The sequence below is a fragment of the Phyllopteryx taeniolatus genome, chromosome 17, assembly GCF_024500385.1.
Source record: "Phyllopteryx taeniolatus isolate TA_2022b chromosome 17, UOR_Ptae_1.2, whole genome shotgun sequence".
Lineage (NCBI taxonomy): Eukaryota > Metazoa > Chordata > Actinopteri > Syngnathiformes > Syngnathidae > Phyllopteryx > Phyllopteryx taeniolatus.
Window position 1 is genome coordinate 14,007,616 of NC_084518.1, and position 258,148 is coordinate 14,265,763.

The 258,148-nt window shown below is 41.1% G+C and overlaps 5 protein-coding genes, 2 long non-coding RNA genes and 1 other non-coding gene across 13 annotated transcripts in view; 2 read left to right on the top strand and 6 right to left on the bottom strand.

Moving 5' to 3' along the window:
- Positions 1-5,051, bottom strand: part of spry4 (sprouty homolog 4 (Drosophila)) — a 6,074-nt gene extending 1,023 nt beyond the window's left edge. The window contains exons 1-2 of one of the 2 annotated variants that reach the window (XM_061752090.1): positions 4,766-5,051; positions 1-2,786 (exon numbers count right to left, since the gene is read on the bottom strand). The exon at positions 1-2,786 is cut by the window's left edge and continues 1,023 nt beyond it. In XM_061752090.1, coding sequence (XP_061608074.1) covers positions 1,623-2,735 — 1,113 coding nt within the window. In that variant the 5' untranslated portion in view covers positions 2,736-2,786; positions 4,766-5,051 and the 3' untranslated portion in view covers positions 1-1,622. Of the gene's footprint in view, positions 2,787-4,025; positions 4,149-4,765 lie in introns of those variants that run through there. The other variant, XM_061752091.1, reaches the window with a different exon arrangement.
- Positions 5,052-16,600: 11,549 nt separating this feature from the next.
- Positions 16,601-39,387, top strand: LOC133467272 (uncharacterized). Its single transcript, XR_009785177.1, has 6 exons — positions 16,601-16,765; positions 19,246-19,305; positions 20,607-20,749; positions 27,992-28,091; positions 37,194-37,618; positions 37,837-39,387. It is a non-coding gene; the product is annotated as an uncharacterized LOC133467272 (long non-coding RNA).
- Positions 39,388-56,847: 17,460 nt separating this feature from the next.
- On the bottom strand, positions 56,848-60,836 carry LOC133467603 (putative fibroblast growth factor 1). Its single transcript, XM_061752645.1, has 3 exons — positions 60,483-60,836; positions 59,786-59,889; positions 56,848-58,296 (listed from the first exon to the last, which is right to left on the bottom strand). The coding sequence occupies exons 1-3, from the start codon at positions 60,700-60,702 to the stop codon at positions 58,054-58,056; spliced, it is 567 nt and encodes a 188-aa protein (XP_061608629.1). The 5' UTR covers positions 60,703-60,836; the 3' UTR covers positions 56,848-58,053.
- A 5,448-nt stretch (positions 60,837-66,284) lies between these two features.
- Positions 66,285-138,740, top strand: LOC133467152 (rho GTPase-activating protein 26-like). Its single transcript, XM_061751672.1, has 25 exons — positions 66,285-66,588; positions 66,674-66,944; positions 100,055-100,150; positions 102,353-102,414; positions 102,563-102,634; positions 107,295-107,396; positions 107,485-107,595; positions 107,702-107,806; positions 108,922-109,051; positions 110,272-110,372; positions 111,463-111,557; positions 111,792-111,870; positions 113,902-113,938; positions 114,342-114,407; positions 114,974-115,048; positions 115,404-115,488; positions 116,555-116,613; positions 123,722-123,827; positions 127,050-127,209; positions 128,989-129,133; positions 130,327-130,513; positions 136,341-136,376; positions 137,124-137,234; positions 138,001-138,092; positions 138,336-138,740. The coding sequence occupies exons 2-25, from the start codon at positions 66,791-66,793 to the stop codon at positions 138,422-138,424; spliced, it is 2,355 nt and encodes a 784-aa protein (XP_061607656.1). The 5' UTR covers positions 66,285-66,588; positions 66,674-66,790; the 3' UTR covers positions 138,425-138,740.
- trnag-ccc (transfer RNA glycine (anticodon CCC)) lies at positions 71,702-71,772 on the bottom strand. Its single transcript has one exon. It is a non-coding gene; the product is annotated as a tRNA-Gly (tRNA).
- Positions 115,500-120,090, bottom strand: LOC133467153 (uncharacterized). Its single transcript, XR_009785153.1, has 3 exons — positions 120,017-120,090; positions 116,648-116,724; positions 115,500-116,100 (listed from the first exon to the last, which is right to left on the bottom strand). It is a non-coding gene; the product is annotated as an uncharacterized LOC133467153 (long non-coding RNA).
- Positions 138,741-141,214: 2,474 nt separating the features above from the next.
- On the bottom strand, positions 141,215-215,356 carry LOC133467151 (glucocorticoid receptor-like). Of its 3 annotated transcripts, XM_061751668.1 has the most exons (10): positions 214,860-215,351; positions 205,423-206,623; positions 166,221-166,393; positions 163,788-163,814; positions 158,765-158,881; positions 156,657-156,929; positions 152,889-153,033; positions 152,058-152,188; positions 148,944-149,101; positions 141,215-148,628 (listed from the first exon to the last, which is right to left on the bottom strand). In XM_061751668.1, exons 2-10 carry the CDS (start codon positions 206,613-206,615, stop codon positions 148,476-148,478), a joined length of 2,370 nt encoding a protein of 789 aa, XP_061607652.1. In that variant the 5' UTR covers positions 206,616-206,623; positions 214,860-215,351; the 3' UTR covers positions 141,215-148,475. The 3 variants fall into 3 exon arrangements, with proteins under 3 accessions (XP_061607652.1, XP_061607653.1, XP_061607654.1); XM_061751669.1 differs by lacking the exon at positions 163,788-163,814; XM_061751670.1 differs by lacking the exons at positions 141,215-148,628; positions 148,944-149,101 and having other exon boundaries at positions 152,122-152,231; positions 214,860-215,356.
- Positions 215,357-227,697: 12,341 nt separating this feature from the next.
- On the bottom strand, positions 227,698-240,082 carry yipf5 (Yip1 domain family, member 5). Of its 3 annotated transcripts, none has more exons than XM_061752617.1 (7): positions 239,954-240,082; positions 238,724-238,836; positions 238,422-238,594; positions 238,199-238,344; positions 237,529-237,710; positions 237,268-237,448; positions 227,698-228,004 (listed from the first exon to the last, which is right to left on the bottom strand). In XM_061752617.1, the coding sequence occupies exons 2-6, from the start codon at positions 238,828-238,830 to the stop codon at positions 237,286-237,288; spliced, it is 771 nt and encodes a 256-aa protein (XP_061608601.1). In that variant the 5' UTR covers positions 238,831-238,836; positions 239,954-240,082; the 3' UTR covers positions 227,698-228,004; positions 237,268-237,285. The 3 variants fall into 3 exon arrangements, with proteins under 3 accessions (XP_061608601.1, XP_061608600.1, XP_061608602.1); XM_061752616.1 differs by lacking the exon at positions 227,698-228,004 and adding an exon at positions 236,516-237,132; XM_061752618.1 differs by lacking the exon at positions 227,698-228,004 and adding an exon at positions 236,516-237,132 and having other exon boundaries at positions 239,919-240,003.
- Positions 240,083-258,148: the final 18,066 nt, after the last annotated feature.

The following is a 258,148-nucleotide window of genomic DNA, read 5'->3' on the forward strand; positions in this document are numbered from 1 at the left end:
ATATTGCCACATACATTCGATGGACAGTGTGTAATCAGCTTTGTGCAACAAGACAATTGTGAGTTTAGCGGTCTACCGTGAAAGTAAAGGTACAAAGACCAAGAATCCCTTTCTGCTAAAAAACACAAAATGTCTTCAGTCGTATAGGGCAGCATGCTCCCCCCCCCCCCCCCCAAACACATTTTTTTGGGGGGAAACGGGTGTCATCATCCTCCCATCCCAGTTGGTGCATAACCACTGCAGTGATCACCTCGGACAGCGATGACATGCTACCGTATGTCCGCTTCCTTTGGCAAAAAGAAAAAAAAAATCCTCATGCAAGCCACAAAAATAGACTTTAAAAGAGAATGCTATGCAGTACTAACGACAATGAAGATGCTTGGGCCGCGCTAAAAGTAGCGCACATACCTCGGAACAGCTGAGGTGGTTCATAGTGTGCTTTAGTGTGTTCTTTAAGGGGTTAGCTTTGACCTAAAAAAAAAAAAAAAGGTTGTGCAAGTGGCAGGTTTGATTTTGACCAATCACTATGCCTTCAACCCCACCCCCTTCCCATGGAAAACACATTTCTGGATATTGTTTTTCTTAGCTTCACGATTATTAGCTATCGCCTTTTTGCCCTCTAATTCTTTCTTTTGCACCTTTTTTTGTGCGAACAGGAAGTAGATCTTAGTTTAGGAACCCATACGCTCCATTTGAAAAAACTGTGAAGTGGGAGATTTCGGACCCACGACTTGTAAAAGTGCATCAGAACGCCTCTAAAAGTCAAGGGTTCCAACCTTGAAATCAACTTCACAGATACTGTGTGTAACAATTTGGTATCAAACAATCTGTCATAACTTGTTCTGCGCTTAATTCGGTTGGTACTACTTTATCGTAGTTTTTTTTTTGTTCTTTTCTTGAAGCGTTTTGAGGTCTACGCTCCTAATAGCATATTTCCAATTTACCAGGAAGTCTCGAATGCAGCACATGTTATGGATCTTTTGAGGACAGTCCCTGAGAAGGTTTGGGTCTACGACATATTGCCGGGTAACCATTGGCCACCTCTAAACTGATTCAGGATCAGCCATCAGGCTCAAGTTAGATGGTCTCAGCCTCACTTTCTGAAAAATTTTGACTATCTTGCTTGTTGAGACATTAAGGGGAATTTTTCAATGAAAATATGTGATGATAAATGAAATACTAGCATTACCAAGCTAGCATATTTCAACTGTAGGTGTTCAAAGCTGGACACTGGGCTGTGCTTTTGAGGGCAGGGGTATATACTGTAGATATTTATCTCCATAGTCTAACTTCTATATATATTATCGCACGGTCAGCTTATGGTTAGTTTAAAAAAATTAGCTGAGGGTACAATGTGCCTCCGATCATCCTCGCAAACCAACCCAAACTGCGGTCCTAGGGTGGTGGCGTCTCACCCAAGAGCTTCCTACCAGCCAACACTTTGATTTTCCAGCCTTTCAAAACACAGGTCAAGCAGCTATTTAAGTACCTTTTGTTTTACACAAGTCATCTTCCAGCAGATTAATGGGATTGGTTAAGGGGTCCCTACAGATTGAACAAGTACTGTGCTGCTGTCCAGTTTGTTTTTAAGCAAGGCCAATGCTAGACAGACTGTCCCGGTATCATGACCCCTGCTGCTGCTTCTCAAGTGTTCCCGCTTTCGCTTCCACAGCTCCATTTTTACATGCTGGGACACCGCCCTGCAAGTTCTTGCAGCGGCAGCCGGGCCTGCTGACATTGTCGTAGCACTTCTGTCCCAGTTTGGCCAGGCCTGTGGCCGGCAAGTAACACACCAGACAAGGCAGAAGGATGGAGAGGGCGGCCATGAAGGACCAGCGCGCGCAGCAGTTGGCCTGCGAGCATGAGCACGGCTTGTCGGCGCAGGAGCCCTCGTCGTCCTCATCCTCGGTGCAGTGGTAGAAGATCCCCTTGACCAGGCACATGCAGGTGGCCGCGTCCACCAGGCTCTGAGCGGAGCACAGGCATTCCTGGTTGCAGACCCAGCAGGCGGGCAGGGTCCGGGGAAGGGTGCACTCGGTGCATCGGCACTTGCCACAGTGTTCGCAGAGGAGGAGGTGCTTCTTCTCGGCCACGGAGGACAGGATCGGTGCCAACCGCTGTTGGCCCCCCGTGGGCAGTTTCCCAGCCTTGAAGTCCAGCGATTTAGAGGAGGAGTTGCAGGAGGAAGCGGAAGAAGAGGCGGTGAGGACTTTGGGTTCCGAGGAAACCAAGCAGCCCGGAGTTCGGGTGGTGATTGTGTTGACGAGACCCTGGTGGGGGTGCAGGTTAGGGTGGTGGTCCACGGTGGGGGTAGGCGCAGCGTGATCCAGCAGCCTCTGGTCCGACGACGTGCTGCTACTGCTGCTTATTGAGCTAGGCCTCCCGCTGAAGGAGATCCACGGGTGTGTGGTGGTGTCATGGTGAGGCTCGCACCGGCTCTGGTGATGGTGTTGGTGATTGTGATGGTTGTTGTGGTTGGCCCCCACGAAACCGTCTTGGTTGGGACCCGCCCAGTTGAGCCGCCTGCTCGCTGCCTTCTGGCTCGGCGGCTGCTGGGAGACTACGGCGGGGCTGTCGATGTAGTCGTTCTCCACGTGCGAGGACTTGATTTGATCGATGGGGTATATGGTGGGGGGGTGCTGCAGGTGGCCGTAGGGCACTCTGCTGTCCAGCAAAGGCTGGGCTATGATGGAGGAGGACACTCCGGGGATGTGGTGAGGAACCCTGGACTCCATGTGTAGGCTGGTGCCTGGCACGTCGTCACTCTAAAGCAGCATTTAGCACAACTGCAAAGAAAGCAAAGACAGTTAAGACCTAGTCTATGAGGTTTGTTCTTGTCATTCATGGATTATTATACGCTGAGGACTGGGTGTACAGTTACATGATGATGAAGGAATAAATCAGTATGATATCAAACCAGGTTAGCTCCACAATTAAACCCTCTCCACTGACGTTTCTTTCACTGTAAATGTAACTTCACTATTGAGTGCAGCGCATTCAGACTGAAATTCAGGTTACTTCGGTGGCGCGGAAAACAGAACTCGGCCGTAAACTGAGGAGGACCCCCTTGCACTTCAGTTTTGCATTTAAGCATCCACATCAATGCTGTTGTAAAAATATTTCTGTTATCATCATTACACATTTGCAGTGTTGTACTCCAGCCCCCCAAAACCAATTTGGACTAATTTTGGATGAATGAGATCTTACTTTAGACATTTTCCTGAGAGAATTAGAATTAGAAGACTATTTTAGCAATGACTAAGCGTCAAATCTGATTGTTCTGATGTCATCCCTACACCACTTGTAGTCACTAGGGGGCATATTTGCATGTATATGGGGATTCCTACATATGCGGTTATGTATTAAATAGCATTTTGACCCTAGATTTATTTCTTGGGGTCTCTCAGCATTTACACAGAATTTGCTTTCCATATCGGTTTACGTTGACATGTCCCATTATATTAATGTATCACCTTCTTAACAACGAAAAACGGACCCCACAACGATGGTGGGGCACAAACCTCCCTTTGGCTGTTTCTAACGCCTGACATTAAGACAATGTAAATTGGCTCTCCCTTTTCGCCTGGCTTCCAAGGAGCGGGACTTGCATGCAAAAAGACTGGAAGAAGATGTGAAAATAAATCAGAAACATCATCATTTTGTATCTTTTAATGACTGTCCGTTCTTTTCAACGGTCATTATTTGTGGAAAAACGTCAAAAATTGGGAGTGTTTCTCCCTATTGGTGGGCTGCAGCTTCATTTTTGTGAATGAACGCCGCTTGGCTGCACGAGCTGTTGCAAGCATGACTCAAAGCGCTGCAGTCATGATGATCTTTCTGTCCCTTTCTTTAATGCAACCATGCACCCAACGTGACGTGTTCGCTCTCTAACAACCGAATCTTCATTTTTCTCGGTACGTTCTGCGCTATTTCTAGTCAAGACATAGAATAAAAACGTGCGCATGTGCACGTCCCCCCCCCCCCAATCAATTGTAAAAAAATGTGCAAAATCCTGTTTGACAAACCTGTTGTTGCACCCCTGGCACCTACACACGCTTGTGATCAAATCGGGATCATTATAAGCCGGAACTGTGCGTGCGTGAGCTTTATGTGCTTGCGTGTGAGTACGTGCGTGCACCCCCCCCCCCAACCCTTCCCTCCCTTTGATATGAGAATGGACTGAGTCATAAAAACCGGAGGCGGACGCTCTGTCTCTATATACTCAAATAGCGTGTTTATATGGGCTTTGTAACACGTGATGTATGCAAATGTCCACGGATTAACCTTGATGGGAGGAAATGGCGCACGGCTGCGTTTGAATGTTGCCAGGTCGGGTTCCAGATTCGACGTCGGGAATGTGTTTATTTTGTGTGTGTTTTATTTTCATTTCCCCCCCCCCAATGCTTATTATCATACAATTAGTGATAAATGGTGGTTAAATATGAAAAGCGGGTGGGGGAAGCGGGGGGGGAACACCTGTCATATTTGGGTTAAAATGAGAATTTAGTCTCATTACTAGCAGAAAAGTCGCGCAAAAATACTGCATATGTTGTCCGCACCACACACACGCATTTAAAGGCTTTAAACGTCACACAAGTTCGCCTTGCTGTGTGCCCTTAACTTTGCTTGGCGCTGGTTAAATATTGACTCCAAGTGCAAACACCACTAGAGCTTGTTGCAAAATAGTTGCGATTATCCTTGAGTGCAAGCTGCAATGGTTATTCTGTTTGATTTCCAACATCCACGTTAAACCATGCGTACTCACGGTGCTCTCAGGGTAAAAATGTCATCTCGTCGTTGCGCAACACGTCTATTATTCCCAAACGCTTGCGTGTGGCGAATATAGCTCCAATAGCAGTGTTAAGTAGTCCAAATAGGTGAAAAAGGACAAGCAAGGACTTTAAAAAAAAAAAAAAAAAAAAATGTAGGGGGCAAGAGCGGACGCGTTCTCTCGTTCTCTCCTCCGAGCCTGCTGGTGCGTAAAAAGGCGACTGCGGTTGTGGACGCGCAGCTTTTGGATGTGATGTTGCAACCTCCTCGCGAGGAGGAAAAAAAAGGAAGAAGAAGGGGAGGAGGAGATGAGGGTGGGCTGAGATTTTATGAATGGGAGGGTTAGGGAGGATGAGGAGGGGGGGGGGGGGTGCTGCGCAGATGCCTCGGTCCTTTTTTTTGTGAATGGGAGGGACTGAGACTCAGGAGGTTACATTTTTTATGAATGGGAGGATTCCGAGTGGCGCTGCGCATGCGCCGCGTCGAGGTTTTTTTTTGTGAATGGGGAGGAATACTGAATGAGAGAGGAAAGTTTTTTTTTTTAAATTGCTCACAAGGGCAATGTTAGCTCTGATTTGCATAAACGCCTTTATCCCTTTAATTCAATAATCTATGCATACAGCAGCAGGGTTTGCGTTCTCCCTTACATCTGCAGTAGTTACCTCCGTAGCACCGATAAAAGATCATTTTGAAGGGCTCTATCTTCATTAGGGTCATCCAAAAACTAAGGCCCTGGGCCCAGAATGGCTACTTTATTCTCTTCTGGTTAGTCAAGCAAACAAGCCGGGAAGTAAGTTACTGTGATACAAGTTGTACAGTGACTTATTGGCAACACTTGCTAATACATTTACGGTACCATAACTGCAATTACATTTACAGTAACACACTAGCAACAGAGTTGCCAGTAAAATACGGTAATTCAAATAATTGGTTTAATCCGCCATATGCGGACCGTCATGTCTTCCTGTGTATGCTGCACTAACGAGCATGACTACGGATTGATTATGCTTTGAACACGAACTTGGCCCCCCCCGCCCCCCCAAAAAATCTTTTCTAGTGTCTTCGGACAAAAGTTAAAGACGTATCTCATTTATTTATACAAATATATGATAGATGTAAACATAAACGAAGCCTAAACATCGGCTGTCGCCGTCTTTGGTGGTTCTGTGGTGACATCTTATGTTAAGAAAAAGACATTGTTGACGTTTAAAGTTTCTATGGGTACAAAATATAAAATAGTATATTTAAACATTCTAAAGGCATATGAATTAAAACGCGCACTCACTAATGTACAGAATCCATTTCACAGAACACAAATTTCAAATGTCAGAACAAAGTCTAGGTGGTAGTTGGTGAGAGAGATAATAGCTATTTGTTAGACTGATGGTTGCATAGATGTATGGTTAGATACAATTTTAAGTAGATGGTTGGAGTGATGTTAAGTGGTTAGACAGATAGATGTTTGATAGATACATGGGTCAACCGGTGATAGATACTGTAGGTAGATGGTCTTACCGAATGGCTTCTTTTGTATTAAGTTGTATGCACAGTGTATCTTAATGTTATGTCAATACATGAAGTCTTTTAGTAAATTTGGGGAACAACATTATAAAGATGTGTTTTTCCTTCCTGTGCAACAACATGAGAGGTGTATGACCGGGGTTTACTGTGAATAAACACACACACAAAGAGGGGGAGGAGGAGATGCCTGCTAGTCTTATTAGAGAGAGTGTGTGTGTGTGTGTGTGTGTGTGTTTGGTGGGGGGTGGGGGGGGGGGGGGTTGTGGTGGTGTTGGTGGGGAGGGAAAACCAGCATGAGGGCAGGCAGGATTCACAAAAGGACAGGATGTTGTTGATTTGTACCGAAACCACACGCAGGAAATGAGTGTGAATTTCCTTTCTCTTTGACATCCTAGAGTGTGCGTGTGTGTGTCTGTGTGTGTGTGTGTTTGCTGAAACACCCCTCCATTGGTGCCCTCCCTTCCCTACTACCTCCTTCAGATAGGGGCTTTTAACCAGCCAAAGGTTGCCCCTATTAAGGGTTTTCATACATCACCATGGCAACGACAACACCTCCAAATTGGGATTATTGCCTTTTGGGCTGAGACCCTTCGAAAGAGGAAGTGCATTATTTGTATATGGATCAATGTAGGGCTTGCATGGCAGTTTATAGACAAAAGTAATCAAACACTCATGGGAAACTGAAGTCCTGTTGATTAGTTTGTATGTAAAGAATGTGATTTGATACATAAATGGTTATTGAGATGGGTGGATGGGAGATGGTTTGATAGATTGGATGCTAAAATAAATGTATTAATCAGGCATTAAAAGTTGTAATCCCATTTGTAGTAGTCTCGTCACTGCACTATTTGCATATCTGTTGTTGATCAATACTGGCCACTCATTCTTGAGAAGTATCTGCACTATTTGCACAATTGACACTGTTCCAAATTATCGCTCTATTAGACTTCTCAAACGGCTCTCAATTGCTAGAGGACTCTGCATCATTCAATAGATTTTTTAATTTTATTTTTTAAATTGCTTCAAGGGGCAAAGTAAAATTAAACAACTGAAATAATGTGTTTGCGCAAATGTGCACACCCTCTTTTCACTGGTATGTGGCTGTGTTCTGAATGAACTATTCACATTTAAATTCATAAGTCAAATGTGAGTCAGAACACATGTGACACCATTTGCCTCTGATTATACCCAAATAAATTTCAATGTTCTAGTAGGCCTTTCAATGACATTTCTATTTACTTTCTACCAGAAACCTAAAGGTTTTGGGTTTGTTCTAACACTGACAGCTGCTTCGAAGTGATCATAATTCCTTCCACCTTGATTGAGGCCTCAGTTTCAGCTGAAGAAAAAAAGCCCCAACGCATGATGGTATCACCATCATGCATCAACGCAGGTATAGTGCTCATTTGGTGACGAGCAGTGATGAGTTTATGCCAAACATACGTTTTGGAACTATGACCAAAAGGTTTAACCTTGATTTAAATGGCCCGTAACAAAATCTCCCGAACAAAATGAAGGTTTCTATATTGAGTATGAGGTGCTTTCATATGTGCTATAGTTGGATATATAAAGAAATCCACTTTATACGCTGTACTTGCAGATGCAGTGCGTACACCGTAAACGTGACATCATTCAAAGAGTGCAGCTGCATGTCTGACATGACTCGACATGGAGCACTTGTGTCAGTGTTGATGTCTTCTTGGCGTGATCATCCAGGCGCATTGTTCATAAATGGGGGAAAGGCCTGCGTGTCTCTCCAGGGTCGACCCCCCCCCCCCCCCCCAATTCAATCCCTTCCCATCCCATCCCAAGATACCCCCGCCCCCACTCCGCACCCCACCACTTCCAGCCTTCCTTCCGGCCACATCTGCTCACCAATGCTGAGAGTCTTGGGACCATAACGGACAGCTCCATCTGCTCTGGGAACATATTTTGTATGACATGGATTTCTGTTTTTGGTCTCCAATCCAACTGAGGAAACTAGATAACAACACCCCCCCCATCCCCCCCCCCACCCATTTTGTGGATTAAAAGTGAAAAGTTTCATGTATCTGCAAACATGAAAATTCTGCTCAAGTACAGTAACGAAGTATTTGTAATTCAGAATCAGCTTTATCGGCCAAGTATGTTACGAGACACACAAGGAGACTAATACACACATAAAAGATCAATCCAATTAAATCACTTTTGTCTCTCACTTGTTTCACTAATCTGTAGGTGTTTGTCAGTCTCTAAAAACAATAAGTAGGTAATTTCCCCTCTGTGTGTGAGCGTGTGTTTGTGAGCACACATTTGGTGACAGTGCTTTTCATTCAAATGAGCGCAATCGCCGCTCCCAGTTTACATCAAAAGCTTCCTGTGGCAGGTTAAGTCATCAGCGTTCTCCCCTTTGGCGCTTTCTGCAATACGCATCTCTCGACCATGAAAGCTTTTTAAAGTGCATTTTACGCCACATTGCAGTTTGTCTATGACTATGAAGCACCTAATGGGCCAAAATAGGCGATTTAGCGCAAGGGACTGCAATTTTTTGGGTCCAGATAATTTTTTCCAAGGACTCCCTTATAATCCTAACACCAAGTAAACATAAATACAATGTGCATCCCTAAATGCCATAGGATTTTTTTTGTTCCCCCCCCCCCCCCCCAATATTCCAATTGAATTAAATTCAGTATTGAACCATCGTCGCTTGCTGACTGCATGGCTGTGAAAAGAGAGTAGCTTCTTTACAAAAGCACAAATGTAATCTCCTTAAATGTAGATATGCACTTTTTCAAAAGTGATATGACATAATTTATTGCAAGTCATATTGCACACCCTCAAGTAACGGTTCGCAGACCCCCTGGGGGTCGCCGGACCCCAGTTTGAGAACCAGAGAGCTACCATGCCGATTAGTGCTATCAAAATTGCTAGTTTCTCGGAATCTCGTTTTCGCTGGGTTCCTGCCGAGCCGTCATTCCTCTTTCAAATAAATCCCGCGAACCGTGCTCCGAAAAACAGTCATTTGAAATGTCATTCTGAGTTTAAAGCACACCATGTTCCACACAAAAGTAGCAATTAAAAAACACAGGCCTGTTTCGAAGAAATAAAAAAAAAAAAAAACACTTGCCGATGCCACATGTACACACACAAAAAGATCACTTTATTTACTGACTATGAGTTTGCAAGTTGGCTAAGCTTGCTTTCTGTAAATATTTGTATTGTAAAGGAACATTTAGCGATCGTTTTCTACTGCCTCTTAGTAGTCTTATCTCCATGAGCCCTCGTCCAGGTCTACCCAAAACAGATCCTGGGTCAATTTCACTGATTGTAGGAAGCTTTTTTATTGATCATAATGGTGATATTATGACAATCGTTATTTTGTAAATCGGGGTCCTGGTGGGGCCAATATGATGCCACTTTAACAGTTTTCAATTAAAAACTGCATGCAGGGGGTCCTCTGTTTACGACTAAATTTAGGAGTAAATCCATCTTTCCATTCATTTTCAATAAAGTTTGCCCTCTTTCGGGTCATGGGTGAGCTGGAGCCTATCCCGGCTGACTAGCAAGTGTTGGGATAATCCCTGGACTGGCCGCCAATCAATCACAGGGCACGTAAAAACAAACAACCATTCAAACTCACCTTCGCACCGATGGTGGGTCATTTAATCATGAATTAAACTAAGAAGCATGTTTTGGGAACCCTCTGGGACTATTCAGTAGCTCAGTATTGCATTGCTTAACATTCCTACATTATTCACTGAACATGTTTGTCTCATGTTTATTGTTTGTGACAGGTTGTAACCGACATGAGCACACAGTGGTATTAAGCTAAAAGCAGCACTGTAGTCAAGTCTTTAGTTTGCCCACAGTAAAAGAGGTGTATTTTGAGGCTAGGTAGCTTTAACTCCTCAAATATTGACTTCCTTCCTTTGCGGCCCGCCTGCTCGGGAGGTGTGTTTGTGTGCTCTGGAGTTAGTCAAGGTGTGTAACGGAGGTCTGAGTGTCCACATCCATCAAAATAAAAGAACCGGATGGCTTTTGGCCGACCCTGCACTGTACAGTGCTCTCAAAGTCGATATCTTCTACTGGTTGAATGTTTTTCCTATCGGAATTATTTATTTATTTATTTATTTTTGGGAAATTCCAATTGAAGCACTTTTGGGGCAACCAAGACTCCATTGGTCTGCGTTGGTCATAGCTAAGCAAACGTTTTCCCGATGGTGATCTATTGCCTCCTTATTGGGAAAACATTTAAAGACACACAGGTTGACATTTTTGTGCGAGTTAAAAGTGGGTGCGGTTTAAGTTTAGAATTATATAAATCAGCCATCTCTTCACTTCATTGCTACTGTTTCTCAGGGCACCGGAGGGATCTTAGCCTGGAAAGCCATGACCGCCGAGGTCAGGCGTACTATAAGTTCCAGCCATGACCTCAATGTTGACAAGCTTGCGGCCGCCCAAAATGCTCTCGCTCCAAAAACGGCATGTCGCCCTCAGCTGCAGGTGTGCTGCTCTGCCCCGACCCCTGAACTGCCTGTTTTGGTGCATGCGCAATGAAATAATTTGTCAGTTTAAGTTTCATGATAAAACATCGCAATGCACTTTAGCAAGGTTCTCATGCGTTCTCAAGCTACGCAGCTTGTTTCTTTATTATGATTCTCCGCTAATGAAAATAGGAAAAAATGGCCGATTGGTGTCACAAATGAGTCCTTAAAAGCGTTCTGACCTTTTGGGCTAGGAATATGGTCCATGTTGCTAAAACCTAAATATGACTGTCATAACCTTTGGTTTTCTTGTCAGTTGTTTCTTAATCCTCAGTCATTGAGAGATATTCTTATGATGTTTTGTACAGTAATCATTTGCATTAAAGCAGGATTACTGCCACAGCAGCTTGCTCATATACTAATAGTGTTTTGCTAAAACCTGGCCCAATTATGAGCAGCATAAATAGCAGAAGCATTGTATTTGATGACTACACGCACGCACACGCTCGAACATGCATGTGTAACTTGGCGATGCATCCATGTTTTCCACTGTCCAGCGTCTGGGTGATATTATGTCTAATTCAAGGCATGTAATTAGTGTGTAGCCAGGTCTGCTTCTGTCTGGGTCACTACTATTAAATTGCGTGTGTGTGAGTGTGTGTGTGTGTGTTCGTCTGTGTTTGATGTTAGACAGCAGCACCGGACGGGCTGCGGCCTGCGCTACTCGGGGCTTGAACCACACAAACACACACACACATGCACGCATACACACACATGAAGGGACAATGAAAACACATTAGTGTTGGTTTGTGGCTTGTCATGCATACAAATGCATAAATAGCAAAGTACAACCAACAGGCCACAAAACACACATTAAATCTCATCAATGTGCCAAACGAAGCAGTTTAGAGCAAAAAATGGCTTTATTGTGTGTTTAGGATTGATGATATTTGGCTGTGTGTGTGTGCTCCAAACTTGGAATGCTCAGAATGCGAGTGTCGCCGAGAGCCCGTGAGGCAACGGCCCCCGTGGCACGTCACGCTTCAGCGATTGGTTGCCCTCCAAAGGTCGGAGTGCAGTCGGGGTCCTGTCACTCCTCTGAAGAAAAGTTCAAGGGTCAACTTTCCTCCCCTTTGCCCCGGCTGGGGGGGCTACTTCCCGCTTAGACGGTGAAGTGGGGGGAAAAAAAATTGCCTTTGAACGGAACATTTTCAGATGAAAAGCGCAGAAAGGAATTTAGTTGCGTAAAATGCAACCGTTGGAGGCAACATAAGGTCATGTGACCGTTAGCCTTCAAAGCTAGCTTTCCATGATGATATTTAAGAGACTTATTATGCCCCCCCCACAAACAAAACAAAAAAAGGTCCCTGGTGACTGTGTCATTTTTACATCATGACACAAAATACCTCAAGCATCAAGAATCACGATGCTCTTAACACATCCTATTTTTGTCCCACTGAAATAAACCCGTTTTCAGGGCAGACCCTCTGTCGTGCGAATGAGCAATTTTATACCCTGTACATTTCCCGTTAGGCCAATAGCGAGTCTGGATTTCATTACCATGATTGTCTTTTCCCCTAAAAGCATAGCCAAGACGATAAAAGTATTTTTACGTTTGGAGGCAGCGCTTCGTGCAATATACTGTGTGTATGTGGTGCATGGACACCAAACACAAGTACCACCCAACACTAAATGTTGCACTTCAAACACTTCAAGGAAAAATCAAGTAAGTTCTGCTCATCAAAAGCGAATCCGAATCTGCACATCCAATAAAACTCAATGCAACTCTGCTTACCTTTTGACTTTGACATGATAGCAGGACTGCTTGTGTGGGTGTTTTGGGATGATAGTGTTTCAGACAGTGTTGTCCAGTGACTGGGCTCCGGCCATTGCTCGTAACTCAAAGCACTTGTATCGCAAATCATTTTTTCCCATTGAAATGAATGGAAATACCAGTAATCCATTCCAGCCTTGCCCCCCAAAACAACAAAACTTATTGTAATGTGTATTTTAAAATACAATATAATAGCACACCAGAATATGTACTTAATATGAACACACACAGTAATGATATGAATAGAATTAAAAACAATTACACAGTTTTTGTCACACTGTATTAATTGGAAGGCCATTGTGCTGCTCTTTCTGGTGTGCCCGTCTTGGCTACCTCGGGGTTGAGACATCTCAACTTCTTCAGATCATCAGTGCGGCACAAATATTAGTTGCTCTTCTCAGAGGACAAATAATACATACTGTTACGTTGTCTGTCATGTTTTGCTGCGCTGTTTGTGTTCAATCCATTGCATAAATGGTTATACCACAGCAACATAGTTGCTATTTAGCGTTAAGCTAGTAGACTGCAATGCTAAGCTATGTGGTTGTTTTGAAACCAATCCATCTATCCATTTTCTGAGCCACTTCTCCTCACTAGGGTTGCGGGCGTGCTGGAGCCTATCCCAGCTATCATCGGGCAGGAGGCGGGGTACACCCTGAACTGGTTGCCAGCCAATCGCAGGGCACATAAAAAACTAACAACCATTCGCACTCACATTCACACCTCCGGGCAATTTAGAGTTGTCAATTAACCTACCATGCATGTTTTTGGGATGTGGGAGGAAACCGGAGTGCCCGGAGAAAACCCACGCAGGCACGGGGAGAACATGCAAACTCCTTTTGAAAACTAATACTAGTAATTTTCTTTGTTTTATGTTTAAAAGCGTAAACCTCAACTTGGAGTGGCATTAAATGGCTTTAAGCTTCCTTTTTTTTTTTTTGTGAAAAATTGTTCACTATTTGCCATAGTGTTGCTATTGCAACATGATTTGAGTCCACTGCCACCATACGGCGCTTGTACCTCTGTGCTTGCAAGTCAAAGCAAAAAAAGTCGAGTCACTTGTATCTCAAGGCACCACTGTACAGGTACTGTGCACAAACTCAAATGAGAGGAGGAAGCAGAAAGGCGTAAAGAGAGTGGGGTTGAATTGAAGAGGGATGAGGCCTGCTGAGATGAGGACTGCTAGTTTGCACCACGAACCTAAGTAGGATTTGACTGCACGTGCGTTCAGTCATTTTGCTGTGACGCTTATCACAATAGGACAGCGTGACTTATGAGGATGTGGCTCAAACGTGAGACTCGTGACTCAGCGCCTCTTTTGTTGTGACCGATGATGAGGTGGCCAATTTCCATACGAAACCCCCCCCCCCCAAAAAAGCCAAGTGCCGGCCGCTACAGGATATGAATCAGGATCTGATTCAGTACGCAAAGAGGAGACAATAAATTACTTGTGGCTATTTTTACATGACAACGCTCATCGAGGATGATTCATTTCAGCTCTTGGAGTTCAGTTAGCAATTATTACTGTATTACTGTGTATTCGGGTGACGTTTACATTTGTCTTCCACTCCATTCCTGAAAAGCATCTGTCACATTTATTTCTAATTATATGCATGTTACTATGATGGACACAAAGACATTTTATTGGGTTCACCTGCTTTATCTCATGTCATTCAAAACGGGAGCTGTGTAAAAAATTTGGCAGTTACAAAAATAACAATGCTCACTTTTCATTGGCTCTGTTACTGGTGATTTAACAACATGAAGGGCAAATATATACATATTCTCAAAAGTAAAAAAAAAAAAAAGAGAGATTGTGGTGTACCTAATGATTTGGCGCACATGGGAGAATCGTCTTGTATCAATGTCTTGCAGTGATCCTCACGTAATTGAATTATTAAATGTATTTTGCCCCCAGAGATCTACTTATCTATTCAATAATGGATATGATTACTTGGTTTTAATCATTGTTGTTTTTTTCAAGATGTATTGAAAACGCTTTGGTTTTCATGAATAGTTAATAACTTATTGTATTTTCTTCTATTAGTCAATTTAAAAAAAAATATTTGCTTTGTAAAATGTTATGTATGTATTTGACTATTTTAATTTTTTGATTGCATATTTTAAACTGGTTTTAAGTTTTAATTCGTTTTGTTTATAATTCACAGAATGTTTGTCAATGTATTCTCTTCAACTTTTATTTTACAATATGTATTTGTTACATTTATTTTAAGATTCCTTATTTTTTTATTTGACTATTTTGTCCATTATTATGTGCATATATTTAGATTTAATATAATTGTTTGGATGTATTGTTTATATTACAATTGTATTCGTTATATTCATTTTAAGATTACAAATTTTTATTGAACTATTTTATTGTTCAGTTTATTTTTAAAGAACGTAAGGACCTTTAAAATGTATTTTTCTATTTAATTTATTTAACAGTTACAGGATATAGTTACAGTTATGGATAAAGTACTCAGTTTATTTTGTCAGTTAATTGTTTTGCTGTAAATATAATACAAAATAGTCATTCTTTATTTTTTTATATTAAAAAATGTTTTTTTGTAGTAGTCTAGTCTAGTGTATTTATTCAGAAGTAATTCTTGAAATTTTCTCAATTTCAAAAATATATTTAGTTAGAAAGTGTTTAAATTCCTTTTTTTCCCCTCCTGACCTGAAAGTGTGACATGACACGTGTTGACTCCTCTACCTTTTTCCAGCCCACTATTCATCACAGCCTCACCTTCATTTCCTATAATTGAGGCTCCCTCATTTGGCCGATCAGGCAGATTAGCCTCGGCTTTTCCAGGTGAACATTTCAGCGTGTGTGTGTGTGTGTGTGTGTGTGTGTGTTTTACAGCAGAGAGGGGAAGTTAGCTCTTTGATCAGGCTAATGAGCTGCCACCTCTTCCTCCAGGGCCTGCAAGTTTGACTGGGGGTGTACGGACACCTGAAAAAACACTCACCAGGACCATGCATTGCCTCCGGTAGCACACACACACAATGCGGCACACCCGTATCCTGCCGCCATTCTTCCCCGGCCACCCCCTGCCAATTGTCTCTCTCCAAGTGTCAGTCACACCCTCACTTCGCCTCCAGTGTCCCCACTGCTAGCTAACAGGAGCCTAACCCCTCACAATGCCCGAGCCACCCACCTGCTGCCGTTCCCCCCTACCCTATATCCCCCTTCTCTCACGCCTGCCCCTAACTCGTCAAACCTTCGTCTCCGTGTAATGTAGTCAAACAAATGCAGGGTGGGAGATGACGACCGTGAATCCCGCTGGACATTTTTCAGTTGTACAGTATATGATACTTTGTGTCCCCGGAAAAGTCATTGAGCAGGTTTGAATAATACACCCATCAATTTAACTTCGAATCATGACACAGTATTGAGATTTCACCGCAGGAAGTGTTGCCTTCTGTGGAAGTGATGTATAAATGAGCAGTGATTGGATGAAAACAAAGATGGTGACTAAAAGCAAACAAACAAACAAAAAAAGATAGCACAAAGTAATCAGAAACAGTAGATAAGATAAAGTGGTTGGTTCCTGTTTTCTTTGGACTTATCCCTATCTATTTGTCAGTACATTTATAATATGGTATGTTTACTCCAATGTATTTGTTAAATTTGTTTTCATTTTGTTTGCTTATTTTTCATTTATTTAACAATAAAAGTTACATTTGACTGTCATCAATTATTTGCTTACCAATTTATTTAGTTCTGGTTTTATAACTACTGGTAGTTTCTTACTACACATATAATTTGTATTTTATATTTCATTTGATAATTTTAGGTTTTTAGTTACCAGTAGTTCCTATAGTAGAAATAAAAAAAACGCTCTGCAAAAGCCACTTTTATTGTTGCTATTTGTATTATTTTTTTAAAATTTTTTTTACAATTGTTTTTATTGCAAATGTATGATCCTATTTACATTTTTGAGTGATTTTTCATAGTTTTAGCTTAGTCAGTTGTAGTTGAATAGTTCCTTGCTATAATACTCAGCAAGGTTGCGATATTGCCTTTTATTGTTGCTCTCCGCGCAGGTTTGCAGCTCTCCCACACGCCTCCCACTTCATCGGCCCATCCCTCGCATCGCCCTCCTCCACCGCCACGCCACGCTGATGTGTGTCACTCAAGGTGGCGACAGGCTGAGATGGCGCTGCCGACGAGGTCGGTCAAGCGATAAGCATGTCTTTCTTTTTTTTTTTTTTTTTTTACACTGCTGCTTTTTCCTCTTTTTTCCTCACTCCCTCTACCATCCTGCGTGGCCTTTTGCAACCTGTTGCTATGTGACCCACTGACCCGTGTCTTGACTCTGCTTTGACAGCAGCCATCAAAGGACTTGACTATTGCAGGACACTTGTGACAGCCTCAAACTGGCTTTAAACAAGAGAGATGTTTTATATTAGATAAAGCAATCTTTTCTAGCTGTTATGCTTTATAACTGAACTTAATTAAATTATTTCATGGTGCCTAATGTACTAGCAGCAGGAGGGCTAATTGGGAACACATTCACAATGTACTGATCAAACAAAAGTATTTCAGAAAAAAAAATCAGCAAAACTAATAATTTAACAATATGTTCATTGTCTGTAGTTTCCAATGGTGTAGTCCTACAGTTGCAAGAAAAAAGTATGACCGGGATTTCGACATAAACTGGTGATGAAATGTGATGTGCTCTTCATCTTCATCAGTCACAACAATAGACAGTCTGCTTTAACAAGTATGTTTTGAAATTTTACTGGTCACCATTGACAGTGCAGGGTAGGAAAAGTATGTGAACCCTTAGAATAATGGCTTCTTCAAGAGTGAATCCGAGTCAGGAATGAGCCAACCCAGAGTCCAATCAATTTGATGACATTGGAGGTGTTGGTATAGAAGCATTGCCTGATGTGAACAATGCCTGGCACAAAAGTGCTCTCAGAATACCCAAAAATTAATAATTTTGAACTTGGCCAGAGCTGGTATCTAATAACTTCAATCAACAGTCAGAATGATTGCCTATAAATGAAGAAAATCCACCACTGTTACTACTCTCCCTCAGAGTGCCCTTCCCGCCAAGATGACTGCAATAGCACAGCGCAAAATGCTTAAGGAGGTTAAAGAAAATCCTAGTGTCTGCTAAAGACACTACTAATTGTCACACGCTAACATCGAGAACAAGTGAAACGTTACCCAAGAATTGATACTGCTACTGCTGTCCCAAAAGATATTGCTACAGGTTTGAAGTTTACAAAAGAGCGCTTGGATATTCATTATTGTCCTCACGGATGAAATCAAAGTTGAGTTGTTTGGAAGGAACATATATTGCTGTGTGGGGAAAAAAAACAATAAGTCCCCGCACACTACAATCAAACCCTCATCCCAACTGTGAAGTATAATAGAGGGAGCATCATGGTTTGGGAATGCTCTGCAACCTCAGGGCCTGGTCATGCAGGTAATCCCAAAAGGGCCACATATATATTTCTTGCAAATTTATGATGCATCACCATCATGAGGGATGGCTCACTTGCATGAGACAGAAAACGGCAAGAAATAGGTTGTAAAGTGTTCTACAAGGTGATTGAAAAGTAACTCCCTATTTTAAAATACTTCTAATTTATTCATGTTGTAATATTTTTCTCAATTTTTTTTGTGTATGTTCCATGATTAAGGGAGCAAGTCTATTCTACCAAACCAACGACTTTGGAAGAACTTGAAGGGAGAATACGAGAAGTATTCCATCCCACAAGAGTTCCTTGTGAAATCATTTAATGCGGTTCCCAGGCAGCTTGAGAAACTGGCCCATGCTGGCGCCCATATCGAATTTTAAATAAAACTCCATGCATTACACTTTCTTCTCATGTTCATTTCTTGTAAGAATTATAGTTCCGAAATAAATTACAAGTACTTAAAAATAGGGAGTTACTTTTCAATCACCCGATATAAGTCTTGATCCATGAAATATTTTGACAATAGCATGTCACAGACATTTTAGTAAGACACCTTGGGACTGTTTTAAATGGTGAAAAATGCATGATATGTCTCCTTTAAAGCTTAAAAACAATGCCTTGTGTATTCACCGTGAACAGATGGCACGGGTGTGGTGACGAATGTGTCGAAGGAGGCCTATTGCTTCTGCTGGAGGCGAGTCACTTCACACCAAGACTGCTATCATTATGTCGCATTACTTCCATTGCAATTTACATTTAACCTTTTTGCCATCACTGGTATCCCTCGGTGCTGGTATCACCAAAACAAAGAAAAATCTGAACACACTTTAACACTTTAAGCAAGCTAATAAAGGGAGGCTTATTGCTTCTCCTGAAGGTGAGTGAGTTCACATAAGAACTATGCTATGCTGCCACTATGCTGCAATTGCTTCCTTTCGTATTCTGGTTCTATCACATTTTTCCTTTTTGCCATGACTGGTATTAGTGGTGTCACACCCACAAAAACCTCTCCCAAAACAGCCAAAGAAAAAGCTTTATTTACTCCTTTAGATGTTCGCTGAGCTGAAGTACTGGACATCCTGTCTGGAAACCATCACCCCCCCCCCCCCCCGATCAATGACAAGCTCTCCAATATGCAGCTTGCATGCAACTCTGCAAAACGCTCATCTGCATGATTTCAATAGCATGTTATCACAGATGTCTCTGTGTTATTTATAGCTGTCGAGTGGAACAACAGTTTCACAGGCCTGCTGCTGACATGGGATGTAAACGAGTGAGGTAAGTATAGTTGAATAGATATCCGTTTAAAATTCGAACGCTTCAAAAAGGGTACAATTTAGAGTTCCTTCATTGTTTTATGGAAAAATATGCCTCAAAAGTCAAACAAAACTAAAACAGTGATGGCAAAGAACAAAAGAATGATGATAATAGAACAAGAAATGCAGCTATACTGTACTGTTCTGTACTGGACTGACATATAGGAAAGAGTCTGGCTGCTCAATACAATATGAGCAATCCAATTAAATATAAATGTATATACACAAATTAATTTAACCCAGCAATTCATAAGGTAGCTTGGAAATGACCTTTATGTATCTGCTTGGTGTCTTCAAAATTGAGTCCATTTAATCTATTTTTGTTTTATTGTACATTGATTACCTTCTCTTTATACATGTATGACAGCTAAAAATGTTAAAATGCTTCCTAAGGGAAAAATAGTTGTTGAATTAGAACAAGTTGTAAATCAACCATCAACGGATTGTGTTCTTTTTTTTTTAGAGGTTCTACTGTATTGTGTTGTTATGTTCCCCTTCACTCATCTAGCGCAATGCATATCATAGTTCTAGTGCGTGCGTGTATGTGTGTGTGTGTGTGTGTGTGTGTGTTGGGGAATGAGGTTGTCACAGCATGCACATGGGATGTTTTCACAGTGATCACTTTGGACAGGGTGATTTACTTCTTCTGAGACCATGTTGAGAAGACGCACGCACACACAAGCTCGCGCACACACGCACATGTCTAGATGAGTTCCTACCATCACATCCCTTCAGAGCACATTACATTGACTTTCATTCATTTCCTGAAGCCTTAACGCTAATCCTCACCTTAACCCAATTTATATTCTAACTAACATCGGGGCCTTGTTCGCTCATACATGTTCACGCACACACCCGAGTACTGCACACTCGAACTTCAAAGTCCAAAAAGCAGAAGTGGTGCAGGGAATTTATCCATCCATTTTCTATAGCGCTTCTATTGCGTGGGTGAGCTACAATCCATCCCAGCTGACTTTGGGAGAGAGGTGGGGTACATCCTGGATCTGGTCGCAAGGCAAATCCAAAGATAACATTTTATTGTTCCCCAATTTAACACTCCCATAAAAGTCACTGGAAGGCCGAAGTCCAGCTCACCCACGACCCTAATGTGGACAAACGAAATTGGATGGATAAAATGTTATCTATGAGCAGAAGAGCATCTTACAACCATTTATTCAGTCTTCTGTAAATGACTACAGTGACGTTTAGGCTATCGGATCCCCTGGATCACCTGCTCTTTCTCCGTTTTTCCCCCCGGTGCAGGTGAAAAGGATCCTGGGAACACTCGGGTTCTGCTTTTCCATGAGACTCTCATTGCTCATGGTTCAAAACGGAACAAAGATCTTCTCTGTGTTGGAACGCTTGGGAGAAATCCAAGCCACACTGTAATAGCCCCAGTGTAACAAGTGAGTAAACCGGATATGGATCTACTGTATACGTACAGTACACAGGAGATGAAACTCTTATTGTTCGGACCTGAAAAAATTGGAACCAAACCGGGACTTTATGCAATTCTGTGGGTCCTGTTGGGGACCGGGACTTTATGAAATTCTGTGGGTCCTGTTGGGGCCCTGATATGTTGCAGTAAAAAAATATGAACTGCATTTTTCTGTCTGTCTGATCAAGGCCCCTGGTGTGGGAATGTCCTGTTCCTGACAATCAGGAAACCCGCTTCTGAGTTTGGCCAGGGCCCTGGTGTGTGATTGGAAGGTTCAAAACCCTGTTTTTGGCTGAAAAACAGACATCCCGGTAAAAGTGAGACCTATGCTATGCCGTTTTTTGTTTTGACTGGGGGGGGGTCCTTGGTATGGGTTCGCCAGTTGTTCTGTTTGAAAAGGAGCCTTTGCATCTTGAAATTGTATTTTGTGACAGCCACAAAATAGATAAATGTTTGAAAATGGAAAACATTGGATGATATACCATTTTCCAGCCCGACCAGGGCCCCTGGTGTGGGAATGTCATGGACCTGAAAATTGGGAAAGCCACTTTTGAGTCTGGCCAGAGCCTTGGTGTGTGTTTGGAAAGTTTGGAACCCCTATTTTGCGACAACCAAGGACTGAAAATGACTGCAAAAATTACATCAGGTAAAAGTGAGGTTTTTTTTGTTTCAATGTGGGGGTTGTCCGGTTTTCCTGGATGGGAAAGGGGCCTTAGGAGTTCAAACCTTTGGTTTTGTGACAGCCCAAAAATCGCCGCCAGGTAAAAGTGTCATTGTATTATTTTTTTCTGTCTGGTCAGTGACTACTGAGTGAAAAAGGGACCATGGAATTGCAGGCTTAAAATCCATTTTCTGGACCTGACAAAATGGCAGAAAAAAGGTCAAGATTCCTACTATCCAAGATACAGTTATTAATGGTGGAGAAACTGCATTTATTGGTTACACCGCGGACCTCCGCATATTTGTGGTTTGGCATTCATTGGCAGATATACAGTGGGTACGGAAAGTATTCAGACCCCCTTAAATTCTTCACTCTTTGTTATATTGCAGCCATTTGCCAAAGGGTCTGAATACTTATGGCTGTGTGATATTTCAGTTTTTCTTTTTTAATAAATCAGCAAAAATTTCAACAATTTTGTTTGTTTTCTGTCAATATGGGGTGCTGTGTGTACATTAATGAGGAAAAAAATTAACTTAAATGATTTTAACAAATGGCTGCAATATAACAAAGAGTGAAAAATATAAGGGTTCTGAAAACTTTCCGTACCCACTGTATATATATATTTTTAAACATATCCTTCGTTGTCTTTGGAAAAACTATTTCTGGTTTTCTGTAACATAGCAAAATGTCTGAAAATTATTCATGTTATTATTTGTGGCAAATATTGTCTACAGTATGTATGCTATGTATTGTATTATAGTGTCTCTTTGAGACAATGAGCAGTAACTGTTAGCCAAAATGTGTTGGTGCCAAAAAAAACAAAAACAAACAAAAAACAAAATAGTTGCCATGGCAGAAGGTAGAAGGTGGAAGTCCGCAGGCTAGCACAGATAAGATGTTAATTCCTATGTTTGCTGTGGCTGCTTTCACCAAACTAGGACTTAACACAGCATCAAAACCAGTGGAATCCGTAACAGCAGCTCAGCGGAGCATCGCTAAACCTATCTACGACTGCCAGTTGATGTTGGCACTGCGTCGATCCAGTGGTTTCGGGTCAGTAAACACCGAAGCACTATTCTTCGAAACCTCGGCCTGTGTAGCATCGGCGTTATCCTCCAGCGCAGACTGACCCAGAGCCTCGGCACTAACAATGCAACTCCTCTGCTTTGCTGTGCAATCAAATATTCATTGTTTTGCACTAGACTGCACCATTTCAGTAATTCTTCCTCTTCATCACAATTGTTGACTTGTCTGTGTGTTTAGCTGTAAGCTGTTTACTGTACTGTAATTGTAAGGTTACAACAGATGGGTCTACACTGAGGAAGAATGGTGAGAAAGTGATTAGCGCAACTACCTCAAAATTCAGAGTTTCTGGGTTTGAATTTTTCCTTTGGTCTTCCTGTGTAGAGTTTGTTCTCTCTCTGGGCAAGGAACCTGGTTTAGTTTTTTTGCCCCTACTGACTGAAGAAAGGACTGTAGAAGTAATGGCTGGAAACTCAGTTTTGTGGACAGACAAGTGTATCTGGGGGCCATACAGTAGTGTCTGTTTGGAAGCTTTCCTGGTCCTCCTGGCTGAAAAAGCAGCAATGGCAACACTGTCTGGAATCGCTATTTTGCAACAGCGATGGACCTGACAAAATAGCAGTCAATGGACTACCAGAAAAGTCATGATTTTATGCCAGAAGTGTACTTAGCAGGAAAACGCTAAGACCATATGCCTGCAAGATAGGATGCCATTCATCAAATGTTAACAAACTAGACTCGAATGTGGTAGAGAACGAAGGTTGGGAATACTTCCTTCAAGAGAGGTTTTCTCATCACCTTGGAGTTTGGCAGGAGAGGGAGAAGTCAAAAGCCAGTCTGACTCTCAGCCAATGTGTCAAAGCTTTGTATTCTTTCGTTATGAACCCTCGCATCCCAGATCAAGTGTGTTGAAAGAAAGCAGATGTTTGGAGCAATCCAGATTCATGGGTTCAACAGGTGGCCAGAGACATGCATGTGGACTATTCACAGGTTGTGACACCACAACAGACAGACCAATAGAAACGTGTGGTGCTTTCCCGAAACAGGCTCTCTTGCTTTTAAGGACTGAAGCAAACTTGTCCAGTATCTCTTAACTTTCAGAACATCCCATCATTAGCAGCTAGTCTTGCTACTGAAAGAACATTGCATGCTTTATCTACTCAAAAGACGCCAAATGGCTGAGAGGCAGCTCAGAACATTAGCCAACCTGGCTCTGGCGACAGCGGAGAGGATGTTTGAAGCTCTTCTGCTGAAGTCATTAGAAGGCTTCTTGCTGCAAACGCTCCAGCTGGATCCTACGACCAGCACAGTTCTGTCTTGTCGATGCTCTGAGGGCTGCAAACTGGGCAAAAACCTTGAATTTCAGACTTGGACACAATTTACATTTCTTGATCTTGTTACTGGTGGTACCCTCAAAAGTCACATTTGCACCAAGCAATACATCACGATATGTCCGATCTGGCTTTGTTTGTAATTAGCATGACAGCATACCCACACTAGGAAATATTCCATTTGTCACTTTCGACATCAGATCTGAAAGATGCGGTAGAGCATCAACATAAAGTGGCTTTGGATGAGTGCAATACGTTAGCCTTTGTTTTGTTTCTAGTAGGAGTAGCAGTCTTAAAATTTCAGACTTACCAGTTTTCTTGAATGCACCATCAGATTGTATTGCCTTGCCAGTGCAGTGGTATTATATACATTCAAGAAAAGCGAGGTTGGAAATTTCAGAAATGTGCTATGGAAAGCCAAAGTCAAAATTCCAGCTATCAAAGATGCAGTAGTAATAGTAGTGACACTGCATTTATTGATACTAGATACTGTGTCTCGATTTAACCTTGACTGTTTTACGTGGAGGCACCGTAATGAGATACTGGTCAACACGTGTGTCTCATAGTGCTGAAGTTCTGCGTATGCCTTCCACTGTGGCGTTTCCATGTTCTCTCATATTTGAATACAGTGGTACCTTGACATAGGAGTTTAATTGATTCAGTGACTATGCTCGAAACTCAAGTCACTCGTACTGTATATCAAATATATATTTTTTTCATTGAAATGAATTGAAATGCCATTAATCCGTTCTAGCAAAAACAAGAATATTTTGTTACGTTTTTAAGAAAGAAAAGTAGCACTTTAATGAAAAATATAAACATAAAAACATGATAAAACAATAAAACAGTATGTAAAGAAATAAACTGGTTTTATAATTAAGCTGAAAGTCACACACAGACACTGTAGTACATTTGTGTGTTGTGTGCCTTTAAGGGGTGTGGCGTAGTGAGTGACATCTGGAGCTCTAGCCACTTGACGACTCAAAGTTTTCTTTGATTAATGAGGAATATTTTTTCAGAACATTTTGATTGAAGTCCAAATTGTACTTCCACAATAATGAGACAGAATTCACACAATGATCTTATCTTTGGACGTGTGAAGTCTGGCCACATGCCAAATGTGCACTCTCTTAACAATTTCACAGTTCACTGACCAAGAGAGGCGATTAACAATTCTCCCAAGAAAATGTCACAACTGGACACAAACTCATAGTTAATACATAAATTATGGAAGGTGCACTTCCTTCCACAAACATCTACTTGAGTGCTGGCTAAAGCCACAAACCGTTTTCCATAAAAGATTTACCTAAGGGAGGAAAAAGCCAACATTCCTGCACAGCGGCCAGACCGAGTCCACAGTTACTAGTCTGCCTGTCTTATTGGGTTTAATGGCAACCTTGATAGGAAACATATCAGACAATCAAGTATTTAAAATAAATTGTGTCTGACCTACCAATAATAACAACCTATCTGTCCTTCCAGACAAAATGATCTGACTTGGATGCTGCATTCACGATAGTAAGCATCCTGTGGTATTTCATCACAAGTTACACTGCCAATTACTGGCCTGGCATGCATATACTACATTAACCATCAGCTTTGCAGGTTCACAGCAACACAAAGTTGCACGGAAAACAAACTTCGATCTTTGAACTTTATCCATTTACATTGTCTTTAACCGATCGCTCCACAATGTTGAGTGCGTTTATGTTCACGTTTTTTAGGTCTCTCTCACTGCTTTCCATTTGCCTGCATTTCACCATAATTTTCATTCTAAACTCCAGTTTCACTTGACATAAAATGAAATACTGTGATACGCTTTTTGTTAGCAGCTGATCAGCTATTAACTTCCACTGCTGCCAATAGATGGTGGCCGACTTGTTAGAGCGTCTGCCTCACAGTTCTGAGGACTGGGGTTCAATCCCCGGCCCCGCCTGTGTGGAGTTTGCATGTTCTCCCCGTGCCTGCGTGGATTTTCTCTAGGCACTCCGGTTTCCTCCCACATCCCAAAAACATGCATTAATTGACAACTCTAAATTGCCCGTAGGTGTGAATGTGAGTGCAAATGGTTGTTTGTTTATATGTGCCCTGAGATTGGCTGGCAACCAGTTTCCAGGTGTACCCCGCCTCCTGCCCGATGATAGCTGGGATAGGCTCCAGCACGCCCGCAACCCTAGTGCGGAGAAGCGGTTTAGAAAATGGATGGATGGATGGATGCTGCCAATAGCTATGCGGACCTTTCTCTGCATCATCGTGAGAGGTTTACCACCTGACTCCCTCTAGTGCTACATAAAACAATCACTAAATTCAATTTTCAAACTTTGCATATATAATTAACCAGTACACTACATTTGTTGGCAAGAGTTCAGTTGTATTTAACTTTTAGGTACAATATATTTGCATTTTATCATTAAGAGCTGTAAGCATAGTGCTAATGTTAAAACTAGGCATAACGTTACCGAGGCTTAAAATAATATTAAATACACTTTTAGGACTAATAACACTTACTACTATGTTACTGTATTTTAATGCTGATCATTATGGTGGTACTTGCCAGCTAAGGACATTTTGAGAACCACTGACCTAATAGATGCCAACCCCATCTTTAGTTGAGTAAATAAACTCCCTTAGAAATTATGAAATTAAACTGAAAAAATCATGGGTATCTAAGAATTTTTTGGTTTCATTGCCTGGGACACTGTTTCAAAAAATGATCTGAACAGTTTGGGTGCAAGTAAAAATCCCTGAGGATGGGCATCCATTTGCAAAAGCTGACTGAGAGGCCTGAGAGCTGCCTTATAGCGTATTAAGGTTGCATGTCAGGAGGAAGGAAGGAGGTGGGACGGAAGCTACTTGAGCAAAAGGGAAAATAGCAGCAGAGTAGATGAGTGGAAAGCAAAGCGGAGAGGCGACTCAAGCAGTCGTCCGGTGATCATTTTACAGGCTGAGGGGAAGTGTTCCTGCAGAGGGAAAGGAGCCAGACAAATGAGTTGAATGAGGGCTAAGTGGGTGGTAGCGCTGGCCCATTACACCACTACACAAGCCTTGGACATAGTCGCAGGTAGATAGATGCAAGCGCAGACAAACTGACCTACGCGTCTGCCTACGAGAGCGTTAGCCAAGATGTCCTTTGAGCCACTTTAATGGGTAATCTTAAGAAATGTAACCTCCCAACTTGAACACTAGTTCAATAACTGTATTTACCTTAGTTCATGATTTAACTGTTGAGCCACTTTGAACTCTGTTGCTAACCAAATCAACAGCACCTCCGGAAGCTAAATGATTTGCAATATGATGTGGCATCATTTAAAGGAGCCATATTGCATCTTAATGTACTAAATGCCACTTTATCCAAAATACCCCAAGGATAAAAAACAATATAGGAGACTTTTTGAGTGGGCTTTCCTGTGTCATGCAAAATGAGCCCCGCCCTCTACTATTTGAGCGCCAACGTGTGAGTACAGCTTTGCGTTGCAATGACGACCAGTCTACAATTTATTAAAAAAAATAAAAAGAGCCCTCATGGACAGTGAAATCATTGATTGAATCTTCACTCATGGAGGCAGCACTTTATCACCTAGTTGCCGAATTACACTAAGGGCTCTATTTTCATAGCGCAGTGTGCAAATGCTGGCATATCCTGATTTTTCTGCAAGTGCAAGGTTCACTGGCGGATGGGAAATTAGTCAACCTTTGAGATTGTCACTGACAAGCAATTGTGTACAAGATATTAAAAATGCAATCTTCCATGATATGTGTCCTTTAAATAACCAGAAAAGATGCAATAAGAATAATGAATGTCTCAAGTACACGTCATTATGGAGCAAAAGATGTTATTTTTCGATTTCAACAAAGAAAATGAAACATTGGCATGAACCCCTGAGTAAATATTACATTTTCCATACTTGCTTAACACACATCTGGACGAGTTTCCGGATGCTCCTACTTGTTTTTGCCATTGTCGTGTCATCTGATGACATGACAGTTATGGTCAATAAAATCCACATTGTTTAGGCTGTTAATTCATCCGAAGTGTGTCCGGATGGTTTTCTTTGGGAGTCTGTATCGGAACATTGTGCAGTCACTTGGTTTGTTCTTGAAAAATGCTACGGATTCCCTTCATCAGTCCGTGTAATAACAAGCAGGACACTGATTGCATATTATTAGAGAAAATAATATTTCCATGTGTTCGCAGGAGCGCAATGGAAGTGTGACAGTTCGTTGGAGAATTCTAAGCTTGTGGAAGGTGACGTGTGAGCGAGCAAGAGCGCAAAGGCAGATGTTGCGGCCCGGAGGTGACTTGACACATGCAAGGAAGAAGAATATGACCCAGATGCTCATTTGTTGACTAATCTCTCACCCGCCACCTTTTTGCACATGCACACCTGGGACACATGCATCCATACCCCCACTCACTTTCACTTGCTGCATGTTTTTTTTTCTTCCCCCCCACTTGTCAGCATTGACATCTTTTCATATTTCTTCACTTATTCAGAACTCTCAGCAGTGTTTTGGAACGTTGAGGTCCAATCCAGCTCCAATGCATAGTTGAACATCAGAGGAAAGTCAATGAGGTGTGCTGGAGATGACAAAGAAACTAAATTCTCAAAATGTTCTCTCGCTTAGCTGTGAAGCAGGTTCAGTACAGTATGGCTGAGTACCCAAGTGTTCAAAGGTGCACTTTGGTTCCGCCCGTGGTTGCCGTTACGTTCCCTTGTGGCCCGTCACATTCTGAACGGGCCCCTCGCGTTTCCCACAAAGTCGAATGAAGCTCCTCTGCCGGGCCGGGCTCCAGAGTTGGCATCGGCGCAGGTGGGCACATACTGGCACTCAACATGCGTTTGGTAATATTAGTTTTCTGTCAGCAGCTAATTCACTAAGCCAGCTCTTGTACCAAAACATACATTAGCTTCTTTTTCACATACACATTGCACAGCACACATGCTCTGTCTTTCACACTCTCTTACACACACATACACACAGACATTCAAAATTATGCGTTATAGACAGATATGCCATTGCATTGTAGGCAACTTAAAACCCATGGCTTAGCTTCAGAAGAGTTGTAGTCAGCATTTACGGACTGCCTCCAGGTTGATACCCCTTGATTATGTACCGTCAGGTTTAGTTCTGTTCACCCCCTTTTATTACATCCTTGAGATGGTGTTTCCTCACCTGAATGCTCCGTGCCCAGCCTCAGGTTTCTTAGGTCATTTCAGTATTGTGTTTTTTACTTGTGCGAGCGTGTATGTCTGAGGTCATTACTAGTTATTTTTTACCTCTTTTTATGTGTGTGTGTGTGTGTCTGTGTCCTTGTTGGATAAGTGGTGGGTGGGTTGATTTTAATTCATGTAAAGCACGTTGGGTTGTATTGTATGTATGAAAAGCGCTATATACATTTTGTTTGATTATTACAGCCGCCGAGGTTTCTCATCTGCACCGTGACTGCAATGTTTTTTTCACTTTTGAAAATCTCGGTGGCAATCACAGCCTGTCACGTTTGCCCATCCCTTCCCCCTGTGTGTGAAGGGGCCTAAAGGGGCCTTGTGTGAAAGCAATTTAACAATTTAAATATGAAAAAATTACCTGTTCAGGGTGTAACCCGTCTCTCGCCCGAAGACAGCTGGGATAGGCTCCAGCAAGCCCGCGACCCTAGTGAGGAAAAGCGGTACAGAAAATGAATGGATATATACTGTAATACTTGGGATGGGAGACGCTTTCTCTGACTGTTCTGTACTCCTAATTCAGTGCCATAGTCAGATTTAGTAGCGTGCGATATGGTCTGTGCGGATGTAGCTCAACTTTCCGTGGCTGACCGGACACAGCCATTTGGCGGCAAACTAGTTGAGATTGAATCAACAGCGTAGTGCACTCCGTTTTAAAACCAATTCCACCAAATTCTTAACCGTCAATGAATGTATTATGGGTCCTACGCGGATTGTCACTTGACCAAACCGGAAAGCAGGTTGGCAAACCTCTTGTGTGTGCATGATAACTACGGGCTGACGACATGATGGTTTGAACCCGAACTTGCTTGAATATTGTTTTCTTTAAAGTTGGCGTCTTTGGACAAAAGTTAAATCCATGGATATCATTTATTTAGGGCTGGGTTTATGATATGTGTTAACAAGAATGAAACCTAAACATTGGATTTTGTCATCTTTGGTGGCTCTTGAAGCCAAAAAGCAAAACAATAGACATTGTAGATGTCATATTTCCACAGGTGCTTTGTCCCGGTGTCCTGCCGTAGGGCTCCACCAGTCACATGAACGAAATGATTCGTCCTGTTTGGTCAAAAGCGGAAGTTGGTGGTGCATAACCCCTTCTAGGCTCATCCCGGTAGAAACATAGCCTTCAGGTTTTCCTGATCCTGAGAAAAAAGCCGTGTTGCTCAAGAGCCGTGATAAGTGAGCACACACTCCCACCATGACTGGTTGTCACTCATCGTCGTCGCTATGGTGACAGTCCAGCTACATAACCTTCCCACACTAGTCATTTTCAACAGTATAACGGAAGAGTTTGTGAAATGTTTTGCCTAATAATATTGTTGGCAGCACAGTGCTATAGTGTTTATCACTTCTGCGTCCCAGTTGAGAGGTCCCAGGTTCGAATCTCAGCTTTTACGTGTTCTCCCCTTGCTTGTGTGGGTTTCCTCCGGGTACTTCCACTGAAATTCCAAGAACAAACATGTAGGGTTGATTGAAGACTCGAAATTGTCCATACATGTGAATGTTTGGGTTGTTTGTCTCACCCTAAGTCAGCTGAATCAGGTACTCACCGGTAGTCACCGAATGAGGTACTCCAGAACTATAAAAAAATGGATGGATGGATATCATTGTTAGATGCGACTCTTAATACTAACTTTTTACCATATGTGACTTGACATCGTTTATGACTTTTTGGGCCCGTTGACCAAAGCACTTCAGGTCTCCTTATTGGCGCACAGTAGGGCCGTGAAACTCCCTAAAGTAAAAGGAAAAAAGTTCCAAATTGCATTTACAAGCTGCGCAAAGTGTATCTGAATCCATTTGTATCACTGCCTGTCAGCGCTCTGATGACTGTGTGCGTGTGTGTGTGTTTGTGTGTGTATGTTTTGTGGGGTCCTGCTAGCAAGGCCCCTGGTATCCAGAGGAGGAATGCAGCAGTCTCTTGAAAAGTAGTTATCAGCTAATGAGAATTCCACTCGGAGCAGGAAGGAAGGGCTTAGAATGCATGTCCCTCAGCGAATTGGGGCGAATGTTAATCACGATGCTTGCGTGCGCGCACACACATACAAATGTGCTCGCACACAGGAACATGCAGAGATGTGCAGAGGTTGACACATGAATGGATGGACGAGGGGGGGAAAATGCAGGGATGTTTTTAAAAATCTGTGTTGTTGGGAACTAATTGGTTTCAGATGAAAATCAGCGCACACAAACTTGAGAAGACACTTCATGTGTTTCTTTTTTTCTTTCTTTCTGCCTTGCACTCGTCCCTCTCTGCCATTTCTCTCCAGGCTCTTCCTGCCTTCCTGGTCGGTCCATTCATTAAAGAACGCAACATGGACATCAATACCCGGGAAACTAAAAAGTGATGGAAGGACTGACTTCTACTGGGACTATCTTGCAATGAAAAGCATGTATCTCCAAATGTTCTGACTTAAAGATGTAAAATTCATAACTTTTGGAGATACAGTGGAAGATCTCATGTCAGATGTTTTTTTTTTTCACAAAAGGACTTGCGCCTTAGTTGAATTAAATTGATCTAATGCTATGAAGAAAAGAAAATAGTGGTAAACGTTTGTTAGACCGTCCAGCTTCATGAAGTGCTTTAATGCAGACACTTTCAATTTCAGTGAATGCTCAAAATTTGACCGTTTCGAAAAGCAATGAGGATTTTCAAACTGAATTAATCTTTTTCCACACAAATTTGGGCCGGCTTCTCTTAGTAGTTATAACATTCCAAAACGAAAACTTCTGAATACAAGTAAATAACAATAATTTGATATTTTAATAACGTATTTGCTTCTTTTCTCATACTGTATTTAAATACAGGGGTACCTTCCACGTTAATTTGTTCAGTGACCAAACTAGTGACTGACTTTACTGGGACTGTATATCAAATCAATGTTCCCTATTGAAAGGAGTAGAAATGAACTGAAATGTCCGTTCCAGTCTCCCAACAGCCGCATTATTTTTTACTTGTTTTTAATTAATAGAAATTGCACAGCATTGTTTCAAACAGTAAAAGAGAATACAAAGGATCAATGGAATTTCAAATTATTTCAATAGGATTATTGTTTAATGAAATTGCAAGCGCATGCACAGATAGACCACTAGTGGTGCTTGAGAAAAGTTCCCCTTTGCCTGAAGCCCATTTTTTCTTTATTCCTCTCTCTCTCTCTCTCTCTGTTGACTTTTTATATCCACTGTAGCTTTCGTTCACATCCTTTGTAAATAGTTTTACTGACTGTGTTGACTGTGTTAACAGAAATTAATACCTAACTTAAAATACATCTACAGCTTGTGAATAATTTTGGCGATGGGTGCCCTTATTTTTTGGCTTCAGCACCTGCCTCATAAATGTCTGTGCACGTGCCTGTTAAATTTTGATAAGAGTTTGGTCATGGAACAAATTAAATTAGTAAGTCAAGGTAGCCCTGTACTTCACATCAGATGTTGGTGCTTCAATATCCCACCTTCTCCAGGTCCTGTGTGAAAGGCAAAGCAGATAAATGCTGCAATTTTGTCGGATTCCTGCTACCATTTGCCTTTTTTTTCTCTCCCTGCACCATCTTACTTTGTGTCCAGTGAAGGACACAAGTCCTCTGGAGAACTCCTGTCCCTCATGAAGAGCCGCACCCCCCAACCTGTCCCTCAACCTACTCCTTGTGCTTTTTCATAAGCTATTATTTATGTCTGACAGACCTCCTCCAGACAAATGGCTGCCATATGGAGAAAAAGACAGAGAGGTAAATGGGGACGGAGGAAGGAAGGGACGAAAACTCTCCCTGTGTCGTAGCCGTCATCTTGCGAATACCTCCGCGATGCTTTCAGGCATCATGCGAGCTGTGTCAGAATGACCTACTGGTGTGCGTCGATGGAGATATCATTATTGTCTTCTTGGAAAGAGCTACGGCTCCTGTGGGCTGTCAGCCGCCACTTAAACGCATCCCTGCAGCCCACAGGAAGACATGAACCTGCTTATACGTGTCATATACAGTATATGGTGTACAAGTCCATATTGAATCCACATGCACTTCATCTTCCTGAAAGGGGTTCCTAAAAATTTGACCCTCATATTGTTGAATAGGCGAGGGAATTGTTTTTTTTTTTTTTTGTCGGGGGGTATTATTCTATATGTTGGGTATAATGCTTGAAGCAACTGATATTTTAACACATTGCTGCAACATCACATGTAGACAGACTATGTAACACTACTCACAGGCTTTTATGTTTTATCCGCTGCAAAAATAAATAATACTATTATTACTGCAGTTTACTAAAGCCTGTTGCCCATCGAGTGACACGGCATCTACCTTTCATAAGCGGTCGACGGTCGGCCACTGGTGTCGTTGCAATTCAAAATTTTAATTGCTGATGCACGGCATCGCAACGTCACAGATGTAACAGCTAATCAAAAATGCACGAGCTTTCACATGCAAAAATTACATTTATTGGTTTTAAGCTTAAGCAAGTCCCAGTCGGCCGCCACCGCACTGCCAAGGCTTACAAATACCGTATATATGGTACACATATAGTGTTTTACAACAATACTTTATTTACTGTAGAGACTTGTGGTTGAGATAATGCAGCGTATAGTTTCCGCCAACAAAACAATCAGTGAATGGGGCAAGGCAGCCTCTCAAAATATCCACACTCTCTTTTAGTCTTTATTCTCATCCCCTCCCTGTTTTGTGGCAACCCACTTCTTCCTTGACAATTGACATACAGTACAATCTACTTTATGTGGAGGCTCAAAACCCGATACAGGGTCGCATTTTTCCATTGTAGCGCGTCGGTAGATGTGCAGGGCTCAATCCTTCAATGTGTGGGTGTGAGGCTCCGACTGTCATTTTTCGGCGATGGTCCATTTCAGTCGGGTTCGGTTGCATCGCACGGTGTATTAGTCACTTAGTTGTGAAACTCTTCTTCTATTGTGTCTGTTTGGCTGTATTATATTGCCACCCCACTCCACAGTATATTGGTCATTCTATTCATTCCAACCACTAAAGCAAACAAACAAAAATTTAACAAAATTCTGTAGTCTGTAAATTACCTTTTTTCCAGGGTCAATCAAACACCTAAAGATTTACAAAAGGTTTGATCAGCTCCTGTATTATTATTATTGTCATATGTCCTCAAATACGCCTGTTACTATCTGTAGATGAATAAATTCAATGACGTACTATTTGCGTAAATCGTAAATTAATTCTCTGTAGCAGTATCAATCATAACTGAGCATTAATGCCTTTGTAAAGGCAGATTTGGTTTTCGTATTGGATTTTATTAAAATATGTGTCTAACATTTTGAGCAGTGAATGCATGTTTTTGTACTGTACTCTGCTCCCAAAAGTAAGATATTTGGCATGTGGGATGATGTATGAAAGATGGGTGTAAACTGATATTTTAGTAACTTTCTCTGCTCGTGAAGAATGCGAAGAAAGGAACGCATCTAGGGAGTCTTCAGCATCTGGAGTGTCCCCTGAAGTCCAGATGTTCTGTCCGGCCTCACCATCTTTTCAAAACAATGACAAAATACATGTGGAAATATCGTACTGACTGATACATCATCTCTAATCGTAGTTAAAGACGCATAGCGTAAGATCATCTTTAATGCCGCGTCTGGACCTTGTCTTGCAACATGCGGTAAGTCACTAGACGAGTTCATCTGAGAGACTCTTTATATGCTTCGGTGGGTACTGCCGTTTTGGTTAGCCACAGAGTTCAAACAGGGGATCCATGGTTAACAATTTAGTGCAGGGCTAATTCTGGTGTATGTGTCTTGGGCATCTGGGGGCAGTATGAGACAGCCATCCGAAAACATGCATACATGGAGCCAGAGGAGATTTCACAACTCCTCAGCAGTAATAAAGTATTAGTCGATCTTCGGAGAGGATAAAGAAAATGTGACTGTGAGTACTGTTATATTGTCTGTCAACATGAGTGTGTACCATTTGTGTTCAAATACCAGTTGCTTAAAGGGTTATTACACTGACATATAGTAGATGCTAATCGTTGCCCATGATGTTTCCCATTGTGTTAGCATTAAGCTAGCGGAGTAAATGCTAAGCTAAGTGGTCGTTTTAAATAAACAAAGTGTAATTGTCTTTGTTTTATATTTAGTTTGACAATAAACTTCAGCTGGGCGTGGCAATAAACAGTGCAACTCTCTTTTTTTGAACGACGACACTCATCTCGCAACCTGCTTTAGTGTATAAAAAACAGCGCCTATGAACCGAAGTAATTACACTTTTCCCGATGGAAAAAAGAAGCGTGCATTTGAGGGCGGTGTTTACTTTTTTTGGGATACTATAGATTCCCCCTGAATGTTATTCTTTTAAAATCCAGCCTCTTGTTCTTCCCAGACTCTCGAGAGTCAAGTCTTCCTGTCAGAATAAAAGTGTCTCTTATGTTTAGTCCCTGAGGGAGCAGCTGTCCGGCCAGCTAATCCCCCACTGGGCCTTCTCCTCCTCCTCCTTCCTCAATCTCCCTTCCTCCCTTCCTGCCTTCCTTCCTCTCCCCGTGTCTTGTGTAATAGCTCCCTTGTTCCCGCTGGACAAAACAGCACCTTTGTGGCCTCTTTTGCTTCTTTCTCCGCAACTCTCTAACCCCCTTCACACACATTCGCACACCAGCCCGGATATCTCCCTCTCGTCAGAACCATGAAATACTTTAAAAAAGCAGGAGTAGGGACGTTGTAAACAGCAGGTTTTTGAGTCGGGCCGGGCTCAGTGTCCAGCAGAGCAGAGAGGCAGGGCTTTGTTATGAGGGGGATTAGTTAGTGAGGTGTGGGGAAGGTTGCCACCTCCAACACCACACACCTACACCACCCACACAACTGCCACCTCCTCTAATTAACACCATACTCACTTGACGCACTCATAAAAATGAAACAAATGCTCACAGCTTGCTCATATGTGCAGTTTAAGGCTACAGCTTCTAAAATGGAAATATGAGGAAGGTAATATACAGTCATGTATGTATGATGTTAAAAATGAAAGGATTTTAGCCCATACAGAAACTTTACAAACACTTTTTCTATTCTTTAAAAATGCCTTTCTGAAAGTTGATGCTCATTTTTGAACAACTCTAGTTAAGTGATATTAGTTTTACTATATAATTGTGTAATAATTAGAATGTTAAATCTTGAGAATTAAAAAAATCATTCTAATTGATTTTAAACAATTTAAAAAGTGAAACAAAAACATAAAATACAGATTTTTACCTTTCAATATTTCTGTCTCTGTCAAAAAAAAAATACTGTTTTCATTTCAATATGTCAATAAGTCAGAAAGGTGGTGGGACGGTGGTTAGCACATCTGCCTCACAGTTCTGAGGACCTGAGTTCAAATCCCGGCCCCGCCTCTGTGGAGTTTGCATGTTCTCCCCGGGCCTGCGTAGGTTTTCCCCAGGTACTCCGGTTTCCTCCCACATCCCCAAAACATGCGTGGTAGGTTGATCGAAGACTTGCCCTTATTTGTGAATGTGAGTGCGAATGGTTGTTTGTTTGTGTGTGCCCTGCGACTGGCTGGCGACCAGTTCAGGGTGTACCCCGCCTCTTGTCCGAAGATAGCTGGGCTATGCTCCAGCATGCACAAGACCCTAGTGAGGAGAAGCGGTACAGAAAAGGAATGGATTGAAGTCAGAAAGGTGCAATAAGTCAATTTGCTTCAATTTTTATGACTGTAATATTTTGATGTGCTGTGATTTATTTAGTCTTGGAAATCTTTGTGTATAATTTACAAAGTATTTACAGTTTGTGTAATACTGTATTTGCATTTGCTTTTTTAGGGGGGGGGGGGGGGGGGGGGGGGGCTAAAACGATGCTGTAACATGCATATTGTCCCTCACAGTTTTACATGATTAGTGTTAGTATTGCAGATGTTAGAGGAATATTGAGAGATGTTCTACACTGATGATCGTTATTTGGGGAAAGTGACCATCTGTGTGTAATTCTATAAGGAAAGAAGCGCTGTCCTCACCCCCAGCACCCTTCTCCATAATGATTAATTAATAAGCCATTACCTGCCATAATAAACTGCACACTTGAATTCAGCTGAGAGACTGTATATGTGGTTCGGTAGGTGCTGCTATTTTGATTAGCAACAGAGTTCAAATGGCCTTAACAGTTAACTATTTATTGTAGCGTCTATGCACAGAGTTAAGTACAGTTTGTGCCTACTTTTTTTTCAGAATCAACTGCATGTGTCTGGATGGAAGGTGTATGCTATAAAGACACACATGGGAAGTGTTGGGATCAATCAATCCAACACCTGAAGGGAGTCACTGCGAGAATAACAACACGATGCAGGTTAGGCTTAAACTCTTTGATGGGAAATATCAGATGCCTTTTGGAGGTCTTTTCTCTCAGGCGTCATCTCTGGCTGTCTTTACGCTGAACTTGCCATTCGCAGGCAGCCTCTCTCTGTCTCCTGTGGTGTGTTTGTATGCTTTGAACACATCAAACTGTTCTTTTGAAGGTCGCAGTCATAAAAACGTCCTTTGATGGTCTTGTCACTTTGTACAGTAATGCTCTTGCTCGCTGCTATCCAAAACTCCAGACGGACATGACCACACCTCTTCAAGATGTAAACAGTGACCAGCGGTAACAGATGGAGGTGCTGTGCTTTGGTACCTTAAGCGGCCTCTTACACGACACGTTTTCATCTGAAAGGAAAAAAACAAAAGACTTTTGTGTTGCAATACTGTCTGTGGCATAAAGCTTGCATTTGGTGCTGGTCTTATAGATCTGTTAAGCATTGTATGCACGGTAAAACGTTTTTGGAGTCTATTCCAGTAAGTCCCCCTTTATTCTTTTTTTTTTTTGCATGATCAGACTGCCCACCATCCGCAGCCCCTCTTCCTTCTTCCACCAAGGTCTTCTGCTGCTCCCTCCACAGTGCTGCGTTGTGTATGTCTCCCCCATACACTGAGATACCCCCCTGACCGGAGGCTCGTCGCGAGACATGTGGATGCGGCACAAAAGCCATCGCGAATTGTTCCACCTGGCTGATCGCTCAATTTCGTCCGCTCAAAGGATCTCAAATGACGCCTTCATGCATGTTGGCCATGAGAGGCCAAGAACAGAAATAGGATGCTATGTAATATTTATTCGCTAACACTATTGGTATGATCCTCAAGTGTTACCAGGGAAACAAGGCGATATTTAGTAATACACTGACACTTTCTCTCACATGCACGCACGCACACACACTCATAAATGCATGCCTGTGTGCTTCCTCACTTCCTATTGAATATGATATTCCATTCACTGATATTAAGTCAGGATTGAACCCTTGTGGGGATGTATTGCTGTATGATGCAGTGTATGACGCAAGCACTTTTGAGGGTAACCCATATCAGGAAGCATGCGAAGGCCACAAAGAGAGTGAGAGAGAGAAGGTCGGAACCTTCTCGGTGTCGAGTGACGGTGCCTTCCGCCCACCATCACATCCAGTGATGCTATAAATAGAGCGGCGAATCCATTTATAGCTCAATGCCACATTCTGATGCCGAACGGATGACACGTCTCAGTCATAGCGCCGCCGGAAAATAAGATTATGTCTCCATCGGCAAGGGTTCGAATGTGTTGCTGGTTCACCTTCGATGTTAACATAACCTTGTTAGACGTTTTTTTTAGATTGCAGTCAAATTATGAATGTTGGGAATTTTAGACTGTATTCTTTTGTCCAATTGTAATTAACATTTCGCTAAGCCATACACTGGAAACACTGGGCAATCACAATGTAATACAAATCGGAGGGCAACAGTTTTCTGGCAAATGTTTTTGAAAAAAAAAAAAAGTTTCCAAAATTGTTAAAACTAACCCAGATTAAAGCAGGCTAAAGCTGTGTTGTTGAATCCCTTTAAATATCAGCCTAAATTAAAGACCCTCAAAAGTGAATTCAGATATTTGATTCTGAGTGCCTCATACATTTGAAGATAATTGCTGAAAACGTGCAAAGACTGAGAACAGTGGAAAACTGAATTGTGGAGCTATAGCATTAAAGTTTTTTTTTCTCCCCATTTCAGTTTGTGGCTAAAATGGCGACTGAGGACGCACTTTGGCATCCGGCATGAGTCGCCATTCTCCCACTGTATTAGAACTGAGCGCCTTTTGTTCGCATCAGTGGCTATCCGACGCAGTTGCGAGTTGCTGAGTTATAATTACATGGCCCTTTTTTTTACCACTAGAACGTGCGGTTAGCTATCGAGCTATTGTATGCTTCCCTGAATGCCACGGAGTGATTTTAATTCCCAAGTGTCATTTATTTGGTGTTATTGAGACTATCGTAATATGTTGGAATGTATAGCATCGTGGTTACATGACTGGCTGGAAGCATATGCCCCCAAATGTATATCATGTAGTGTGAGCCACAGGCTGTATGATGTGTGCTGCCGTGTTTAATAAACGGTTAACTTTCCCTGAAATGTCTCTGTTATGTGGACCTACACACTGACACAACCCCAAACCAGGACGTGACGCAGCAGACGAGCCAGCCGCCCGTCCGCACCATCCGGAAGCCCGTTAGCAAACTGATGGCTAGCGCCTCTCATCGGGATGTGGAAAGCCCTGCGACGACTTTTTGGGATATACTCGAGCAACCGGAGGTTTTAAGGAGTTATATTTTTTGCAGCTCAAACATGTCGGGATATGTAGGCATAAGTAATATGCTAGATGTGGTTTCGTACCACTTCCTGGGGAGACATTTAGGCTACCTGGTACCGTGTGTGTTTGTGTGTTTATGTGTGTATAATATGTGTGAGTGGGTGCGTGTGAGATATTGTGTCCCTTTTAATTCACCTGATCACTGCAGCACAGAATAATACAACCCCAATTCCAATGAAGTTGGGACGTTGTGTTAAACATAAATAAAAACAGAATACAATGAGTTGCAAATCATGTTGAACCTATATTTAATTGAATACACTACAAAGACAAGATATTTAATGCTCAAATTGATAAACTTGATTGTTTTTAGCAAATAGTAATTAACTTAGAATTTTATGGCTGCAACACTTTCCAAAAAAAGCTGGGATAGGTGGCAAAAAAGACTGAGAAAGTTGAGGAATGCTCATCAAAACACCTGTTCGGAACATCCCACAGGTGAACAGGCAAATTGGGAACAGGTGGGTGCCATAATTGGGTATAAAAGACGCTTCCCTGAATTGCTCAGTCATTCACAAGCAAAGATGGTGCGAGGTTCACCTCTTTGTGAACAAGTGCGTGAGAAAATAGTTGAACAGTTTAAGGACAATGTTCCTCAACGTACAATTGCAAAGAATTTAGGGATTTCAACATCTACAGTCCATATCATCATCAAAAGGTTCAGAGAATCTGGAGAAATCACTGGATGTAAGCGGCAAGGCCGAAAACCAACATTGAATGCCCGTGACCTTCGATCCCTCAGGCGGCACTGCATCAAAAACCGACATCTATGTGTAAAGGATATCACCACATGGTCTCAAGAACACTTCAGAAAACCAATGTCAGTAAATACAGTTCGGCGCTACATCCGTAAGTGCAACTTGAAACGCTGCTATGCAAAGCAAAAGCCATTTATCAACAACACCCAGAAACGCTGCCAGCTTCTCTGTGCCCGAGCTCATCTAAAATGGACTGATGCAAAGTGGAAAAGTGTTCTGTCCGACGAGTCCAGATTTCAAATTGTTTTTGGAAATTGTGGATGTCGTGTCCTCCGGGCCAAAGAGGTAAAGAACCATCCGGACTGTTATGGATACAAAGTTCAAAAGCCAGCATCTGTTATGGTATGGGGCTGTGTTAGTGCCAATGGCATGGGTAACTTAAACATCTGTGAAGGCACCATTAATGCTTAAAGGTACATACAGGTTTTGGAGAAATATATGCTGCCATCCAAACAACGTCTTTTTCATGGACGCCCCTGCTTATTTTAGCAAGACAATGCCAAACCACATTCTGCACGTGTTACAACAGCGTGGCTTCGTGGTAAAAGAGTGCGGGTACGAGACTGGCCTGCCTGCAGTCCAGACCTGTCTCCCGTTGAAAATGTGTGGCGCATTATGAAGCTTAAAATATGACAACGGAGACCCCGGACTGTTGAACAGCTCAAGCTGTACATCAAGCAAGAATAGGAAAGAATTCCACCTTCAAAGCTTCAACAATTAGTGTCCTTAGTTCCCAAACAGTGGTAAGATCCATTGATGGAGACATCTATCCCTATTTCCATAGCGCTTGTCCTCATTAGGGTGGTGGGTTCTACACTATGGCCAATTTTAAATCTTTAGTGAACCTAACGTATGTTTTTTGGATGTGGTATGAAGTCGGAGTACTCTGAGAAAACCCACGACAGCAGGCAGAACATGCAAATTCCACACTGGAAGGCTGGAGCTGAGACTCAAACTTAGAACTATGAAGCAGACCTTCTAACCACTTGTTCACGTGCTGCCTAATGGAAAAATTATGCCATATTTTCCACAATTTAAAACAGTTCCAAGTTGTCTTAATTGCCTTGTGGAAATTTGTTGTCTCATGCAGATGAGCCACTGCTCACCCCGCCTCCCTCTTCTGCCGAGCATGGCCATCGTTACCATTGTGACTAGGGCGTTGCACCGAGTCAAGTGGGTACTAGTGTGGTAGTCGAGAATGTGAAGAAAAGTGAGCTGAGACAATAAAAGCTGGATTGTATTTTCACGCCTGGAAGCAGCACTTCATCTTCAAGTGGCCGAGTTACACTTGCCCATCACAGCAGATACGTTGGCAAACATGAATCTGGACACAAACACTTTGCCAAACATTCAATTATGTGCCGGAATCGACAAATTTTGCAGAGCATGCTACACTCACAGAATTCAAACGGCTGACAATTTTTTAATTTTCACTGCGATGAACATGTCAAGCCCTAAACTGGTGGTTTATTGGCCCTTACAATAATTACGCAAAAGAGAAAATCAGAAATGTATAGCCATAGATAAGCATCTGCCAATATTTTGATACCGTGTATGTAGTACAGTTAAGTTTTGACTAACAACAAGTGACCCAACATGAGTTTTGAGATAACAGCCGCTGCTAAGAATTTTCTATCTTTTTTAAATTAAGTTCCAATTGCTATATGGTATCAGCGAATTGCACAACATGCTGTAGATAGTGAACAATTAATAAAAAAAGAAGGCCAAGTGCCACAAAGTTGAAGTTTACCACAAAACTAAACGTAAAACAAAGAGAATTCCACATGTATTTAACCAAATCACATATCTTTGACTTACATTAGGCAAAGCTAGCTTAATGGTAACACACAATGCGAAACATCGTTGTGCTAATAAAACTTAACATCAATGTTGTGATAATTAGCAACGAATATTTAAAGACAAACTGTGCAAAAACACGTACAAAGACAATATAACAATATTAAAAGGCATATATTCTGTATTCTCGCAAAAAACGAATAATACTGAGATGTCTTTGTGTATTTATGTAAGTATTATACTGCCCCCTAGTGGCCAATACAAGCACACCAGCAGGAGCAGCACAATATCAATGGATGTTGAAACATGAAATGATGATGCACAAAGTGTTTAATTTTTTAAAATTTTATTTATGTATTTATTATTATTTTTTATAAAGAACAATACTGTGGAGCGCTATCTTTGTTGGGTTTTTTTAACGGTATGGAACGGATTATTGGCATTGATTCATTCATTTCAATAGGGAACTATGATTTTAGAGTGTTTTGAGGTATGAGCGCGGTCATACAACAAATTGGACACCTAAGTCAAGTCACCACTTTAGGTTGTAGTAATGAGGTCAACCTGAGAAAACTGTTTAGTGTCTGTTGTACGGCTACTATAGAAATTGGTTGTATTATTGAGACATATCTGAATTTTAACATTGATGACTAGCTCATCATTTTAGAGCATTCATGCAATCATGTCATGTTTTTTTTTTACTATATTACGATGGACTCACATTCACCTTGTCGAACCCATGTGTATTACAGTCTTTCCTTCCCAGCCAGTCTGATAAGAGTGTGACTGACTCAACCCTCAATCATGCATTATTTCCTCCCATTGTTTCTCCTACAAGCAGTAATCGTACACAATTCATTCTGGGTGATGAATATTCCTGTGCACTCGTATTTCTGTTTCAATTTCCACCCATCAGTGACGTTAATCCTGGTTATTTTTGGTATTTGTATTGTTGACTCAGGGTTAAGTATAGCTTTTTGTTACGCGATAGTAGCCTGTTTAGAAATGTAGTGTTTTTTTTCTTTTTTTTCATGTATTCCACAGCATTATGAATATGACAACTATGTTTAACTGAACTTCATTTGAGGTCAGGCCAAAAATGTACAATCAATAAACAAATTTGCCAAAACAGACCGCTACATGTGATCACATATTACTTTTGCCTTTAGACGTGGTGAAGCAGCATGTGGCTTATTGTCTAAAGTTATCTACTAGATAAGCATTTAGTATATGTCGGACAGGAGCCAGAGAAGTTTGGATACTTTATATATACAGTATAAAGCATCAAAAACGATTGGAGGATGCTCGGTGGCATACGAACATACTTTTCTATCTTAACAATGTTTATCATTAAACACATTGTTAAAGGAATACCTCTGCGACAGCGTGATTATCTTCATTAGGGCTGCATTTTGGTTACATGAGTTCGTAAAGATGTGAGTGGACTGTCAGTCCTGATAATAAGTGCGTGTCAGTCATGTGTGAGTAATAAAAGCCAGCACAGCGTTTATTTCCTCAACCTGACCTCCTTTCGGAGAGCAGACCTAACTGGATTAAAACGCCCACCGCGGCGAAGGTCTGTTTTTAACGCACGCCATATTAAGTGTGTGCGTGTGTGTGTGTTGTTATGTGACTGACAACCACAGCTTGACGATGTGTGTGTGCGTGCATGCATGTGTGTGTTGTCCCAGGAAGTCTACATGCTCTATGATGTCATCTTTTCCTTGCTGCCCTTTTTTTGGCGTCCTATCTTTTTCTTGGCTTTATCTTTTTTCTTCTTCCGCTCTCTCCAGTCTGTCAACCTTTCCTCAACCCCCCCACCTGCTCTCTCACCACCACCCTCCTCACAGACCTCCACCCCCACCCTCCGGGCCCACAGGAGATGATAAGGTGATGTCATACCTCCGTTTCCTGGGGATGTGAGTAACTGTACACTGTGGGCCTCAGCCATCTTGTGTGTGTGCGTGTGTGCATGCGTGTGTTGTGTGTTGCATGTGTTTATGTGGGTGTTGCAAGTGTTTATGTGCTTGTGTGAGACCGAAAAAGGTGAATGTGTTGTTAAAACATTTTTTATTTGTTTTTTTATGTCCAATTTATTAATGAATTTATTATATCTAGAAAAATATAGATTTTTAAATTGCCTGAATACGTCTTAGGTTTGTCACAAAAGTTAGTTTGATGTTTAACTCAAATTTAATTAATTAATGAATGGGAAAGTCAAATTTGAAAATTAAGCCCAAGGAGATTATTCAAATAAATAAATTCAGACAAATTTTTATCTAATTAATTTTATTTCATTTTAGCTTTATTACTTGATTCTTATTTTTTTATATTTATAGTATGATATTTATATTTATGATAGTGATGATGATGATGATTTTTTTGTAATAAATTTGTTTACATCCATTATATATACTGTATAAATAAATTTTATTTATATGTGCAGTTATTATTTATGGTTTATTAAAACTTCTTATAATTATTCTTTAATAATAATATAGATACACAATACTGCTATTCTTATCTATGCTATGTTTTTATTGTACAATATTAAAAATTATTTCATTAATTTTTTTATTTTGTTATTACTATATTTACTAATTTTTGGAATTCAATAACAAAAATATGTGAAACCGATTGACATAACATACATATGTTTTAAAGTCACTGTGCCCAGTGATTCGGAACCAGGAAAAGTAGTAAAAAAAAAAAAAAAAAAAAGAATCAGAATCAAAATCAGTATCATTTTTATTTGCCAAGTATGTCCAAAAAACACACAAGGAATTTGTCTCCAGTAGTTGGAGCTGCTCTAGTACGACAACAGGCAATTGACAGAGAACACTTTTGAGACATAAAGACATTGACAAAAACAGTCACTGAGCAATAAAGGGTTACTAGTTATCTGGTAATGCCGGTACAAATTATTTTTTTTTTTTTGACAATTGTGCGAAAAGATGTAGAGTCCTCCAACAGATGGATGAAAATGCATACAAACTCATAAAATAAGAAAAAGCAATGACCACAAATCACAACTGGACAATTTGACACTTGCCTATTAGAGATGTGCAAAATGCATGAGTAACTATAAAAAGATAGGCAATGAGAACTGTAGAAGCAGATGCTCCAAACACACAAACCTCTGCCATTCGTCCACTTGCATCTTGCGTCTTCCCAGAAGTGAGTAGCACGCACTTATTTGTAATGTGGGCTCCCCACCACCATGTGCAACCACACTGCCAGTCTTTTCTTAGGCCTTGGCAGGCAAATCTGTCACGCTCCAAAATTAAGCAAACACATTTTGTGACTGGACCACGAGGCTTGTTTAAAAAAAAAATTAAAAATAAAAATAAAAAGTTTATATTTTAAACCCCGTGTTTCCTTTAAAAGGTGGACTGCTGCTTCAATGATAACAAACACAATTTACAAGCCAACCACGTAGTCTAAAAACCAAATTTCTTATCTATGTGTTTAGGGAGCCTGTTCTACATGTCATAAATAAAATCTTGAATTTATTATTTTCTTGTCAACAGGTTCCATGTGCGTGAACGATGTACGTTTTGCGTCGGTTACACTGAAGTGAATGGGAATGCGGGACCAACCTCTCAAAATATCATCCTCGCTTTTATTTTCACTCACGTCGCCTCCTCTGTGCGGTTGCGAGTCGCCAACTGTCATTTCAGCTCTGGTTCCCTATTAGTGGGCGAAAAATCCAACGCTTGGTGAATTTTGCTTCAGAATGATAGTCAAAGCCAGTCAAAGCGAAGCTTATTTACATGTCAAATATTCACGAGAACTCCCATACGCACGGAAGTGGACCGAAGAGGTAGGAGCATATCAAGGTGGTGCAAATGAAACTAAGGTGTATGAATCATTTCCATGATCAAAAGTTCGCTTTGCGTCCGGTGAGAATGTAGCATGAAGACTTTCACATTTCATCCAAGCAGGCTTCATCAGTTCATGCAACAAGTTAGGACAGAACTAGCCTTGTAATATTAAAAATTGTGTTTTGAGGATCAGAATCAGAATCATCTTTATTTGCAGACTTTGTCAAACACACACAAGGATTTGTCTTCATACTTTGATAAGAAATTACTTCATATTTTAACTTTATTCTCTTATTTTGGGAAAAAAAAGTCTTATAAAAGTAAAATACAATTGTCATAAACTTGATTGCTGTAAAAATGTTTTATTTTAAATTGATTCATTTAGAAAATCAATTTTGTTTTGTAAAATTACAAACTAATCCTTGTAAAATTACTGTCCAGCTTTTTCTCGAAAAAATTACTTTTTGTTCTTGTGCTGTTACAAATGTATTCTGGTAATATCAAGCCTTTTACTATTGAATATTTTAACTTTATCCTCATATTTTTTAGCAATTCTTTGGCATTATTCCATATTATTACTGACAAAATTTGGTCTTTAGTCTCATAATTTTTTTTCTTTGTTTTATTTCAGGTGGAAGGGTGGACGACTGGTTAGACCGTCTGCCTCACAGTTCTGAGGACCGGGATTCAATCCCCGCCCCACCTTTGTGGAGTTTGCATGTTCTCCCCGTGCCTGCGTGGGTTTTCTCCGGGCACTCCGGTTTCCTCCCACATCCCAAAAACATGCATGGTAGGTTAATTGAAAACTCTAAATTGCCCGTAGGTGTGAATGTGAGTGCGAATGGTTGTTTGTTTGTGTGTGCCCTGCGATTGGCTGGCGACCAGTTCAGGGTGTACCGCGCCTCCTGACCGATGATAGCTGGGATAGGCTCCAGCACGCCCGCGACCCTAGTGAGGAGAAGCGGCTCAGAAAATGGATGGATGGATGTTTTATTTCAATTTGATATCCATCCATTCATTTTTTTTTTGTAGGGTTGGTTGGAGCTGAGCTGGAGCCAATCCCGGTTGACTTTGGTCACCAGCCAATCACAGGGCACATATAGACAAACGACCATTTACACTCAGTTTCACACCTGGACAACTTAGTCTTCAATGACACTAAAATGCCTGTTTTAGGAATGTAGGAGGAAGCCAGAAGTACCCAGAGAAAACTAACACAACATGTGGAAAACTTGCAAACGCGGGAGCCGAGATTCGAACCTGGAACCACAGAACTGTGAGCCAGACATGCTAACCACTCGTTCTCAACGCTGTGCCCACATTTTTTTTTTTTTAACAATTTAGCGAGCCTCCCACTGCCATGTAACATTACGGACGCGCTATTTTATTTGAGTGGGCAGTTTGCGGCATTCATTTTTAGTCAAATTACACACACTGAATTTATGGGAGGGGAGAATGTGCTGGAGTCTGAAAATAACTAAAAAAACCAAAAACAAAAAAAAGGAGGGAGGGCAGATTTCCTGGTCCTGTTGACCATGTAAGACCCCGCCTGTGCCCCTAGTCCCCCAAGGGCAGCACCAAGCCGTAAAATAACATTTCGAGTGTGCCCCCAGCGCTTCTCTTCTAAATGAAACAGAAAAGCATGCTGGTGCTGCAGCAGCACTTTGAAGCGCCATCGTCATGTGGAGCTGTCCCCGTCCGACAAGAATAGAGTGGCGTTCAGCATGGATGCGCCACTTGAAAGGACCGACGTGCAGTTGTTTTAACCTCGTCTACTCGGCTTGGCCCAGGCCGGCCCACTTGATCCGTGGAAGTTCAAAACAACCAGACGGATGATATAACGCACTGTTTATACATCTTACGGTGCATTTAAAAACATTTTTTTTTAACATTTATAAAAAAAAATAGGTCAGCTTTGGTTCTTAGTTTGGATGTTGCAGATAATACAGTGGAACCTCTAAAGTTGAACACAATCCATTCAGTGATGCTGGCTGACTTCCAAGTTGTCCTAATTTCAAAACAATTTTGATGAAAGATGAATTCTTGTTTCATGCTCATAAAACCTTTATTAATTGTGCCAAGAATGCTGTGACCTTTTAACATCCATAATTTTTAGGGATACGCCGATACTACTTTTTTTCAGACCAAGTGCAAGTACTTCCATTTGAGTCCTCGCCAATGCCAAGTACCGATACTTGATAATGCCATGTTCAATTTTGTTGAGAAACATAAAACACAAATTTTCTTTAACATGGCATAAGTTTCACTCAAATATAACAGTTTTTAGGGTAACAACTTTTCATTACTGAAATTTTGACATCTAACTACTTTTTTTTTTTTTAGCTGCCTTGCTACACATTTCACTTAAATGTAGCCTGTAACACAACGCATTTGAAGTTATGTGCTCTCTCAGTCTGAACATTAGAGGCACTATGTAAAAAGAATACATAGATAAAAACAAAGAAAAAATGACAGATGAAAAAGAATCTGGAGTCTGATGGAAGGTATTTCATAATTGTATCGGCGGTGTAGTATCAGAACATTTTTCGAGTAAGTGTGCAGACGTACAGCATCGGCGCATCCCTAAAAATTGTTAAACAAGTAAAAAAGAGACGTTAATCACTTCATAATCAAATATAGAACGCATAGAATAAAGCCAATTAATTATTACATCACTTTTAATACTACACAGGGAACTTGTATACAGCATGTAGTTCCTCTTCACACTCATCTGAGTTCACATGCTACTGTAGGTCCTGATGTTTTTGTTAGCAACAAGGTTCAAATGCTAATTACCTCATAGCATACGATTACTTTTAATACTATGCAGGGAGTATTGCTTACAGGTTAGGGTATGTCTCCTCATTTAAGCTGTGAAACCTTTTACATGCCTCTGTAGGTGCTGCTGTTTTTCTTATCAACATAGTTGAAACTGGCTCAGTTGTTAACACATTTTTGTCTGAGTGTGAACAATAACGTTGATAACTGCGATAATTCTTTTATTTTCGAACTGGAAAATTTTGGGGGGGGGGATTTTGGGAAAGGCGTTTACAGTATTTGTTAACATGTCTCGCGAGGTGTTGCTGTTTTGCGAGCAACATAGTTCAAATGTCAATTATTGCAAAGCGTAAGATCACTTCTAATAACATGCAGGAAATTAATTTAAGACCCAAAGTACGTCTCCAACTTCAAAATTCACATGAGAGACTGCTAATTTGCTTCAGTAGGTGCTGCTGTTTTTGTTAACAACACAGTTCAAATGCAAATTCCGCAAAGCGTAACACCTTTCTTAACACTGCACAGGGATCTCATTCACAACCTCTTGTCCCCACACTCGACTTCATCTGACAGACCGTTTATGTGCCTTTGTAGGTGCTGCTGTTTTTCTTAACAACAGAGTTCAAACCAGAATTATAATTGCTATGTGGTGTGAAATCACTCAGGCAACTCATTTACAATGTGGTACGTCTCCAATCTGGGAGGCTGCTTACATGCCTCGGTAGGTGCTGCTGTTTTTCTTAGCAACAGAGTTTAAACTCAGTTGTTTACTGTTTATTGTCTGTGTGTGAACCATAGCATTCATCATTTGAGAAAAAAGGGAGTTGTCCAATTGGAGGAGATACGTTTATTAGCGTTGGGGCCACTATTTGAGGAAATGTACTGTAAATGTTGCCTGTATCATTTCCTTGTGTTTCCAGACAATGGAGCACTTCAAGAGGTTTGCATTAGACATTCCTCTTGACAATTATAGCAGCTTCTTTAGTCAACACACACACACACACACACACACGAGGATGTGGCCTAAAAAGAGCCAGGAAGTGAACCAGGGACAGACTATAAAAAAAGAATGGGAGCAGTGACATGGTCAGGGCCACAGTCAAACAGTTGCGGCCTATCTGGGACGTGTGGAATGAGAGCTATTTGCCTTAAATAGCCCTGTTTAGTGATCTATGTTTCCTTTTGCTTTTCATGTTGTCAATGACAGGAAAGGGGAAAAGGAAGAGGAAGAGATAAGCAGTTCAACTCGGACGTCTCTTTCCCAGAAAGGTGATGCGGGGAGGTCGGGGGAGGGAAGGGGGCGTCGCGGCTTTGCTTACGCACTAACGGGCCAAAACGGAACTTGTTCCACGGAAAGAGAAAACTGCCTTTTTGCATCATATCCTCTCAAAACATTGGCTCGTCACAGGCTGGATTGTGTTTTACAGGATAACTGCTCTGTCTTTTTGTACGTGACGTTAATTACACAATCATGCAACACCCAAACGACTATACATACCTTAACCTATATATTATATACTGTACCCTCGAGTGGCTAACTGAAGTAACTGTTCAAACTAGACCTTACACTTTCTGTGTGATTTCACCCTTCTACTTACTGAAGACAAATAAAGGTGATTAGGAAGTTACGTAACGCAAAATTAAACATTTGCATTTTAAAACAAGGTAAATATATTTAATATGAGTAAATATAATTGATGTTAAATTGATAAATAAAAACATCATCATCATCATCATAAAGGTAATAATTCTCTTAATTATACTTTTTCTATATGAAGTTAATATAAAATATATATTGTATAAAATCATGTTTTATATAAAAGTAAACAAAAAACAATGTTTATATATAAATAAATAACAAAACATTGACAACAAAAATATAATCATTTAATATTACTACTAATGATAATTCCCTTAAGAATAATGTTAATCAATACAGCAGCAGCAGCAGCAATAATAGTACTACTAATATTAATACTAATAATTCCCTTAATAATACTGTTTATCAGTACTGCTGCGACAATTACTAGTAGTAGTAGTAATAATAATAATAATGATAATGAGGTTAATCAAAGTGTAATAAGTTCCATCTATGGTATAAAATACTGTATATATGGTGTGTAAAACAATGTTTATATAAATAAATAAAATAATGACAACAACAATAATCTATTGTTACTACTATGAAAACCAATAATAATTCTATTACGAATGTTATTATCAATATTAGTATTTCTCCAGCAACAACAACTACTACTACTATTATCAATAATAACGCTACTGATAATATATTCATAAACATTTATTCATATAAAGTACTGTATAAAACATGGTGAATAAATTATCATTAAATATTTATAATATAAAACAAAATATTTATCTTGTTAAAAAAATATGTAAATATTTGTAGGATATAAATAATGATAAAATACCTATATATCCGCTTTGATTTGATTTAATATTACTACATTTCTTCCTAAACTTTTGGCCTGATTGACTGAAAACATGGTTAATCATGAGATTAACTAACATTAACTTTTGACTTTATCGTCATGCGTATTTTTACAAAAATAAAATTCCATCAAATTAAAGTAGGCTTGATGGCTCACATTTATTCTGTACTTGCTGTATGTTTACAAATAATATCACAAGGCACGCGTACATTCAATGTGACCCATCCAACTCAATCATTTTCAGGATGTGAACGGACCAAAAAGAGGAATTTTGGAGCTATTTCTGACATTTTCCACAATGTGTAACTAAAATTATAGTCCACAGTTTTCCCAGAAGAAGTGCGTCTAATTTCGTATCAACAAGTGTTCCCACGAATGAACAGACATTTTTGTTTGCCATTCTAATAAATCTGCAGCTACTGTATGTACTGTATTTTTGGTTTCACCAAGCTTGTTTACAAGCTCATTGTTCCTACAAAGTTGGAAGCATCACAATTTTTTATGTCTTGGTACACTGAAACATTCATATTTGGTATAAACTAACATTATCGGTTAGGTAATTGATTTAGAGGTTTGACCAAATCACGTTCCTATTTTCAGCAGTACCGAAGGGCTCACAAAGCAGCTTTTGATCATTAAATGGAAACACAAAGGAGGCTCAAGTCTGCTTTCCGCTGTTCTTGGCCACTTTTGCTTTGTTTTGCTTGGTGGAGCCAAACCTCAGCTCTGATGCTTCACACGCCCATTTTATGCCACTGCGGAATGACAGCGGCGGCCTGAACGAGTGCAGGAAAATCGACTCGGGTCAAGCCTATAGGTCTCAATAAGTTTTCTATAAACTCCCACGATGCATTGTTCGCAAGGCCTCAGACTTTCATTATTCTGCTACATTTTCATAATAGCGATGACTCTAATGAGGATGCCAAGGGCACTTTAAATGTGGTTTGCTCCAACTAGGAGGCAACATTTTTGTTGATTGTGTTACTATTCTCCTCTAAAATCAATAACCCTATTAATTTGGAATCATAGCTGGCACTACTTTTTTTTTCTTCTTCTCTGCTGCCCTCACGTCTCAGCAATCAGGATTTCTGAGTTAGCATTTTTTTGGTCGAGGATCAGCTGGCGGATCAGCACCCCGTTTCCGCTTGTCTGTGCGCATGCGTGTGTGTGTTTGTGTGCGTCTCTGTGTGTGTGTGTGCGCGTCTGTGTGTGTGCGCGCGCACATGCGCACTTGCAGAGAACAGACTGACCTTTTTAATCCCCATCACAAACAGGTCATTATCCGTCTACAATGTGATTCAGTGGCAAATTGTTCGATTTACCTGAACACAATATTGCTTTGTGTAACATTTGGCATTAATAATGGGCTTTAATGGGCCTTAGTTACTTCTGCCAAGGAAGTTTATAATTACATTTTGAATATCCATCCATCCATTCCCAATAGCGCTATTACGGTCATGGGTGAGCTAGAATCTGTCCCAGATGATTTTAGGGAGAGGCGTGTTACACCTTGGACTGCTCAATACCCAATCACAAGGCACATATAGATAATATAATGTGCATAAATTCATAGTTTGTTAGTTAGCAGGGTTACTAATACTAATCTACTTTGGCATTGTAGTTGTCGCTTCAATTTTTACAACCATATTTTAGGTGACTATCACACTATATTATCATATCATGTGTTTATAAGACAATGTAATTATTATCTGGTAATTTAAACAAACAAGCAGCAGGCCTCACGAGAAGATAAATGTGTGATGTGGTTACTCTCAGCCAATCAGTAAAGTCGGGTAATGAAAGGTCATGAAATGTGTTATTCTGGTAGTATTTTATAACCATGAAAATACTAGTAGTGATTGAAAAAAAATTACAAAAAAATGACTAACAATTTATTTATTTTTTTATTATTTTTTTATCAAGTAGTATAATTTCTGTGGTTGAAAATGTGGAATTTTCAACATTTATTTTAAAGAAACTTTCTGGGGGTTGAAAATGTTTGTTCAAAACTGAAAATTGTCTGAGTACATTCTAAAAAAAATTTGAAATATTGCACTTTTTTTAAAAATTATGCTGGTAGTGATTTAAAAAAAACAAAAACAAAAACAGAAAATTGTTATAGTACAGTACATGGTTAAAATTTGTTTCAGATGTTGGTAATTTTGTTTTCATTTTTTTATGTTTACACTAGAAGTGATTTAAAAAACTGAATGCAGAATTTGTTTGCAGTATCTTGTAAATTTTTTTAAAATGTTAAATGTTTTAAATTTTATAATTTTTCATAACTAAAGGATAGTAGAGATTTGAAAATGAAAAAAAACCCACTGTAAAATGTTATCATAATGTTGGTCATATTTTTCAATGTTCTTAATAAAACTCCTAGTGATTAAAAGTGGCCTGATTAAAATTACCCCGCCTCCTGCCCGATGACAGCTGGGATAGGCTCCAGCACGCCCGCGACCCTAGTGAGGAGAAGTGGCTCAGAAAATGGATGGATGGATGTTATTTTCCTCCCTCTTTTTTAAATATTCTTACTGGTATTGATTAAAACATCCATCCATCCATCCATTTTCTGAGCCGCTTCTCCTCACTAGGGTCGCGGGCGTGCTGGAGCCTATCCCAGCTATCATCGGGCAGGAGGCGGGGTACACCCTGAACTGGTTGCTAGCCAATCGCAGGGCACATACAAACTAACAACCATTCGCACGCACAGTCACACCTACGAGCAATTTAGAGTCTTCAATTAATGCATGTTTTTGGGATGTGGGAGGAAACCGGAGTGCCCGGAGAAAATCCACGCAGGCACGGGGAGAACATGCAAACTCCACACAGGCGGGGCCTGAGATTGAACCCGGGTCCTCAGAACTGTGAGGCTGACGCTCTAACCAGTCGGCCACCGTGCCGCCTTGATTAAAACAATGAAAAAAAATACATTGTAAAAAAAAAAATATTAAATGGTATTTTTTCCCCCATTTGTTTATAATTATGCCGGTAGTGATAACAAAAAAAACAATGTAAACAAATTTTATAATTATTTGATTTAAATGATGAATTCAGAGGAGGTGGTTATCTGTGTCATTTCATGCTCAAGTTTTCAACTAAAGTGAGGATGTTGTGTCAATTGGTAAAGGGAGATACAGACACTTAAAGGTGCACAGAAAATCTAAACAGTGTCCGCCTCTATTTTACAAAAGACAAAGGAAGGGGAAACAAGGCAGACGAAATGCAAAAGGGAAGAGCAACAAAGAAAAAAGACAGAGACGGACATTAGACGAGGCCGAGATGCAGTCAGGAAGGGCAAATAAAGAAAGATGGAAATGAGGAAAGAGAGAGGAGTAACAGATGAGAGAATGTGTGTGTGTGTGTGTGCACGCGCGTGTGCATGTGTGTGCGCGTGAGGATCTTGGCTGCTGTCAGGCTACGGGACTCCCAGAGGAAGCTGGCCCTTGTTCAGTTTACAGTGTATGATTCTCTTCCTGTGTGTGTGTGTGTGTGTATGTGTTCATGCATGTGTGAGAGAGAGCCTGTGTGTATGCAATCTTGTCTTCCTATGTTTATGTGGCAAAACCCTTGACATCAACCCTTTTTTCCCTCTTTGTGAAATGAGCGAGAGAGAGAGAGAGAGAGAGAGGTCACAGGTTTAGTTTGACATCAGAACTTTTGACAGGACATTTCTATTTGACATTTAACATGCTCCTCATTTATTTGTCATGGAAATAAACTTGATGGCCAATAAATAACTACTAATATGCTTAGAATATCGAACTGCTGTTGGTGGTATAAAAGAATGACGGTAGCAGTGGCGGTTGGTCAATAGAGGGCACTGGGGTGCGGCCCCACAACGCAGGGTCCTCGCCACATGCCTTATTATAAAAAATAATCCATCCATCCATCCATTTTCTGAGCCGCTTCTCCTCACTAGGGTCACGGGCACGCTGGAGCCTATCCCAGCTATCATCGGGCAGAAGGCGGGGTACACCCTGAACTGGTTGCCAGCCAATCGCAGGGCACATACAAACAAACAACCATTCGCACTCACATTCACACCTATGGGCAATTTAGAGTTGTCAATTAACCTACCATGCATGTTTTTGGGATGTGGGAGGAAACCGGAAGTGAATTGAAGTGAATTTATTTTTACTTTTGTTGCACAGTGTTTAACTTTTCTTGTATGGCAGTTAAGCATGTTGAACTATTACTTTAAATTATGAGGGCCCGTCAAGGACCAAATTCATGATTATGTCTCACACACTACGGGAAACACTCTCATACACAAATTTTTACCCCCCACCCACATACACAAATGAAACGCTTTTACATATAATAGTGTACCGCTCTCAAACAAACTACTAAAATGGTTTGTTCCAAGCACTGCGACATCTGCGACAACGTTTTAGCGTGCTCGCTCTCTGATGTTATAGATTAAGTGCACACTTTGTGAAAAAATGACAAATACTTCTCCGTCGGGGGTGAACCGAGGTCATTGTCTTTGTCTGAGCTGTTGTCATCTGCACTGACTTGACATTTGCCTTCATTTCATCATCAGAACCAGACTTCCTGCAAGGAAGTAATTTTCCTGTAGCTGCATTAAACCCACACAAAAATGCACCCCCTCCACCCCTAGAAATTCAAATTGTCTTGATAGCATCCATATATTGTTATAATACATGAATTGGGATTAGTTTACCACAACTAACCACTGGTTTTAAACCCAGAAATTCTAGTCAAGTGCTGTTTAGTCAAACCGGTTTAAGGCGTTAATCATAGTTGAATTTAGACCAATGCTTCCCTCTTTTGGCCAGATGAAAATTGCTATGAAAAGAAACGTGGCCCAACATGTAGAGAGACTTTTCAAGGGACACCACTTTAATACACACTTCTGAAAAAACTAATTATCCAAGTGTCAACTTCCATAATTCATGCTAAAATGTTTAACAAAATTTAAAATTGTCATATGTAACAAATAATAAAGTTGTGAAAACCCTTTCTACCGTAATATATGTCATAGTAATATATATATATCCATCCATCCATTTTCTTCCACGTATCATATATATATATATATATATATATAATGTGATGAGACAATTAAACATTTATATGTAACCGTAACTACAACGTGGTCCGCGACAAAAAATTGTTTAACACTGCTGATCTGTCAGCAATTTCTCATAATAATGATTTTAAAAAGTTAGACTCCACTTGTTAGAATTGAGTTATAAAGTCAGGTGAAACAGTATGAGGAGAAAAAAAGGTGTGAAAAAATAAAAATGAAACACAGCAGAAGAGTGGGATTTTTGCCTCAATAAAATGTAGTCTTGATAACCTAAATGTTTGTAAAAAGGTGTCCTTGGTTTATGATGGCGTTCCATTCTTATGGTGGCAGTTACCTGAATTTCTACATCCAGAAACGTGCCAGTTTACCACTAACCTACGCCAACGCACTTACCTTATTTGCCGCAAATAGCGAAAATCCGCGAGTAATCGACATCCCAAATGTACCTTTTTATGTTACAGTAGACAAATTTTCAGCCTTTTTGGGCCTATTGGATGCAATTAAAAAAATAATAGCTTAACTATTTGTTTTAATTATTTTGCACAGATCCATCTCAGCCTTGCCATCACCCAAAACCAAATAAAAACCACATTTGAGTTTCAGTACAGTTACAGTAAAGTTACAGTTGACATGAAATAAAATAGAGAACAAAGGTACAGGATACACTAGACTATAGACAAGGCTCTATTATATTGTCAACTGTCAAATAAAAAGTATATTCCTCCACATTTTGCATTTTTTTTGTCACAAATATTTTGTTTCAGTTAAAACGAACAAAAAAACTAAATTTGAAGATAGTGTACATACTTTTCATTGGACACTGACAATATAATACATGCAAGTGTAATGCATTTATTTAAACACACAACTGTACAGTATCTTACTTTACAAAAAGGTGATCACATTGTGTTAGTATAAATCATTTTCAGGAGCAATGTTCAGTGACAATACAACTATTAAAATGAACAATGTGTCACAAATAATATATCAATAATGACTACGAAAATGTAGCTTTTTTTAGTGGCAGTAAATGTCACATTTGTAAGGGGCTATTGGGCTCTATCTTTAAATTTCGTGATTTATTTATATTTGCATGGAACCATCTCAGACTTCCCAAAATAAAATAATTAATTCACATTTAGATTCTCCATAGTAACTCTCTCTTGTGCTGAAATTCATAAAAATAGAAAAAAAATACTGTAGTAAACAATGTCAAAAGTGCAATAGTATTATCATTTAAAAGTAATGGTATCATATGATTAAAATGTAAAATCAATGGAAAAAGTGTCAAAACTGTCAAGGGATAGCCATATTATCAATATTTAATGCTTGTGTATCAATCGATACTGTATTGTAAAAGAGTGCAATACGATACCACTGCAATATTTTTTCCTTCCCTTCGTGGACAATTTTGACAGTGAGAAAGTTACATTACAAATAGCATAATGTTAATAGAATTCCAATGGCATTGTGAATAAAGGGTTATTCTAAAGCGGAGTAAACACAGACCCATACCCCCCCCCCCTTTCCTATCAAAGTCAACACAGATTATTAGATGTCTCCAAGGATTATACTGAGCGGTGTGTGAAAAATGATCTTTCCATTATCGGTGGAGATATTGTTTTTTTCCACCTGATGTGTGGAGATGTTAAAAATCGGTTTGTGTTTACCCGCTTCAGTAGCTAGCTGATAGATGATGCTGGGAACAGTTAGTGTTCTTAACAGTAAACACAAACACAATCTGGTTGATCCTGACGTTCGGTTTCACTGGCGCCAATGCGCGTGTCCACCGACCTCGGCAGGAAGAAGACGGCCTTCTCCCACGCCTGCGCCTTGGGACCCAGTTTGGGTTTTCCGTTCTTCTTGAGCGCCACGTACCACTCGTACTTCTGCGACTGATACGTGTTGTAGTGGTTCTCCTCGTTTTTCTCCAGGAAGCAACACTCATCGTTGAACGTCAGCTGCATCACATGGGGAGGTTACCGCTTACCCATTGTGACACTTACTTAAATGTAATTTCTCGCATACTTCCTTATTTCCTGTGACTAGTGTTTCATGAATTACTTCTAATAATGAATTTCATATAATAGCTTCATATTGGGCAATTACAGTAACCTGATAATTGTGGTGTGTCCCCCCCCCCCATATATTATATTACATAGTGGAACCTCCAAAATGGAACACAGCCCGTTCTGTTCCTTTCAATTTGTTCTAATTGGAAAAAAAATATAAATAAATAAATGTGAATTTATTTGTTCTAGGGTTGTAAAACATTTAATAACTGTAAAGGTGATACTTTAAGCAATGTTTAAAGAGTGTCTTCAAAGTTCCTTTTTTTGGGTTCTTTTACAAACCATCCTTCTTTGTCACTCAAGCTGTCTTTACCGTTAATGCCATTGGAGAGAGCCATTTTGTATTCACACAATAGCAGACAGCAAAATAAATGGTGTTTTTCTGAGATATCAATAAATGAAAGTGTCAGAACTATTGCATGTCTTTACCATTACTATGATTATATAAAGACAAGAATGTAAATGCATAGTTAGGATCATTAATGCACTTATTGCCACAGAGTTTGAAAGGCAACACGTAAATTGTGCAACTCACACAATTTTTATGAAAGTATTTTTACCGTTATGCGCCTTTGTCTTTACTGTTATTCAAGAAGTGCATTTCAGTGGGCCACCACCATTTGCTCTATCTGTAAGGATTGCATTTACGATGAATGCTTAAAAGTTTAAATCATCAATAATTTTTTGAAACTGGGACTTTAACCGTGGCTGTTTCAGCATGGCAGACATTTACCCATATAGAACCAAGGCGACATAAAAAAATCGCTAATTAAGATTATTATTTTTTTTTTTAACAAGTGTCATTACCATTATTTATCAAATTATATGAAAATGGGCCAGGTCACTCATAGATGAGGTAAAACACACACACACACACACAAACATTCATCCATCCATCCATCCATCCATCCATTTTCTGAGCCGCTTCTCCTCACTAGGGTCGCGGGCGTGCTGGAGCCTATCCCAGCTGTCATCGGGCAGGAGGCGGGTACACCCTGAACTGGTTGCCAGTCAATCGCAGGGCACATACAAACAGACAATCATGCGCACTCACAGTCACACCTACAGGCAATTTAGAGTCTCCAATTAATGCATGTTTTTGGGATGTGGGAGGAAACCGGAGTGCCCGGAGAAAACCCACGCAGGCACGGGGAGAACATGCAAACTCCACACAGGCAGGAACGGGGATTGAACCCGGGTCCTCAGAACTGTGAGGCTGACGCTCAAACCAGTCGGCCATCGTGCCGCCCACACACAAACAGTCCGTTAAAATAGTTGAACTGTTCATGTGAGATATGTAAAAGTTCAATAATTTAATAGTTAAGTAGCAATTCATTCTCATTTTTAATTGTAGTCTTTATAATTAGTTTAAACTTACTGATCCATAGAGGCGTCCTTTGTTGTTCATGGCCAGGTATCTTCCCGTGTGCTCACCCGTCACCACGACCACGCCCACGTTTGTAGTCTGCAACCTCAGGATGTCTGTGGCATGTATGACATATCGCACATTGTCATATGTGGTACACATTTTGTCAAGTAGATGTTAATGTAACCTGTATACTTTTCACGCAATGCAATCACCCACTGCATGCACACCAGCTAACACAGCAATTGCATACTTATAATCGAAAAAATACAGCATACACCATAGATACTTCAGTATATATTTAACCTTAATGGTAATACTGGGAGTGTTTTTAGTAAATAGGAATTTGTAATCTGTAAGAAATTAACATAAATACACGTGATACACAGTGGTGCCTTGACTGACTAGTTTAGGGTCGGGGTTAAACTTTGAAGTTTGCTGCCACCATCTAGCGCTCGTAACACAAATTTTTGCGTGCAACTCAGGACAAAATAAATAAATAAAAAAATCAACCAAGCGTCAGCTTGTATCTCATAAAACGCCTCAGTCCACAACAGTCTGTCTCAAACTTGTAGCCCTCGAATGAATTGGTATCCAATAAGTAGCTCTCAGTTTCCAAAAGGGTGGTGACCCCTGATCAAAACAATAATAATAATAATAATTTTAAAAAAGCATATTGTAGTTAAATATTGAATAAAGAGTTGCTTACCATAGGGGTCATTGTCCACCATGCCACCGTTGACAATCCCATCAGGCAGAATCCTCAGCTGGTAACCTCCATTGAGGCAGTGAAGCCGAGTGAGAGTGCGACGCTCATGTGTGGACAAGTCCAGTGAGGCGCTGGGCAGCGTTATCACGTTTCCTTCAGACATCCTCCCGAGGCTTTGAGGCTTGTGATGTGAAGCGGACACGCTGCCTTCTCCGCTCATGTCACCTGGCGAGTGTTTTAGAGAGAGAGAGAGACAGAGAGAGAGAGAGTGAGAGAGAGAGAGAGAGAGAGAGAGTTAGGGAGCTGGGTCCAAACAACCTCTTATGAGATATGAAAGCTGGAAATGTTTCACTCAGACTATGCATGATCCAACTTGTTTTCAAAATTACCAGAGTAAATAAATAGAAATGGTTCCAGATGGGTGTGATGTAACTTTTGGGTGAAATCGGTAAAAGGGCCGGACAACATGAGAAATTGTTGTAACTGTGTGCAATATCTCTTTTTAACTAACAATTGGGAGATGAAAGGAAATTATGTTACACTCCATTCATGCTTTTCTGACAAGTGTTACAATGTGAAACCTGAAATAGTTATGTTTAGATATATTCATGTAGAATACTCATAAAAGCCTTAAAAGGTAAAACTTCTTTTAAACAAATTCACGTAAAAGTTTAAGTCTGGATCTGTGTATTTAATTTATTGTAGATACATAGGAGACACAAATAGCTAACCATGAAAATGAACTTGATAAAGAAAATGTATGAGCTAAGTAGCTAACTTAAATGGATAAATGAATGGGTGAACAACAACAAGCTAGACAAATAAAAAATCCAAGCTAATTAGCGAGCATAGACAGATAGATAGATAGACAGACAGTAGATAGATAGATAGATAGATAGATAGATAGATAGATAGATAGATAGATAGATAGATAGATAGATAGATAGATAGATAGATAGATAGATAGATAGATAGATAGATGGACGGACGGACGGACGGACGGATGGACAGAGACAGACAGACAGACAGAGATAGATAGATAGATAGATAGATAGATAGATAGATAGATAGATAGATAGATAGATAGATAGATAGATAGATAGATAGATAGATAGATAGATTGATCATCGTTAAATATACGTATATAAGCTAAACAGCTAGCTAAGATAGATGGATACCTTGTTGCTGTCTGTCTACAGTTTAGTCATCACACCGGATGTTAGCAATGATGTCTTGACGCATCTAATAATTTGATTGCAGAATACTGAATCGTCTACTGTAGCGTTGATGCAACAATTTTGCGGGATAGTTTGAAGCAGCTACGACTCAGAAGCAGCAGTGCTTGACGTAAGAAGTTTGGTATTTACTCAATAAAATGCTCAGAAGAAGGCTACTTGGGAATAATGAAAACATGTGAAGAGTTCACATGTGGCTGTGTGGGAGGAGTGATTATAAAGGTACCTAAAAAAAAAACAAGACTTTCTTCTTCAGCCTGTTCTTTGCCCAGGCAAGACCCCAGCTGGTTTTGAATTCTTACCAAACACACAATATCTGACGTAGCTGAGATTAGACAAGATTTCCTTGCCAATATTCTACTGGGTAGTATTTTTAGCCAGCTTTCCCCAAAGACATATTCAGAGAAAGTATTCTATTGGTTTTGAATAATGTCTGAACCTGTCGGGGTAAACTGGGATTAATGATCAGATTTAGATTTACATGTTCATTCTTAATGTTCTACTGGGCAAAATTATTCATGAAAAATATTTTAAATATCCTACCGACGATTGGAAGAGGAAACTGAAGTAAAATTCCTGGTTACATATTCCTTGCCAGTGTTCTACTGGATGCAATTTCCAGTCAGCGTTCTTTAAAATTTCCACGAGCTGTGTCAGAGCAAGACCCTTATTGATTTTGAATGATATTCTACTTCACTCTTTTACTGAGGTCGCGGAATTTAATAGTAGGATCAGGATTTACATGCTCCTCGTCAACCTTCTGCCGCGTGCAATTTTCTGTCAACCTTTATGCCTTTATGAGTTATGCCAGAGCAAGAATCCTGTTGTTTTTTTGTTTTTTTTTAAATGGATGGATATTCTATCAAGGGTGACAAGATAGTTCACCCTAAAAATCTGATCAGTACTTACATGCTCCTTGTCAATATTCTGTCTGGCCACATTTTCAGATGAACTAATGTGGAATTTGGTGGTATGACTCAGCAAGAACTCTATTAATTTTGAATGAATGATATCCTACCTGAGATGGCAGAGATAACAGAGGTTAAAAAATTTTAACAAACCACCCTGCCAGAGGAAGAACAACCTAACCGAGCCAAAAACATGGCCCATGAGGTGTCAATTATTTGCCATGCAGTCGCCTGTACACTCTGCAGCCTCGCGCTGACCTGTTTGCTTGGGCTTCGGGAGCTTTGATGAAACTACGCACTTCCATAATTGCTACCATTATGAATGGGCGTGTTTGAGACTACTGCTCATGCAGTCAGTGTGGTCTGTGAGGGGCGTGGCTTTAGTCAAACTCAACGGGGAGGGGGGATTAGGTGAATTGAGGCTACATTCAAATCTAAAAACTGCTAATTCCCCTTTTTATTGTCAGATCAGGATTTACATTTTCCTTGCTAATGTTCTGTTTGGTGAAATTTTCAACCAACGTCCCGAAACATGTTCACGAGATACAGCATGTAGGCGCAAGAAACCTATTGATTTTGAATATGATCCAAGATGACTGAAGTAGCTATGGTTAAATAAAGCAACTTACCTGATCCTTGACAATGTTCCACTGGGTGCAGATTTCAGCCTACCTAACTTAAAAATGTCAGAGCAAGAACCCTATTGATTTTTAATGATACCTATCACAATTGCAATTTTCAGTCGATCTTTGTTACCATGAATGAGAACCTTATTAATGTTTATACTAAAAATTATATTTCACTAGGAGGACTGAAGAAGGCCTTCCCAGTGTTCCAGGTGCAATTTTCAAGAAGTAATCCTAAAGAAATTCCAGAGTCAAATAAAGAATCCTATTGATTTTTTAATTATATCCAGTGCAGTGGGGCCTATCGCTTTAAATCAACCTTTTTATGTAAACTAAATGTTTTTTTTAAAAAAGTGATTTGAGTTCCATGTGAGAGGTTGCTTAGCAGTGAGCAAGTGATGTGATGGTGCTGCATAACAATCCTGCCTTTTAAAAAGTTTGCATTCCTTTCCTACGCAGGGACTTGAGCAGTCTCCACCCCATCTTACCCTGCAGGGCTCATTTTAACAGGCCCGCGCTAAGACTAAAATTATCACGGCGAAAAAGGGGAGAGCGGCACCCTCAAATGGTGTGACTCAAGTGTCCTGTCTGACCGGCCGTTGCCACATTCTTCGGGCCGCCGGTAAGCAATAAAAGAGAGATGTTTGTCAAACAGGAGGTTGACTATATTTCCCAGAATTCCTACTACTTACGTTACTCATATGCCTTTATCACTGTAGTTTTGGGATCAGAAAACCAAAATCCGAATAACAACCGGCGTGATCATGTGAGGTATCCGTGTAGGAGGATGTCTTTCACATCTCCAAATGTGTTGTCATATTTGTGGTTCATGTGTAATACAACACATGACTCCCAACTAAGATGATGGAAATTCGTTAAAGAAAAAGGTGACTAATTCAAATTATGAAGAATTGTACACTCACTAGTCATTTTTGGCTGGGAAAGCAATGCTTTACAAAAAGTAATATTTTTATATTCTAAAATCCCATACTTGGTGGGGCGGTGGTGAAGGTTTGACCTTTTGAGCTACTTGTCTCTCTCTCTCTCTCTCTCTCTCTCTCTCTCTCTCTCTCTCTCTCTCTCTCTATATATATATATATATATATATATAAATATATATACATACATATACAGTGGGTACGGAAAGTTTAAAATTAAAATTAAATTAAATAATTTTAGCAAATGGCTGCAATATAAAAAAGAGTGAAAAATTTAAGGATGTCTGAATACTTTCCGTACCCACTGTACACACACACACACACACGCACGCACGCACACACACACACACGCACACACACACACACACACACACACACACACACCGCTGTAATGTATATATATATATATATATATATATATATATATATATATATATATATATATATATATATATGTCATCAAACAGTTCTATGCCGTAGTCATGCTCGTTAGTGCTCACCTGTTTTCTGGGTTTGGTCATGTGACGTTCCGCATATAGTGGATTGTACCATGCTTTGGGTGGGCCACTGTAATTAAAAAAAACAACAATAACATATACATAATAAATGTTTTTATTATAAATGTCTTATTATTATTATTATTTATATGTTTCTAATTACAATTAATTACATCAGTATTATTATTACTACTATTACTATTAGATTAATTATATTACTATTTTTATTATTATTATTATATTAATGGAATTAATAATACATTATTATTATCATCATCATCATTATTATTATTATTAAGAATAATATATATTCTCGCAATTACGGAAGCGTATTGCTGCCACACCAAAAAAAAAAAAAAAAAAGGTTCACTGTCACGTTATCACGTGATACGTTTCACGTTATAACGTGTAATGTATTACATTATAATGTGAAACATATCACGTTATAACATGAAACGTAACATGTTATAAAGTGATAGTGAACCCGTTTTTTCTGGTGTGGCAGCAATACGCTTCCGTACGCAATAAATAGAATAAACAACTAATTAAAAAAAGAGCACTCACGGTTGCGCCGTTAAATTTGACAGATTACAATTTACCTCAATGCCGCGAGAGGCCGTGACAGCCTGCAAACCGCTTTTTTTTTTTTTTAAATTTATTTCGAGCCATGAAATATTCTGTCCATTTCATGAATTACTGGCAGCATCCCGTGTCATAATGACCCTTCCGGTCACTTATATATATATATAGTGTTCATATATTGTTTGAGTCATGTTGTTTTTTTCACTCTAATGTTTACACTTCCGGTTTTGTGACAGTCGCACGATAAAAACGTCAACAATGCTACTGTTTCTTTATTTATTTATTATCTAAATACCGCCGATTATGAATAACTACCACTTGAACGTCAAAAAAGGATTGCGTGTTTCGCCTCAAAGGAGAGTACGTTTTGCTTTAAATGGTTGTCTTGTTTTCTAGCGTTTCATTTCATATCTACAAGAGGACTTTTAGCTAGTTGGTTGCTTTTATATCTACTCAATTAATATTTGTCTGAACGTAAGGCTTTGTTCAATGCAGGCACTCAAAGGTAAAGGAAAAAACTAAATCAAATCAAATGGACGTAGTGGCACATTGATGTCAACAGATGACGCCAAAGTGCTACTGATGCGTTCAACTGAGTCTTGGTGACGTTCTGTCAGCGCTGTGTGTCATGACATCACCTCCCTTCAAAACAAGTGAATCCCCCTACTGTGGGCGTAGTTTCTTTCGACATACGATGGTGTTGTAAACAATTACGTAAACAGTATGTGACAACAGTAATAGCGCCACAAACGCCGGTTTCAGTTTATAGTTTTTCTTTTTTTTTAAATACGAGATTAAATTCAATATGGCTAAAAAAAAACTTATACTCTGTCATATACTCTTAACCCTGTAGCTGTCAGACTACCGTAATGTGGTTCTGATAGTAAACCAACATTTTGGGGCGGGAGAAAAAAATGCCAGAGTGAGCATCTTCACATGTATTTTTTTGCAGGAGGAGCAACGTCCGCCCCTTGGCCCCTTAAATGCATTCGATTGGGCAAGAGAGACGTCAGTCAAAGGATTAGGCGCGTGGCGGTAGGTTGACCGCGAGCTGTCGAAGCCGAAGCGTTTACGCGAGTCGTCCACATTTTCACGGTTCTCAGTCGCGTATTGCACTGGCAGCCTCCTCATCACCCCCGTCGGACTGACTGGAATGCAGCACCGGTTTACATGAGCATCTGGAGGCTATATTGCCTTATTGGATTTATTCTGGCAACTTTCCTTATTTACTCCCATTGGATGTTGCAGTGGTGCGGTTCTTGAGTAAGCGCTTGAATCTAAATAGGGTTTTGCAGGAGATAATAAGGCAAGATTATGCAGGTAAGGTCCCCTCCTCCTCCTTTTGGATAACATTTCACACGTTGTTTACATGTCGTAAACGGATTTTTTCATCTCCCCGCAATAGCCGCTATAGCAGCCCACATCAGGGATCGCCCCTCTGTCCTCCTTGGAGCTTTTTTTTTTTTTTTTTTTGTAGCCGGCTCTCGTCCCAGCAGCTTGTGTGTGCAGGCAGGGGGCGAAGATGGGACTTCCCGCCTTGGAGTTCAGTGACTGCTACCTGGATAGTCCGCAATTCAGGGAGAGACTCAAGTCCCACGAGCTGGAGCTGGACAAGACCAGCAAGTTCATCAAGGAGCTCATCAAGGATGGCAAGGCGCTCATCCAGGCGCTCAAAAGTAAGTTTGATGAGATGACTGCACAATCATGTCCATGATGACGAATACACAATATTAGGTACACATCCATCATACAATTATTATATAAAGAAACATCTAACAAAACGAGGAAGATGTATTCATTCAACAATTTATTCACGATTGTGGTCGTTAGGAATGAAGAAATGTGCTCATGCAATTATTGTGAAATGAATCAACGATTAATTTCTATTCCCTGCTGTTAAATCGGTGTTAACGTGTTGCCTAATATTTTCATAATTAAAGACAAAGACCAGCAAAATGGGGGGAAGGGGGGCGTTATGCCAGCAGCAGAACCTGAGGCTCAGAGCGAAACGTCTTGCTGATACTGTAATAAAACAAACAACCTATTGACAGTCAGTCCAACAACTGAACAACTTAGCTTCTAGCACGGAAGCCTGTGGCTCCCAGATAAACTCTTTCAAATTAAGAGACACTACAACTACAGCAAAACCTGAGGCTTAGCTCTAAACTTCCAATAATAGTGTATTAAAACAAAGAAATAGAATATATCCCAATGGAAAAGCTGCTTATTGACAGTCATTCCATCAGGTGAAAACAAGTGCATTGTGTAAGTATTTTCATGCTAACTTTTGCAGCTGGGAGACTCTCACTCCATTAACTTTCTACCAGCCTATGTTGTAGGTGTGTATAGTATTGCAATATTTTGACATGGGATTTTATGATGGATTCTCAAATTACAGAATGATAGATAACAGTTATTGTTTTGGAACTGGTCAAGACTGAGGCTCCGAAATAAACTTCTTTACATTCAAAGGCACAACACAACTTCACAGTCTCATAACTCAAACTTCCTGGTTCTAGTTGAGGAAAATGAATGTGTCCACAGAAGTTTTTAACAGTCAGTCCAACAGTAGAAAAGAAATTGACACTGATATGATACTTTTCCAGCCGTGGCAACTTCACTCAATTGACTTTTCACCAGTCTAGATCATCGCTGTTTCCAGTAACGTCATATTTACCAACAAGCTTAAAAATGGCCTTGCACCCCTTAACGTTTCCTTTTAATTTCTACTGTTGCACATTAAGGCAGCAAACAACTTGACTTTAGTTCAGCCCTAACTTTGCCAGTCAGGGGAACCTCACTCCATTCCCTTTGCATCAGTCTGTGTTTTAGGTGTGTATTGTTGTGGTCGTTAACAACAACCTTACGTTCAAAATGGCCCTTTTGGTTAGCACACTCATAAATTTGGACCTCTGCTGGTTGCTGTGTCAATGTCGCTGCACTATTTTTGATACAGCTCTTTTATTGGATCTCATTAAGATTGTGCAGGCGTACCGGATGTTGTGCCATGCAAGTATATTTTACAAGAAACAAATGGGGGACGTCACAGTGTCCTAATGTGAGCGTGGGAGTAGCACGTCACCCCTCTTGTTCAAGTGCTCTTGTTATGTTCAAGGCGTAAGATTGCAAGCTTCTATCCCCAAGCTGTCAGCGCCTCTATTCTCATTAGCTTTTACTTGGAAGACACTGGGAGTGCTGTGCTCTGTGTATCAGACACTCGTGAGTGCTGGTATGTGCGGGAGGGTGTGTAAAAAGGCTTCCATGCTGTCTGGATGTCGATAACAAATTGAGCTGCAATGGAGTTCATCTTGTAAATGAGCTGCTAATGGCTCATGGAAGTGGATTTCATGTCTGCTTGTCAGTTGATAAAGGGAGTCAAAGCATTGAATGTCTATGTACAGTCTCTTTTACACCAAACTAACATCAATACTGACACGCTAACTTTGCAAGCCAGGGGAGCATCACTCCATTCAAAAATACAAACTTGAACTTTCCACTATGTGTCAGCAGCAGTGTTCTTTTTTAAAACTGTGTCATCTCTTTCAGCTGATGTGTATCCTTCTATTTTTGTTCATTGGTGAGATCTGGAAAATCCAAATGAATGACCATTGTGGCTTTTCTCTGCTGTTCTAACAGGGTGCTGCTGCTCATCAGCAGACATTTCATGTACCATTTCCCTCCATTGAATTACGTAGTAGCCTTAGCTATTGCTGATGTTATTTTCTCAAGATGATTGTTTCCAAGTGCAAAAAGCAAAAGAGGCAAATTTCACAACAGTTGTTTTGAGGAGAATCTTAACATCAAAATGTTCCTTTCTCTTTAAAATTCGTTTTTGGAAAGTCTGAGAGAATAGAGTCTAGGTCATTGCTGGTTTGTCTTCTGTTTGGAATGCATGTGTGTTTGTAATTCTGCGCACATTCATGCACACATGTTGTAAATATGGATATAGTGCATTCCTTATGAGCATGAGAGCTGTGTGTGCGTGCACACTGTGGGAGCGATGAGGTGATGGGACAACGCCTTAAGATGGATTGAAGTCATTAGGATGTGAAAATGCATTATGTACTGCTTTTATTGCATATGTTAACTCCCCCCAAAATTATGCACCACCAAGGAATCTTGCATGATACCACTACACCAGCGGCAGCTATAGCAAAAAAGTCTCAGGATTTTGCTCGCATGTACAATTTCAGAGGCAAATTTTTCCAAAATTGCTGGTCTCGGCAGTGCTTAGGAAAGAAGCTGGCATCCCTCCAAGCAACCAGTCCCTATTTCCATGCAGTGGTCCACAACAGGCCTGAACCACCACCACACTGAAGACAAATCAGTATACCGCTTACTGCACCGTCCGAGAATCAAATCTTGTACTCCATTGGGGCACAAGCACCGCTGCTGTAGTGGTATCATACAAGATTCCCATTCTTGTGATGGGTTTGATTCCCGGGTGGTGTATGCTCTCTTAATGAGGGTAGTGTAGTGGTCAACACCTTGTGAGATTGCATTTTGTACTGTTTTTCCCCCACATCAACTCCAAATTTTAAATAAAGTTACTGTAATTTCTTATGTATAATGCGCATCCCCCCCCCCCCCCCCCCAAAAAAAAAATAATTGTCAAAAGTAAGTAGTGCGTATTATACATAGGTATAGGGGAAAATGAAAGTCGGGTGGCCGACTGGTTAGTGCGTCTGCCTCACAGTTCTGAGGACCGTGATTCAATCCCCGGCCCCGCCTGTGTGGAGTTTGCATGTTCTCCCCGTGCCTGCGTGGTTTTTCTCCGGGCACTCCGGTTTCCTCCCACATCCCAAAAACATGCATGCTAGGTTAATTGATGACTCTAAATTGCACGTAGGTGTGAATGTGAGTGTGAATGGTTATTTGTTTGTATGTGCCCTGCGGTTGGCTGGCAACCAGTTCAGGGTGTACCCTGCCTCCTGCCCGATGTTAGCTGGGATAGGCTCCAGCCCTTGTGACCCTTGTGAGGAGAAACGGCTCAGAAAATGGATGGATGGATGGACTTTCATTCCAATGTCACCGCCACCTAGAGGTTATGAGAACGGTGTACACTTTCATTCTAATATGCCGCCACCTACAGGTTATGAAAAAGGTGTAGCCTACACTTTTACTCCAATATAAAAGGGTACGTATGACTGCATATATGTACAGTTATGCTCATAAGTTTACAAACCCTGGCAGAATTTGTGAAATATTTATTTATTATTTTTAAATACAACTGATGACTGAACAACAATCATCATTAATTTCTTTATGGTTATGTTTTGTTTAATGATAATGCTTTTCTGAAATTATTGACATTTTAATTTGAATCCCATTATAATAAAATGAAATGTGTTTTGCCTAGCCCTTCATGTTTTCTTTAAAGAATTGTACCCATCTTACAAATTCTGCATGGGTAATCAAACAGGAGGACAACTGTGTGTTTTCTCATTTACAAAATAAAAAGTAGGGCTGTGAATTTAAAAATAAGAGCAAGTAAATAAAAAAAGTATTACGTGTTCAAATAAAGTGTTTAACTTCAGAATAATTATTTGAAAAAAACTAACAAAATACAGATAATACTTCATGTTTTCATCATATGGGTAGAAGCAAAATCATGGATTGTAAAAATGGATTATACATAGGTAGAAGGGTTTTCCAGAATTTTGAGATCAACTTTGGGGATGCATATTATACATGGGTGTGCATTATACACAAGAAATTAATGTATGCCCTGCTCAGAAATTTAACCCAGGACACAAGAATGGGAATCTTGCATGATACCACTACACCGGCGCCCCTATTGTGCAATGCAACACTTTCACACTTTATCACTCTTCTGTGTCTAGTGTGCATCCAGAGGCACACCAGTTAAATTAAAATAGAGATCAAGATTTTCCACAGAATGCTCAGAACTAGCTTTATGTCATCCACATTGTATACAGATTTCCTCCCCGTAAATTCTAGCTTTGGCTGTGCTCAGGGGAGGAAGTTGACTTCGCTCCAAGGAACCTTTCCAATTTTCATATAGTGGTCGACACCTGGTGCGTAGAACCAGTCAAATCACCATTGCCTACTGCTACCTCCTCAAAACATTGTGTGAACCGCCTAGGAATTGAACACAGGTCACAAGATTGGGAGTTTTGCATGATACCACTACACCAACAGTGTTAGGTGGCACTTTCGGGATCTGGATTATGCTATAAAATTCAGTTTAAATTTTAAATTGTGTTTAATGTTTCATGTAAGATTCCAATTCTCGTGACCTGAGCTTGATTCCTGGACTGTGTATATGCACGTTTGAGGGGGTGGCAGCAGCGTAGGCTTGACATTTGGTAGTTTTCAGATCTAGCACATATTTGAATCAAAATCTGAAGTTGGACATTCTGTGAAGATTGTCTGGTAACCAGCTACTGGAATAACCTCTCCAAATATTTTATGCACCACCTGGGAATTGAACCCAGGTCACAAGAATGGGAATCTTGTATGATACCATTACACCAACGGTGCTGGCTGAAAGATGCAGGACTTTAGTCATCGATCATGGATCGATCATGGAATCTACAGTTACTCATCATGTCTCCTGAGCGAGTCATGGTGGACGACTTGTTAGCACAACTGCCTCACAGCTCAGAGGTTGTGGGTTCATGTCAGGGCTTTAGCCTTCCTGAGTCGAGTTTGCATATTCCGCCCGTACCTGTGTGGGTTTTATTCAGGTACTCCGGTTTCCTCCTACATTCTAAAAACATGCCTCGTAGGTAAGTTGGAGACTAAAAATGTTCTGTAGGTGGGAGTGTGAATAGTTGTTTTGTCCATATGATTGGCGGGCGACCAGTTCAGGGTGTACCCCGACTCTCGCCCAGTCAGCTGGGAGCTCCAGCACACCTGCGACCCCAGTGACGATAAGCGGTACAGAGAATGGATGAATGGATATCTCGTTTGAGTCATCCATGACCACAATTTGAACTCCAGTTTTGTGCAATGTTCAAGGCAAATATGGACAATCTGAAGATTTTTTGAGAGGGATACCTGATTAATCCATGATTAAAAAAATATCCTGTACTGTACCGATGGCACCGGATTCCCATTCTTGCAACTTGAGTTCAAATCCTGGGTGATGCGTATTTGTTAGGCGTTCTGGGCAAGCCTGCAGTGACTTTGTTCGAGTGTTTGAAAATGTGTCTCAAATAGGACAATGGATTGACATCAAGCGAGAACATTTTAATGGGAAAAATTGCCTTGGTTCATGAACATTTTGGTTCCTTAACAGAGTGGTGAAAAGAATTAAGTTTGTAAAATTTAATGATCATCATGATTCCCATTTTTATGACATAGGTTTTATTCCCAGGCAGTACTTGCATCTTTTTGGGCCATAGTGACTTGGCTTGAGAGTGGTAGGTACAGTATAAGACATGTTCGGTCAGCTAACATGCTTCGTGAACTTTAGCATCTGGTAGGTCACACGTCATGGCTAAAATATTAAGTTTTATAATATAGCAGGACCACATTAACGTCGGTTTGAAATTGATGAAATAATGAACGTTTATCTTCCCTAGAATCAGAGTAACAGTGTTTTGAAATGACAAAAGGTGAAATTTGCCGTATACACCAGGGCCTGTAATGACTACACTCGTTCTTCACAGCCTCAATTACAGTATGCAGTGTGTCTACACACACACATTTTTGCGGCACGTGGATGAAGCCTGCGGTCGCTTAAAAAGCCCTGCATCCGACCATTAGTCCTGTGTTGACAATGGCCTTGCCTTTTTGCTCTTTACTCTGACTTAAAATTGAGCCTTTAACATGAGAGCTTGTGTGTAAATGAAAATAATTTTATTTCTAGTTATAAGGAAGCTAATAACAGCATTTGCGTAGTGCGGCTGTCAACTACTGATAGATGAGGGCCTTGGACACACGCATGTACACCGCACCATAACTAATTGTCATTTATGGCAAACGGAGGGAGTCAGACGTTCTTTTCAAAGGTCCTCCTGAGGAGTATGTGCCAAGGGGCAAATGGAAAAAGAGAAAAAAGGATAGCATGGCCTTATTATTTTTGTTTTTTTTCCTTTTGAGTATGGAATCTAGGTTGTGGAGGAGAGAATGGGGGCTGCGTGTCAGTGTGTATGCAGCGAGACTTGAAATATGAATATTCCGCATTTGAAGCAAGATCTTAAAATATTTTGCCTCCCATGGGATCTGAATCTATTATAATAGGTATGTGTGTATTCTGTGTACTGTGTCATTTCAGTGGCGCACAGTGGGGGTTGGGGGGGATCTTCCTCAAGCTGTGATGTACTCTTCAGGAGAAGGAAAATAGGGCATGTCAGCTCTGCCCTGGTGCTATTGTTGCTTTGCATTTACACACACACGCGCGCACACACAATACACAAACACAATACAAGAACGCTCAGAATGGCGAATTCCTAGCATGGATGCGTGTGGCATCTCTGATTTGAAGAGCTTTGAAAAGTAATTGTTTTATTTGTAAAATAAACCAATAAAGTAGTCTCCAAGATAATCATCTTAAATTGCATGTGATTGGAAACTGGGCTTACACACTGTACACATGACCGATTCACCCAAACTTGTTTGCCAGCATGATCATGTGGTGCAGTCTTGCCTTCCACCAATAGTGCCACTGGTGTATTGGTATCATGCAAGATTTCCGTTTTTGTAACCTGGTTTTGATACCCAGGCGGCGCATGATTTTATAACAGGCCGGTTGCAGCTAATGTCAGATAACTTGGTCTAAGTGTGGCAAACTTGAGAGCCACTCAGATTTTACATCTATCTAACATGCTAATTGAAGTTCCCTTTGTTCATGTTCATGTTCTGGTAAAACCAAAAGCACCAATCAAAAAAATGTTTTGTATTGTAGCTCATTTTATTGTATTATAATTTCAACATATTTTAAATAAATTCCCATTTAAAGATAATTAGCACTTTGAAATATTCTGTATCTACTGCACTTAGAGTGGACTTGAAGCTCAACATTGTGCTTGTAGCACGCTGTCATGTCAATAGTTGACTGTTCAATATTTCATAATGTGGACTCGAGTTACACTTCCGGGCTACGACAGTGACTCAGCCTCTCGATGCATCGTGGTATTACTTGCATGTGTTTACGTTTCAGGGCACATAGCTACTCACGCCGACCTCATTACCACAGCAACCGCTGAGAAATGACTCGGTAATGTCTGGGCACACCAGCAACATCTAATTGGGTGAAGAAATGTTTCCAGAGATGTGAAATAAAGTGTAGTTGTGTCACTTAAGTAGAAGAACAGTGCTGATTGCCACTCAATTCATTCAGTTTCAGCACTGCCTTGCTTTGCGTGTGTTTGCTGGTGTTTGGTCATGAAAGTATGCAGCTGCAATTTCACTTCTTGTTTCGAAAAAAACTGTTACGGCAGGTGGTTGTTGAGCCTTATTATTAAATTGACACTTGGCAAATTACTGTTGCCCAATGGTGAGTTCACATTTTCAGCTGTTTCAACATGAACGTTTATCACAAGTGAGACAAAAGAGGAGGTCTGGTTAACCTGGTAAAAAGATGATATGTACACATCTCTCCCTATGCTCCCTCTTTATTCTATTTATGTTTTCAATTTGCGTGAGGTTTTTACAATAGGAAGGTTAAGTTCAACCCCAGAAAGAAAAAAGGTTCAGCTTGTAATTGACCCTCAATTTTCATCACAAATTGTAAACTGACCAAAGTTTTCAGGAGAAATATCTTTCAGAAGTCAACACATTTCACAAAACTTCAACTCAGTGTGTTTAGTTTTTCTTTATTTTCTTTCTTTCTTTCTTTCTTTCTTTCTTTCTTTCTTTCTTTCTTTCTTTCTTTCTTTCTTTCTTTCTTTCTTTCTTTCTTTCAAGACAATAATTTACACACAAGCAGAAAACCCGCAAAGCAAAGCATCACATAGTCCGCTTGGTTGCTTGTGCAAGTACAGGAGACTTCTCTGTTCAAGATGCTCAGTATAATATCAAGTCAAAAAGAAGTCAAAATAAAAAGTGAGTAACAATGACCTTAGAACTGGACGTGTAATTTCGTTCGACGCACCAGTGGAGCTGCGACAAATGTGGTACTGTCTTGCCGGCTCAGTAAAATATGTCAACAATAAGTGGACAATATACAGTAATGTCTGCCAATGCATGGTTGTAGTGTATGTTACACACATCTGTCCAGGTTGCTCAGTCAGAAGCACAGAATGCAGAGTGCAATAACTTGAAACCAACATAATGTCTGTGCGTTATTCGCTTAATCAAAACACAAACAACCTCCACAAACATGGCGCTACGAAAAGTAAAGGAATCTTGCAAAGGTAACCCATCAGCCTCTGACCTTTATCCAGAGCTTCCCAGGCCCATGTACCACATTTTCCATCTTCAACTAATTATAGTGCATTACTTTTCTTGTAAAATCCTCCTAAATTGTCCCAAGAACTGTCTCCCAAGCTGTACCAACGTGATAGCGCGCCAGCCATCTGGAAAAAACAAAAACAAAAAAAATCATAGCAGAGGAAGCCAGGAGGTGATTTATTTTGTCCTCTGAACCTCTTAAAAGGAAATCTGCGGCTTGAGGTCTCCATTTGCCTCTCAGCCTAACTGGCGCAGACTCAAGACGAGTGTGTGATAATGAAGTTGAAGCGCTCACCCTCCAATGGGGACAAGGTGTGGCTCTCATTTGCAAGCGTCAGGCTTGTTGAGAAACGTCTGCCCAGACCTGCAAGAGTCCAAATATTCCCCATTGGAATATTCCCATGTGTACAAGGCGCTCCACAGGTGGGGCTTAAACGGAAAAGAAATACAACAATTGCATGCATATTCCCAGACGCGCATGCAGATGCATGTCGACCTTAAAACAATCATTGTCCTCCCACATCAAAGCTTTGAAAATGAACAGAGAAAAGCCGGTTTCACGAGCTTGAGGCTGTCGTGGGCCTTTAGTGTCTCACATCCGTGTGGGAATCTGTGAGTCTTCACACATAGAAACAAGTGGTAACAGTGAGGGTGCCAGAGATATACCGTAATTTCTTGTGTATAATGCGCATTTCCCCCCCCCCCCCAAAAAATTGTCAAAAGTCAATAGTGCGCATTATACATAGGTATAGGGGCAAATGGAAAAAACTTTCACATTTTAAAAATGTATGGTCTAGTGGTTATGAAAAGCTGTACACTTTCATTCCAAAATGCCACCGCCACCTTGTGGTTATAAAAAATGTGTAACCTACATTTTTACTCCAATATGACAGGGGTACGTATGACTGCATATATGTACAGTTGTGCTCATAAGTTTACATACCCTGGCAGAATTAGTGAAATATTGTTTTTTTTCCCTTCAAATATGACTGATGACTGAACAACAACCATCATTTCTTTATGGTTATGTTTTGTTTAACGATAATGCTTTTCTAAAATGCTTGCCCGCTTAATTTGAATATTAAAATAAAATTAAATGTGTTTCGCCTGGTCCTTCATGTTTTCTTTAAAGAATTGTACCGATTTTACAAATTCTGCCTGTGTAATCAAATATATGAGCACAACTGTGTGTTTTGTAATTTACTAAATAAAAGTAGGGCTGTGAATTTCAAAATAAGAGCAAGTAAATTAAAAAAAAGGATTAAGTGTTCAAACCAAGTGCTTAACATCTGAATAATTATTTGAAAAAACCTAACAAAATACAGATAATACTTCATGTTTTGATCATATGGATAGAAGCAAAATCATGCATTTAAAAATGCATTATACATAGAAGGTTTTCCAGAATTTTGAGATCAACTTTGGGGGTGTGTATTATACATAGGTGCACATTATACACCAGAAATTATGGTAATACTTTTAATCTTGGTAGTTGGAGTGTGTGTGGATAGGCACTCAATGGCCACAACATGCAAATTCAAAGAAAATTAGTTATAACAAAAAAATTGGCCTTTACAAGGATAATGATGCTCTGTTTTGATTGAAACTGTCTGGCGGATATTAATTTAACAATACATTTGAGTCAATAAAACTAAGTTGCCTTTGAGACGTCCCAATTTGACACCCCAAAATTGCGATGGAGCAGACGAAGGCGTCTATTTGAGGGTGGCGTTTATTTGTCTTTAAGTGGGTGACACACTTCACAACTAATTGGGGCACGCCGTCTACTAGAATCACAGCAACCATTTAAGGATATATGGAATAACTCCCCTTGAAGACTTAAATGTTCAACAATTACTACAATTTACCCAAATGTTTTTACTACTGATTGCTGTCATTTCAGTATATCCAAAGGTTGTTTAGTGGGCAGCCTGGTTGGAAAAAAATAATACAAATCTTTAACCATTACTCGCGTGAAAATGTCAACATCCCTCTGAGCTCTCCATCAAGGCTCCGTCTGCTAGGATACTTAAAACATGTCAAGAAAGAATGCTGACTAAGCTTTTTTTTTTTTTTTTTTTTTTTTGCATTCTCTTAGTGGCCTTGAAGAGACTCAACCCCAACCAGCACTCACTCCCCCTTTTCAGTCTCTTTCCTTTTAGCTGTGGCGGTGCTTAAAATCACTGTTAATCCAGTCCACTTTAATGGAAACATACAGTATTTATTTGAGAAGATACACCATATTTTTGGATTGTCTTGAATCTGGGTGACCCTGGGACTTAAAATTCTTGAAAATCCCTGATGTATTGAGATGAAATATAATGTTGTGTTGTCACAGTTTCAATATATTGGCTTATTATTGCCTTTTTCACTGTGACGTACAATAATCATTTTGAGCATGTTAACCATGTGTGTCCACTTTTTCCATTTTCCTTCATGCACCCAAAGCACTGCATACATAAAACGAAAGATAACACTGTTTTATTACTTCATGTTTTTTACATGCATCTCCATTGGCTGCCGAATTGTCTTATTTTGTTGAGTTGTGGAGAACACAGTAAAGACAAGAGCAACAACAAAAAAAAAGAATACATCAGATGACCAAATTAGCCATTAGGTTATGAATTGCTACATTGATTTTATTGTGGAATATCAATGCTTTGATAAGGATTTCGTAAACAAGTTTTACATTTCTAGCTATATTATTAAAAGCAGAGGAACATTAAAGGTCCTTTATTTTGGCTATTTAGACCTCTATAGAGTGACTCTCTAATAAGGACTTAGTATAAAAGTGTACATTTCATTTATAAAAACACCTTGGTTTTATCATACGAGTGTCCAGAAAAGGCCCCTCTGACAGCTACTTCTGGTTGACCGCATAGAAGACCCACTTGAGAGAGCACACGTGTTTGTTATGTTGACAGCGCTGGCTTGGGAGCGGACAGGTAGACGGAAAGCTTCACTGGTGACATAGATAAACTCGAGATATTTGAATGACCTGATTTCAGGCCTCTCGGCAGAAAAACGTCTGGAACTCAGGAATGCGTGGGTGGTTTTAAATTCACATTTACTGAGGCACCATATAGACAATATTACATCCCAAATACTAGAAAGACGGCACGGTGGGTGACTGGTTAGAGCGTCAGCCTCACACTTCTGAGGACTGGGGTTCAATCCCCGGCCCCGCCTGTGTGGAGTTTGCATGTTTTCCCCGTGCCTGCGTGGGTTTTCTCCGGGCACTCCGGTTTCCTCCCACATCCCAAAAATATGCATTAATTGGAGACTCTAAATTGCCTGTAGGTGTGACTGTGAGTGTGAATGGTTGTTTGTTTGTATGTGCCCTGCGATTGGCTGGCAACCAGTTCAGCGTGTACCCCCCCTCCTACCCGATGATAGCTGAGATAGGCTCCAGCACGCCCGCGAGCCTAGTGAGGAGAAGCGGTTCAGAAATGGATGGATGGATACTAGAAAGACTTTTTTTAATGCTCCTGAAAATAAATGTGTCAATACACAGTACATGTTTTTTATTGATCAGTGACAATACACCATATGTAAGTAATTTAAAGTTGTAAAAAAAGTAAAAAAAGTTGTAAGTAATTGTAAAGTTGATGTTGAAAGTGCCTGTATTGATCTCTGGTTCATGCCAATTTCTTTTATGACTTAAGCATTTCCATTCCCAACCTTTTAAATATGATTGTTCATGCCATAAAATAGACAGTGCTGCATCTTTTCACCTCAGGAGGGTTTGTGTTGATAGCAAGGCCGAGAACATGCAGTTGAGTGTGACTAAAAGAGACAGAACACGTGGTGGGCTAGAAGGGAAGACGCGACTCCACTGCTGCCAGAGGCCAACCCAAACAGACCATACCCCATTGGCATGAAGACCCACATTGTGTGTGTAATTGTGTGTGCGTGTGTGTGTGTTGGTGTGTGTGTGTGCATGTGTGTGTGTGCGCACGCACAGCTCCCATCCGTTTTGTCCCGCCTGCTCTTAAAATAACGCCCGTCTAAAGAATACTTAATCCCCGTTTTACCACACTGTCCCGCTCTGCCTTATCGCACCCCCGCACATTTGGGTGGGGATCCGGTGGACACACATGCAGTAGGGGTTAATATCAAGGGGGTAGCCCTCTGGTTGCAAAGCCCGCCAGAGCTCAGTTTTAATGGGGTAATCTGGTAGGAGTGTGGGTGTTTAATTTGTGTGTGGTGATATTGTTGGGGGTGCAAACCTGCATTACTTTGTTGGGCTGGTGTCTGGCTCACGAATGAGCAGGGCGTTGGGGTGTTCATTATTTATTCATATCGATTGCAGTTATGTAAAATCTACATAATCCTGACGCTGATTAATAATGTGTACTGCCATTTATAAAACTGGATTGTAGTTATTTAGATTGCAATGTTTTTCACCTAGATGTTTCAGACCTGTTTCATACCGATGAAACAATTTGATCACATTCCTATTTTCAAGTGACAGACTATATAATGCTCTTCACCGACCCCCAAGCTACAGTCACCTTCAAAACAGAAAACGCCTAATATTTTTAAATTATCAGGTTGTTGTTGTTTTTTTGTTTTGTTTTTTTGCATTCACATACTTGTACTTTCGGCTTACATAACTTCAGTGCTTATAACAGTGGTGTAAACAAACCAGAACATTTAAAATAAAAGATCAAGAGACACTTGTGCAAATTCGGTCATGACCAAAAAGCTGCAGAGAGTGATTCTCTGAAAGGGTGATGAAAACACAGCAGTGATGTAAGATTCGTTTGTCTGACTGTGCAGGTGCCGTGGCTCAACAGACCATCAAATGTTGGTCTCTTTTGCGTAATTTCTGCATGATTGTGATTATTTTAAGTAATTCTTCCTTGGACCATTTTGTTTTTTTATTTATTTTTTTATTTTTTTAACCCAACCACGTACAATATAAAATGGCAATTCTGCGAACCACGTGTCTTTTGGCGGATTTGGCATCTTTTTTTGTCACCAAGCAGAATAGTTTGGTAAACTTCGTTATTGTCATCAACGGAACAAAGGACAGGACCCAAAATCCACGGCTCCAATTCAAATGGACAGTTTCAAAAAGAGAGGTTTAATAAATAGGCAGAGGTTGGGACACAGGCAGGCAGTCCGAAAAGGCAACAGTATCCAAAAAACGTGAGGCAAAAAGGCAAGGTCAATTATCAGAACAGGGTCTAGGCTTACTATGAGTCGGTGACGTGGAAACGAGGAATGCTGGAACGTGACAGCAAGGTACAACGAACTGGCGACCAGAAAGAATGAGACACGAGGTTAAATGCATTGGGTAATTAGGGTAAACGAGGCACAGGTGGGGAAGATGCTCTCAGGAGCAGGTGTGTACAAGATAGGGGGAAGACAACAACCAGAACACACATTCATGACAGTTATAGGACAAGTTTTTGCGGTTTTTGTTTTCGGTAATGAAAATGGATGGATTGATGTCAAGTTCAATTCAATATAGCACATCGTTTTTGTCCTTTCAATCGTAAAGAGTCCAGAAATGATATATAAAACTAGATTGGATGAGAAATAACCAAAATAAGAATGTTTTTACTCTTGCTTTATTAAACTAATTACTGGGTTGCACTGTATAGCACTGCTACATGTAAAAGTCGACATATATAGTAAATGCCGGGTACTCTGTTATGGCTCTGTTGCTGCAGTTTTGCGGAATCTGTTCAAAGGAGGCTTTAGAGGAGGCTTGCCAATAGAAAGCTGTATTTTCTCTCAGAAATTTATTTGACAGCTAATTAGAAGTAGCTTTTATTGCCTTTTACTACCAGAGGTGCGGTTTCATCCATCCAACGTTCCATTTTCAATACCACCTGTTCTCATTACATTAGGGTCTGGGGTGAGCTGGGGCCTATCCTAGCTTGGGGTACTCCCTGGACTGGTTGCTACAAACAAACATTCACATTCACGCCTATGGGCTATTTACAATCTTCAATGAACCCGCACTTCAGTACTACAATGGCTATAAAGTGAAATTAAACACCATTGAATTTTTCATTTACTGTTTTATGCTTTAGTTAACTATCCCTCCCAACATTTGAGTATCCATCCATTCATCTATCTATTCTCTATTGCATTTGTTCTCAATTGGGGTCACGAAATAACTAACTGCAGCCCATCTCATCTGACTTCAGCTGGGAGGCCTGGATGGGTCACCAGTCAATAACAGGGCACATTTACACAAACAGCCATTCATATTCTCATTCACACCTGACCTTTGAGTCATTCATCACTGAATCATCATAATCACCTTAAAATTACATTCATTCTGTCAGCCTCTTGTTGACCGTTTTGCCTTGACTCTCTTGGCTCCAAGTGGCAGCAGGTGTCAGAGACAGCTTGCTCTCATGCTTGGGTGTTCACACTAGCGTGAACACTCGCGTGCTGCGCACATACACCCGTATAGCTGTGTAGGCTCCAGCGTTTGTTGTCGCTTAAGTGCCGATGCAAGATAGCACGCAAGGGAACGATTGCTCGAGGTGTCAAATATACATACTTTAATGTTCTGAACTGTTGACGGAATAGGTCACCACAACCACTGCACTGGTAATACGATACTAGGCCTTTTAGGTGAGGTTCCTTCAAAAACACACAGTGTGACTGAGACATATTTATGCATTCTTAGAATTGGAGACAGGAGAGCAGTCAAAGTGCAATCCGTTCTTTCCCATATTGCATTTGAAGCTGGGTTTCTGGCAATACTGCAGACACCTCTGGCAAATCATCTGCACTGCACATAATACGCTCAACACCTGCACAATATAAAGGCATCAAATACCTCTACAGTCCAAATATTAGAAACAGCTTTCAGTATTATAGAGTGTACCATATAGACAAACAACCACTCACACTTACGTTCACACCAATGGACAATTTAGAGTTTTTAGAATGTCGGCAGAAGCCAGAGTACCTGGAGAAAACCCATTGGAAAAACATGCAAACTTCACGCAGGAAGAGTTGAACCCAGAACCACAATAACAACAACAACATAACATTGTTTAATTAAGTAACATCTCCGACTGTCAACTGAGCATTTTTATCTTTGTTACAACTTTTGGTTTTCTTGTGTTGGATCCAATTGGATTGGGCAGGTGTACCTAATGAAATGTCTGGTGGTTGTACAGTGAGAAGGGTGTGCTGTCTTAATGGCAGACTGGTGAGTGTCAGATGGCTTTATAAAGACAATCAGATGACTTCCCAGTGTGAATCATGTAACTAAATTTGTGACAGTGGCACCTTGACTTCCAAGTGCATAAACCTCGCTTGGTCAATATTTTGTTTAGTGCTGTAAGCCAAAATTTAAGTGTGCTTTGGATATGACGCAACTGAAGTGAAGTGGGAAAAAAAAAAGAGGGAGGGCAACAGTTGCCAATGTACAACCCCAATTCCAATGAAGTTGGGACGTTGTGTTAAACATAAATAAAAACAGAATACAATGATTTGCAAATCATGTTCGACCTTTATTTGAATACACTACAAGGACAAGATATTTAATGTTCAAACTGATAAACGTTATTGTTTGTAGCAAATAATCATTAACTTAGAATTTTATGGCAGCAACACGTTCCAAAAAAAGCTGGGACCAGGTCATGTTTACCACTGTGTTACATCCCCTTTTCTTTTAACAACATTCAATGAACGTTTGGGAACTGAGGACACTAATTGTTGACGCTTCGTAGGTGGAATTCTTTCCCATTCTTGCTTGATGTACAGCTTCAGCTGTTCAACAGTCCGGGGTCTCCGTTGTCGTATTTTACGCTTCACAATGCGCCACACATTTTCAATGGGAGACATGTCTGGACGGCAGGCAGGCCAGTTTAGTACCCGCACTCTTTTCCTACGATGTCACGCTGTTGTAACATGTGCAGAATGTGGTTTGGCATTGTCTTGCTGAAATAAGCAGGGGCGTCCATGTAAAAGACGTTGCTTGGATGGCAGCATATGTTTCTCTAAAACCTGTATGTACCTTTCAGCATTAATGGTGCCTTCACAGATGTGTAAGTTACCCATGACTTTGCGTCCATAACAGTCCGTATGGTTCTTTTCCTCTTTGGCCCGGAGGACACGACGTCCACAATTTCCAAAAACAATTTTAAATGTGGCCTCGTCGTACCACAGAACACCTTTCTACTTTGCATCAGTCCATCTTAGATGAGCTCGGGCTCAGAGAAGCCAGCGGTGTTTCTGGGTGTTGTTGATAAATTGCTTATGCTTTGCATAGTAGAGTTCATGTTGCACTTACAGCTGTAGCGCCAAACTGTATTTCTGAAGTGTTCCTGAGCCCATGTGGTGATCTCCTTTACACATTGATGTCGGTTTTTGATGCAGTGCCGCCTGAGGGATCGAAGGTCACGGGCATTCAATGTTGGTTTTCGGCCTTGCCGCTTACATGCAGTGATTTCTCCAGATTCTCTGAACCTTTGGATGATGTTATGGACCGTAGATGATGAAATCCCTAAATTCCTTGCTATTGTACGTTGAGGAACATTGTCCTTAAACTGTTCGTCTATTTTCTCACGCACTTGTTCACAAAGAGGTGAACCTCGCCTCCATCTTTGCTTGTGAATGACTGAGCAATTCAGGGAAGCTCCTTCTATACCCAATCATGGCACCCACCTGTTCCCAATTAGCCTGTTCACCTGTGGGATGTTCGAAATAGGTGTCTGATGAGCATTCCTCAACTTTCTCAGTCTTTTTTGCCACCTGTCCCAGCTTTTTTGGAACGTGTTGCAGCCATAAAATTCTAAGTTAATGATTATTTGCTAAAAACAAAAAAGTTTATCAGTTTGAACATTAAATATCTTGTCTTTGTAGTGTATTCAATTAAATATAGGTTGAACATGATTCACAAATAATTGTATTCTGTTTTTATTTATGTTTAACACAACATCCCAACTTCAATGGAATTGGGGTTGTGCTTTCAGCCTTTTATGCCAGTCAAACACAAATGAAAACAATTGCAAGGAGCATGGAGGAGATGCAGACACTCCAGCCCGACTGACTCCAGGCTCCTGATGTTTCGCACTAGGCTAGGCCATATTAAAGGCACACAAACACAAGACAGTGTGTGTTTGTGACTTTCACACATTTAAAACAAGTTTGTTTCTTCACCTTCTTTTATTAGTTTTTGTATATATTTTACAATACAGTACTGCATCGGAATAGATTAATGGCCTTTCAATACATTTCAATGGGGAAAACTGATCTGAAATTGAACTCAACTGAGTTACAAACTTAGTCGAGGAATGAATTAAACTCACAAATCAAGGTACCTCTGAATTTGAAAATCTAATCGATTTTCAAATTAATCGATAACTGTTTTGATAATCGAATAATCGTTTAGAGACCTTGTTTAACTTAAAATTTCAGCCTCTCAGCAGTAAATATTCTCCGAGTTCTTAATTCTCCATGAAGGCATCATGTTTTATCATAAAAAGACATTTACAAATTTTCTGACGTGTAACGGACCAAACCAATAACTGAATCATCGTAAATTAATGTTTGTGCATTTTCTGCGATGTCAATTTGAAATAATGTCCAGTTTTTTTATAAAGGGATGCAAATTTGAGATTTTTGAAATCCGATTAATCGAAAAACTAATTGACAGATTAATCGAATTAAAATAATGGTTAGTTGCAGCCTTTATGGATAGTTCAATACAGTACACAGAAGTCCTAATGTTAAGTAATTAATTGTCTACAGGCCTTCAGCTGTTTATTTCCATTGCATTGTTTCAACTGTGTTCCAATTCTGTCTGGATGTCTGGATGTGGGATTTATTTCCTCATCCTGTTCTAGTTTTAGGACTTCCCGTTTCATACTTCCCAAGGCCAAAGAAAGTGAGCAGAGAGGGAAAAAACGGCACCAGCTGCAACTCATACTGTATGCATGTTCTGTACATACAGTACACGTATGTGGAGTTTTGCCAGCTGTCATGGAAACGTCACGGCTGTCATCACTGTCCAAAGGGATGATAATTTAAAACAAGCACCACTAACTAAGGCCAAGAAAAGCTCTTTACATTAAGTTACTTTGGGTTTTTTATTTCAACGACAGTGTTCATCACTTTACGTGTCGTTATATTATACTATTTAAAGACAAACGAGAACAGGATGTCACATTCCTTTCTACCGCAGTGGTTAGGTCGACCAAGCTGCAAAATTGTCTCGTTTCGTCTTCCTTCATGTCTACAGGAGTCAAAGAGGGAGGGATAACCAACAAAATAAGGTCAGGAAGGACACAGGACAAGACTGTTGGAGGCTGCTGTTGAATCGGTCACCGTCTTCAACTTCAGTCAGCACTGGTACTTGGGCCGCCCGCCCGCCTGCTGGCAGGCGGTTCAGAAGGATTTCATCCAAGTTTGGCGAGAGGAATTGTTGTCACGCTGTAGACACTTGGCATCTCAGGCATAATCCATCAAACAAGTTTAAACCCGGCACATCACATCCACACAAAAAGCACTTTAAAAGTACTTTTAGACAACATTTGCCAGGTGCGCGCCTGAACAGCTTTCTTGAGAAATGTGCAACACAGACATAACGGCAGATGTTACCAATTTTTTTGTTGGATTTTATTCCGGAGCAGGAGGATCACAAATCCATAAAAACAAACAAACATGCAGACTGTGGTTTTGTTCGCTGAATGCACAGAAGATTTACAAAATCGGAAAAAAGCAGCACACTCTTTTGATTGTCATCAAGCCCTCATACTCCAATCTGACCAATTATGTGTGTACAGTGGAACCTCGACAGTTGAACAAATCTGTGGTTCTAATTTCAATGCATTTTTTTTTCCTGCGGAAATAATGTAAAGTGAAATAGTTTGCTCCAGCCAGGCAGATTATTATTGTTATTGCTTCTTCAGTGAATCAAACATTCCCAAACTACATTCAGCTCAAAGGCTACCAAACATGAGTTTGTGAACGACTTGCTGCCAAACACATCGCTGGCGTTTAATCTAGTAAGCAGCACTGTGTACTTTGCCGGGATGCAGTGTTGCCACCAGTCATTTGAGGCGTTTTGCTGTATTTTTTGTGCGTGCTGTCTGGAACAGAGTTCAGGCTTACGTCGGGCGATGGGGAGGAAGTGGACGGAGGCTATTTTGGAGGCTGGCTCTAATCTGGTTATTGTGGTTTCCATCCTCTCACTCATTTCTCTCGCTGTCACTACTCCGCTCAAGATAGTCTGATTTGTATATAACGTAACGTTGCCTTACGTCCGCGAGCTAAATCATAACATAAAATACAAAATGCCATAAATTGAGGTTGCAGTGTTATAACCATTTCAGCAACGCATCTTTGAACACAAATGGTGCATCAACACATGTAGACAGGCTATTTAACAATACTCACAAATCATTTAGGGAACATCTAGCATTCAACACTGGCAAGTTAAACACTGGTCTTATTATTCCTTAATAATTGCCTTAATTAGCATAATTCATTTACAGATTTTATCTGACTTCTCACCCCTTGTGGAATAAGTTTTGCATAATTCTGTTGACTAACAAACAATGATGAAAACATAACTTCTTCGGAAGGGATAATTACATGCAATGGTCTTATTATAGCTTATTTGAGCTGACGATGTCCCCAACATGACCTGAGTCGAAGCGTGAAATCTATCTTCTCTAACAAAAATCCGGATGAAATCTCAGTGATTTCCTCTAAAATTAAAAGGTTGTCCGCTTGTAGGCCGAGTGAGCTCATCCGGCATTCCTGCTGTGGATTTTTCCAGAAGCGGCCAGCAGTCCACGGGGTGATTTCACCCCACTGGCGCTCTTTTCTAAAAGAGATTAAGAAAAAAAAGAAAACCGTCCCTTGTTTTCTGTGTTGGCTGTGTCAGCAGCAGGCGTGGCAGAAAATTCCAAAATGAGGGCGGGAGATGAGGTCAAAGGGGGCTGCAGGGCATAAATGGGGGGGGGATGGACTGATTAGTGTGGAATTAAAAGAGATGCAAACTGATAGACCCCAATGAGAAATATCATCAGTAAAGAGGGAAATTGACATAAAAGACTAAAAAAAAAAAAAAAGGAATATATATGAGGTACTGCAAGAAAAGAAATGAGGCAGAGAAACGGAACTTCCTTCTTGTGATGTCATGGCGTCTTTGTGCCCGTTGCCAGGATACCAAAGTTATTTGGCTTGGGACAAGAGGAGGGAGAATATAAAAGCCTAAATGATGTACAGTGTTTTTCTTCTTTTACTTCCAGTGTAGCTTATCTCCATCTTTAAAACTCAATTAAATAGTTAATTGCTTTGTCTGAAATTTGGTAAATAAAAAGAACATCTACCATTCAGGACATGTGGCAAATTCAGCCATATCTGTAAAATTTCCAAATTATGCTATATTACACTACGTTACACCTATTTTTGCACCTGTACAACCGTTAAAAATGTTACTTTAAACATGCGTGTACAGATAATGGTTTTCGGTGACGACGGTTTATTCCATTTCCATTACTTCCTGTGGGAAAATTGACTCTTGGAACAGAGTTGGTTCAACCTTAAAGTTTCACTGTAATTCCCAGACACATCCAGTGGCGCTTTAACTTCAACATGGCCAACCTTTTTTTTACATTGGCAAAACCGTAAAACCTTCACAGGAGCAAGACACATAAATCCACACGTGACATTTGTGGTGCCTCTCAGGGTTGTTTCTCTGCTCAGCTCCTTGCATCCCTCAATGGCGTGACTCCCTTTCTCTTGTTTCTGCCTGTTTTTCTAACAATTGCTGCCCCCTATTCATCATCACATCCACAGTTCATTCTGTCGGGGGACTTTATGGCTGACTATTGTTCTCCCGGCTTTTTATGTTCATTGTTCAGTCAGTTTGTGTTGGGCCCTGACCGCCATTCATTCAGTTTAGGGCGAGCAAAGAAGTGCGGTGGGTGAAGAAAAACACCATAAACTGAACTGAATTTCCTTGGATGAGATTCTTCTCTGGAGTGTATGTGTGTGTGTGTGTGTCCGTACACAGGAAAACTGTCGGCATGTGTGTGTCTGTGTGTGTTTGCGTGTTCTTTCTAAATGGCTGAAGTGGGACATAATAACACCAATTTGTGATCTATCAGACACATCTGATTATCGGGATTTTGCTGACTTTGATCAGAAGAGAAGAAAAATCCTCACATTCAGCCCGATTATCAGTCAAGGAAGGTCCCACGGTGAGGTGAAACTGTTGTGTAACATGGGTTTGTAGCAAATACATATCTATCAATGAACAGCAACTTGTCCCCTCCGTTACCACACTGAGCCGACAAGATGTGATGAAAGCCATCTGCCGAGACAGACAAAGGGATTGTTCCCAGTGTGTGCGCGCAAGATTTGCTTTGTCAACGGGCGTGCTGTGTCATGTGTTGGCCTCTGTTTGCATTATACAGTAAGTGAATCCAAATGCGGGCTATTTTTGTACTCCTGTTCCTGGTCCTTTTCTCTCTTTCTGTGTGTGTGTGTGTGTATGTGTGCGTGTGTGTGTCCACTGTCAACACTCCCCCATACAAGTATGGCTTTCCAGACCCACCACGAGCAAACACGTTTCCACATTGTTCTAGTGAATATTTAAAAAGACAAAATATTTTCTCGTCATGGAGTTCATATTTCCCTTGACAGTTAAAATACTTCTTCATTCTTTTAACTTAAGTTCTCGTAGTCATGACTGATGATGGTGGGTGTCACAAGGATCAAAACTCCATGACATCATTTTTGTTCAATAATTAATAACCGTAAGCTAAATGGCATCACCGAGTTGTAAATGCGCGTTCAGATGTCTTCAACGGTCGTATGAGGTCAAAAGCGTCACAGCAAATCAGTCCGTTGTCTTTTGTCATCTGTACAATGTAAACATGATTTGAGAGTGGGGAAGTAGTGGAAAAAGCTCAACTTCGTGCACTATACCCATAGAAATTAACGGAAAGATTAATAACTGCTCATAACCCCATCTAAAACTGTTTGCACTCGCTTATTATAAAGTTCAATCTGATGACGTATAACCGTGATCATTTTAGTCATCATCGTCTAAAAATGCGGTTCTGATACAAGCCAACGTTCCAGATGTGGCAATAAACATTATTAGAGTGGCTGTTGACGGCTCTGTTGACGAATTGCGCGAAAAAGGCTATTTTTCTTGCCTTGCTTCTTTCGCTTTCTGAACTTCTAAAGTGACTTTATGGATGCTCGAGCGTACGAGGTGTTGATAGGCGCTTGGATAAGGTTGCTCTCAAGCCACAGCAATTCATTTAAGTGGACTGTCTCGTTTGGGTGCATTCTTACAGTACTTAAAGTTGACCACATGTGTAGCACCTGCCTCTGTGTCATACATCACGGACTGAAAAGACGTAGCAGTGCACCTTAAACCTTTAAACATTCACCCACTGGACACTGTGATGATATTTTAAAGAGAATAAAGTAAATATTTCCGAGTAATTCTGCTGTTCTCCAGCTGTGTTTCCGGATCACATGGCTACCAGATGACGCTCCCAGAATATTTTTCTGTAACGGGATCTGCATTTGACGTGACAGAACTGACCCTTTAGCGAGCAGCATGCTGAGCGATGCGGCTGAACTAAACCGAAACTGAAATTTGTGCGCGAGCTGAGGTAATTTTTCTTCAAAACTTTTGTTCATTAACCTGTCAGCAGGGTCGATCGCATACCAAGTTTCCACTGTACTTGCTTTACACAAATTAGCACTACTTTCCTATTAGCCAGAGCTTTGTTTGCCTCTTGCGGCATTTTAACAGAAAGAAGTAACAGAAAGAGCACAAAAAATGCAAATACCGTGAGTATGTTTTTCAGCAAATTAGTTTTTCCAGTCATATATAGTATTTCTATGACTTGGTGGCGGCAGCCGCGATCTCGCTTGGTACCAGCAAACTTACATTTTGGTGTGGAAGATCATGTGATATACTACAACTTGCCGTTTTGATTGGCACTTATCGTTTCCTGTTGCGACACCATTTAGTTACGATTCAACATTTGAAATTGTAGCCAAACTAGTTGCAGATGGTCAGCAACTCTTATTAGTTGCAGAACCAAGCACGACCCAATTATCCAGTGGCGTTCGGTCGCATTGCTGGCTGTAGTCTCCACAGTGTGGGTGCAAGAATGATGGGAGTGTTGCTTGTTGTTTGGCTTTCCATGAAGCTGACTGGGCAGAATAGACTGACCAAGGGTGACCTTTTGTGCCCCCCTGACAACTTGCTTTCACCGCAGCAACAAAAAGCACTTCCTTGACATTTTCTCTTTTTATTCTGCTCTTTTCCTGCTAATTTGTGTCTTTTGCTTTGATGAACAGGAAAGTGTGTCACATCTGGGAATATTCAGAACAAATCAAATTTTTTTCTTTTTTAATGTATTTTAAATTTTTCTTTTGTATTGTTCGGCTGTTAGGTCAAGCAGAAAGGAAGCTCTGTATCCCTTTTATGCCAGAACAGTTTTACTGTGTCACAGTGGACTTTTTAAGCTGCCACTGTGGTTTCTTTGTATTCTGATGGATATTTATTGAGAACTGCAGTCATTCAGTCAAAAATAACACTTTTAAAGGGGAGTGACACAAAAAACAAAAAGAAGAGATACTGAAAATGTAACTAAATATAGGAAAAGAAGACAACAAAAGACAAAGCACTAGCTGTAAACAAAATGAGGAAACTTTTTATAACTTGTCCAATGACACATTGGATTCGAGTGTTGTATGGGTCAGTTGTGCTACACTCTGTGAGGGAAGGATTGGACAATATAGGACAGGACTGGACAGGAGGGGAAGCATGCAGGACGGGGGTCGTGAACCCGGTTGGACAACTGAACTGTGGTGGGAGTGGCTATGTAAATTCTAAACATCTATAGGACCAGAGTGTAAGTGAGGGGATAACCAAGACATTTGCATAGTTATAAGTTATTTGTCGCAATGAGTGAGTGGCCCCACACCTAGCAAATAAGTCCAAGGGGTGTGTGTCTGCGGACACATGGAAGTGAATTGACACCGTTTCGCATGCACAATAACCGTCAGATGTGTCCTGTAATTGCTGTGCATGCACCGCGGGGGCTGAGGACCCCGCCCCACCCAATCGAGAGGCGGGGTTGGGCAGAGGAGTCCACCTGAGAGCGGCCCGGTGGACAGGAGGATCCAGAGCGGTCCACCGACCCTACCGAGGTGCCTCGAAAACTGGCCACACGGAGCAGGCCGCAGGGACCCAACGTCCCACCCCCAGCCAACCCACCCAGCCTCACGCGCCCCGCCACCACCAAGCATGCACAATCTTAGGGAAAGTGGAATCCTGCAGTTCAAAATGTACGAGTTTCTGCGTAACCTAAGTATCATACAGTATCTATATCCAGTAATTGCAGTCAGCAAACATCATAGAAAGATCTTCTTCCCATTTAGTGATTGGTAAGTGCATTTATTTAGTGCAAGAGATTAATTTATAAACTGTTTTTTTTTCCTTTGTGGGAGAAGCTTCAGTATTTGCTTAACAAACTCCAGTGGATCAAGGGTGCCCTGAAGTGTTGGTATTCTTTCAGAAAAAGAAAAACACTTGTTTTTTTTTTAAATTAGATTTTCCTTTTCATTAAAGTGACAGTAAGGAATAATCATTTTTTTTTTTGTTGGTGCTTTTGTGTTTTGATCCTTGTATAATTAAATATTTGTTTATTGTCAATCCATCCCTGAGTAAAATGTGGTACTCTGGGTCCTATAAAAGTAAAAACAATAAAACAATAGCAATAACATAATGCAACATGCCAGCACATGACCCAGAGTACTGGGAACTTGAAAGCAAAGCCTTTTCTTTCTTTATCGTTATCTTAGCATCAAAGGTGTCCTGGGTGCTCCGCCAATACTATAAATTGGTGATGCATGGTCACCATTGTATCAGCAGACTCTAACCTCCTTGCTCCAAGCAAATGTAACACCCAAATGAGGAACGGAACTACATTGTAAACAGAGGACCCCCTGTATCGTTATGTTATTTAACAACAAGGTGGACGACTGGTTAGATCGTCTGCCTCACAGTTCTGTTGACCGGGGTTCAATCCCCGTCCCGCCTGTGTGGAGATTACATGTTCTCCCCGTGCCTGCGTGGGTTTTCTCCGGGTACTCCGGTTTCCTCCCACATCCCAAAAACATGCATGGTAGGTTAATTGAAGACTCTAAATTGCCCGTAGGTGTGAATGTGAGTGCGAATGGTTGTTTGTTTGTATGTGCCCTGCGATTGGCTGGCAACCAGTTCAGCGTGTACCACGCCTCCTGCCCGATGATAGCTGGGATAGGCTCCAGCACTCCTGCGACCCTGGTGAGGATAAGCGGCTCAGAAAATGGATGGATATTTAACAACACAATAATGTATTAGATTTTTTTTCTTAAATGTGTAATATGATCCAGAGTACTCAATTTCAAAGCCAAGCCTATGAAACTTTGCACCAAATGCTATTTTAGCATATTATCTTTAAGTAAATCTTCAATAAATATCTTGAGCCTAGATCAGACTACAGGATTTTAGCCCCGATATTGGCCCGATTAGCTATTGCTGTCATGAACGGAACAGAGGATAGGACCCAAAAATGCACGACTCCAAAACAAATGGACAGTTTCCAAAAAGAGAGGTTTAATATATGGGCATAGGTCGGTACACAGGCAGGCAATCCAAGAAAGGCAACAGTATCCAAAAACATGAGGCAAAGAGGCGAGGTCGATAATCGGAACTTACTGTGAGTCTGTGACGTGGAAACAAGGAATGCTGCAATGCGACGACAAGGTACAACGAACTGGCAACGAGAGGGAATGAGACACGAGGTTAAATACAAGGGGTAATTAGGGTGAACGAGGCACAGATGGTGAAGATGCTCACAGGAGCAGGTGTGTGTGAAACAGGGGGAAGACAAAAACCGGAACACACACCCATGACAATTGCGGGCGATTTCCCAGATCAGGCCCGACATATTTTGTCCAAAACCTCTTGGAGTGTGACATAATCAAGGACCAACGATTTGGCCCCACGGTAGCCCTATGATGCCAAAATGAAACGCTAGCATGTTTGATTATTTGGTTATCTTCCGTGTCGTGTCACATATTGATAACAGCGCACCTTGACATCGACCAATAAGATTGTGTATTGTGACCGGCGCATCGCCTTCCGTGCTTGCTGTTGTCAACATACTTGGTCGTCGTTGTCAACATTTATTCACGTGCACAAATCAGTGTTTACCAAAGCTTTAGAGCACATGTGTCAAACTGGTGGCCCGGGGGCCAGATCCGGCCTGCCACGTCATTTTATGTGGCCCGCAAGATTGTGCATCGACTTTGTGTTTCTTGCTAAAATACCAAAACCGCAAATCGGCTTCACTTTTAAAAATGTTGCGATATTGCAAGCATTTTTTTGTTACCAACCCCCCTTTTAAAATAAAATTGATTCATACTGTAGTCGAACAAACAGTTTTTACTGGCTTCTGATTTCAAACATAATTATCCATTAATTTGTGTATATGTAATAATACGAGGCAATCATATGGGTTCGCAGCCAGAACGGCCCTCCGGGTGGAACCATAACTGCGATGTGGTCTGTGACAAAAATGAGTTTGACACCGGCGCTTTAGAGCATGATTTGACAGAACATCGGCATGTTTATGTAGAACCATGAGTGCTAGCACAAGCTTGCTAGGCTCCGTAAAATTTTGTTGACTCCCTGCAAGCCGTCTCATATTAAAAGTATGTGAACATACCTCAAGCGATCCTTGAACGAACGCCCTCTCCCGAGCACCGGTGACGATCACCACACGTTTCTCCTCATTTTGTTCTTTTTTCCCCCCCACACGATGCATTGGCGCGATCCATTGTTGTCGTCGTTGCCATGATAACGGGTGTATTCGGTCGTGTTGAACAGTGATACGGTTTCTGGTTCTGCCTCTCCGACAGTGTTTGATTTGACAAGATAAAGTCCAGTGATCGTAAAAGACGGGATTCGGTGGTATCGGAACACATGTCGTGTTGCCACTGTCTGACCGAGATAAGGCAAGATTTTATGGCCGTAGTCTGATATAGTCCAATCGTGACAGACCAAATTTGTCTTGTAGTCTATTCCAGGCATTACTGTGTGCCATAATGCAACACAGAAGATATCCTCATTGGTCCACCAATATTAAAGACCTCTAAAACTGCTGCTCTGCAACATAACACAAGTATTTTTCTTGAATGAAAAAACAACTATAGGCTATTCTGCTAGTGTTTGGTTTTGTTAAATGGTAGGCTTAGCATCCTTTCTGTAGTTAAGTAAATACAGTGGTGCCTTGAGATACAAGTCTAATTAGGTCCGTGACCAGACCACACGCTTATCTAAAAAAAACACCTGTATCTCAAACCATCTTTGCATTGAAATGAATGGAAATGTAACCATAATCCTTTCCAGCCGCCCTAAAAGTAATGTTTGCACTCAACAGTATTGTTCCGTATAAAAAACATGAAGTGCTGACATTTGCTCGCCATATGCAAAAACAGAAAATGCAAGCACAAAACATGACTCTACCTAATGTTTTGTCCTTTCTTAGTCTTCTTCTGTGGGGTTGATTGGTGGTGGGCAGACCATCCTATTGGTGCATTAGCGCCACCAACTGATATTATACTTCCACTGCAAGGAAACCAATGTCGTGCTGATGCTAGCGCTAACGCAGCATAGGCGGTATTCTAGCTGGTCCACCAATAGTATAAATTGGAAATTTGTGGTCACCCTGTCAACAATAGTTGCTAATCTTCATATCACAAGCCGGTGTACCACCCAAAGGAGTTTGAACCTGTTATTCAAAGGTCACATGAACACATATTGTCACTTGTAACCTCAAAACCATCACGTCATCTGAGGATGCTTCCCATCAGTTGTTTTCTGTTTGCGAGCAGATTGTCATGAATATTGTTGAAAGGTTGGAGGAAGAAGCCATTAAATTATGGACGCAATGGGCATTTTCACTACTTTCACAGGAAATATACAAGGGTCCATGACGTACATCCGAATCCAAGTCAAATAAGGGTCCGGTCACACACACACACCGAGCCTTGAAATTTAATTTCACATGGGTGTCAGGCAAGTCGTTCTAAAGTATAATTTAGCAAGGGTGGGAAACCTCACTGTATGATTCACTTCTTATGTTCTTCTTAGCTGTTGGTTCATTCAATTGAAATCTGCCATTCGCCTGCAAGCACTGTATACATGTGTATGTGTGTGGGGGTCTGTGCCACTCAATATAAAAAAGGAGAGCTATTCATTCATATGCTTGTGAGACAAAGATGCTGCATAGTTCCAGCCACTGCTCGGCATCCTGTTGATATCACACAAGCCCATTCTTTTGACTTTTGTATGTGTGTTAACATTGTACAGTTTTTCTACACAGTTGTAATTACACTGTTCCTTTTGTGTAACTTATACTAGAGCTCTGTGTGTGTGTGTGTGTGTGTGTGTGTGTGTGGGCTCTAGCCACTCAAATGTCCTTCACATCTTTGTTGATAAATGGGCTGCCGTGCTCAGGGTTGTGATTTTCTATACTGTACTACATATGGCATGAAAAATCTTCAATTGGAACATCAATTCTATGTACTGGTGTGTGGCTGAGTAGGTAAAGTGGTGCATGTCAAGGCTCTGGAAGTTGGTGGGTGTATGATCGAGTATGAAGATGGACACTATGAAAGTACTCTTTACTCATGAGTCAGAATGTCAACTCATTGACTGCTGGTGTAATCTTCATTGCATGGATTCTGCACTGTTATACTCCACATACGCATATTGACTGGGCCTAAAAATCTTATCACAGAATGCATTGAGTCCCTTCACAGTAATGGTAAAACACAAGTTTAACAATTAAAATGCAAGTATTTCTGAATGGGTTATATAATACCACGGGTAGTACGTGGGCTCCCTTTAGTGGTATGCGAAAGAATCACTGAATTAAATGTTAAAATTGCATGTTAGAGTGACTCCAACAGTCTTTTTTTTCACCCTCTGTCTCCTCTAGTATGACATTTGCTATTTTCCTCAATACCCCGAATGTTAGCTTACCCTGTTGCTGTGCATTTTTTCTGGACACGGCAGTACCATAGTCCACAGTCTCTACTTGGCTGCGCCGTCAGCGTTTCTCGTTACTCTTAGTCTTCTTTAGGATAAAAATAGTCTCCGTTTTTTTCTTTGCTAATCCTCGCCTAACGTGCTGCAGTGCCTTAGCTCTGTGTGCCGCAATATTATACTCCACAGTGTCTTGGTGGCTACACCGGACCCTTTTCTTGTCGCCATCAGCCTCCCCTCATATAACTTATTATTATATTATATAAGAAATGAAACCTAGACACCCTGGTTATTCTCTATTGTTGTTGTTTTCTTAGTATGTTTTGTACTTATTAATTCAATGTCAGATAGACATCAGAGCTGCATTGGACAAGACATCAGAGCAGTTTTGGTGACTGTGCACCAAGAAAAGAAAAATCTCTAGTTTTTCAGTATTAATCATTGCTCTTTTATTTATTCATTTTCCAAACTGTCTAACAGAATCACAGCCAACATTGTGGTTTTCAATTTGGAATGGGATGAGAGTGAGTGCTGTGTTAGCCTTTACATAGCATGGCTGAATATCATAAGTAATAAAACAAACAAGGTTTATTTGCATGTCTATGGAACAGTAATTGGTTTAGTACCTCATAATACGGCGTGTCAACCGTCATCAGCCAAAACAACAAGTGCACACTGTTTTTTCATCGGCGGTGAGTGATGCAATTAGACCGCAGAGCACAACAAAGTCATAATTCACAGCTGAGCCTTGAGTGGTAACAAATGGAGATGAACTTGCTGATGTTCTGGAATATCATACAACAACATTGTGATTATACAGTACACCAATCCAATGAGATCCAAAACAGGAGCTGAGTCCAAAAACCTGCCTTTGCAAAGAAAATAATGCTCAGTTTTTATTGGGACTGTCAGATAGGTATTTATTCAACAATATCTTGAGGATTGTGGTGTTGTATATGCATTCCTAATATTTTGGTGACCTTATTTAGCTTCACGAACTGCTCCTGTAGTGTTATCTGAGAATGTTTTTTAATGGCTACTGTTCTTTTTGAGCACGAGGACGTGGAGCGCGGCCGCAGAAGAAAAGGCACACTCTGCTCTCATGGAGCTGAGAGGAGCTGTCACTGACAGGAAGCAGAAGATGAAGCAGTTTGAGATACCGGCCAAAAATAAGAAAGCCAGCAGTCAGCTGGGGGAGTGGAGAAAGAAGATGTATTGTGTATTTATAAGTGCATTAAATCAGTAGAGCCAGAACAGATCCCTGCATGAGGCCACCGAAAATGTTTTCACCTAAAATATGGTGTACAGTTGGATTACAGAATAAACTATACTCCACAGTCTCCATTTGGCTGCCCCAGTCTTTTCTTGCTGCCCTTAGTCTCTTCTAGGATAAATTTTTCGGAGAGTATTGAGGCAAGGCTTCTATTCAGGTGATAGCCACAATTTTAAGAAATTGAGTGTACATGTATTTGTAAAGGCAGATTTTTTTTTTGTAATACCAACCTTTTTTTCTGGATTTCATTAGATTGTACTGGTGTATTTAACATTATGGACATATAAAGTGGCGGCACGGTGGCCGACTGGTTAGAGCGTCAGCCTCACAGTTCTGAGGTGCGGGGTTCAATCCCCGTCCCCGCCTGTGTGGAGTTTGCATGTTCTCCCCGTGCCTGCGTGGGTTTTCTCCGGGCACTCCGGTTTCCTCCCACATCCCAAAAACATGCATTAATTGGAGACTCTAAATTGCCCGTAGGCATGACTGTGAGTGCGAATGGTTGTTAGTTTCTATGTGCCCTGCGATTGGCTGGCAACCAGTTCAGGGTGTACCCCGCCTCCTGCCCGATGACAGCTGGGATAGGCTCCAGCACGCCCGCGACCCTAGTGAGGAGAAGCGGCTCAGAAAATGGATGGATGGATGGATGGACATATAAAGTGTATATTGTGAAATATAAGAGGCAGCTGTTTGGCATGGTAGCTGTTAACCCGCTGGGGGGGAAAAAGATTTTTGATGATAACAGCAGCTGGTGATAAATTTAGCTTTCCTGAAAGCGAACAGTCATTTTTCATGAATTATTAACAAGTGAGATTTTTGCTGTCGTTTGGTAATCCAACACCGGGATTGTCAGCTGTGCATCCACCGGGTTGATGAATCAAACATCGTTACTTATTAGTAACACATGAATGACTTGCACACATTTGGTTCCAAGCAGGCTGCGTTATAGTCTTTCAATAAGGTGTAAAAAACGAGAAATTTAATTTTGTAGTTATTTCTTTATTTTCATTTCTGGGATCACGTGTCATTGTGACACCAAGAAGCATCCTGGCTTGCAGGCATTTTATAATTTGTTTCCTGTCATGCAGGAAGGTGACCTCGTTCTGGTTTTCATGGAGGGGAAGCTAAATTCAAAATATGTCCTTCTGTTGCCTAAAACCACTTGAATGGAATTTGTGCTCTCAACAAAGTGAAGTTTTAGGAGCTGACACACTTACCGAGTGTTAATGATGGATGACTCCCTAAATGAGCTACCCCTTCATTTTGACTTATGGCCATAAAATATCACCCGTTCTCCCTGCTGCGATTTTATTACAGCCTTGAAACAAAATTTCAAAGTACCATGGAGATGTTTTTTTTTTTAATTTATTTATTTTTTTTGTAGTTGTTGGCCATATCATCTGGAATTATGAATGAAATATGATTTGTTTTTCTTACCTCCCCCAAGGAAATATTCATCTCTACAAGACTTAACAGACTTAACAAGACTTAAGCTATTTATGTGAAACTGTCGAGGCATGATGCATGGAGCAATGAGTAAGCGTTTCAATTTTCCGTCCATTCGTTTTCTATAGCCCTTGTTAACGTTATCCCAGCTGACTTTGTGCAATTAAAACGGGATACACCTTGGAGTGGTCACTAGCCAATTGTACATAGTACATATAGACAAACAACCATTGACACTCATATTCACACCAGGAAGCCGGAGTACCCACGCAAGCACTAGAAGAAAATGCAAAGTACAAGGAGGGCCTGAGCCGAGATTCGAGCCTCTCGACTGTGAGCCAGACGTGCTAACCACTACTTCACCGTGCCGCTGACCACATTTATACGAGTACGGGGCTTACGTGTAGAGGCTTACAATTTGGTGACAACCCTTGTAAATTGTGATAAAGTACTTTAAAATGCTTATTGTAAAAAGGTCTACTTCTCGATAGGTGACATATTTGGAAGCGTTTATGTCTGCTATTGTGAAACATTAGACCCTTTTACACTGTTCCGAAAAGCCAGCCTCACTGTACGACATGAATTTGTATTGGAGACTTTGTTTTCCTAACATCTTCTTCTCACTTCTCTCTCTGTTGTGTCAGGTCTGTCTTCGGCCAAGAGGAAGTTTGCTGACTCCCTCAACGACTTTAAATTCCAGTGTATTGGGGACGCTGAGACGGATGATGAGATATGCATAGGTAAGCTATATGTGTTCAAAGAATCTGTGTCATACAAACTCTCATTTTTTTCCTCAGGAAAGAAACAAGTAGTAAGTGTAACTATCCCCAGTTCAGAGATGCTAATGTTCACACACAGACATTAAAGAGTTAACTTGGAGCCCGTTTGAACTCTGTTGCTAGCCAAAACAACAGCGCCTTCAGAAGCAGGTAAACAGTCCGTCCAGTGAGCGCCACGTTATAGAGGGTGCAACCCACCCTACTATATGTCGCTGTTCCGAGAAGAGTGTTAGCTGCATATGAACTATTCTTTTTTGTTTTTGCTCTTTTTCCAAAACACTATAATCCACCCATCTAGCCATCCATTTTCCATGCTGCTTGTCCTCATTAGAGTCACGCATGAGCTGGAGCCTATACCAGCTGACTTTAAGCCTGAGGTGGGGTACTCCCTTGACTGGTCATCTGCCAATCGCAGGGCACACATACTGTAGATAATCAACCATTCACACTTGCATTCATCATTATTATCCTTTTAAAAGCTACATTTTTGACAGAGCTCTTGTATTGACTGTCATTAGATAATGCAGGTGTACTTAATGGTTTGGTTCGTGACTGTGCATACAGCACACAGTGTCGGTTTAGGATGACATCAGTTTGTCATTGTGTAATCATGTTTCTAAAGAGGGTCATTGTGTACTGTGCGGTCAGTCGATGTGGAGCCTGTTGGTCATTTGACTTACAGCAGACATACAGTACTGTACTAGTCTCCTTGTCACCACAAGTCTGATCATATACAAGCGAAAGATGCAAACGTTAGTGGTCGCATAAGCTTATACGATGCCATTAAAGTTAATGTACACGACATGCAAACATAGTCAACATGGACTTCATGTGGTCTTCTGTGATAAAACACACAAAGCATCTGGAGAAACATGCTGAGTTGGACCCAACCCTGACATGAAAGTCAATGCTATTGTTTTGCATTGAGAATTGCATCATTACTCATTCCATGAACTCACCAAGGCCTCTTTTGGCGTCTGTGGAAACATGTAAGCAGCAGTCGCCACACCCTTTGTGTGTGTGTGTGTGCGTGCGTGTGTGTGCGTCTGTGTGTGTGTGAGTGCATGTGCACAACCCACCCACTGCTCTTGTTTGACCATCTCCAGCTATCTTGCCCGAACAGCTTGCAGGCCGAGCAGGGCCTACATTTTTTAAAATTTAGTGTTTAGGATATTATCACACATACAGTGGATATTAAAAAGTCTACACACCCCTGTTGAAATGGCAGCTATATATTGTTATATAACCAAAAGAACACCCAACCTACAGCAAAGCATGGTGGTGGCAGTGTCATGCTTTGTGGCTGTATTTTCTGGAGCTAGGGCCTTGCTCAAGGTGGAGGAATTACGAACAGTTCCTAATACTCGTCAGTGTTAGCACCAAACTTTCAGGCTTCTGTAAGAAAACAGAAAAAAAAATGTCACAAAAAGCCTACAAGAACAGCTAAACTTGATCTGTGGTGAATCAGAGGCACCTTAAATGGTGGCAGATGTGCGCTGTCTCCAATTCTACATGAGTTTGAATGTGATTGGTTCATTCTGAACACAGCCACATTCCCAGTTATAAGAGGATGTGCTCACTTGTGCAACCACACTATCTCTGTTTATTTTTATTTTCCCTCTCAAAAAAAAAAATCTATAGAATTGTACAGGTTGTAGATAACATTAACAGTGGGAAAAGTTTTCATATGATTCTGCTTGGTCTTATTTTTTCTTATATCACAAAAACCTGGCAAATGAATGGGGTGGGTGTTGACTTTTTAGATCCATTGTAGGCTCTATGGCGTTCTCGAACACATTGTTATCATAACCAAAAGTGAGAAAAGTGCATTGCCAACCAAGTATATCTTCCTTTCAATATACTACGATATTGTAATCGTAGTAATCAATCAATTACTACGTGATTGATTGAGTGACTGACGGAGCTGAGCAGAACTATGAAAGTGTTTTATTAAAGGTTATATTCATTTTAAAGCATTCCGAAGTTCTGATGATTTGTACTTGGATGCAACTTTAAAGGCAAAAGCGGTAACAAACTGTTGAGTTTCTGTGCTGCCTCATGGCTTTTAATGGAATCTGTTCAAGGTCCAAGGGGAGAACTGGAACACTTTTATTCCTGCTACCTCCCGCATGTTCTCTAATTTTCCACAATTTTCCTCTCCAGCCAAGTCTCTTCAGGAATTTGCAGCTGTCCTACAAAACCTGGAGGATGAGAGGACACGGATGGTAAATTGTCTGCCATAGACGTAATCAATACCGTTTAGTCTATAACACTGTATTTATATACTATACTATTGATGATATGTGCTCATCAATTTGACTTTGGCGCATGATTCGCATTGCATGTTTTTGCACGGTGTGTGTGTGTCCTCAGATTGAGAACGCCAATGATGTGCTCATTATGCCTCTGGAGAGGTTCAGGAAAGAGCAAATCAGTGCAGCTAAGGTAAGCCTGGGCGGCCTTTGTCACGAACAATACATCAGCATCCGTCACGTTCGTGCACAAATCAATAAAGAACCTTTTAGCGCTGTTAGAGAGCTGGCCTGACGTCCGCTTTGCTAATATTGTTATGTAATATTGCCAGTACCTCATTCTCTGAGGCTTAGAGGCTGGTTACAAAAGTTACTGGTGTAAGGCCAGTTCCCGTGTACACATGCCAAATGTAGGAGGGCAGCAACATTTCTAATAATAATTATTAATGCTACTTTTTAGAGTTGCCACGGCTGCCTCGTTTGCCCCTCTCCTACCTGTTTAAGAATTCCTGTAAAGATGGATGTTGCGAAGACAAAATTCAACTCACACACACACAAATGACTACTGACCAATGCCATCCCTGAGCCTGTCAATGCAAATAGTTATATCATTTTGTTGTACACGTTTTTGTTAAATATTTTATTTCTGAATGTATGTTATATACATTTTAATGTAATTAAATGCATTCATTCTTTTTTTAATAAGATAGAAGCATTTGAATCAAACATTTTACATTCAAATTGATGTATTAAATGTGATTAAATGCATTTAATTCCAAAATTGGGTATTATTATTAACAAGCTCAACATTCTTTATCATACTTTTATTTCTACATTGAAAGAAATGTAATGTAATTAATTGCATTTATTTACAGTATACTTTGTAAAAAAAAATGCTAAATTGATACAAACTTAAATGGAAATGCTGTATTTAAGTGTAATAAACATTTTAATAAAAAAGACTTAATTAAAAGTAATTTTTTAAAATTATATATTTGATTAAATAATATATAAAATGTTTAAGTAACATATTACTGCTAAAGTGATTAAATTGATTTCATTCTAAATCATCTGTAATTGTAATTAAATGCATTTACAGTACAGTATTTACAAGCCACCTGATATAAACAACCACAATGTATCCCACAAATGTCTTCTAAAATTCCAATGTTGAAGTAGATTAATTAGCTTTGCATTTTTTTGTGTGTGCGTGGTGTTGGTTAAGTAGAAAAACTTCAACAACCCAGCAAAAGAAAAAGCCACAATAATTAACATATTATTAATCTTTCACTGACAGACAAACAAAGACTGAGTTGAAAGGGCAGCATTTTAATTTTAATTTTTTATTTTTTTTTGCAGCTCTTGTGTTAGATTGTGGATGTGTGTCTTATGTTTTGGTCATTAAACGGCTTCAATCATCACCACTCTTTCAGGCTACAAGCATTCATATACAAGCAAGCAAAACGTTTAGTCCTCCAGCTGTACAAGCATTCATTTACTACCTCCCCTAAATGACATGCAACTACATATACAACATTCCTAGCTTTTATCATGCATGCACACATTTAGTACACAAATAAGCTGCCCATCTCCTTTCTCTGCGCCTGTGGTCTCAATCAAAGCATCACAACATGACCTGCTTAGAAGTTAAATAATGCTGACATAATAACCCAAAATAATTCCCCGAACAGGGAGTGGGGCGTGTGTGTGCTTTTTTAGGCGCAGGAGCTGCCTTGTGGCATCTTGTCACAGTGAGTGTACAGCACATCTTGGTGTCCCCCTTTGCAAACATTAGACATGATTTATACTGACAATTCGCTGGTCACTAGGCACTTCTGCCGGAAGTATGTAAAGGGGGGCCTTGACTTAGGAGTTTAATTTGTTCCATGACCACACTCGTACCTCAAAACACACATATGTCACATCATCTTTCAGCAATGAAATGATTGGAAATGCCAGTTCTAGAATCAGTTCTAGCCCTGCCAAAAACATCAACAAAAATGTTGTTTTTTAAATAAGAAAACTAGCACTCTAAAATATTGTACTTTATAAAACATCCAGTAATGCTAGTATAATACATCCATTCATAATAAACAAAGAAGAGTTTCACAACTAAGTGACTCAGTAAACTGCAGTAATACTGTATTAGTCGTTTTTTTGGAGAGGATAAAGAAAATATGCCTGTGAGGATTATTACATTGTCCGTTGACATATGTTGCTGCACCGTTTGTGTTCAAATATCCATTGCTTAAAGGATTATAACTACCGGAACATAAATGCTAGTTTCGCTAGCCAGTGTATAGTGTTTTGGATTGTTTGTTAGCGTTAAGCGTAATTTACGTGTTTTGATTAAATACACAACGGCTAATTCTCTTTGTCTTATGTTTCAACTTCAACTTGGAATGGCAATAAATAGTTTGAAACAAGCATTTGACACCTGTTTTTTTTTTTGAAGGGTTGTTCATATATCTGCTGCTTGTCGTGAAGTTCCCTGCCGCAGTCTAGCGCTCGTTTTCTCTTCCAACTCAAGACAAAAGAAATTAGCCGAGCGACCGCTCATAACTCGAAAAACTAAAAACTAAATAAAAAAATGGGGTCACTCATAACGTGGGGTACCACTCTATTTATCGGTTATCCTTTGCCTTAAATATGTCAGATTTTATAAGCCCCCCTTGTATATTCATTAGCCATGTGACCCAGAAGAGTCACCACAGGGGTTCCTCAAATATGGCTGAACGCATTTCCCCCTTGACAGCAGGTCATGATTTGATCGCAAGATGGCGGGCAGATTAAGGAGCCATCGCACGTAATCTCGGCGGTGAGGCCATCGTGAGCGCTAATCCCAGTTTAGCCCCGAAAGGAGTGACATCTTTTGCTCAGCACACGCTTCTCACCTTGCCCTAAGGTCTCCCCCACTTGGCAAAGCTTCAGCGGTTGATAAAGACTATATTTAAAACACGCTGGGCTGTTTTTTTCATCCGGTATTTTGAGCATGACGGTTATTCTATGGCAGATTACAGGGAAGGCAAAGCCCCATGCAATGTACTTTTAAGATTTATATCCACTGGTGCACATAAATGTGATGAAAAGTTCAGTACTGTTCGTTATCACCCTCTCTTGACTTTTGTAAGCCATGTGTACTTGATAGGACTTCAGGAATTTATAGGAATAGGAATACATTGCTCTCTGCTGGCTGATTTAAGGAAGTACTTCTAATTCAATTCACCCCTGGAAAGTTTTCTTTACCCAATGATTTTAGGCAAGGGTTCTCAATCTTTTTTCTTTTTACACAATGTGCTACCTAAAATAATACTTAGCTGTCCAAGTATCACTGTATTGACCCACATTAAAATGCAGTAGCATAGTAGATCAAGAGTTCATGAAAAACAATGCAGAGGTTTTATTCCTAAAAAAAAAATCTAAATGTATGAAGGTAAAAGTTGCATAATAATTGTACCTGAACAAATGTTTGAAAACAGTTCGAAAGATTACATGCAAAAGTATTGTACTTAAAAGTAAAATACAACTGAACTGTACGTAACAAACACACTGTACTAGATTTTAAAAAAGGTTCAACATTAATGTGTTATTATGTACAGTTTGAACATTCAATTTTGTGATTCTTTCGCGTACCACTGAAGGGAGCCTGCATACCACACTGAGAATCACTGATTTAGAGAATAAATATTTTTTTAAATTATCATGGGGTATGCTTTTAGTCTGTTGTTCTTTAACTGATAACTGTGAGAAGGAGTCCTTTTCTTTTTTTTGAAGGGAGCCTTCCTCATCTCTGATCTGTCACCCAGCTGTTGACTAACCCTCCTTCTTTCTCGGACTTTATACTTGTTGTTAAATCTGTTCGGTGAAGTACCTGTGCCAGGAACAATGAATAATTTTATTTTTACTGCACATGCCATGTTTTAGAATTTACAAGGAAAAGGCAGTTTTGTTTGAGCAGAGCCAGCAAATGAAATGCACTGGAAATAAGGGTGGCAATAAGAAGCAGCACGATGTTGTAGAGGTTAGCGCTTCCGCCTTACAGTCGAAAGGTCATGGGTTGAAATCTTTGCCGTTCTGGCCGTGCTTGTGTGGGTTTCTGTGGGGACTCGACATTCCAAAAACATGCATATTATGTTCACTGAAGTCCATATTTCTGAATGTACACTACAGTAAGTATGAATGTTTGTCTGTATACCCTACAATGGGCTGGGGACCAGTCCAGGGTGTACCCCGCCTCTCGACCAAAGTCGGCTGGGATTGGCTCCAGCTCACGTGACCGAGAACCGGATAAGCGCTATAAAAAATAGATGGACGGTTGTCTTCTGATAAGAAATATTGACAACAGCACATGTATAGTATGTTCGTCTTCAGTCTCTGCGCTTTATCATCCATCTGTCACGTAATGACAGATGGATTCATGAAACAGCCTATTATTTAACAGACAGCTGTGCTCCCCTGAGCTGCACAAATACAGTAAATCACATCGCAGCCGGTCCAAATTCACATCACGCTTTTCCTATGCAGCGCAAAAAAAACTTGCCTGTTTCCTTTAACTTGCCACAACATTAGGCAAACCAGCACATGCAAAATAATAATAATGCTCCGTTATTTATTGATATTGTCTTTCAGGTTTTACTTACAATGTGATTACTTTGAGCGCAGTAATAAGCACAATATTAAATGAATAGCTCTCTGACCACTTTGGCCACTTAGAGTTCATGTGAACAGAAAGCCGGTGAATGTAAACAAGCATTGTTTTTGTTACGGTGAGTTATGCATGAATGCTAACCCTCAAAGACAGCAGTTGTATTTAATTTGTCCATCACCACGTCTGTGTGTGTTTTTTTCCACAGGACGCCAAGAAAAAGTATGATAAAGAGACAGAGAAATATTGTGCAGTACTAGAGAAGCACATGAGTCTTTCAGCAAAGAAGAAAGAGTCGCATCTGCATGAGGTAAGAAGATTTATTTTTTTCTTTCTAACATAGTGTATGTCTCATAATACAACTGTGTCATCTGTCTTTTTGGTCTCGTTCTCTGCAGGCGGACAACCAAGTAGATAACGTGCGGCAGCATTTCTATGAGGTTTCTCTGGAGTACGTTTTCAAAGTGCAAGAGGTCCAAGAGAGGAAGATGTTTGACTTTGTGGAGCCTGTAAGACTCTTTGAATTTTTTATGTCCACGGGCAGTGCAGTAGATATTCACCAGATACTTTATTAGGTACACTACATCACGTGTTAAGTTTGTTTGCTCCCTCAAGTTGCTGGCCTTCCTGCAAGGCCTGTTCACCTACTATCATCACGGCTACGAGCTGGCGAAGGACTTCAACCACTTCAAGACGGACCTCACAATCAGCATACAAAATGTAAGGTCACTCGTGTATGCACAAAAAAATAAATAAAAACAATGTGTGATTACCATCTTTTTCTTTCTTCAGAGTAGAATTAGAATTGGAAGAGTTTCATTTAGACTTTTTTCCTATCTTTCCTCTTTTATACTTTTTTTTCCATTCTTTTTTTACACTTTTCCTTTTACCCATTTGTCTTTTTTCCAAATTTTTATCTTGTTTTCCTCCTTTTTAAATTTTTTATTATTCCATTGATAGAATATGGAATTGGAGCAGTTTTTTTGTCATTTTCTTTTGCTTTTGATTTTTTCATCTTTTATCCTTTCATGTTTAAGTTTCTCTTTTACCATTATTTTTTAAAATTATTTTCCAATTTTCCTTTCCTTTTAAAACTTTATTGTCTTTAAATAATTTTCCCCCTCATGTGCTTTGGGATTCGAACCGTGGTCCTAAGAACTGTGTGAGGTCGATGTGCTAACCAGTCGACTACCGTGCCGCCTGTGTCAAAGCAAAAAAAATAATATTTTTTTTTTAAAAAGGCTTGTATCTAAAGTCACTCGTCTCTTAATTAAGGCACCATTGTATAAATGCAAGTACGCACACACACACACGTACACACACCACACACACACGCAGCAGTACTGAAAGAACATCAGCGCAGAAGTGGCATGTCAGACATTGTGTGATTGCATATAGCTTGTTTGCATGCACGTTTCCCCGTTTCCTCTGTGCTTCACATTCAAGACTCTCTACAAAGCTGGTTTTGTTGGAAGACAAAGATGCAGCCCTCCCATCTGGTTACAAATTAATTCCACTGTCCCATTACAAGACTCAATTCCCCTTTTCTTTTTTTACATTTTTTAATATCTTTAATATTTAATGATCTTTAATATGTTTGGTATGCCGTGTATGAAATTGTATTTTTGAGTATGAAATTGTAAGTGTTTTTACCCCCCCCCCCCCCCCCCGCACTGCCCTCCCGTTTTCCTCTAATTTTCTCCCTCCTTTCCTTTTTACTCTTTGAAATTTTTTCCAAAGAAAAAGACTGTCAAATGCTGCAGTGAAGCATTGACCTTGCAGAAGTGTCTTTAAGCACGTGCCTAAAGTTGATTTCACTCACTTTTTGCATACAGACGCGGAATCGTTTTGAGAGCACGAGGTCCGAAGTGGAGAGTTTGATGAGGAAGATGAAGGAGAATCCACATGAGCACAAGAGTATCAGCCAGCACACGATGGAGGGATACCTGTATGTGCAGGAGAAGCGTATGTACCAACACAAGCGCACGCACACATTCAGACACACCCTCCAAACAAACAGCAGCTGAAACAACCCATAATCAACATTTGCTTGCCGCAGTCAAGGCTGATCTGTTTGAGACATGACAACAGTTTCCATCCACGTTGATCGTCATGGAAACATGTTGAAATTTTTTTTGGGAAGCCTTGAAGTAATTTCATGGCAATTAAAACACAACAACAATATAGTAGAACCTCCAAAGTCAAATGCCCAAGAAATGGTACAATTTGAAGTTCAACTAAAGTTGTTTTGGTGTGATTTCACCACAGAAGGGTACAGTGACGCAAAGAGGAAAGACTTGACAATACCCATAAAAGCAGAAAACGAAAGGGTATAGCTGCACAGTACAATATGCAGAATTCTATGAATAATTTAGTATGAATTATGAACACAAATGGATTATAACATTGACAGCATATACAACATAGCTGACGTGCACAAAAATGGCCAAAGAAGCCTTGCCAACATACGAAAGGCTAAGAGTTTTATGTTTCATAGTTGTATCATAAACCGGATAGCTTCTCTTTAAACTTGTATGATAGCTAGTAATGTTAAAATCTTATTTAATACATTGTGTGTACAGTAAGCCTGTAACAATACAGTATCGAAAACAGAAATTGCGATACTCTTAAGACACGAAACTGTGTCACCTTGGAAATAGCAGAGTCGTGACATGCCCCTTCCAACGCTCAAATCTGTTAGCACTAACGCTAATTCAACTATGTGCGACCCTTCAAGCTCATTTAGGTCAGCAGCAGTATGGGAGCATTTCGGCCACCCAGTTGAGAACAGATGGACCTTGCGTCGTCGTAGCTGTAAATGCTTCTAAAAACACATTGAACATGTTAATGCACCTTCAGACACACCTTCCCAAAAATCATTTTAAGTGGGACCGTCGGTCAGAAACGGAGACGTGAATCAAATCTTAACTTTGCTGTATCGTTACAGCCTTACTGTTCGATTATTAAAGGTTTTACGATGACAACAGTTTAAGCATGGAACAAAATCATTCACTTTATATCATGTTCTTATGGGAAAATGCTTTGATTAATCCAATAGAATGGTATGGTTCCAACTTTGTGGGCTTCACTGAAGTAGGAAAACAAACAAGCAAAACATGCTGACTGTTGAATGAATGACTTGATGGATAGTGCATGTTATTTACTCATCCCTCTCTCACTCTCAGGTTCCTTCGTGTCTACCTGGGTGAAGTACTACTGCACGTACCACAGGGAGCCAAAGCGGATCACCATGGTCCTATTTGACCCCAAATCGGGGGGCAAAACTGTGAGTAACGCCACTTAATCAGAGCCTGATTTCTCTGCACACTTTGCCCTATCCGCCGTGGCACAGTGCCACTGCAGCAATGTAAAGTTCTGACTCATCCAGCGTGGTGTTTTGGTAGCGCACAGTCATCCCTGTACAGACCCATTTAAAAATAAGTGTTATCGTCAGAGAACCATAGAAATACTGTAAGTGCGTAAGCAGAATGACTCCCAACTGCAGGTTTTCACCTATGCACCGGTTGAGCCACAGCTGATACAAGTTCAGGCCTGATTGCTGGAGAAACAACTATGCATTTTGCACAAGTGGTGGAAAAGACAAATTCCACCATAGCCGGGATTTTTCGAGGTCGCTGTATGATCGGAATAAGGGGGACCAAGTCGTCCCTTAAGTATTTTTCTGCGGTTAGAGGTAGCATTTGAGTCATAAGATAGCCGTGAAGACCCCTTCGTGTGTAGTGAAGAGTGGAATGCTGGGATAGCAATGTTTGACACCCGACACCCGCTTCTTCCGGCCTGTTGTGTTGAAAGCAATTGTCACTGGCCGACAAGTATCTTAATTGTATGATTACAGGATTTCTTTCTTACAAAGCGTTTGGTGTTCAGATGTAAACACAAATTAAAAAAAAAAAGGAAATGTATGTATTAAATAATATTGTTACATTAAATCAATTGTAAACGTATTCTCCATAAATAAACATAAATTGCCCAACTTTAATTAACATGAAAAAATTAAATATGAAACAATGAACAATGGAACAAACAACAAAAATGGAAACATATCCATCCATTACTACGGCGCTTATCCTCACGAGGGTTGCGAGTGAGCTGGAGCCTATCCGAGGTGACTTTGGGCGAGAGGCGAGGGAAACCCTGAACTGGTTGCCTGACAGCCACAGGGCACATCTCGACAAACAACCGTTTACACTTACTTTCGCACCGATTAGCAATTTTTGTCTTCAATAAACCTAACATACATGTTTTTGAAATGTGCAAAGAAGCATGACTTTCCACCGTGCCACCCATGTAGAACCATAATTGATAATTGATAATTGATTTGATTTAAAGGACCACTTTTTTTGTCTTGTTGTCAGGGTGAAGAGGAGAGCTTCATACTCAAGTCCTGCACCAGGAGGAAGACAGACTCGATTGAAAAAAGATTTTGCTTTGATGTGGAGGCTGTGGACAGGTTAGAGTTAAGACCTCAAGTGTATTGCAGTAAACTTTCTGTACACACGGGGGTGCCACTACTCTATTTATTTCGGGTTTAAATTTTTTCGTGTACGTATACTCTGTCGCTGGTGTATGGCCCTGAAATTTAGAAGGCAATTTTAATTTGTCATTATATAAAGTATATTTTGAAGTTTATTTGTACAAGTCCAATGCTTTTGTGCTTTTTGTTTTTCTATTCTTGTGCATTTAGGCCGGGAATAATCACCATGCAGGCTCTGTCAGAGGAAGACCGCAGGCTGTGGATGGAGGCCATGGACGGGAGAGAGCCGGTACGTTGCCACGGTTACCATGAGGTGCACAACAACAAGATAAAGCGGGAATGAATTCTCATGCTGAGTTTAAAGCCAATGAAAAAAAAAATTTAAATGTAAAATGTAAAGAGAGGGCGGCACGGTGAACGACTTGTTAGAGCGTCTGCCTCGCATTTCTGAGGACCGGGGTTCAATCCCCGCCCCCGCCTGTGTGGAGTTTGCATGTTCTCCCAGTGCCTGCGTGGGTTTTCTCCGGGCACTCCGGTTTCCTCCCACATCCCAAAAACATGCATGGTAGGTTAATTGACAACTCTAAATTGCCCGTAGGTGTGAATGTGAGTGCGAATGGTTGTTTGTTTGTATGTGCCCTGCGATTGGCTGGCAACCAGTTCAGGGTGTACCCTGCCTCCTGCCCAATGATAGCTGGGATAGGCTCCAGCACGCCCGCGACCCTACTGAGGAGAAGCGGCTCAGAAAATGGATGGATGGATGGATGTAAAGAGAGTTCATTCCAAAATGCAGCTCCAGCAACAGAAAAAGCTCTCTCCCCTCTGAGCTTCCGCTAAGATCTCAGCACCTCCAAAAACATCAGGTCAGCTGGCCTAATGCACCGGGCAGGAATGTAAGGATGGAACAGCTCACACAGATAATGCGGGACGAGACCGTTTAAATATTCAAAAACTAATAAAAGAATTGTAAAATAAAAAGGCAACCAGTGGAGGGAGGCCAGAATGGGAGTTATGTGCTCCCTCTTACGTGTTCCAGTTAAGAGGTGAGCAGCAGCATTTTGAGCCAACTCAAGACGCTTCATTCCGAAATAAAGTGCATTACAGTAATCCGATGCGAGAAGGGCATACAGTACTGCTGCTGCTCAAGAACAGGTATCACTTTTGCCGGCTGCCAAAGATCAAAACAAACAAAACAAAAAACTGGTCTTAATTACTGCACTAATTTGCTGATCTAATTTAAAATCATGGTACATTTTACAACCCAAGTTTGAGACTGTTTGCTTTGCATGAACAAGGCCGGTAAACTCATTTACACAATGAGCAAGGTCAGACTGCACACTTTTCATCTTACCGATATGTGAGACTGTTTTGGTTAGCAATGATGTTCGTATGGATCCAGCGAATCAGAATGAAAAGGACAATTATGGAGTAATGCAGAGAAACAGGAAGAACCGAGGCAGAGTGGACTGAACGAAAGAGTTGTATCGCTTCCCAGAACTAAAAATGGAGCAACCACGTGTCAGAGCCTAGCGAAATGCTAATCTCAAGATGCGGTCTCCACACTCATTTTTGCAGAGGGATCAAGTTTTCATACTTTTCTTGACTGTTTTCTGCCTTCTTAGGTGCTGCTGTTTTGGTTGACAACCTAGTTCACATGGGCTAGGCAGTTGGCTCTTTAATGACCATGCGGTTTAAACAGCAGACATTTCTTAAAGTCTCTGCGCCATTTGCACAATGGTCACTGCACCAGACAATTGTTCTATTAGTCATTTCAAACCGCACTAATTGCTCGAGGAGTCAGCATCATTTCTCACAATTGTCAAAAAAAAAATTATGGTACCGGCATTACGACTTTACTGGTAACCTTTTATTGCTCAGTGATTGTGTTTTTATGTCTCAAAAGTATTCTCTGTCAATTGACTGTCTGTTGTTGTACTAGAGCAGCTCCAACTACCGGAGACAAATTCCTTGTGTTTTTGACATACTTGGCAAATAAAAATGATTCTAATTCTGATTCTGAAACAATAGATTATCTGAACTGAGACAGAGTTACTACCTGTCCCCCCCCCCCCCCCCCCCCCCCGAGCTTTCCGTTTCCACGGCAACTGAAGTTAAAACGCCTGACATTTATGTATCTTGCTCAGTGTCTGCACTGCATGAATCCCAGAGAGTGCATTAGCGGCTTCCCATTTAAAAACTTACTTGCATTTGTGGAGTATAATTCTAAACATTAGAAGTAGAAAAAACTAACACATGGTACATTATGTATCCAATATACTACCTAACTTTTTTTTTTTTTTAATCAATGTTCTATATTTAGGTGTACAATCTCAACAAGGACAACCAGACGGAAGGCAGTAAGTTGCATTTTGTGTTTACATTTTGTTGTATCTTTTAGCTGAAAATGACACAAAAGTGACGAAGGACGCTGTGAGAATTTCGTAGCGAAAAATAAGACACCATTTCACAATTTTAGTAATATTGTTTTAAATATTCATATCCATTACAATTTTGTGGAAATGCAACATCGATTGTTCGAGCTATATATTAATCATCATCCATATGAAGGCAGGACTTTTTAATACTGTATAATAATGCTTTTGAACTACAGATTTGCTGGCGTGCCTAAATGTAACCAGCAAACGCAGCTTGTTTGCATAGTAGATTGCTGGGACAATATTCAATTAGACTGTGTAATCGGTATTGTATTTTGTTTGTTTTTCCACTAATTCTAATGTTCTCTTTCCCTCCCTCCATCAGTGGCCCAGCTGGACGTGATTGGGTTCAATGTGATGAAAAAATTCATTTATGCAGTGGAGACTCGAGGTAGAGAGGAACCTGTTGCTGTAAAGACCACAATATCTCCCTTGCACATGCACACACATGCAAAAGCACGCGCGCGTGCACACACACACACACACACACACACACACACACACCGCTGCAACATAGACCTTTAAAATGACTAATGGGTTGAGTGCCCAAGTAGGCTACGTATACTCTAATTCAAGTGTCACAAATAAAGTTTTTGCTAACCCACATCGTGTAATCCAAACTTGTCAATCATGTTTTCAAATCATTTTTGCTCTTTTAAAACGTAATTATGGATGCGCTTGTGGCACCTATTGAAGGTTTATTTATTATTGTTTTCTGATCTGCTTCCAAAATTAACCCAGAAGAACGTGCAAGCTATGGATAAAGCTATGTGGATATCTGCTAACTGATTTGAATCCCTTGAAAGTCTGCTCCAATGTACTTTTTTTATCTGTTGTTATGAAATGCTGTACAGTTCTTTGTATATCTTATTAAACCAGGTAGCAAGCTGTGGTATGCTTTTTACACAAGCGATGTGGAACGAATGGCCTCATAGACATTTTTGGACTTCTTTTCAGGTATTGATGAGCAAGGCTTGTACAGAATCGTTGGCGTCAGCTCTCGTGTGCAGAAACTATTGAGCCATGCCATGGGTGAGCGCAAAAATAAACACAGTAAAAACACCCACGTTCACAAGCATGGATTTTTCAAAAAAAATTTTGTGGGCCCGCCACCTTTTTTTTTTCCTCCAGCAAACCAACAACTAAATGCATCAGTTCAAACACAGCACAATACTAAAAATCTAACTTTTGCAGTCTGTCTTTTGTAACTCACATCGAGCTCCTTCAACTAGTCCTCCATAGAGCTCTATAGACCCCACAAAGATAGATGGATAAGTATAGTCAAACACATGCTTGCTCAGAAAGTACTACAAGTATATAATTTTCCCGAGATTTAGTATTTTTATTGTTAACATTTTACAATGATGTGATAATTCTTATCCATCAGATCCAAAGACATGCGCTGATGTGGAGCTGGAAAACCCCGAGTGGGAAATTAAGACGATCACCAGTGCTATCAAGCACTATCTCAGGTATGTGTGAGGAGGCTTACGTAAAATAGAACATAATCCCCAAAAATCTTTTTACTACACTGGAGAGTCTTATAATCGTGTTTGGTATTGAAAAATGAAGGTTGATATGCTTTTGTAATGTCCTTCTAGTGCTCAAATGCTACAGTAAAGCTATCTGTTGCTTTTAATTAATTACAGTAGTATGGAATAAAATAGAGTAAGCCTTTTTTTGGAGAAATTCTGGTTTTACAGCAGAAAGTGGAGAATAGCAGCACTTTATCACTCTCAGAAGCAACCGCTAAATCGAGGTTTTGTGGATGCCGAGTTCCAGTGCAGTCTTCCAGAAAGACTTTTCCTGGCTTTGTGGGAACGCCCGCTCTTAAGAGTTCGGAATTTTCATCAGTGATGGTAGTTGCAGACCTTCCGCTGCGTGGTTTGTCAAGAACAGATCCTGTTTCGAGAAACTTGCCATGGGTAGCGTCCTTTGTACTAGGTGTTGGAGGTGTGTTGTGTAATCAATTTCCCAGTGCTGCTCCCATGTCACTTGCCATGGACAAGGGAGTGATATGCTTATAAAAACTGCAACGCCTAAGCTGTCAAATGCTGATGGCCTCGCATCTGTACAAATGATACCTGAAACGAAAATAGAAAAAAGAAAAGTGTTTTGGAACACCCTGTAGTATGCATATTATTATTTAGATGTGAATGTACACAAAAAAACTGCAAGAATAGCCAACATCATTGTAGTTGATGACTTTACAGTACATGGATCAACAATATTATACTATTCCTCAAAACAGTTTATGCAGTTGGGAATGAAAGCGGCAATGTTAACACATCAGAGTCAGCAGTAGAATCCCAACTGTACATGAATAAATAATACTGGATATAAACCGTTGTATACATCCTATTGAGAGCAGTGTTTAAGGTCACCGAAGTGTTAAGAAGAGATGACGTGATGTGATCATACGTTCAAGCAGTGTGTAATCTACTGTAACTCAATGGAGCCAATGTGCACACATGAACACTTTTGCACATATTTGACAACCTTAATCTCTTGAGCTGACATTTATTTTTTTCCTTTTAGGGTGCTCCCTGCACCTCTCATGACATATCAATATCAGAGGAGCTTCATCAAGGCTGCGAGTGAGTATTAATCTGTCACAGCCAGGCACCTTACCTCCCCCTCAGATGTCACTCTGTGAAGTTTGTGTCTCTCACGGTTGTTTGATCCACACCGATATCACCCAAAATATCCTGAACAACAGAAAGATAACACTTATCACAGGTGCTTGAAATAAACACAACTAGAATTTTTATGTTCAATTTCTCTTGAAATGAAGCCAATTTTTCACATGAAGCCAATTTTTCACATCCAACTATATGGCTTAGATAAAGAAATAAGATGTTAAGTACAGGAAACTTTACATACAGTAAATGTTATGCATCTAACTTTTATCCCCCTCCTATAACCAAACGTGGCTTATTTCAAGCATAATAGTATCCTTTTCTATAAAAAAAATACAATAATAATAACATAATAATGTTAATAGTAATAATAAGATTAATACATGATAAATTACAATATATATTATAATATCATAAGACATGAAGTGGGAGAGTGGTTAGAACACGCGCCTTACAATTTTGAGGTCAGCGTTTCAAGTTTACATGTTCTCCTCGTTGGTTTTCTCTGGGTACTCCGACTTTTCCCCACTTTTCGAAAACATGCATTAGGTGAATTTGTTTGTTTATATGTGCCCTGTGATTGGCTGGCCAGCAGTCGGGGGTAATCCCAGCCTCTCACCAACAGTCAGCTGCGATAGGCTCCATGGGAGGATGGATAGGAAAAGTTGAAATAAAAAGTTTGAATATCCCTTCTGGAATTGAAATTTTGAAAATAATGTTAATGTGCTTGTAGAAATGTAAATTGAAATTGTGGAAGAAAAAAAAAGAATTTATTGATATTAAAAAATACATACACAGACCGGCAGCACGGTGACCGACTGGTTAGAGCGTCAGCCTCACAGTTCTGAGGACCCGGGTTCAATCCCCGGCCCCGCCTGTTTGGAGTTTGCATGTTCTCCCCGTTTTCTCCGGCCACTCCGGTTTCCTCCCACATCCCAAAAACATGCATGGTATGGTAATTGACAACTCTAAATCGCCCGTAGGTGTGAATGTGTGCCCTGCGATTGGTTGGCAACAGGTTCAGGGTGTACCCCGCCTCCTGCCCGATGACAGCAGGGATAGACTCCAGCACGCCCGCGACCCTCGTGAGGAGAAGCGGCTCAGAAAATGGATGGATGGACATACACTGATAGTTGTAGCCCATCTCCTGGATGTGTCTGAATGTGGTGGTTTTTGAAGCGCTGACTCCTGCCTCATTCCACTCTTTCTGGATCTCTGCTAGATTCTTGACTCTTCTCAGTTTGATAATCCGCTGAAGCTTACGGTCATCTCTTTTGCTGGTGCATCTTCTCCTGCCACATTTTGTCCTTCTAGACTTTCCATTGATATGCTTGGACACAGCACTCTGTGACCAGCCAGCCTCCTTAGCTATGAACCTTTGTGGCTTACCCATCCTATGGAGGGTATCAATGATGGTCTTCTGCCCAGTTGTCAAGTCTGCAGTCTTCCCCATATTGAACCCAACTGAGACAATTGAACCAAACTGAAACAATTTAATGACACCTGGGGAAACCTGTGCAGCTGCTTTGGGTTTAGTAGATGATTAGTGTGTGACTGACACAAAAACATTTATGGCCTGCAAAATTTGGGCTAATTTCTTCACAGTATTCATTTTGAAAGTACAATACAGTATTTTGATTGGTTTAATGTTACCCTATTTTTTTTCTCTCCAAAAACTGAGACGTAAATGGTGATTCATTCACAGTATTCAAATTTTTTGAATTCCTTATTTTGTGGGGTGGCATGGTGGACGACTGGTTAGAGCATCTGCCTCACAGTTCTGAGGACAGGGTTGAAATCCCGGCCCCGCCTGTGTGGAGTTTGCATGTTCTCCCCGTGCCTGCGTGGGTTTTTTTTTCCGGGCACTCCGGTTTCCTCCCACATCCCAAAAACATGCATGAATTGAAGACTCTAAATTGCCCTTTGGTGTGAATGTGAGAGCGAATTGTTGTTTGCTTATGTGTGCCCTGCGATTGGTTGGCAGCCAGTTCAGGGTGTACCCCGCCTCCTGCCCGAAGATAGCTGGGATAGGCTCCAGCACACTCGCGACCCTTGTCTGACCCTTAAGCGGCTCAGAAAATGGATGGATGGATGATTTTGTGGGTTTTATGAGCTGTAAACCCAAATTATGTAAAAATAAACAAATAAATCTATAATCTATAAAAGTTTAATGTTTTGAATGGAATTATGGAAATAAATAAACTTTTCCATGATACTTAGATTTTTTGGAAAGGGTCTGTAAATAACAAAACCAATTAAATCAATACATTTTTAATAATAATTACATGATTGAAGTTCCACTCTGGTATTAAGAACATCTTTAACCTTCATACAGTTAGTATAATATTGTACCTTATGTAATACAACAATGTATTATTGTTAATATCACATTCAATAAAGTGCTTCACATCAAATAGCTATCTGGCTGATTAGTCCACCTACTATCCATTCATCCATTTTCTGAGTCGCTTCTCCTCACTAGGGTCGCGGGCGTGCTGGAGCCTATCCCAGCTGTCATCGGGCAGGAGGCGGGGTACACCCTGAACTGGTTGCCAGCCAATCGCAGGGCACATACAAACAAACAACCATTCGCACTCACAGTCATGCCTACGGGCAATTTAGAGTCTCCAATTAATGCATGTTTTTGGGATGTGGGAGGAAACCGGAGAAAACCCACGCAGGCACGGGGAGAACATGCAAACTCCACACAGGCGGGGCTGGGGATTGAACCCGGGTCCTCAGAACTGTGAGGCTGACGCTCTAACCAGTCGTCCACTGTGTCACCGTCCACCTACTAGAAATAATTATTATTTGAATAAAACTATATAAAATACATTAATTTAATTAAACGTGTATGACAAGTATGGGGGAACATAGGCCCCAACATGCAGTTGTTATCCATCCATCCATCCATTGTTCATACCGCTTACCCTCAGTAGGGTTGCGGGCGTGCTGGAGCCTATCCCGGCTGACTCTGGGTCAGAGGCGGGGTACACCCTGAATTAGTCACCAGCCAATCGCAGGGCGCACATAAACAAACAACCATTCGCACGCACATTCACACCTACGGGCAACTTAGAGTCTTCAATTAGCTAATCACGTGAACTGGCGAGCTAATTTACTGTGCCACCCACGGAGCTTGGAGGACAGCCACAGTGCAGCCATGGGTACACTTTGCTGAGGCCCAGTTTAATTGGTACTGATTCACTCCAGTTTTAATTTTTGGAAACACAGTGATTTAAACACGAGATAAGAAAATTACACTGCAAATCAAATCTCCTTATCATAAAATGTGTTTATGCCTCAAAAAGGTGTGTGCTGGTATAGGCGTGTGCCCCACTTTCCAGAATCCACCACTGACCTGTTTTCCCTGTTTGTGCGCAGTGAAGTCTCTCCAAAACTGAGCTATCACACAAAGGAAGTCCAGGAAATGACAGAATGTCTGGCCGGGCCACCAGGAAAAGGCCCAGCGGCGAGAAAATTGAGAGAAAAGAGTGCTGACGTTCGTTCATAGTGAAACAACACCAACCTTCATACTTTTAGGGTTTTGTACCAATCATAAAAAGAGAAAATGTAGCTGTTTATAAATACAGAGCTAAAGTTCCTCCTCTTGCCATTTAAAGCATCTGGTTCTGTTTATTTGTCTGCCTTCATTTGCATGACTGTGTGAATTCATATGTGCAAATCCGTGTCGTTTACGACACTGTTTTCACGCCAACCTTTTAAAATGTTTTTTTTTTTTTTAACAAGGCAGGCAACCTGCAAGGTGATTTAAGGACAGTGTCCCGACATGAACTCCCCGCCTTGCTCCTCCTCTGTTTTGCGTTTACTCCCGCCCATCTCACAGGCCCCTATTTGGCTACTTACTCCTCATCTGGGTTCAAATCTGCTATGCTCAACTGTCTTTAAAGGCTTGTTATAGGCTGAGGCCGAAGGGTATAATGTAGTAGAAGAGGGACAAATGGGTGCCAGCTGGATACCAAAAGGAAGTGCACCATATGGACAAAAATATTGAGACAAATTTTGTTGACACCTCTTCACAGTTACTGGAGCGGCAGTACCTCATCTGTAAGGACTCAGGCTTTGGCACTGCAACGGTTTGGGTACTGCTGCGGGCAATTTGTTGTCGGAGGCAGTGATAATCGAAAGAATGATGTGGTGAATTATTTTATTGTCAATCTTTGTCTTGTTGCGATTGAGACAAACGTCTGCCACACAGAAGTTCGAATCTCGGCTCCTTCTGTGTGGAGTTTTCATGTTCTCCCCATGTTTTTGTCGGTATTCTCTGAACACAAGGCTTCCTCTTAAATTGTTCATAGGTGTGAATGATATTGTGACTGGTTATTTATACATACAGTATGTGCCATGCTACTGACTGGTGACCAGTCTGTCTTGCGCTCAAAGTCAGCTGGGATCGATTCCAGCCCCCCCGCGCCCCTGAACAGGATAGTATATCAAGGATATTTAGTAAAATGTTCTTCTAGAGTGTCGGTGGGAAATTTTTGTTCAAACATCACCTCTTTCTTACTCCATCATTCCTCCATTGTATCCTCTTTCTGGACAATTGTTGGATTTTCCGCCTGTGCAAAATATCCCAGGGTCATCCGAATTGGACTGGCCTGCCGTCCAATAACCATTAATTATTGTTGATAATGATGTAAATCACTAAATAAAAGAAAGAAAAAGAAAAAAATCAATAAATGAGTTTTGCACAGTATTAATCTGCAATGTACTGTAGATGTGCTGGCGTCAGGTGTCCCGGGACCATCTGAGCAGCCAGTGCCAGTACATATTCAAGCCCATATAGATCGTTTTAACTGTGTGTTGACCAGCTTGGGAACACACGACAAATAGATTTTTTTTCCCCCAACTCCCTTTTAGAAGCCCATAAAAGAATTCCAATAATTAGTAATCCACTATCAGGAGACATCAAACATGAATGATTCATGAAAAAACAAAACAAAAAAAACAAGCTGTAAAGCAAATGCATGCTTCAGTTCCTGTGTATATGTGGTAAATGTATGCACTTCTTACACCATTGAAACCCATTTTGCATAAGATATAACAAGATTAAATGTTAACGAACGTGGCCCTCGAAGTGGCTTACTTCACCCAGTACATTCACCGAACAGTGTTGGCCAAAGGTATTCAGGACGAAACATAAATCCAAATCTTTTAAAAGGATTGATTTAAAATTTTAATTGTCTTTGTTAAAATACCAATTGCTAATTTTACTATTACGAGATGCATCGCACAACATAGTGGAACAATCACGTCAATGTATTGGACCACTAATCGTTGTAGGATCATCGTTAGTGAGCTCACATGCAACGTGGTTTTTAATTCCTCTGAAAGATTGTTGCAGTTAGCTCTTTAATGTATGTAGCGTCTGAACTGACATAATTGTAATTACCACCATTTGGGTTGTCTTGGGGCGCAGCATCAATTCGAGGTCTGGACACTATTTGAGGAAATTCAGTAGTTACAGTAAAGTATTATACATGCATAATACCGCTGTGTAAAATCCTCTGTAGCCGAGTGCTTATTGTTGTGTGTTGACAGGCACGGTCCCCTAAGGGCTGCATGATGAATTCTGCAGTCATCTCTATGGAGCCTTTTTAAATGTGATTGATTAATTGCTTGTCATTAACGTGTGACTCAGTTTTTTTTAAATCAACTTCCTCAAAAGGTTGTGCTTCAGTAAAACACCTCGTCTTTATCTTTCCTTCAAGACTTTGCTGTCTGCTTTCTGCGTGTCTTCCTGGTGTCCTTGTGAGATGCTAAAAACATCTACACTGGACATTTTTACCGCATTCCAAACGAACCGACAAAGTCATAAACCAAGGGAGGTTCACTCCAACTCAAAGTGCTTTTACGACTTCCTTAATACGCCTTTGGCTCGTTGCTGCTATTGAGCTAAGCCCTGGAAAACTGGTTAGAAATAAATAGGTCAGGTGAAAAAAAATGGTAACGCAGTAGTGAACAGCAAATTGAAGAATAGAAATTAATTTCTTGCTGTCTATCTATACTCGTGCATTATTATACATTTCACTGCATTTTGATATAAGGTCAGATTATTGGTAGCTGCAATCTTTTTATGGGCTTTGTTGATCAAATTTACAGAGAACATGATATTGGTTATACGACCGTCGTTCAGTCCATTAGGGTTTGTGGATTATAGGTTGCAATAAATCCGGTTGATAGATGGCATTTGGCTTCTTAATCACTGTTGAGGTGTCCTACAGAAAGGTTTTAAGCCAAATTTTGGATCTAATGTCTTCTTTTTTACTTCTTCCCATAGGAATTGAACTAACAGATTTTTTTGCAGTTGACCAAATGTAAGGAAAGTTGAGTCAAAAGTCAATTAATCAGTGACAGTCTTTGATATTTTTTCAGCACAATATAGTGGTCCCCAACATTTTCATAATACAAAGAGAATTACACCATGTGTATTTAAAACAGCCACATAGCTTAGCCTGTCAGTCTGCTAGGTTAATGCTAATGCGAAATAGTATCCATGTTGCGGTGCTGTAACCTTTTAAGCAATGGATTGAGCACAGACAGTGCGGCAACACATATAGACAGACAATATAACAGTACTCACGGTCATATCTGCTTTATCCTCTGTGAAGAACAACTAATATTAGTTCCATACTTGATGAGCTGAAAGGATTTGAGAATGAACAAAATTTCTGTCTGTCTATCTTATACTGCCCCCAGGTGGCCAAGGTTGGCACACCAGAAAGAGCAGTACAGTGGCCATTCGATTGATTCAGTGCGACAAATACTTTTTTATTTTTTTATTCCATTTAATTATGTCATTACTGCACATTACAACAATTTTTGAATTAAACTCCGTATCTCAAGGCACCACAGTATACCCGAACTAAAGCAAGGCCCAAAAGACACCTTGATTAAGCCTCCACAAGGACTCCACACATTCGAGTAATAGACTACTGCCCCATAATCATGCTCGCTTTGGTCCACGTGTCAACTGGTAACTGAAGATCCCAACTTCACTGTCTTGTATTTATTGCCCTAACACTTTCTCTCCCATGCTTTCTAGAGTTGGACAACCCCGAGGCCAGGGTGACAGAGATCCATGGTCTGGTCCACCGACTGCCTGAGAAGAACCGGCAGATGTTGGAGCTGCTCATGAAACATCTTTCCAAGTAGGTGGAACAAAACGAAGCATGAGTGTCATGATTTGTTTGCTGTTTTCAACACTACAGACACTGTGATGTTAGCCGAACTGAAGCTTGACAATAAGCCGGATGGTTTTTCTCCATCCTCAGGAAGGTGTCGAATTCTAAATAATCTCCTTTTTTCCAAGTGCTTTGCACTGAAGAATAACACACTATCCAGAAGTCAGTGAAATGAATCTGTGTCCTTCTTTGGCTTGGTAGCTGGCGAGCCAGACTGCTCCTAGTCAAAGAAGCTAGGATTTCATGTCAATAGACAGATTCAAAAAAGAAGTTGCAAGGACTGGATCTCTGGTCCACTTCCATTTCAGAACTAACTTCATACAAGGGCCAATATTCGTGAGCTTTTCCTGACATGAAGTCCAATTTTAATGGAGGTATTTAATGTGTTTTGGCCTGCAAATCACCAAATCATTGCTCATTTAGAATGCAACCAGCCCTGTAAGATGATAGCAAGTCCATTTGTTTTTACTCACAGCAGATGCTGACGAGTTCACCAGATGATCTTCTCCAAAGAGCTTATTTTCTTTACAAGAGGTTTTACACTCCCCTCCAAAAGTATTGGCACAGTGAATACAATCCATTTATGTTTGCTCTAAACTTTCCTTTGTGGTTTGAGTCATTATCTTGCGGCACGATGAAGGATTTCGCGATCTTCTTGTGTTTCTTTAAATTGGCAGAGAAAATGTTTCTGTAGACTTCTGTTTTCCTTACAATGCTGATATTATGCGTTATATCATCAGTGACGATTAATCAGCCCATATCACAGAAGAACCCCTGCAAGCCTCAGCCATGATGTTACATCCATTGTGCTTCACAGTTAAGCTTGTATGTTGGGGATCTTGAGCAAATCCTTTCTTTCCCAAAGCCTTTCCATAACTTCGGTAAAGAATCATCTTTGTCTCATCATGCCATATAACCTTATCCCAGGATTTTAGCGACTCGGCTCGACTCGGCTCTATAGTTTTTGGCAAATTCCAGCCTGACCTTCATATTTTTCTTATGAATGAGTGGATCGCATCTTTTGGAAACTTTTGTGTCGGTTTTGTTGAAGTCTTCTGCAAACAATAGTAGATGTAATACCTTCACTCCTGCCATCTGGATGTTATTGCTGATGTCACTAGCAGCTGCTGTAGGCACTTTGTTTCATTTATCAAAATGTTTATGTCTTCAAGGGCCGTTATTATCCTTGGCCTCCCTGTTTGTCGTCTGTTGCTTCTCAGTAGGCCACACAAATGAATTTAATGATTGTATTGTGCCCAATGTGCAGTGGCTCTGATTGATTTTCCATCTTCTCTCAGCTTTGCAATTGATTTTGTTGTTCACTGTAGGCCCCTCTCTGCTTTTTATGTTGTTTACATCTCTAAATGTATGAATGTAGTTTTCACCGGCAAAATCCAAATTACAAAACAAGCATGCATATGTTCCAATACTTCTCAATAAAAATGGGTGGCTTTATGTTTATGTTGTGTTGCTTAGAGGCAGTTCAAATTGACAAAGACATGAATTGTCTGTCAGTCAGGTTTAGAGTTTAAACAACCACAATCTGCTACTGCGACAGCACATCCCGTAACACTTATAGATTATGTTAAATTATACGTCTATTACTGGTGAGCGGATTTGTGGTGACACTCTAGACTGCCCTCTAATCCCTCTGGTTTATGTATTTTACTTCAGCAGCAGACACATGACGTACTGTGCAGCAAATGGAATATTGGACATTATGCAACGCACCAGAGGCTAAATTCTCAAGTATACTGGTAGTACTTGCAAACCTGTGCCCCAGGTGTTGAATTTGTTGTACTCCTTCCATCTCTCATACTTCTGTTTTATGTCTAACTTCATTATGGCTGAAGAGATTGTTTTAGTGAGTTTGTTGTTTTGCTTGTTTGTAACAGAGTTACTTAACCAATTTGTGACAAAAATTTGGGACAACAAAGAAGCCATTCTATTGTGGATCGTCATAAAGTTGTGAAGCCAGGATTTTCTCCACCATTTACTTTGATTTCTCTGTGAATAATGGACATCTTTCTGACCGCAGTCTATTCAGTGCCATTAATGTTTCCATCTGATAAGGTGATTTTTGTTTTTATATATTGACTATATTCAGCTATGGAAAAAAATTAGACCCCCACCCCAAAAAAAACACTGGGCCTGTGTGATTTTCACCCTTTTTAATTTTCTGCACATAAATTCTGTCATGAACGGAACAAAGGACAGGACCCAAAATACCCGACTCCAATTCAAATGGACAGTTTCAAAAAGAGAGGTTTAATAATCGGGCAGAGGTCGGTACACAGGCAATCCGCAAAGGCAAAGGTATCCAAAAAACGTGAGGCAAAAAGGCAAGGTCAATAATCAGAACAGGGTCTAGGCTTACTATGAGTCGGTGACGTGGAAACAAGCAATGCTGGAACGTGACAACAAGGTACAACGAACTGGCGACCAGAAAGAATGAGACACGAGGTTAAATGCATTGGGTAATTAGGGTAAACGAGGCACAGGTGGGGAAGATGCTCTCAGGAGTAAGTGTGTACGAGACAGGGGGGGAGACAACAACCAGAACACACACCCACCACAAATTCCCTGAATGACAATATTTGGATTTGGAATTTGGGAATTATTTTTTTCAGTAGTTTATAAAATGAAACAGCCAGCATGGTGGACGACTGGTTAGCACTTCTGCCTCACAGTTCTGAGGACCGGGGTTCAAATCCCGGCCCCGCCTGTGTGGAGTTTGCATGTTCTCCCCGTGCCTGTGTGGGTTTTCTCCGGGTAGTCCGGTTTCCTCCCACATCCCAAAAACATGCGTGGTAGGTTGTTTGAAGACTCTAAATTGCCCGTAGGTATGAATGTGAGTGTGAATGGTTGTTTGTTTGTATGTGCCCTGCGATTGGCTGGCAACCGGTTCAGGGTGTACCCCGCCTCCCGCCCGAAGATAGCTGGGATAGGCTCCAGCACGCCCGCGACCCTCGTGAGGAGAAGAAAATGGATCGATGGATACAATAAAACAAATATGTCCATTTTACTCAAACGTACAGTAATACTGATAGTATAAATAGCAAAATCTGAGAAACTGATAATTTTGCAGTTTTTATCTAGAGCTGTATATCACTGACTTGAAATATGTCTTTTCTTAGGAAATTTTTAACAATAATAGGAACTAAGAATAATTCTCCTCCCTGGCAACAGTGTGGCCAATCACCACCAGCAGAACCTGATGACGGTAGCCAACCTGGGCGTGGTTTTCGGTCCGACTCTCCTCCGCCCACAGGAGGAGACGGTGGCGGCCATCATGGACATCAAGTTCCAGAACATTGTAGTGGAGATCCTCATTGAGCACCACGAGAAGGTTCGTATGATTAATGTGTGCATGCGTTGTGCAACAAATGCAGTGATTCGACAAAATATTTACATTATTTATTTGTTTATTCCATATACTGTATTTTCTGTTCAGTGAGTGAAAATCCTCCCAAAGGCGTGCAGATGTGTCAAAATATGTTTAGTAGAGGCAGAATTTTCTGGTTATGCTTATGCGCAGCGCCAAATGTGCTTAAGTGTACCTAATGCAATGGTACATACTCTTTGCAGCGCAGTCACACTCTTTAACCCGGCTGCTTACAGTTGTCACCATGGCAACAGCACAAATAACAACTGGAAAATGAGATGGAGCAGACCACGCACATCTTGTTTGTCTGCTGAAGGATACAAACCATCACAAACTCACACACACATACACACACATCTGCATGTACATGTGATGAAGCGAACATTTATAATAATGAACCGTGAGCATTAGGCTTACCGTACACCGAGCGAGTTCTACCGCTAGTTTTTATGAGTGGCACACCATCGGCCACTAGTTTCAGATTTGATTCCAGATTTGAAACGCATGTGAATGGTGTCACTATGTCGCAGATGTAACCGCCAATCAAAAATGACAAAATCATTTAATGTATCCAGATACGAAGTGGCATCCAGCCGGCCGCCACCAAGCCATACCAATACGGTGCATATATATTTCTAAACTATATTTATTTATAAATTTTTTTGCATGTACAGTACCTGTGGCTAAAAAGCAAAGCATGGAGCGTCTCCGTCGCCGAAATGCACAGTAGCTTTCTGTCTGGATGAAAGCCGCCGCCAGACCCTACCAATACAGTATATACAGAAAATATATATTGTGTTTTACAAAAATACTGAACTAGATTTCATATGGGCGGCACGGTGGACGACTGGTTAGAGCGTCAGCCTCACAGTTCTGAGGACCCAGGTTCAATCCCCGGCCCCGCCTGTGTGGTGTTTGCATGTTCTCCCCGTGCCTGCGTGGGTTTTCTCCAGGCACTCCGGTTTCCTCCCACATCCCAAAAACATGCATTAATTGGATACTCTAAATTGCCCGTAGGTGTGAATGTGAGTGCGAATGGTTGTTTGTTTGTATGTGCCCTGCGATTGGCTGGCAACCAGTTCAGGGTGTACCCTGCCTCCTGCCCGATGACAGCTGGGATAGGCTCCAGCACGCCCGCGACCCTACTGAGGAGAAGCGGCTCAGAAAATGGATGGATGGATGGATGGATAGATTTCATATGTACATGTGCCTGAAAAAAGCAAAGTGTGAATAGTCTCTGTCGCTGAAATGGAGTAAAATGAATGGAGCCACCAAACTCTCAAATATCCAAACTTCTCTCATTTACGAGTGAATTATGTGTTGCGAGTCTGAGGTACATGTTATTTGTGCTACATATGTCACACTGACATTGTGGACAAATTAATATTAATGAAAGGGACAGAGATGAGATGAAACCATGTAAACGCATCCGCTTCTTTCTTGACAACTGTGGCATGTTCTGTCTGGTTCAATCCAAAATTAAAATTAAGTACAGTATGTGTGGCACCTCAAACTGTTATTTCCTGATTACACCACCTGTTTTTTTCCATTGCAGCTAAGTTGGTATATATGCTAGGGTCAAAATCACCGAGTTTGTGAGTGTGACTTTTTTTCGCAATAGCCCTCACTCACTCACTCACGTTGGGCCACGTCGCTCCGGGCCTGAGCCAAGCGCCATGTCCCTAGCTTGTCTCCACAGATTGATTGACAGCATGTCTGGGTGTTGTGGACTCGTTGATGCAGATATTCAAAGATGTGCCGAGCTCTGCTGGAGATTTAATCAACCCTCAGCTCAACCAGTCCAGGAGGAGAAGCACTGAGAGCAAAGCTCCGTCCTGCATTGAAAGACCTCTCACGCTCTTCCAGACACCAACACATTCCCTCAAAGGTAAGACCCGACACTTAACCTATTAACGCCATTTTGACATTTGAAATAATGGAACACTATTACAGGCGGCACGGTGGACGACTGGTTAGAGGAGTTTTCTCCGGGCATTCCGGTTTCCTCCCACATCCCAAAAACATGCGTGGTAGGTTGATTGAAGACTCTAAATTGCCCTTAGGTGTGAATGTGAGTGCGAATGGTTGTTTGTTTGTATGTGCCCTGCGATTGGCTGGCAACCAGTTCAGGGTGTACCCCGCCTCCTGCCCGTTGATAACTGGGATAGGCTCCAGCACGCCCGCGACCCGAGTGAGGAGAAGCGGCTCAGAAAATGGATGGATGGATGAACACTAGTACATCCAAAGGGGAACACAATTCATTTCGTGGTGCTGGTTGACTTCTAAGTTGTTCTAATTTCAAAACAGTGCTTACCATATGAAATAAGGCAAGGCCATTAAACTGTCAGTGTCAACTGTATAAACAAAGTTTATATAAGTTTATATAAAGAGAAGTTCATCACTGTATAACAGAAGTAAAAAAAATGGTAATGGTAGAATATATATATTATGTTTTCGTTCAGTTTTCTAATTTACTGTTTTGTTTAGGTTTATTTAAAGTGTGGGGGGGGGGGGGGGTGAACAGTAAAGCCTTGATTGATAAAGATGTCAAATTATAGTAATTTACCTGCATTCATGAATAGAAAACAGTTATAGTGGTTGAATGTTATGTTTGATTCATTTCTGACGTCTCTCTGGTCTCCATTTGTTAAATACCTTAATTCGAATTAAAATTACTGGATGCAGAAACAAGAAGGCATTTGCAGAGTGTTACTGTCAATTTATGGCATGTTACTGTTTTTCTGGAATTAATAAGTTAACCAGTCAAACACGGGGAGAACATGCAAACTCCACACAGGTGGGACTGGGATTTGAACCCCAGTCCTCAGAACTGTGAGGCAGTTGTGCTTAGCAGTCATCCACCGTGCCGCTGGTTGTGTGCTTATGTTCATCTTTACGTTAAATTATGTTGTGCTTTAACACCACGGCTTTTAGTTGTGTGTGGGTCCCCGGTGAAGGCAAACCATTGTCATCTGCTGCCTCATTATTGTCAGGGTGTACATTGCTGATTGCAGAAACTGCAATGTCATAATTCTTCAATATTCGGACTCTGAGCGAATAAATCACCATTGATCATTGAAGGTGAGAAGCGGAACAGCGTGGTCAACGCCGCAATGGGCGAGCTGCAGCAGGCCGCGTCGTCCTCCGCCAACTGCAACAGCAGCAGCAGCAGCAGCAGCAGCGGCGGAAGCCAAGGTCTAACGCCCAGACACAGCCTGACCAGCAACGACGGAGAGCACGACCCCAGGCACATCCGTCCCAACTCATTGTGAGTGCCACAAAACACATATCGAAGTCTGAGAACCTTTTATACTAAGAGCCCAAATAGCCGGCGCTAAATTGCGTGTACACTCACTCACTCCTAACAGATTGCATGCACTGTTGGCAACAGGTGTAAAAGTTGCGGAAACCACTGTATTTGAAGGAGGGTTTTGTGCTTCGGGTAGTTTTGATTGTTTTCACCATGAAAAATTTGGGAGCACACCACAAGTGCAAAATTAAGTTTGAAGTGATGGAATTGGAAGCGGAGGTGGAAGAGGCAAACGATCTTATTACTGAGTGACAGAAAAGCAATCTATTGTTCCTGTAAGTCAGGCGATTCAAGCAACCGTACAAAAGACACGTTTTGTTTGAGTCGTTCCGAGTGGGTGGGAGATGGATGCATCTGCCCATTCTGCGTAACATTGTGTTGAAACTTGGGACAGCACACCTGAAAACTTCCGTGGTACAATTGGTATGGGCCAATTGTCACCGTGCTCTAAAAGGATCCAGATGCAAGGAAATGTGATCTGGCATGACTACTTCCTGTGACTGGCTCAAGTTAGTCCCTATGAGCATTCAGAAGCTCCAAAATGATATTGCTGAATAGACAATATGACACGATTCTTTTTATTTCTGGCATTTCATTCTGGAATTTCAAAAATGTTTACTCAAGCAGAAAAGATCCACCCTCCACATGGTGTCTCATATTTTTTGCACCTCCTCCTCGCCACAATAACCGCAGCAATCGTTACACTCAGCGGTGCCAATTTGCACCTGCCTTTCAGAAACGGTATTTAAAGAGAAATAATCAAACCACCCCAATATGTCTCAGATTTGTTCAATCACATTGCACGAGCTAAATTCATCTATTTGCATGTACTCCTCCCAGTTTTTTTGCGCTTTCAGGTAGAACCTGTGGATGCACACAACATTGTGGAGTAACCTTAGATCAGAGGTGCCACATAACGTAATCTTTCATCTTTAATACTGAACAGGAAATTGGTTACAACATGCTGCAGTGAGACGCCACACTTTTCAATTCATATGAGAGGTTGTCTACGTGCATCAGTGGGTCCTGCTGTTTTAGTTAGCAACAGCGTTGAAAATTGCCTCGACGGTGATGTCTATGAATGGATACTTATTACCCTTCTTTTTCCTAATGGGGCAATGGGAGGTGTCTACTTCAGGGATGCATTTATTTGTCGTAAGTATGGAGATGCCGCACACGGTGACTAATTTGGGTAATTGCCTCTAATACAGTAGACGCTACTGTATTAGAGGCAATTCCACTATATGAGGAAATATGGTATGCTCTTTTTTTGTCAGTAAAATTTTTACCTTATTTAGAGAAGGGAACACTACAATCTTTTTTTGTATGTGCTGCTCTAGGTGATTTTCACAAACCACATTAAGAAACATGCTTAGCCAGAAAATAATTTTTAAAAATTGACGGCTTTAGAAGTCAAATATCCATGTTAACTGGGAAGGCTGGCAGTGAATAAGTTAAGCAATTCCAAGCATTAAAAGGGCTGTAGTCTATCTCGATTCCCTCCTGGGGACTGACACTGTTTGTTTCTCTGGTGTGTTTGGTATTAAAGAACAACAGAAAACAAGTGAGAGAAAAATAGACCAACTGGAATGTTAAAAAAAGACGGTTGAGGTTTTTAATCACCCTGGAGACTGGATGGTTTCAATAAAACCTTCACAGAAGTCTTGAGAGTCAGCAGATTGCATGCTGCCCCTGTTTTATTTTTTTGTAATACTCCCTGTTTTCCACAGCTGATAAAAAAATACAGTTGGTGTGTTATAATCTTACAATACATTTGGTTCTTCTTTGATTAAAGATGTCTTTAAATTGCAGCCGTGACAGCAAAGATGGAAAGATCGAATCCTCCCAAGGCCGCGAGACAAGAAAAGCTAGCAAGCCGAGTTCCGATGGGCAGCTTGCCCTCTTCGTCTGCAGTACTCTAAATGCAATTTAGTTGTTATGACTTGCTTTCTGCGAGCACCGAGACACAATGTGCAATCATGAGTGCGGCCTTGTGCTCAAACATAATCTCATGTGCAACACCCATAAACCAGCTACTGAGTCTCTTATGATAAATGACATAAAACTGCTGCTTGCTTAAAAGACATACTTGTCCTTTATTGATGAGAACTAGCCGTTGTACACCCTGGACTGGCCGACAAGTATCCATTTGCACTCACATTCACACCGATGGACAATTTAGAGTCTTCAATGAACCGAACACGTTTCCAGCCGATTGTCCGTTATATTAGTAATAATGCATCATCCACTACACACGTCCTCAGAGCTCGCGTGTCTGTCTGCCTGCTTCTGTGTGGGGGTGCGTGGATAATTTGTGTGGTCATGTGACTGCCTGGCTATGTTTGATTGGTCAAATGGAGTCAAACGTCACTAGTAGTTACGAAGGATTGGTTAAACAGAGTCCGAAGTCTCTCGGACAAACCGAAATAGATCACTCAAGCAATAATACGGTAAATACCTTTCAATACAAATCAAAGTAGTGAGCGTAATGTAGCTCAATGTAACAGAGTAAAAGTAGCGTTTCTTAATAAAAATACTCGCGCAAAAGTAAAAAGTATTTAAGCAACGGCATAAATGTACTGGCTACTACGCATTTATGCCCGCGTAGTGTGAGTGTGAGTGTGAATGTGAGTGTGAATGGTTGTTTGTGCTCTGCGATTGGCTGGCAACCAATCCAGGGTGTGCACCTCCTCACGCTCATAGTCAGCTGGGATAGGCTGTATAGTAGACGGATAGCTGCATGGTACGTGACCAATATAGCGGCCAGAGCTACTCTGACAGCTGCAGCAAAGGGCAAAAAAAAAAAAAAAACATTCACTCCCCTTGTGATCCCCGTTTAAAGTATGTTTTCATTGCTCCCGTGCGCTGTGCACACAAGCTGTCATTCGATTGCCAGCCGTCCACTACAGTGCAAGTAAAGGAGTTGAACCCGTATTGGGTTTTTGTGTAGACTGATGGCCTGTCAGCAGATAGAGGATGAGATAAGACAGCACTTTTGATGGAATCATGCTTGTCAAAAAATGTCAGCCCTGAAATTAAATATCCGTCTGTTGTCATGTTTATGATTATTCCAGTGTTTCTGCTATCCCTTAAGGACAGGAAAGAAAACACAATCGATTGTAGCAGAAAGCCAGATCAAATATGCTGACCTTCCAAAAAGTACCGGTAATACTAAAACTCTATAGCTGAGAAGAGGAATGGATTTTAAAGATGATATATTGACTGGAATAATTTCTCTTAAAGACTTCTACTCTTCCTTCAACAACATGCTGTATATTGTGTTTAATGTATTTTCCTAAAGGTGACATGCCATCAGATTTTTTTCATTATTTTTGATAATCTTTTATGTCCTTTTATCGGGTTAGCAAAATAATTTGAGTTAAAAATGCTCAGGAAGTCCTGTGTCTAACATCTACTAACATCATGAAGCAGAGTTCAGCAAGCGTTGGATCGGTCGCCCACGACCCACAAGTCACAACCCGCAATGGAGGGTACGTGTCACGTGGGGAAAATAAAAGAGAGGAGGATATTTTTACAAGTGGGTTCCATTTAGTCGCAACGGTTCAGGGCGTTAATCTCTCGCGCACATTTCACGTTGACCGCGGTTACAGTCAACGTTATAAATGTAGTTAAGTATTGTTGTAACCGACAACACGTGAATGCTTTTATATACTGCATTTGCATGGCTTGCCAGGAGCCGCCCGGGTTGCCTGCTCAAATCCCAGAAATGCACTTCCAGCAGTTTGTGAAAGCTTATGTACGAAGCCATCCTCCACAAAATGGGCTCAAACGCAGCGCAATTCTGGTTCCGAAATGCTTTGGAATTTCTCCCAAAATAAATTGAAGCCATTTATTTCTCACTTGCTCTTAGTTTGGCGGGTGACGCAAAGTTCAAGCTTTGCACAAGACGCAGTCGCTTTGCTACTCAGCAATTGTTCCCAAGATGAGCAGGCATGTAGCAACCGCGAAGTGAGCAGGTACTTAAATATTAATGAGCGTAACTACGTGACACTGTCGGCAATTTCAAAATGTTGTCGTCTGTAGGACTTTTGCTGTCAATCGACAAACCGCGTAGATGTCAAACTTAAACCAGGTCACTGACTCATTTTTACCCATGCATAAAACTGTAGAAAAAATGCAATCTGATGGCATGGAACCATTAACATACCCTTTCTTGCGTAACACCTTCTGAGAATACATTAGTGCCTGTAGCCTCTCATCCTTGCAATAACATGCCAGTTAACGTGCTGACAGTCTAAATGCATCCACTGTATGAACAAAATGTTTCCAGACAAGACGTCTTGTACAAAGTGATAAGTTTTCTCAGTTGAAAATGTCAAGTGGATTACAAATTTCATAAAAAGATTGCCTCCTGAGTTGACTTACATTATTTGACCAATCTTTTTCACATTTTAATAGACAAGAGAAATCTGACTGTATTGTCTGAAAAACATAATGTAATAAAACTTAATGAAAGAGGAAGTAAAGTAATAAAGAGGTTTAATAAAGTGCAATTACTGTACATACTGTTGTATTCATATGTGCCTTAGAGGGGTGTGGCTTAGTAAGCGACACCATAAACTGGATTCGGTTAGTTCAGTGTGAGCGTGAATATTCTGATTCTGGATTTGTGGGTTTGACTGTTGACCGTTGAATAAACGGCTGAAAGTGCATTGGCATTGTGGCTCTCCTTGCCCACATTACACTAGCTTAAAATGATATTTTTCCCCACTTCACTTGAGTAGTGGTGTGTCTGAAGCTTGCTCCTAACTCCCGTTTTTGGCAAAAATAACGGTAGATGGTATGATGACTGTCTCACGATCACAACTTTGTGACATGAGAGGTGTATTTTTCCCTCCCAATAAACTTGAGTCGAGCATAGAGGCATATGGAACGCGAAAAATGCGGTTGAATTCCAAATTGTGTGACCATAGGCACGTTCAAGGTGTCACCGCACTGTAGGGGTCACCAAGACTGTAGGGGTCAACAAGTCCACTTGTTGACTTTATTACTCCACAATGACGGTTAGAGCGTGACGTCCACGAGTTGCTAATCACGTTTTTTTAGACTGAGGGAGGAGGCAGAGCCGCTTACAGCAACAGATGTGCGCGCTGCATGAGTCTCTCACCGGCTTTTGATTGGTTTAAATTGTCTTTGTCTGTGGAAGAACTAGTAAAGAGTAATAAAAAGCTAGGTTTTCGACGCATACTGTGGTGCAACTGTGTTATTATACTGGCGTGCTTTTATTTTGAAGGTCTGACTTTACCAGCTCCAGGATGTTTACGCCAACGTTTCCCAAATGTTTTTAAAAAAATAATAATTATAGTACTGGCGGCACGGTGTACAACTGGTTAAAGCGTCTGCCTCACAGTTCTGAGGACCAGGGTTCAATCCCCGGCCCCGCCTGTGTGGAGTTTGCATGTTCTCCCTGTGCCTGCGTGGGTTTTCTCCAGGCGCTCCGGTTTCCTCCCACATCCCAAAACATGCACGGTAGGTTAATTGAAGACTCTAAATTGCCCGTAGGTGTGAATGTGAGTGCGAATGGTTGTTTGTTTGTATGTGCCTTGCGATTGGCTGGCAACCAGTTCAGGGTGTACCCCGCCTCCTGCCCGATGATAGCGGGGATCGGCTCCAACACGCCCGCGACCCGAGTGAGGAGAAGCGGCTCAGAAAATGGATGGATGGAATTATAGTACTGTACTGAGATCGAGCAAACCGCTACTGTACTGTAATTTGATATGAGCTGAATTGTCATTTTACTATTGTTGTCATTTTGTCTTTTTAGGTTGAACCCCAAAACCCGCAGCAGCATACCAGTCTGGTAAGAAGAATGTTACATCATTCCTATTGAATAAATACCCATCAAAAAATACCATGACGAAATTTGTGATGCTATTTCCTTGAACACCAAAGCATGCAATTTTAGATCGCAAGAATACCATTTGCCTACACATAACAATACATACAGTATAATTATATTGTTACTACTAGTGCCATTTGCTTCCTTGAAAGGTGCTAAGTACAGTGGTACCTTGAATTACAAGTGCCCCAAGTTACGAGATTTTCAAGATACGAGTGCTCAATTGGTTACTAGCTAGCTTCAGATATGCCACCGCTTGAGTGAAGTGGAAAGAAAAAGGAGAGCCACAGTCAACGATGTGCTGTCAGCACTTCAGTGAACGGAACAAGCAGGTAAACACGCAAATAGAAAATGAAAACACTCGCAAGGAGCATGGAACAGACGCTACCACTGAACTAACCTTTGGTAAACTACACTTTATTACCTTTTTATATTTATATTTTATGTTACAGTGCTATTTTGCTTTATTAAAAAACTGTGCTAAAACAAAAAAATTGTGGTGGCACAGAATCCCCAATAGGTGACGCATGACAGAGCGAGGGAACACTGTAATGGCATTTCAAAACATTTCAATGCTGAGCATTGATTTCATAGACAAACAAATTGAGTCACGAGCTTGGTAGGTCCCAAGGTACCACTGTATGTTATTGTTATTATTAAGAACCGACCACAGTAACTGAAGCGTCAACATTTTCCACGATCCTTCAGTGGATCATCCTCCAGTCCAAACTCACCACGGTCTCCATCCTGGCCCATGTTCTCAGCGCCGTCCAGTCCGCAGCCCGTTTCTTCGGCCTCCAGTGACTCGTCCCCAATCAGGTTGGTTATCATCACACGTTTATGTCTTAAACGACACTCGTTTCGCCACTGTCCTGTGTCTCTTCAGTTGCCCGGGAAACAGTACACGTCCCTTAACCTGAGCCTTACTGCGGCAAATGTCGAGTCCTTTAGGGAAGACTCTGAATGTGCTTACTGCATGTGATACTATAGCTCACTGTGACCCCCGTCCTGATTAACGGCATCAAGAACAACAACAAAAAAAATATCTCTAATTGTTTGCATCATGTTTCATATTGCGTTTTGTTTCAAACTGAACCGTTCCTTGATATGGCCAACCTCAAGATTGCAATATTTGGGATTCCAGTACAACTATAGGTGAGCCTAACCCTAAGTATACCGTATATATATTTGCATTTAAAGAGGTCCAGTCCAGGAAAAGAAAAGAAAAGAAAAATCGAGGGCTGGGACATTTGATCATTGTTTCACAGGTTTATTGCAATTTCTGCCATGTTATCGAAGAGCATTTACGGTAATTGTCTAACCCAAGCCATAATCATAATTTAACACTTACCCAATTCATACCAGATTATTCCATGGCCTATGGAGACAATTTCATCTCAAATTTTCTACTAAAAGTTATTTTTTTTCAATAGTTTAACCCAAACTCTTAACACCAAAATGAACCCAACTCTAACGCCAACCCCAACTCGATCCAATCCCTAACCACCCACCCCAACCCCAGCGATAACAGCAATTCCTAAACCGTTGTGTGTCTAACACTCGCACTTTTTGTCTTTGTGTGCAGCAATTCTGGCAAGCGAGCTCGTGCTCTCTACGCCTGCAAGGCCGAGCACGACTCCGAGCTGTCCTTCATTGCGGGGACTATCTTCGACAACGGTGAGTCACACCTTTGCACTTCTCACTTGGAGGAAAAAAAAATCAGAATCTGCTGAAAAAAGAGCATATTGTGTTTACTCACTGGTCACATTCGGTGCACCGAAGGTGGCACAGGAGTGGAAGGTTTCCAGAGCATTTACAAAATAATTATAAAAGGTTTTGCTGGGGAGTTTGGCTGATTTTGCTGGCCAACAACAGAGTAGTACATTTATTTGTGTTTGCTATGTGTACTATCTTCTGTAGTTCATGCCTCCAGAGAGCCAGGCTGGCTGGAAGGAACGTTGGACGGTCGAATAGGACTCATTCCTCAGAACTATGTGGAATTTCTATAGTGCAACAACTGAACTCGAGGACGACACTGGACTTGGACTAGACCAAACTGGACTGCAAGTGCAGGGTGTGGGGGACCATAATTGATTATATACACGAGTTGGAATTCACTTATTTTGGGGGGGGAGGGAGAAGCAAATGGAGCGGATGTGACCCCTGCCCAGACTTTGGCGAGATCCCGGAGTTGCACTGGAAGGAGCCTCCGCGGTTCCAGCTGTTCTTGGATTAGTTTGGATGGCTTCCCAAGTCTTCGTGAAGACGATGTGCTAATGAGCCTGGAATGTGTGTGTGCGTGAGTAAATGAACTGATATATGTGAGCTTGTTTTTCGCTTCTTTCTTCTTTTGAACTGCACTGACTGCTTATCGAGATCTTCCCGCAAATGCGGATGACAAATTAAAAAGACAAAAAACAATAACAGTGGCCTGCCACATTGGATTTGAATACAGAATTTCCCTGTCAATAAGGTCAAAAGCTTTTTAAAAAAATATATATATATTATTCCTTTGACAAGCCTGAACCTGCATAATGTTTGAGGCTCCTGGTCAGATCAGCGTGAGGTGGCCCCCGCCTCAGTTCATCCAAAGGTCAAGCTACGTTCCCTTCTTCTACCCTCGGAGGTGAAAAATGTGAACAATTTTCAACAAGCGCCCAGCTGTTTACAGTAAAGAGAGTGCAGGGGTGGCGGGGGTGGGGGCATCCCCTAAAAGCTGAGCTTTTTTGATGCTTGACCCAACACGCGCATTGACTCGTACAGTCACTCAGGGGTTTCTTATCAAGCACACCAAGTCCTGATGCTCGCATCCATCAAACTGCCAAATGTTTTGTGTGCTTTCCCAAAATGTGAGTCCCAGGTCAATTTTCACTTATTTTATTGATTACCAATTCAATAATTTACTACCAACCCTACCAGTAGTTTGGATACATTATATGTAAATGTTATGTTTTACTAATTGTGGGTCCTTGGAAGGAGCTGAATTTAAAATAAAACGCTTGGGAAATCCCGCTTTTATTGGTATGATTCAAAACAAAACATAACTCAAATCTAAAACAGATGAATATATTTTCCGCCCAAAAACTGACCGAAACAATACATCTGAAATGTTTCCTGTGATGAAATGAAAGCGTAATGAAACATTTGTTTGAAAGGAAAGCAATATAAGAGTTGAAACAGAATGATTTGTATAGAAATACATTAAAGGAACAATAAACTCAATCAAAATTATGACGTTAAATCCCACGTGTAATATATATATATAAAGGATATACACTACCAGCCTAAAGTTTGGACAATTTTTTATTCAGTAACACTAGAAAGTGTGTCCAAACTTTTGACGACCAAGACAAAGCATTTTCTAAAATATCCATCCATTTTCCGTACCGCCTATCCTCACTAGGGTCTCGGGCGTGCTGGAGCCTATCCCAGCTATCTTCGGGCGAGAGGCGGGGTGCACCTTGAACTGGTCGCCAGCCAATCGCGGGGCACATAGAACCAAACTACCATTCGCAATCACATTCACACCTATGGGCAATTGAGAGTCCTCAATTAACCTAGCATGCATGTTTTTGGGATGTGGGAGGAAACCGGAGTACCCAGAGAAAACCCACACAGGCACGGGGAGAGCATGCAAACTCCACACAGGCGGGGCCGGATTTGAACCCGGGTCCTCAGAACCGTGAGGCGGATGTGCTAACCAGTCATACACTGTGCCGCCTTTTTTTTTTTTTTTTTTTTTTTTTCCAATTCATGACAAAGCTTGGAAGAAAAAAAATATTTAGCTGTAATGTATGTATTTATACACTTTCCAACCCTTTTTTGTATATTTTTATTGACATGTAATATCAACTAACATTATTATTATTACTACTACTACATCTCATGGGCCAAGCAAGACACATTACATTTCGGTGAAAATTCCAAAACCAATTAATGTACTTTTTTTTTAGCATCACTTGGCTTTGGCTTGTTTGCCTTCCATGCCCTCCACTACTTAACATTTTACTTTTAATATGAGACAAATATTTTCAAATTTTATTAAAGTTGAAGAAGGAGGTGTACTTTACACAAATAATCTCAGATGTTGCAGTAGATATTCACTGAGTAATTACCTCTAGTCAATTAATCAACTTGCAGTTCGGTGAACTAATTATCGATCCATCCATCCATTTTCTTTTACCGCTTCTCCTCACTAGGGTCGCGGGCTGCTGGAGCCTATCCCAGCTATCTTCGGGCGAGAGAGAGTAGTACACCCTGAACTGGTCGCCAGCCAATCGCAGGGCACATACAAACAAACAACCATTCGCACTCACATTCACACCTACGGGCAATTGTAGAGTCTTCAATCAACCTACTACGCATGTTTTTGGTATGTGGAAGGAAACCGGAGTGCCTGTAGAAAACCCACCAGGCACGGGGAGAACATGCAAACTCCACACAGGCGAGGCTGGGATTCGAACCCCGGTCCTCAGAACTGTTCTAACCAGTCAACCACCGTGCTGCACTAATTATTCTTAAGAAAATAACAAATAGTGTCCCTAGTCTAATGGACGTGTCTAAGTTATTATACATGTGAACAAATAGGGAAATTGCATAAAATTATCAATATATTGTTAAAATTGTTTAGTATTTTAAAAATAATGGACATATTTAATCTGTAGTTGAATAAATAAACATCAATATATGAGGAAATACTGTGATAATAAATGAGGATTATTAATTTGGCAATTTCATTTGTCACAGAAAACCAGAAAAAGGTTACTACTGTAGCTAATATTTATTGAACTTTATGTTCCCCCCCCCCCCCCCAAAAAAAAAAAAAAAAAAAAAAAAAAAAGAAAGCTTCCCTGTTGTGGGCCTCCAGCGTGCTCCCTGCGTACAAAGTTGACATTTGCCCTCCAAGTGTGTCCAAAGTCTTGTGCTAACAGGAAACTCAACTGGGAGTTTCAAAACAAAATGATGTCAATGTGAAATGAGACTACTTTTATTTATGAGACTTGCTTGTAATCTGAACTGAGGTGTTTTATTGACTTTGTGTGTATATATATATATATATATATACATATATATATATACTTACATCCAAATTTGATGATTTTTTTTTTTAAGTATGAAATTTTTATATTTGGATTCTTAGCATACTAACTTAATTTCTTATTTCCATTTTTGATGCTCAGATTTTTTTGTATCATTTCAGTTTATTTACAGCCTTAAAAATGGTGGAATTGCATGATTAAAGATACATGTTGCAGGAGCTCTTCTGGAATTCTTTTTTCTAAGCCTAATTTCAGTTTGTAATGTGGCAGTCACACATTTGGGAGCCATAAAAAATTAATATACTATATCAAATTAATTTGTTGTATGTGGAATTACATTTAAATCGTACTGAAATGTGCAAGATATCAAGTAAAATATTTTCGTTATTTCATAATTTTTGTTAATAACCACGCACGTACATATGGACCATAGAGCTCGAAAAAAGCAGTTTTTCAGTTTGTCCATGTAAGTAAAAACAAAAGTTACTTATGGTCACACATTTGAAATATTGTGATATAATATTGAGCCCACCCACTCCTAGCGCAAATATATTATTGCAATTTATCATAAAAATACGGTGTTAGAATATTCAGACCATGTCACTCAATCTGTGGCATTTAAGTAAATGAGGTCTCAAATCAAAGTGATCTTGAAGAACGTCTTAAATTTGGCTTAGCCTGTTTATAGAGTATATTAAGAATATGGTTCCAACATTTCTTTTTTCACCCATTCTGTTCACGTACAAGTCTTTTTGTGCACTTTTTATTGACAGTATGCGCATGTGCCAGACATCTGACACACCCACCATGCGTAACATAGAAATTCGTGCGCAACCGCCAAACAGTCTAAATTTGAAAAATGCCTTACATCATTATATGCAGTATGTCGTCGGACCGGTCCGGCTACATTTACACTTTGAAGGGGAGAATGTTTTTTTTTTTATTATTCTATATCAAATAAAGCCGGCGGCACGGTGGCCGACTGGTTAGAGCGTCAGCCTCACAGTTCTGAGGACCAGTAAACAGTGAAAACAAATATTGCCCGCCAATAAATATCACGGCTAAAACGCTTTAATAGCTTACTCACAGCACCTCTTTGATCAACTCAATTAAATATTTTATTTCAGTCTCTTTACATAATTCCCCATCTAAAATTTGGCTACCTAAACCTGCAGATATTCAGTTTATGCACTAGACTGAGAACATAGCTCTTAAAATATTGTGATATAATATTGAGACCAGCTAGAAGTTATAGATTTTGAATGAGGGGTCTCAAAGTCTTGTTGGTCGCTTGTTTTCAGCACATTTGTAGTCATTAATGGAGAGTAAAAGTTTGGAAAAACAGTTGACTTTATTTTGTAATCGGTCTCAAGTCAAATCACTTCCTGCCAGTCAACCAAATAGCAACACAGATTCAACATTGAATGAAAAAAGTGAAAATATCGACACTGACTATAGAGCGGGTGTAAATAATACACAAGTCATATCAGAACCGATGTGTTTTTTTATAAGCCCCCACCCCCTCCCACCCAAACAAACATCTTACATTGTGTTTGTATTTATTACAGTGAACCGAAATACGAACAAAACAATAGGCCATACACACCAGCGAAAATTGATCTGCCCTTAAAATCTTTTAAGATGATACTTTATACAAAATAGACTCTTATCGACTGGAAATGAGCGTAGTGCAATTTTGTCTGGCTCCAGTCAATTTACATTACAATTTCTTTTTTTTTTGGGGGGGGAGGGTTTTGGTTTTTAAAGTGACGAGTAATGTCCTCACATCAATAGCGACAAGATCCAAAGCCAGGACATTCACCCCCCCAATATTAGATGTGCTAATTTTGGGGGGGGTGAATAAGTGTCAAATAAGTGCTACTTAAAATGTAACGGAATACTTCACTTTTTTTCTTTTTTATTGTCAGCTTCCCAGCTTTGGTCACAAAATCTTAGCTCACCAATTCCCCCTTAACCTCTTTCACAAACTCCCCTCAGTCCAAGGATCTGTAGCATTTACACTGACTTCACGAAACAGACATGTTCAACACTTCCTCACGTCGTCACTACGTCTACCTTTTAGCACAAAGTGACAACCACCACACAACAGCTTGAGAAAGAGGACTCGGTAAAGTGATTTAGATTAAAAAAATATTTTTGATCTCCTGATTAGGATTATTTTTTATGGCTCGCTGTCTCACATTTTGCTGACTAGAAGTGATGTGTAGACATCTTAAAGCTTAGCGCATTTGTGCAAATAGAGGTCAGAGGGCAACTATAGAGTGCACTAATCACAAAAAGTTCAGGATATGGGGCTTCCGGGTGAAATTTCACAATGAACCTAAAAAGCATTATAACCTGTACAGGTTAACTTAATTCCAGTTTACAAACTTTTGAATCCATGTCCAACTGTTCAACGTTTTAGTACTTTTAGCGAAACTTTAGCTGAACAGCAAAAATGGTGTGGTGTAACAGTAGAGCCTTGATTTGGTAGCGTGTCCCTTTCAGACAGAATTTAACCAACTGGGCTTTCACTCAACCGCGGCTTAGCGCATACGTGGCGATGGTGACAAGTGCTTTCAACACCAAGGGGCAGTGAGTCCTAGGTGCTGAACGGCAAAATTCACAACAGGTGCTTGATCCATGCATTGACCAATACATTTCCAACAACCTCTATGCCTTTCTGTGACTCTTCCAGGCCCTCCGTATCGCTGTCATCTTGGAGTCATGATGTCAAAATGTGACCAGCATGATGAAGAGAACTGTTTAAATACCAATTTTAATTGAACCAGGACATATACTGATCCATATCTGGACCAGGTGTAAATTTTGCCTTTCACCTCCTGTGTTTCACTGACCTTTGTGTTGAAAGCGCTCGTCGCCATTCATCTAATCATCTGCCTACGTTAAGCCGCAACGGCTGTGGGAAAGCGCACACTGGTGAGTTCTGTCTGAAAGTGACTAGCGGAAAAATCAGTTCTTGCTACACCAATTTTCAAAGGCAGCGTGAAAGCGACCAGTTAGTTGCCTCAATGGCTGTTTAGGTGCTTCTGTTTTGTTTAGCAAACGAGTTTAAGTATAAGTCAATGGACTGAGCAGCTAGCTTAAATGTCTGCCTGTGAACAATAGAGTCTATGAATTGATGTCTTTCCGTTTTTTTTTTTTCTTTTTCTTGATGAGAAACGGGATGAGCTACGGGTCAATATCACTATGAAGAGCCTTTGGTGTCCTCACTACTATTTCGACCCCGTCATTGTGAAATGCTGATTGATATCAAAATATTTCAGAAATTCAAGTGATATTTGTCAAACAGTTCACAGCTTGCTATTGAATCATGCTGCTAAGCGAAGGGCCACCATGTGCTGATAAAATGCAATAAACATTTGGCCAAAAAAAGTCCACCCTGTCATTGTCCACCCTGTCAGCAAGCTCACATATTTTGCTGTTTGCATATATATTGTCTGCTTGCAGTTAATTTCTTATAAACCCCCCCCAAAAAATACAAAAATGTGCGAGAACTTGACCAAGCTGCATTTCTAACATGGAAAACCTCAGATTGTTTTGATGTAATGGGAAAGTCTCAAAGGCACCTTATGGTGATATTGACTGTATTTGTAGGGTTTATTTTTCTTTAAATACCCAATTCGGCCACTACTTAAGTAAATGGGGTATACTGTTTTTTTTATTTTTTTTTAATGTTAAGTAGTGCACCCCGCCTCTCACCTGAAGATAGCTGGGATAGAATCCAGCACGCCCGCAACCCTCGTGAGGATAAGTGGTACGGAAGATGAATGAATGAATGAATGATGTTAAATACAACTATAAGCTGTTTGCACTGCACCGAGTACGCTGGCATCCCCTATGTACACTTATTGGACGTTACATCTCTGTGTCGGGGCTGGTTTTTGTGAAGTTGCGCCGTCTGTGTGTGTTGGGGGGGGGCATAGTTCATGGAATAGCACATATTTGTATGTGTGAGCGAATGTGTGCTCCTAAGGCCTAACTTGCCATCTGTTCTGTTTACTGCCATTCAGAGCTGAAAATCAATGGGTGGCCTCCATGTTGTGTCATAAGCAAGTAAATACTGGTTGTATGTATGTATGTGTGTGTATGTGTGTATGTGTGTGTCTGTGTGTGTGGATGTATACGTAGATATAGTGTGTATGGGAGCAGAAAAAAGACATCATTTTGAAACCCATTCCCAAAAGCTACAATATTTAATTCTACCTGCATGATGATAATAGTTGATAATCAGTACATTGAAGCTGGTGTATATTGTGAAAACCTCATGTATGGGCACCCTGAAGCAAATGGTCACAATTGGAGCATCACTCACACACATACACCAATACACGCACACACACACGCACGCACACACAAAACATTCACACACAAGTTGAAAACAATCAAAGCAATAGAAGTCATCTATTTACAACCTCCTGTGACTTTTGGCACCAGTGACCGAGCCTGAGCTAAACTTATTTTGCATCTCATTTGAAAATACTGGAGCAGAGAATAGAACTTTATGGGATTTTAATTTTGTTACATCTTACAAAATAAATAAAAAAAATTCATATATCTATATATAGCTGTTCCTTTTTTCTTTTAAATCCTTTCCTCTACTGGTGTGGCAATTTAACTACACCTCGTAATTGATTAAAGGGTTCATTAGCTTCATGTGGCACTATTGAACGGAGATAAATGTTCATCTGATTAAATGAAGCAAGCAATGAAAGGACAATTTTGGTACCCATCAAAAATATTCTGCGTTTATGAGCAATTATGATGATAATTATTCACAAGTACTTAAATGCGTGAAGGAGTATTAGCAACACTGAGAAAAAAAATATAGTTATGGAATTCAAAATCGAGTGAAGTCAGATACTGTGTCAAAAAAGAACAAACACATGCCAATATTATTCCCGTCAAACGTGTTTAGGTAATCAATTCGGAGAAACCAATACTACCCGTTTGGGGTTTTGGGATATTTTTTCTGACTTTTTTATTGCAATATTCCAACTTTTTTAGTCCTCACAAATTGAAAGTGTGATCATTGTTCAATTTCTTGTTGCAAACCTTTTTTTCCTTGTTAAATTACCACGTTATTCTCAGATTAGTTGTTTTAATATTAAGATTTTTTTTTTTTTTACTCTTCAATTTTACTCTTCATAATCTATAACATTAATTCTCAAAGTGTGGCTCTCGCTAGTGGTATGTGAAAGAATCACTGAATTAAATGTTCAAACTGTGCATAATGTTTCAGTGGCTTAAAAGGTACATTTGTTGAGTACAGTGCAGTTGTACTTAATTTTAAAGTACAACATTTTTGCATATAATCTTTTAGAACTGTTTGTTTTAAATATTATTTGGTACACTTTTTTACTAACCACTGATCTATGATATCAGATGTAACGACCCAAAAATTAAGATTGATTCTTGTAAGATCACAACTTTTTTTTTTTTTGTAAAGGCTTGACTTTCTTTTTGAAATCTCTCAACTTAAGTGTTGAATATTGACTTTTTTTGGGGGGGGAAATTTGGACTCATACATTAATATTTTACATGAAATGAAAAAATTTTTTTTTTAAAGTATTCCTAATAAACACCTTTCTTGCAATATCCCAACTTGATTGCTGAATATTGATTTTTTTTTTTTTGGTAAAATTACAACTTTACTTATAATTTTTCCTGACTGAAAGAGAGGGCGACTTCTTCCTCATTTAACTAGGACTTTATTCTTTGACTTTGTTATAATGTCGTTTTCAATGTCAATATGTCAGCTATAATATCACAAGCCTTTTTTGTTTTAACCTTATTTTTGTAATACTACAACTTACATCCATCAATCCATTTTCTGAGCCGCTTCTCCTCACTAGGGTCGCGGGCGTGCTGGAGCCTATCCCAGCTATCATCGGGCAGGAGGCGGGGTACACCCTGAACTGGTTGCCAGCCAATCGCAGGGCACATACAAACAAACAACCATTCGCACTCACAGTCATACCTACGGGCAATTTAGAGTCTCCAATTAATGCATGTTTTTGGGATGTGGGAGGAAACCGGAGTGCCCGGAGAAAACCCACGCAGGCACTGGGAGAACATGCAAACTCCACACAGGCGGGGCCGGGGATTGAACCCGGGTCCTCAGAACTGTGAGGCTGACGCTCTAACCAGTCGTCCACCGTGCCGCAATACTACAACTTTTACTTATGAAATTACAATTTGACTGTTGTAATATTTACTTTTTGTTCCTGCAAAATTCTGACTTCACTCATGAGTTTTTAATGAGATAAATTATTCTCATAAAATCACGATTTGTTTTAATATGTTTCCCCCCCTTCATATCTCCTACAGTATAATGACTCTTTTCAATGACTAAAAACAATATTTTTTTATTTTTAGTGAGGCCCTACTCGATCAAGAATGTTTTCACGATGGGAAAAGTTGACGAGTTTTTTTTTGTGATTGTATATTGTGTAAAAAATAAAAAAAACTGAACAGCTATGAAAAGCTTTAGAAGCTGAAAGGCACTGGTTTCCCTTCTCACATGTACTTGCTGTTGCTGAATGGACTTAAAAGCGAGTGTGCGTGCATTCAACAAGCGGAAAATCCAAAGATTTTTTTTCAGTCGCTGTTTTTTGTCGCTTATAGCAAGCTGAAAACATTTTCGTCTTCTTGGGGTATATCATACAGTATGTATATATACTATATACTAATATATATATATAGTTGACACGTTACATTCTGAAGGTCGTCGGCAGGTAATGGGAGAGCGTAATCAGGACGTGGATGTTTGTAGTTGTCAACGGTGAAATCATGTGGCCACCAAAGTGAACAACATTCAGGCTGAGGAGGAGGAGGGGGCCGAAAATATTTCCTCTGTAGACCAAATGGGAAGTCGGTTTTCAAACCTGAGCGAGGATGTGGCAGTAAAGTGGTGCGTCGCGGAATTGGGGAGTTGGGGTTCGGGCAGGGGGGGGGGGGGGTGGAATTTTAAGGCATGGCTGTTAAGGCCTGAAGGCGCTCACGACTGATGAAAGAGCAGCTGCTTGACGCTGCCGTCTTTGACTTTTGGTATCTGGTTGGTGATGATCTCCGCCAGCATCTCGGGGAACTCCACACTCAGCGTCTTATTCATGAACGTGTAGAAGCAAACCTGGAGGAGATCCTCCACCATCTGCAAAAAGACACATTCTAGTCAATATTCATATGATTATAAGTTCTTCTGTCAAATAGTGTTCACAAATCTGTCTAAAACTATTAGTGAGCACTTTTCCTATGCCAAAATAATCCATCCACATGTGGGCCTTAGGCTGCGCACAATAAAAGGCCACTCTAAAATGTTTTGTTTTACTGTACTGGGGGTGTCAGAAAATCAGTCGCTATCTGGTGTGACCACCGTTTTCTTCACGCAGTGCAACACATTTATTCTATAGGTGTACCTTAGGCCGCCCCTGTAAAATGTGCAGTTTTACTGTACTGGAGGGCTCACCCCCTGCATGGAGTCCAGTAGCTTAGTGAGCTGGTAGAAGCGTTGCCAGTTCTGGCTGGTGCTCTCCTCTCGCTTGACGATGGCTTTTCCCAGCTCCTTGATGTACATCATGCGGATCTCATCGAACACCGCCTGGCTCTTTAGGCCCTCTTTAGGCACTGAACACAAACACACGCACAGAGAAACACAAAAAACAACATCATCAATTTGGAGTCAAACAAAATGCCTAAAAATATCAAATCAAACTTTGAAGTTCAAACCGTCATCATATGTGGCATCAGCAAACATCATGAGAAATCAACTCAGTGAGCAAGTACAGTTCAGTTGTATTTATCTTTTAAGATCAATACATTTGCATTTAATCTTCAAGAAGTGTTTGTTTTAAAAAAAAAATATATATTTTTTATTTAACTTTTATGTGTAATACATTTCAAAGCCTTACTTGGGTAACTTTTTCCCCATGTTTAAGCACCGTGGTAATGTACACGCTGTGCATAATTTTACAGTGGCTTACAATAATATTATCCATCCATCCATTTTCTGAGCCGCTTCTCCTCACTAGGGTCGCGGGCGTGCTGGAGCCTATCCCAGCTGTCATCGGGCAGGAGGCGGGGTACACCCTGAACTGGTTGCCAGCCAATCGCAGGGCACATAGAAACTAACAACCATTCGCACTCACAGTCATGCCTACGGGCAATTTAGAGTCTCCAATTAATGCATGTTTTTGGGATGTGGGAGGAAACCGGAGTGCCCGGAGAAAACCCACGCAGGCACGGGGAGAACATGCAAACTCCACACAGGCGGGGACGGGGATTGAACCCCGCACCTCAGAACTGTGAGGCTGACGCTCTAACCAGTCGGCCACCGTGCCGCACAATAATATTAAATATAGTTAAAACCTCTGTCTCGTTATCACTTTATCCAAAATGGAAGCACTTTTTGCAACTCTGAAAATCCAGCATGTGCATTCACAACAATTCTTAAAGCACCCTGTGGGAACCTTGTGTTTGAGTTTATGCTAATGAAATGCCAGTCAACACAAACATGTCCCCACACATAAAATCCACGTAAGGCAGCTCCCTTGTTGCTTATATACGTAGTTTGCAATATGAGGGCATAGCAAAGGAGAGGATTTGCACCCTCGCTGCTATAGATTATGTAAAAGCACAAAGGGAGCACGACTGAAGTGGAGTTTTCGTAACTCCAGAGGATACCAAATACGACTCACCCTTCTTGCATGACACTGTATGAATGCAATATGAATATTGTGTGGGGAGATGTTGAAAGATGTTCGTCGCCTGGCTGAAATGTCGAAGAATGAAATGAATAGGCAGAAAGCGGAAAAGGCCAAATATTTTACTTCTCCTTTTGAGTCTCCAAGCCACTCTCTCCTTTTGTGTTTCTGACAATATGTAATTAATAATAGTTTGAAAAATAGAGAAAGGGTTGACACAAAAATTTTGTATCTAAAATATACAGTCAAGGCAAATAGCTAGCTAAAATACGTACAGCTAGCTAGCTAGCTAGCTAGATAGATAGATAGATAGATAGATAGATAGATAGATAGATAGATAGATAGATAGATAGATAGATAGATAGATAGATAGATAGATAGATAGATAGAAGAGCTATATCTAGTTTTCTACAATATGTAATGTAATTCGCTAGCTGAGCTAGATAAAATAGATCAACTAAGTTGCCAGCAAAGAAAACTAGCTTTCTAAAATACATTAACAATGCAGCAAAAAGAAAAGCTAACAAATTAGCTAGGAAAAGTAGCTTGATAAAATTAAATATAATTAATATTGTAGTTAATATAACAGTATCAAAAAAATATTGTCGTTAAGTATATGACCTAAGTTGCTCACTAAAGCAAAGTAGCTTGCTAAAATATATTACAAGCTAAGTAACTAGTTAAAATAGTAAAAGGCTAACATATGCTAACTAGCCAGCTCCAAAAACTAGCGCACTAAAATATTTAAGATAAGTAGCAAGCTAAGAGCTAAGATAAGATAAGATATTTAGATAGATAAGCAAACTCAGTAGCTCATAAGACTATCTTCCTAAATAATATAAAGTATAAGACATATAGCTAGCTATCATAGATTAGGGCTTGAAGTTCAGAAATTGAATACATTTTTTTCTTACACATACTGTATATTTTTCTATTATCTGCTATACGCGGAATGTCATGTGACCAAACCCAGAAAAACGGGATGGCTGGCGTCCTGTGTATGCTATGCTAATGAGCATGACTGGTTTGATGACATGATTGTTTTGAAGCCAAACTTGCTAAAATGTTTTCTTTATGGCTGGTATATCATTTATTCATAAAATATGATATGATATATGTGAACACGAACAAAGTCTAAACATTGACTATTGTCATCTTTGGTGGCTCTGTGGGGACATCTTGTGTTAAAAAAAAAAGACATTCTAGATGTTTAAAGTTCCCACATGTGCTATACCACGGTCCCCCTCGTCATTAACCCGTGTGAGTAGGAAGTGATTTTACTCGTTTTTTTTAAGCATATACCGGATTAGTTAATCTAAATAAAAAATTACATAAAGAGTAAACAAAATGTTAAAGAAAAGAAAAGGTGTGATACCAGTTCCAAAAATAGGATTTTGATTAAATAAAATAGAGGTGTTTAATATTTAATTAAGATCACTGTTGAGCAACACAATATATGGCTCTTTTCAATAATCTTGTGATCTAAAATTCATGTTTAAAAAAATATATAATTTATTTTTATTATAACGTTTAACTTCATTAGGGGGGGGCCTCCCTGTCCGACATGAAGCCTGCGACATGTGACGTCAGTCGTCATGAATCCAATTGAATTAACCTGGGAGTGCATGAGAAATGATTCAAAGTTATCGTGACCTGATAGTGTCGGCCTGCCTCCAAGGAGCAGATGGAAATAGCTTTGGATTCAACATGAAAATGTCATTCTCCTTTCTGAGTGCATCCATTAGCTTGCCACTCATTCCCAGTGAGGTGTAAGCAATACATTCGCTTTTTCCTGTGTTTATTAGTCATCATTTTAGCATTTATTTTGCAGCCTATTTAAGAGCAATGTTATGCCGAATGTTATACTGCGTGGAAATTACCTGTGCTCAGCAGCAGCAGTACCTTCATGCACAGGTACTCATCGTAGGACACCTCCAGACGCACAAACTCTGTGCAGATCTTCAGCATCTGCTCGCATTGCCCCAACATAAAAGGAAGCTTCATGCGCTCTCTAAGGAAGAGCAAGAGGGAGAGAAAAGAAGGAGAGAGGTCACCTGGTAAGGAATAAAATATTCAGTGTTGTTACCTCCCCTCATACATTATCCTTACCCTACTGACAAGTTGCATAAAGGATAAATACTGTTGATAGATAGATCGATAGATAGATCGATAGATAGAAGAGCTAAATCTAAAAAAAAAAAAGAATAGTTTTTTCCATCCATCCATTTTCTGAGCCGCTTGTCCTCACTAGGGTCGCGGACATGCTGGAGCCTATCCCAGCTGTCATCGGGCAGGAGGCGGGGTACACCCTGAACTGGTTGCCAGCCAATCGCAGGGTACATACAAACAAACAACCATTCGCACTCACAGTCATGCCTACGGGCAATTTAGAGTCTCCAATTAATGCATGTTTTTGGGATGTGGGAGGAAACCGGAGTGCCCGGAGAAAACCCACGCAGGCACGGGGAGAACATGCAAACTCCACACAGGCGGGGCCGGGGATTGAACCCGGGTCCTCAGAACTGTGAGGCTGACGCTCTATCCAGTCGTCCACCATGCCGCCTATATTTTCATGATTATTCTTATTATTATTATTATGCAATCCCAAAGGAAGACCAGAGCCAGACTTCAAACTCCAAACTTTAGATCTGTGAGGTGGATGTGCTAAACGCACCGGCTATTATCTTTCTATTGAGACACATAATACACACTGGTTGATGACGAGGTCGGGGGCGAAGCAGAGCATGCTGCCGTTGCACTGCTGGTACGACCTCCAGCCCAGACCGAAGGACATGAGGAAGAGCCACGAGCACTGCAGCAGCGTCATCTGGTCATCCAGGTGCAGGTTACGGAAGCCTGCAAAGGACAAAAGGTATACTGTATGAGATCCAATACAAGAGATGATTAAAAGCTCTTTTTAGATTTATATGTGTTTTTGTGGTGGGAGTTCAACACGCTGTCACCATTATTTTGATAACCCCCATGAAGCTACATGAGGTGGCAAAATATTACAATACAAAAATAATTATAATAAACTGCAACCACAATGATGAACATGAGAATTTTAAATACTACATGTGTCAATTCATGTGGTAAATGGTGCAAGTTGTTTTCTTTGGCAATATAGATATAACTTGTATCGTCTATCTAAGTGTTAAAAGGAATACATTTTTTAATTTTTCCAGATCTAATTCAATCAAGAATAAATACAATTTGCCAGATCTAAGTAAATAAAGAATAACAGAAATTGTAATTAAATTTAAAAAATGCTATCGGTACAACTTGCCGGATCTAATTGAAAAAAGTCACATCTAATTCAATTAAAAATAAACAATAAATAACAAATATAAATATATTAAAACAAATAACTGGCAACCCAAACACGATTAAAAGATATAGTTTGTCTGATAAAATCAAAACTGTCCAAAATGTTCAGATATAAGTAAATTAAAACTTTAAAAAATACAAACTAAATAAATTAATAGAAAAGAAATTGCCAGATCTAATATAAACAGATTCTAAAAAGATCATATCACAGATCGACTTAAACAGAAAAAAACCAACTGAAAATGGCCAGACATTACTATACTAAAAATAAATGTTAAAAACAAATCCCACATATAATTAAATCAAAACAGTGGCTTGATTTAATTACATTCCAAATACAAAAAAAATAAAAATACTAGCTCATATCAAATTAAAAAAATATAAATAATTGCCACATCTAACTAAGCGGCTATTCAGAGAAAAGGTTAGAAAATGTTTTCACCCATTTCCACGTTTTCAAAAGGGATCCTTTCATGACGCATTTGTTTCAAATTGTGTTATGTAAGAGTCATCTCCACTGAGAGGTGGCCTTCACTATCACTGTGGCAAGCTGCCAGCTGGAACAATATGCACCCCCTAACCCCCACCCACTCACCCAACCACCCGCCCGCCCACACACACACACACACACACACACACACACACGCACACGCACACACACACACACACACACACACACACACACACACAAACACCAGCATGCAGTCAAATCAGGTGAAGGAGCTCATCCTGGCATTTCTCTTGTGTGGACCAGCCTAAATGTCCTCAGTCAAAGACAAATGCCCTCACAATAAAAGGTGGTGCCACACACAAGGAAACGTAAAGAGAAAAAACGCCCATGTTACATTTTCATAGGGATTTCCTTCTCTCTCTTTTTTTATGGGAGAAAAATGTGAACTGCAGTTATTGTGGAGCAGTTTTAGCAATGAAAGGGAGTAAATCCTCAAGAGAATACTTGCAGCGATTAGCAGGTCATGAGGCTGCTTTCTCATGATCACAGCACGGCACCACTTTCAATTCTCCACGGCTTGTTATCATGTTTTGGCTCCTTGCTTTAACTCTCCCCCACCTCCTCAAAGTTATTGTGTGTCTCGTGACTCACGTGATTCTTAGCACTTCTTGTGAATGTCATGCAACTTGGGCTAAAACGATTAATCGGATTGCTCGAATAATTTCATTACAAAAACAAGGTTGATGTAAAATCTCCGCCTTGAAGCTTCGCAGGGATCATTTTGTGTTAGTATTGTTGTTTAATAATGCATAAGCATCATTTTTTGCAGATTAATCGATTAATCGATGGGATGATCGGTGGTATACTCGGTTCTTTAAAATATTAGACAGCTGCAGTCCTAGTTAATGTTCATGACTGTGTGGATGCTCATTTTTTTCAACTCTCATCTTGTCCCTGTCTAAGGAAACGGATGTTTCCCAACAATGTAGTGAGTTTTTCCTTGTTTTTCACATTAAAAATTTATAAAAATATACTAATTGTGTAAATAATATTTGTGCTCCTGTCTTTTATAGTCTTGTCCTGATTAAAATAAAAAGTTACAATAACAGAGGTCAAAGTGAATAGTCAATAGTTTAGAGGCGGAACGATTAATTGATTAATTGACAACTAATCAATTTTCTAATTAATCATCAACTATTATTATGTTTGTGTTTAATCAAAATAAGACGTTTGCTTTTACTTTGGAAAAGAATGATCAACATTTTTTGCTGATTTTCTGACATGTCACGGACCAAACCAGACCGACTGGTTAGCACAGTTCTGAGGACCTGGGTTCAAATCCCGGCCCGGCCTGTGTGGAATTTGCATGTTCTCTCCGTGCCTGCATGGGTTTTCTCTGGGTACTCTGGGTTCCTCCCACATCCCGAAAACATGCATGGATTAATTGCAATGCATTAATTGAAGACGTCAAATTGCTCGTAGGTGTGAATGTGCGCGCGAATGGTTGTCTGTTTATATGGGCCCTACGATTGGCTGGCGACCAGTTCAGGGTTTATGCCGCCTCTCGCCCGAAGTCAGCTGTCATAGGCTCCAACACGCCCACGATCCTAGTGAGTAGAAGTGGTACGGAAAATGGATGTATTATCTTTTAACCAATATGTAATAAAACATGCATACAGTGCAATGTTAAATTGGTACATACAATTGTTTATTTTAATCCCCGGCCCCGCCTGTGTGGAGTTTGCATGTTCTCCCCGTGCCTGCGTGGGTTTTCTCCGGGCACTCCGGTTTCCTCCCACATCCCAAAAACATGCATTAATTGGAGACTCTAAATTGCCCGTAGGTGTGAATGTGAGTACGGATGGTTGTTTGTTTGTATGTGCCCTGCGATTGGCTGGCAACCAGTTCAGGGTGTACCCCGCCTCCTGCCCGATGACAGCTGGGATAGGCTCCAGCACGCCCACGACCCTAGTGAGGAGAAGCGGTTCAGAAATTGTTTATTTTACTCTTTTAAATGTTTATTTTGACAATAAATTAATTAGCCAATCATTTAATGAGGTAAATGAATACATACATTTTAATTGATTCAATTATAAAATAATTAACCAATTGTTTAATAAAAGGAATAGAAAATGTTAACTGCAGATACATGTACAGTATACAAATTATTATTATATGTTTTTATTTTAATAATAATAATATAATAATAATAATAATAATAATAATAAATCAATTTTAAAACTATTTCATCAATAAAATTTCTTCTCATTTTAAAAATTGTATTATTTTAAATTAATTATATTATAATCAATTAATCAATTATGTAATAAATGTAATGTTATTAATGTTAAATGTGTATATAAAAGTTAATATTTTACTCTTTTAAAAAAAAAAAGAATGTTTACAATAAATTCGTTAAAAATTACTTAATGAGAGGAATTAATAAAAAGAAAGAATAATTCCAGAAATAATAATAATAATAAATAACCTTTTTTAGGGGGGGAAACAGCTAAATGAATGCAACAATCTCAGGACTCTTGATAATCTAAATGCTCGATGTTGCCAGTTAAAAGAACGTCGGAAACTGGCTCTCATACCTTTTTCTTTGTTTTCTGCCTAGACTTGGCTCACATCTCCACCGGTCAATGTAAATTACAAGTCAGCCAGAAGCCGAATGAGAAGGTGAGCGGTTTCTTATTACCTGGCAGCGACTTTGCCCACTTGACAGCCGAGATGATCTGCTGCCCGCCGAGCTTGTTGAGCGTGCTCATGAGGCGCGAGGACGTGTCGGGCAGCGTGGGGTCGTAGCCAGAGTAGATGATCTCGGGCTCGATGGCCTTGAGCACAGACAGCATGGCGGGCACCAGCTGGGGCACGCAGGCAGGGATGGCCAGCACGGGCATGGTGGGGACGGGCTCCGGCGGCCTGATAATTCGATGGTCTATTTTTTTGTTCAGCTTCTTGTTTTTCCTCGCTGGTGGAACAAAGAGGCAAAGGAACATGAGAAGATGGCACACAAGTCAATATCACCAATTAGCAACATGATTCCGTGTACGTAGTACGTACAAGTGCATGGTGACCTTCGGACAAAGGCGGTCTGGCTGTGAATCAGGTCTTTGTGCTAAGAAAATTCCCAGGTCACTGATGGGCGCTTTATATTTAGAGTCCACAAACAGGAGCCGAGTTATCGCTCAGTGTTATTTTTGATTCACCCGGGTCTTATTGCCTCCGCTTTGCAGGAGGAGGTGCGTTAACACCCGTGAATGTAGGTTGAGTTGCACCGGATCATGTTACCAGAGCAAAGCATCTGTTTGTACAACAGTCTCTGTGGTTAGAAAATTCAACACAGCTCCCACCCTGGAGAGATATTAGGTTTTGTTTCCATAAAGTAAAAGTGGTTCCAGGTGTCCTAATAACATGGCGGTACTGTATTGGACAAAAAACAGCAATCACAGAGCCCATTCATCACATCTTAAACAGCCCTGTTGAAAGTAGCTGGATGAACTTGATGTCACTATGATGTTCGTTTTGCATGTGTGAAAGTAGGCAAATTTCATCACTTCATGACAGTTCCAACATAAAACGTTTTGAGGTTCAAATGGCACGCAATGAACTAGTTTGGGCGGCGGTGTAAGAATATGTCGTCACACGGCCGAACGTACGCTCATTTACCACCGTAATTGCTATTTTTTATTTCATCGTTTATTCATTTATAAAAGTGCTTTTCACGACTTTATTATTGCGATATCCAAACTTGCGAATCGACTTTTTTTCTATTAAAGATACAACTTAACTCTTGCAATTTGTCTACATTTTGATCATAAAATCTTCTTCGTCTTTCTTGCAAAACGTATTTTTGCCCACAAGTGACAATTCTCGTGACATTACGATATACTCTTTGACTTGTAATTGTTTTAATATTGTGATTGTTTTTCTTCTTAATATATGATATCAGATATATTTAAACTTTGTTCTCATGTTTTTTCTTCTTTCTTATTAAAGTTTCAACTTAAATCTTACAATTTTTTTTTGCAATGAAAGATGATGTTTTTTCTGCCGCAAAACGATTCTCCTCTCTCAATGTCTTTTCCCTCATTACATTATTGATAGGCTTTTTGTTGTTACAGCAGTTTTTAATTTGATTGTTTTATATTTAGGAATTTTCATTATCATCAATTATCATGTCACTACATGGCGTAGGTTAGTGAGACACTTTCTAACTGATGTACAAATTCGGGTTATCTCACTGCCTTAAGAGCAAAATTTTGTCCTTTGCTAAAACTAATATGTGCAACAACACACAACAACACTGCAGCTCTGCTTAAGCTTTGACTTTTATGTTATAGTGGTTCAATTAGGGGGAAAAAAAAACAAAAAACAAGTGGCTCTTTGCGCAAGTAGCTGCCAAGTCATGGTTGGAGAAACTTGGTTGTGCGACTGTGATGTAACATTAGGGCCAAGATCTGGACGGTTTGCTCATAGACACATTTTTCAGAAATGGGCAGCTCCCAAACACTTTGGTTGTTTTATTTCACACTTGGGCAGAGATCCAACTATTTGTATACAAGCAATGGAAAAATTGCTTTTCCATAAAAAGATTTGCTTTAAAGATTTACATTTTTATAAAATGCATATTAACAATTTATTTTAAGTTTATTCTATAATAATAATAATCTTTTTTTTTTTAATCATCATTGACATTCAGTATGAGTTTCATTTATATAAAAAGTAATACATTTTTAAATTTAAAAGGTTATAATTAAAGTAAATAGAAAAATAAAAACAACCCCCCAAAATGATAAGGTTTACCTTCTAAATTCATTCCAGCCTGAAGGCATTTCCGGAAGCGACAGGCTGGACAGTTTTTCCTGCGGATCTTGTCGATGATGCAGTCGTTCCTCCCTGCACACAGGTAGTTGTGCTGACCTGTTTAAAACACACACACACACACACACACACACACACACACACACACACACACACACACACACACAAAACATACAAACAGAAAGACATTTGTATTAGTCAACATTTAGCAAGTGAAAGCAAAAATGTGTGGGGTATTAAGCTCAACATTTGGGAGGCTGTAAAACAAACATCAGATGTCTACCATCCACTGTGGACAACTTCAAGTCTGAACATGACTGTTGATAAGACACAACCTAACAATCACACATGCACATTCCACATTTTCAGGTTCTTCATTTACAACTGGTAGAGCATGGACCATTCCTCTCTCTTTGCACGACAGCATATAATTCACGACAAAACAGTGTTTAGTGCGAGGCGTGGAATTTAAAGGGTGCGTTCAAACATTTGCATGCAACTCGATTTACAGTAAATACACCAGGTGACCAGCGGTCTGTCCAAGACCATTAAAAACTGGTTGCAAATAGTCCAAAACTGAGAAAACAACAAAACAGGCTACTAGAAACCAAACAGAAGCAAACGAGAGAATAATAGTCATAAAAGCTGGGTTTCATCTTTGAAAGAGTTACACTACAATTAGAGAGAAATTACTATAAGAAGGCATAGAATCACCATTGTATTCATTTGTACGGAGAAGGAAAAAATGCAACAGGACAGACATTACATTAAATATCATCCATCCATTTCTATAGCGCGTGTCCTTATTAGGCTCTCAGGTGAGCTAGCGCCTATTCTAGCTGACTTTTAGCGAGAAGCAGGGTACACCCTGGACTGGTTATCAGTCAATTGCAGGGCACATATAGACCAACACTCACATTCACACCTATAGACAATTTAGAGTCTTCAGTATAATATGCATGTCTTGGGATTCCGGGAAGAAGCCGGAGTACCCTCAGGAAGAACACCAACAGTTGATTTTCAAATGCCAGGGGCGAGTTATTCGTAATTTCGTAGACCAGCGCAGCCCGGTGGATCGGATACTGGGCGAGCTGCACTGTCTACAGCTGACTTTATCCGTCGCCAATCAAAGCGTCCCCTCTCATTCCCTTTAAATGTGGTGCAATGGCAGTCTCGACAGAGACATCTTTGTGCGAAAGAGGATGATGCGTAATCACAGCGATCCCTGCATGATTGGACCATTGTCGCTGCTCTTGGCCGCTGTGGCGACAGACAATGTGAGCGGGTACCCTTATTAAACACAGAATGAGCTGGTGACCTAAAATATGTCCGCAGAGCTCTGTATCCGTACAAGTACACGGCCTCGCTGTGTCGGAACGGGCAGCTTGTCTACAAAAATCGAGCCTGAAGAGTTAAACCGCAAAAGCAGACGTCTCTGTTTTTTGCCAATTGGGTAAAATGAGTTTTTAAAATTTGTGGTTCCAGGTTAACGGTAACGATTTTTATTTTGGGTATTCTAAATTGATTTAAATGAAGCAATTAAAAGGTTAATTTGGAGGAAAACAATGATTAACTTTAAAGAAGTCTTTCATGTCATTCATTGCAAAACCAGACAACTCAAAGAACATAATTTTATTCAAAGTTCCAAATTTAAGAAAATTAGTAACAGGTGAGTGTACTAAAACTAGTCTCTTGAACTAACCCTTAATCCTAAATAGAAATGCAACAATGAACTGATTAATCAACAACTAATTAATTATCAAATTAATTACTTTGATAATCGATTAATCCTTCAGTGACATTGTTTAACTTAAAACTGTCCATATCCTCACAATTTCAGCCTCTCAACAGTAAATATTCAAGCAGACTGATCATCTTTGTATTTTATCAAAATAATACTTTTGCAAACTGCTGCTTTAACTTTGGAAAACGATGATCAATATGTTTGCTGATTTTACCAGACTTAAATCATTATCAATTCAGGCTTGTGCATTTTCTGCACCGTCAATTTGAAATACTGTCCATTTTTGTAATAAAGGCAGAGAAATTTAAAAATATTTTATTTTTGTATCTTTTTTTTAATCCAATTCATGATTATTGATATCAGCAGTCTCAGCGATGAGTTTGATGACATCATCTCTCTTGGACTGTTTCACGCAATTAAAGAAAAAAATTATCAGATTTTATGCTCATTTTCAAGCATCGTCAAAATCATATTAGCAACTAGTTAATGAGAAATCATGAGCGCAGACACGTTTGAGGACATACGTGACAAGTGTGCGATGATGTAAATACGTATGGGCTCGTGATTGGCTTAAAAGGAGATGACACTAGCTACAGTAAAATGGTTTGTCGGTTTCTGAAATTAAACTTCTTTTCGACACGTTTTACATTGCAGTTGTTTGATTTCGCAGGGTTAGCAAATGCAACATCGAATGATGCCGTGATGGTCTGCTAGTGGTATGACTCTATTTTCACTTAATTGGCACCTGTCAGCAAACTAGTTGCCTGAATGACTGCAGCTGAATTGCTTTAAGATGCAATTGATCGAATGAATTCCGAAAAATCACTTAATCGCTGATTATTTTTAAAATGACGGGAGAACCTCGCCCCATCTTTGCTTGTGAATGACTGAACGATTCGGGGAAACTCCTTTTATACCCAATCATGGCACCCACCTGTTCCCAATTAGCCTGTTCACCTGTGGGATGTTCCAAACAGGTGTTTGATGAGCATTCCTCAACTTTCTCAGTCTTTTTTGCCACATGTCCCAGTTTTTTTGGAACAGGTTGCAGCCATAAAATTCTAAGTTAATGATTATTTGCTAAAAACAATAAAGTTGATCAGTTTGAACATTAAATATCTTGTCTTTGTAGTGTATTCAATTAAATATAGGTTGAACATGATTTGCAAATCATTGTATTCTGTTTTTAATTATGTTTCACACAAAGTCCCAACTTCATTGGAATTGGGGTTGTCCAAACAACTGATGCATTCAATGTGGTGTGGTGTGCAGTACTAATTTGAAGTGGAAAACAGACCATCCCAAACAACTCAAGTGAATATCATAAAATTTTCTTTAGTCTTAAATTATTTCTGAAGGGGACTATTTTTGAGCAATGTGAACATGCAATAGTGCACTAAAACACATTTGTGCATGAAAAGTCCATAATTTCAACAATGAGAAGATAATGGATATTACACCTGTAAAATTCAATAAAACAAGAAATGAAAATGTCAGGGGGGCATGGTGGTTTAGTGGCTAGCTGGTCTGTCTCACAGTTCTTTGGTTTGGAGATTTTCTTTTCCTTCTGCTCCCTGTTCCTCCCACATTCTCAAAACATGTTAGGTTCATTGAAGACTTTAACTTGTCCTTAGATTTGAATGTGAGTGTGACTGCTTGTTTATCTGCTGCATATGTGCCCAGGGGGTGTAACCCGCCTCTGGCCAAAATCCAGCTGGGATAGGTTGCAGTTTACCTGTGACCCTAATGTGGACAAGTCCTATGGAAAACAGATGGATGCATGGATGTTAGTTTTCAACAGGCCGCTTTAGTGAATATGGAACAAACCCGCAATAATCAACAGCCAGAATTTCATCTCCATAACCTATGAATCGATTTGTGGGGTTGGTGTGCGACAACAAGACGGCAGCCCATTTCGCAAACAAATGCGTAAAACAGCCATCTGTGGTGTCACAAGTGGCAGCTGACGATATGTCGATTAAAGGGTCGGTTTTTAGTTTAAAAACCAAAAAAAATCACTTTTCCATATTTGTTGAAACAGTCATGACTTAACAACATCCATCCATCCATCCATTTTCTGAGCCACTTCTCCTCACTAGGGTCGCGGGCGTGCTGGAGCATATCCCAGCTATCATCGGGCAGGAGGCGGGGTACACCCTGAACTGGTTGCCAGCGAATCGCAGGGCACATACAAACAAACAACGTTTGCACTCACATTCACACCTACGGGCAATTTAGAGTCCCCAATTATTGCATGTTTTTGGGATGTGGGAGGAAACCGGAGTGCCCGGAGAAAACCCACGCAGGCACGGGGAGAACATGCAAACTCCACACAGGTGGGGCCGGGGATTGAACCTGGGTCCTCAGAACTGTGAGGCTGACGTTCTAACTAGTCGCTCTAACGTGCCGCCGACTTAACAACATCCATCCATCCATCCATTTTCTGAGCCGCTTCTCCTCACTAGGGTCGCGGGCGTGCTGGAGCCTATCCCAGCTGTCATCGGGCAGGAGGCGGGGTACACCCTGAACTGGTTGCCAGCCAATCACAGGGCACAGAGAAACAAACAACCATTCGCACTCACAGTCATGCCTACGGGCAATTTAGAGTCTCCAATTAATGCATGTTTTTGGGATGTGGGAGGAAACCGGAGTGCCCGGAGAAAACCCACGCAGGCACGGGAAGAACATGCAAACTCCACACAGGCGGGGCCGGGGATTGAACCTGGGTCCTCAGAACTGTGAGGCTGACGTTCTAACCAGTCGCTCTAACGTGCCGCCGACTTAACAGTACATGGTAAATATGATCTGTGGAAAAAAATTCAGCCATCTCTGCCTCTGCTTGAGGGTGTCGGCTCTTAAGAGATACGAGGGTGACATCAGAGCGATTTCATTATGTGGGATATAGACAATCAGAACAACAATGTATTTTTATGGCATGAATGTAGAATACAAATTAAGTAAATATCAATTAGATAGACAAATTCATTTTACCAAACAGATACCATGTTGAACATAAAATTACTTAACTTAAACAGTACAGAGTGTTCTTATGCTAAAACTCCCCTTATTAATCCCAGCAGTACTGATGAAAAGCTCCGTTAGAAAAAGGGTTGAATCAACATTTTCATGCAGTGCCAGGAGAAGTGGCTGAGCTTGTTTGCAAGCAAGGATACAGAACACGGGGACAAATCATCAGTGAGGGTATCATCATGATCATCACCAGAACGATTAGCAATATTATGAAAAGTTGCATTTATTTACCATCACTCTTTTGTCGAGCTCTCCATCCTTCAGCATTGAGAAAACGACCAGAAAATGGAGAGGGCAGGTGGGTTGTTTGAGGATGGGCGGGGTGGAGAAAAGCAAACAAAAAAATAACAGATGTAACATTTTTCTGAAAAGTAAAAATGTCCAACCCTTCAATTTGAATTGCATCATACTGTATCAGACACAAACACCTTCACAGCATACTCAAACAAAGGCAACTGTTATTGCAACTAATTTGAGTTTTTTTCAAGTTCTGATAAAGCGGGGTACAAATCGGGCCTAAATTGAAAATGTTTTCTCCCATTCGAGTGTTGGTGACAGCCCGGCGACGGCCCTGGCCCATTACACTCACGTACGCTCACTGACTGTCCAACAGCCATAATGTGTCCCAACCACATTACGCTGACATACAAAAGCTGACATATTAGAGCACATTAATGGGCAGAAAACATCGGCACCAGCAGACTTTTTTTTTTTTAACCTGCGAGGAGCTTTTCTGCTTCAAACATGATAATTTTTTTTTTTTAAGAACAGGGCTCATGATTACACAACCACAGTCCTCATAATCACACAAAGGTGAGTTAGATATTGAAGAATTTGTTTAGGTTTTTTTTTTTTTTTTTCGCTGTACGTCGGTCATCAAATATGTTACTCGTCCATGGTCTCTGGCACAAGAAAGGCTGCAGGACACAGCTAATCTATAGTACAGCAGTAACACTCATTTTCCATTGGCGGGACTCCAAATATACACGAATTCATAAGCGCAGTATTACTTTTATTGGATTTATTTCATACAGAGTAAAAAAAAAAAACATGCTCTCCTTCAATGTAGTGTATTAGATGGAGCGGTGCGCACGTCTTACTGGTGATGACACATTTGCTATGCTCCATGATTTACAGCCAGCCTCAGACTTCAGTGAATCACACCTCTTAGGTGGTTGTGTGCACATTTCCAGATTACGCAGAGTGGGTGTGTCAGAAGTCTGGACAGGAGAATGCGCTTAGCTAGAATGTGCACAAGCCAGACGCTTAAAAAAGACGCATGTAGGGGAGGATATGGGGCCAAAAGAGCAGTAATGTTCTTACTTCTTACATCTTCTACTTCTTTCTTACCTGGCTATTGTTTTTACGAATTATGTGGGAGGTTTCTCTCGTAAAAATAAAACTGGTTAAAATGTTAAAAATCAATTTGTGTACCCCACTTAAGCCTTGTTTATTAGTATGTTTTTTGTGTATAAAAACACTAGTGAATCAACCTTGCTTGGACAAGAAAACAAAGAGCATTTGTGTAGTCATGCAAAAAGGTCAGAAATACAGTTGTAAGCCACATCTATGCAAAAAGTATGTGGTGTTTATGTAGTCAGGGGAGGGGGAGGTGCTGGATCATGTAGGCTTAGGGCCCCACAGGTTACAACCAGCGGAAGCCACAGACCACCAATCTGTGGGAAAGGCTGCACCCCATTACCCTGAGATCTAAGCTTATGGCTAAATTCACATTTCCACCAGGCAGAACGGTTTAGTTCGCATGTCAGTAAATACAGCTATAACTTGCCTTTGCCCTGCAAGTGTAGACATTCGCTTTTGACTCAATTTCCTTGATCACTTATGGGGAAAAGTAAGAACAAAAATTCTTATCCAAAGCCATTTTCATAATGCTGCCAGGAAGAAGCTTTGCCATGGTGGTCGTCTACATTGGATGGTCAACTCCACTTACCATACCTGTTGTCATATTGCACTTCTTTAGACAGCAAACTAGTTGTGAATGAAACAACACTACAACAGGATCACACAAGAGTTTAGAAGAAAATTGTATACGAAAAGTAAAACCTTTACAGGATGCTACCATACTCGGTTCAACACAGCTCTACTCGCTATTGGCACTTTTCTGTTGGCTAAACTAGGTTTGAAGTGGTACTATTTTGAGCACTTGGTCAGTCGGGGTTCCAAGCGTGCCATGCTGATACCATATGGTTGACATAATCCACTGCGGGTAACTCATTGGGCAACGATGACTTTGGAGGATATACGTTTGTTTTATGGTTGTTCTTCTGTAGATAGTCAACTAGTTCAGAGTGAATAAACAGTCTGTGGTTACAGCCAAGTCCTGCACTCCATTTTGCCTCAATTGCTTCCAAATAATTAATCAACAACCAATTCCACACAATTTTAAATGATCAAATTATCAATTAATATGTCAGCCAATCCCTTGATTGTAGGTTGCCGATAGCTACACCAGCTAAACAAGTTAAACAAAGAAAACCTCACCATACACAGGTGAAATGTACCGTACTATAATCTAACCACCACCCCAACAAAAGGTATGTTAGATATTTTGGGACCTGAATAAAAATGCGTACCGCTTGGAACTCAACCGTAGCGCTTGGTGGAAACGGGGCACGAGAGTGCTGTTATGAGTACTAGACCAACCTTCCACAGCCCTCTTGAAGAAAACCTTGCAGCTGCCGCATGTTACCACCCCATAGTGGCATCCGGAGGCCTCGTCCGAACACACCAGACACACTTTGTGGGTCTGTCCGTTGGGTTTGGATTGACCCGATACTATAGAACTGTTGGACTCTGCTCCAATTCTGGGTGATGAGCTAGAAAGCAGAGAGAAGAAGAGAAGAAAATATATATACATATTTATGTTGCATGAAAGAATGGAAATCAGATGTGTGACAAATTCAAGACAGGGTTGTAGAGATGTTATGGCGTTGTTGCTAGGAATCATGGCACATGAGGTAAACGTGAACAGAAAACCAATAAACATCTTGACTGTGCTGCTGTACCTCATATTGATCTTGTATTTGTATTTGACAAAGGTGCAGAAAAAGGTTTTATATCAAAGGTAAAACCATCAAACAGAAACCCAAACAGGAACATGAAAATATCATCCAAGTGTCATGTCTCATTATTGAGTGGACCATAGAACAACCATTTCTAAACAGATTCAAACCCTTCAAAAATGCATTTCCTTACAGAACAAGTGAGCTTTTAATTCTACATCTTTTAAGTGAAACACTTCCAAAAGACATTCTTTTTCCGCAAGAACTTCAAAGGCGAAATCATATGAAAGAAGAGGAATGATTCATGGGGTTGGTGGGATTTCTACGCTGTAGCTTGGAAATCATGGGTAAAATGTAATCTGTAGTTTTACACCAAATGAGTTGTTCTGCTCATACTTAAAGTGCAGCCAAAGTGAACAAAGCATAAATGACTTTTTGATTAGAGAGAAAATGTTTCGGGGCTTTATTTCCTGATAATCTGCACCAGAGAGTCCCTCGTGCCCCCCAAAAAACATACTAATATGAAACAATTCAACTATTCAACTAGAAATCATCCATCCATCCATCCATTTTCTGAGCCGCTTCTCCTCACTAGGGTCGCGGGCATGCTGGAGCCTATCCCAGCTGCCATCGGGCAGGAGGCGGGGTACACCCTGAACTGGTTGCCAGCCAATCGCAGGGCACATCGAAACAAACAACCATTCGCACTCACAGTCATGCCTACGGGCACTTTAGAGTCTCCAATTAATGCATGTTTTTGGGATGTGGGAGGAAACCGGAGTGCCCGGAGAAAACCCACGCAGGCACGGGAAGAACATGCAAACTCCACACAGGCGGGGCCGGGGATTGAACCCGGGTCCTCAGAACTGTGAGGCTGACGCTCTAACCAGTCGGCCACCGTGCCGCAATTAGAAATCAAACTTAAAATTTTAATCTCCTAGTGAGCAACAAGTTCAACCCAAGTGAACTTTACTACTGGGTAAGCATAGGTTAGCCATATAGGCTAGGGTGTGTTTTGACTTCAACTTCAAAATCGGCTTATGATGTGTCATAGAAATGGAACGCCATTAAAAGTCAAAGATTCCCTGTAAATATAACTTAATTGCAAGAAAACAAGTCAAACCTGTAAGACAAACGTTTCAATAGTTTGGTTAGAAATCGAACAACAACTTGTATTTGCTAACAAATAAGTAAAACCAAAATGTACAGTACCATGTCTTCCACTGGTTTGCGCTAAGGAAGGGTAATAATTGGGCAGAATTTTATTATTCCCCCCCCCCCCCCCCTTCTGAACAAAATTCAGCACAGGCCCAATTATTGGAAGTCTTTAAAGATTATGCTGAGTGTATAACGTGTGATATGGGGTGCGTGAAGAGGGATTTTTTCCTCCCCAATCTGCTCAGTAAAGAGTCGAGCCAACAACTGTAAATGTAAACCTGTTCAATATTTACAATCACAAATCCTTACGTGTGATCAACACAGAGTTTGGCCAAACCAAACCTGATTGTGACATGACATGGAAAAACAGCCAATTAGAAAGCGAAATGAAGCTCATACTGTTGGAGGACACAAATAGAGGAGCAAGTGGTTGTGTTGAGTGCTATATAACATAACCAAGTCATTCATGACTTAGGAGTGAATGACATGCAGAGGAGTTCCCATCTCAATGTAGTTTCTGTCATGTGTGTGTGTTCCGGGTTTTGTCTTCCCCCCTGTTTCACACACACCTGCTCCTGTGAGCATCTTCACCACCTGTGCCTCATTCACCCTAATTACCTATTGTATTTAACCTCGTGTCTCATTCCCTGTCGTTGCCAGTTCGTTGTACCTTGTCGTTGCGTTCCAGCAGTCCTTGTTTCCCCGTCACAGACTCACAGTAAGATTTGACCCTGTTCCGATTATCGACCTTGCCTCTTTGCCTCATGTTTTTGGATACTGTTGCCTTTCTAGGATTGCCTGCCTGTGTACCGACCTATGCCCGTCTATTAAACCTCTCTTTTTGGGAACTGTCCATTTGTTTTGGAGTCGTGCATTTTTGGGTCCTATCCTCTGTTCCGTTCATGACAGAACGAACTGCCCATAACATGGACCCAGCAGACTCAGACCCGGTGCGCAAAGCCCTTCAAGCGCAGGGTCAACGCCTCTCGAAGCAGGATGAGCAGATTGCTGCCCTCCACCTTCATCTAGAGGGACTGTCAAGGCATCAGAACAATATGATGAGACAGGTGGCCTCGCAGTTTGAACTTCTTATGAAAATTATTCAAGAGAAGGAACCAGTTGGCACCACACCCAATACCGCCACGGTATTTCCATGTGAAGAAGTCACCATGCAGCCACCTGCCACCTCCGCTGCTGTCTGCTCTCTCGACCGGAGAGGTTCTCTGGAGATTCTGGGAACATTAAGCCGTTCATCACGCAGTGCGAACTCCACTTTGAGCTGCAGGCAGCTGCCTTCGCCACCGAGCGGGCAAAAATCGCTTTCGTCATTTCCCACCTGACTGGTCGTGCGGAGGCGTGGGCTACTGCTGAATTCCGCCGCAATTCCGCCACGTGTCATTCATGGTTTTTTTTCGTAAAGACTATGGAGCAAATATTTCAATTTTCCACTCCAGATCGTGAGGCAGCTCGCTCCCTTGTCACCTTACAACAAGGCAAGCGCAGGGTGTCAGATTACGCGATTGAGTTTCGCATTCTAGCAGCTGAGAGTCATTGGAATAATCGGGTGCTACTCGATGCCTTTTTTCAAGGACTATCCCCCGCCGTCAAGGATCATTTAGTCCCGCTAGACCTGCCGACCGACTTGGACACTCTCATCGCTCTCGCCGTAAAAATCGACAAGAGGCTTTTGGATCGCGAGCTGGATGGAGATCGGCGGAGGGCTGCGTCACCGCGCACTTGGAGGACGAGCCTCGGTGACCAGCCAAACCAAGGCAGATCCCCTGGTTCCGGTCTGGTTTCCAAGTCCAAGGCCAAATCCCTTCCACCCCACAGACCTTATGACTGTGCTGTTGACTTGCTGCCTGGAACCACACCCCCACGAGGGAGGTTGTTCTCTCTTTCAGGGCCGGAACACAAGGCCATGAAGGAGTACGTGGAAGAATCACTGGCAGCCGGGATCATTCGCCCATCTTCATCCCCTGCGGGAGCAGGATTTTTCTTTGTGGACAAGAAAGACAAGACCCTGCGACCCTGTATCGATTACCGGGGTCTCAACGAGATCACGGTAAAAAACAGGTACCCTCTTCCTCTCATCTCCACCGCCTTTGAGTTCCTGGAGGGAGCCAAGATTTTCACCAAACTGGACTTAAGAAATGCATATCATCTAGTCAGGATAAGGGAGGGGGATGAATGGAAAACAGCATTCAACACACCAACGGGACATTGAGTATTTGGTAATGCCTTTTGGGCTTACTAACGCTCCAGCTGTTTTCCAAAACCTTGTCAATGATGTCCTGCGTGACATGTTGAATGTTTATGTTTTTGTCTATTTGAACGACATTTTGATATTCTCCCCGGATGAGGAGACTCGCATAATTCATGTCCCCTCTGTTTTGCAGCAGTTGCTGCAGAATCAACTACATGTCAAGGCTGAGAAATGTGAGTTCCACAAGGCGTCCGTTTCTTTTCTGGGTTTCGTCCTGGCTCAAGGTGAAGTCAAAATGGACCCTTGCAAAGTTGATGCAGTTATTAATTGGCCTACTCCCACGTCACGCAAAGATGTACAAAGGTTCTTAGGGTTCGCAAACTTCTACAGAAAATTCATCAGAAATTTCAGTTCTATAGCCTCTCCTTTGCATGATCTTACCTCGCCACACAAACCTTTTGTATGGAACCCGCTTTGTCAGGCAGCTTTTCAAAAACTTAAGTCGAGCTTTACCTCCGCTCCCATCCTTACTTTGCCAGATCTCAAACAGCAGTTTGTGGTAGAAGTCGATGCGTCTGATGCCGGAATAGGAGCAGTGCTCTCCCAGGAATCTCTCAAGGATGATAAATTACATCCTTGTGCTTTTCTCTCCAAAAACCTGACCCCAGCTGAGAAAAATTATGACATTGGTGACCGTGGACTGCTGGCAGTCAAGGTGGCTTTGATGGAGTGGAGGCACTGGCTAGAGGGGGCACAGACTCTGTTTTTAGTATGGACAGATCACAAGAACCTTGAGTATATTAAAACTGCTAAAAGATTAAATGCGAGGCAGGCTAGATGGGCTCTGTTCTTCACTAGGTTTAATTTCACGTTATCCTACCGACCTGGTTCTAAAAATGGTAAGCCAGATGCTTTGTCAAGTATTTTCTGCGAAGAGAATTATTTGTCTGACCCTAAGACTATTTTGCCCAAGTCATGTTTCATTTCCGCTTTTGTTTGGGACATTGAAACTGCGGTTAAAGGGGCTCTGAAAAACACTCCTAGCCCTGAAGATTGCCCTGAAAACAGGCTTTATGTGGTTCCGACCTTAATCAGAATCAGAATCAGAATCATCTTTATTTGCCAAGTATGTCCAAAACACACAAGGAATTTGTCTCCGGTAGTTGGAGCCGCTCTAGTACAACAGACAGTCAATTTACAGAACACTTTGGAGACATAAAGACATTGACAAAAAACAACAACAAACAACAATTGTGCAAAAAGATGCAATAGTCCGGTGCAATGACCATTGTGCAAAGGGCACTGAGACTTCAAGGAGTGTATGCGGTTTAAAGTGACGAGTAGTGCGATAATCTGGGACAATGGTTGTGCAAATGTTACAGATACTCCTCAATCAGTGTGCAAATGGAGCAGATGCTACTCTGGCATGAGTGGCCACTATATGCAAATAGTGCAGCACGGCGAGACAACTACAGTGAGTGCAGGAGTAATACATAATTGGCCCCACAGAAATGTGACAACGAACTCAAGTCAAAAAATTGCCAGCTTGTTGTAATGGAATTATAAGTTAGCTGTTTAAGAAGTTGATTGCAAGAGGGAAGAAGCTGTTGGAATGTCTACTAGTTCTAGTTTGCATTGATCGGAAGCGCCTACCTGAGGGAAGGAGCTGGAAGAGCTGGTGACCGGGGTGAGGAGGGTCCGAGAGGATTTTGCACGCCCTTGTCTTAGTTCTGGCAGCGTGCAAGTCCTCAAGGGTGGGTAGGGGGGTACCGACAATCCTTTCAGCAGTTTTGATTGTCTGTTGCAGTCGGAGTTTGTCCTTTTTTGTAGCAGCACCAAGCCAGACTGTGATGGAAGAACACAGGACTGATTCGATGACCGCTGTGTAGAACTGTCTCAGCAGCTCCGGTGGCAGGCCGTGCTTTCTCAGAAGCCGCAGGAAGTACATCCTCTGGTGGGCCTTTTTGAGGACGGAGTTGATGTTTATCGCCCACTTCAGGTCCTGGGAGATTGTAATTCCCAGGAACTTGAAGGTCTCGACGGTTGACACAAGGCAGCTGGACAAGGGGAAGAGTCATCCACTGGGCTCACACGAACTGAACTGTATGTCACCCAGGCATTGCCAAGACGCAATCAGTGGTCGAACACCGCTTTTGGTGGCCTAATGTTAGGAGGGATCGATTACGTCAATGCTTGCCAGGTATGTGCTGCTAACAAGCCCTCTCATCAACGTCCTTCTGGGGAGTTGTGACCCCTGCCAACACCACAACGTCCTTGGTCAGACATTTCCGTAGACTTTGTGACAGGATTACCGGCCTCTAAAGGCAATACCACCATTCTTACAGTTGTTGACAGGTTCTCTAAAATGGCAACACTTCATTGCACTTCCAAAACTCCCCTCAGCTAAAGTCACTGCCGTGTTGATGATTAATCAGGTTTTCAAGTTCCATGGTTTCCCCAAGAATGTGGTGTCTGATAGGGGTCCCCAATTCATTTCGCAATTTTGGAAGGAGTTTTGCAATCTCATAGGTGCTACCGTCAGTCTGTCATCTGGGTTTCATCCTGAAACCAACGGCCAAACCGAGAGGCTGAACCAGGTCCTGGAGACTGGGCTCCGATGTCTCGCTTCACAGGAGCCGTGATCCTGGTCTCAGAAACTGGTTTGGGTCGAATTCTCCCACAATTCCCTCCCTTCTGCATCCACTGGTCTATCGCCTTTTCACGTTGTGCATGGTTACCAACCATCTCTGTTTCCTGCCATAGCCCCAGAGTCCACAGTTCCAGCGGCATTGACCTTGGTGAGACGCTGCAGGAGGACCTGGGAGCGAGCCCGCCAGATACTGTTGCGCCAGGCACGGTCCTACAAAGCCGCTGCTGACCGTCGGAGGACACCTACAACTACAAAGTGGGTCAGCGGGTTTGGCTCTCGACCAAACATATTCCACTACGGGTGGAGTCCAAGAAGCTCGCTCCCAGGTTCGTTGGGCCCTTCCAAAGATCATCCACCCTGTCACCGTGAAGCTGAGGCTCCTGAGGTCGATGCGGGTCCACCCTGCTTTTCACGTCAGCCTACTCAAGCCAGCCCGGGAGTCCCCTCTGGTCCCGCCTTCCAGGCCCCCTCCTCCCCCCCGGTTTGTGGATGGGGGTCCTGTCTTCTCTGTGAAGCGGCTGTTGTCGTCTCGTCTCATCGGAGGGGGAGGGGGTTTCAATATCTGGTGGACTGGGAGGGCTATGGGCTGAGGAACGTTCATTGGTGCCGTCTGCGTTTATCATGGATGATTCGCTCATTCGGGACTTCCACGTTGTGCATCCAGGGGCCCCAGGCCCGTCTGGGGCCGGCCGTTAAGGGGGGGGGGGGGGGGGGGGGGGGTACTGTCATGTGTGTGTGTTCCGGGTTTTGTCTTCCCCCTTGTTTCACACACACTTACTCCTGTGAGCATCTTCACCACCTGTGCCTCGTTCACCTTAATTACCTATTGTATTTAACCTCGTGTCTCATTCCCTCTCGTTGCCAGGTCGTTGTACCTTGTCGTTGCGTTCCAGCAGTCCTTGTTTCCACGTCACAGACTCACAGTAAGATTTGACCCTGTTCCGATTATCGACCTTGCCTCTTTGCCTCATGTTTTTGGATACTGTTGCCTTTCTTGGATTGCCTGCCTGTGTACCGACCTATGCCCGTCTATTAAACCTCTCTTTTTGGAAACTTGTTTTGGAGTCAATTTGTTTTGGAGTCGTGCATTTTTGGGTCCTATCCTCTGTTCCGTTCATGACAGTTTCCTTATATTTCTTCTGCAACTATTTGTCCTTTTTTGTATTTACCAGGCGGCACGGTGGCCGACTGGTTAGAGGGTCAGCCTCACAGTTCTGAGGTGCGGGGTTCAATCCCCGTCCCCGCCTGTGTGGAGTTTGCATGTTCTCCCCGTGCCTGCGTGGGTTTTCTCCGGGCACTCCGGTTTCCTCCCACATCCCAAAAACATGCATTAATTGGAGACTCTAAATTGCCCGTAGGCATGACTGTGAGTGCGAATGGTTGTTTGTTTCTGTGTGCCCTGCGATTGGCTGGCAACCAGTTCAGGGTGTACCCCGCCTCCTGCCCGATGACAGCTGGGATAGGCTCCAGCATGCCTGCGACCCTAGTGAGGAGAGGCGGCTCAGAAAATGGATGGATGGATGTATTTACAATCAGTCTGGATGCCCTGTGGCACCATGCTACCTCTCAAAGGTCAACCTTGGTACTACAGCGCACAGAGATATCGTTACGTGGGCTGTGCTGCACCGGTAATCCTGAATACACACCACATTTTAAGAAGAATATGAACACACGCAGATTTTTTTCTCTGTTATGTGTTGGGTCTTGGACATTTAAAAAATCGGCTAAGGTGTTAAAATCCATATGTGTGCTTCGCTAAACCTCCTGCAAAGCCTCCCAAACAAGCACACAAGCTTCATTTGCCCCTATTCCTACTTGACTATAGTAAGCGCAGAGAGTTCAGCATATGGGCACATACTCTGAAAGTATATCAGGTTCAAGGTATGTCAAACATTCATTGCTACGTAGACTATGAAAGCAGTTTCTTCGCTCTAATGCGAATGTTCTGTATGTTGCGAAGCTTGATAATGATGTGGCATTTGATAATGATTTTATATGCAGGTACTCTCATACACCGCAAGTTGTCCTCAGTTGACTCTCATTTCATTATTCATGTACATAGTGGTAGTATTATAAATTTTCAGTTACCCTCCCACACACGCACCCGGCCTAAATCAACACTGACCAGCTCCTTACGGTCACTTGGAAGGATGGCGCTGGACCGCGGTTAAACCGGGAACCTACGTGTTGTACCTTGAAGGAGGCCCTGTTAAAGAGGTCAACAATGGCTTACTTAGCAGCCAACTAGCCCAGACCACTCTGAGCACAAACAGGCAGGCACCGAAAGGGAAGGACGATTCAGATGCCAGGAATCTGACAATATACAGACGCTGTGAAGATGGTGTAAACAGATGATGAGGGGCGGGCCGTGGTGAGCAGGAAGCTCATCCCTGGAGTGTGGAACGAGGACAGTGACCCTTGTATAATGGAGATACAAAAAGCATGTCAAGTTAAACCGAATATGGAACAATCTTTTATTGATTTCATTACACTATAAGCGCTTTGGATGCAATCAGGAACACGGTGTTGCATTTTCGGAGTTCTAGCACAGACACATCTACTGGTATGGTATTAATAGACATGGTGTTTTTTTAACACCACACACTACTGCCCTGCAAGTGAGTGGTGACCAGTCCAAAGTGTACTCTGCCAGAAGTGAGCTGGGATTGGCTGCGGTTCACCATGAATTTGAACGGGATAGAAAACACAGGGTGTCCTATAAAGGTACTCACTCTTTGACCGGCCATTAGCCTACTTTCATTATACTGTATTTCATCATGATTTAGGTGTTCATTGACAATAGTCTAATAATCTAATGAGCTAAATTAAAGAAAATGATATAACATTTTAGATACTTTAATGGCATAAAAGCAAACATTACTTTAAAGAAAATATACAGTATGAGTAATTGGCAGTAAAAAACAGGAATTTTTTTTAGGACACGCTGTTGATGGATGGATGGGGTTCATCTCATCAGTTACATTAAGCCTTTTTTGTGGTTAGAAAATACAAGTTTTACATACTCTTTATTAGTGGTACAAAAATGTGCTATTGATTATTCAAAAATAATCAATTATCAAATTAATCGACAACTTTCTTTGATGATTGATTAATCGTTAGGAGACATTGTTGAACTTCCTCAGAATTTAAATATTTTCAGATTTCTTTTTCCTCCATACAAGCAGACGGATTATCTTTTAGTTTGGAAACAAATGATCCAACATTTTTTCCTTTTTTCTGACATTATGGACCAAACCTCTAACCAAATCATGATTTATAATTATTTTAAGTTTGTGCATTTTTTGAGAAAAAAAATGTATGTCAATTAACAATTTCACACCCTGCATGCAGGAGTGTCTCAGGCGCCAAGGTGGACATTTGGAGCACATTTGGGAAAGGCAATAAAATCTAGACCACATGAACTAAAGAGTTCAAATTTTCAGGACTGAATTGTTCTCAAATCAAATTAATTTGTGTAAAAAAAATGAAGCAATTCCATCATCAGTTGTAGAAAGTATAGGCACCTATGTGGGCTGCATTCGTTTTGGGTCACCCTGTAATTACGTAATTCCAGAGAGTATACTTTTAAGGGTTTGATGCTGTCATTGTTATCGCTATGCATTTGCCTGGCAACCAGAAGTTAGCACGCAACCTCGCCCCAAATGTGGGAGTGTTGCGTGCATAGATTCCATTGTCTGTAGTCACCCTGGACTGGTCGCCCGCCAGGGCACACATTCATTCCAATGGACAATTTACAGTCTTCAATGAATCCAACACTCATGTGTAACCGAACAAAACCCACACAAGCGCCTGGAAAACATGCAAACACCACACAGGAGAGCCCGAGTCGAGATTCGAACCCAGAACTTCTGCTGTGAGGCAGACCCGTTAACCAAAACTACACTCACTGTGCTCCCCCATTAACTCTTCTTTCCAGTGAAATTGTCGCATTTAAGGCATAACGGTCCAATGGCATTTATCTGCCTCTCAGAATTGAGATATTGTCCACAGAGCCGTTGCTGCTTTTTACATTCAGTTAATTAGATGCGTGACCACGCAATAGAAGGCTGCCTTGGCTTTTCAAACTGAACTGACCGAGGGCGGGATATTGTCCCAACTGTGCGTGATTATACACTGATGCGTCAGCGCCATTGTCTGATGGCATGTATAAAATACTTGTGGGACAGGAGGCATTGTTTTCAACACAACAGAGTGCAAGAAGTGATTATCGAGGGTGAAACTTCACTCCGTAGACATTCTGGCAGTGCCTTTTGATACTGCATGCTGTCATACTACATCCAAAGGGCAGAATATTGGCAGAACAACTCCCATCACTACTTTCCATGTTGGTGCCACTGGTACAGAACAGCAATGTGTAAAAAAATGGCTGATTTATCCCAGCTAAAACAGGCTGTGTCAACTGGTCTTCAACACGTATTAACCGGAATACTGAAGCCTCCCTAACCCTAACCCTAACCCTCCTATCCTAGCTGACTTTGAGCAACAGGCGTGGGGGTGATACACCCTGCACTTGTGGTACACACTGGGACAATCACATGGCCCCTCCCCAACCTCTATCAGCATAAGCAGTACAAACAGCTAAAAAATTAGCTTCAGTTAGCTGGTGTTTATGTGATTGCTCGATGGGATTGTTGACGCGAAGGACGTGTGGGAGTGGAGTGGTATTTGTGTAAATCCGCTGCATGGGCCACATACATGTGAATCTGTACATTGATTGATAAACATAGTTAGGCGGCCAGCAAGATGAAAATAAAATAAGAAATAGGGTGTTTAAAATGAAACAACGGCACACTTATTTAGTGTTATTTATTTATTTGTTTTTAATTACTCAACTCCACACATGCTAAAATGACCACAAGGTGGTGTTGGATTACACAACTATGGTGCTCTGTCCTGGACTGTGCAAAAAAAACAACAACAAAAACACCTATTTAGTCATCCAAGGAAGCTTCATGCCGCATTTGGAGCAGTCCATCAGTTAATTCCTTAAAAAACAAACTGAAAATACAAACCTGCTGCAAAGAAGAGACAATCACACAAATTAAGTCAACCAAGTGGAGGAAAAACTCCCCAACTGGGATTTGCTCTGTGTGCAAACATGAATGTGAAGTTATACACATCTGACAGCAAATAACAAATATAACATACTGTACATGCTGGCAGAGTGGATCTTGTTTACCCTCTTTCTGCGTAAATGGAGAGGCTGTGGAAAGAAGACGTTTGGCACTTGGCCTTTGGAATGAAAGGTACTTGTTACAGTATAGTAAGTCGTACGCTCCCGTCATCAGTATACTTCGAAAAAATTAAGATGCCTGAAAAGACTGCAAATTGTTCCTAATGTCCAAAGTGTTCTCTGTCAATTGACTGTCTGTTGTCATACTAGAGCGGCTCCAACTACCGGAGACAAATTCCTTGTGTGTTTTTTGGACATACTTGGCAAATAAAGATGATTCTGATTCTGATGCTGATGTCAACCCATATAAATGGGGTGGACAAAATACAGTAGAACCTTAAAGTACCAACACCCCAATACATATTTTGCAAAATATATATTAATTTATATCTTAATTTATTGTATGGTAATTAATAATCTTACTCACAATACAGTATATTAAGGAAAAGTTACTTTTGATTGTTTGTATACACATAGTTGTGTCTCAGGAGTGCCTGACCACACAAGTGTGAAACTGAATTCCAAAATATTTTATTTTTAATTTCTACTGATTCCTGAAAATGATACTGTGAGCTGTCCTAAATTTTGTCAGATTGTGATGTCATAGTTGGGAAAAAATAAACAAAAAAATAGCATGTGGAAAATGTAATTCTTGATCCTTAGGGTATTTTGACAAAAGCATGTCATTGACAAAAATGAAAAAATTAATACTGGAATATGTTTCCTTTCAAACATTGCATGTACAGTTAATGAAATTATTTTTTTATATCTTGACAGGTTGGACTTCAAATATAATCAATGCCAATGGGAACGTTTGTCTTGAAAGTCGACCAAATCAAAGTTCAACCAATGGGATTGTGGTTGAAAGAAAATGGATGCAATGGATTGGCCTTATAAGTAAGAAAGGAGGCCGTTATATTCAGGATACATGACGGGAAGTGAAAGCGATCATCGTGTTTCCTCTATTCAATGACCTTTTTCTCCACAGTACAATCCGCGTGTGTGTGTGTGTGCGTGTACGCGTTTGTTTGTGTGTGCATGTCCAAGGTCCCTGTATCTAATATGCAAATTCGTACTGCATGCAAACACATTTCACAGTTTTACTGTACTTTCCCCCCCTTTTTTAAGCTCTACCTGTCTTTCCCTTCTCTCACTTCCTCTTTGTGCATCACAACAGTCTCTGCGCTCTCCCCACCTCCTCCCCTCAACCCATCTGTCAACGTTACATAATATTAGCGCTCCCTCCTCCTGCTCCTTCTTTTCGCGTATAGGCTCTCAGGCAATCGGTGGTGGCTTGTATGGAGGAGGTCAGGCGATTCATGGGATTATCCAACTCAACTAACCGGAGACGAGCACACTCGGCTTGCTTGTTTTCTACATGTATGTGTCTGCGTGTGTGTTTGTGTGTGTTTATAGATGCAAGGTTGAGTTGAATTGAGAATTATTGACATAAAGCTACCCTTGTTTCAGAGGGCCATCATGTGATCGATACTTCCAACACGCCTCCCCCCACCTGACCGTTCCTCTCATCCAAGTACCCAACGCTGTCACTTCAATCATCATCCACGTCATCTAGCTTTTTCTCCTTTTGTCATGCCGTGATGCGAAACCTGCGGAATTATTCGGAAGCACTCACCCAGAGTAGCGGGTCCCTTGTAACATGTACTACAGATATGCAGGCTCATTAAAGTAACAATATGTGGTAATGCTGGTTCAAATTAACCTCAGTGGCTTTGTAATAAGGAGAATGGCGTCCAATGGCTGGTTGCTATGACAACCCTCGGAGAGATGTGATGATCACACAAACGTTTTTGTGGATTTCTAAATGCCAGTCTAAAGGGATCACTTGTTAGGATATCAATATTACAGGCCTATCTTAGCGTTTGCATTGAAACTTGAACATGTGGATTATTAGCTTCTTATCTACTGCTGTAGTCTTTTGACATGCTTAGATCTTAGCATACCAACTTTTGGAATGATAGCATTTTATCTAATTTAGTAGGTATCTGATATAATATATGATATAATTTTATCTACCACAACAGGATTTTGACATGCTTGACGTTATCACACCAACTGGTGACATGTTAGCATTTGATCTACTGCCATACGCTTCTGACATGCTCAATATTAGCATAAATACTGGTACTGTTCCCCAGCCCGCATTGTATCCACTTTGATAGGCTTTTGACATGCTCGATAATAATATATAATGATAAAAAAGGCATACCACTTATACAGTATAGCGCTTTTCAAGGCACTCAAAGATGCTTTACAATTGCACCCATTATTCATTACTCCACAGTCACACCCTAGTGATGGCATGTTAGCTATTTATTTCATTAGGCGCTTGTCATGCTAGATTTGAGCATACCAACAATTGGCCTGTTAAGCACTTCATACATGGCATCAGGCTTCTGACATGTTATAGTTAGCATACATATTGTTGGCAATTCAGCGTCTTATCTAAAAAATGCCTCCATGGAGTCGAAAAAAAGGGAACGACCGAAGTGAAAACATCAAGTGTTTTAAAATTGCGAGGGAACGACCCCAAGGCAATAACCCAATATCTCAAATCGGATATAGAGGACACTGTGGTTAACAATCATGTCCCTAGAGAAAAAGAAAAGAAAGATAACAATGATGCAAGTTCAAAGACGAATACAACAAATCTATGATACAATATTAGAACTGCATATAGGATTGAACTACTTTATTAGAGTTGATTTCAATCACGTGGCATCAACAACACATTAAAAAAAAAGACTTTATATGAATAACTTACTTAGAATAGAATGAAACGGTTTGACTCGAGAGCAGAGCTTCTGCTGTTCATACAGTATACTGTACATCTTTGACAGATACTTTTTAGGGCAACTTGAAGCCACATGATTTAAACCCCTGCAGTGTTTTGAAATGTAAAAATCCTGCAAAATCCTCTCGGACCCTCCGCACCCCGGTCACCAGCTCTTCCAGCTCCTTCCCTCAGGTAGGCGCTACCGATCGATGCAAACTAGAACTAGTAGACATTGCGACAGCTTCTTCCCTCTTGCGATCAAATTCTTAAACACCTGACCTACAATTCCATTACAACATGCTGGCAATCTTTTGACTTGAGTTCGTTGTCACATTTCTGTGGGGCCAATTATGTATTACTCGTGCACTCACTGTAGTTGTCTCGCCATGCTGCACTATTTGCATATACTGGCCACTCATGCCAGAGTAGCATCTGCTCCATTTGCACACTGATTGAGGAGTATCTGTAACATTTGCACAACCAACATTGTCCCAGATTATCGCACTACTCGTCACTTTAAACCGCATACACTCCTTGAAGTCTCAGCGCCCTTTGCACAATGGTCATTGCACCGGACTATTCCAATATTAGTCATTCGAACTGCTCTACGTGCTAGAGGACTCTGCATCTTTTTGCACAATTGTCAAAAAAAATAAAATAAAAAGTACCGGCATTACCAGATAACTAGCAACCCTTTACTGCTCAGTGACTGTTTTTTTTTGTCAATGTCTTTCTGTCTCCAAAGTGTTCTGTAAATTGACTGTCTGTTGTCGTACTAGAGCGGCTCCAACTATCGGAGACAAAATCCGTGTGTGTTTTTTGGACATACTTGGCAAATAAAGATGATTCTGATTCTGATTCTGATGTAAAGCTTTATAGAAAACTCGACCACATGATGTAGGAATATCACTGAAGACTAAACCCTTAAATTTAGAATGTTTTTTTAATTCAATAAAAGCATCTGATTTCAGTTAAATTTCACTTGCTTTACATGCAATTTCATTATGCATCACATATTTCATTTCATTTATAGGAACTGGATGGATGAGTGCATATATTTTTGGAGGCTCTGTATGTCCAGAGGAAGTAAGTAGGAACATTTCTTTAGTAAGTATGATATACAGTATGACGAAGAAACAGCTAAAAACCCAAACATGTTATTAGAAAAGTTGTCATGTGACGCTAGGGGTGTACGGTGTAAATGGTCGATCGATTTGCACTCTACCACCAATCGCGATAACGCTCGGTAATGACGTCGTCATATCTGCCTCGTTGTGATATTCGCTTCAGGCAAGTCTGAGCACAGCGATGTCAGGCCTCCTCCCTGCTTGGGGAACCAAAAAGATACACTTGTAACAAGTAAACACTGGAAACAACAGAAGAATCTGTGCTTAAGTGGTACAGTACAATTTTAGCAGAACTCTGTGTGTAACGCTGTTACAACCCCGTTGCTACTCATAGTAATCAACTTTGAGTGGCAAATAAGCAGTTCACCGTAGCTGTAACCACGCCAAAATACTGTCGTCGGGTTACTCTAACTCTTACAATCACAAATCTAACATCAGCCGTATTAGCTGCACAAAGTGTGCGGGCATTTACTGCGATTGTTTGGCCAAACGAGAACCAGAAACAAAATCAAAACCAGTGGAATCCAATACAACATTTCAGGGGAACATCACTAAACCTAAACCTTGTGTTGTCACAGCGTAAATCCAGCGGTAAAAAACCCAAAATGTTAATCATTGTTGTGGAGCCAGTGGCCTAAGAAACAGCCGACTTTCCAGTCAGCACAGGCCACACCACGAAGCGACCGGCACCCGGCACCATCGATGTTACGCCTGCGCTTTGGTGTGCACTGCACCTAATCCTTCTTAATCATCAACATCATGATCATCACGGATTCGGTCCCTATTCCCCGCAAATAACTCGGCTTAACTGTATATGTAAACATAATTGTACATGTTGGTTGATTTCTTCTGACAATCGAAATTGTGTGTGTATGTGTGCATGCATGTGTGGAGCAGAGAACCTTCCCTTGCTCCCTACAGATCCAATTTGCTGCTGACACATTGTGTCTTATAAATTAGATGGATGGCCAAGGCCTGAGGCGCGCAGCATCCATTTCCCCTAGTGTCCTTATTAGCTTTCATTTAGTTTTCACTTAGCAGCCTCCCTGCGCAGGCACGCTCATATGTTACCTACATACAAATGGTCAATTCCCGTTTTTTTTAATAATAAAATTTTTAATATCAGCAATAATGTTCCAGCATTATAATTATTTAAAAAAACTGTTGCTATGTCATTTGTTGTTTTTGTATTATGTATATGTGTCATCTACTCAAAGTGTTTGTGTTGGGTGATATGCCCATGAGCCACGTATGTCCCCCCGCTAACCAAAACAGCAACACCTAAAAAGCATTTAGTCTCTAATACAAATTAAAGTGTAGAGTCCTACTGCAGGCCTCCCAACATCAGTAGCTGAGTACCCAAACTGCCTCTGGCCACTACTTGTGGAAAAACTATAATCCTATTGACAACCCCAATTCCAATTAAGTTGGGACATTGTGTTAAACATAAATAAAAACAGAATACAATGATTTGCAAATCATGCGCCAGCACGCCCGCGACCCTAGTGAGGAGAAGCGGCTCAGAAAATGGATGGATGGATGTTCAACCTACATTTAATTGAATACACTACAAAGACAAGATATTTAATGTTCAAACTGATCAACTTTATAGTTTTTACCAAATAATCATTAACTTGGAATTTTATGGCTGCAACATGTTCCAAAAAAGCTGGGACAGGTGGCAAAAAAGACTGAGAAAGTTAAGGAATGGTCATCAAACACCTGTTTGGAACATCCCACAGGTGAAGAGGCTAATTGGGAACAGGTGTGTACCATGATTGGGTATAAAAGGAGCTTCCCTTAATTGCTCAGTCATTCACAAGCAAAGATGGGGCGAGGTTCACCTCTTTGTGAACAAGTGCATGTGAAAATAGTCGAACAGTTTAAGGACAATGATCCTCAACGTACAATTGCAAGGAATTTAGGGATTTCATCATCTACGGTCCATAATATCATCAAAAGGTGAAGAAATCACCGCATGTAACCAGCAAGGCCGAAAACCAACATTGAATGTCCGTGACCTTCGATCCCTCAGGCGGCACTGGATCAAAAACCGACATCAATGTGTAAAGGATATCACCACATGGGCTCAGGGACACTTCAGAAAACCAATGTCAGTAAATACAGTTCGGCGCTACATCCGTAAGTGCAACGTGAAACTCTACTATGCAAAGTAAAAGCCATTTATCAACAACACCCAGAAACGCCCCCGGCTTCTCTGTGCCCGAGCTCATCTAAGATGGACTGATGAAAAGTGGAAAAGTGCTCTGTGGTCCGACGAGTCCACATTTCAAATTGTTTTTGAAAATTGTGGACGTCGTGGCCTCTGGGCCAAAGAGGAAAAGAAGCATCCGGACTGTTATGGAAGCAAAGTAAAAAAGCCAGCATCTGTGATCGTATGGGGGCTGTGTTAGTGCCAATGGCATGAGTAACTTACACATCTGTGAAGGCACCATTAACGCTGAAAGGTACATACAGGTTTTGGATAAACATGCTGCTATCTAAGGAACATCTTTTTCATAGACGCCCCTGCTTATTTCAGCAAGACAATGCCAAACCACATTCTGCACTTGTTACAACAGCGTGGCTTCGTAGTATAAGAGTGAGGGTACTAGACTGGCCTGCCTGCAGTCCAGACCTGTCTCCCATTGAAAATGTGTGGCGCATTATGAAGCGTAAAATACGACAACGGAGACCCCGGACTGTTGAACAGCTGAAGCTGTACATCAAGCAAGAATGCGAAAGAATTCCACCTACAAAGCGTCAACAATTAGTGTCCTCAGTTCCCACACGTTTATTGAATGTTGTTAAAAGAAAAAGTGATGTAACACAGTGGTAAACATGACCCTGTCCCAGCTTTTTGGGAACGTGTTGCAGCCATAAAATTCTAAGTTAATGATTATTTGCTAAAAACAATAAAGTTTATCAGTTTGAACATTAAATACATTGTCTTTGTAGTGTATTTAATTAAATATAGGTCGAACATGATTTGCAAATCATTGTATTCTGTTTTTATTTATGTTTAACACAATGTCCCAACTTCATTGGAATTGGGGTTGTAAATAAACATCCTGCTTGTGTGACGCTATTTATTGAAAAGTCTCTGCTGTCATCATGTGTCCTATCACATGAAGCATCCATCCATTTTCTGAGCCGCTTCTCCTCACTAGGGTCGCGGGCGTGCTGGAGCCTATCCCAGCTATCATCGGGCAGGAGGCGGGGTACACCCTGAACTGGTTGCCAGCTAATCGCAGGGCACAAACAAACAAACAACCATTCGCACTCACATTCACACCTACGGGCAATTTTAGAGTCTCCAATTCATGCATGTTTTTGGGATGTGTGAGGAAACCGGAGTGCCCGGAGAAAACCCACGCAGGCACGAGGAGAACATGCAAACTCCACACAGGCGGGGCCGGGGATTGAAACCCGGTCCTCAGAACTGTGAGGCTGACGCTCTAACCAGTCGTCCACCATGCCGCCTCACATGAAGCAAATGAATGTAAATCATGCATAACTGGCTACCTGACAAGCGACGCACACGAACCAAAGGGGGAGTGGAAGGGAGCGCAGACTTTTATTGCACTATAAGATTTTAACATAGCGGCGAGTAAAGGCAGGCGCCAAAAAGGAGTAGGATGTCAGTGTAAACAGCAGGACGTGACAATGGATATATTCAACCTCTATGAAAGTGTATCCTGTACGGGAGGCAGACCAGTATAACTGTGGCTGTGCTCAACTACCTTAGCTGACTGTGAGGGTGGAAAACAAAACGCGCATACAAGCGAGTGGGAGTATTGAGACAAACGTCAGCAGTAGAACAGTGCTGGCTGGCTAAGGCTGACTAATGGACAGTCACATTTACATCCTCCCACCATTACTGTCTGCACATAAATTAACACAAAGTACACTCACAGGACATCACATTAGAGACACTAATCTAACAACATTTAATACAAGACAAAAACAGATGATAATGCTCATTTTTCTTTGACACCGTCAATTCAATTCAAAGATACAGTAACTGTAGCTAGCTATGCAGACAGATCAATCGATTGCTAGTTAGATCGGAGCACAGTCAAAGAAGTGCAGCTCAGGCTTAAGATGTCTAGTCATTTGTTGGCGAGGTTTTCCTTCCCAAACTGGCGCATGAACGCACACGTAAGAGCACGCACCCGTGTTTCGCTCACCGTCAAATGTAGGTGCTTTGCCAAGTCCAAAATGACAAAGCACTTAATGTAGTAAAACAGAAAGTGAAGTGTCACGAGCAGTAAAAACAACCCGAGGGCAAGTAATGCAGATCCAGACTTTATATTAGCAGTAGGGAACCTGTAGGCCGTGGGCCATATATGACCTCCCACAGCATTTTGATCTGGGATGACATGGAATTCTAAAAACAAATAAAACCTTATTAAAAAAAAAAAAAAAAAAAAGTATAAAAATATTTAACCCACAGATGCTTATTATAACATAGTCACTGTTGGTGTAGCGGTACACTCGCCTGACTTTGGTGCGGGCAGTGTGGGTTCAGTTCCCACTCAGTGACAGTGTGAATGTGAGTGCGAATGGTTATCTGTGTCTATATATGCCCTGCGACTGACTGGCGACCAGTTCAGGGTGTTGTCTGCCTCTTGCCCGAAGTCAGCTGGGATAGGCTGCAGCGCCCCGTGACCCTAACCAGGATGAGCGGTGTTGAAAATGGATGGATGGATGCTTATTATATACAGTATTACAATAAATTTGTGTGATTGTTGCATGGATGGACTTTCACAAACCGCCTGCATGAAATTCATCATTAAGATTAATGCAATAGTTGTGGCTTCTTCAGATATTTTTGCGGGTTTACTCAATACAGACAAATCTATCAAAGTTCATCCTCCAAAGGGAAACTGACTTCAGGGGCTATATTTTGAAAAAAACTGAGCCCATGTATGCGGGTCATGTCCACCATAATGAACACGATGCACCCATGCTTTTCATTTATTATTTATATAGAATGTAGACAAATTACATATTGTGTGCATCTTCCATCTCACTAGAAAACAAACCTAAATGACCTTATCTGAGGTAAAAATACCATTAGAACATTGGATTAGAGCCCTTTTAAACAATCAATTATGGGTGGGTGGGTGTTTAGTATTCTAGGAAGTGTCAAGGAGAAAACTGATTATCTGTTAATACACATTTTTGCCCAAATCAATGAATTGAAGAAATACATTTATTTTAAAAATCAAATAAAATGAAGCAGCGTAGGACCAAATCAAAATTAGGTGATGGCTTGGACCGAAGGACCTGGAAGCAAAATCTACACTAGGTCGGTCACATTGACACAGGCTGGAAACCAAGAGTGACTTCTTTTTTTTTTGTCAGTCAAAAGTCCAAGTGCATGAAAACAAAATAAACAGTTACACAACACTTAATTCATTCAGTAGCGGTGCAACGTGATTCACTGTGATAGATCAGGAAGAAAACGTGCACACAGGCATAAGGCAGTTTCTAATGAACAATCAGTGATGCAATAAGGCTCCATTTTACACGCAGTCACGCTGGAAAAGAACATGGACAAGTGTAGAACAATCAAGCACAGGTTTCTAATTTTTGTGTCATTTCTGGCTTCCACATGTCTCACTAATATGCGATTTTGAATGGAACAATGCTAACGTGTCTTCTCGCATGAATTAGTAAGTTCTGTGATTCAAAGCATAGAGAGCTGCAATCAGGTCAGACAAAGTCCCCAAAAACTCATTTTGGTTGGATGTGCATAGTGTATTATTAAATGAAAAATTGGCACTTGTCAACCATGTAAATCACATCATGTATTCCAAGACAGAAATGAGCTTCAGCTTAATGGCTTCTGAATGTCCAAAAATCTAGCTAACTTAGAAATGGAAACAATAAAAGACACAGTCGCAAGCTGAAGAAGCTAAGGAATGCTAAACGGTATCTTGACTTTGTTTTAGCATCGTCTCATTAATTAAAAAAACATTTTGCTTTTGAACTAAGTGTCTTGCTAAATTTGTAGAAGAACCTCACAGAGCTCTTTAACAGTAAGGTGAGCATTGACGGTACCGCTAACACAACAAGTGTCCATTTTTGTCTGCCAATATTACAGACCATTAAAGCAGGCAATCCATGGTTGCCATAGCAGCAAGTCTCCTTATCTCAAACCAGTACCAGTACCAAGCATTGACGTATTTTGACATATGCTTTTATCGTGGTCACAGACTACACTGTCTGAAACACTGCCATGGAGAAACAGCCATATCCCCTGCTATCGTGTCAAAGTTAAGAGGTAAGCAAAGCTGCATTGATTTTTGTTGGCTCGAGGATGGCGCAAAAAAATACAAATTCAACAAAATTTAGTAGAGAGGTGACAACGACTCAAAGGAAAACGTAGTACTTTTGCGTGCAAGATTTGCATAAAAGTGCATCTAAGTAATTTCGTTTTGGGGGTCATTAAGGTGTCAAATGGTATATTCTATTGACATTTGTCTTGAGTCATCGTCAATGCACCAGGAAGTAACTCACAAACTACCAAAATGATAGACAAACACAAACAAATATGGTGCTACAGGATTTTTTTTCGCTTTTGTTAGAGAAATAGATTTTTGGGGATCACTGGGATCTCCAATGGTACATTCTACAGTATTGTCAAAATTGCGGTGTCCGTTTGTCTTAGGTCATCGTACATGAACCAAGAAGTAACCTGTTAGCTATAAAAATGACAGACAAACACAGAAGATCCTCCATGATTTTTAACGTTTTGTCACAGCAGTTGAAATTGTTTTGTAATTCTGAAACCAAATAAAAAAACGGTACAGCTACATTTTCTTACCTCAACTTGTATGAACCAGCAAGTAGACTGCTAGCTACCCTATTGATGGCGAAACAACCACAAAAGACATTCTTTGTTTTCCTAATGTTTTGTTTTAGAGGTACTTATTTTAGTTATTGAAGTTAGAGTTACCAATTAAAAAAATTGTACAGTCTTATCACCTTTCATCACATCATATGAATCAGGAAGTAGCCTTCTAACACACCTAATGGCAGACAAACAAAACAAAAAAGAGGTGCAGTGACATTCTTCACTGTTAGAGGAATTTATCTTAGTTTGTTAACGTTTGAGTTAAGATGTAACCGAATACACAATAGTACACTCCCGTCCTCTTACTTCATACCCTATGAATCAGGAAGGAGCCTGCCCGCTACCAAGAGTACGGACATACAAAAAAAAAAAAAAAAGGTTTCACTTTTGTTTGATTAAACTGAATTTTCTTTCTCTTTTTGAAATAAAGAACTATTGCTACCAACCCAGAATAAAAAATGGTCCAGTCCTACCATTGTATATCATCCTCCACAATCCAAGAACTTGACAAGCACCAATTCAGTGCTCCCCCAAATTTTTTTTTACCTGTTATTTACAGTTTGAAAGTCAAATTAAACAATTTTTGTTTGGTTCATTTTAGAATTGTGTGATTTGTCTCTTAGTTTATGTGTTGCCTGGAGTATTTGTCCTGAAAAAAAAAGAAAAAAAATAATTAATTAATTAATTAGTTACAACCAAGAGAAGCAGACTTTAGACCGTATGAGCCAAATGCTACTTTTATTTAGTCATCATGAGGCTGACCTTAACACAAACACACACACACACAGGCACACACACACACTTGATACGATGGAAATAAGCCAATGATTAACCCTCAGAGACTACATATCTTTCGGCAGAGCCTCTTATCTTTTCCAGAGGCTTGAGGCCCAATCTCAAAGAGTCTTGGAGAAATGAGATGACTTACTAAAGAATATCAATAAATAAAGGAGAGTAAACACAAATGCTCAATGCTCTTTCTGACAAGAGGTAATCCAGTGTACCTGTTTCGCTCGGATTTTTAGAGGAAAACAACAAGACAACCTAAATGAATGTCGGGGGTACATTATCCTTTGAGTCATGGCAGAAAAAAAAGCATCCACAGCTCGAGATCGAATGAAGGTAACCAAAACCATTAGTATTATCTCTCCCCCCTTCCGAAATGTCAATAATAATTTCACCATAACGCAACAAGGCCACATGAGTCAGAGAAAGAGGTTGTGAGGATAAAAGACACATGTAACCTTTCCGACTTTACATTCTCCTGAGACGGGGCGACCAGTTCCTATGAGAGTCCATTAACAACGGTCAACATTAAACACAGCCTAGCAAGGATCTTGTCAGGAAAGGACACTGAGGACACCAGCAATGAAGAATTGATATTTGACTCTATTTAGCAGAGAAACAAGAAAAATGAACAATGAATTGTTATTTTTAAATATTGTTTTAATGTACTGTAACTGTAATTGCAGGAGGACAAGCAGAGTCACAATTGTCGATGCACTTTCAGGCATTTATTGAACGAGACAAACAGTCAAACATCAATAAATAAATACTGTTCAGGGTCTATCCCAGCTGACTTTGGGTGAATGACAGACTACACCCAGAACTGGTCGCCAGTCAGTGGCAGGGCACATACAGAGACAGACAACCAATCACACTCCCATTCAGACCGTCAGTGAGTGGTAACCGAAGTCACGCTACCTGCACCAAAGTCAGGTGAATGTACCTCAACATCATCAGTGAAACGACAACACTGGCCAACATGACTCAAGCTCCTGAAGTCACTCACTAAGCCACACCCCTTAAACGCACACATCCAGCACACAAGAACTAGTCTGTACAGTAATTAGACCTTATTATAAACCAGTTTCTTTCTTTACCTTCTCTAATACTGTACGTTTATTAGTTGAAAACAGTGCTGGTTTTCTTCATCAAAAACATAACACAAAAATGTGTGGTTGGTGTTGTTTGGGGGTTGGAACAGATTAATGGCATTTCAATCAATTTTAATCTGGAAAATTGATTTGATATATGATTAAATAAAAAAAAACGCTTGGTACAGAATAAATTAAAAACTTGTAAGACAAGGTACCACTGTATATCGTATCATTATTCCTTATAGAGTATTACTACTCAAACATCAGATATTGATATTGGTCAACATCCAATAGGTACAGCTATTAACGAGTTTAACTTCATGAGTCCTGTTGTTGTCTCCACCATTTTCATGTGTTATTGTCTTTCCTAAGGAGTGAAAGAGGATGCATTCTTTTTCTATTCAGTTTATCCTCAGGTGAGTTACAAGCTATCCCAGGTGACTTTGGGCAAAAGGTAAAGTACACCAGGACGGGTCACCAGTCAATCACAGGGCACATAAAAGGACAGACAATAATTCACATTTACACCATCACTGAGTGGGAAGTGATCCCTGAAATCAGGCTATTGAACAACTACTCCGTCAGTGTCGTAATGCCCACATGTCCAAATAACTTGGTCCTGATAGTGTAGCTCTATTACTCCTCTTTTACTGTAGAATGCACTTGTAGAGACTCATGAAGAAGCTCTTTAAGACCTAATGGTAAAGGAATGTTTAATTCTGATGTGGATTTTAAAGTGTGGCAATGCGCTGAACACATACAAGGCCTTAAGGTCTTTTCCTGTTTTCTAGCATTAAAACACCATTAGAGGCACAAAATTGTTCAAACCACCGCAGATGCTATCTGTCAATCTCCCATCTCAGATAGTCTGTTGCTCACTTTATCCCAGAATTCATCAGACTTTCTGAAAATCGTGAATATTAACTGACCCTGGAGTTCAGCTCCATAGCAACGCCACTGAAGGAACAGCGTGACTAAGCAACGCTGTCGCACGCTTGCACTGCTATTTATGTTGTGCAGCAGCATTATTCTGACAGACATCCAGCTCACTGCAAACATGGAAGACATGAGCGTTCTTAACCAGCAGGTTGACCAAGTCCAACTTTGGGTTTCCTCTGTGCCACTATTCCATCCAGGCAGGGACTTTTGTTTCATTCAAAGGTGACATATCATGGAAAGTTGACTTTTAATATTTGCATACAAATATTCATGTCTCTGGAGTGCCTGTCCACCCATCAAAGTGTGAAATTACACAACCGCGTAAATATTTAGTTATCTGCCTATTTCGCTAACCCGTTCACTACTTTACATAAATAACCGCCGCCACACTGAGATTCTCTGCCCATGACCTGATCAGCTCGGCTGGGCGAAGATCCACAGCCAATAAAACTGAGGATAATAATGATACATCACACCGTATCATCGCAAATCTTTGACAGTATCATTCAAAATCCAAAAACTAAATAACTTTTCATTGTTTTTAAGGCAAAAAAATCTAAATGAAAAAAAGAAATTAAAAGTTTTACTCTCCAAAATGACTTCTTTCATTCCAAAAACCAAAATACTTTTCATTGCTTCCATCCATCCATTTTCAACACCGCTTATCCTGGTTAGGGTCGCGGGGCGCTGGAGCCTATCCCAGCTGACTTCGGGCGAAAGGCAGACTACACCCTGAACTGGTCGCCAGTCAGTCGCAGGGCACATATAGACACGGACAACCATTCGTACCCACATTCACACCGTCACTGAGTGGGAACTGAACCCACACTGCCTGCACCAAAGTCAGGCGAGTGTACCACTACACCATCAGTGACTCTTTTCATTGCTTTTTGGATGAAAAGAACACTTAACTTATCTGATCACGTGATTGGAAATGGGGGCTGATCATGTTATTGTCTGATCATTTAGAAGTGATAACCACTCAAAAACCGTGCTGCCCAAAACTAAGTCTAAGCATACAGAACTAGACATTAAATTAACAGTTGTTCTGAGAATTACTACGCATATTTACAACCCCAATTCCAATGAAGTTGGGACATTGTGTTAAACATAAATAAAAACAGAATACAATGACTTGCAAATCATGTTCAACCTATATTTAATTTAATACACTACAAAGACAAGATATTTAATGTTCAAACTAATAAACTTTATTGTTTTTAGCAAATAATCATTAACTTTGAATTTTATGGCTGCAACAAAAAAGCTGGGACAGGTGGCAAAAAAGACTGAGAAAGTTGAGGAATGCTCATCAAACACCTGTTTGGAACATCCCACAGGTGAACAGGCTAATTTGGGAACTGGTGGGTGGGTATAAAAGGAGCTTCCCTGAATTGCTCAGTCATTCACAAGCAAAGATGGGGCGAGGTTCACCTCTTTGTGAACAAGTGCGTGAGAAAATAGTCGAACAGTTTAAGGACAATGTTACTCAACGTACAATTGCAAGGAATTTAGGAATTTCATCATCTACGGTCCATAATATCATCAAAAGGTTCAGAGAATCTGGAGAATAGCTCACATCTGAGCAGAATAGGAGAATATCTTAAATAGCTTGTCTTTGTAGTGTATTCAATTCTGTTTTTAATTATGTTTAACACAATGTCCCAGCTTCATTGGAATTGGGGTTGTAGATAGCTTAATGTAGATGAATCTCCTCTAGTTTCAGAACTGGTTGACAACAATTATAACACAAGGCCATCCATTACTCAAAAGATAACACTTAATTTTCACAGGCAATTTGCTGTAAATTCATTAAAAATGACGCATACATTTTTTTTTGTATTTCTTCGTAATAACATGTTATGGACGAAGAAGACTCTCTCTGACAGGTTAGCTGTTTCAGTGCAAGGAGGAGGAAGAAGGAAGGCGTCAGTGAATGTGGCGAGATTTCAGCCGAAAAACGTTGGAGTGGCCACTGTAATTCATTAATACAAGCAAGCAACGGCCAAGAGGAAGATCAAACATTGGAAGCAGCGAGTCAGAACGATACGGCGGGAGTCCGTTCATTTCTTGTTGCCATGAGCGTGCGGCAGATGAGACACAAAGCGATAAAGTCCACGCTCGAAAAAGTGACTCACATCAAAGGATTCTAGATGTGTTTTTGTTTTAAATCATTCCCGTTTTCCACATCGTAAAGCCGTGTGTCCACTTCATTGTGTGTGTCAATATAGGGCTGTTTAACTCACACTCAGTGAATTTCCCTTGGCATTGAATTTCCATTGCTGTGAATTTCCCTTGTTAGCTAGCTACCTACAGTACCTACTCGTACCTACCTACCTTACTTTATTTAATTATCAAAGACATACATACATTTCATCAAGAAAATGCTAACATAAATACCTGTACACTTATTACACACAACACAACATTCATTCCTGCAATAAGTGATAGAATCAGTATGCGGGTTTGTCATGAGTATAATTTTCCTTCTAATCTCCTGAGACTCCATCGCGTGTTCCGGTCCATATTTAGTGTGGTACACACCATGTCACCTAACAGCGCAGTGATGACTTGTCACCTTTAAAATAGGCCGACTGACTTATTACAAGTTTGAAGACACCTGTGATGCTAAGTAGAGGAAACGCCTTGTTTGAACATCTCCCTATGGTCAAATTATTTTCAATCTTTTCTAGGGGTACCACCATTTTTGTCCAGACCTGTTTCATGACTTTGTTTTTTAAAATAATTCTGCAATGTCTGATTTTCATTGGTTAATTTACATGAAATTATTATTTATTATTAGTTTTGTCATATTCAAGTTTTTTTCTGTGACCACTGTGGGTTTTTCTTTCATTGACAGACGTGTACCCGCAATTTTTTTCCACACGTGTATGTTACATTATTTCCTATGGGGGGGGGTAAAATAAAAACTTTGAGGTCATATGATGGTGCAAGTGCACCTAATGGAATGTGAGTGAGTGTTTTTAGGCTGTTGAATGCTTCCATTTGAACACTACTACATTAATGCATGTTTCCTTTACATACTTTTAAAATGACCAAGTTGGTTTCATCGCGCAATCTAACAATGACGACATTTTCACGTGTCAGCACTTGCATGATGAATGAGTAAGCTTAAGACAACAACAGAAATGACATACTGTACAGACATTCAGGTCAATGGCAAAAAAAAATTACTTTTGCTGGTAAGCTAGTAGTGGTATTTATTTATTTTTTGGGGGGTATGCTGTGGTAAAACAATAACTTGAGGGGCAGAAAAAATAAGAGAACACAGACAAAGCTGAACCTTGCACAAGATGTCAAGAAATGACAAGAGTTGCCACAGAGGAAACAATGGTTAATTAAAAAAAAAAAAAAAAAAAAGATGGTGGGTGGTGGAAAAGTACAGTAGGTTCAGAGAGAGACTTGTATTGCAATAAACACACATAAATCAAGTGGGCAAAGGTGGGAGAATAATATACACACAGCTGGATTGTGGCCCAATTAGACATTTCCTGCCTTTTTAACTCTTATCTTCAATACAAGCCACATTTTAAATTATTCTGTTGCCAGAGATTCATTTTCCCCACCTAAAAAAAAGTGGCACATACACATTCACAATCTAATGTGAGCCTATACGGGAAAAAAAAAAAGGATACTAAAGTTTATTTTGTATGACACTGAGAGGTATTTTGTGTATAGTTAATGTGGTCTTGGTTACCTTACTTCGTGGACCAAACTATAGTATACTGAAAAATCATAATAATGATATAGCTAAATTAATATCTCTCTGATAATGTCAATCAAAAATAAAAGCAGACTTTTTGATTCAGCTCTTTTTTTTGATCGAAGATACTATTGCACAGTAGACTTTTATCTTTTGATATCATTCATCCATCCATTTTCTGAGCCGCTTCTCCTCACTAGGGTCGCGGGCGTGCTGGAGCCTATCCCAGCTGTCATCGGGCAGGAGGCGGGGTACACCCTGAACTGGTTGCCAGCCAATCGCAGGGCACATTGAAACAAACAACCATTCACACTCACAGTCATGAGTTTCATTTTTTAAATAAAATTTCTGAAATACATGTTTTCCTAAATATCCGAGTTCTTTGTACCCCAGAAGGATGTTAATACTCTGACTAATCTAATGGTTAATGTGTTTTTGTTAATAAAGAATAATGAGATGACACATGGTCCTGGTATGAGAACGTCGTAAAACATGAAGGATAGAATGGACATGAATTAATCACGGTTGTTGAGTAACTCTTGAGCCTTGAAATGTGGATGATTCCCATTATTCCAATCCAATTCTGATGTGCTTCAAGTATACCTGACATCGGCCTGAGGCAAAGGACATGAAATAACAGATCAGAGCAGCAACAAGGGTGTCAATTCTCAGGAAGGCAGGTATTGTGACCGCTGAAAATATTTTCATGTTCTGTACATACAATAACTTAACCTGTCAAACGATAAAAATCTCACAGCAGTTTCAGCCTTATGGATCCGACTCCATTGTCATATAAGAAGGAGGTAGGAGACACAAACTCCATTAAAAAATCTCAGAAATGACATCACATGTGACAAAAGAGTATTTAAAGATGCAAGTCACAGGAGGAAGAGGGGGCAGAATGAGGGCCTTTGGGGTCACTCACCAGTGAAGGTATTTAAAGTAACCAGAGCTAATCTTGCAGGCTGGATGCCTGGACTCAAGTTAAACAACACAAAGCAGTGCTGGGCTGCCGGCCAGAGCATCACACTATTCTCACCCATAGAGGTTAAGGGAAGCGGAAAGGAAGCGGAAAGGAAATGGACATGGCTTCCGTGTCAAATAATTGTAACTGATATAGAAGGGGCATCGGAAGCTGGGTTTCCACCACACGATATGGTCTCATCCGAGTCATCGCAGTACTGTCCTATGTGTGTTGACACCGTAGTAGCAAAAAAACAACAAAACAAAAATATGCGAGCATTGTTGTTTTAACGACTTTTTCCAGTTATTTTGATATACAGTGGTGCCTTGAGGTACGAGTTTAATTTGTTCCACGACCACAGTAATATTGGTTGTTCTTCTCAGAGGGTGAAGAATATATGCCTGTGATTAATGTCAATCATCAGTTAATCATCAATCTACATAGGATTCTCCATCGTTTGTCTTCAGATATCCGCTGCTTAAAGGGGATCAACACCGCTATATTGACGCTAATTGTTCGTCGTTTGGCGCAACGCCTGCGGAGCCGACGTGGAATCGGGTTAGCTGCGCAGCATGTTGGAGCAAAAGCTGAAAATTATCACTTTACTATTGGATTGTGTAGGGAAGTGAGAGACTAATCTACCGAATTACATAGAAATTAGGGTGAAGTTGCCACCGTAGGAATAAAAGCCTATCGCTGTGCCTTAGCTGGAGGATCCGACTTGTCGAATAGTGTCGACTTTACCACCGAACAATGATAGCTTGGAGTCGATTAATTGGCAATTAACAAAACAGACACGCAATAGGTAGTTGCTCGGTGCACCAAACAAGCAGTGGTGCCTTAAGCGAGTGGAAATATTTTCCTAAAAATGAGGCCTGTAGCACTGTCACTTGCAAAACGTAAGTCTATTCACAAATGACAAAAGCACTAGTGCTTTGAACACCCATGTGAAAAGGTATCCTCTAATGCTAGCTGACAAACAGCCTGAATCTTCACCTCAACCTTCGGCAAAATCCATCCATTCATCCATTTTCTGAGCCGCTTCTCCTCACTAGGGTCGCGGGCGTGCTGGAACCTATCCCAGCTATCATCAGGCAGGAGGCAGGGAACACCCTGAACTGGTTGCCAGCCGATCGCAGGGCACATACAAACAAACAACCATTCGCACACACATTCACACCTACGGGCAATTTAGAGTTGTCAATTAACCTACCATGCATGTTTTTGGGATGTGGGAGGAAACCGGAGTGCTCGGAGAAAACCCACGGAGGCACGGTGAGAACATGCAAACTCCACACAGGCGGGGCCGGGGATTGAACCCCGAACCTCAGAACTGTGAGGCAGACGCTCTAACCAGTCGTTCACCGTGCCGCCCTTCAGCAAAATGTCCTGTAAAAATGAAAATATACTGTATCGTCTGCTTCGACAAAAAAACGAATAACCTCTTTAATTGTGAAAATGAACGGTTAATATCGCCAGCAACAAGTGTTTCACTCAAGCCTTAATCATGCAGATACGCAGCAAGTTTTTTTCCTCCTTCGACCCATCCAATTATACAAATCACACTTGGCCACCTTCATAGTCTCACAGCCTGTCAGATCTTATAAACCTGCAACCATTCAAGTAACATAACTTAAGGTTTGCTACAATACATTACTGCAAAGTATTCCCTCTTCCTGTATTTTTTAAAAACTATATACTACAATTATTTATCAATATACAGCCTATAGTATATTACTTTTTTTTTCTTCATAAGAGCACCGAAGGATTTTCTTGACTGTAAGGTTTTAATGTTTCTTGCGAGACAGACTTTTTCAAACAGTTTCCATCAACTCTGAGAATCAGAATCAGAATCAGAATCAACTACCGGAGACAAATTCCTTGTGTGTTTTGGACATACTTGGCAAATAAAGATGATTCTGATTCTGATTCTGAGAACACATTTTTCTGGCCGACCCTGTTGTGTGACAAGCTAGAAGAAAAATGCTTTCTTCCAGGACACATCATTTTAATACTGATAAGAAAGGACCTTGCCTTCAGTTGTAATAGCCATGGTGGTAGGACATAACTCTTTCTTTCAAATGAGCTCAATTCAAACATTAAAAGAAACTGCTCCCCTATTCACATTGGCAAAGTTCTTTTCAGTGTGTAAGGCTTGCCTGTGTTCCACTTCAGAGTCATTTCCAATCACACCAACATTGTTTCACTTTATCATCCTTCTCATCACGTTAAGTGACACAGGCTTAACTGAAAAGTATGTGACGGAGCTGTACTGTCGGGCGGGTTATTTATCATTGGAAATTGGTGAACCTGTTCAGCATGTTTAACAGACACAGAGTAAAAATGATGGATTTACCAACTCTTTTTTGTTTGTTTTACTTGAAGCAATGTATTTATTTTTTATTCTAGAAATTACAAATATTCATCCATCCATCCATCCATTTTCTACCAGGACACGCTGGAGAGACCACGTCCTTCGGCTGGCCTGGGAACTCCTCGGGATCCCCCCGGAAAAGCTGGATGAAGTGGCTGGGGAGAGGGAAGTCTGGGCGTCCCTGCTAAGGCTACTGCCCCCGCGACCCGACCTCGGATAAGTGGAATTACAAATATTAAAATTCCGGAAAAAAATAAATAAATTAAAAAAAAAACTCAACTCACACGTTAGTCTTGCATTGTATTGAAAGTATTGCAAATTTCTGTCAGCGGCATAGATTTAGCACACGGTAACTGGCAGCTAAAATATTTTCGTCCCAAGCTGGATGGTGTTTTTAAAAAAGCAGTCTAGCCTTAGCCGGAGCCATGATGAAAATAGACTTGTCACAGACATGGGGGGCTTGCTATTTTAGAGTATGACTGCATGATGGGCTGAAAAGTGGGTCAGCAAAGTGGCAAAATAAATGACTTAGCCTTCTGTCAATCCAAGGTCAGCCAGAAAAGAAAATGCTCTGGATGTTGCATCATATCATGATATCCAGTTTAAAGATAAAGATTGTTTGGCTTTATTACTCTGAAATGCACTATTATTTTTATCTAATCATTACTTTACAATCGTTTCATCATCAAATCAAATCAGACCAAATCTTCCCCCAGTTTCGACACCATGTGAGTAGAATAATGCTGCCGTGCGGAATTGCCATGGCTTAAAAAACTGTCAAGCTCTCATAGTTGATGCCATGTTGGCCTTCTTAAGAGAGATTTGTTTGGAAATACATTACACATCTTTGAAGATAACTGCTGAAAACTTGTAGTACTCAATTGCGGAACTGTAGCATTAAATAAAACAAGCATTTTGGGTGTGGCTAAATCGGCGCCACTTGAGTCCGCCATGAGTCGGCCCTCCCCAACTATGCATATGAACTTGAGCGCCTAGATTCCCATCAGCGGTTATCTGGTGCAATTGTGACGTGCATTGAGCTGTGACTACACACTGAAAATGCATCTTCCCTTCGACTAGTCCACTGGTGTGGTCGCTTTAGAGTGCCTCGTTGTCGGGGAGTGTGCACACGTCCGTCACGGAGAGAAGGCGGATGGAAGGGCAAGGAAAAAAACAAGATGTGACAGCCAATATGTGGACAGGTGCTGGCGTGGCCGCTTTAGAGCGCAGCATTGTCACGGCGTGGAAGACGCCTGCGCCGTCCGGGTGGGATATACTGTATTCCAGCAATCTGAGACTTTAACTGGATATATTTTCACGGCTCAAACACTGGTATGTGTAGGCATTAGAAAGATAGATGTTAGATGAAGTACCGTCTATTTTTCCAGGTCGTAGTAGTGGTGTTTGATTGATAGTTGACAGTTCAAGGGGCGTGGCTTCGGTGCATTCAGCAGACACGCCTTGAGCGTTCAAGAGCGCTTGATTTTTCACGATTTTGAAACTTCATTTTATATACTTGGCAATTTTTTAATCATTTGAATTTGGCAGGGTTGTTTGCAACAGTCCTTTCCGTGGTGAGTTGAATTTTCCAAATATTTACTTTCACATAATGAGAACTTTTTATTATAGCATGTGGGAGGGATAGAACTAGTTTTAATAAAAGCATCTTTTGTATGGTCTCACTGTATCACAAATTTTCACCTATTGCGGGGTGGTCTATTTCTCCCAATAAACTCATGGTTCACTGTACCCCGCTTAAATGTTTTGTATCAACAGCAAATTGCCCTAGAGGGCCTCCTAAAGATTTACTGAAAAGGTCTGTCAATGCCTCACTTACTCTACTGTATACAGTCTGTAACTGTGAGCTCAGCATTGATTATGAGGCAAACTTGACTTGTCACTTTCAGATTGACGCGTCATATTGCGACACATACAGTCGACCCAGAAGGAGAAGTAGGCCACCTTGAAGCTTAGCAAATCCTCGACTCCCTCTGAATCTCATTAGCCATGTCTTGACCAACAGGATATGAAGCCATGATCAAGCTGTTGTTTTTCCCCCTTTACTTCAAACCAGCTGTCATAGCTTGTCGCGGTTACATAAGGTGCAAGACTAAGCAGCCTCTTAGGGGATAAACGGTTGCCTGTGCATGGACCGTAACCTTGGCCGGGTTTAATTATTGACCGGGCCGCAGCACAAGGTCCTCTGCGCTTGTCTGGTGCAAGCTATCGCACGGCCTCTTGTGTACAAGCACGTGCAGCCTCGGATGCAAGTTTTATGCAAGTTAATCATGTCAAAGGGACGAGGTCTACACATGGCTTTTCTGGTTAATATAACCAACACAACCACTTTCATTCTGTTAACATTTACACCAGCTGTAAAAATTTCAATAAAGAGTGGCTAGTAATCATTAACTAACATGAACAACACTCAGTAGAAAGGTCAAACTACTCTAATTTGGACATATGCCAATTAAAACACACACCTCCAGCATGTGCATGAACTTTGTCACCAAAATCGAATAAATGTTTGCACAAAAAATACATAAAATATCCACATCTGTATTGCAATGTAATCGATTTCTTCTACTCAGAAATCGTCGAAATAGGTTTTCAATAATCTTGCTTTCAAAGGGTACTTTTACATAGGGCCACTTACAACTAAAATAAAAAAAAAAACAGTGCTGCATAACAACAATTTTAATGGTACAGTTCTGTTTCCAAAAGTGGCAGCCTGGTGGGCATGTGGTTAGAAAATTTGACTGAAATCAGCCTTTAAAATTCAGTAAATAGTATTATTATGAACACAGCAAAACCTCAAGAAGCGACACAGACCAGACTGAACACATAAGTCACGTTGCTCCACGGAATATAAAAGCACACATTGTGGAGTGATCACATATCAGAGTCGACTGAACTTCAGACTACAAGACAAATTTGCTTTTTCAGGACTGCACTATGTCAGACTACTGCAAAAACCTTGTATTCCAATACCACCGCATCCCTTTTTTTACGATCATTGGGCTTTATCTTGTCAACTCAAATGCAACCGGATACACTCGTTACCGTGGCGACGACAACAAGAGTGGATCGCACCGACTGTATTATAAGGTCAAAATGGGGAAAATCGTGTGTTGGTGGTCACTGGTGCTCAGGACAGGAGAGGACGTTCGTTTCCGACATCCGTTACCATTTCAACGTTGTAACCCAGCCAAAATGGGAGTTGAGGTGTATTGGTTGCCAAAGCAGGTATATTTCGTACCTTTTTGACTTGGAGGAGTATTACAGGAAAGTATTTACTGCAGGGCATGCACTTCAAAAGGCTTAAATGGAAGGAACACATGCCTGAGGGTTAAATTTTCAAAAAAAAAAAAATTAATAAATCAAGTGTAATTATCTTTCGGTTGTGGTGGGTGAGGCTCAGTTTCTTACACCACACACACACATACACAAACACACACACACACACGCGCACATACACACACACACACAAACACACACATGTACACAAGGACTGGGAGGAGACAGGGTGGCTAATATTTTTGCTAATTAGACCTATAAGAGAAAAAAAACAAAAAGACAAATTTTAGCTGATGAACAGAAGTTGAGCTGCTGATGCATGTACAATAAAAAGAAGCCCGAAGCACAAACAACAAATACACGTCCAGCACTTTCTTCGACAACAATTCCCATTTTTGGAAACACTCACATTCAATATTTTTGGGAGGAATAAAGTAAAACAGAAATCAGGAGGTTTTGGATATACTGTATATATATATATATATATATATATATATATATATATATATATATATTTATATATTTATATATATATACCCACACACACACACTGCGGTTTCTTCCCACATCCCAAAAACATGCATTAATTGGAGACTCTAAATTGCCCGTAGGTGTGAATGTGATTGCGAATGGTTGTTTGTTTGTATGTGCCCTGCGATTGGCTGGCAACCAGTTCAGGGTGTACCGCGCCTCCTGACCGATGATAGCTGGGATAGGCTCCAGCACCCCCGCAACCCTAGTGAGGAGAAGCGGCTCAGAAAATGGATGGATGGATGGATGGATATATATATATATATATATATATATACATATATATATATATATATATATATATATATATATATATATATATATATATGTATATATATATATATACAGTATATCCAAAATCTCCTGATTTCTGTTTTACTTTATTCCTCCCAAAAATATTGAATGTGAGTGTTTCCAAAAATGGGAATTGTTGTCGAAGAAAGTGCTGGACGTGTATTTGTTGTTTGTTTACTAGGGTCGCGGGCATGTTGGAGCCTATCCCAGCTATCTTCGGTCGAGAGGCGGCATCCACCCTGGAGTGGTCGCCAGCCAATCGCAGGGCACACATAAACAAACAACCATTCGCAATCACCTTCACACCTACGGGCAATTTAGAGTCTTCAATCAACGTGCAGTTGCACAAAACATTTAAGTTAGTGATTCTTTTGCGCACCACACTTTAAGAATCACTGCTTTAAATTCTCCATTGTCTATATTGTGATTGGCTGGCAACCAGTCCAGGATGTACACCACCTCTCGCCCAAAGTCAGCTGGGATAGGCTCCAACCCGCAAACCTCATGACGACAAACGCTAGAGCAAATGGGAGCGTAAAAACAGCAATAACATACCTAAGCGGATCGTTACACTTGTCAGTGTCTCTATGTACCCCACACACACACACACACTCGCACGCACGCACACACACCATACTATCACATCTATAGCCAAAGGCTAGAAATTTAACTGATTTCAAGCCGAGAAACTTGTTGACCTCGTGGTCAAAAGCCAGCGACATAACAATATGTTGCTTGTTTGAGACAGCTCAAGATAAAAAAAAAGGTAGATATCCAAGCGTGAAAAACATTGAATGAGAGCGCAAAAAGCAGGCGCATCACCGTCTAACAGCGGCATGATAACAAACAAGAGAGTTCCGCTCATCTTTCCGCTTGTTTACAAACCGTGCTGAGCCAACATGTCCGAGCCTCGCAATATGGCCCAACCGCCTCACCTCGGCCCCACATTGATCACAAACCACCTGACCATTAGCGTCAGGTTCCAGCTCATAAAAGTGACAAATACATTTGACTCATTTATCTGGCAGAACTTATCAGGTCGCACCAAGAAGCCGAGCAATTGCCATTGTGCTGCAATTGAGCCTCTTTCCCACAGCACACTCAAAACGCACCACCAAGCTACTTCCTGTGGGGTGACGCATGTGGTGTGACTGTAACTGAAACTAATGGCATTTTAATAAGGCTACAGGCAGTTAAGAACCACAGTCTCCCGTGATGCCCTGTTCCACACACTGGCTGTCAAGTTGGACTTAAAAAAATAAAAAATCCACCCTACTCGCACTCCCGCCAAGTCTCTGCGTGACGTACAAGCACTCATGGTCAACAACGAGGTACTCCAAAGGGACCACACACTGGCTGTCAAGTCAGACTTAAAAAAAAAAATTGCCACTAGTCTCTTCGTGACTCACCATATCCGCCTGGTAGCACAACTGACTCGTGGCATCATCACACACTAAAGTAGCATCCATTCCTATAAATGCTATCTGAAATTCCTAAAATGTGGATGTATTTGGAGGAATGCATGCTGCGCTGTGTCAGCCCGTCCAGCGGTAAAAACAACAACAAAAATATCACAAGAAGCTGAGCGGTATGTGTTGAAGCGGCACTGTGCTAACTAACAGTCAAAGCGGAAGAGGCCAAAGCCTCAAAGTGGCCAAAGACGCTGACAGCTTTTGCTTTTCCAAATGCACACTCATGCTTTCCTGCAGGGGAAGTCAAGTGCCGAGATAGACTGCTCTTAAATTGACTTCAGCATCACGGCAGGGATCTGAGGTTTCAGCAAACTAAAGTATATCCACTTCCTAACCTCTGAACCTCATATGTCTAAATCTATTTGTACTTCTGGCGTCTAATATAAGCACACAGGCTCTAACATTAAATGCACAATCTAATTAGATCCAAGCTGTATCAAAACTTCCTACCGCTTTAACAAAGATAACAATGCTGACACCTTCAGAGCAGTATTAGATAGATTGCTGCTATATATAACAACACTATCAAATGAAAAGGAATTTATGTTTGTTCCCTTATGGAGCTACACATTCAGTTAACAATGTAGGGTGATAACTAAATTGCATCCGGATAAGATTTAGAATTTTGATTTGACCTTAAACACACTTATGCAACTTTTTCAGATAAAATTTGATCAACATTTTTTGATCTAAAACCAAATTTAATTTGGTTCAGCACAAGATTCCACACTAACCCCAATTTAATTTTTCATGAAAAACCCAACTGAAAATGTTCGGAAGTCTAATTGAATCTAATTTTAATGCAGGATGCAAAACCTAATTTGATCCAGAACTGATCCACATTCCACATTTAATCTCAGTTTATGTGACATGTATGTTCTGTATGTTAATGAATATGTTCAGATGTTTGTTACGCTGTCTATTTGAATCCAATTTGAACACAGTGTGGAAAACCAAATTTAATCCTGAGGTGAACCATGTTTTCTGTTTAATGTCAATTCAAATTTGATCACAAAAGATTCCAATGTAGATATGCCGTGATATTTATATCTCTGTAAAATTATATTTGAATTTAGGGTCAGAAACAGAATTACATCAGAATCTGATCCATATTCAGTCATTAACAAAAATGTAACATTTGACCTGGAATATCTGTCAAACCGTATCTTATTTGTATGCCTGCTCACAACACAATCTCAATCTTATTCCGCATTGAAGAATAATTTAAATGTTATTCCACAGACTCTTATATCTTCTTGGTGGAGTTCTGCATCTCGTCAGTCAAGCTCAACAAGGATAAAATTGGCAACCAAATCCAGTACAGACAAAAGCAAATGGAACAAACAAAAATAATGAAAAAATGTCACCTACCTGGAAAAACTGAGCGGGTATGACGTCAACACCGCAGTGTTGGCAAGCCCCTCATTGGCCCTTTGAATCACCTTTGCCTCTCCATACCCGTCCACTTGCATCCAGCTCTCCCCCAATGAGGGCAGGCTCGAGTGCATGCCAAAGGGCTTCCGGTCTTGCTGGCCCATGTTGGAGGGTGCAGTGGTTATGCAGCGGTAGCCAGGAACTGCGTCCATGCTCGTAGACGAGGACATCGGGGCTCCTAAATGAACCGAGCCCATGCCTCCCTGGAGACACTGTGACTGGCAGAACACAGGCTCCTGCTTCTCCAGCTTGACGACACTGGGAGTGCGGATGTGGGTGAAAGAGTGGTCGGGGTCTTTCTCTTTGACAATGACGCTGGAGAGAAGGGTAGAGGGCTGCTGATGTTGTTGGTGAAGCTGGTGCTGCAGAACGTGATGCTGCTGGTGAGGATGATGATGATGGTGGAGCATGGCGTCATGCTGCTGGCTGGTGTCATTAGCGTTGTGACAGTTCCCGCTGTTGCCCATGGGCACTTGCGTCACTTTTGGTAAGCCTTCGACAGGTCTGCCGCCGTCATGCAGGATGTTATCCAAGTGAGCCACTTCAGAATCCAACTCAAAGTCGCTGATCTCTGACAGGGATACCGGAAGATCCAGGTTTTTCCAAAGCTCGCTGTCCTCAATCAGGCGACTGACGCCTGTCAAACCACAGGAAGTCGCGGAGGGAAGTCCACCGTGAAATCCCAAATCTTTATCCAGGGAGAAGTCTCCTTCCTGTTTGATGTGCTGGGGGAAAAGGTCAGGCAGAGGAAGGTTTCCCAGGACAGAGGTGTCGATGACAGACGCGGACGCATGGTCCAGATCAGCAATATTCTTGCTCAGCACCGCCAAGTCGTCCTCCATGTTAAACACGCCAACATCCTGCTGCTGTTTCTCTAGTCGGACCATTTTCTGGCCATTCATGCTTGACCCTTCGAGCGGAACCTGACGCTGCTGGTGGGAGTCGAAGAGGCTTCTAGGCTCCAGCTGGTCTTTGGTTCCACCCCCGTTTGGGGTTACGGCAGTTGGGTGGAGAGCACTGAGCAGGGAACCTGTGGTGTCAGCTGACTCTGTACATACTCCGGTTCCCAACTCTATGAATGTCAGGCAGTCGTCTCGATTACTGTTGCACTTCGAGCTGCCCTGATCCATTTTGTTATCTTGACATGGCAACGGAGGTCATTCCCAACACATGAAGAGAAAGAGAGAGAGCGAAAGAGACGAGATCAGGTTAGAAGGCAGAATAACCATTTAGTGGATAAAATTATTATCAAGAATTCTGTCAATTGTGTGGAATTGATTGTTGACAATTTGTGTCTTGAAGCGATCAAGGGCAAACTGCAAGTGTCTTGTCGAAAGAAGGAAACAGAAGTTCAGGCACGACATCACTTCCGCTCTGCAGCTGATGATGATTTTGCCCAACATTGCACAGCCCTTACAGTATGTTGATGAATTATTACATTTAATTCTTATTCTGTGCTTTGACTAGTACTGGCACATACAATATACAGTATTCTTGATTTAAAAATGTGAGGGTTTAGTTCCCCTTACATAGACAAGGTGTCTTTGCTTTGTGTTTAGTTTGACAGCAAATTTCAACTGGGAGTGGCAATTAATTGCTTGAGGCAAGCATTTGGCCTCTTTTTTTGAAAGTTCACTGCCAACATCCAATGCTTGAATCTCAAATATTTACTCGCAAGTCAGAGCAAAAAAATCGGTTGACTGATGGCTCGTATTTCGAACAATTCATAAGTGGAGTCCTGCTTAACTCGACATACCACTAAATAGTCTCACCTCAGGTGACAAATGAGGCTACTGTCAACCAGAAGTTGGAATGTGAATCCAGATCTGACCCAGATGCCACATTTAACAGCAGTTTGAATTTTATTATGGAAAGCCCCAATTTAACATGGTCATATGCTTAAACTTCAAATCAAATTGTATTGGATTTTTGTCAAATTGTTCTTCTTGGTTTCAAAACCAATTTTAATCTCGATCTTATCAGATTCTACTTTTTTGTTGTTTTTAGCAAGGAAACGCCAGTTTAAAATATTTAGATGCTCCCATCTGTCTCCAGTTTTATCAGATTTGTATACTGGGTAAGAAAACAAGTTAGATCCTGATCTGTTACAGGTGGACATACAACCCCAAATAAAATGTTATCACTAGGCAAGTAAGGCTGGTGAATTTAGCATGTTAGTATTTCTGCATTACTTCAACTGTATCTACATTTACTGACAGTCACCAGATTCATTCACTTGGACATTCTTATTTCGTCAACAAGAACCAGTAAGTTGTAGGTTCTTTATTCTGTTTCATGTGGAATGTACATTTATAGAGAATAGACAGACATGATTGCAGTACAAATAACAAAGAGCAACTCAAGCGCTGCACATTTGAGTTTACAATAATTAACAATTTTACTCATGTCCCTAGTGACCTTTGATAGCTAAAACATCATTAACAGAATACATTTAAAAATAATGTGGCATTTTAATGTAAAAAGTCATGCCTCGGGCTCAGCTAACTTTTAGCTGCTGGTTTGTTTTGCTCTTCTGTTTTCTGTTTATTTTGTTACAAACCAGTCATGTGTACGTGTTAAAACAATTGTATGACTATTTTTAAAATGCAACTGTGTGGAAAACACACTCACTCAGAAACTACTATTAATCTACTTCTGCACCATTTATAAAATCTTCTTAAAGTCACTATATTACTACAGTGACAGGAAAAACTGTACAGAAAGGTGCTTAATTCTCAATATGTTAGAATGTCGTGGGAAAACCCACCTCATTTTAGTAGTTAAATTTAAAAAGTGAAACTCGTGTATTATAGAGATTCACTAGTACTCACAGATTGAAATACTTCCTCATTTTTTAAATTTGAGTAACAAAGCTAACTGCTCATGAAAACCCAAAGAATAAGAAACAATCAATTATTTTAATATAGAAATTATGCCAGGCCAAGTTTTAAATGATAAAACTGCATAATAAATGTGTTTCACTTTTTTAAATGAACAAATTTAATAAATTGGAATTTTGAAATTTATTGAAATGCACCTATAACTCCCCAACTTTTAATAACAAATCCCTATATAGCGTTTGCTAATGGTTTATTAAGTTTAATGATGTTACAAACACTTTGTAAATAATGAATTAACTATAATGAACATTACTGTAATAAACATCATGTTGGCTCACTATTAGATAAATTTAAGCTACAGCCAGTGCGACTTGAATCTTAAATTATATGACTTGATCAAGCAATTTATGTTGCCTTCCTAAATCATTGACAAACTAATTACTAACCAATTTAGCAACCATTTACAAACTCTTCATAGGGGTACCTTGATTTAAAAATGGTATCAATGGTAAAAATGCCCATCCAGCCATCCAGCCATCTTTTATAGCACTTCCCATTTGGGTTGTGGGTAAGCTGGAGCCTATCCCAGCGAGGTACACCCTGGACTGACCACCTTCCAATCGGAGGACACCTATGGACAATTCTAGTCTTCAATGAACCAGACACTGATGTTTTGAGTATGTGGACAGAGGTCTGAGATGAGATGCAAACTCCACACAGGAAGGCCCAAGCCGAGATTCGAATCCACAAACTCTAAACTGTGAGTCATACTCGCAATCCACTAGGGCACAGCATGCTGCCATACAATTCACGTAATAAAATAACAATTTAAATGTATTCGAGACGATGGAGGACATTTGACACTTCGTATGCTAGGACTCCAACTCCACGTGCCTTGCATTGAAGAAATGTCAAAAGCATCAAAGAGGCCATTTCCTGCCCTCACACCCACGCTGGAACATCATGGCAGCCTCACAAATGGCACACGCCAAGCTGACCTGATTATAAAAAAGAATACAGACAGACAACTTTGGCTCACGCGAAATAAATAACTGCAAATGTCTGCAGGGGATTTTTGATTGGTGGTGTACGGTGATTGGTGGTGTGCGGTTAGATTATTGTCATGTAAACTGGGATGCTTGGCTGAATAAAGGTGGGGAAAGACTGCTCTAAATGACAAACCATAACAATCCAGTATGTATTGCTGTAGCTGGAGGCTGTCTGTCAATGTGACAGCAAATATTTGGTACGCACTCGAAATCTCTTCAGATCAACTTCGTAGTGCCTTGAAGGTGTGTCGCATGTTAAGAGCAGCGGTTTGTTGCACTTCCTTTTACACCGCCGCTGCTGCCGCTTGTTATTGTTGGGACGTTCAAATGTGCCATGAGAGGTGAGACAGGCTTTTCTCACAAAAATATGTGGTGAGAAGTAATGACGTACAAATACTAAAGGTTTTTACTTTTGCACTCAACATTTGAAAACATATCTTTACTTTCAACTCCATATTTTGGTTTTTGACTCTCAATTCACAGCGTTAGCAAAGTTCCCGCTGTTGTTTTGTTAGCATAAAAGTGAATCTAACGCTAGCTAGCTCTTGCACAACAACTTTTGAAATGTAACGTTTTTTTCCCCTTCTTCTCATATGAGCACTATGTAAGTTGATAAAAAGGAAACCATTTTGTTTGCAGTTGTTTTTTTGTTTGTTTTTTTTCATTGTGCCAAGTTAGCAAAACGGGTTTTGCTTAATTGATAGTATGAATTCATTTTTCCTTTTGTATTTACGTACATTTCAGAGGAGATGAATCAGTACTTGTAACGTGAACACACGGATCTGTACTTACTTTTACCACCTTTAGCCAAAATAAAAAGTACAAACACTTTTGGAGATGACGCAATCACTGGGCACTTCATTAGGTAGACCTACACCATCTAATGAGAGCCATCACATAAAGAAATCTCACGCAAGCATAAAGAGAATATGCAATTCCACAAAGTAGGGCCTGAGTCGAATATATGTAACTTAAAACCATGAAGCAAATCTTATTACCAATACCTTAACATGCTGCCCATATCCGAATTGAAATATATGACCAAAAATATTGATTTTGTTTGTTTGTTTGTTTGTTTTTACGAGTCAAATGCACACTAAATTTGAACGCAATCCAAATAAAACATTTACACATTTACAGTTTTGTGGTTTGCAGTTGGGTGGAAAAGCAATGTGTGAGGCTGACAGCTGTTCCCATTATTTTGGTTGCTTATTAGAAAGAAACACCTCTCAGTATGAGGCAGAACTTTTCTACATCATTGTATTACAAACGCAATATTCAGGATATTGTCAAATTAATACTTCACTCAAACTGTGTGCTTGTCTTATAATCTTTATCGCACGTATTATTAACATTTGTAGGTTAAATGTTTTGGGTCTTAGAGCGTCAGCCTCACAGTTCTGAGGTGCGGGGTTCAATCACCGTCCCCGCCTGTGTGGAGTTTGCATGTTCTCCCCGTGCCTGCGTGGGTTTTCTTCGGGCACTCCGGTTTCCTCCCACATCCCAAAAACATGCATTAATTGGAGACTCTAAATTGCCCGTAGGCATGACTGTGAGTGCGAATGGTTGTTTGTTTCTATGTGCCCTGCGATTGGCTGGCAACCAGTTCAGGGTGTACCCCGCCTCTTGCCCGATGACAGCTGGGATAGTCTCCAGCACGCCTGCGACCCTAGTGAGGAGAAGCGGCTCAGAAAATGGATGGATGGATGGATGGATGTTTTGGGTCTTTCTCATTTGTTGGCCGGATCAAATGCTTCGACGGGCTGTAAGTGGTCCATGCGCCGCAGGTTGTGTGGTATACAAATGTAGTGTATGATCTACAAAATCTTCACACTGAGGTACTATAGGAGGCACAACATCTCTGCTTGTGTACCTGATATTTCGACTCAACCTCGCTTTGTAAGGCAACCAAAATATTAGGCACACCTCCCAGTATGACACAATGCAGTTCTACGCCACTGCCACGTATAATGCTTTTTGGCTTTGACACAGAGCATTACTTTTGCAATTTCAGCAATTATCATTTGAAGCAGCATGGTGGGTAGTGGTTAGCCTGTCTGCTTCAGCCAAGAGGTACTGGTGTTTGATTCCAAAAACATGCACATTAAGTGAATTGAGAAGCCTGATTGTTCATGTGTGAATAGATGTTTCTCAATACCTGCCCTGCGATTGGCCGGCAAAACAATCCAGGGTGTACCTTGCTCCTCCCATTTTGTTTGTTTGACTGTGTCACTGTGTTATCTGGACGATCGATTCGGGTGTACCTCATTTTTCTCACACCAAAATCAGCTGGGCTACTCTCCAGGTCACATGCGACCCTAATGAGTTAGAACACCATAGAAAATGGATGTATGGATATCGCTAGCACACGGGTGTCAAACTCAAGGACCAGGTGCTAGATCTGGCACACGACATGATTCTTTGTGGCCCACTAAAGCAAATAAAGTGCCGACTTCACGTTTCTTGCTAAATGGTAGGCTTTACACAATCAGGATTTTTGGGGCCGATCACCGATCAGCGAATTTAAAAAAACGATAACCGATCACCGATCCGATCACAAGATGGAGGAATGTGTCTATTTAAATGACCTGTTCATTTACTGTATATACGTGTATACTTAATAGCTCAAAAAATTATATTTACAATAAATAATGTACCTTTCTTCCTCTATTTATGCCAGTGAGGCATAGTGACAGAACAAATTAATGGTCTTCCATTAGATGGCAGGAAGGAAATACAGTAATTAATGTATCCACTTTTTGTGACATTTTTATTTGTTGGTGGCGGCACGGTGACGAACTGGTTAGCACAGCTGCCTCACAGTTCTGAGGACCGGGTTTCGAATCCCGGCCCCGTCTGTGTGGAGTTTGCATGGGCTCCCTGTGCCTGCGTGGGTTTTCTCCGTGCACTCCAGTTTCCTCCTACATCCCAAAAACATGCATTAATTGAAGACTCTAAATTGCCTGTAGGTGTGACTGTGAGTGCGAATGGTTGTTTGTTTCTATGTGGCCTGCGATTGGCTGGCGACCGGTTCAGGGTGTACCCCGCCTCTCGCCCGAAGATAGCTGGGATAGGCTCCAGTGCACCCGCGGTCCATGTGAGGAGAAGCGGAACGGAAGATGAATGAATGAATGTTTGTTGGTGTGCCGTGAGATTTGTCAATTGTAAAATATGTTCCTTGGCTCCATAAAGGTTGGAAATCACTGCTCTAGTCAGATCGTGGATTCTAATCAGTCAGGTCAAACCAACATTACATGACAGAAATAATGGGTGCTAACTTACTGTAATTCAATTACCTTATTTTTAATTAAATTACTTCACCCCCACCGAATCTTTAGAGCATGATTCGACAGAACGGCGGCATCTTTACGTCCAACCGTTCGTGCTACCGCTAGCTTGCTAGGCAACATAACATTTTATTGCCTGCTTGTGACCCATCCATCCATCCATCCATTTTCAACACCGCTTATCCTGGTTAGGGTCACGGGACGCTGGAGCCTATCCCAGCTGACTTCGGGCGAAAGGCGGACTACACTCTGAACTGGTCGCCAGTCAGTCGCAGGGCACATATAGACACGGACAACCATTCGCACTCACACCATCACTGAGTGGGAACTGAACCCACGCTGCCTGCATCAAAGTCAGGCGAGTGTACCACTACACCATCAGTGACCTGCTTGTGACCCGTATTGTATTAAAAGTAAGTGAACAGACCTCAAGCAAGCCTTAAACGAACGTCCTCTCCTGTCCTGAGCACCGGTGACCACCAACACACGTTTTTCCCCATTTTGTCCTTATAATACAAAATCGACGCACTCTACTCTTGTTGTCGTCGCCACGGGAACGAGTGTATCCAGTCGCATTTGAGTTGACAACGTAAAGGCCAATGATCGTAAAAAACGGGATGCGGTAGTATCGGAATACAAGATTTTATTGCAGTAGTCTGACAGTGCAATCGTGAAAGAGCAAATTTTTCTTGTAGTCTGAGCCGGGCATTACGTGTTGCCTGTCTCAGACGTGTTTTCTGTCCCACACCACCACCGTTTTCTTCTTCTTTTTTCTTTTTAAAAACCTTCATTGGCCGTCAGATATTTACAGTACTACGTCAAAAGACATGTGACAAGGCTAAAAATAAACTAGCTTTTGGATTCAAATATACTGTGCAGGCGGCGCCACGGAGTTAATGTCTTTTGCGGAGCCGATCAATGAAGTAATTGATCGGATCGGCGAATTATCACATTAAAGCCGATCAGCATATAATGCTAAATATCGGCCGATACCGATCAGCCCGATAAAATCGGTGTAAATTCTATTAAATGTATTTGTTCTTTTCATTTTGGCAGAAAATCTCAAACAAAATTTCAATTTTCAATATTACGAAGCATTTTTCCCACCAAATTGCTTCTTAGCATTAATTGAACCACAGTTATATAGTTAAATATTTGGTTATCACTATTTTCTATGACTTATGATTTCAAATCCAATATGTTGTCAAATATTTTATATATATATATATGTATAATAAAGTAATGCAGAGAGAACTGTATTTACTTATTTAACATACCAGTAGGCCTATATATAATGAGGTGATATTTATACTACTGCATATGTTTTTCATGACTCGCTGAGGGAAACCATAACTATGATGTGGGGCCCACTATAAAAATGAATTTGACAACCCTATTTTAAATCTTCCATAGGTGTGACTGAATGGCTATTTGTGCCCAGCGATTGGCTGGCGACCAGTCCAGGGTGTGCCCTGCTTCTCTTCCCCAAGAGTCTGCTGGGATACTCGCTTGACCGTGACCCTGATGGGAAAAATTGCTATAGAAAATTAATGGATGCATACAAATCGGATGGCACAGTGTCCTAGTGGTTAGCATATCTGCCTCAAAGTACTGAAGTTGGCAGTTCGAATCCCACTTCAGTTTGCATGTTCTCTCTTTTCCATTTTCCTCACACTTTCCCAAAACATCTGTCGTAGGATAATTAAAGACTCTAAATTGTCCATAGGTGTGAATGGTTGTTGGGTGTACCCCGCCTCTCGCCGGAAGTCAGCTGTGATCCTAATGAGGACAAGTGTTATAGGAAATGGGATGGATGGATTTCACTAGGTGTACTTAATGTTGTGGCCAAGGGTAGCACTGTATACATTAGTTTTGACTACTACCGTGGCAGTGGTCGCTGTTGCAATGCATTTTGCAGAAGCACGTCAACGATGGGAATGTTTAAATAAGAAATGTTGGGGTTTCCACTCTTACGTTGCGCAACATTAGTGCAACCTGTTGACTCTCTGGCTCCACTGCACCGATCACACGCCTTTTGAGTCTTGTTGCGAGCACGCTATTGCTTGTTTTCTTCTTTTAACCAAGGCTCGAAGCAATGTAGTCAACATTACAGGGTGACACCATTTTTTTTTTTTTTTTTTTTTTTTACATTCAGAGGCAGCAAAAAGTGAATTTGCATTCCAGAGAGTGAAGCTTACCTGCTGTCTGGAGAGGGATGCAGCCCTCCGTTTTAAGTCATGTCCTGTCAAAAACTCTGTGAGAAATAACCAGGAGTGACGCAAAGTCGGCGCGGAGGAGCCGTGGAATAAAAAACATTCCGTGCATTTGACACGGCAAAAATAATTTTAAACAAAAACGCTCATCCTCAAGTCTCGAGTAAATATCCCCAGCAGCAACTATTTGGCAACTCAAGTAAACAAGGTCGAGGAGAGAGGAGGAGGAGGTCCGAAGCCAAAAATCTCGCTCCTCTTTCCCGGATTTAAGAAGCGGGAGGAGAAAGAAAACACGCTCCCGAAGAAATCCACAACGAGTTCGAGGGATCTTCTAAAAGTGCCAAAGTGCGAGCCCGTGCGTAAAGTGGCAGCCGCGCTTGACGCGCACGCTGAAGTTATATAAGAGAGAGCGAGCGCGAAGAGCGGCCGCATTCTGCTGCCAACTCCCGGTAGGCAGGGCGGACAGTTAGTCCGAAGTCATCAATGGACGAAAGCGCGAAAGAGAACTTCCGCTCGCGTTCTGTCAGAGTAAAAGCTTTAACCGGAAGCCTCGACGCCGTATTTAAAGCAGGGCATAAAAAGCCACTTTCGCTGTAAAAAAACATTCACAACAGCGACACTGGTTAGCAAACGGCCAGTTTCGATCGCGTTACCCGGACGCCAAGAAATAAGCGTTTTTATTTTCCTCGAGAAGCTTCCCGTTAGCTTCGGTGTCGCTACGGGTGCTTGACGCGAGCAGTTCGATTGACACTTGGCGGTGAACGCCCCTTTCCCCCAGCCGCAAACTCTGCTGAGGAATCTGTCAAAACGTGTCCTCGCTCCTCGTCACCCACTGAGAAACATGCGCTCGGCGCGAGACTTCCTGCGTGGAATGACGTTCCGGTTGTGCCGCTTGGGAGACTCCAACGAGGCCTGCTTCGCTCGCTTTGTGGTGCAGAGGAGGTCAGTGAGGTTGTGCGCACTTCAGAAAAGGAAAGTTTATGCTAACCAGTTTTCTTCACAACAAGAAGAATCATGAAACGATGTGATGAGGATCGGCTTGCTGTCCTCGTCTCCTAGAATCCGAAAGAGAAATGAATTCAAAGTGGAGCACCGTAATCTGATTTAGGTGTTTGTGTCTTGTTTTGTTGTTGATGCAAGAAAAAAAAAGTCACATTTTAGTACGTTTGGAACTCGAATGACCCTAAAGAGACATCACAATAAGGGCACACTTATGTATTTATCAATGATCTATGATGTTAAAAACACATTGTAAATCATGAATAACAGTTCATGTCATGCTTAAAATACTGCCACTGCGTCTTTAATCTTAAATCATGATTTATAAAAATGTTTCACGCCTTTATAAAGGAATGTTGAGCTATTTATAAACCATTTATAAATCATTTACAAACTCTTTAGAGATGTACCCTTAAAGTTTATCCTGGCTGACTTTCGGGCGAGAGGGGAGGGTACTACCCTGGACTGTGAATGTGAGTGCAAATTGTTGTTTGTTTCTATGTGGCCTGCGATTGGCTGGCGACCAGTTCAGGGTGTACCCCGCCTCCCGAAGATAGCCGGGATAGGCTCCAGCACGTCCATAACCCTAGTGAGGATAAGCGGTTCGGAAAATTAACGAATGAATGAATTTTCCTGATTTTGTGGGCGCGGCTAAAGCTGCCCCCGTGACATCACTATATGAGGTCATTTCGTGCGGCTGCTCAGTTGCGTGTTAGCTATCCCTAGCTTCCATAACAAGCCCCATTTACGACTCCGGCGTGCAGTTAGCAAGCTAACGATGGCTGCAATTGGCTGTCAACCAGTTCAGGGTGTACCCCGCCTCCTGCCCGATGAGAGCTGGGATAGGCTCCAGCACCCCAGCTACCCTAGTGAGGAGAAGCGGCTCAGAAAATGGATGGATGGATGGAAACTATTCCATAATTACCATAGTATTAAGCAGTTTCCAACTACTTTTATCTGTGTAGCTCAAACTACTTGATCTGATGGGTCAATGCCTCACTCGACCCCAAGGCAAGCGCTCCCAGCTCTGGCGAGCTGCGGCCCATAAGCTAAGGGTCATAACTCGTGCCTCATGTCAAGCTAAGGTCCCAGCTTTGACTTTATGTCAGCTGATGGCCACAGACCTAGCTCAATGTCAGGTGAAGGCTCCAAGAGTGGCTCCAGCGCCATATCTGGTGAAGGCCCTAACTGAGGCATAAGCTTAAGGCCACTCTGGCTCCATATCAGCTGAGGGCCCCAAATCCATCCATGTTAGTTGAAGGCCTCAGCTTTGATGTTAGGTAAAGGCCCCAACTTCGGCTAAACGTCACATGAAGGTCCCAGCTCTGTCTTCACCTCAGCTGTGTTTCAATTTCACATCAACTGAATGATGTGAAATTGTTCCTCAAGTTCCGGTCCACTGGCACGGTGGCCGACTGGTTAGAGCGTCAGCCTCACAGTTCTGAGGACCCGGGTTCAATCCCTGGCCCTGCCTGTGTGGAGTTTGCATGTTCTCCCCGTGCCTGCGTGGGTTTTCTCCGGTCACTCTGGTTTCCTCCCACATCCCAAAAAACATGCATTAATTGGAGACTCTAAATTGCCCGTAGGCATGACTGTGAGTGCGAATGGTTGTTTGTTTCTATGTGCCCTGCGATTGGCTGGCAACCAGTTCAGGGTGTACCCCGCCTCCTGCCCGATGACAGCTGGGATAGGCTCCAGCACGCCCGCGACCCTAGTGAGGAGAAGCGGCTCAGAAAATGGATGGATGGATGGAGGTTCCGGTCCAATGTTGGTAAACGCCTCAAGCTCTGGCGTGAGTTAATGGCCCCAACTCGGGCTCCACGTCAGTCGAAGGCCCCAGCTCTGGCTCTATGTAGGCTGAAGGCCCAAACTCTGGCGTGAGTTAAAGGCCCCAACTCCGGATCCACATCAGCTCAATGCCCCAGCTCCAACTCTACATCAGATGAAGTTCCTAGCTCCAGCTCCATCTGAAAGTCCCCGCTTCGACCCCAGCTCAGGGACCTAACTCTGGCCTCACGTCAAGTTAAGGCCCCACGTCTGGCTCCACATCAGCTGAAGGGGCCACCTTCAACTCAGCTGAAAGCCCCTGGCTCCACGTCAACCAAAGGCTCACACTCCAGTGCCGTCTTAAAATACTTTAAAATAAGGAAAATAACCCTCAGAAAGACAACACACCTCCACCAAGGCCCACATAAGACCGTGTGCCTCGAACAAATGCCCAAATAAAACCTGACACGTGCCGTAAAACACAACCTTGTGGATGGATGGAATTAAACTGTCCAAAGGACATCAATCTTGTATTGGTGCAGAGAATCATCTTAGCATCCCCGTAGATGTAATGAGGCCTGTAGTCAAAGTGAAGTCAGACTCTGGAGACTTAACGCCAAAATCTAATCCATACGGTAAACACGCAACATAGATGAAGCTGAGACCGATTTGTTGCTGTTTCACTTACTCATATCCTGAAGTCAGAATGAAGACAACGTTTCAAACGTCTGCAGACTTTGAATGTCAATGCTAATAACAATGCTATCCAGCTATCCATTCTGTCTACCGCTTTTTTCTGTTAATTGTGTGTCATGAAAATTCAAATAAAACCATACTGTACAGTATGTATACACATGCAACTACATGCAAATAAATCTTAATTTTACTAGAACAAATTTGTTGCTGTTCAACTGTAAATGTCAGCAGTTTGCTTTTTTTGTCTTTTTTTTTGTCAACTGTGTCAGCTGCCTGCATAGTCAGAATGCTAATGCTAAAAGTGACTCTAACAACAAAGTGTGTTTTTTAAAATGTTCTTTTGGTGCCTTGCTCTGTACCGAAAAAGTCATGAGTTTGGAAAACACTTCTCTGACAATGCAAAACCATGAACAGGAGAAGAAGTAGAATTGAATGAATGGATGGGGAGAATATTAGCTTCACAGACAAATAAACTGTGCTGGAATTGGCCATCAGAGGTACTGTAACCTTTGAAATGCAGCTGCTTGATTTGCACTGGAGCCCAAAAGAGCAGAAGCAGAAACTTGAGTCACACAGTGGAAGTTTAGTATCCAGCCTGTGCAGACCATGCTCCCTCTGCGAGAGGATAGCCGAGGATGGTCAGAAGAAGAAAAGCTGAACGACGGTGGTCGCAGACTGGGTTGGCTTGTTCGGTGTGGTCTTCCATGCGTGTGATTTGATTAGAAGGAGCAGAGAGTGTGTCCCGTGCATGCGGATGTCTCATTAAAAAGGTAAACGTAGACAGAGACAAGCTGGAGCTCCCCAGGGCTTGACAAAACCACACTGTTCTCAAAACATCGCAGGGAACACAGTGAGTTTTTTGCTTGCCAGGCAATGGCGGACGATCCTATTTACCAATAAGACACGGTACGCCGTGCACGTACAATTGGGGATAGGTTAGAGTGTGCTTGCGTAATGCCACATGCTCCCTCACACGATTTTAAACTCTCACAAACGCACCATTAGCTATACGCATTAACACACATATTCAATCAGCAAATAACATGAAAGAAAATCATGGAAGATACTTCATCCCATCGCCGCTAGTTTTAAAATATTCCTACCAGCAGAATAACGGGACTGGCGGTGAAGAATAAAGGTAGTGGTGCGAATTGAAGACTTCTACTACAAAAAATCTTCAGTCATTCAATCCCTACTTAAAACACATTTAGGGCTGTATTTTTGTGACCGGCATAAATCTGATACGACAGGCGGCGTAAATCTGCATGCGGGTGGGTTAGACCTCCATCCATCCATTTTCTACCGCTTATCCGGGTCGGGTCGCGGGGGCAGTAGCTTTAGCAGGGACGCCCAGACTTCCCTCTCCCCAGCCACTTCATCCAGCTCTTCCGGGGGGATCCCGAGGCGTTCCCAGGCCAGCCGAAGGACGTAGTCTCTCCAGCGTGTCCTCGGTCGTCCCCGGGGTCTCCTCCCGGTGGGACGTGCCTGGAACACCTCAACAGGGAGGTGTCCGGGAGGCATCCGAATCAGATGCCCCAGCCACCTCATCTGGCTCCTCTCAATGCGGAGGAGCAGTGGATCTACTCTGAGATCCTCCCATATGACCGAGCTTCTCAACCTATCTCTAAGGGAGAGCCCGGACACCCTGCGGAGGAAACTCATTTCGGTCGCTTTTATCCGGGATCTTGTTCTTTCTCCATGGCCTCACCGAACTCCTCCCATGCCCGAGTTTTTGCTTCAGCGACCACCAGAGCTGCATTCCGCTTGGCCAGCCGGTACCCATCAGCTGCATCAGGAGTCCCACAGGCCAAAAAGGCCCGATAGGACTCCTTCTTCAGCTTGACGGCATCCCTCACCGTTGGTGTCCACCAACGGGTTCGGGGATTGTCGCCACCACAGGCACCGACCACCTTACGGCCACAGCTCCGGTCGGCCGCCTCAGCAATGGAGGCGCGGAACATGGTCCACTCGGACTCGATGTCCCCCGCCTCCCCCGGAACATGAGCAAAGTTCTGTCGGAGGTGGGAGTTGAAACTCCTTCTGACAGGGGATTCTGCCAGACGTTCCCAGCAGACCCTCACAATACGTTTGGGCCTGCCACGTCAGACCGGGATCTTCCCCCACCATCGGAGCCAACTCACCACCAGGTGGTGATCAGTTGACAGCTCCGCCCCTCTCTTCACCCGAGTGTCCAAGACATGCGGCCGCAAGTCCGATGACACGACCACAAAGTCGATCATCGAACTGCGACCTAGGGTGTCCTGGTGCCAAGTGCACGTGTGGACACCCTTATGCTTGAACATGGTGTTCGTTATGGACAATCCGTGACGAGCACAGAAGTCCAATAACAGAACACCGCTCGGGTTCTGATCGGGGGGGCCGTTCCTCCCAATCACGGCCTTCCAGGTCTCACTGTCATTGCCCACGTGAGCATTGAAGTCCCCCAACAGAACAATGGAGTCCCCAGTGGGAGCGCTCTCCAGCACCCCCTCCAAGGACTCCAAAAAGGGTGGGTACTCTGAACTGGTGTTTGGTGCATAGGCACAAACAACAGTCAGGACCCGTCCCCCCACCCGAAGGCGGAGGGAGGCTACCCTCTCGTCCACCGGGGTGAACCCCAACGTACAGGCGCCGAGCCGGGGGGCAATAAGTATACCCACACCTGCTCGGCGACTCTCACCGTGGGCAACTCCACAGTGGAAAAGAGTCCAACCCCTCTCGAGAGGACTGGTACCAGAGCCCAAGCGGTGTGTGGAGGCGAGTCCGACTATATGTAGTCGGAACTTCTCGACCTCACACACCAGCTCGGGCTCCTTCCCTGCCAGAGAGGTGACATTCCACGTCCCTAGAGCCACCTTCTGTAGCCGGGGATCGGATCGCCAAGGTCCCCGCCTTCGGCCACTGCCCAGCTCACAGTGCACCCGACCCATATGGCCCCTCCCACAGGTGGTGAGCCCATGGGAAGGGGGACCCACGTTACCCTTTCGGGCTGTGCCCGGCCGGGCCCTATGGGTTAGCGCTCCCCTTCGAGCCCCACCACCAGGCCTGGCTCCAGTGGTGGGCCCCGGTGACCCGCGTCCGGGCAAGGGAAAACAAAGTCCATTGTTTGTCGTCATCATTAGGGTCTTTGAGCCGTGCTTTGTCTGGTCCTTCACCTAGGACCTGTTTGTCATGGGTGACCCTGCCAGGGGCATAAAGCCCCAGACAACTTAGCTCCTAGGATCACTGGGACACACAAAACCCTCCACCACGACAAGGTGACGACTCAAGGAGGTGCTCAGATCCGCACAAGCCGGTGTGTTTAAAAAAGGGCGGTCTGCGTCGTTCGAAGTGCCACCACCCACTGAAAGTCGTGGGTGGCTACCCATATCGCCTGAGTGGTAGAAACCGCTGAGTTTAAACAATAGGCTGAGGAAACATCTAAAAGGTGGACTGTGGAATAAAGGTTTCCTTGACACACAAAACGGATGGCTTTGTCTAATGTTTCACTTTACCAGAATGTGCTCATGAGGGCCAAACAGCCAAGTCGAAGCGAGCGTCTGACATCTATCTATCTATCTATCTATCTATCTATCTATCTATCTATCTATCTATCTATCTATCTATCTATCTATCTATCTATCTATCTATCTATCTATCTATCTATCTATCTATCTATCTATCTATCTATCTATCTATCTATCTATCTATCTATCTATCTATCTATCTATCTATCGCTCTATCTGTCATATCTATCTACTATGAGCAAGCGCTAATTAAAAGCAAAGCGAGACAGCAATTGCTTGTATCTGCGTCGCCCAAAGAGTGAAAAACGCTAACCTTTAAAAAAATCAAGCGACCACACTGACCTTTGGATTCAATGGCTGTCAGAGAAATATAATCCATTAGCAGCCAACAAGGGTTTTAAGGGGCATTAGCCTCACAAACATTCAGAAATAAAACCAATCCTCCCACCTGCATCCCTGGATTGCTCACAGTTTGGCATTAGGCTGGTCGCAAACACTGCGTTTTACCGATTATATATATATACAGTCTCACTCAACTATCAGCTATTTTCTGGTAATTTAAAGGCATTTTTTTTCCTGAGGTCAAAGCACATTTGCAGATAAAAATGCAAGTGAAATTTCAATCACATGCCCGTGCAAAAATCAATTCCGCACTTTTTATATGCAGATGCGAAGTATTTTCAATACTGCTTCGCATGCTGTATGTGTATTTAATGATAGTGTTATTTCCCACACTGTTAGTATCTTCTTAAGAGATCATAGCAGAGCTTGAAATGTCACTTTCAAGTGCCAACAGCATTCCGGAATTCCATGAAGGTTTTAATAAGCACACAATAAATAAACATAATTTTTCGATAGGAACAAGCTGTTGTTGAGCGTAATTGTCAAAGGTTTCATGTAATGTAACAGATTTACAGCGCTAACAACATTAAGTGGCACTGTAAAGGCCGGATGTGTCTGCTATGCTTACTATTTGAAACATACTGTATGCTACTTTTGTGGGTGGGGAAAAGTTGCAATGCCTACGAAACGGCTTTCCTGTTGTGGTTTCTCCTCAATTAATTTGCGGTTAAAGTCACTTCGTCATTGTTCTCACTCCAACATCTGCTTGCATAGCATGTCATTATATTTAATGTGTCAAAAGTACAGCACACAAAACTGGATTTCATTTGAATTTCCAAAGCCGGTCAAATGTTTGGCATGTATTTATTCCCCTGTGTTCAGTACCCCAGTATTTTTATACAGAACATTTATGTTTAACAGGGTACCCAAACTTATGGTTACACCCAAAATGGATGGAAAAAGAAATCAATCCATCCATTTACAGGTATGCACACATATAGTTTGGCAGCCAATCGTATGGCACATACACTACAGATAAAACAAGCATTCAAACTTGCATTCACATCTATCGTATGGACAATTTAGAGTCTTCAGTGAACCCAACATGCATGTTTTTTGGAATTTGGGAGGATGGCGGAGTACCTGGAGAAAATTTTAAATGCAAGAGGAGAAAATACAATTATTATTAGGATTTTTGCATATTAAACAAAAAGTAATGATATTATTTTTGCCAATATACATAACTGTGCATTTCACACAGCTTAGTATTAGCATTTAGCGAAGTCTATATTCATACCTTGAATCTATTATATGCACTGACTCATGCACCTGCTTTGCCGTCATTGTTCCATATTTGTAGCCAACTGCACGTCAATGACAAGTTGCCAACTAATGAGTATATTTATATACTCTATTATCACTTTATTATACCTATAAATATCCCTACTGTGGTAGGGCACCAACTGCATTTCATTGTCTGTGTACCTAATATATGAACAGCTCTCAGCATGGTGCTGTATAGTTTTATACCACTAGAAACTGCAGCCACAATTACCTTTATGATTGATATATTTAACAGTAAGTAACAGTAAGGCCTTTGTAAAGGCCTGCTAGACAGCTTTTGTATTGATCTCATTAGATTGCCCATAATCAATATTGTAAAAAATAATCAACATAGAGACAGAAGGGGGGAAATAAGCATAAAAAACGGATATAATAAAATCCACTTTATGGACCACTTTACATTGTGCTGTGAGTCTCGACAGCACATACAAAAGAAAATAACCTTTGTGCTATTTTGGCAGCTGACTGTCCAAAGGCAAATGATGTGTTTGATATGTCAACAGTCACTTCTAATTACTGAGTGTGTATGCATGTGGCCATCACTGGGAATTCCCAGGTCAACTGTGACCCACTGGGCACAACAAGAAAAGTCAGTTTATACGCCAATAAGTTATTTAAAGTTAGACTTTCATCATGGAAAAGATCAAAATGTTGCGCAATAGGTACACACAAATAAAATCTGTGGCTCATTCGGAATGCAAATCCAAGCACTTATTGAACTTGTTCTTCCAGAATATCATGAGAAAAATCATAGGCTATAACGACATGGCACTACCCGAAAATTCGAAGGCATATTTGCTTGGTGTATGGGGATTTATGTGATATGATATGATGTATTACTATGATGTGTAATTGCAGTATTTGAATGGCTTAAGTAAATGCTCAAATGGTTTGAAAAACATTTACAGTTTGTTATACACACAGTCAACGGTGCTATTATCAACTGAATGAACGTCACAGGCAATGTTGACATTTTAACATTCTTCACTGTCATAAACACAGTAAAATAAAAGTAAACTAAAAGACAATTAAAACTACTCACCCTTTGAAGATGCCTGATGTATGTAAAATAAAATAAAGTTGATAAGTGTGAACATTATATACCTTGTCTTTGTAGTATATTCAATTGAATACAGGTTGAAAATGATTTGCGAATCATTATATTCTGTTTTTATTTACGTTTTACACAACGTACCAACTACATTGGAATCGGGGTTTGTAAATGTTGCAAAGCCGGCTGAGCTCTTTCCACGGGGATAAAAGTGACACGACTGAGCATACAGGCTCTCAGCGGTCTCCATTTAAATGACCCATTGCTTATCTTACCGTCTCCATTCCCTCCTGACCCCCTGCGGGTGTGTACTCTATTTATTATGAAATACTTATAGAAATGATTGGTATCCACCTTGAAGCTGAGGTGCCAGCTGGAGGCGGTCGTCATGGATACGCGCTGCGTTGGTGCGACCTTTCAGGGTCGACTTGCCTGTCGCACACACACACACACACACAGGTGCACACAGAGGCCAGGCATTAACCTTTGTCATATTTCCACAGGGCTTACAAATTCAAATGATGACACTGGAGCAGCATTTACTCGAATAAAATGAGAAATGAGGCAATTGTTTATAGCAAAGCGAGACCAAGGAAGCTACGGTTGGTGGGCTATATACAGTAAGTAATTGATCCAGGACATTAGTATCTTTGCTTTAAAAGCTCATGTAAAGTGAATTCATTTGCTCCAATCTCAAACTGTCACCATCATCAAACCTTTATGAACCATATAGACAATATTTCAAGTTACATTTTCTTTTCGAATTTCATAAATGTTAAAACAAAATTGAATAAAATTACAGTAAAGTAAAAACTGCTCACCCATCTGTTGACGCCTGATGGACAGTTTGCTGAAGATCATGGATTGCACTTCTTGATATTTGTAACTAATCTGTCCAATTTTTAAAAAAGTATGCACATTTATCCAATTTGACAGCACAGTGAAGTAGTAATTAGCATATTCTACAAAACAGGCGATGTAGGTTAAGTTAAGATTCTGATTCTGCCACAGTGAATGTGAGTGTGAATGATTGTTTGTCAAGACAACTTCGACCTTTGTCTTTGCTTCGTCCCTATGTACTGTTTAAGAAAATTCTACTGTTGGTTGTGAAATTCTGTGTATATAGCTGATAATCAAATAATTGTGCAGTCACAGTCAATAGTCAAGGACAGAGGTGAGTGTATAGTTGTTCCCCTTGCTATATCGCGATTCACCTATTGCGGATTCAGTACATTGTGGATTTTCTTTCACATTCATATCGTGCGTAATTCGCCATATCGCGGGATTCTGAGTGCATGCTGTAATTCTTTTGTGGTAAAATAAATGCTTCCAAGCCTAAAACATTAAAACTGTTTAAAAAAAAATCATGAAAACATATTACAGGGAATATAATGTCGTACTACTGTATGTTTAAGAGATTAAATGGTGTTTAAGAGTATAGAAAGTCTTTGTAAGAGTATGGTAGAGGTTAAAAGGAGTGTTGGGAGGTCTCAGGAGGTTCATACAGCTTTAAAATATTTATAAATAATCCCCCAAAATATGTGGTCGATACTCTGTGGATGTCACCTATTGTGGGCGTGGTTGAGCGATTACTGTGTAGCGCATTTCTACTTCGCAGTAGGTTTCAACTATATGACCTCAAGGGAATTCGATTTTAGATTGTGCATAGGTGGTCCTTGATTGAAGTCCCGTTCCTACAGCGGCAACGTAAGACAAATTTGTATGCAAATTGGAACGTGGCGAATTCTATCACTAACCCACGCGAACGCAGCAGTAAAGTCATAAATACAGTTGTAATTAGAGTAAAATCAAAAACACGACCAAAATATAAAACAATCAAATGACAAACAGTAAGTCAAACTCTCATTATCAATATGCTGAGATATTGTCATGAGTTTTCCATTTTGTTTTATTTTTTTTTTTTTGGGGTGGATTTCTGTTTTCCAATGATAAGTCAGCCGAGGCATTTGAGAGAGTAAAGTGCAACTGGAGAAGCCCTTGAGGCAAATGATGTGGGGGTGAGTTTGCAAACACTGCGCTTCTCTTCAGAACTTTTTTCTCAACAACAACTGATTCATATTTATCAGCCTTCATCTCGGAAAGTTGGAAAGATCCTTTTTGACAATAGAGGGAGATTGTCCTTGTCTTTCTTTTGGATATTTTATTGGGAGTTTTTGTAATTTCTCCTCTTATGCACCTTTGGGAAGGAGTTTTAAAGAAGCCAATTCACAATTTAAAAACAGTTCCCAGGTGTTTTTATAACATGCCAATGACATGCTTTCCTCAAATTACCCCCAAATTAAGAACATTTTTTCACTTTACACACAGTGGCATGTCTGATTTTTGCTACCATAATAACTAGGGACTGAACAGCGTCTTCTACAGAGCCCAGAGTGGAGAAAGAAAAGCAAGTGAAAGACATTTCACTCGTGAAGGCAGCACTTCATCCACGGATCTGCATGTGGAGATGGCACATGGACGCATCACCAAACACAAATAACTAATCCCGCGTCTACATCATCGCCGAGCAATCGAGTTTGAAATAGGCAGATGATTATTTACTTGGTTGTTTAATTTTACTCTTGATTGGTGTGCAAGCTGCCAAAACTATTAGTGGACTGTACCCGCAATTGAAGTCAATCATGCATAATAAGTCCCATGTGTGAATGTCGCATGAATACGGAAAGGGAGGGTGACAGACTGACAGCTAAGCACACACTCAAATGGAAAGAGTGAATTTGGGGATCCTGATAGTGACGCGTCACAGAGCTCCACATGCGACTTTGAGACAGTTTTCATACTAGTTCAAAAAAACATTTTGTTTCATGCGAGGCTATGGATTCAATTAAATGACCGCAAAGGACTCTTTCAAACTCAATTCGTTGTGCTTGGAAGAAACTTGTTTTTGACATTTTCCACAAGCGTGTTCTGTGACTGCTTGAGAAGCAAGGAAAACACAATGACAAATGTAGGAGCAGTAGATATATATGAAAAAACTTTATAATAATGCTGACAATTATATTGACACAACACACATCAGTTTCTCAAGATGTTTCTCAGTTTGCAGAAGATGTAAAATCCAGGGGTTCTCAATGGGGTTGAAGTCTGGACTTTGGGCTGGCCATGACAAGGTCTTGATGCCATGCTCCTTCATGCACATCATGATCGACCTTGTTGTATAGAATGAAGCATTGTCTGTTGGGAAAAACAATCTTCAGAGTTGGGGAACATTGTCGGAGCAGAAAGCAGTGATCTTTCCTCTGGAAAAAAACTTGTAAGTAGCTTTTCATTGATGTGTCCTTCGCTAAGCCAAATCTGCCTGACTCCCCAGATCATCACCGATCCGCCACTGGATTTCACAGTGGGTGCGGGACATTGTGGCTTGTAGGCCTCTCCAGGTCTCCGTCTACCCATTAAACGAACAGCTGTTGGACAGGAAAAAACAAACAAACTGGAAATTAGACTGAAATGGTCCAATCTGTACTGCCTTTCACAAACTTCAGCCTGGCTGGTCTTTGCTTCTCATTGATGAAGGGCTTTTTATTTTTTTTTTTTTATTTTAGTAACATACCTACATAGGCCTAACATACATACATGCATAAACATATGCAAACCTTAGTCTATCTTAGCATAGCTTAACCAAGCATAGCCTATTGATTGTCCTTGTTGATATCTGGTCATTTTAACTCTAATATAAAGCCTGCTAACATTGCAGAGTGAGTGACTACACCACAATTCATACATATGACTGAAAAGTGGACAGCTCTTTAAAATAAGACACACATGAAAAGGGTGTTCCAACGCTCAAACTTTATCAACAGATGTTTCCTCACTATGAAGTCTTGATCTGTCCTTTTCCCTTTATCAGTTATGACATTGGGCAGACATCCAAAATAAAGGGCTTCATTAACAGGCTAATTGATATGCTAATCCAGAGTTTGTTTATCTAGGAAGACCAATTAGATGTGTCAATTTGCACTCGTTAAAGCACTGGTGGTTTAAATGCGCCATTAGGATGCAGCCAGGAACAATGTTCCATTGCCTACTCCAGGCTGGACACAATTATTATGAAGGATGCGCCACCCAATTTACCCACACATCTCGTTCAAGTGCTCATTGTGACTGCAATGCAAATATTATTATATTCAGATGTCTTATTTCAATAACAGGTAGAGTATGACATGTGAACAACAATAGCAGCAGACGATGACTGCATGTGGTATGACTACTGTGTCACTCATTACCCGCTGATGACAACTGCAACATGCCACCCTGCGTTTCCCCCCAAAAGCAGAAACAGTGAAATGATGGCACTTTGAAATGTTTATATCGATTTTAAAGCAATATATATGTAGTCCCTTCAATCTTTTTGCATATAAACCTAATATTTTTGTTACTATAAGTGTAGGGCAACCACATAAATGATGCTTGAGTCTCAGCATCACCATTCACATTTTATTTTTCCAATGCATAATAGCGTTACTGTAAATATTTATCTTGCAACATCCACAAAGAAAATTTCATTTTGGCATAACAGTATTAGTGTTAATGCTTTTCTCTCAGCATTCACAAATAGAGTGAGACTAAGCATTTCGCATTGGTATGACTGCCTCTCTCAACATTTACAAAATAGAGCAATTTTTAAGCACATTAATGACTGAGTGAAATTAATTAATGTGAAATGCTTATCAGCATTCACAATTTTTTTTCGGCATAATGACATAATGCATGACCACTTGTCTTTCATTCATTCACAAAATAAAACTTTTGCATCGGCATACTTGTCTCTCAGGATATTCATAATTTGAAGAATTATACACAATAGCGTCAGCGTGAAGTGTTCAGAAAATGACACCATTTTAGGCATAGTAGCATTAGTGTGAATGATTGTCTTTCAGCATTTACAAAATTTCATTTTTGTTACCTATAAGGTTGTTGCAGAAAACCATTGACATGATGTAGATGTGGTCCCCCACGAGTGAAACCACAGAAATAAACTTCCGAGGGCATTTGGAACTGGACCAGGATTACTTCTGCAGTGCAGTGTTTGTGAATAATTCAAGCCATAAGAAGGTTCTTTGCTTCTCTTCTACTCAGATGCATTACTTTGAACTCTGACCTTATAGTTCTTGAACTAGTCCTTATGTTGTTGTTTTTATGCCACTTAGCTCTATCCACGATTCACATGCCGGGACCGAATTCTTTTAAATTGAACAGAGGGGATCCTGAGTTTACAACAGAGACGACGTATGACATCTCACGGTTACGGATGATGCGTGGCATAAGAATGCATTGTCAGGTGGTACAAGAAGGTGCCATCAGTTAACGCTGTATTTAGTGTATTTCATTTGATTGAAGTGTGTCAGTGTTTTTCACACAAATGTTTACTAGAACTAAGACTTCAGTACAGTGTTAGCATAGGTTGGTGATGGGCTACCGTGTTTTCTGACTTAACACACAAATTTGGGTTTCGTTGTCGTAAACCGAGAAACCCTGTCATCCAAATTGAATTCTTAAGATAAAGTACTGCAGCAGTTTATTTTAAGATGACTGTGGGACCAAACATTTTTGCAATGGCTTCAATAAGATTTTTTTTTTGAAAAAAACATTTTTACATAGTTTTTCTACTTCAGGCTAATTTAAGAAACAATGATTACAATTAAAAAAAGATTCATATCCTCTCCAATTGCACCGACAGCAGTGGTTCTCGAAGTGTGGCACTAGTACCACTTGTGGTACACAGGTTCCCGCTAGTGATACCCAAAAGAATCACTGAATTAAATGTTCAATTTGTTCAGAATGTTAGAGTGACTTGAACTTTTTTAATTTTAAATGCAGTACAATACGTTTTCTCCGGGCGCTCCGGTTTCCTCCCACATCCCAAAAACATGCATTAATTGGACACTCTAAATTGTCCGTAGGCATGACTGTGAGTGCGAATGGTTGTTTGTTTGTATGTGCCCTGCGATTGGCTGGCAACCAGTTCAGGGTGTACCCCGCCTCCTGCCCGATGACAGCTGGGATAGGCTCCAGCACGCCCGCGACCCTAGTGAGGAGAAGCGGCTCAGAAAATGGATGGATGGATGGATGGATGCAGTACAATACATTTATTAAGTACAGTTCAGTTGTATTTAACATTTAAGTACATTTGCATTTATCTTTTTGAACTGTTTGTTTTAAAAACATTTATTGACGGTGGTACTTGGAGTGCCAAGTAATTTTTGAGGTGGTTAAAATTTTTGAGAACCACTGGCCTACTATATATCCATTCAACAGAATCAAAATGGCCTGAAAAAAGGCCCAAATGGCACAATATGTCCCAATTTAATGCCTTTACGAATGTCTTAATTTGAAAGGCTTGTGACTTCAATTAGATTTTTAAATTTCTTTTTATTAATTCACTTTGGACGGATGTAGCACTAATACGGAAGGCTCATTTTAGCTCACTGTCAGACTCAATTTAGCTCACTGTCATACTGTCTCAATGAAAGCAGGCAATTTATGTTGGCAAATCAGAATTGTTTATACAAGTCTTGGATGTCATTGGATTGTGCAAGTGTGCCTAATGTGTTCTATGTGCATACAGCGATGCAAATATTTAGCTAATGCTTGTAGTGCAAACACACACACACACACACACACACGCACAAACACCCTGCTGATTGTCCCTTGCCCTGTTTGCCTTTGTTCATTGAGTCCTGGATCAAATGTTATAAGAGTCCGCGGTGTAGTGTAGTGTGGTGATGGTGACAATTAGCCTAATGAGGTGCAGAGCCAAATCACACTCAGTGCTGTGCTACTGCCGCTGTGAATATTCATGTGCTGTTGGCTTTGTGACTGCATTAAAAAGGCGGCGCTGCCTTGTGCTGAATATCAATCGTCACATTTGCACTTGTCAGTTCGTCTGCTGTCTCCGCGCTTATAATCTGTGGGTCTTTTGTGTGTGTGTGTGTGTGGGGGGGGGGTTGTAAACCAGGACACATTTGTTCCCAACCATCCTCATCCAGCTGCTGCTGCCGTCGCAATGTGCAAACACAAGCACCTTTACCAACTCTTACTAAAGTTGTAAAAACGTTTTCAAGTGATGTCATGCAAAGTTTATTCTAATAACGTTTTACAAGGATGGTGATGTCATTTGACCAAAGAAACTGATTTTCCAATCATACAGTCATGATGAGGATTATTGGTACAATAATACATTTGGTAAGTGTTTTAAAGCACTAGCCAGCTGTTGCTTTTATTTGTTTTATTTTAAGTTGTTGCTGTTATTTGACCTTAATGCTGACTCCCTTTGATACCTGCGTCAATCAAAATGTACTCCTAGATTGCCTTGAAACATGTATTGGTACCAAAGCTCAGTATCTTGCTGGTTTAAATCTTAACTCTGAGAGAACACACAGGGTAATTAATGGTAAGGTTGACTGAATATTTGAATGTTACCTGCAGGGCACCGCAGGGATAGGTACTTGGCGTTTTTAATATTCAGTATGCTTCGACTCAGATATCATGCCTGAGTATGACATCAGCCTGTAATGTTGATGGTACTCGATACATGCCTTCAAAGCTAACTGACCCATGCAATTGCTGTAACCTAGAGGCATATGCGTCTTGTTGAAATTAAACATTGGACTCCCTGTAATTTCTTGCTTCTAAACCCTGACAAAAATGAGACACAGATTATTGGTTCTGTCAGACATGGGCACCTGTTCAAGGACACCACTCTGGGCTTTGAAAAACCTACCAATATCCAAAGTGACTCAGCAAAAAATCTGGGAGTTATATTTGAATCAACTTTGTCCTTTCGACTGCACATTTGTTCCATCTCGCCATGTCACTTTAAATGTGTTGCTTTCTGGTCTTCCCATATCTAGTATTGAAAGTCTGCAGTAAATAAAAAATGCTGAAGCAAAACTCTTGCCTAAGAATTACAACAATTTATCATAGTACTCCTATACTGGCCACCTTGCAATGGCTCCCTGTCCACCTGAGATGTGTTGTTGAGGTTTTGCTACCTACACCTCAAATATTACATGGCCCAACCCCTTCCTATCTCACTGACTTAGTGGTACCTTATGTTCTATTACGAGCCCTGCGCTCTCAACTTGCTGGCATTTCAGTGACTCAGAGAGCTGAAAAGAAGTCAGCAGGTTCTGGAGCAGGCTCTATGTTGGCTCCAGTATCCTGGAATGCCATACCCACAGAAATGAAGACCAGCTACCTCGGTTGAAATGTTTAAATCCTGACTTAAGTCTTGTTTCTACACTCTCACATTTGGTAAACCACAGCCAGACTGCGACTATGCTGTCGTCCTACCTCAGTGACCAAATCTGAATTTTGGCCTGTTTCACTGCTGCTTGAAGAGGGGATTAGAAGACAATGAATAAAGTGAAGCTGTCGCTTTTGGAGAATTCTGCATCGACCAACCTGGACAGGACCTTTTCATATTATCAAAATTACTCTCTTGCACTGAACGCATGTAGTTTAAACTGTGTATAATTTAATTAGGTGTATAATTTCATGTGATCGACATTGGCCACAATGTTGACGTCTACTAAATCCTGGGCGGGGGATCCCTCCATCTGTATTCACTTCTCTAGATTTCTTCTGTTTTTCCTTGCCCGGATAGTGGGTTTAGACCATGGGATGTTGTTGAATGAAAATAGCTTTATCTCTGTCAACTGGGGGCTTTTAATGCTGAATTTAATATTAATCTTACATGGATGTTTCGTTTAACTATATTATTATGTGTGTTATACATAAGATTGTTTGTTGGGTGTTTTATTGTTGTGATGTTAGATATTTATATTAGTTACTGTGAAGCTAATTGAGGTTTTTCTGATTAAGAGCTATAAAAATGAGAGAATTAAATTTTTTTTATAAAACAATTATGTTGCTGCCCAATTTTTTATATTTAAAAACGTTTTCAGATGTCTTAATCTGGCATTCTTCAGTTAATTAACATCCACTTGTATCACTCTGTGTCATGCATATAAACCACTGCTCACCTCGTCCCCCTGTACTGTCGACCCAATGCAAAGTATGGCATTTGCTACCATGACAACCAGGGACGGAGCTAGAATGTTACCACTAAACAATCAGCTACCTTTGCTCAAACAGATTTTGAAAAATGAGCCCCCATAAAACAAACAAAAGCATCATCTGTATCTTCACTCGTGGAGTCAGCACATCATCACGAAACTGCCAAATTATACCCGCGGCGCACAGAGAAGACACATTGCCAAACAGATTTGACAGTGAATGCCCACATTTTAGGGCCGCTTCACTCAGCACGTATCTGGAATGAAGGAGCCTAAATGACAGCTTTAAGTTGATGGGAGAATTGGGACCAAAATGCATATGGTGCACAAATGTTTTTCATCTATTATACAGTATCTTAAATTATTGATTGATTGATTTAATATTTAGAAGTGTCTTTACCATTATTAAACAAATCATATAAGAATGACCCACATCATTAATCTAATTTAGATTAACCAACACAAAGCGGGTATTTCAATATTCTGATTGTATAGTCCTTTGCTGGAGTAACTCTTTGAGTGTTGGACTTCCTGTCAGTTCCTTTAAACAAACAGTCTAGTGAGTTGGTGGGACGTGGATATGCTCATGTCTTCATTAGGCTACATGGCAGTAATGATTGAGCCTTGTGAACTCTGCCTGGCAATGAGTGGCTGCACAAATGTTTAATTTAATTGGCTTATCTATTTGATTTTTGTACAATGGTTAAGTTACAGTTGAAGCTAGAGGAAACCAAGGCAATGTTTCCTAAATGCATGTGTCTGCTTAAACAAAGCAAGAATTACAATAAACTCATGACTTCAGCATGAGACACATTTTCAACGGGCATAATCCAATTTGAAGGCCGTAAAAAGAAGCTGTGCAGCCTCAACAGCAACAGTCAAGACATTGTACTATTTCTAAAGTTATTTATACTTTTGGAAAATGTCCACTGAAAAGCTAGCGTGTCAGTCTTTGCATAACAGAGTAAGGAGTGGACAGTAGCCAACTTGACCGGCGGTTCTTGTCCAGGACACACAGGCCTGGCTCGGGCCTGCCAGACGGAGGTGGGATTATATCTCCTGGTGGCATTAGACCCTTCAGTTATTATATAAAATCATAATCAGCCAAATGCTGAGGGGGAAACACTCAAAGGTTGTTTACAATGACGCTCAAGGGGCCATTCATGTTCAAAGTACTATATATCCAAACTGCACAGCACAGTATTTGCAGTCAGTGCGCTTGGGGCGGTTTGAAGCATGACTTCATTATGTAACATTGGCTCGATAATGACTGAGCACTTTTCATAGATAAGGTTGCTCCAGGCCACATGCATCATAGTATGTCAATGAGAGGAGAATACAGTACCCAATCAAGGGGACACTTTTGTAACACAACTCTGCCATCTTGCGGTCAGTGTAGTGACCCTCCACAAGTGGCTGCAAACGTCGATTGAAATAGAACACAGCTTTTAAATTCCTGCACAATTGTACATTTTTCGCCTGGCATTGAAATGATCAGTTTTTAAGACTGGTAAATACCACAAGCTTACCACTGAAAGAGGGTCTCCAAAGAAAATTGGACTACAGTACAACTCAATTTAATCAGGTAAAAAGGCCACAAATGGCACTAAACTACAGTACAGTGTATAAATGCACATACACTATTCACAAAAAGTTGGGGCTTTTAAGCCAAATTTCAGCATGAGCCTAAAATGCACTACGACTTTTGCAGGTGAACTTAACTGACTTTCAATGCGTATGTGCTTTCAATACTTTTTTTTTTTTTAAACAAGGAGCTAAACAACAGCACATTTTCTCATTTTGATTTCCAAAGATGTCCACTTCTATTCCTTTGAGTTTCTTCCAGGTGCTCCTGTCGTAAGCTGCTGCTGATTACACCCCGTGACACTCGAAGCTAAGTGGCCGTTTCCTTCTGAGAACATTCTGTTTGAAGCCTACTGTGGATCGATTACTATAGGTCAAACACAGAGTTTACATTTAAATCAAAAGTCAAACGGTCAAAAGTAAATGTTAAAGTGCACTTCAGGCTCATCCTGAAATTTGACCCAAAAACCGAGCATCCCTAACTTTTGGTGAGTTGTGCATAACGAGTTCTGTACTATTCAGTTGCTTCTGTTGTTTTTTCACTGAACGCAAAATATTCCCATGATGTACTTGTGGGAATGTTTATTTTGGAATTGCTCATAACTCCAAAGTGGACTATGATGTATTTGTGAGCATACAGCAAAAACAGCATTTTTTTCCCCCCAAGAAACTATCTGGCAACTTAAGCGGATATTAAACTTTTTTTTTTTTTTTTTTTAAATGTATGGTTTTGTCTTTTTTTCTTTGGTTGTGATGCAACCACAAAAAGGAAGCCAGGATTGTAAGGGGTAACATTTTGAAAATGACTGCCATAAAGTAAAGCGCCTGGTGGGCTCAGCACAATACAACTTTTTTTTTTTTTTTCTTTTTTTTTTTTATATAGTGCTTGTCCTCATTTGGGTTGTGGGTGAGATGGATCCATTCCCAGCTGACTTTGGGCAGGAGGCGGGGTACGCTATTGTCTGGTTGCTAGCCAATCGCAGGGCACAGAGACAACCAACCCTTCACACTGCTTTTCACACCTATGATCAATTTAGTCTTGACCACATGAATATGTTTTTATGACAATGTTAAATAATGTTAATGTTACAAAAATGCTATTTTAATCATTGCCTGTACAGTTGCACTTCCACTGTGCAGTAATGTCTATACCTGAAAAACTGTTAACTCAGTATTAAATTCATAATTACATACATAATGTACATGAAGTACATAAAGCTCTTAATCATTAAATCTCTGCTGTATTGACCTTGCATGCAAGCATCCACCTGTATAAACTAGTTTTGTGGCACCACACATACCAAACCAGCTGTATCACTTTTATCAATCTTTGTTTTATTAACGTTACGCCATATGTGCATGATTGTACACCTTTAAAGACCACTTTGACAATAATGACACGTGGAACGTCAAAGCATACAAAACTGTGCATCCTAAAATAAACATCGAGGAACCAAAGGATACAAATTAGATCTTTCATACGCATGTCCGTGGATATCAATTGAGTCGTCATGGAGTTAAATGTTTGCACTTCTTAAAATTGTGCAGTGTATTTTTGTCTTGGCAAAAGGCATCCCGACAAATGAATTCCAAGCGAGCCTCTTCCACACTCTGTGTGAAGAAGCGGAGAGTGAGGCTGATGTCCTGCATGGAAGTGAAGTGTCCGTGGATGCACATGACAACTACAAAACGGTGACGTGTGGCGCCTCCTGCTGGCTCCAATTTTAGCCTTCTGCTGATATCAGTCCTGTTCAAATAGAGGGAGGTCCTCAAATGGACTTTTACTCTTCTGCAGTGTTCTCATTGGCTCCATCACAAGGAGAAAGAAGAAATGAGTGGGGGAGGAGGAGGGAACGTAGGGGTTGTGTGTGTGTGTGGGGGGGGGGGGGGGGGGGGGCTACACTCCAGCCTGCAGATCGTCCCATTGGAATCTGGTGACCGTTATTGGATTGTAAAAGAAAAATACAAAATTATTTTTTTGGTTCCATTGTAAACTCCTGTGACTGTAATTGGTGCAACTAGGTAATAATGACACAATCACTGAAAGCAGAGCCGTTGTTTCAAACCTGGATGAAAGGGGCTCTCTAGAAGACGGAGATGAGCGCAAAGACGCCATAGAGTAGCGCGCATGGGTAGGCGACCAGCAGCTGCTGCCCGTCCATTGCCAGCGCGGAGATGAAGATCTTCGACGCCGATAGGCTGCACCAGCTGATGATGGCTGCCGTGAGGATGATTCCCATCAGGCCCCTGGAGAAGAGGACCAGAGCGAGACAATGCTCAAAGGAAAAAGCTTTTTCGGCTTAAAACATATTGGAAAGCACGCTCACTGTAATGAGAAGAGGACTCCGAAGCTGGACAGGACAATCATGGGGAGGAGGCAGTATCCCAACACGCTGGCCACGCAGCCGAACGACACGCCCGTCATGCTCATGAGGTTGAGTAGGCAGTACATGCCCAGGCAGCCAATTGCACTGATGCCGTACACGTAGCCAAACTGGATCTTACCGGCCTGCAGACAGAGGGACAGAATTTTTCAAAAATATTATTAAAAAGACATGAAATTATTAGCATTTATCCCAAACTTACCCTTGGATCAAAAATGGGTGCGCACATCCATTTTTATTGGGTTGCCAATTCTCAGCATAAAAAGCTGGAAGCCATATCATATGAATTGTTGTTTTGTAACAACAATGAGTAATTTATATATGATTTAAACCGTATCAAAATAAGCAAGTGTGCTGCATTTTGCAGATGCCTACTGTGATGTGTCGAAAAACTCATTACGATGGCTTGGCAATGAATTCATAAAACGTTGCTAAAATAAAATTATTTAACTGTACATTTTTTTTTATAGTTAAGATGTTAAAACAGGTTAGATATTGCCAACAAAGTGTGAAGCATACCGCTGAGAAATGAAATCCAGAATATAGCCTCTACACAGCATAAACTTCTTGAGCCGAATGTTATTTTCAATTTTACACTCATGTAACAATTTACCAAAAGGAGCGTTGCACCGAAGGCCAAGCAGAAGACCATGGGGCCAGCCAGGTCCGTCTCGTTCATAATACTGCCATCTGCCACCTTTAGAGGATGGAGGACTGTCAGAGTCTTCTGCCAGATGTGGTCGAAGTTGATTCCTAATTCTACGAGACAAAAAAATAAAAAATATCACATAAGAATGCACGTTACAGAGGGCGATGGCTTCCTGGTTTGTGGCTACCTTCCAGTAGTGGCGGCTCGTCATCAAAACTGCTGCTGTACATGGATTGTGATGAGGACGGGGTGTAGGTTTGCGTGGGCTGGAAGATTTGTCCCGTGTATGGCTGCTGGGGCTGCATCATACCTGGAGTGGGGTAACCCATTTGCTGGGAGTAGTCATATTGACCATATTGCCTGTGGATCAAAGCAATAAGAACATTTAACAACAAAAACAAAAACTCACTATAATTTAACACAAATATTCCATTGTCACTGGGGATGGTAAGAGAGTAACAATTCACTTCTGCTGCAGTGGTCACATACTTATTATATTGATTTTCATTGTTGCATCCATAGCCAGCCTGGTTCTGGTCATCTACACTGTAGCTCGACTGGTAGAAGTCCGTGTTGAAGTTGTCAAACCCAGACATCTCTCACTGTCAAAAGAAACAAAACACAATTTTCAGCACAGATGGTCATTTCTGTCTCTGTAGTGAGGATAAGCGGTAAAGAAAATGGATGGACGGATGATCACAATTGACACACAACATATTGTATTGTCTGCACACATTTTGTATCCAACCGAAGAGATTCTTCTCATTAGTCTTCTTAAAGTGGGGTATACAAACTGGCAATTGGGACCAATTTGAGCTTTTTGTTTTTTTTTGCTCAAAAAGTCAGCAAAGGCCCAATGGTCAGATTTCTCGAAAATATTATCCTATGTGGGTTATGTTGAGAGTGATATTTTTCCTCCCCAAAAGAAATGTGCAAGAATGGTTAGCACATCTGCCTCACAGTTCTGAGGATGCTCTTCGAATCTGGGCTGCAGCTTTCCTGTGCATATTTTTTTTATTTGAAATTTGGAATTCATAAAAAATAACTAACATGATTACGATACACTGTCTGGTTCTGTGTTTAGCAGGCCTCCCAATGACAACCACCTTTTGAAAATAGGATACAAATTTAGAACTTTATGGCAGTTTTAAACCCGGATTTAACAAAAAGGTACCAGCTCAAATCTTGAGCCCCTAATATCGTAGTATTTAGAAGTTGGCCAGATATTGGTGCATTTTCACCACTTTTATTGATTCAGAAATTCCTTAATATTTATCACATATATTTGATACTTGTACCACGCCTTTTCTGGTCTCATATAACGCAACTAATATTTAAAATTTGACGAAAACAGCAGCATTTACGTATATATTACTCTTATTGACAGTAACGTGGTCACCCAGCTGTTAGCCACAGAAGCTAACTGTAAAGCTATAATTTTCCCACTCACAGCCTAATTAAACGGTATCTATTATCCTTAACATATGTTGCACGTTACTCACTACCATTCAATTATTGCCAGTTGTAACCAAAACAGCGTCATGTTTACGTTTTAGCACTTCGTAGCCTTAACATAGCTAGCAGTTGTTCAGCTTTAAAGGTGCAGTAACAGTAAGACGAGCCGCCTCTCGGTGCTAAACAACGACGGCGACCATATACTTTAGTTTAACCAATTGGTGCATACGTTGTTATTCGGAGACTCCATGAACAAACACATACCCTCGGAGTTTGACAATCTACTCAAGGAGCTGCCAGCTCAGTTGGTGCTGCTACGTGTCAGGAGGAAGGGACGCCTACCGGTGTGGGACGTCAACGACCGGAAGTTATATAGAACTTTGCAGAAACTGGAGCGACCCGCAGAGGCGAAATGTGGCATTACATATTAGTCCGCCCTTAATTTGGAGTAATAGAATCAGAATCATATTTATTTGCCAAGTATGTCAAAAACACACAAGGATTTTGTCTCCGGTAGTTGATACACCATTACTATAAAATAGATTACTTACAATAAAAATTATTTGTAAAAAAGAAGCATTAACACAAAAACTTTTTGGTTTTTTCCCCCCCCCCCCCAAACTTGACATTTGAATGTCAAACAGGGTCGTTTCTAGATCCACTGGGGGCCCATGCAGACAAGGACCATAGAGTGACTATTAATACTGAACGCAAACTCATATATATAAATAACAAAAAATAAGCCTGAAATGTGCAAAATGTTCAGAATGATAACAACACAACCAAGTAAAAATAAATAGAAAGCAAGAACTTAAAAGTTTCTGACATCTTGGTTCTACTGTATGTCCACAGTACAATATATTGTAGCTCAGTGTTTCTCAACCTTCATTGAGCCAAAGGACCATTTTACATAAGAAAAATCTCACAGCACACCACGAATTAAAAATATCAAAAAAGATGAATACTGAACTAACGATGAGCTTGTTTACTCACAAATTGACTTACTCAATGAGAGCTCTGGGGCTATTTAATTAAACACAAAGCTGATATACTCACAGAAAGCCATGACTTATTATGACTTAAAATGTCACAGAGTGGCCGACTGGTTAGAGCGTCTGCCTCACAGTTCTGGGGACCGGGGTTCAATCCCGTGGATATCATTCATGGATCAAAACAACTGTTGTGAAAATTGTTAAGCTCCTTGTTACATAATAGCAAGTTGTGCCAAAAGTACTGAAACACTGAACAGCTGGACGTGCGTTCAAAAGTTTCGAGGTCAAATGGAATTCACCTGTAAAGGTCTGGGTGCATTCTAGCACCATCCTGAAATTTCACCCAAAAGCCAAATATCTTCAAATCAAATAAGTTTTTGTGAGTAGTGCATTTTCTGAATGTAGCTCTCTCAGACCCTTTTGAGTCAACAGCAATAGTGGCATCAAATGGTAACAGGTAATATATATAAATATGATTTACAGTACACATGCTGCTGAGCTTACGGCCTGAGCAAAGGTAATCTTTTTTTGTCACAAGGAAGCTGAAGAGATGATCAATCACAGTTCTTGAGCAGAACAGCACCGCTAGCAAACACTGCAGGCAGGTCCCAGCTTTTTGATGCTGGCATGTGATGATGTGCTCTGCTCAGCATAAGACATCATGGGAAGGAATGGCAGAGATAGCATACAGCACAGAAAAGTGACAAAGACCAGCACTGGGATGTTAATGTAAATGTACTGTTCCAATAGAAACAATCAGATTCTGTATTTTGAAACAGCATCCAGTAGGGGCAATACCCGGGGGGGGGGGGAATTTTTTATTTAATTGATATATGTATATTTTTTAGTGCTCGTATTGTATGCAAATAGTTGGGTCTCCGGCGTGCCTGCCGACCTAAGTAAAAGAGAAATTGCTCAATCAAGAGATTGATCCTTCTGCACATCCCTCCCACTGTTATGTAACAGTGGGACTAATTAATAATAAAACCTGCCTCCACCTGTGACTTGGAAGTTAAACTAGGTGAAGATGCAGAACCATTTTCAAGCATCCGGCAGCCAAACTAAACAGTCTGAAACATTATCACACAGATGTAACGGCCACATCCCACACGGGTGCAAAGCCCCTGCTATCATATCAAAACCAAAAGGTAAGCAGAGCTGCGGTGAGTTTTGCGCTCCTTCAATGTTGCTGTCGTCCTTTTGGCCGCCTCCCTGACCAGTTTTCTTCTCATTGTTCATCAATTTTTTTTCATGTACCATATTTCCTTCAATCGATGACTGTCTTTACTGCGTTACATGGTATATTTAATGTTGTGGAAATTTTTTTGTACCCTTCTCCTGACTTCCCTCTGAGGCTGTGGAAGCTCTCTGCGGACCATGGCTTGTGCTGTAGGATGTGACAACAAAAATGCCAGAAAAAAAGCTGACTAGAACAGCTGAACTTTTGGGGTTAATCATCTCCTACCTTTAATTGGTGGGAGATGTGTGCTGACACCCATTCAACATAAGTTTGATTGTGACCGGTTCATTCTGAACACAGACACATCTCCAGTTGCACACTGAGAGTAGTAGTAAGAAGTAACTTCTGACTACTAAGAAGTAGTCCCATCTGACAGTATGCACACTTGTGCAACCACATTATCATAGTTGTTTATTTTTAACACCTCTCTGGAAAATATTTTAAAACATTTGTATTGAGTTGTACAAGTTATAGGCCAAATTAATGGTGTAAAAAAGTTTTTAAATGAATCATCTTAGTCTCCTTTTTTTAATACCACAAAAACCTGGCTTTGAATAGGTGTGTGTTGACTTTTTATATCCACTTTACACACACACACACACACACACACACAAATTTGTTTATACACACCTATATACAATATATTTATATGTACTGTACAGAGCCAGGAAAAAGTATTGGCCCCCTTCTCAAATTCTTATATTTTTGCATAGTTTTCCCACTTTAATGTTTAACATCATCAAATAAATGTAAATATCAGACAAAGATAACCCAAGTAAATTTAGAATGCTGTTTATAAAATGGTGATTTTATAAAGGAACATTTTTTTACTCAAAGCTACCTGGCCCTGTGTGAAAAAGTAATGGCCGCCTTTGTTAAATAATGAAATAAGTATGGCTAATCACATATTTTGGTTAATTTTTACTAACCACACCAAATTCGGAAATCTCAAAAAGCTGCAACAAAATGCCATGACCCAAAGAAATTCATCAGATTAGAAATAAATAAATAAATTAATTAATTAATCTATCAATCTGGAAAGTGTTACAAAGCCATTTCTAAAGCTTTAGGATTCCAGCGAACCACGGTGAGAGCCATAACCCTCATATGGTGAAAGCATGGAGCAGTGGTGAACTTTCCCAGGAGTGGCCAGCCTAAAATAATTAAGAGTGATGTGATCACAAAATTAATACACAACATTATTTGTACTTTACTACATTGCATTGATACCATACTTCAGGCCTAAATTAACTCTTTTTCTGGATAACAAGTAGGACAAGATGGCAGTGGTGCCATATGCGGAACTGTGAAGCCTTCATCTTTTCTCACACTCTTAATCATCTATTCACTTGAGGAGCACGTCTTACATCTTTTTAATACACTTTATGAAAAAAAAAAGAAACGAGCTGGAGAGGGTAATTGAATTTAGGGCAGCGTACGCGCTCATAATTGCCTTCTTTTGTGGCATCACTGCTGTAATCCCGCCGCCACTGCTTGACTGCATGAATGGATTTAAATATTGAATTTCTTTTATTGCAGCAAGCCCTCATTTCATTCCATGACCTGTATGTATCCTCAATTAAGGTTTCGCTCTCCGCCTACCCAGTATCAAGTAGCGAGTCAGTGATGACTCAAAGTGTTTTATAATAAATGTAGATCATTTTTTTGCAGTTTGTGTATAAACTACAAGTATGTTCATGAGAGAGGACACAAATACGCAGAAGCCAGCAGGCATGGCTGCTCATATTTGTAGAGAACATTTACACTCAATTAATGACATTCTTTGTCACCCTTTCACAGTGCCGCTACACAGCTCATAAATTAGTAGGCATCATCTGGTACCGGCTGGGTTCTGCTCACCGAACTGCACCAGCACTAAAAATAATCCGCCAGCCACCCACCCAAGATCTTAAAAAGCTTCTTGCCAAATGTCAGCATGCAAACACATTCCTATTCATGTATGAATGCAATGAAAATATGTGCAAAAACATGAATGGCAAAGCTCTCAGAAGTTATGTCTTTGATCATCATATACAGCACACACACACACATATATATATATATATATATATATATACTAGGGTTCAATCCCCGGCCCCGCCTGTGTGGAGTTTGCATGTTCTCCCCGTGCCTGCGTGGGTTTTCTCCGGGCACTCCGGTTTCCTCCCACATCCCAAAAACATGCATGCTAGGTTAATTCCATCCATCCATCCATTTTCTGAGCCGCTTCTCCTCACTAGGGTCGCGGGCGTGCTGGAGCCTATCCCAGCTGTCATCGGGCAGGAGGCGGGGTACACCCTGAACTGGTTGCCAGCCAATCGCAGGGCACATAGAAACTAACAACCATTCGCACTCACAGTCATGCCTACGGGCAATTTAGAGTCTCCAATTAATGCATGTTTTTGGGATGTGGGAGGAAACCGGAGTGCCCGGAGAAAACCCACGCAGGCACGGGGAGAACATGCAAACTCCACACAGGCGGGGACGGGGATTGAACCCCGCACCTCAGAACTGTGAGGCTGACGCTCTAACCAGTCGGCCACCGTGCCGCTTGCTAGGTTAATTGACAACTCTAAATTGCCCATAGGTGTGAATATAAGTGCGAATGGTTGTTTGTTTATGTGTGCCCTGCGATTGGCTGGCAACCAGTTCAGGGTGTACCCCGCCTCCTGCCCGATGATAGCTGGGTTATCACGACGTCCACAATTTCCCAAAACAATTTGAAATGTGGACTCGTCGGACCACAGAACACTTTTCCACTTTCTATCAGTCCATCTTAGATGAGCTCAGGCCCAGAGAAGCCGGGGGTGTTTCTGGGTGTTGTTGATAAATGGCTTTTGCTTTGCATAGTAGAGTTTCAAGTTGCACTTACGGATGTAGCGCCGAACTGTATTTACTGACATTGGTTTTCTGAAGTGTTCCTGAGCCCATGTGGCGATATCCTTTACACATTGATGTCGGTTTATGATGCAGTGCCGCCTGAGGGATCGAAGGTCACAGGCATTCAATGTTGGTTTTCGACCTTGCCGTTTACATGCAGTGATTTCTCCAGATTCGCTGAACGTTTTGATATTATGGACCATAGATGATGAAATCCCTAAATTCTTTGCAATTGTACGTTGAGGAACATTGTCCTTAAACTGTTCGACTATTTTCTCACGCACCTGTTCACATAGAGGTGAACCTCGCCCCCATCTTTGCTTGTGAATGACTGAGCAATTCAGGGAAGCTCCTTTTATACTTAATCATGGCACCCACCTGTTCCCAATTAGCCTGTTCACCTGTGGGATGTTCCAAACAGGTGTTTGATGAGCATTCCTCAACTTTCTCAGTCTTTTTTGCCACCTGTCCCAGCTTTTTTGGAACGTGTTCCAGCCATAAAATTCTAAATTAATGATTATTTGCTAAAAACAATACAGTTCATCAGTGTGAACATTAAATATCTTGTCTTTGTAGTGTATTCAATTAAATATAGGTTGAACATGATTTGCAAATCATTGTATTCTGTTTTTATTTATGTTTAACCCAACGTCCCAACTTCATTGGAATTGGGGTTGTACATACACATACATCCATCCATTTTCTACCGCTTATCCGAGGTCGGGTCGTGGGGGCAGTAGTTTTAGCAGGGACGCTGTTAAATATATTTTAGAAGTTATCATTTATTTGCTTAGCTTGCATTAGCATATGGACAATTTTAGATGTCTCGCCTTCAAAAAGATGACTCAGCATCATCCGATGGAAGGGCGCCTGGACCAAGGACGTGATCGGATGTGGTCGGGGACGTGACAGGTGTTGGTCCAATTTTTTGTGTTGTGTCTTATTGCTTAGAACATTATGTCTGGGAAAAACCCACCTATTTTCAAATATTTTGTGTTGTGTCTTGTAAACTTAGAAACCTCCCTATTTTTCAAATAAATGCAGGAGCGACGGGAGAGATTGTTTAGAGCGTGTTGAGAGGCTGTGATCTGAACAATCTCCCATACGCCCTCCTCATGAGAAAAAGAAACCAGCGTCTTCATTCCTTTTGTGTCTATTTTTTATAATGTTGGGTAAAATAAATCCAACAGACGCCCAGACTCTTCATCCAGCTCTTCCGGGGGGATCCCGAGGCGTTCCCAGGCCAGCCGAAGGACGTAGTCTCTCCAGCGTGTCCTGGGTCGTCCCCGGGGTCACCTCCGGGTGGGACGTGCCCGGAACACCTCACCGGGTTGGTGTCCGGGAGGCATCCGAATCAGATGCCCCAGCCACCTCATCGGCTCCTCTCAATGTGAAGGAGCAACGGCTCTACTCTGAGATCCTCCCAGATGACAGAGCTTCTCACCCTATCTCTAAGGGAGAGCCCGGACACCCTGCGGAGGAAACTCATTTCGGCCGCTTGTATCCTGGATCTTGTTCTTTCGGTCGCGACCCACAGCTCGTGACCATAGGTGAGGGTAGGAACGTAGATCGACCGGTAAATCGAGAGCTTCGCCTTTATACATATATACACAATGAAATAAATAAATAACAGTTTTAAATGAAAAAAAAATTCTATCATGTTAAAAAAAACCTAACAAAAAAACATTTGTTCCCTTATAAATTGCATGGGTAGCCCAAATTTCAAAGAAGACAGGAATGGAGGACCATAACTCTTGTTAATGTTTCACAGCATATGAATTATGCCTTTTTGGGACTGTGAGGTTTTTGAGTGAGGTCAAATCAATTTAGTGATTGTGCTAGTGTTAAGCACAATAAATGAAGGAAAAGAATACAAATAAGTCCTAAAAAATTCCCTCCATCCATCCATTTTCTATATCAATTGTCCACATTAGGGTCTCCGGTGAGCAGTAAGTAGCCTATCCTATCAGCTGACTGTGGGAGAGAGGTGGGTTACACCCTGGACTGATGAGCAACCAATCACAGGGCACATATAGACCAAAAAAAAAACAAAAAAAATTCACATTCACACCCATGGGCAATTAGAGTCTTCAATAAATCTAAAATGGATGCTTTTGGAATGTGAGAGGAAGCCGGCTAACGAGGAGACAACCAACACATGCATGTGACGAACATGCAAACTCTGCACAGGAAGCCTGGTGGTGCTGAGATTCAAACACTTAAACTCAGAACTGTGTAGCAGATGTGCTAACGAGTGAATCTACAGAATATATGATGTTAACTTTTTGAATGAAACTACTGAAATGAATTCAGTTTTCACTACAAATGCAAATGTTTGTTTCTGCATTTACTGTACCCAAAGCAGCTTGTTTGGCTCTTCTGACCTGCATTAGTTTTGTCTCTGTGATTTGATGCTGCACTCATTTGTTATCTGACATGACGTTGAAAGGCCAGTCGATGTTGGTTCCATGTGTCGGCATCTCGAGGATTGATGTGGATAGCGTTTCTATGGTGTTGGATCAGCATCTTTAAATTACAATCCCGCTAATCAATTGGGATTGATTTTAGCCTCTACAGCCATTCCACGGCCAATTAGCTTGGATAAAGAACTGCTAATGTGCAATATTTACTGTACCATAGTGATGCTTTTCAAAAATACTCAGTGGCCACTACATTATTATTACTTAATAGGTATTAGAATTGGCGCCACGGTGGGCGACTGGTTAGAGCGTCTGCCTCACAGTTCTGAGGACTGGGGTTCAATCCCCGGCCCCGGCTGTGTGGCGTTTGCATGTTCTCCCCGTGCCTGTGTGGGTTTTCTCCGGGCACTCCGGTTTCCTCCCACATCCCCAAAACATGCATGAATTGGAGACTCTAAATTGCCCGTAGGTGTGAATGTGAGTGCGAATGTTTTTTTGTTGTATGTGCCCTGCGATTGGCTGGCAACCAGTTGAGGGTGTACCCCGCCTCCTGCCCGATGATAGCTGGGATAGGCCGCGTGAGGAGAAGCGGCTCAGAAAATGGATTGATGGAAGGTATTAGAATTAGACCCTATACAAGAGTCACATGAGAAATTCTTCTTCTTCAAAATTATTGATTGACAGTTAGACAATGATTATTACAGCATTTAGCATCACATTCCTCACAACATTCAAACTCATTCAAAGAGGCAATGATGTCACCGTATTGCCGCTATCATCGCACTTACCAACTACTTACTCCATCCAGTCAGATTGCTCCAATGTCTCACCTACTGTGTATTGCTCACATTATAACGGGAAAACAAAACAGCAAATCAACAGTATTTCACATAATGACAAATATATTTGTAATATAATGAGAAAACGTAACAATACTGCATATTCCAAGAAGAAATTAGTGTTTTTTTTTGCGCACAAGAACATTTTGGGGCGGCACGGTTAGAGCGTCTGCCTCACAGTTCTGAGGACTGGGGTTCAATCCCCGGCCCCGCCTGTGTGGAGTTTGCATGTTCTCCCCGTGCCTGCGTGGGTTTTCTCCGGGCACTCCGGTTTACAACCCCAGTAATAAACAAATTAAGTAATAATAACAGTTTACAACAATTTAATTAAAATACATTTTCCATCTGTCCATTTTCAGATTTTATTATGTTCATGGTCACGAGGACAGTCTCCATTTACAGTTTATTCTTATTATATTGCCCCCAGGTGGCCAAGCTTTGCACATCACAAGGACCAGCACAATGTCAATTGAACTGAAGCAAAAAATGTGGCAAAAACTGTTCACTGCAGTTATACACTAATGATTGTTAAAGGAATACCTGACAGTGTCATCAAAATGAAAAAAAAGGTCAACATTATCTTGGTAAGACAGGATTTGTTTTTTTCATCATTAGATTGTGCAGGTGTACCTAATGTTGTAGCAAGTGTGTGCGTACCACATAGGAATATGTTGTTTTGTCTCTTGTTTGTGTTGCAGGCCACGTCGGCTTGCACTATTTATTCTGTGCTCACCGTGGCTTTACAGGAATGAATCATGACAAGTCCTTTGAGAACAGCTTTGACCTCGTTACCTTCCTTTCACAAGGCACCAGCGAAAAGAAGCAACGGCCGCATCTTTCTTTCACTCCATGCTCGAGTGTCTTGAAGCACCGGCGCAACATTGGATTATTTAACTTTCTGGTCAAGGCTGTATAAGAGTATGTACAAAAGGATCCATCTTTGAGGGAAAAGCTTGCATTCAGTCATTTTCAGTCATTCAGTTATTTTTGTACCTTCAAAATGCATCACGTCACACTCCCTCGCTATCGCTCTCCTTGGCTTCTACAAGCTGAAGGTAATGAGCCTTTTTCTCTGTGAGAAGCTCTGAATTGTATCTCACACACTTTTATAACTTCATTCTTGTAATAAATAATTCATTTATAATATGGCTAGAAATAAAAGTGACACAAAAGGAAGAAAGGAGTCGTAACTCATTACGAGAATAAAGTAATCGTATGAGAAAAAAAATCTTAATTGGATGAGAACAAGTGGTAATGTTCCATGAAAAATTCATAGTTGCACGAAAAAACTGTTTCCATTAGTATCATTGAAGAAATGGAAGAAAGAAGTCAGAATAGTTGCAATTTTATAACAAACTGTTGCAATGTATGGGGGAAAAAAAGTTGTAACAAAAAAACAAATCATAATTCATGAATAAAAGAAAAAAGAAAAAAGTTTTTCTCATAGTATCATTAAAGAAGAGGACGAAAGAATTCGGAAACTATAACGAGATAAAGTTGCAATATTATGGCAGAAGCTGGTCATGTCGGTAATATAATCATAGCAGTACAACAAAAAGATGGAATATTAAAAGAAAAAAGTGGTAATTTAACAAAATTACATTTTACATTGTATATTAATATTAGTGGAAAAAAAAGTCACATTTGAAAGAGGGGGAAAAAAGTACATGAACGATAAAGTCGTAAAATTACGAGTCATAACCGTGGGACAGAAATTTCATTGTGGAAAAAAAGTCAGAAGTTAAAACTTGATTCTTGTTATATTATGAATGCCGAAGCATAAAATGATGAAAGAAGGAAGAAGTCATAAGAATACCAGAAAAAAATAATAATGGTAATACAACCCAAAAAAAATCACATGAACAAGTTCTAATATGAGGGAAATTTTTTTTAATATATATTGTGAGAATAAAACCGTAATATTACCTGAAGAAAGTCCTAACTGTGTAAGAAAAAAGCTGAACTTTTCCGACAACAAAGAAGTTCAACGAAGATAAAGTTGTAAACCTACATCATGACTGTTTGACAAGCTATGACATAGTCAATGTTTTGTCACATCAATACCATAATCAATATAACAGTTTAATGTAATGAATATGAAAACATGCCTGTTTCCTCCGTCATACTAAACTACTGCATATGGTATTCGTAAAGATTGATTGTGATACCGCTCTTGTGTCAGATCTTATTAGATTGTGCCTGAGTTCCTCATAGTGTACAGAACAGTTTGTCATTTCTGGTGGTATACAGGAGCAAAAGAAGCAGTAGCACACCACACACACATGTACGCATGCACACATGCATGTACTCACACACACGCAATTACAATGCTGAGCTGAGCATCACGACTTGTTGGCTTTCCACAATGTTCCCCCGTGGCCTTTCCCCTCCGGTTCAACGGAGAATGGCTGCTTAGCAACATCCCTTCTGCTCGCTTTGCCAAATCAACACGGTCAACATCCCTTTAGGCTTCTTTCACCACTCTGCCAGGCTGGTGTTGTCAATATAGCGTGGGCCAGGGAGGTAGACAGAGGGGGTCAAGTTAATAAATTCACCTGTTGTGTTTAGTTCATGTTCTCTGTGATAGCAACTCCCAGTGAAATACATTTTAAGTATGTGCTGTGTTTAACTGCCTTCCATCCATCCATCCATTTTCTGAGCTGCTTCTCCTCACTAGGGTCGCGGGCGTGCTGGAGCCTATCCCAGCTGTCATCGGGCAGGAGGCGGGGTACACCCTGGTCTGGTTGCCAGCCAATCGCAGGGCACATAGAAACAAACAACCATTCGCACTCACAGTCATGCCTACGGGCAATTTAGAGTCTCCAATTAATGCATGTTTTTGGAATGTGGGAGGAAACCGGAGTGCCCGGAGAAAACCCACGCAGGCACGGGGAGAACATGCAAACTCCACACAGGTGGGGCCGGGGATTGAACCCAAATGAATAGTTGGACTTGACCTTTAATAACAACTGCAACAAGTCCAGCAATAAACGGGTGAGTGGCCACGCAGTTAACTTCAAAGTCCAGATAAAAATTGGCAAGGGGTTTGGGGCCAGATCATGTAACACACACACACATAAAAATAACACATGGGGAAACTCCCACCTTGTTGTCGTTGTAGCAAAACACCAAACAGCCATTGGGACAGGAAATTTTTGACAAGGCAGAACTTGTGGTCGGGTGCAGAGGCCTGAGGGGACAACCTGGGTAAACGATGTGGCAGGAAGGTCAGGGACAGACAGCGTCGGCAACAGAAGATCAATCCAATGATAAGTGTTGGAAAGCCTAGCATGGGGATGTAGCGCACAATCTGACAATGAGTCATTGGGAGAGCCCTAAATAGGTGGGCGTGGCTGACTGGCAGTAGTGGCCATGGCAGACTGGCAGAGTGGAAGGATGAGTGTAAAAACACTGGGAGAGCGCACTGGAGACTCATGGCCCCGAACTGTGACAGTGGTCAGGTTAGCTGTCACAGTGAAAATCATTACTCTTTTAAATGTGATGTGTGACATGACTCCTCGGTCCTTTCTTCTTTTATACAACACAAGCATGCAAACGCAATGCAATTAAAGCCATAAAATCACCTTAAAATGCAGCTCACACAACACTGACTTCATCCGTAATGTGCTTTTACAAAAGCATCCGGAGGCACCATTAAACCCAACGGCTATACAACGACCATCTTTATTGGGGGTTGTATACTATTTAATGCAGGACAATTTGACATGCATCAGACGGAAAAGTAATGTCTCATCTACATTTTTGTTTCTTCATCAAATGAACACTTGAGACTTGTTCCTACTCACTGTGAATCTGTTAAATTCTGCACCACCACCACCACCTCCTCCATCCCAATCCTTCCACGACACCCACTACTTCATCCTGGCCAACTGCTTCCTGAGGCCCACATGCTGCAAATTGAATCAGGCACCAGCTACCAACTGACTGACTGATGAGTCTGCAAATTGAATTATTCCCACGATGAAATAAGTGTCAGGTTATGAGAACGTATGACAGTTATTATCATCACTTTTCAACCATGTTACAGGAGTGTAAAAAAAAGATTGAAGGAGTGTGAACAAGTGATTTTTGATTACTTTAGCAACACAGCTCTTGGCATGATACAGTGTTGTTGCACGACCTGCTAAAGAAAAAGAAAAAGGAAAAAATATATTTCTAATAATGCTCTGACAATCAAAATTGAACATTATTACTGGGAGTCTAAGCTTCCTAAATTAGGCTTTATCATAAAACAACTGTTTGGTAATCCATCCCGGCACGGTGGGCGACTGGTTAGAGTGTCTGCCTCACAGTTCTGAGGACCGGGGTTCAATCCCCGGCCCTCCCACTGTGTGGAGTTTGCATGTTCTCCCCGTGCCTGCGTGAGTTTTCTCCGGGCACTCCGGTTTCCTCCCACATCCCAAAAACATGCATTAATTGGAGACTCTAAATTGCCCATAGGCATGACTGTGAGTGTGAATGGTTGTTTGTTTCTATGTGGCCTGCGATTGGCTGGCAACCAGTTCAGGGTGTACCCCGCCTCCTGCCCGATGACAGCTGGGATAGGCTCCAGCACGCCCGCGACCCTAGTGAGGAGAAGCGGCTCAGAAAATGGATGGATGGATGGATCATAAAACAACTGTTTGGTAATCCATCCCGGCACGGTGGGCGACTGGTTAGAGTGTCTGCCTCACAGTTCTGAGGACCGGGGTTCAATCCCCGGCCCCCCCACTGTGTGGAGTTTGCATGTTCTCCCCGTGCCTGCGTGGGTTTTCTCCGGGCACTCCGGTTTCCTCCCACATCCTAAAAACATGCATGGTAGGTTAATTGAAGTCTCTAAATTTCCCCTAGGTGTGAATGTGAGTGTGAATGGGTCTTTGCTTATGTGTGCCCTGCGATTGGCTGGCAACCAGTTCAGGGTGTACCCCGCCTCCTGCCCGATGATAGCTGGGAAAGGCTCCAGCACTCCTGCGACCCTTGTGAGGATAAGCGGCTCAGAAAATGGATGGATGGATGGATGGGTAATCCATCCCTTCATTTTTTCATAGTACTTGTGCTTGGACCTTGGACTGGTCAGCAGCTAATTGCGGGGCACATATAGACAAATATCCATCAACACTCACATTCACACCAATGGATGGCGTTTTTGGAAGGCGGGGAACCAGAGAAAACCAACGAAAGCACAAGGATGACATGCAAACTGCACACTGGAAGCCTGAGATTTACAACCCAAACATCAGAACTGTGGGGCAGACGTGCTTGCCACTAGGTTGCCATGCTGCCGTGTTTGACAATTAAAATACAATTTACATAGTGCATCACCAGCCATATTGACACGGGGCGTGCATGGTGTAGCAGCCAAGTGCAGCACACCGATCCACCGGAATAGTTGAAAATGACTTTAATAATGGTCAAAATGGTCAATGGTCAAAATGGCGCCTACCAGTGTGGTCGCCTCGGTAACGCGCTCTCTAGTATTGTCTTTGTTTTTGTGTTTTTTGTGTTTTTCGTCCGTCTTTGGAGACCTTACACGACTCACTTACACAAGGGGAGACCTGCTAACCATCAAGGAGTCTACTCCGGACTTTCTGTCACCAACTTTCGAATATCCGCTCAGTTTTTTCCCCGAGTTACTCACCGGAGCGGCGTCCGCGGTTTTCGGCGCATGGAGACGGAAGCGGCGCCACAGAGGGAAGCGAGCCGGCATTCAGGTGAAACTCCGCAAGAGAGGACACAGATTGGCGTTCCCGTCGATCCACCTCGCGAATGTACGCTCCCTACCCAACAAAATGGACGAGCTTCATCTTCTGTTAAAGACCAGTAAAGACTTCGGACGTTCCGCGGCCATGTGCTTCACGGAGACCTGGCTCGGCGACGCTGTACCCGATGGCACCGTTATGCTTCCCGGTTTCCACATTCATCGAGCGGACCGCGACATGGAATCATCGGGGAAAACAAAGGGCGGCGGGATATGCCTCTATATCAACGAAAAATGGTGTACGGACGTCACGGTCCTCAGCACACACTGCAGCCCGCATTTGGAGTCGCTATTCTTAAACTGTAAACCATTCTACTCCCCACGTGAGTTCGCATCATTCATTCTCGCTGGCGTCTATATTCCGCCTCAAGCTAACACGAACGCCGCATTGCTAACGATCGCTGATCAAGTCAACGAAATTGAAAAAAAACACCCCGACTCACCCCTCATTATTCTCGGGGACTTTAACAAAGCTAAACTCAACCACGAACTCCCTAAATACAAGCAGCACATCGACTGTCCTACCAGGGAAAATAATACTTTAGACCACTGCTACATCACGGTAAAAAACGCATACCGTGCTATACCTCGTGCAGCCTTGGGCTCGTCTGATCACTGCTTAATTCACTTAATACCGATGTACAGCCAAGAACTTAAATGTGCGAAGCCTACAGTGAAAACAGTCAAAAAGTGGACAAATGAAGCCAAGATGGAACTTCAAAGCTGCTTAGACTGCACAGACTGGAGTGTCTTTGAAAATTCAGCTGGCAGCCTGGATGAATATACGGACACTGTCACATCCTATAGCAGTTTCTGTGAAGAGGTCTGTGTTCCAACAAAATCATTTCGCACATTCAACAACAATAAGCCGTGGTTCACTGCTAAACTTAAGCAGCTTCGCCAAGCTAAGGAGGACGCATATCAGAGCGGGGAGAGGGCCCTGTATAATCGAGCTAGAAACCAGCTGACCAAAGAAATTAACATTGCAAAGAGGATCTATACAGCAAAGTTGGAAAAACAGTTTAGCGCAAACGACTCTAAATCAGTCTGGCATGCATTCCAGTCGCTGACTAATTACAAGCGACGATCCCCCCAAGCTGAGAACAATAGCACACTAGCCAACGACTTGAATACCTTCTACTGCAGATTTGAAAAGGACAGTTTCACACCACACACCAACCCGGCCGCACCCGCGACCACAATCACACCTCTGACCTCTGCGTTAACCATCCATGAACAGGATGTGAGACGCATCTTCAAACAACAAAAGATTAACAAAGCGGCAGGCCCGGACCACGTGTCCCCATCCTGCCTCAAAGTCTGCGCGGACCAGCTCGCGCCAGTCTTCACTCAGATCTTCAACAGATCACTGGAAATGTGCGAAGTTCCATCCTGCTTCAAACGCTCCACCATCATCCCAGTCCCCAAGAAACCTGCAATCTCGGGTCTGAATGACTACACTTCACGTAACTTGACTACTAATGTCGCTTTGACATCTGTGGTCATGAAGTCCTTTGAACGTCTTGTGCTGGACCACCTCAAGAGTGTCACAGGTCCCCTGCGGGACCCCCTGCAGTTTGCCTACCAAGCGAACAGATCTGCGGATGATGCAGTCAACATGGGACTGCACTTCATCCTAGAACACCTCGACAGTGCAGGGACCTACGCGAGGATCCTGTTCGTGGACTTCAGCTCAGCGTTCAACACCATCATCCCTGAACTCCTTTCATCCAAGCTTCTCCAGCTCAGCGTCTCACCTGCCATCTGCCAGTGGATTTACAGCTTTCTGACGGGCAGGACACAGCAGGTCAGGCTGGGGGAGGCCACCTCATCCACACGCAGCATCAGCACTGGGGCGCCCCAAGGTTGTGTCCTCTCTCCGCTGCTCTTCTCTCTCTACACGAACGACTGCACCTCAGCGAACCCGACTGTCAAACTCCTGAAGTTTGCAGATGACACCACTGTCATCGGCCTCATCAAGGACGGTGACGAGTCTGCATATCGACAGGAAGCGGAGCGGCTGGAGCTGTGGTGCGGCCGACACAACCTGGAGCTGAACACGCTCAAGACTGTAGAGATGATCGTGGACTTCAGGAGGCATCCTTCGCCACAGCTGGCCCTCACGCTGTCCAGCTGCCTTGTGTCAACCGTCGAGACCTTCAAGTTCCTGGGAATTACAATCTCCCAGGACCTGAAGTGGGCGACCAACATCAACTCCGTCCTCAAAAAGGCCCAGCAGAGGATGTACTTCCTGCGGCTTCTGAGAAAGCATGGCCTGCCAGCGGAGCTGCTGAGACAGTTCTACACAGCGGTCATCGAATCAGTCCTGTGTTCTTCCATCACAGTCTGGTTTGGTGCTGCTACAAAAAAGGACAAACTCCGACTGCAACGGACAATCAAAACTGCTGAAAGGATTGTCGGTACCCCCCTACCCACCCTTGAGGACTTGCACGCTGCCAGAACTAAGACAAGGGCGTGCAAAATCCTCTCGGACCCTCCCCACCCTGGTCACCAGCTCTTCCAGCTCCTTCCCTCAGGTAGGCGCTACCGATCAATGCAAACTAGAACTAGTAGACATTCCAACAGCTTCTTCCCTCTTGCAATCAACTTCTTGAACAGCTAACTTACAATTCCATTACAACAAGCTGGCAATTTTTTGACCTGAGTTCGTTGTCACATTTCTGTATTATGTATTACTCGTGCACTCACTGTAGTTGTCTCGCCGTGCTGCACTATTTGCATATAGTGGCCACTCATGCCAGAGTAGCATCTGCTCCATTTGCACACTGATTGAGGAGTATCTGTAACATTTGCACAACCATTGTCCCAGATTATCGCAGTACTCGTCACTTTAAACCGCATACACTCTTTGAAGTCTCAGTGCCCTTTGCACAATGGTCATTGCACCGGACTATTGCGATATTAGCCATTCGAACTGAGGACTCTGCATCTTTTTGCACAATTGTTGTTTGTTGTTGTTTTTTGTCAATGTCTTTATGTCTCCAAAGTGTTCTGTAAATTGACTGTCTGTTGTACTAGAGCGGCTCCAACTACCGGAGACAAATTCCTTGTGTGTTTTGGACATACTTGGCAAATAAAGATGATTCTGATTCTGATTCTGATTCTGAACAACTGTGACATGTCACTTTGAAGCCTGGATACAGAGCAGTTAACTTCACAATCAAGATGGTGAGATTTGGAAGATCAGGAATTTGTCTCGGGGCAAAGTCATGTAATGCTCCGTAATCCACACTTCATTTCAGAAAGCAGGGCAGGAAAACTCAAACTCTGTTGTCTTTGTAGCAGAATCACAAACAGCCACGGAGACAGGCAAATGTGTGAAGGCAGAACACGTGGTCGGGGGCAGATGGATATATGTAAAAAGGGTGAACGTTTGACTGGCACATCAACAAACTTAGGAGGGTAAGGATGTGACAAATTGTTTCGCAGTTCACAAGTAACATTTTCCTGTATACATATGATGGATGTAACATTAAAAGCTTATTGCTGAGTCATATACACAGTTGTTTTGTAAATACTAAGACTCAGTCAACCGAGTCAATTGAATTTATCCAATTCTCCTCCCCGACATCACTCAGTCTGACTGTCTCAAGAGATGAAGCTGGTGGAAGTGCGCGCTTCATTTCAATCAACGACGCCAAAGAAGAAAAAAGTTTTCTGTGCACCGCAGCAAATGATACCACAGCTATTTGATGTGTGTCAGGCAAGTTGACGCCCTTGTGATTTGTAACGAAGCGCATGGAGTATTTTTTTTGCCGGGGCATAAAATAATAAATGATCTGATTTGCGTCTTGTTCCAAAAAAATTACTAAATAATACATGCGGCGCTTCGATGAGTAAATATTTCACTATGTGTATTTGTCATGACAGTGATGTGAAATAATTGTTCTGGTGTAAAACTTTACCGCATCATACCGAGAGTTGTTTCTATTAAAATACAGGCCGTATAATTCAGAATTCAACCGAAATTTGGGGTAAAATATTCCTCCAAAGTCACACTAAACATCAGGTCAGCTTTAAAAAGTTAATTTATCAATTTGTTTTATAACATCTATCCAGTTCAAGGTTGAGGGGAGCTGGAGCCAATCCCATCTGAATTAAAGGTGAAAGATGGACTACACCCTGGACTGGTTGCCAGTCAATCACAAAGCAAATACAGACAACCATTCTCATCGTCACTCAGTGGGAAATGGACCCGGTCGTGTGTGAACCAAGACTACACCATCAGTAACTTAAAAAGGTCAGTGAGCATGAAACGGGCTTTGCTTTTTTTTTGCTTTTTTGCAACATGTATTCCAAAAGAAGGAGA

Coding starts and splice junctions, on each gene's coding strand:
- LOC133467151 (XM_061751668.1), bottom strand. CDS start 206,615: ATGGATCAGGGCAGCTCGAAGTGCAACAGTAATCGAGACGACTGCCTG. Junction 158,882..163,787: donor AGCTCGACAAAAGAGTGATG/GTAAATAAATGC, acceptor TGTTTTAAACAG/GTCAGCACAACTACCTGTGT. Junction 148,629..148,943: donor TACTGGACTCCATGCAGGGG/GTGAGCCCTCCA, acceptor GTCTTTTTGCAG/ATGGTGGAGGATCTCCTCCA.
- LOC133467152 (XM_061751672.1), top strand. CDS start 66,791: ATGGGACTTCCCGCCTTGGAGTTCAGTGACTGCTACCTGGATAGTCCG. Junction 100,151..102,352: donor GGATGATGAGATATGCATAG/GTAAGCTATATG, acceptor TTTCCTCTCCAG/CCAAGTCTCTTCAGGAATTT. Junction 109,052..110,271: donor CCTGTATGTGCAGGAGAAGC/GTATGTACCAAC, acceptor TCTCACTCTCAG/GTTCCTTCGTGTCTACCTGG.
- yipf5 (XM_061752617.1), bottom strand. CDS start 238,830: ATGTCTGGGTTTGACAACTTCAACACGGACTTCTACCAGTCGAGCTAC. Junction 238,595..238,723: donor AATGAAAATCAATATAATAA/GTATGTGACCAC, acceptor TTTGATCCACAG/GCAATATGGTCAATATGACT. Junction 237,449..237,528: donor GGAGTCCTCTTCTCATTACA/GTGAGCGTGCTT, acceptor CCTCTTCTCCAG/GGGCCTGATGGGAATCATCC.
- LOC133467603 (XM_061752645.1), bottom strand. CDS start 60,702: ATGAGCGGAGAAGGCAGCGTGTCCGCTTCACATCACAAGCCTCAAAGC. Junction 59,890..60,482: donor GGTGGACAATGACCCCTATG/GTAAGCAACTCT, acceptor TACATGCCACAG/ACATCCTGAGGTTGCAGACT. Junction 58,297..59,785: donor AAGGACGCCTCTATGGATCA/GTAAGTTTAAAC, acceptor CATGTGATGCAG/CTGACGTTCAACGATGAGTG.